This window comes from Netta rufina, assembly GCF_964035555.1.
Source record: "Netta rufina genome assembly, chromosome: 16".
In the NCBI taxonomy this organism is placed as follows: Eukaryota; Metazoa; Chordata; class Aves; order Anseriformes; family Anatidae; genus Netta; species Netta rufina.
Genome location: NC_140140.1, coordinates 15,598,429 through 15,833,036, shown reverse-complemented (window position 1 = coordinate 15,833,036; position 234,608 = coordinate 15,598,429). Strand labels below are relative to the sequence as shown.

The 234,608-nt window shown below is 62.2% G+C and overlaps 24 protein-coding genes across 33 annotated transcripts; 8 read left to right on the top strand and 16 right to left on the bottom strand.

Annotated features, from left to right (window-relative positions):
• Positions 1-1,860: 1,860 nt before the first annotated feature.
• LOC311215352 (interferon regulatory factor 4-like) lies at positions 1,861-4,785 on the top strand. Its single transcript, XM_084296456.1, has 8 exons — positions 1,861-2,079; positions 2,323-2,512; positions 2,824-2,867; positions 2,973-3,075; positions 3,381-3,482; positions 3,556-3,951; positions 4,073-4,191; positions 4,289-4,785. The coding sequence occupies exons 1-8, from the start codon at positions 1,906-1,908 to the stop codon at positions 4,427-4,429; spliced, it is 1,269 nt and encodes a 422-aa protein (XP_084152582.1). The 5' UTR covers positions 1,861-1,905; the 3' UTR covers positions 4,430-4,785.
• An 866-nt stretch (positions 4,786-5,651) lies between these two features.
• Positions 5,652-7,094, top strand: FOXS1 (forkhead box S1). Its single transcript, XM_084296434.1, has one exon. The coding sequence runs from the start codon at positions 5,687-5,689 to the stop codon at positions 7,079-7,081; it is 1,395 nt and encodes a 464-aa protein (XP_084152560.1). The 5' UTR covers positions 5,652-5,686; the 3' UTR covers positions 7,082-7,094.
• A 3,018-nt stretch (positions 7,095-10,112) lies between these two features.
• On the bottom strand, positions 10,113-17,585 carry MYLK2 (myosin light chain kinase 2). The gene is made up of 12 exons (XM_084296734.1): positions 17,454-17,585; positions 15,545-16,689; positions 15,081-15,415; positions 14,144-14,249; positions 13,870-13,963; positions 13,597-13,706; positions 13,337-13,478; positions 13,148-13,218; positions 12,873-13,001; positions 12,602-12,754; positions 12,093-12,225; positions 10,113-11,722 (listed from the first exon to the last, which is right to left on the bottom strand). The coding sequence occupies exons 2-12, from the start codon at positions 16,642-16,644 to the stop codon at positions 11,642-11,644; spliced, it is 2,454 nt and encodes an 817-aa protein (XP_084152860.1). The 5' UTR covers positions 16,645-16,689; positions 17,454-17,585; the 3' UTR covers positions 10,113-11,641.
• Positions 17,586-21,455: 3,870 nt separating this feature from the next.
• TPX2 (TPX2 microtubule nucleation factor) lies at positions 21,456-31,926 on the bottom strand (the record flags this gene model as incomplete). Of its 3 annotated transcripts, none has more annotated exons than XM_084296797.1 (16): positions 21,456-24,373; positions 24,778-24,965; positions 25,604-25,715; positions 25,991-26,137; positions 26,281-26,457; positions 27,169-27,267; positions 27,476-27,692; positions 27,912-28,050; positions 28,196-28,367; positions 28,800-28,957; positions 29,150-29,283; positions 29,705-29,827; positions 30,507-30,638; positions 31,183-31,303; positions 31,486-31,611; positions 31,824-31,926. In XM_084296797.1, the coding sequence occupies 16 exons, from the start codon at positions 31,924-31,926 to the stop codon at positions 24,263-24,265; spliced, it is 2,259 nt and encodes a 752-aa protein (XP_084152923.1). In that variant the 3' UTR covers positions 21,456-24,262. The 3 variants fall into 3 exon arrangements, with proteins under 3 accessions (XP_084152923.1, XP_084152925.1, XP_084152924.1); XM_084296799.1 differs by having other exon boundaries at positions 24,778-24,944; XM_084296798.1 differs by having other exon boundaries at positions 29,705-29,818.
• Positions 31,927-37,215: 5,289 nt separating this feature from the next.
• On the top strand, positions 37,216-52,733 carry BCL2L1 (BCL2 like 1). 3 transcript variants are annotated; one of them, XM_084296486.1, is made up of 4 exons: positions 37,216-37,356; positions 38,329-38,408; positions 39,410-40,053; positions 50,898-52,733. In XM_084296486.1, the coding sequence occupies exons 3-4, from the start codon at positions 39,505-39,507 to the stop codon at positions 51,033-51,035; spliced, it is 687 nt and encodes a 228-aa protein (XP_084152612.1). In that variant the 5' UTR covers positions 37,216-37,356; positions 38,329-38,408; positions 39,410-39,504; the 3' UTR covers positions 51,036-52,733. The 3 variants fall into 3 exon arrangements, with proteins under 3 accessions (XP_084152612.1, XP_084152613.1, XP_084152614.1); XM_084296487.1 differs by lacking the exon at positions 37,216-37,356 and adding an exon at positions 37,488-37,534; XM_084296488.1 differs by lacking the exons at positions 37,216-37,356; positions 38,329-38,408 and adding an exon at positions 39,085-39,175.
• Positions 52,734-53,797: 1,064 nt separating this feature from the next.
• Positions 53,798-58,697, bottom strand: LOC311215306 (bactericidal permeability-increasing protein-like; the record flags this gene model as incomplete). The annotated part of the gene is made up of 16 exons (XM_084296404.1): positions 53,798-53,839; positions 53,921-53,997; positions 54,329-54,392; positions 54,546-54,588; positions 54,859-54,926; positions 55,056-55,223; positions 55,501-55,560; positions 55,683-55,859; positions 55,951-56,042; positions 56,267-56,327; positions 56,442-56,505; positions 56,626-56,781; positions 56,867-56,995; positions 57,243-57,357; positions 57,500-57,805; positions 58,628-58,697. 16 exons carry the CDS (start codon positions 58,695-58,697, stop codon positions 53,798-53,800), a joined length of 1,692 nt encoding a protein of 563 aa, XP_084152530.1.
• A 2,479-nt stretch (positions 58,698-61,176) lies between these two features.
• On the bottom strand, positions 61,177-62,206 carry ID1 (inhibitor of DNA binding 1). The gene is made up of 2 exons (XM_084296458.1): positions 61,823-62,206; positions 61,177-61,433 (listed from the first exon to the last, which is right to left on the bottom strand). The coding sequence occupies exons 1-2, from the start codon at positions 62,141-62,143 to the stop codon at positions 61,392-61,394; spliced, it is 363 nt and encodes a 120-aa protein (XP_084152584.1). The 5' UTR covers positions 62,144-62,206; the 3' UTR covers positions 61,177-61,391.
• A 4,592-nt stretch (positions 62,207-66,798) lies between these two features.
• On the bottom strand, positions 66,799-78,068 carry HM13 (histocompatibility minor 13). 3 transcript variants are annotated; one of them, XM_084296736.1, is made up of 13 exons: positions 77,855-78,068; positions 76,771-76,869; positions 75,539-75,621; positions 74,628-74,716; positions 73,909-73,994; positions 73,670-73,795; positions 72,042-72,099; positions 71,674-71,757; positions 71,340-71,376; positions 70,277-70,379; positions 69,448-69,629; positions 67,659-67,852; positions 66,799-67,203 (listed from the first exon to the last, which is right to left on the bottom strand). In XM_084296736.1, the coding sequence occupies exons 1-12, from the start codon at positions 78,044-78,046 to the stop codon at positions 67,702-67,704; spliced, it is 1,290 nt and encodes a 429-aa protein (XP_084152862.1). In that variant the 5' UTR covers positions 78,047-78,068; the 3' UTR covers positions 66,799-67,203; positions 67,659-67,701. The 3 variants fall into 3 exon arrangements, with proteins under 3 accessions (XP_084152862.1, XP_084152863.1, XP_084152864.1); XM_084296737.1 differs by having other exon boundaries at positions 69,544-69,629; XM_084296738.1 differs by lacking the exon at positions 67,659-67,852 and having other exon boundaries at positions 69,544-69,629.
• A 5,552-nt stretch (positions 78,069-83,620) lies between these two features.
• On the bottom strand, positions 83,621-86,490 carry REM1 (RRAD and GEM like GTPase 1). The gene is made up of 4 exons (XM_084296502.1): positions 86,044-86,490; positions 85,749-85,831; positions 84,381-84,585; positions 83,621-84,246 (listed from the first exon to the last, which is right to left on the bottom strand). Exons 1-4 carry the CDS (start codon positions 86,357-86,359, stop codon positions 83,969-83,971), a joined length of 882 nt encoding a protein of 293 aa, XP_084152628.1. The 5' UTR covers positions 86,360-86,490; the 3' UTR covers positions 83,621-83,968.
• An 885-nt stretch (positions 86,491-87,375) lies between these two features.
• Positions 87,376-93,918, bottom strand: LOC311215305 (uncharacterized protein C20orf96; the record flags this gene model as incomplete). The annotated part of the gene is made up of 10 exons (XM_084296403.1): positions 87,376-87,462; positions 89,937-90,055; positions 90,343-90,426; positions 91,118-91,219; positions 91,349-91,506; positions 91,928-92,027; positions 92,490-92,648; positions 93,250-93,392; positions 93,719-93,830; positions 93,904-93,918. The coding sequence occupies 10 exons, from the start codon at positions 93,916-93,918 to the stop codon at positions 87,390-87,392; spliced, it is 1,065 nt and encodes a 354-aa protein (XP_084152529.1). The 3' UTR covers positions 87,376-87,389.
• Positions 93,919-96,027: 2,109 nt separating this feature from the next.
• SOX12 (SRY-box transcription factor 12) lies at positions 96,028-96,978 on the top strand (the record flags this gene model as incomplete). Its single annotated transcript, XM_084296866.1, has 1 exon — positions 96,028-96,978. One exon carries the CDS (start codon positions 96,028-96,030, stop codon positions 96,976-96,978), a length of 951 nt encoding a protein of 316 aa, XP_084152992.1.
• A 4,974-nt stretch (positions 96,979-101,952) lies between these two features.
• On the top strand, positions 101,953-103,907 carry NRSN2 (neurensin 2; the record flags this gene model as incomplete). Its single annotated transcript, XM_084296402.1, has 4 exons — positions 101,953-102,126; positions 102,245-102,473; positions 102,955-103,029; positions 103,825-103,907. The coding sequence occupies 4 exons, from the start codon at positions 101,953-101,955 to the stop codon at positions 103,905-103,907; spliced, it is 561 nt and encodes a 186-aa protein (XP_084152528.1).
• TBC1D20 (TBC1 domain family member 20) lies at positions 103,320-110,870 on the bottom strand. 2 transcript variants are annotated; one of them, XM_084296740.1, is made up of 8 exons: positions 110,695-110,870; positions 109,670-109,855; positions 108,747-108,827; positions 107,672-107,858; positions 106,732-106,833; positions 105,849-105,990; positions 105,400-105,584; positions 103,320-105,197 (listed from the first exon to the last, which is right to left on the bottom strand). In XM_084296740.1, exons 1-8 carry the CDS (start codon positions 110,783-110,785, stop codon positions 104,942-104,944), a joined length of 1,230 nt encoding a protein of 409 aa, XP_084152866.1. In that variant the 5' UTR covers positions 110,786-110,870; the 3' UTR covers positions 103,320-104,941. The 2 variants fall into 2 exon arrangements, with proteins under 2 accessions (XP_084152866.1, XP_084152867.1); XM_084296741.1 differs by having other exon boundaries at positions 110,729-110,870.
• Positions 110,871-111,107: 237 nt separating this feature from the next.
• CSNK2A1 (casein kinase 2 alpha 1) lies at positions 111,108-129,909 on the bottom strand. 2 transcript variants are annotated; one of them, XM_084296731.1, is made up of 13 exons: positions 129,816-129,909; positions 120,566-120,777; positions 119,471-119,582; positions 118,457-118,558; positions 118,008-118,058; positions 117,356-117,415; positions 116,625-116,708; positions 116,151-116,261; positions 115,292-115,393; positions 114,626-114,726; positions 113,800-113,948; positions 112,911-112,997; positions 111,108-112,424 (listed from the first exon to the last, which is right to left on the bottom strand). In XM_084296731.1, the coding sequence occupies exons 2-13, from the start codon at positions 120,664-120,666 to the stop codon at positions 112,309-112,311; spliced, it is 1,176 nt and encodes a 391-aa protein (XP_084152857.1). In that variant the 5' UTR covers positions 120,667-120,777; positions 129,816-129,909; the 3' UTR covers positions 111,108-112,308. The 2 variants fall into 2 exon arrangements, with proteins under 2 accessions (XP_084152857.1, XP_084152858.1); XM_084296732.1 differs by lacking the exon at positions 129,816-129,909 and adding an exon at positions 128,664-128,684.
• Positions 129,910-136,669: 6,760 nt separating this feature from the next.
• Positions 136,670-139,522, bottom strand: TCF15 (transcription factor 15). Its single transcript, XM_084296518.1, has 2 exons — positions 138,947-139,522; positions 136,670-136,908 (listed from the first exon to the last, which is right to left on the bottom strand). The coding sequence occupies exons 1-2, from the start codon at positions 139,421-139,423 to the stop codon at positions 136,834-136,836; spliced, it is 552 nt and encodes a 183-aa protein (XP_084152644.1). The 5' UTR covers positions 139,424-139,522; the 3' UTR covers positions 136,670-136,833.
• Positions 139,523-142,648: 3,126 nt separating this feature from the next.
• Positions 142,649-145,254, bottom strand: SRXN1 (sulfiredoxin 1). 2 transcript variants are annotated; one of them, XR_014618909.1, is made up of 4 exons: positions 145,060-145,254; positions 144,623-144,906; positions 143,984-144,385; positions 142,649-142,725 (listed from the first exon to the last, which is right to left on the bottom strand). XR_014618909.1 is itself a non-coding variant. In XM_084296896.1 (2 exons), the coding sequence occupies exons 1-2, from the start codon at positions 145,249-145,251 to the stop codon at positions 144,703-144,705; spliced, it is 396 nt and encodes a 131-aa protein (XP_084153022.1). In that variant the 5' UTR covers positions 145,252-145,254; the 3' UTR covers positions 144,606-144,702. The 2 variants fall into 2 exon arrangements, 1 of the variants encoding a protein (XP_084153022.1); XM_084296896.1 differs by lacking the exons at positions 142,649-142,725; positions 143,984-144,385 and having other exon boundaries at positions 144,606-144,906.
• A 2,164-nt stretch (positions 145,255-147,418) lies between these two features.
• On the bottom strand, positions 147,419-150,410 carry SCRT2 (scratch family transcriptional repressor 2; the record flags this gene model as incomplete). Its single annotated transcript, XM_084296534.1, has 2 exons — positions 147,419-148,128; positions 150,287-150,410. The coding sequence occupies 2 exons, from the start codon at positions 150,408-150,410 to the stop codon at positions 147,419-147,421; spliced, it is 834 nt and encodes a 277-aa protein (XP_084152660.1).
• Positions 150,411-153,424: 3,014 nt separating this feature from the next.
• On the bottom strand, positions 153,425-156,694 carry SLC52A3 (solute carrier family 52 member 3). Its single transcript, XM_084296495.1, has 4 exons — positions 156,642-156,694; positions 154,578-155,649; positions 154,342-154,465; positions 153,425-154,241 (listed from the first exon to the last, which is right to left on the bottom strand). Exons 2-4 carry the CDS (start codon positions 155,603-155,605, stop codon positions 154,029-154,031), a joined length of 1,365 nt encoding a protein of 454 aa, XP_084152621.1. The 5' UTR covers positions 155,606-155,649; positions 156,642-156,694; the 3' UTR covers positions 153,425-154,028.
• A 6,643-nt stretch (positions 156,695-163,337) lies between these two features.
• On the top strand, positions 163,338-164,372 carry FAM110A (family with sequence similarity 110 member A; the record flags this gene model as incomplete). The annotated part of the gene is made up of 1 exon (XM_084296504.1): positions 163,338-164,372. One exon carries the CDS (start codon positions 163,338-163,340, stop codon positions 164,370-164,372), a length of 1,035 nt encoding a protein of 344 aa, XP_084152630.1.
• Positions 164,373-168,495: 4,123 nt separating this feature from the next.
• ANGPT4 (angiopoietin 4) lies at positions 168,496-175,208 on the bottom strand. The gene is made up of 9 exons (XM_084296370.1): positions 174,798-175,208; positions 171,377-171,532; positions 171,089-171,210; positions 170,564-170,796; positions 169,936-170,051; positions 169,666-169,767; positions 169,422-169,588; positions 168,811-168,941; positions 168,496-168,707 (listed from the first exon to the last, which is right to left on the bottom strand). The coding sequence occupies exons 1-9, from the start codon at positions 175,092-175,094 to the stop codon at positions 168,547-168,549; spliced, it is 1,485 nt and encodes a 494-aa protein (XP_084152496.1). The 5' UTR covers positions 175,095-175,208; the 3' UTR covers positions 168,496-168,546.
• A 2,772-nt stretch (positions 175,209-177,980) lies between these two features.
• Positions 177,981-184,055, bottom strand: RSPO4 (R-spondin 4; the record flags this gene model as incomplete). The annotated part of the gene is made up of 5 exons (XM_084296750.1): positions 177,981-178,054; positions 180,615-180,800; positions 180,890-181,033; positions 181,209-181,397; positions 183,977-184,055. 5 exons carry the CDS (start codon positions 184,053-184,055, stop codon positions 177,981-177,983), a joined length of 672 nt encoding a protein of 223 aa, XP_084152876.1.
• A 19,330-nt stretch (positions 184,056-203,385) lies between these two features.
• Positions 203,386-209,602, top strand: PSMF1 (proteasome inhibitor subunit 1). Its single transcript, XM_084296450.1, has 7 exons — positions 203,386-203,549; positions 204,302-204,454; positions 204,916-204,998; positions 205,482-205,664; positions 206,505-206,558; positions 208,228-208,386; positions 208,527-209,602. The coding sequence occupies exons 1-7, from the start codon at positions 203,421-203,423 to the stop codon at positions 208,576-208,578; spliced, it is 813 nt and encodes a 270-aa protein (XP_084152576.1). The 5' UTR covers positions 203,386-203,420; the 3' UTR covers positions 208,579-209,602.
• A 3,363-nt stretch (positions 209,603-212,965) lies between these two features.
• TMEM74B (transmembrane protein 74B) lies at positions 212,966-217,714 on the bottom strand (the record flags this gene model as incomplete). The annotated part of the gene is made up of 3 exons (XM_084296401.1): positions 212,966-213,475; positions 214,023-214,148; positions 217,562-217,714. The coding sequence occupies 3 exons, from the start codon at positions 217,712-217,714 to the stop codon at positions 212,966-212,968; spliced, it is 789 nt and encodes a 262-aa protein (XP_084152527.1).
• Positions 217,715-218,434: 720 nt separating this feature from the next.
• Positions 218,435-230,850, top strand: RAD21L1 (RAD21 cohesin complex component like 1; the record flags this gene model as incomplete). Its single annotated transcript, XM_084296400.1, has 13 exons — positions 218,435-218,578; positions 220,113-220,242; positions 221,594-221,693; positions 222,112-222,218; positions 222,610-222,795; positions 223,347-223,448; positions 224,264-224,377; positions 225,717-225,946; positions 227,239-227,341; positions 227,662-227,801; positions 228,494-228,577; positions 229,316-229,393; positions 230,662-230,850. The coding sequence occupies 13 exons, from the start codon at positions 218,435-218,437 to the stop codon at positions 230,848-230,850; spliced, it is 1,707 nt and encodes a 568-aa protein (XP_084152526.1).
• Positions 230,851-234,608: the final 3,758 nt, after the last annotated feature.

The following is a 234,608-nucleotide window of genomic DNA, read 5'->3' as shown; positions in this document are numbered from 1 at the left end:
TGGGTTCTACCTGCTGCCCCAGCCCCCTCCCCAAAACCACAACCTGCAGCGCTCGGCACCGCTGCCTCCTCCGGGGTGCAGGCAGGGCTCGGGTTAGCCACAGCCCTGAGCGCACAGGGGCAGGGCAGGCAGGGCAGGCAGGGCAGGCAGGCCTTGCTCTGCAGTGGAGAGGCCAAAGGCAGGCTCAGTGAGCAGAAAAACCCTGCCAGCGTGGCCGGCTCGCACAGCCCCACGTGCTCTGTGCCATGGGGCCGTGTCCCCGTCCCCACACCCCGCGGGGAAGCCCGGGGCTGGGCGCAGGCAGCAGGGGGAGGCCGGAGCCTGGCACAGTGTCACCGCTTATTCATTTCGAGGATTTCAAGCTCAGAGCAGCCTGCTGGCTCTCGGGAGCCTTGTCTGCTTCCTAGCCAAGAGGCAACTTTCTCTGACTCAGAACTGGAAAGGAAACCCACCCGGGCAGCGGGGATGGAGGAGCTGCAGAGGTGGCCGCAGCCCCGGGCACGCTGCCCCCCAGCCTGCCCACACGGCTGCCACGCTGGGGTGGGCCAGGGGAGGCTGGGGGCAAAGCGGGGTGAGATCACCCCGAAAGAATTTTAGTAGATAAGAGGCTCATGAACATGCGAGAGGAAGCCGGAGGAATTTCAGTAAATAAGCCAGGCTGAGGGACAGGTACTGTGTCTTCCCCTATTCACCTATTGTGCAAAGAAACTGAAACAGGAAATTCTGAGATTTCTCATGAAAAACAGTTCCTGATAGAAACAGGAAACGCATTTCCAGAACCAACTGAAACCGAATCTGCAGTTTAAGCAGAAGCTGAGGAGCTTATGAGTCTGCGCCGAGACGAGAGGTCAACCAGTGGTGAGGAGGAGGACTCGCTCATCTTCATCCCCACGACCCCCGGTGACCACTGCCAGGAAGCGCTGCGCAGGCGTGGATAGGAGGAATCGATGAAAATGAGTCCCTGGAACTAATTTTAATACAAAGCGGGGATAAGTCATGCGTATGTACGGGTGTCTCGAGAAGCTTCATGCCTGTCACTCTTCTCCACAACCAAGGCAAGTGCCGCGTTGGGGCGTGCACGACTTTGGTGGGACTCCCCCAGTGCTGAATAAACGTTACCTATTTTACAACCTTACTGACCGTGGAGTTTGCTTTCCACACACCACCCCTTCCCCTTCCCATGGGGTGGCTGAGCAGGGATCCTGGCCGCAGGGAGGGCCAGGCCCTACTACAGGCAGCGGGGAGCAATCCTCGGGAGCCAGCCAGGGGCAAAGGAGCCAAATGGGGCCATGTGCCCCCGCTCATCCCACCCACACGAGCAAAAAGCCCCTGCGAGGCTGCACGAGCTCAGCAAGAGGCACGGTGGCCACGAGCAACGTGCCCACCCATGGGGCCACCGGTGCCAGGAGGCCCCAGGGAATCGGGCAGGCAGCGTGGGCACGGGATGGGCCAGGCCCCTCCATCCCCGTTCCCATCCTGCTTCCCCCCGGTGCCCCCCGGTTCTGCCCGGTCCCCCCCGGCTCAGCCATGTGCCGGGGGTTCAGAGGTGGATGCAAAAGCCGGGAGAGGGGAGACCCCGGGGGCAGCGTGGGGAGCCCCGAGGGGGCTCGGAGAGGTGCCCCGGTGCCCAGTGCAGCAGCGGGGGGTGGCGGGCAGGGCTCCCTGCAGCACGGAGCCCCCAGGCACAGTCCCCACAGGGGGGTTCCCCGGTGCCCACCGGTGCCCATGGGTGCCCTCGGTGCCCCCCCCACCCCTCTGGGGCCGGGATCCCGGTGGCGCAGCGGAGGAACCGAAAGCGGCGTCCGGGAAAACGAAAGCGAAAGTCTCCCCGACGCGCCTTCGCTTTCGCCTCCCCGGCGCGCTCCCGAGGGCACCGCGGGGCCGGGCGCGGGGCGCGGGGTTGCGATGGCGGAGCCGGGGTCTCCCATGCGGCTGAAGGAGTGGCTGATCGCCCAAATCGACAGCGGCCGCTACCCGGGGCTGCGCTGGGAGGACGGCCGCAGGACGCTGTTCCGCATCCCCTGGAAGCACGCGGCCAAGCAGGACTACCGGCAGCAGCAGGACGCGGCGCTCTTCAGGGTATGGACCCCCCCACGGGCACCCCCCGGGCACCCCCAGCTCCGCACCCCAAGGGGCTCCCCCGGCTCCCCGCCGCCCCCTGCCCCACGGTTTTGACCCCCCCTGGCCGCCCAGCTCAGCCTCGAGGGCTGCCACGCGTGGGCTCCCCCCTCCCCAATCCCCTCCCTCGATCCCTCCTCGTCCCGGGGGTCCGGGCAGCCCCCGCAGCACCGAGCCCACCCCCCCAACCCCCCCTGCCCGCAGGCTTGGGCCGTGTACAAGGGGAAGTACCACGAGGGCACGGACAAGGCCGACCCGTCCACCTGGAAGACGCGGCTCCGCTGCGCCCTCAACAAGAGCACCGACTTCCAGGAGGTGCCCGAGCGCAGCCAGCTCGACATCTCCGAGCCCTACAAGGTGTACCAGATCGTCTCCGACGCCGCCCGTGACGCAGGTACTGCCCCGACACCCTGCTGCCTGCTCAGCCTTGGGGCTCACACCCGGTGCCAGCCCCGTATCCCGTGGGCATCGCCACCCGGGACCCTTCCTCCCCGCTCCTCTTCCTCCCCGCTCCTCTTCCTCCCCGCTCCTCTTCCTCCGCGATGCCCTGGGCTGTTCTCGGACAAAGCCCTTCCCGAGGCTGTGCCCTGGCCGCCCGCTGCGGGTCGGGGCTGGGTTTGCTTTCCCTGGGGAGCCAGCACCTCCCCGGGGGCCGTTCCCCCTGTCTGTGGGGCTCAGTGATTTTTTTTTCCTCGCTCCCCACAGAGAACGATGCTGGCCCGCAGCCCCCAGCCGGCGAGGACCCGCAGGTGAGCCAGCCCCCACCTAAAAGTGTGTTGATGGGGGGGGTCCAGAGCTGGCTCAGGTGCCCCCGCTGCCAGCCTGGCCCTCACCACCACCTCTCTTGTCCCCAGGGCCGTGCCGCGGGGAGCCCGGCCGAGGAGGGCGTGCGGGGCGCCGGGGGGTCCTGCCACACGGCTGCGCTCCCCCTGCTCTCTGCCCACCCGGCTGAGCGAGGTGAGAAAAGAGCCCTGGGGGTGGTGGATGGGGATGCACGCAGGATGGGGCTGGGGCAGGAGGGGATCGCTGCCCCCCCCGAGGCACCCCACTTCCCAGAGCCTTGGGACCGTGGGAATGGAGACCGAGGCTGGGGCTCCCCCCCACATGAGTCCCAAAATGAAGCTGCCTGGTTGCGCACTGAGGGGATTTAACGAGGTGCAGCAGCTGTGGGAAGCCCCCGCCAGCCCTGGGGGCTGGGGCTGGGACAGGACCCCCCCGGGGACAGCTGCCCACATCCCTCTGCCGTCTCCATCCCGACCCAGGGTACCACATACGGGGAGCCTTCTACGGCTGGAACCCGACCCACGGCCACTTCCTCCCCAGACCCCCGTCCTACCTCCCCGTCGAGGACGTCAACCACTCAGGTAGGAGCTGCCCCGGCCGGGCTGCAGCCCCCGGTGCCCCCCAACCCTGTGCTAACCCCTCCTTGTACCGTAGACTGCTGGCTCCACGTCCGCCTCTACTACTGCGACGTGCTGGTGAAGGAGCTCACCACCCGCACGGCCGAGGGCTGCCGCATCGCCTCCCGCGCCGAGCCGGCCGCCAGCGAGCGCCTCTACGGCCCCTCGTGCATGGAGCAGATCGAGTTCCCCCCGCCGCGGGCGCTGGGCGGCAGCAGCCGGGTGGCCGGCGTGACCGAGGTGCTGGAGCGGCTCCTGCCCCACCTGGAACGCGGGGTCCTGCTGTGGGTGGCCCCCGAGGGGGTCTTCATGAAGCGGCAGTGCCAGGGCAGGGTGTACTGGAACGGGCCGCTGGCCCCGCACCGGGACTGGCCCAACAAACTGGAGAGGGAGAAGACCTACAAGCTGCTGGACACGCAGCAGTTCCTGCAGCGTAAGTGCCCGCAGCCCCCTGCCACCCTCGGGGACCTCCAGCCCCCCAGGGCGTTGGGGACAGGTCCCGTCCCCGGCACGGCGTCGGGGGGGGACCCGTGCGAGCGGCCGGTGTCTTGCAGAGCTGCGGAGGTACCTGAGCCAGGGGCAGCCGGCGCCGCAGTACCAGATCCACCTGTGCTTCGGCGAGGAGTACCCCACCAGCGCCAGCCACCACTTCCAGAAGCTCATCATGGCCCACGTGAGTACCCGCGGGGGCGGCGCTCGCCACAACCACGAGCCGGGGGGTTTTTTGGGGGGGCAGACCCCATCCTCCCGGCGGCTCTGTGCCTCCGCAGGTGGAGCCGGTGTTCGCGCGGGAGCTCTTCCATCACGCCCAGCGCATCGGCCCCACGCTGCTGCGCGACTGCCCCCAGCCCTGTGCCCCCGGCGCTCCCGGCCACATCGTCCACGTCCTCCAGCAGCTCTGCCAGCCCTGAGCGGGGCAGCCGAGGCGCGACGAAGCCTCCACCGTGCTCACGGCTGCGGGGCGAGGTGCTCAGCGTCCCCACGGCTGCGCTCTGGCCCTGGGGACGAGCGGCCTCCAAGCAGCGATGCCACAAGGGGCCGTGCGCGGGGCACTTGGCAAGGCGGGGACGGAGGTGGGTGGATGCTGGATGGAGCAGGAGCCGTGTTTTTTCCCGAGAACTGCTGGGAACCATCTGGGGGGTGGTGGCTGGGTGCTTGTTGGGCGCGCAGGGCAGCGGTCCGGGCTGGCGGGGGGACAGCCAGCTCCGTCCTTGTGCTTGGCACCGCGGGGACGCGCTGTTTGTGGTGTGCAGGAATAAAGGTTGTGTTTCCTACTGCAGCCTGGGGCTGGGGCCGTGCCAGCAGCACTGCGGGGTGTCGGGACGAGGCGGGTGCGGGCAGCAGGGGGAGCTGAGCCAGGCACAGCCTCACGGCGCAGGGCAGCGGGAGCTGAGCACCCTGCGGGGAGCCACGCTCCCTCGACACCCGTCCTGCCCTCTGGTTCTGGCCCCGTGGTGTGGCTGCAGCAGAGGCAAGGCGCCTGTTAGCTGCCCTTGCAGCGTGGCACCGTGTCCCAAAAGCACGTGCCTCAGTTTCCCCTGGTGCTGGGTGAGGAGCGGGGGTTGTGGCGCACCCTGGAGGCGCTGTCCCCAACCAGCTGGGCACGGTGCAGGGACACGGTGTGGCACGGGGACCTGGCACACTGCAGGGATCCCACACACTGCAGGGATCCCACACACTGCAGGGATCCCACACACTGCAGGGATCCAGCACCACCCCAGGGCAGGAGGCAGCCGGGGAGCCGAGGTGCAGCTCACCCCCATCCTACACGCTGCATCCCCCGCACCCCGCCAGCATCAGCTCCCCGGGGGAGCAGCGCCCGGGCAGGATGAGCCCCAGACCCTGGGAACCTCCTGTGGGAAGAGAGGCTGGGGCAGCGGGGCCGTGCCCTGGAGAGGCCGTGGCGGTGCCAACGCGTGGCCGCTGGCTCCTGGCCGCAGGGCTGGCCCTGGCGGCGCGTCCGGCCGCAGAGACCGGCGCTGGACCATGGGGCCCCCGCTCCGCCCTGGGCGGCCCTGCGGTCCCGGAGAGGAGGGGCCCGCCGCCCCCTCGCCGGCGGGGCGCGGGAGGCTGGGCTGCTGCGGGGTTTTAACGGGCTCGGCCGGAGCCGGACGGCAGAAGCAGGAGCAGCAGCAGCAGCAGCGGGACGGCTGCAGCCGGGTGGGAGGATGCAGCCGGACATCCCCGTGGGCAGCGCGGCTCTGCGCGGCCGGCCGGCCCCCGACGGCCCTTTCCCCGGTCCCTCTCCGCCGGCCGTCCCCGAGGCCACCAAGCCGCCCTACAGCTACATCGCCCTCATCACCATGGCCATCCAGAGCACGCCGGAGAAGCGCATCACGCTGAGCGGCATCTACCGCTACATCATGGGCCGCTTCACCTTCTACCGCGAGAACAAGCAGGGCTGGCAGAACAGCATCCGCCACAACCTCTCGCTCAACGAGTGCTTCGTCAAGGTGCCCCGCGACGACAAGAAGCCGGGCAAGGGCAACTACTGGACGCTGGACCCCGACTGCTACAACATGTTCGAGAACGGCAGCTTCTTGCGCCGCCGCCGCCGCTTCACCAGGAAGAGGGGGCTCCGCGACGCGCCGGGCGCCGAGGGGGACGAGGGGCGCAGGAAGCCCCCCAAGCACCGCTCGCGGGGGCCGCCCGCTGCCCTGCCGAGTGAGGAGGGGAAGGCGGAGGGCGGCTTTGCCTCGCCGGTGGCCGCCGGGCGCCTGCTGGGCCCCCCCGAGCTGGCCGAGGGTGCTGGCGGAGGGGTGCCGGGGTGCCCCGAGCCCTGCGCCCGGCGGCCCCCCCCTGGGGCCAGGCAGCCCTGCCTGTACGTGCCGGACGCGCCGCAGCCCAAGGGGTCGTTCTTCGCCAAGGAGCCGTGCTGCCCACCAAACCATGGGGCCCCCCCGGAGAGCCGTCCAGCGGCCCCCCCCCAGCCCAAGGAGACTGCCTTTGGGGGGCTCCCGGCGGCTCTGCAGCTGCCCCGGCCAGGTCAGTACCCGGTGCCCGGCGAGCGCCCGGCGCAGCACCGTGCCCTGCTGCCCGCCGAGCCCAGGGACCCCGCGCAGGACTCCCCGGCCCCCACCGCGTCCCCCCGGGGCGAGCTGGAGTGCAAGGAGTCGGCGACCCCCACCTTGGGGCTGGGCCAACCCTTCGGGCAGGTGCCCCCCATGTTCCCCAGCGCCCTCCTGGGTGCGGGCAAGCCCCCCGCGCCCTGCTTCCTTGACGGCGATGGCTACAAGCAGCCCCCCGTGCCCGTTTTCGGCTCCTTCGGCCGCTCGGGGCCCGAGGCTCTGGGTGGCAGCTACCAGTGCCGGGTGCAGGCGCTGAGCTTCTGCGTGAACGAGCGGCCCTGCGGCACGGCGCTGGAGCATCTCCTGGCCACAGCCCCCGCCGCAGCCCCCCCTGCCCCCCGCCAGGCGCCCTTCGGGGCTGCAGGGCCACGGGCGGGCGAGCAGAAGGAGTCGTGGGGCGCGGGGGGCGCAATCCCGCTGCAGGGGGGCAGCGGCTACCCCTTGGGGCTGCCCCACTGCCTCTACCGGACACCCGGCATGTTCTTCTTCGAGTGATGGACTGCTTTCCCCCCCCACACAGCCTCCCCCGGCACCGTGTGGGGCTCCAGCGGCGGAATAAAGCACGTTCGCCCACGCTGCCTCTCTCATCTCTGCGCCCTGCTCGGGTTGGGGAGCGGGCAGGGGCGCAGCGGGGGCTGCTCTGTTCCCATCCAGGGACACGTGTCCCCGAGGCCACCCACCACAGCTCCCAACCTCATCGGCAAGGGGCAGGGGGACGTGCTGCCCCCCAGGAGTGAGCCCCGTGGCCCCACAAACCCCGCACTGCTCACTTGTGCCCGGCTTTTCACCCCGTGCTGCGTGTGTGGCACCAGTGGTGCCGGCCTCGGTGGGGGACCCACCTGGAGAGCTGCTGGGGGGGTTGTAGGGGCTCTGTGGGACGGGGCGCAGGCGCTTGGCATGGTGTAGGGGGTATGGGGGACCCCGCAGCTCCCCGAGCAGGGGGCTCTGAAGTGCCAGGCTGTGCCGGGGCTGCCCGCGGGCACGGCTGTGGCTGCAGTGGGAACGGCCGAGGAGAACGGCTGCGTGCCGGCAGGATTCCTCCACCCTGAATCATCCCGGGCGGCTGCCGGTGAGGAGGCACCGGCTGAGTCACTGCTCCCACCGACAGGCTGGGCACGGGCTGGGCTCTGCTGGGGTGGGATGGGACGGGGCGGGATGGGGTGGGGTCCCCACGCAGCCCCGGGGCCAGGACGTGGCCACCAGCCCCTCTCCGTGTGCTGGGGTCGGCATCGCCACCTCGCCAGAACGGAGCCGTCCCGCTGCCTTCGCAGCCCCGAGCTGGGTCAGGGCGATGCTGGCCGAGTGGGGACCTGTGCCCGTGCCCCCCACCCCCTGTTAAAGGACCCCCTGGGGGGGCAATGCCCCCAGGCTGGGGGATGCAGGTGCATGGGGCTGCCCCGGCTGATCCTGCTCCACCTTGGTGGGGCCGTGGTGGGCACGGGAGGAGGATGCTGAGTCTCAGGGGGGGCTCTCCGTGATGTGTGGGGGCTGGCTGTGTGGCCAAGACCCCGGCTCCACAAGGCGAGCAGGACACAGCTCGGCCAGGCCCCGGGGGTCTCAGTGAGGGCCGGTGCTGGCGTCACTCAGGGACCAGGAGCACCGGCACCGCGTCAGCCCCGTTATCAGCCCAGACGGCCGCTGCCGGGCCATGGCCACATCCCAGCCCCGGGCAGGGCAGGAGGGGCTGCTGTTCGTCATCGCTGCAGCAGCGACGGTCACTCGTCCCTGGGCTTTGCTTTTTCTCCCTTTTTTTTTTTTTTTTTTTAATCTTTTTTCTTTTTTTTTTCCTTCCCTCCCCTGTGGAAAACAATATTTGAGCGCCTAGATCATGCTGGCGTCTCCGGAGCCGTCTGCAGCGAGCGCGGCTGACCTCAGCCCCCTCCTTCGCTCGGTCCCCCGGGGGCGAGGGAGGAAGCGAGCGCCGCGGAGCCGTGCCCAGGGGCCGTCTGGTTCCCACACAGCGCAGCCGGGACGCTCGCCCGCCCGGGCTCCCAGCCTCTGCCTGGGAACGCGCGGCCACGGCCCCCGGGCAGAGCCGGGCACGGAGCCCGGTGCTGGGAGCACGGCGGGACCCAGACCATCGCTGCCCCCGGGATGGGGACCCGTCCCCAAGACACACACGGGGTGCTGAGGTGCCCGGTTTGGTGCTGGGGCTGCAGCAGGATGGGTGCCCCCGTAAAGGATGCAGCAGGGTTGGAGCTGGGGTTTGCGGGGACCTGAGAGCGTGGCCCCGAGGGGAGCGGAGCCCCAGCTCTGCTGCCTGCAGCCCCCGGCATCGCTGATCCCTGAGCTCAGCGGGGTGGGACGGGGCAGAGCCCGGCCACCTCCTGTGCCACCACCCGCTTCCAGGGCTCCCTTTGCCCGTCCCGGCCCCGCTCCCCAGCACCAGCCCTGGCCCTGGCCGTGGGCCCGCTCCTCTCCCTGCCCTTCCTCCTCCCCGGCTCGCTGCCGGCTCGTGGTGGGTGGCCTGGCCCCCAGCCCACGCACCCGCTCCCAGCGTGGGCCATGCCGTGGCCGGGGACCGCGCCACAAGGGGTCCTGGTGCAGGATCCCGAGCCCCCAGCTCCAGGAGAGGTCCCAGTGCTGGTGGTGGTGGGTGCTGGTGTGCGGCATCGCCCGCTCGCCCTCTCTCCCCTGGGGCTCAGCCCTGCGCTGCCGCTGGGGCCACGGGGACGAGGAACCCTACGTGAGGAACGGCACCGTGGGCGCGTGCAGGACCGGGAGCAGCCCCGTCACCGTGCCCACTGCCGTGATGGAGGCACAAAGGGGACCCATGTGGGGGTCCTTGGTTGGAGATGGGGCTGAGGAAGCCAAAGCAGGCTGCAGGGAGGGGTCCCCATCACTTCAGCCTAGGGGTGCCGGTGCCCGTGTGTGCCCACACAGCACCGTGCCCCCCGGAGAGGCCACCCCAGGGCAGCCGTGGCTCAGCCGTGCTCCCGGCCAGGCTGGGAACTGGCACCGGCACCGGGGCCGCCCTGCAGCGGGCTCTGCAGCCCCCGCGGCCCAGGGCAACGCTCGGCTCCTGGGGCCCAGACAGGAAGGAGACGTCACCGCCGCGGAGCGTAACTGGAACCAGATGGGGCCGCGCTGTTTTCCAGGACCGCAGGGTGGTCACCGGCAGGAACTGGTCAAAGGCTGCCGGCAGGAAGCGGGCTGGGAGGGGACGCCCTGGGCCGAGCGGCGACCCTGCCTGCGCTGCCTTAACCGCTTCGGGGCCAGCCGCGGATGGAGGGGCACGGGGTGGACCCCGGGGATGGACCCCGGGTGTATGGGGCTGAGGGCTCCGCGTGCTGGCTCAGCAGGACCCCCCCCCAGCCTTTGCCTGGGCGGTGCTGCAGCCGTGAGGACACCTCTGTCCTTCTGTCCATCCACCCATCCTCTCCTCCATCCATCCATCCGCCCACCCGATCCCCCTTTCAGCCTCCCAGCCCCGTGTTGAGCTGCAGCCCTCAGCTCCCAGCTGCCAGATGCACACCCCCAGGGGTTTAATGCCCCCCCCCCCCAGCCGGTGCCCAGGGCGCGGGGCTGCTCTCAGACCTGTACATTTATTTACAAGAAGCCGAGCGCGCGGGCAGGGCCCTGCAAGCCATGCTGCGAGCCCGGGCAGGGGTTGGGGCGCCGAGCCCAAAGCCACATCCACCTGCTGCCACCAGCGGGGCTGGGGGGCTGCTTTCCGCCCCCATCCCTGCCCCGGGCCAAGCACCAAGGGCTCTGCAGCAGCCACGGAGGGCACCGGCAGCCCCGCAGCGTGCACAGCCCTCACTCCACGGCACAAAACCAAAGCTGGGGTCGGAGCCCGGTGCCAGCCAGCACAGGGCAAGGCTGGAGGCTGCAAAGCTGGGGGCCACCATCCCCTGGCCGTGCTGCGAGGAGGGGGGCTCGGGGGAACGCAGAGCCACGGGGAGAGGGGGCGAGGGCTGGGCGAGGAGCGGGCGCAGCACCCGCTGCCCCGGCACACGGCGGCCCCGGCACGGCCCCGCTGGCGGCCGGCAGTTCCTGTGTGTTGGTGGTCAGCGCTGAAGCAATCCTGCCAGGAGCAGGGGAGGGGGGGGAGCGCAGCCCAGCTGGTCTGCATTAGGGCTGCTCGCCTTTATCTGGCTGAGAAAACGGGGAGGTGGGGGGGGGGAAACGCGCGAAGGAGAGGCTGCGCCGCTCCCCCGCTGGCAGAGCGGAGGGCAGGGGTGAGGAGGAGCACACAAAGCCTCCTTCTTCGCTCGCTGGCTCCCAGCTGGGGACGCTCCTGGAAACGTGCTCGGCGCTTCCTCCCTTCCTGTGCGCGCCGCCCTCCCGGCTCCAGCTTCCGCGCGGCGGGGAGGCGATGCCACGGCCCCGGACCCTGCGCCAAGTCCCCCAGGGGGGGTGTCCGGGTCCGCACCTGCCTTCCGCCCCCCCTCCCTGTGCCACAAACCTGCTCCCTCCATCGGAGCAGAGCCCGGCACCGCGCAGGGCAGGTGGACACCTCGGGAACCGAGAGCTGCGGTGTCTCCAAGCAGAGCGTGCCAACCTCGTGCCCGTGTGGCTGTGAGCGTGCAGGGCCGGCAGCAGCGCTGGCGTCGGGCTGCTCTGAAGTCCCAGAGGAGCAGCGTGAGCGGGGAGCGTTGCTGCGGGCCGGGGAGCGCTGCTACGTGGTGCTGCCGTGCCGGGAACGAGCGTGGAAACCACCTCGCAGTCCGTGGAAATGCAGGGGGGAGCATCGGCTCGCTGGGGACGGGGGTGGCTCAAGCCCTGAGAGCCCACAAAAGGTGGCTGTGGGTGAGGAGCCCGCGGGGGTCTGGGTCTCCAGCAGCCCCCCCGGTGCCCGGTGCCGGGGCAGAGCAGCGGCCGCAGGGGCAGGAGCGAGGCGGTGGCTTCGTGGCGAGGCGCAGCGGGGGCTGGAGCTGCCAGCTGATGAGCAGAGCTGGGGCTGCGCGGTGCCTGCGGGGCTGCCCCTGCCCAGATCCTGCTCCTGGCCAGGGGTGAGGCCCTGGCACGGCCCCGGGATGGGGCTCAGCAGCCCCCGAGCCCCCTCTCCGAGCGGTTCCTCTGGGCTCACGGTGCTCAGCCCCCGGCCCACGCTCAGACGCCCAGCGCCGTCAGCGACCCCGAGCTGGTGATCTTCTTGAAGCGGTTGGCAGCACACACCCCGATGAAGTTTTTCTGTAAAAGACAAGAGGAGAGGCACGAGTCCGGCTGCAGACCTCGAGGCTGAACCCGGCGGCACTCCCAGAGCTGCTTCAGGAGCTGGGCCGGGGAGCTGGCAGCCGCCCAGGGCTCCCCCTGCACCAGCTTTCAGGGGAGATTCCTGGGGCAGGGCTAACACCAGCCCCAGGAGCTTCCCTCCCCTCCATCCCGACGCCACTTCTGCCACTAAAATGCGCTCCTGGGATGGGCTCAGGAGAGTCAAAAAGGCACCGATGTTTGGGGAGATCCCACCCAGGGGGCACCCAAACTCCCCCAGACAGCAGAGCGGGGAGGTGTTGACCCCTGTCCTGTTCCATCCCATCCCATCCCATCCCACCCCACGCACCTTCCAGCGCCGCCGCATGACGTATTTCTTGAGCAGCACCTGGGACTTGAGGCGGCGGTTGCAGCGCTTCGCCTTCTCCGCCAGGTTGTTGAGCCAGGGATGCTGCAGGCACTGCCCCGCGCTCATCCGGCCGCTGGGGGCGAGAGGCCAGCGGGTCACCACGGGTCCCCCCGCAGCCCCTTTCCCCCCTCTGACCCCTTCTGGTGCCATCCAAGAGCCCCCCAACCCCAGAAACCTGTGCCCTGGCCGTCAGCCCTAAGGATGTGCCCGGGGACCGGTGGGACAAGGAGGGACCATGAGCGGTCCAGCAAATCTCACTCGTGGCCAGTGGCCCTGCAGGGACAAGGGGCTGTGATTGGGGACAGCCAGAGGCCAGGGCAGGGTTTTGGGGACACAGCTGGCCCCAGCACAAGGGGCTGCACGTGGAATGCACGGGCTGGGCAGAGCCAAGAGCGCACGGATGGAAGGTGCCCGCCCTGGGGCCACCACGGCCTCCCCCAGCGTCGCACCTTTTCTCTTTGATGATGAGGTTTGAGACAAAGTCCTTGGCCTCGTCGGAGACGCTCTCGAAGGTCTCCTCGTCGAAGTACCAGTTGGCAGCCAGGACGTTGTTCAGCGTCTCGGTGTCGTTGTCGCCCAAGAAAGGGGAGAGGCCGCTGAGGCTGGGGGAGCGGAGGGGGACGGGTGAGCAGGGGGTGCCCTGGGTTGGGGCACCCCAAATTCCCCCTGCACGGGGCTAACCCGGCTCGGGGACTGTCCCCAGAAGGGACCCCGACGTACAGCATGTAGGTGATGACGCCCATGCTCCACATGTCCGTGGAGTAGGAGACCTGCTCGTAGTTGACCACCTCGGGGGAGAGGAACTCGGGGGTGCCAAAGTTCACTTTCAGCTTCTCCTGGGGGTTGTACCTGTGGCCGGGACGGGGGGTTCAGAGGCAGGGTGACAGGCTGGCTGCCACCACAAGCAGCCGGCCCCGTGCTCCCCGCACACAGAGGTGAAGGTGGGAGCAGAACAGCAGGAGGACGAAGACACGGGGAGAGGGGGAGCACGGCACCTTCGAGCCAGCCCGAAGTCGATGATCTTCACCATGTGCCCGGTGGCAGCGACGCAGAGGATGTTCTCGGGCTGCGGGGACAGGGACCCCCCCAGTCAGAGCCCAGCTCCCGGGGCGAGGGCCCAGAGGGGACGTCCCCCCGTGAAGACCTGCGGCAGATTGGGAGCCCCCAGCGCCCCGGCCCCGCACCTTGAGGTCGAGGTGGAGGACGCGCATGTGGTGCATGAAGCGGATGCCCTCGCAGATCTGCCGGACGAACACCATGCAGTCCACCTCTGTCAGGTGGTAGTCGTCGTCGACGATCCGCTCGAAGAGCTCGCCGCCCTCGATGCTGCACGGGCACGGACGGGGGTCCCCGGGTCACCCGGGGGGTTCCCTCCCCACCCCATCCTCCTGCAGCCCCCCTGGCCTGGGTGCTGAGCCCCGCACCGCGCAGCCCCGGCACTCACAACTCCATGAAGAGGATGATCTCCCGGGGCGTCTCGATGGCATCATAGAGCTGGATGAGGTTCCTGTGGTTCAGCTGGTTCATCACGTCGATCTCCAGCAGCACCATCTCCTGCAGCAGCAGCCCCCACCGGGGGGTTGGTGTCAGCCCCGGCAGAGCCACCGGCACGGGGCCAGGCTGGGTGACAGCCCCTGGGGAAGGGGGGGACGGCAGCGAGGAGCCCCCCGGTTTGGCACCCTCGAGATTCCCCTGCTCCCGCGCCCATCGGTCAGACCTTGTCCTTGGCGCCCTGCTTCTTGATGACTTTGGCAGCCAGCTTGAGCCCCGTCTGCTTCTCGGTGCACGTGTGGACTTCACCGAACTTGCCCCTGCGGAACAGGGGAGGCGTCGATGGCACCGCGGCCACCTGGGGACCCCGGCACCCACGGCAGCAGCTCCCCGCAGGCAGGGGCTGGGTGCTGGAGGCTCCCCGGGGACCCCTTCGCTGCTCAGAGCTGGGGTAGAGCCAGGCGTCCTCGGTCCCTCCCGCAGCCCGGACCCCTCCTTACCCCCCCAGGATCTCCTTGGAGCTGAGGTTGAACTGGGAGCTGACGCTGGCCGAGCGCAGGGTGACGATGCGGTGCGCGAAGGGCGCGGGCGGCGGGGGGACATCGTCTGCCGAGAGAGAGGAGGGGGTGAGAGGGGAGCTGTCCACCGGGGGACCCCGCTGCCGGCACCCCAGGGTGCCCCGTGCTGGGAGCTCGTCCCGGTGCCTCCTGCAAGTCAGGGGTCCCCAGCAGCTGCCCGGCACCCCCAGCACTGCCCGCAGCATCGCCCTGCTGCGTGTCACCCTGCCGTGTGCCTGGTGGCCACCCGTGGGCCACCAACACGCGTGTCATGCTCGCCCTCTCCAGGCCACGCTGCTGCGTGCCTCCCTCAGCGGCCACCATCCCATTTGGCACCCCTCCGTGCCACCCTGCTGCACATTTCGCTCACCCCCTCCGTGCCCTGCTCACCCCCCCAGGACAGACCCCGCTCCGGGGCACCCCCCCTGCACCCGCGCTCCCCACTTTGTCAGGAGCTGGCCCCTCAGGGGACCCCCCCAGCACCCTCCACCTTGACCCCCTTGGCACCCCCAAGGACGGCGGTGCAGGACAGGGGACACGCTGTCCCTCGGCAGCGGCCAGGCGGCGGCTGTCAGTCCTGGGGCAGGACAGGCTCCGCGTCCCGCCGGGCAGCCCCGGGCAGCGCCACGCGTGCCAGGCTGGGCTGGGAGAAGCCTGGGGAGGGGACACGCCGCATTTAGCCCTGTTTACAGTGAAACCGGAGCTCGAAGGCTGCCGGTGGGCCACGAGCCAGGAGCAGGAGCTGGCGGCCCGGGAGGGCAGCGGCGGAGACGTGGCAGACCCCGGGGTTGCTGCCCCGTGAAGGTGGTCCCGGGGTGCAACCGCCACCGGGCTGAGGACAGAGCCCAGAGCAGGGGGCTGGGGGGCGGCGCAGCCTTACCCAGTATCTCAAAAGGGTCTTCCTTCCCAAAATCGGGGGTGAGGTAGGGGCTGGGGGGCGGCTCTGCCTCCGTCGAGGACGGCTGCCCCGCGGCACCGGGGCCGGGCTGCTCGGTGTCCCCGGGTGGCTCCGAACCGGGCTGGGGCTGCCCCGCAGCACCGGGCAATGTCCTCTCCTGCGGGGTGCCAGCGCTGCCCGCGGGGTCAGGCTGCTCGGGGGGCCGCAGGTCCCCCTGGGCCGGGGTGGGCTCCCCCAAACCTTCTGTTGCCGGTGCCACCGCGGTCTCCTCCGGTATCATCTCCATCCCGGCCACCTCCAACCCGGGCTGCTCCTCCCTGGAAGCAGGAGCAGGAGGTGAGCAGCGCCCCGAGCCCCGCGCCCGGCCCCCACCTCTGCCCCGTGGGACCCCCTCCGAGGAGGGCTCCAGCTCGCTGGGCAGCCCCCAGGGACCCTTCCCCGGGTACCTTTGGCAGGCGGCCGGGCAGCTCAGGCTCTGCAGCAGAGCCGGGCGCGAGGGCTCGGGGCCCCTGGGTGGCTGCTGTTTGCTGCTCTCCTCCGCACCACCCGCTTTGTCCCCTTCAGCCTGAGCCTCTGCAGGGGCCGGGGTCTCCTCTTTCGTGGGCTCCTTGCTCCCATCCTGGGTTGTTGCTGCCTCTGGGGCTTTTTCCTCCTTCGTGTCTTCCTTCTCCCCATCCTGAGCCTTTGCAGGATGTGGTTCCTCCTTCGCAGCAGCCGCGGCGTCTTCCTTGGGAGGCTCTTCTTTGCCTCCATCCTGAGCCTTTGTCACCGCCGTGGGTTTTTCCACCTGTGCAGCCTCCTCCCCTCCATCCTGAGCCTTCGCAGGAGCTGCTGTGGCTTCCTCCTTCGCAGGAGCTTCTTTGCCTCCATCCTGAGCCGCTTTTGCAGCTGGGCTCTTCTCCACCTTTTCTGCTGCCTTCTCCCCATCCCGTGCCTTTGCCGCAGCCGGGGCCTCCTCCTGTGTGGGCTCTGCTTTTCCTCCACCCTCAGCCTCTGGATCGCCGGCGGCTTTCTCCTTCGTGGGCTCTTCCTTGCCTCCATCCTGAGCCCCTGCTGGACCCTTCTCCTGTGCAGGCTGTGCCGCGTCCCCTGCCTGCGGCTCTGCTGCAGCCTCAGCCCTCTCCTCGGGGGGCTCCCCCTTCCCTGCACCCTCAGCCTGGGCAGCAGCCGGCTCCTTCCCCTCGGGGGGCTCTGCCGTTCCCCCTTGGGGCTCTCCCCCAGGCTGGGCTTTCTCCTTCACGGGCTCTTCCTTTCCTCCATCCCGAGCCCCAGCAGCAGCCAGACCCTTTTCCTCCGAGGGCTTTGCCTCCCCTCCTGGGGGCTCCTCCTTGGCAGGCTCCTTTCCCCCCTCACCCTGAGCCCCGGCAGCCGCAGCTTTCTCCTTCCCGGGCTCTTCCTGCCCTGCGCCCTGAGCCTGGGCTGGGGGCTCTGTGTCCGGGGGGGCGGCAGGGACAGGAGGGGTCGTGCTGGGCTCAGCTCCGGGGGTGGCCGTGCTCCCAGCCCCCCCGGTGTCAGCCGTGCCACCCGCCACGCCGTCCTGCTCCATGGGCACTCTGCGGCCGGAGGCGGCTGCCCCGGGTCGGCGAGGCTCCTGCGGGAGAAAAGGGGCGAGCTGGAGGCTCCGGGCACAGCGGGGGTCCCGGGGGGGCTCCTATCCCTCCGCCCTGGGGGTTTTCTCGCTGGTGGTACAGGGACGGGCCCCGTGTGCCCCCCCAGGTCCATGCACTGCCCCGTTGTGCCCCGATATTTGCTGTGCAGTGACTGATCGATGGCCTGACCCCGGCACCTGTCGCTGCCACGGCACCGCGCAGGCAGCCGGCACGGCCGGGGTGCCAAACGCAGGCTGCGTCCCCCCCGGGGGGGGACAGGGGACACCGGGTGGCCACACGGGGAGGGGGCGAGGGGAGCATCTCCAGGAGCTGCCGGCAGAGCACGGCCCCGTCTGCCGGGGGGTCCCGGCAGCTCCCACACCGAGGGGCTGCAGGGGTTCGGGCAGCACCCATGGGTGCCCGTGTGGCAGCACAGCTCCAGGCCGGCAGCAGCAGCCCCCAGCCCAGCACCGCGGCTCTGCCCTGGCCCCTGTAATCCTGACCCTCCTGGGAACAAACCCACCGGTAACCGTTCTGGCACTGGGGCAGCCGCTTACTGGTTTTACTGGGCTCAGAGCTGCAGGCAGGGAGCGGCGTGAGGCTGAGCCGTCCCCGCTCCCCACAGCCTCAGCTCCCCGGCTTTGGGGTTTGGCTGTCCCCAGAGCCACCCCACTGCCCCCAGCATGGGACCGGTGGCTATAGGGACCCCAAAGGCTGCAGGAACCCCATTACCCACCCACATAGCCCCCCCCAAAACCCCATTTACCTGGGGTTCCCAGGGCAGAGGGCAGTCAGGAGAGCAGCATCGGCGCTGTGGCAGCGCCTGGCCGGAGCAGCCCCTTCTATACTGGGTGTAACGGAGCTGGATTAGTGCAGGGAGAGAGGAGTATCCTTTACACCAGCAGGAGCCGTCCCGCGTCGCCTTTCCCAGCACCTGTCGCTGCTGGAGCCCGTTCAAAGGACACGCCACTCCTCGTGCTCCCGCCGGCCGGCACAGGCGGCGAGCGGAGCCAGAGCTGCCCCGGCACGGGCACCGCTCACCGGCATGGCTGGGGGGCACCGGGCTGCCCCGCACTGGTCCCAGTTCCCAGGGCCTGGGCTGTCCCCAGCAGCGTGGCACAGCCCCAGGGGCAGCGGATCCAGGGGGAATTTCGGCTCCCCCAGTGCCATGTGGGCACGGCCAGCGCTGCCGGGGACCCAAAGCAGAAGGGATGTCAGCAGGGAGCCGCGGCACCAACCCCTGTCGCTGCTGCAGCTGCGCTTGGGAACCAGCTGAGAGGCAGAAATGGGAACCAGAATGAATATTTTGGGGATCAGGCAGAGGAAAAAAGGACCCAGGGGTGCTGCTGGGTGGGTTGGGCTGCCTGCAGGCACATGGGCACTGAGAGACCCTGCCAGAGGTGCACAGAGGGGTTTTGGGGCCTGGAGATGATTCAGCCCCAAAGGCTGCACCATTTTTTTTTGCCTCACGCCCCCAGCCAGCAGAGCCTTGTTTACTTTAAATCGGTGAAACTTAAGGTGAGGAAAGCATTGCTCAAGGGCACGCAGGCTCCGCGCGTCTCTCTCGGGTTTCTGCCTGCCGGGGGTGGAGGTGGTCATTTGAGGTTTAGCAGGAGGAACCCCAGGGTAACAGGACCCAGCCCTCCCCTGCCAGCCCCGCTGGGTGAAAGCACTCCGGTAATACCGACTATTAAAAACCCAGCACAGCGATTTATCACGCAGCGGCCACGGGGACGCCAGCGCAGCCCGCAGGAGGAAGGGCTCGGCCCCTCTCCGCCTGCCTCTGTTGCTCCTTTGAGGGAGGGGGGACACAGCAGAGCTCTCGGCTCGGTGACGGGCAATAAAACAGCGAGATAAGCCCACAGCAGGACCAGAGATGCCCCAGGGTGCCCAGGGTCAGGCATCTGCTCCCGGAGCTGCCCCCGGCTCCTGGCTGCCCTCCAGCTCCTCGCCTGCTCCTGGGGGGCACTGCCCAGGGCCAAAAGCACCGCGGGGATCCCCTGCCACGGCCAAACGCCTCCCCCTGAACCCCACAGCGGGGGCACCACCACGGTTTGGGGCTCAGCACGGAGCAGGGCACGGGGACGGAGCTGGGCTGGGACCCCCACGGGGTGGCCAGGAGCCACGGCCACCTCGTCCCCAGGGTACCCCGGGGAGGGTGCAGGGAGCCCCCACAGAGCACAAGGCACAGCAGGGGAAGGGATTTGGGTGATGATGGGGGGCAACGAGGGGGGACGGAGCTCCTGCTGAGCTCTGCCTCCTGCGGGAAGGGGTCTCGGCTACACAGGGGTTTCTGCTTGTTAAAGCCTTAAATACAAACCTGGATGGGGAAAGCTCCAGGGTCAACCTTTGGAAGGACCCGTTCCATTCCTCTTTCCTAACCAGCTGCGGTGGAAAACCAGAGGTGAAGCCCGAGCTGCCCACCCCCCCCGCTGCCAGCCGGCCCCGTGCTGCTTAACGGAGGAACCAGGGGCCAGGCTGGAGCCCTGGGGCTGTTCCTTTTCCCATTGCACCCAGCCCTGGAGGGGGATGCGGAGCCCTGGGTAGGGCAGGGAGGTGCCCGAGGTGCTTCACCACGGTGTCCCCAGCCCGTGTGGTCCTGGGTTGGGGTGAGACGCAGCAGTGGGGACGGGGTGAAGCCACAGCCCTGCTCCAGCAGCTGCACGACCCCAGCAAGGTGCTCGGCTGGGAGGAAAAGCGCTGGCAATAGCCTAAGGAAGTGATTATCTGCGAGAACAAACCTGGAGGGCCGGGGCTTGTTGCTATTGCTGCCTCCAAACCGGCCCCGCTGTCAGGGCTGGGCCCTGGGAATGCTCCTGGCAGGGCCCCATCCCTGCCGTAACCTTTTCCTTTGTGCTCCGGCTGTGAGCAGAACCAGCTGCTTTGTACAACGGAGGCTCTTTTTTTTAAAAAAAAAAAAAAAACTTATTACCTACCTCCATCATCTGAGCAGCACAGGGACTCGGGAAGGGAAGAGCAGCCCCGCTGGGAAGCCTCCAAAGCCCCAGGCTGGGCACGCATCCTGCACGGGAGAGATGTGGCGCTTGCTGGGGGCTGCAGGAAGGCTCGGGAAGGAGCTGGTGCTGCCGTGCCCTGCCCCAGTTGTGCTGCTGGATGAGCCCCTCTCCGCCTGCTCCCAAGGGATTTTCCTCCCTGCTCCCCCCAGGAGCGGCCACAGCCCCTGCAGGGGCTCAGTCCCGCCGCGCAAGGAGCCCAGGGTGAGGTTTAAGCCAAGGAGAAAATGAAATGTGGGTGAAATGTGGGGCTGGAGCTGCTTCCCCGTGGAGCCCGGCTGGTTCTGAAGGCAAACACAGCAGCTCTGGCATCTCCCTCCATGCTCACACCGCCAGCAGCAGGGGTTGCTCTGTAGGATGCAGCCTGGGGCTCCCGAACAGCCCCTGGGCACCCCCCGCAACTCGGATCCGTGCCACGCAGGGCTCTCAGGGAAGGAAGGGCTCCTTCACACCAGGCACCTGGGGGCCACCTCTCCATCATTTCACCAGCATTTTGCCAGCCTTCTCCTCCCTGCCCTCGTGGTAAGAAAGAGCATCCAGTCCTCAGTGAGGGAGCAGCGGGTGCTGTGAGCCCTGGGAGTGCCAAAAGCCACCGAGAGCACCCCCTGGAGACCAGCAGGCTTTCCTCTGCTGCTTTTGGTCTTAAACTCTTGTGAAGAAGCTGCCTGAGGACCAGGTGAGGATGCAGAGCTCTGAGAGCAGGCACAGCAGAGCTGGGAAGCCAAAAAGGGCTCTTCTAAACCCTAAAAGCGTTCTTTTAAAGGAGGCTGAAGGAAGAGGTGGTTTGGTGCTCTTAAGGGAAAAACATTTGCAGGCAAAGGGAAAGGAGCTGGACGAAGATAATCCTCTCACAAGAAAGAGCCTGCACACCAGGATTTTGCACACCAGGATTTGGGACACGCTGCCTCAAAAAGCCCCCGGATGACCAGCCCAGAGCTCCAGAGCCCCGCGGAGCACGGAAGCAAACCAGGCACCACGCAGGTTTCCCCGGCTGGGGGGTGTTTTCCCTCCCCATTCAGCAGCTCGAGCCAGAGCCTGCGTTGCCTGCAGCTGGAAAACAGGCTGTCCTGGGGCGAGCTGGCTCGGCATCAAGCACGCCCGTTCCCTAGCTACGTGGTTGTCACAACTGCAGCAGCACACTTTAACCTTTACGCTTTTTCATGGGTAAGGAAGGCTCCGTGCCGGGCCAAGGCCCGTCCGTGCTCCAGGAAACTCAACACCTCGGCTAAATCGAGCGGCGACGGCCCCACCTGAGCCCCGGCCACACGCTGTAACACAAGCCGGGTGCCCCAGCCCCGCGGGGCCAACCCAGACACGCGGTCAAGGGCTTAACTGCTTCCATCAGCACTCCGGACTTCCCTGGGCGAGCGGTGATCCTGGGTGCCAGGCACAAGCAAGGTGATGGGGAAAGTCCCAGCAGGCAAAAGAAAACCTTCCCGGAGCAACGCAGCAGCCCCAGGATGTACCAAGCACAGACCCACGGGGATGGAAAGAGCAGGAGTGAGTCCTGCAACCACTCTGCAGAGGGGCAGGGCACCTCTGGTGCCAGGCACGGCTTGTTTGCACCCAGCAGGCCAGTGCCAACAGTCCCCAAGGTACCCCCGCGGAGAAGTGAATGAGAACCGAGGCTCTGAGAGTGTAATCAAGGCTTTTAATAACAAACTCCTTCACCAGCTAACAGCTTCCAGTTCACAGCCACTCTTCAAGATGAAGTCCAGGAAATATCGCGGCTTAACTCCTGTTCTGGTCTGAGTTCAGCAAATTACTTCACAGAAACAGAACTTAGAAGAAGAGCAGAGTTTATAGTAGAAGTGAAGCTGGGTGTGAAGTTCTACTTGATTATACCTGGTCCCGCTCATCAGCTTTATGAGCAGGCCTTGGTGGCGAGTTTTGAATACATTTAAAAAAAAAAAAACAAACAAATATTTAAAAAACAAAAGTTACAAAATCCAAAGTTACAAAACACACACGGAAAGAACACAGATTTTACACCACTTTGTCATCCTACCCCAACGCTAAAGGCACGTGCTAGAGCTTGGTTAAATCCTGATCTACTGCTCCGTTGCTGTAACTTGATTCCCCCACTTCCACTCTCGTGGGACAAGCTGTCATCTGCCCATTTCTTTCTTGAAGCCTTAACCAAACCCCTTTGTGACTGACATTCAGCTCCAAGACACCCTTTATTTACACGTTTCCTACATTAAAGCAGTTTTAAGAAGCAAGACAATGCTTCCCCCCAGGTCCAGAGGGCAGCTTACACTAAGCACACACCACCCAGCTTGCAAGAAGCTGCGGGGTGACTGCCGCCAGCCCTGCCAGAAGCCCCACACGGGATGGCCCCTTGAGGCCCTCTATCACCAAGTTTGCAGTGTATGGGGAATATAAGAGGCCGTGGCTGCAAGAAGAGGTAATATCTTTTATTAGACCCAATGCTATAGCTGGAAAAAAAAACTGACAAGCTATCAGGCATATGAACCCTTCCTCAAGGCTGAGGCAGGAGCCATGTAAGGCCATCACAGAAATCCAGTTGCTCCATCATTCACAGGTCGATATCTGCTCCAGCTCAGCAGCCTCGTTATCTTGCTTGCCTGTACATTCTTCCACAGCTCAGCAGCATTCAGGCTTTCCTCTGCCTTGCCATGAATATTTACAGCTCCTGCTGCCCACACACGGCCTGCTTCGCAGGAACTGGCATTTAAGGCTGCAGAAGTTTCCTTGACTGCACATTCAAGGTCCCAATTTCTCTGTCTAGCAGATCAGATGGAATAGCTCCACTGAGACAGCAACAAGTTTAAGGCAGACTGAGAAAAAAATCCACACACCTTTGGTCAGATCCACACAAATCTGAGCAGTTTCCATCAGGAGAAGGATACTTACAAGTTCTTCTTGCTCCTGTCATTCTGGTAAGCTGTATGCCAGCAGGGCTGTCAGTAGCTACTTGTGACAGCCTCTTTGGCCAGGCTGTTGACAGCATCACTCTGACAAAGCTACCCTCAGTTCAGCAACATGGGGCTATTGGCAAAGTCAGTAAAAAAAAAACAAATGACTTAAGCCATTCTGTACAACTAAGTCAATCTTTCAGGCTCAATTCTGTCACATACATAAGAAGGTCCTCAGGAGAGAAGGAAAAGCTAAAGCTTAGGCTAGAAGGAGCCTTGCCTTTTAGCTCACCGCTTTGAAGCAGCTCTGCTGCTCCACCATCACTCACTTTTTAGTACTGACATGCTTATACAAAATCCCTTGGTCTTGAGTTCCTTAGTCACTCGCTCCCTACCTGCACAGCACTTAAAACTACACAACCAAACAAGAATCCTCACGTCCTTAAGCTTTACATTTTCTTTTCCTCCTTTTTGAGGCTGGTGTTCTTTCATAGAATATCATAGAACGGTTTGAGTTGGAAGGGACCTTATAGATCACCTAGCTCCAATCCCCCTGCCACGGGCAGGGAAACCTTCCATTAGAAGAGCTAGAGTTTAATATGCTCCTACGAAACACTTTCTCACTGCTGGCAGTAGATTGCAGCTGCTGTAGCCCCCCAGCATTTCACTTTTCAGGGGAATTCCTGCCAAAAAGAAGTCTTCAGGTACAGTAAATGTTCATCTTTCAATTTAGCTCGCAAAGGGCTTTCTGCCTTTTGCATCTCTGAAGATGAGGGAAAAGCCTGCACAGTCTTACAAGTCTCGAAAGCCTATTACAATGCTAAGGGAAGAAATCATTCTTTATGAAGTTTAATCTAGATTTGATCACCTCTTTAACAATACTGGAAGTTTTGCCCTCTAGCACATTAGAGCATTTGACCTATATTTAGCTCTGCTAGCCACACCAGACTGGCTGGGAGACAATGCATCTTTAGCCAGGGTAATTGTGCTAGCACGAGCCAGGGAGGCAGCAAACAGTCATTTGCCAGTTAACTGATTCCCCAAATAGAATGACTTCAGCTGTAAAAATAGCTGAAGGTTTAATGCTCTAATATACACAGGGAACTACTTTAAAGTGTGGGCAAGATTAATCTTAGCATTCATCTGAACACCAACAAGACAGACCTGCAACATGCTGGCTTGGGGAAGCCTCAAGGTACTCAACACAACTCAAACTTGATATATACACTAAATGCCTAAGAGACAAATGTGAAGTCAAAGCTTCAATGTACAGAGAAGGCAGCTCTTCCAGATGTGCACATCCCTATAGCTTCAGAGTGCCCTTTACAAAAGCCTCTTTTGCAGTAAAGGGATTCAATGTGCTATCAATAGACAGCAATCAGATTATGAATTTTTATTTAGTTTAAGCACACTATGTTTGTACACAATATCAAAAACCTAGTTTAGTCTTTAGAGACCAAGGTGTCTAGATGTGAAATGAGGCCTTGGAGACTGTATGGCACTCCCTGGATGCTGTGCCTCAGCCACCTGTCTCAGCTGGAGTTAAACCACCCAATATAACAATAACGGAGCCAAGTGTAAGAGTTGAGACTGAGAAGTCACTAAAAACAACTGTTCCCTCTCTGCCTGTCAAGAGTGTGGAGCAGGATGTGCTCTCCCTCCTGCTATCACAGGGATGCACATCAGCAGCGGAACCTATCTGAAAAGTTTGGAGACTTCGGCATCGTTAGCGGCTGGTCGCTGGCCTTCACTTCTACGTTGCGGTATCTGCGTATGGGGTTTGCCTTGTGGACCTGGGAAAACCAAGGACAAAATGAGACACATGGCTGCAGTTGAGACAAAGCTGAAACATGCAGGTAGGATGCAGGCAGACATCCATCTGCAAGACCACCGCTCTGCCCCAGGCACTGGAGTGAGCCACAAGGAGCTCACAGGACACTTAGGGGTTGTGGGTTTTACAAGCATTATTCTGCTCCAACAGCTAGGTGTTTACAGCTGAGGAGGCAGCTGATGATTTTCAGAGTTTTTTTTTTTTTTTTTTTTTTTAAAAAAAAGAACTGCTATGACATTAGCAAGGAGTCAGCTTGTGACAGGGAAACTTGAGAATACCGTCTTAAAAGCAGCTCAACGTTGACATTAGCTCACTTAGTACATTCACACATCCCTTTGGGTCCCTGTTTAGAAATAGCTCACTTACCAGTTCTTGTCTTAGCTTAGCAACTTCTTCCTTTTCACGCTCTTCTTCTCGCTGTCTGGCCTCTTCTTGAAGTCTCTCCCTTCTGGCTTCTATGTTTGCCAATCGTTTTTCAAATTCCTGTCGCTCCTTAGCTCTTTTTTCTGTTGCCAGCTCAAAACTTTCAGGAACTACAGAACCAGAAAGGCTCTCTAAGGTTAGAAATAGAGGGGATAACATTGGTGCAAAGGCGGTCAGGTAAAGCAGAGCACTACTAGCGTCAAATGGAAGCCTCACTCTGGAGCGCTTCACCTCGTAAGAGCGGTTAGTAGACACAGTTGGGGTTCTGGGGGAAAAGAAAAGCTTACGGCCAAATGCGAGCAGTGTTAATGCAGATGTTACCCTTGCCACGGGTGTCCTCATAGGAGGGAGTAAGCACACAATTGTTAGTACAAACAAGTTTTTAGCTAGCTCCACACAAACTAAGCTGGAGATGCCTTCATCTTATTACAAATGGGAGAAAGAGACTGACAGCTGCTGCAGAAATACCATCTGTCTCTACAGGGAGCTCCTTGCATATTATATACCCTTATCCCAAGCTAGCGCACATCAATCATCTGCCAATTGTAGCATAGCTGTTAAATACAGCTGCTGTGGTAGTGCAGGACAGGGGGGCAGTGGAGAGGAAACCCTTCCACTCCCTGGGGATACAAGCTGGTAGGGAATTAGTTGATTAAGTGCACAGCAGTGCTGGCTGTGCTGGTAAAGGTGTCAGCAACTCTAAGCATCATTTTGTGACATCAGTTCCGAGTTATCAACCAAGCCCGTGTAGCAAGTACTGTAACTCTACCTGACACTGGCTTATTTTCCTTTTTAGGCACAAAAGGCTCCTGGTGCACCACCACGTTGGGGCGAGCTTTAAAACATGCTGCCTCCTTCTGCCTTTTCAAGTCTTCTTTAAGCTGCATGAGAAGGAAAGCCATCAAGTGCCAGGCATAACAGAAAAAAAAACATCTTCCCCCACCCAGAATTCAGCTCTCCTGACACTGGAAAAGCCAGTTTGATTTCTGACCAAGTCAGTCACATAGAAAATATTAGCATAGTAAATACTAAAGACAAAACAATGCATTAATTCTTGCCTGACAGATCCTAATTAAACTCGAGCAGGACTCTTGCTGCAGTTGAGCTCAACTAGCTATGTTAAGTCTGTTCATACCTGTTATCTTCGTTACCCTACCTGCTGTTTCCAGCTCTGTAGCTTAGCAGCTCCCCGTTCATCAATCTGTAGATGGAATGGTTCAGGCTGAGTTGGGGTTTTGACCTTCTTTTCTGGCAGCTTAACACGGTCAAAATAAGGCAGAGGCAGCGCCTTGAACTTTGGCACCTGAAAGAAAGAGCTTGAAGAGTTCCTTGCCATTTCCTCAAAGGCACGAAGCTTTGGGTGCTTAACAGCCAACAGCAGAAGGCAAGTCCTGCAACACCCTTTCCACTTAAGGAGTGGAATACAAGGTAATTTTAAGCTCTTACCTCTTCCTTCTGCAATTCTTCTATTTTTTTCTCTTTTTGTATTAGCCTCTCTCTGTCACGGGAATCAAAAGAGAAAGGGCAAACTTCCACGTGCCTCTGTTCTGGCATTTTAGGTTTGAAGGGCACTCCGTAATGTGGCATAGGGTTAGCTTTGATCACAGGCATTGCTTCCTTTTCCTAAGGAGATATTGGTGTTAGGATCTGACACACAGCACTACACTTCAGATTTTTGCAGAAAAAGACTACAATTCCTACCACAAAGACTAGAATTCCTGTAAAATAGTCATAACAGCATCAGTAAAACACCATCTTCTTGCAGTATCCTACCAAGTACCAATAAATTACAGGCAACCCGAACCAGAGACAAGATGTTTCTCTTTCTAAAGGGCTACTACTTCTAGTACTCAACCAAAATTAGACTAATTCTTTAGCCTCCTCTTCACAAGAGGGAAGGGAAGAAAAGCATGAAGTGTTCTGAATCCTGCACCCTACCTTTAGGGTGCTAGAGTGACTGAGGTAAGGAAGGTCATGTGCAACATCTGCCCTTCTCAGCAACAAGCAGAGAAGGCCAGTGTCCTTTTTATCATCTAGAGGCCTAAACAGGGTTTACTTCCCTCATTTGTAGCAGCAACGCCTCTGCCTGGTCAGCGGCCTCATGTTTTAAAGAGTTATGTTATTAGAGAATTCATTTTTGCAAAGCAAGAAGCAGCAGCTAAGTCTTTCGCAGGGAATGGCACAGAGGAAGGTGACCAGTGGGGAAATGCCCAACAGGAGGGCAGGGGTTAGCCAAAGCAGAGCACCACACCCAGCTGGCAAATGCAGGACTGGCTGAGGCAGTCACCTTGGTGGGAGAGAAAGGCTCGACTACAGCATGCTCACAACAATTACCTTCTCTTCATCTCTGTTAGATGTTCGGGTTCTGCTTTTCGATGCAAAGACAGGAGACTTGGGGACTGTAACTGGAAGCACCTTCTTCTCCGGAACACCCTGTTCAGAAAAGTCAGTAAGCGGTCAACCCAAGTCAACAAGAAATGCAGAGAAACCATCTGATATAGCAGTAGGTACAAACTGCAGTTCTTATCTGATGACAGACAACATTTACTGGAAGTTAAATACCTAATGCAATATAGCTAAGGACATTTTGAAGCTAATTGCCACCTTAGTCTGAATTCCTGGGCATTACTGAACTTCTTACCACAACATCCTCCAGGATTTTAGTTGGACATGGCCTGGAATGGAATTCGAAGTGCTCTTCTTCCTGCTGCTTCTTACTCTCACGCTCCTGAATCCTCTTCTCTATTTCCAAATCAAAGCCAACAGGCTGCGTGAGCTCCTTCACAGGGGGTTTCTTGGGCAGGACTGGTCCACTCTCTAAGATTTTGTGATCAAGCTCTCGTGCTTTGAATTTGTACCTACGCAGGAATAATAGGGAGAGTCACCTAAGCATTTTATGTGGCAAGATACAGCTTCTAGCTACTGGCTTCTCACAATATAGGACAGCAAGAGTCAGGTACAGAAGCAGTTGTGTTGCATTGTGTGCAGCTCTTGTTAATGTTCCTGAGAAGCGGCATTTCAGATGTTATTTGCAGTGCAGTGCAATTCTTAGGAGACTAGAGTCAACCTTTACTTACTGTTGAATTTTCTCTATTTCCTCTGCTTCCAGTTCCGCTGCGCTCTTGCAGGTGACAGGTCTGAAGCGATGCTTTGTTTGAAGCAGTGGTGTTTTAGGGTTTGTAAGCCGAGCCTTCACTGGCTTTCTTGAGACCAGGCCTAGAAATTCAAGGTACAAAGACGAGCAGTTAATGGCAAGGTCTGTAACAGACAGATTATTTGCTCAGCACAGCAACCAAAGCATCTTTTTCTACTACCACCTCTGTAGATAGCTTGCTGGCTGGACGTAGCTGAGACTGCTCACCTTCCTCAGATTTCCTGCTCCTCAGATGGTAACGAGAGGGTGTGCGTCTCTGGAATGCTTCGACCTGCTCAGCAAGCGACACATATTCTGACGTGGTTTCTTCAAGTTTTCGTTTGTTTCCTTGGGACAGATTGAAGGGTTTGGGGACAGTGGGTCCCTTTGGCAGTCGCGCCTGGAAACAAAAAAAAGTCATTATGGCCATTTAACAGAAGGATGCTTCGATAACACTTCCTTTCCTCACTAATACACAATATCCGTCCCTTCACCATAAAAAGAAGGCAATGCTTCACATTAGATAGATGTGACTCAACTGTCTGAACTTGCACGTGACTAGTCCTATCAAGAAACTGTATGAGGTAGAAGACAGAATGAAGCATGTGTGGTGACCAGTAGATCTGACATTAAAGAGACTGTTTTTTTCCCCAGAAGTGTCCTTTAGTATCTTGTGGCAGAGCAGACACGCAGTAATCTAAGTTACATATGCACAACACTCGCCTCTCTCATGTACCTAGCAGCTAAGAGGGCTGCCAGCAGCACGTGCTAAAGGAGAAAGGTGGTGGTGTGAAGAATCAGTCAGCTGACTGCTGGCAATACTGGTTCTTACCGGAGAAGAAGGGTGCTTCCTCAGCACTGCTGCAAAATCCACTTCCTTGTACTCATTCTCAGGCTGGCTTTCCCCATGTTGTTTAATTCTATTATCCGTGCAGAAGTGAAAGTCAATTGGCTTTGTTACTTGACCAACAGTTCTCTTCACAGGTTGTCCTAGGGAAGAAAGAGCAGGTAAGTTCTGGAAGTGTTTTAGAGTAGGATCAGGGGAGGACTTTGGGGAAAAGAGGCATTTATTTCTAATAACTCCAGCAGTTTCTGGAGAACTCATCTATAATATTTTAAGACATGACAAAATAAAACTACTTTCAGGCAGTTTATTGGCAGGTCTACATTAGAAGAGCTCACCTGCTCCAGCAATAGCTGCTTTCAGGGACTCCTCGTTCTTCTTCCGCAGCTCCATAACCTCCCGCTGCAACTGCTGCATCTTTTCCAACTCCTGCTCTTCTGTACTCTTCAGCTTGCCAGCAAGATTGGTCCTCCTGCAGAAGCACATTAAGGACTGAGATGTGCCTTCCTGCTTCACTGCTTATTGGCGTATAAGAACATGCTTGTTTCTGACTTCACTGCAGAAGCATCACTTTATAAAAATATATTCCTCAGAAAAGATCTGTTGGGATTTTGTTTCCTCAGGGAAGCTGGCAGTAATGGCTGTCCTACATATCCAGTTGTTGTATGCATGCTTAGTCAGAGAGGAGAACTTTTTCCTCAAATCAAGAGGAAAAGTTCTTCTTTGCACAAGTTGAAGTACATTTCATCCTAATATTGTTGCCTTGACTTAGTGTTTACTAAACACAACACCATCACATGCTAAATTGACATGGAAAACATTCTAGTCAGGGCTGTCAGCTAAAGCACCCACCACCAGCAGAGACAAGCTTCAGTCACCAAAAAGGTACTTACTTTAACATCGTTGGTGTGGAGGGCATGGTCAGTTTGCTTTTCCCTCTTCCTGGGGAACGGTCAGGAGGATGCAACAGCTCTTTCTTTGGGGATGCTTCTGTCAGCTTCTCTTTGCTGCCAGAGCTAGGGTATGAAATTACAACAAATCACTCAACTGCTGTGCTCTAAGTGAAAGCTCACCTGCAGCTCTCACCACCGTGCATAACATCCCAACACCTGGTGAGTTCTAAGGTATGCCAGACTGGCCTTACCTCGCCACGGGCCCAGGCAAGGATCGTCTAGCTTTCCCTGGTACGCTATGGCTGTAGAAGGGAAGATTAATTGCTGAGTTTGGGAACTTCAGCTTTTTCCTCAGAGGGTAGGAATACTATAGTTCATCCACGTACAACAGTATTTGAAAGATTGCCTTTTTTAAATAAAATTCCTGACCTTAAGCTTATCACTGTACAATATCTTAGTGGTCAAGCTAGTTTGAGAAATGTTTTAGCTGCAACTCCTCCTGATGACCTCCTGATGGACAAGTTAAGCCTGATTTAAGCTAGCTGACAGACACTGAGTATGTAATAAGAAGCTTCAGAAACCCAAGCCTGTTCCATTCACACCTCCACACAGAGCACTGCCTTCATCTCTTACAGCCACTTTCTCTCGTTTATAAAACCAGTATCTGGAATCAGGATGAGGTCAGCTGCCTCTAAACCTTCCGCACCGTCCTCTGTGAGAACCCTTCAGCAAAATGGAAAGCCTTTCAAAAGAAAGGGTGGTATCCCCCTCCTCAGCCCCCAACAGAAGGGCTCTGACATACATTCTCATTTTTTTCAGGGGTGGAACCTCTTCCTTGTTAGCCAATGCAGTAGCATTTTTGTCCGCTTTGACCCGTGCTGGCTGTTTGCGCTGCTGTGTTCTTCTCTGCTTCGTAACTGGTCTCCTGCCCGCTCTGGAGTGGAACAGAAAATGGAGTTTAGCCTTCCCACGGGGTCTGAGAGGGCACAATCAGTGCAACACTGCCACAGCATTATCCAGCCCCAACGTGCTCTATGCGAGCTGTGTGCTTAACCTAAAAATCCAAATGCAGCACGAGTTACTTCAGCTTTACAATCCACAAGCTTAATGTTCTTTGGTGTGTGAGTGTAGAGAGCCCCTTGCATTCATATCAAGAATGAGTTCTGCCCTACTCAGATATAAACAAGGAAACTTTATAAGCCGCTTCAGCTCCAGTTTCAGATATCCTCACATTCCAGAAGCTCCCAGTGCTACCAAGTCTCATTTGAGAAGTATGTGAGACGCTGCATTACATTTCCACCCCTCGAGATTGCCCCTCCTGATTAGCAAGCGGCTCAGCTGTACCAATACATGACCAGTGCTGGGGAGCTCCAGTCCTTTAGGATGACCCCAAAACAGCTGGAACTGCACACACTGAGAGCGAGGACCTGCTTAGTTACACCACCAACCCGCAGACAAAGTGAACACCAGTATTTCACCTTTGAGATGCCTTTGCAGGAGCAGCAGCTCTCCAGCTTGTCAGGGACCCAGCAATATTCTGAGGAACCACGTTGGACTGCACGTTTTCTGCCTTATCATCCTCTTCACCACAGTTTTCAGCTGAAAAGTGACAGAGGTCAGCTCAGATATACGCAGAGCCATGTGCTAACATGAAGCTGCAAGGGACCTTTGCTGGACAACACTATAAGATGGTCCCAAAAGAGCCAGACTGAGGCCTTTTCACTACCCTAGTGAAAACCAAGTCAAGTTTACCCCCTCCTACCCATCCACTGCCAGCTTACCCATTGTTATTTCTTGTGATGTGGCAGAAGAACAAACAGTATCAGGCTTTGACAAAGTAGGGCTGCTCTGCAAGATCTTGGCCTGATTTTCTGCAGGAGGGATATTCTCCAGGTTTGCTTGTTGGTCTGCAAGGAAAGAGTTTATAACATCGTAACGGCATCCAGAGGTATTGTTAACGAAGCCATCCATCAAATTACAGATCACAATCAAAGTTTAAATACAGAACCAAAACCCAAGCACGATGAATGATGCAGTCAACGATTTGACTAATCCACTGGCACAGAAGCCAAGCTCTCGACCAAAGAGAAGTCAAAGCGAGGAGCTGCAGACAACTTACCAAACCAGGAGTCTGCATTGTAGCCGTCGTCCTCGCTCAACGTCGCGAAGTTGATGCAAGGGTTTGGGACGTCGAAGGAATAGCGAGACTCTGGGTGAGACATCTTCGCCTCCACGCTGTCCCTGGGAGTCCTCCGCTCGCACCGTTAGTCCTTCAGAGAACGAGCACTGGTGAGCTGCTGCACCAAACCCCAGCAGAGGTGTCAGCCACCCACCCCGTTCTCCACCTCTTTCCCTCTCCGTTGTTTCTAGAGACAGACACCGAGTCAGTCTTTGGCACGTTCTCCTGTACCACAGGAGGATTCACAGCCTTTGGAAGGGCTCACAAGCAATGCAGGTTCAAAACCCTCAAAAGGCCACATCTCAAAGGCTTCCTTTGTGCCTGTAGGTGCTAGAAGTGCATTTTCAGAAGGAAGCAAAACACAAAACCTTTCCAAGTGACTGATTTGCCCTTCCCTCCCCGAGGGCACGCAGCAAAGAGGAGTTCTTACTGTTACAGCCCAGATTTATAGAGCAAGCGCCCGACAATTCCAGAGCACTGCGAAGCTCGTTCTCCCTCAGAGGGCTACAAACAAGAACTAATAACACCAGCACGCTCCTCTGAGGAGAATATCCCTTTCCAAAACAAAAGAGTTCTGCGTAGCATTGTTACCAGCAGCAGGAAGGCAGCAGCACGGGGTGCTTGGCGAGTCCCCGGGCACTGCCCCGAGAGGGCGGCCAGGCTATAAACAAACCGCGTGCTGCGGGAGTGTCAAGAACAGTCTCTGCAGTTAATTAGTGGAGCACTGACAGCAGAAGGAATCCCTGTGTCAACAGGTGCTATTAAACACAAGGGAACAGGAACAAAGCCAGCAGCTCCGTTATAAATCTGCAAACTGCAACAAAACCTTCCTGCAAAGGTGTTTTCGGGATGCCTCACGCAGCTGCAAGGCAGAGCCCAGGAGGACATTATACAACTCTCCCATGGGAGATCACCTGGACGCTGCTTTTTTGAGTTTAAACAACTCTAAAGCAGCACATTTGTGATCCACCAAGTCTGAGATCTCTGCCATGGGTCCAGGCAGAGCATGGGTCAATTTGGACGGCGTGCTCTGTAAATAAGAACATGTTTAGGAGTAAATCCAAGCAGCGTTTGGGAGGCACTACTGCTGGTTCCAGCCGTCAGCCCTACCTCCTGAAGGGCCCTGCAGAAGTCCCCGGAGCCCCAGCCCAGCAGTGCTGCTGGTGGGGGCAGAAGGCCACCACACCAGCATCATCCACATGGCTGAAGATGGCAGGGCAAGACCCAGAGAAGGCAAACAGAAGAATCAGAGCCAAAACCAACCGCAAGCGAGCTCAAGACACGGCTGGAATCGGATGCTTTCCTAGCACCCTCAATCAAGATAAGGTTTCTGTCAACACCATCCACTTTTTTTAAAATCAAATGCGTCATCTGCATTCTGCCCTCGCCCTGCCCAGCCAGCCCGCCAAGCCGAGCTCCAGGCGTCGTGTTTCACAGCGCCTCGTATCGCTGCTGCAGAGCTGAAACCGCTTCACGTCACCCAAACCACTCCAAGTTCTCAGCGTGTAAAGCCCCCGTCCTGCCCTGGGCAGCCCAGGAGGGATGTCTGCTGCTGAGCCCCTCGGACTGGGCTGAGGAGGCGGCCACGAAATCAGCAGGAGCACGCTTCCACACAGCACGTCGCTTGTGGGGTGGTGGGAGTTATCCTGAATGAACCCCACAGCCTGCTTCAGCCAGAGGAACTCACAGCATCCCCTCTGCACCTCCTTACCTGTCCCCCAGCTCCTGCGGGGAAGGAGAATCGCTGGGAAGCAGCAGGGGGCTGGGAGGCAGCTCAGTGCTCAGCCGGTGATTTATTGCTGATACACTCACTGCTACGGAGCCTGACATAAAAAAAAAAGACTTGGCCAAGTTCAGCTCACGGTCTGCTGCCTTAACGCATTCAAAACCACCTGATTGTAATTCGATGGCAGGATCACCAACATCTCAGTCTTTGCTTTGAAGGCAGGAGGCAAAACTCTGCCCTCCGCTGCAGGGCTCTTCCATGGGAAGCCAGGTGCAAACATTTCTCCTCATTAATAGGAAATTATTAGGAAATTAATAGGAAATCCTGCATTAAACCATGCAGTGAGGAAGGGAACCCTGCTCCCCACATCCCTCACCTCTCGTGTTGACACCAGCACTCACAGAGCAGGGAGCCCACGGCCCCCTCCTGCAGCGGGCTCAGCGCCCAGCCGGGTGCAGCTGGACCAAGAGGAGCTCGGAGGAGGCAGCATCAGGTCCCCTGGCTTTAAGAAAAGCCCAAATTAACGTGAAGAAAGCGGCCACAGACACAGCCCCTTGGGCAGTGCCCAGCCCCGGGTGCCCCACACAGAGAGTTTCCTTTGAGTAACTCCCCGGCACGTTCCAGAGGAGTGCCTTGGCCTGGTTTAGGTCAGTTGGCTTTGAGCAAGGATTGAGCTGAACTGGGACGAGCATTCCTAGCCCAGAATAAGCCTGATCCAACAGCGGGCACAGGAGGCGTTTTGGAATAACTTCACACCTCGCTCCAATCCAAATGAGCTTGAAAACACTGACGTGATTCCACCCAGGTCTGCTCGGCCTCTTTGTTTCGATGCAGTAGCCAAATTCCTGCCAAAAACATCTCAGCTGGACAAGGCCTGAGAGGAACAACTCCAACAAGACCCAGCACAGTCCTGGCCTAGCTGCAACACGAGGAACTCGGCACCAAGCACGTGGTGAGGGAACGCTTCAGCACGGTTATGAGCTAACCAAAAGAGCCTCTTACTTTAGAGCAGCAGCCTGGCGGTCATCAAGAAACTGTGACAGCACTGCTGGGGACAAAGGAGCCTCCCAGCCCTCGTGTCAGAGAGGAAGCAGAGCTGCAGGGGAAGAAAATTGATGTCTGGAGGGGAGTACAAAGAAGATCAGTGTTGGGGGAACAGCAAGGGACTGAGGGAAGAAGGGAAGAGCTGTTCTTGCAGTGTAATTGGATGTGCCCCTGGTCAACCACCGCACCACCACGTTCTGCAGGAGCTTCACGAGCTACAGATGTTATTTATAAAGCCTACCAGGTTTGGAAAGGGGAAAAAATAGCACAAAAAGGACATCCTGAGTTCTGTCAGGAGATGGAGCTGAAGCCAGGGGAACTGCGTGCCTGGAGACCCAAGAGGAACGAGCAAGAGTGACCAAGAGAAGGTCCCTCAGGGCCGAGGGAGCTGCACAACGCCCTGCTGCAGCAATCCCACTGCCTCCTGACACTGCCTGCCGTGTGAGCGAGGGATGCTGCACCAAGGCAGCTCGTTTAGTTCAGCCCAGCAGCTTCTCCGCCCTCCTGCAGCACCAGCCTTTCCTCCCCTCGCACAGAGCGGATGATCCGAAGCTCCCAGGTGCTTTTTGCTGGCTGATACACAAAGAGGCCTGTTATGAAGGGCTGCAGGCTGCCTCTCCGGAGACACGGCCCTGCCAAAGCCTCGTGGAAGCTATCCCACCCCGAAGCTGCCACGTGAGCTTCTCCTGCACGACGCCAGCAGCAGCCTCGCTTCTTCCCCAGTGGGGTTAAGCGAATGCTTGTAACCATTCAGGATCTGCAGCTTCTCTTTCTTCTCTTTTTCTTCTCTCCCAGCGCTCAAACTGATGTTTCCGCAGCACAGAACCGATGCTAAATTCATCACCCCAGGTACAAGGCTCCCACCCCACCCTGCAGTGCCCAAACCCAGGCTGTCAGACCTAAAACACCCAGGCAGGAGAGGAGCTCGCAGCGCTCCCCGGACCACCCTGAGCCACCAACTTTTCCTACAACAAAGGAGGAGCGACGAGAGGAGCCAGGAGCCGGCGCTGCAGCTCCCCACGAGCAGCCTTTACCCCCCCCCAGCCCACAACGAACACCCCCGACACCTCCCCGGGCGCACCGAGCTCTAAAGGCGCAGGGCAGGGGGCTCTACCGGGCACCGCAGGCTGCCTCCAGCCGGTGCAGCCTCGGCTCGTTATTACCGGCACTGGGGCTCCGCGCTCGCCCGAGGCCTCCGTTCCCGGTCCCGGGGCTCGCCTCGGCCCCACCGGCCCAGCTCAGGGACCCCACGGGGAACCACCGGGGCTCCCGGCCCCGTCCCTCCCTCACCACCGGGGCGCTCCCAGTCCCGGTCCAGCCGGCGGCAGGGCCGAAATCGAGGCCTGGGGGCCGCGGTACCGAGGCCTGAGCCCGGAACAGGGCCCGGGACCAACGGGGGCAGCGACCGGGGCACCGGGACCGGACCGGGACAGCACCGGGGAGCGGGGGGAGCCAACCGGAGGCCAAGGGAGCCCCTTCCCGAGGTTCCCAGAGGTGCCGAAGCCGCCCCGGCCCCGCCGGGCCCCCCCCCGGCCGCCACTCACCTCAGCGCCGCGGCCTCCCTGCGCGGCGCCCCCGCCCGCCGCCGTTAACGGATTTCAAACGGGGCTCAGCCGTCCGAACCAGCCAATCAGCGCCCGCCGCACGGCCTCGCCGCGCGCTGATTGGGCGATCCGCCGCCAGGCTGCGGGAGGACCCGGATGTGCCGGCCCGCCGCGCGGAGGGTGACGGGAAACGTAGGGCCCAAACCCACAGGGTAGTATGCGGAAAACCGGAAGCAAACTACAACTCCCATAATGCACCGGGATATGAAGTTTAACCAATCCGGAGGGGGAGTGCTTTGAGTGATGTCCTGAGGCAGCCAATCAGCTGCTGGGGGGCGGGTCTCTCGGCCAGGCGCCTCTCGGGGCCCGCGGCCGCCCTCTGCGGGCTCGGCAGTGCCCGGGGCGCCCGCCCGGCGGCACCGAGCGCGGCGGTGCCGGGGCTGTGCCGCGAGAACCTGCCCGGTAGGAGCGGGGGCTGCTCCGTTGTGAGCCCAGCTGTGCTCGTGGAGCCGCCGGGACGCAGCAAGCTCCCTGCCACGCGAGCCGAGGCAGCCGGGCCTCCCGCCCCCGGGGAGGAACCGAGCCAGGCCTCCCGCCGCCCGGGGGAGCCCCTCGGACCCGTGGCTGCAGTGCTACGGAGGCCACGCGGGGCATCGAGGGCCTGCAGGGCCACGCGGCCTCCTCCCGCCGCCTCAGCCCCAACATCCCTCACCGGGGCAGGGGCTCGGGGCCACCTCGGACCCCGTCAGGGCCCGAACGGTGCTCGGGGAGCTGCGGGGGGCACGGCAGAGGCGCTGCGGGGCGGCTGAGACCGAGCCCCGGTACAGCGGCACCGCCGCCCCGCCGCCAGCAGGGGGCGCTCCAACCCCGCCCTCCCCCGGCCCCTCCGCGCCTGCGCAGTGCCGCGCCCGCCCCGCCCCTCCCTCCCCCTCCCTCCCCCTCCCCTCTGGGCGCATGCGCGCTGCTCCACACCGGGCCTCACGGCGCCGCGCGCATGCGCACCGCCCCCGCCCGCCCCCTCCCGCCCCGTCGCACCCCCCCGGCCGCCGGGCGGTGATGAGGAGCGGGGCCGGGCGCTGCTGAGCGGGCCGAGGCCCGGCGGGGGCTCCCGGCGGCTCCCCGGATCGCTCCCGGCCCGGAGCCTGCGGCGGGCGCTGAGGTGAGGGGCGGAGCGGGGCGGGCCGTGAGCGACAAGCGGCTCAGCCAATGGGAGCGGCCGAACGCGGGGCACGCCCACACGGGGAGATGCTGGCGGTTGATTGGCTGCGGGGAGGGGTGGGGGGCGGGACTTCGCGGCCGGCCTCGTGCGGGGGCCCCGTGAGCGCCCCGGGACCGGGGTACGGGGGGGGGGGGGGGCACGGAGGGGGCTAATCCTAATCCCAATCTTAATCCCAATCCCGGTCCTAATCCTAATCTCAATCCTAATTCCAATCCCTAATAACAATCCCAATTCCTGTTCCTAATTCCAATCCTAATCCCATTCCCAATCCTAATCCCAGCCCTAATCCCAGTTTTAATCCCATCCCTAATCCCAATCCTAATCCCAATCCCAGTCCTAATTCCAATCCTAATTCCAATCCCAATCCTAACTCCCATCCCAATTCCAACCCCAATTCCAATCCTAATCTCATTCCCAGCCCTAATCCCCTCCCTAATCCCAATCCCAATCCCCTCCTTGTATTCCCAGGCCCCCAGGGGCTCCCCATCGCCCCCCCCCAGCCCTCCCCACCCCCTCATCACCAACCCGGTGCCCACCGGAGCCGTTCCCCGAGTCCAGGCCCAGCCCCGTGCTCACCCCCATCCCTCCATTCACCCCCCGGTGCCCGGTTTCCATCCTGTCAGCCCCAGATCCCAGCCACCCGGTGACACCCCCGGCCCCACACGCACCGGGCGGTACCGGGCTGAGCCCTGCCCGGCGCTGAGTCACGGCCCCGCGTTGGGCAGGAGGCTCCTGGCTCCTTCCTACCCCCCCCAAACATCTCATTGCAGCCCCGCCACGGGGATCCACCGGGACACCGAGCCCCGGGGAGGCTGACGGGGTTTGGGGGAGCTCGGGGAGGGGGGCACCGGAGAGGGCACGGAGCCTCCTGGCAGCCCCACGTTGCTCTGATCCAAACCCTCTCGAACGCAGCCGGTCCCGACGCCGAGCCGAGCTGAGATTTGCCAGCCCTGAGGTTTTTTTTTTTTTGGCTTTCCTCTCTCCTCCCGGGGGTGAGTACGGCAGCACCGCCGCGTCCTGCCCCGGTTTGGGGTCCCTGCGAGGAGGGAGGCCCGGGGGGGGGGGGGGGGGGAGCTGGGAGAAACCAGTACGGGAGAAATGCCTGGAACTGGGGGCACTGGGGGGGTGTGCAGGGGCACCTGGGGCCTTTGCAGGAGAAGCCCAGCGCTCAGAATTTCCCCTTGGAGACCCCCCCAGGGTGCAAATAACCCCTCAAAAAAATAAAAAACCTCGCGGTTTCTGGTAGCAGGAAGCATTTAGCAGAGCTCCCTGGGGGGGGGGGGGGGGGGGGGTTCTCTTCCTGCCTTATTCCTAGGGAGGCTTTTTAATGCTGCACTGACAGCCCCGCAGCGTGGCCCCGACCCGTGACCCCCCCCCAAATCCCTCCTCCCCCCTGCACCCACAGCACCCACCCTCCCCGGGAGCCCCCCCTCATTCTCACCTGCAGCTTTTTAGGGGACGCTTTGCCCCCCCCCCCCCTTTTTTTCCCTTACCCCTTCCCTTTATGGGGTCAGAGGGTCGCTGCCCTTTCGGGGCATGGCAGCGGGATGGGGATGGGGACGGGGACGGGCACCGGGGGGGCTGCATCGAGCCGTTAAGGCAGCACCGTTGGGCAATCCTTAGGGGGGGGGGGGGGCAAAGAACCGGGCCCTTTAACGGGCGGGGCCGGGGGCGGCGCTGCCTCCACCTCCGCGGAGCTCCGGGGCTGGCGGAGCGGGACCGGGGCCGCCCGCAGCTCCCGCACAGCCGCCCGCACCCGGTGAGCCCCGGGGGTTTCGGGGACAGGGGGGAGGCTGGGGAGGGTCCCGGGGTGGTTTTGGGGTGGTTTTGGGGCGGTTTTAGGGCTGGGCGTGGAGCTGGGCGGCGATACGGGGCTCGGGGCTGCCTCCTTAACCATTTCTCTGCTCCTTAACCATTTCTCTGCTCTTTAACCATTTCTCTGCTCCTTAACCATTTCTCTGCCTTCTTCCCCCCGGCGTGTGGCCGTGCGAAGGTCGGATGCTTCCCGCACCCTCCCGAGGGGGCTGATCCAGGCGCTGGTGGTGTGCTCCGGACCATGGACTCAGTGGGGGCGAGCCAGGTGTGAAAATGTCCAGCGGCAACCGGGAGCTGGTGATCGACTTCGTCGCCTACAAGCTGTCGCAGAAGGGCTACAGCTGGAGCCAGCTGGAGGAAGAAGAGGATGAGAACAGGACTGAGCTGGGGGCCGAGGCCGAGGCGGTGCTCAACGGGAGCCCCTCCTGGCACCCGCCCGCCGGCCAGGTAGTGAACGGCGCCGCCGTGCACCGGAGCGGCCTGGAGGTCCACGAGCTCGTCGAGTCGGCTGCCGTCCGGCAGGCTCTGCGAGAAGCCGGGGACGAATTCGAGCTGAGGTACCGCCGGGCTTTCAGCGACCTCACCTCCCAGCTCCACATCACCCCCGGCACGGCTTACCAGAGCTTCGAGCAGGTGGTGAACGAACTCTTCCGCGATGGGGTGAACTGGGGGCGCATCGTGGCCTTCTTCTCCTTCGGAGGGGCGCTGTGCGTGGAGAGCGTGGACAAGGAGATGAGGGTCCTGGTGGGGCGCATCGTGGCCTGGATGACCACCTACCTGAGCGACCACCTCGACCCCTGGATCCAGGAGAACGGCGGATGGGTAAGGGCTGCTCGCCGTGCTGGTGGTGGTGGTGGGGGGGGGGCTCCCTGCGGTGTCTGCTAGCGCCTGCCCCGAGGCGTTTTGGGGTGAGCAGTGGCTGCACAACCCTTCCCCTCGCCGTCCCTAGAGCTCTGTCACAAGAGCGACGCGACGGAACAAAGAGTTCGTGCTCGGCTCCGTCCTTCCTCATCCTTTTTCCCCCCCCCCCTCCTCCTCCTCCTCCCCGGGCTGTTACATAAGAGACCCATTTTCCGAGAGCCTTTGGAGCAGCCTCCCGTCAGCCCGGCTCCTTCTTCACGCGGCAGCCCTCGCTCTCGGGCTGTGGCATTTCACAGCGGGGAGCGCCGCTTCCTCCTCCTCCTCCTCCTCTTCCTCCTCCTCCTCCTCCTCCCTGAGCTGCTCCGGGCTGGCCTGCTGGGGCACCAGCCACTTCTCCATTCTGCAGACGAGCCCTTCCTCGGCTTCCACTGCGGTCGTGGTGAAGCCAAACCCCCCGGCAGCTCCCCGGGGGTGGCTCTGGGGCAGCTCCACGGGGGCTGGGGGGGGATTTCGAGGCACGGCCCCGTGCCCAGGACGGGATCTGCTGCATCCCCAGCTGCTCCTCGCCCCGCTGGGAGCGATGCTCCCGGCTGCCCCAGCAGGTGAGGCGTTGCTGTGAACGGGCAGCGTTCCCGAGATGCCTCCTGCGGCTTCCCGGGGCTGCCAGCGGGAGGTGCAGGGCCTGCAGGTGTCGGGGTTGGCTCCTGGATTCCTCCTCTGCACCTCAGGGATTCCCTCAGAGTAACCCTCAGTGGTTGTAGGGCTCAGGCTCAGTTGGTGGCACCTAAATGATGAGGAATCGGTGAGGAATCGATGAGGAATTGGTGAGGAATCGATGAGGAATCGCCCCCTGCGTGCCAGGAGCTGAGGCCTTTCAGCCCCTTTCATCCCCGTGCTGCAAGGAGGGGGCAGGAGCCCTGCAGCCCCGCTCCCCTTTGTAGCATCGGGGGACCCCAGGAGCCCCTCGGGGGCTCCCCAAATCCCCCCTGCCGACCCCCGGGAGCACCCAGGGCGGAGCGGGGAGCACCCAGGGCGCAGGAATTCCTGGAATGTGGCCGGCCTGGGGCACTGCCTGGGTGGGGCTGCTCAGGCAGCCCTGGGAGGAGGTTTCGATTCACAACCTGGGAGCTGCTCCTCGCCTCTGGCCGCCTGGATCTGGGCTGGATCTGGCCCCTTAGTGCTCTGCAGATAACCCCCCCCCCAGGCCAAACGCCGCCCAGCTCCTTCCCCCTCCCTCCTTCCCTCCCTCCCTCCCATCTTGGGCTTTTAAAGCCTCAGATTAGGCTTGGAATTGAGCGATCCAATCGAGGTTTCCAAGCTGGTGTGGCCGTTGCTGTTAGTGACGGCCCGGGCTGTATCCTGGAGACCCGGGCGATAATGCAATCTGATTTTTTGTAAATGAACTCTCCGGGGGATTTAGATTAAATCACTGGTGGAAAATCACCGCTCGCTCCCTGCTCCTGCTCCTGCTCGCGGGGGGGGGGAATGAGACACCTCCTCCCCCTCCTCCCCGCCCCCAACCCACTATGGCAGTTAAAGACTCCTCGCTTTTCTTTTTTTTTGTGTGCGTCTGCCTCGAAATTCATTGTTTGTAGCAAATATTTGCTCAACAGATTGCGGGAGGGTCAGGACTGCTCCTCTCTTCAGCCGCCCGCCCGCTCGGGCTTTGAAGATGCCCGCCTGGATCCCTCCCGGGGGTGTCCAGGGGATGCTTGCGGGGCTCTCCGGGCCTCCAGCTGTAGGAACGAGCCGTGGTTTGGGAGCGTGCACCTCCTGGGGGATGTGCAGGCTTGATTTGGGGAGCTCAGAGCTGGAGAAAGCATTTTCTGAGGGAGAAGGGATGGTAAAACTCCGTGCAGGGCACTAACGGGGGGGTGTTTGGCCGTGGTGTCTGGCCCAGCTTTGGGTTCCCCCTCTCCCCGCAGCCTGGCACCGGGAAAGGGAACGCGAGGAGAAGCCGAGGGGGGTTCACGGGCAGCCCCGTTTGCTGTCAGCACCGAGGAGGACGCTTTCTGCAGGCAGATACTTTGACCTGGAGCGCGTCCCGCTGGCTGTAAACCTTCAACAGGAAGGGCTGGAGGCGATGGGAGGGCGTCACGGGGTGCGGGGAGCCCCGGGGAGAGGGGGAGGCAGGGACCCGAGGTGCTTGGGGTGGCAGGCAGCGCCGTGCCGGCTGCTTCGTGTGCTCGAGGAAGGGAGCTGGGCAGGAATCTGCCAGCCCTGGGCGTCCTCCTGGCTTTGCCTTTCCCTCTGGGCTGCATTTCCCTTCAGAGCAGGGCTCAAAACTGGAGTTTGGGGTCCTTGGGGTGGGTCTGCGAACACACAGCGAGGGCTTTGCGCTTTGCAGAGCCTGTGGGGGAGCCCAGAGCGAAGGCTTTGCATCAGGCCAGCACTGAAAGCCTGCAGGACCCCCGCGGGCAGCCTGTAAGGCCCAAATCCCCACGGGCTGGGCTGGCCCAGGGGCAGGGACCCCTCGGGGGGGTCCCCGGGGCTGTCCCTGGGTGCCCCAAGCCGCCGGTGGTCCCGCGTGCCGGGCTGGACGCGTCGCGGTGCTCCACGGCGAGCTGGAAGCTGGTGGATCTGTCCGGGGAAAACCCTTTGAAGATGTCAATGCAGCCAGCTCCCGTTCTATCTTTTTAACTTTTTTTTTTATTATTATTATTATTTTTTGGGTGAATGGTAGGAAATGACTCAGAGCGTGTCATCTGACGGAGCACAGCTGGGATCTCGGCCCGTGCTCTCTCGCTCCGGCCCTCTCCGCGGTTTCAGGTTGAGAGCTGGACCTCAGCTGCCAGCCCCGAGCAGGGTTTTGTGGCCCTCTGCGGCCGGCCCGGGTACAGGCACCCGGCTCCCCCCGCACCCACCTCCTGCTGCTGAGCCTTCTGCACCCCAAGACCTCCTCAGCCCCAGCTCGTCACGCTGGGCGCGTGGGAGTTTGAACCGCGGGCAGGAGCCCCGGCACGGCTGTGCCCTGTGCTCCGTGGGGCACGCAGCCACCTCCAGCTGCCCCCGAGGTGTCCCCTGACACCACCCGGGCGTTCCCACACAGCTTTTGGGGTGTCCGGGCACCGCTGCACCCCTCTGAGCTCTCTGGCTGCAGCCGGAGGTGCCCGGTGCCTTCTGCTTTGCGCCGTGCTTGTCTCACAGCCCGCACCCTGCACCGTGCCCTTGATGTCTCCACACATTTGGGATGCCACCGGCTGCTGGAGGTCCCTGCAGATCTCTGGCATTCTCCCGGGGCTGCCCTGGGAACCGGGAGGCTTTTCTGCAGCCCTCCAGGAAATGCCATTGCCGTGACTTCCAGCGCCGCTTCCTGCCCGGCCGTGGCCGCATTCCTGCCGCTAGGCCACGCGGCGCACGGAAGGCCGAGTTCCCAGAGCTCTGCCTCTCGCCCCGTGTGCTTCTTCCTCCTCCTGCAGGGCCCGGGCTCTTCTCCTCGCTGCTCCTGGCCCCGTGCTGGGGTTTGGTTGCTCTCCTGGGAGGCAGCGCGGAGCTGCGGGGCTGGGAGTGCGAGCGCAGCAGCAGCGCTGGGGGGGGTGGCGGCGTTTCCTCCCCTCCCAGGGGAGGCTGTGGGAACTGGGGCTCGTGAAGCCTTTTGAGGTGCTTTAATCCAAAAAATGGTGGTTATAAAACACCTGCCACAGCCCCAGCAAACTGCTTCGTGCCGCTCTGTGCTCACAGCTGCTCGGGGCAGCACCAGTCCTGATCATCCTGCTCCCCTTCAGAGGGAGCCGGGTCCCTCCCCGGGTGCTGCCAGGTCCCTGTCCCATTTCGGGTGCCTTATATCACATCCTGGAGAAGGAGCAGGGAGCTGCAGGGTGCTCTCGGCCCTGCAGAGCTGCAGCTCCCTGCTCCTGGGTGAGAAGGACGAGAGGCTCCTCGTGATCCCTCGGCTCTTGGGGGCTGAGCCAAGCGCCGAGGGATCGGCCGCGCTCTCCGGCACGGCGCTGCGTGGCAGGGGAGGGGATCACAGGATCACAGGATCACAGGATCACAATTTGAGGGGTCGGAAGGAGCAGGGGGAGGCGGCTCTCTGCCTGCTGACCCCGCAGCCAGCGAGGGCGATTCCCTCCCGGCTGACTCAGGGCGAAGGCACCCGCCCTGTGCCCTATTTGGGGCCGTGGTGTCCCCCGCCCTCCCGGAGGGATGTCACCAAAAACACCATTGTTCCCAGCGACTGATAACAACGGAGGCATGAAAGGGAAGCCCTCTGTGCCAGGGGCACTCCTTGGTTGGCTGCTCTGTCCTTGGACAGGGGGGAAACCCAGCTCCTGCTCCCCATCCCCACCCGGGGGGGCCCTGCAGAGAGGTGGCTGCGGCTGCAGGAGCTCCGAGGCCCCCCCGGGGACACCCAGGACGGGGGTTTGGGGTCTGGTTTGTAGCCCTGTGCGAGATTTTCCCCTCGGGGGGCTGCGGGGTGGCCCCGGGGGGTTGTTGGGGGCGCTCAGCTGGGGACAGGGGTCACGCTCTGCGGCACGGGGCGAGGGCAGCAGGGGCTGAGCCGTTAGCAGATGGCTCTGGGTTGGGGTTACGGGGAGCAGGTGTGGGTTTCGGGAGGCGGCCCTTTGAGAGAGAGAGAGAGAGAGAGAGCTGGCAGTTGTGAGCCCAGGAGGCCGAGCCGCCCGGCTGGGGAGCCGTGACCTAGTTGCGCCATCAGAGCGCTCGGCTTTTCGGTATTTTTTAGGCCTTTTTGTGTGTTTTATCCGCGCCTTTTAATTTCGCCGGCAAATAAAAATAAAGGCGCAGGAGGCCGAGCGGTGCCGGGAAGGGCTGGCTCTGGGTGCGAGCACCCCACATGGGGGCAGCCAGCATCCCCTCGGACACCAGCTCACGTGTAGCAGCCCCGTGCCGCCTCCCAGGATCTCAGTAAGGGAAACCCAGGCTCAGCTGCCTGCCTGCGGGGCAGCCACGACGTGGAGCATGAAGCAGAGAGCTCCCCGCGGCCACCGGGACCACGTGAGGGCTGTGCCGTGCCCTGCCGAGGGGAGCTGGAGGAGCAGAGGGCTGGATCCTCCATCACCTCTCCACCAGGAGCTTTTGTGGTCGCTGTCCCTGCAGCCGTGTGCCCCGTGCTAACACAATGTCCCCGTGGCAGGGCGAGCGGCTGCGTTGGAGCAGGGTGAAGTTTCGGGGGGCTTTTGGGGTGCGATTCCCCCCGGGGGGGAGCTGCTGGAGCTCCTGGCATTATTCTCATCCTGCTCAGTGCCGCGTCCCGGCGGTGCCCGCAGGCTCAGCTCCTGCTTTAAGCAGATCCCATTAGCAGCAGGCTGCTGACGGCAGCTCGCCGGGGTCACCCTTGGGACGAGGAGCCCTGGGGCAGGGAGGACGGGCTCCCCATGGGCTGTCTGATCCGGGTTGGGGTCCCGCTGGCTGCTGCCAGCCCCCTGCTCCCAGGGTGGCACCAAAAACCCCAAAGTGTGGCCACTTGGCAGCACGAGGGGGCTCTGAGGACCGAGGCTTCCCGGGGGCAGCACCCTGTGCCCACATGGAGGCCACCGCAGGAGCTGGTGGCTGCTCCCCAAAGGAGAAGGGAGCAATTTGGGGGCTTTCTGCCCCTCTGCAGGGCCACGAGGCCGTCCCGGTCTGGTCCATGTGCAGCTAATGCCGTGCTTTGTTCATCCCCAGGCGCTGCTGGGCCCAGCTGCACCTCGCCGTGCGTCTGTCAGGGCTTGGGCTGGCAAAACCCGGGCTCCTACGGGCGCCGTGCGTGGCTGCTGCACGTGCCCCTCGTGGCCAGCTGGCTCCAAGCCTGGGCCAGCACCAGGAAGCAGAGGGTGGCCCGGGGCAGCTCCCGGGCGGTGCGTGAGGTAGGTGCTGAGAAAATGAGGGGCTGCTGCCTCCGAGTCAGCACCCACAGCAGCCCCGTGACGCGCCAGCTCACAGGCGTTGCGCTCGCCGGCAAGCTGCTGGCTGTCATTAGGGCAGCTGACCTCATTTGGAAGCTTCCAGCACACCAGCCAGTGATGATTTCACAGCTGGGGGAGCCCAGAGTGGGACACGAAGTCCCCTTCTCCTCCTGCACCGCCCCGAGACGTTCCCTGCCTCGGCTCCCTCCTCGCCTCCTTCCCCCTCGGCTCAGCACGGAGCCGGCTGCAAGCGAGAGCACGGCCGGCGTCGGTGGAGATTTCACGGGGGCTGACGGGAAGTGAAAACAGAATGAGCACATCTTCCTCCCCTTCCTGCCCCTCCGCCCTTTCCCCTTTTTCATTCAGGGCCGTGCAGTCGCTGCAGCCTGGCCCCAGTTGGCAACTGGGGACCTTGATGGGCGTTCGCCGGGGTGCTGGGGACGGAGGCAGAGACGCGGGGACCCGACACCCCGGGGAGCAATCCTGCTCCCAGCCCTGCTCAGGAGAGGTCTGGTAACGTTTACACACCCCGGGAGGAGATTTGGAGCAGGGTTTGGTGTGCTTAAAGGCTGTGAGGCTCACGCTCAGCCCTGCGTGGGAGCGGGGCTCTGCACCCGGGCACGCGTGAGCTCCGAGCATCGTCCCCTTGGTGCAGTTCCCCCCGGAGCTCCAAGGTGCTGCGACGCTGGGGAGGAGCAGTGAGGAGACCCCAGAGCAGTGAGGAGACCCCAGGAGCAGTGAGGAGACCCCAGGAGCAGTGAGGAGACCCCAGGAGCAGTGAGGAGACCCCAGGAGCAGTGAGGAGACCCCAGAGGTCTCCAAATCGCTCGGGCTCAGCAGTGTGAAAATACAACAAGAGCTCCCCCTGCCCCCCGAGCTCGCCCCCCGCACAAAAGGCAGGGGCTGTGCTGCCCGTGGGGGCTCAGACACCATCTGTCCGCCGGGGAGAGGCAGCAGAGAGGCATCAGAGCGGCCGCCTTTCCTCCTCCTGTGCCCCTTAATGCCCTTGGGATAACAAATCCCCAGCCCAGCAGGTGCTAATCCCCCGAGTGGATCCGGCTGCGCCCACGTGGACGGGTCCCAGACGGGGCCCTCGGTGTGGGGCCGGGGCTGCGGCACCTCTGGGAGCCCCCAGCTTGGTTTTGGGGTTCTGGGAGCGGCTCTGATGAGAGCTGGTGGTGCTGAGCCCTGCGGGGTTATTGCAGGATCCCCGGAGCCAGGGTGAGAGGAGGCTGTGCTGGAGGGTTTCTGCAGCTCTGTGGGGCTGCGGGCTAACCCCGGGCACCCCTGCGCTTGGTGTGGGGCTGGGCAGGGAGGAGAGGCAGGGCCGGGCCTGTTTAATGACCCTGTGGGATTTTAATGACCCCTTTTGGAGTTTATGGCCACATCCAGGAGAGGCAGCACCCAGGGGAGCAGAGCAGGGTGCGGCAGGCCCGGCCTTTGCCATGGAGACGTGCAGCTGCCTCCCCGAGGTCCCTGTTAGCATCACACAGCTGGCTCCGGGTCCCTGCTGCCCCTTCTCCACCCCGTTGGCCCCATATCCCACCCCGTTGGCCCCATATCCCATCCCCAACCTGCCCAGGGACCAGCACGGCCTCAGCACCGCAGCTCGGAGCGGTGCCGGGGCTCCAGTTGTGCTCCAGGGGCTGGCACCGCTGCCCTCCTGAGGGTCCTGGCGTGAGACCCCACAGGTTTAGGGCCACCCACACGCGCAGCAGCCGGGGTTTGTGCCCCCGGGGGGGGTGAGCAGGGCACTGGGGGCAATTCGGAGCCGTGCGGGGACCCGCTGAGCCGTGGGCACGGGATCCTCTGGCAGCGCTCGTGTTTTTGGTTCTCCTGAAGGATCTCAGCTCTGCGTTCCCCCACACACACCCCGCTGCTTCCTTCACCTGCACGCCTGGGAGCGGCACGGCCGTGTCCCCGGGGAGGTTTTGGGGAGCTGGCTCCTTTCTGGTGGGGCACAGCATGATCCTAGGGTGTGAAACAAAACCCTTTGGGACCTGCTGAGCTGCCTGCGTGGGTGCCTGTCCCCAAAACGCGCTCCCCGAGCGGGTGGCAGAGGCGGCGTGGGGCCAGGGTGCATGGCAGCAGGGTGTGCTCTCCTCCCCGTGCCCGTGAGCCATGTCCCTGGGCACAGCCCCACTCGTGTCTCCTGCTCCTCAGAGCCCCGTGCTGGTGTCCCGGTGCCTCCCCCTCCTGCACAAAGGGGTGCTCGGGGTGCCCAAATCGCTGCCGCCCCCCTCCTCTGCCTCACAGGAGAGCAGATGGGGATGAACTGCTCGCATCTGCTCCCTTCACCTGCCTCGGGGCCCGGCGTTATTTGCTCAATCCCCTTTCCCAAAGCCTCGCAGCTTCTCTTGAAAGAGGAACCCGGGGCTGTGGCGGCTGGGTCGGGGTCCAGGCGGTGCCGCTGGACGGAGGCAGCTGGCAGGGAGGGGGGGCAGGAGGCTGAAACCTTGGAGCTTCCCCTCCTGCTTTCAGGGAGGTGCCACCAGCACCGTTTGTGGCCAGCCCTCGCTGCTCTCATCGCCCCGAGACACCTCGGGGCCGCTGGCACAACGGGGTGAGTGCCTGGGAGCACCCTAGGGTGCTTGGGTGCCCTGCAACCTCGCGTCCTGCCCCGGAACAAGGCAGGGAGAGGCCACGGGCACAGCCTCCTGCTGCTTCCTCCCCGCCTGGCCAGGGCATCCTCCTCTGTGCTGTCAGCAGGGAGGGGATGTGCCGGGGCTGGTGGCACAACACCCTGTCCTCTGGGGCGGCCCCGGGGCGACGGAGACACTGACTGTGCTGCGGAGCAACTCAGGAATTCCAAATATTTCCTCCCAGATAAAGGTGACCCCGGGAGGGGGGTGGGGGGGGGAGGCCAGAAATATCAGGACGTGCCTGGGCAAGCCTGGGAGCCCGAATCTGGGGCAAAACGGGCGGAATCGGTACCGGGCACGCTGCACGGGAGGTGCAGGGCGAGGGGGGAAGCACCAGGCTGCCTCCCCTAACCCCCAACCCGCTCCTTGGGCTCCTGCTCATGGGGTGGTTCCCTGCGGGGCTGCTCCCTTCCCAGGGAAGGAGAGGGGCTCCCTCCCTCCCTCCCTCCCTCCCTCCCTTCGGCTCCTCTCCGCCTGTAGCAGCCGATAGCTCCCTGCTGCCCGCCTGCATTTATCTCTGGCTCAGCAAACACTTCCTTTTCTTAGAAACGGAGGGCTCCGAACGGGCTTCTTGGAACCGCCGTTCCCCAAGCTCCTGGGGCACGTCGAGCGCAGGAGAGGTGGCACGGAGGGACGAGGCGCTGCCCCCACGGCTCCTCTCCTGGCTCCCCCCCAGGACCCCGGGGACCCCCTGCTCTCCTCCAGAAACCTCAGCCCCGTGGGAGGGATGGGGGCACTTTTAGGAAGGGTCTGGCAGGAGCGGGGATGTTTGAGCCCACCAAAGCTCTCCGGGAGCGTCAGGAGCAGGGGATGCTCCTGGGTTTTTCGGGAGATGCTCCTGGGCTCTGCTCCCCTCCACGAGGGAGGATTTGTCCCTAAAGGGGGAGCAGGGCCAGGCGGGTGCCCAGCTCTTGGCAGGGGGGCTTTTTTGCCTCCTGCCACGCTGCTGCTCGTCACCACCTAGCAGCAGAGGGCTTTCCCGTGCCCTAATTAAACACCACCCCCCTCCCCTTGGCTTTGGGCTCGCCTCCCGCAGCGCGGTTTTGGCCGTTTCGTTTCCGTGGCCTCCCTCCCGGGCCGGTGGGAGCAGAGCAGGCAGCAGCGGGCAGGACATCACCCCCGTGAGGCTGTCTGCACCCCAAAAACGGGGCCAGGATGCACCACAACGCCTGCACGGGGTCTGGGCCAAGCAATCAGCCCCTGGGGAGCACCGGGAGCCCCTGGGGGGTTTCTGTGCCCCGGGACAAGGCTCTGGGCAGCAGCCCCCCCGGTGTCACTGCCCCGTGGCTCTGCTGGCAGCAGTAGGTGCTGGGGGCAACCTTTGGGTTTCCTGGCAGGTCCCAAAACTCATCTGCACCCTGCTGGGCACCTGGGGACACTGAGCAGGGAGGGGATGAGCTCCGTGCGCCTCGCTGGGAGTGTGTGGCACGGTGAGGGGGGTGCCCCGCGAGCCGCAGCCCCCCCGGGGGGGTTTGTGCTGGGTTATCCTGGGAAGGGATCTCCGTGCCAAGACGTGGCAGCAAGGCAGCTCCAGCCCGGCTTATCTCTGCTTTCCCAGAGCGGGCGGCTCACTGGAACTGCGGCCACTTATCGGGGAGCACGGCTCGAGGCCGGACCCCGGCTCTGGAGCTTCAAGGAGCCCCCCTTGAAGCTCCAGAAAGGTGCTTGAAGGTGCTGGGTGCTGGGAATTTGGCTTTTCTCGGGCAGGAGCAGCTGCTATTCCTGGCCGGGCTCCTGCTCGGCCCCCGTTCAACCCCGGGAGCTCGAGCAGTGTCACAGCAGCGACACAAATCCCAGCCCAAAAAAAAGCAGAGCGTGCACCAGCACCGTGCTGCTGCTCCCTCGGACCACAGCAGCAGGATTCAGCCCGGCCTTCCTCCTGCTGCGATGCTCTCGGTGGTGCTTGGATGTTAATTTTAGAGAGCCCCGAGCACGTGGGGCGCTCCCTGCCCTCGTGGGGTCCTTCTTCCCAATCCTTCCTGGCACCAGCTCCTCTTTTGCCTGCTCCTGTGCTTCCCCCCCTGCCCAAACTGCGTGGTTCAGAGCAGGGAACCTCGAGGCGCCCACCACCGGGAGCCCTCCTGCTCCTTCCTCCCCGTCCCCAGGCTGTGTCCCAGCCCTGGGGGGGGCTCTGCAGGACCCCCGGCACTGCCCCCAGGGGCTCCCCAGTCCCGTGGGGAGAAATGAGAGGAGCAGGCACGAGGCGAGGACCCTCTGTGCCGGGGGGGAGCTGCCCCACTGCTCGCTCCCTGCTGCGCTCCCTCCCCGCGCTCACCGCTCTCCTTTTTTTTTTTTTTTCCCCCCCCCCTATTTCCAGGAGCGCTTTGTGGACCTCTACGGGAACGATGCTGCTGCGGAGATGAGGAAGGGCCAAGAAACCTTCAACAAATGGCTCCTGACCGGGGCCACGGTGGCCGGAGTGCTCCTGCTGGGATCCCTGCTGAGCCGCAAGTGACCCCCGGCCCCGGGGACGGCTGCGCCTTCACCGCCACAGCCACTACACGGGCTCCCGAGCAACCCCCCCCCCCCGGGGGCAGCCCCTGCTCCTCACCTCGCGCCGCCAGCTCCTTTTCTCCCAGCTCCTCTAGATTTGACCGTTCCGTTGTGTTTTCGGGGCGCCGAGGCCACGGCAGCGCCTTCAGCCGCCAGCTCCCCGGCGCCGGGGAGATCCAGGCAGCCTCGGGGTAAGGGGGGGTGTGTGTGTGTGGGGGGGGGGGAAGGTGCTGGCTAGAAGGCGCCCCAGCCCTGCAGGGTCCCTTTAGATCACTTTGAAGAGAATAAACAGACTTATTTTTGCATGTGTGGGTGCGTGCGTGTGTGTAGATGTGTCGCTAAGATAAGGATCCCCCAGCCAGAGCCAGGGGCTGGGGGCGTGCTCCCAGGGGATGGGGGGGGGCACAGAGCTGAGACCCTCCCCGTCCCCTCGCCCAGGACGGTGCCAGGAGGAGGCTGAGGCTGAAGCTGAGGGCGGGGGGCTCCGAGCTCGCCTGCCAGCCCCCTGCTACCCCCCCGGGAGCTGAGGCCACCCGCGGGTGCTGAGGATGGTGCGCCAGGGAGAAGGGGCCTTCCTCTCCTCCTCCTCCTCCTCCTCCTCCTCCTCCTCCTCCTCCTCCTCCTCCTCCTCCTCCTCCTCCTCCTCCTCCTCCTCCTCCTCCTTTTCCCTCCTCTCCCTCCGCTCGGGGTTGCTGTGTGGCTCTGCATGCCCCCCGTTGTCCCCCCCCCCCCATGTCCTTCCCTCTCCACTTGTCCCCGCTCTTCGCTTTGGGGCCAGGACGGAGGCAGGCGAGGGGGCAGAGCGCTTTGCGCCCCCCCAGCAGAGCAGGGACACACGAGGGGCTGCAGCACCCCAGCACCTTCCAGCACCTTCCAGCACCTTCCAGCACCCTCCAGCACGCAGGAACAGAGTGGGGAGGCGAAAGGGGCAGGGGGAGCAGGACCCCATAGCGGGGGGGGGCTGCCGGGACAGGACTCGTGGCGGGGAGGGGGCTGCAGCAGGCGAGGACCCGGGAGCAGCAGCCACGGGATCAACGTGGGATCCAGTGCGTGGGATCCAGTTTACGGGATCCAGCGTTGCCCCCCCAGTGGCTGCCAGTCCCCATAGGGCAGGCAGAGGGGTCCGAGCCCCCCCGGCGTGGCTGTGACGGGTGCGAGAGGTGCGAGAGGTGCCCGAGGTGCCCGGCTTCCCCCCCCCACCCCCTGCGCTGCTCCCACCCCGAAGCATCCCCTGGTTTTTGGGATGGCAGCGGGGCCGTCCCCTTGGGGGGGGGGTTGGGGGGGGGCTGCTCCGTGCGCGTGGCGCCCCGCGCTCTGCTGTACATATCCGAGTAGTTTTTAATTCCTTTGTGAATACTCTTAATGCTATTTTTGTTATCTGTACGTCTGTATTTATGTCTGGTGCCGTGCTCCGCGGAGACCCCCGGGGCGGGCTGGGGTCGGAGGCCGGGCTCCTCCGCTCTAAGGGAGCACCCGAGAGAGTGGGGTGAGAGCAGCGGGGGTGAGGGGGGGGGGGGGACACCCTTTTCTGGGACCCCCCTCGCCCCCTGATTTCCCCCCCCCCCGGCCGCCTGCTCAGGATCCGCTCCCCGCGCGCCGCAGGGCGAGCGCCGAACGCTTCGGTTTGCAGGTGGAGGTGAGGCCACAAATAAACTCTGTCGGTGGAGCCGCTGCTGCTGTGCTGTGGTTTTTTTTGGGGGGTGCCACGCTGCGGGGGTCTTCGGGGGAGGCTGAGCAGGAGCCGGGACCCTCCTGTCCCCCCCTGTCCCTCCCTGTCCCCCCCTGTCCCCTCCTGTCCCCTCCTGGGGGGGTCACGGCTGTCCAAGGGGGCCGGGATGGTGCTGGGCAGGGTCGGGGGGGGGCCAGCTCCCCATCCCCACGGTTCCACCAGGACAACCCCATGCCCGTCCCGTTCATTTCTCATTGGGACCGGGCTCCTGCGCCCGTCCTCACCCCAAATCTTCGCTCCTGTGCCCGTCCCCGTTTGGGGACACGGGGCCAGGGCGCTGCGCCAGGCTCCGGGCTGGGGCAGGCGTTGGTTTTGGGGGGGGACACGGGAAGGGGACCCCCCCGGGCTCAGCATGGCAGGCAGAGGGTCGGGGTGCTGCGGCTGGGCTGGGAGGGTTTGGAGCCCCCATCCCACAGCAGAACCCCCCCCACCCTGCACCACTGTCCCTGGGGGGGGCTCATCCTGGGGAAAGGCTGGGCACGGGGACAAGGACAAGGACAGGGACAAGGACAGGGACAGGGACAAGGACAAGGACAGGGACAGGGACACCCCCTCTGAGGATTCTGCAAGCCCTGGGGGTGTTTTTTGGGGGGGGGGTTTTGAGCCCGGCCCCCTCCCGCTGCCCCCAGCTCTGGCTCCCGCTGCCGGTGCCGGTGCGGCGGAGCCGTGGCCACGGGCTCCATCCCGCGGGCGAGACGGGAGCTGCGGGTGCCGGGACACCGGGGGGGGGGGGGTGCGGGACCCCCGGCCCTGACACCCCCCTGCCCTGACACCCCCCAGCCCGTGGGGTGGCCGCGACCCCCCCCCCAGGCACTGCAGAAGCCCCCCGGGGATGTCCCCGCGTGGAGCTGGGGGACGGGGACACGGCTGGGGGGGGCTGGGGGGGCTCCAGGTTGAGCCATGGGTGGGGTGAAATCCCTGCTGGACCCCCCCCCAAAATGGGGACGGGGATGGGGACGGGGATGGGGTCCGCGGGTCCCCGGCAGCAGCGGGTCTCAGGGCTTGTACTGCAGGTCCGTGGCGAGGAGCAGGAAGCCCTGGGTGGAAAACGGGGTGAGATTTTGGGGGGGGCGGGGACACGGTGACACCGGGGGTGAGGGGACGGGGGTGGCACCCACCTCGTGCAGCGAGAGGCGCGGGTGCACCAGGCTGAGGCCGCGGGGGGTGGGCAGCGGGACCCCCGACCGGAGACGCTCTGGGGGGGACAGCGGGGCCGTGAGTGGGACGGACCCAAAACAGACCCAAAACAGACCCAAAACAGAGCCAAAACAGAGCCGAAACGGACCCGAAACAGACCCAAAACGGACCCAAAACGGACCCAAAACAGACCCAAAACAGAGCCAAAACAGACCCAAAACAGACCCAAAACGGACCCAAAACGGACCCAAAACAGACCCAAAACGGACCCGAAACAGACCCGAAACAGACCCAAAACAGACCCAAAACAGACCCAAAACAGACCCAGGACAGCCCAGGGGGGCAGCCGGGGTTTGGTGGGGGCGGCGAGGGGGGGGGGTCACACTCACTGTTCGCCCAGGGCACCCCAAAAAGCCACAGCCCGAATTTCAGCACGTTCTCCAGCTTCTTCACCTGCGGCACACGGCGAGCCCTGAGCCTGGGGGGGGGCTTGCACCGAGCTGTGCCCCTCCCCCCAGCCCCCAGCCCCCAGCCCCCTGCTCCTGGCTGTGCTGGGGTCCCCCCCCCTCCCCTATAGCCCCCCTGTAGCCCCCCGTGGTTGCTCACCTGCAGCGGCCCCACCTGCGAGGTCACCTGCGCCACGCTGAGGCTGGAGGAGAGATTGGGGTCAGCAGCGGGCGCTGGGGTGGGGGCTGTGTCCCTGTGTCCCCCCCCCATAGGGCAGGGAGGGGATGGGATGAAGCCAGCAGGGCCGGGAGCCCCAACCCCACAGCGGCTCCAGCTGATGAGATGCACGGATGGGAGCCGGGGGCAGGATGAAACGGCCCCAGGGAGGGAAATGGTCAGAGGGGGAGGATGGGGGGGGGCTTCGTGGGGGTGTCCCGGGGGGCACGGACCCAGCGTGGGGCTGGGGTCTCACCTTGTCAGCCGCACGGTGCCCCCCAGCCTGTTCCCAGTGATGCTCGGCTTCCCCGTCACGTTGGCGTCCTGCAGCGAGAGGGGACGTTGGGGAGAGCGGGGCAGTGCCTCCAGCACCCCACAAGGCCCCGATAAGACCCCAGTAAGACCCCAGTAAGACCCCAGTAAGACCCCAGCCCCCCGGGGCCATGCACTCACGATGTCCAGCAGGAAGACGGGCAGGCGGGTGGCGTTGGGCAGCACCACGAAGGCCTCGGCGGAGCCGTAGAGGGTCCCGTGCAGGGCGTCGGGGTGGCAGGAGAGCAGGGGCTGCCGGCGGGCAGAGAGCTGCAGCTCCATGGGCAGGTCGGGGAAGAGCTCCTGCAGCTGGGGGGGGGCGAGGGCAGGGCTGGCACCGAGCCCCCCACGGGCACCCGGCACCACCCTGACCTCGTCACCACCCTGCCCTGGGGGCGCAACGCTCCGTCCTGCCCCCAATCACCCCCCCCGTGCCCCGTCCCTGCACCCCCTCCGATGTCTCCCCAGCCTCCATCTCCTCCCACCCCTCTCATGCCCCCCCCATCCCATCCCACCTTCCTGACCCCATATCCGAACCCTCCCGCAGCCCACCCCGTGTCCCCTTTTCCCCCCCTTCACCACCCACCTGTGGGGAGAAGCCCCCCAGGCTCTTGGTGCTCAGCTGGATGGGGAAGCGCCGCGGGAGCTGGAAGGCAGCAGAGGGGCCGGGTGCTGGTTGAGCGGGGTGGGGGTGGCCACGGGACCCCCTCCCCAGCCAGGGTTTTGCGGGGCAGCAGCGCCGTGCAGTGCCGGAGCCCCCCCCCGTACCGCCTCGCCGGAGATGTTCCTGCGCAGGGCCCCGGCCGTGAAGTACACGAAGGCGGCGGAGTTGGCCACGAATTCGGTGAGGGCGAGCAGCACCATGGGCTCGCGCGCCTCGGGCAGCCCCACGGGTTTGGGAGAGAAGGGGCTCTGCCAGCGCCTGCCCACCCCGAAGAACTCGCCCTGCGTGGACGGACAGATGGACAGATGGACACCGGGATCAGTCTGGACCCCCCCCACCCCAAGCACTTTCCCCCCCCGGGGTTGGCACCACCTTGAGGCTGACGTCCCCGTGCTCCGCGGTGATGTCCGGGCGGCCCAGCAAGGAGAGGTCGATGGCAGCGAAGGGGTCGAGCTGGGGGGACACTGCAGGTGGCAGGGACGTGTTGGGGATGGGATGGGATGGGATGGGATGGGATGGGATGGGATGGGATGGGATGGGATGGGATGGGATGGGATGGGATGGGATGGGATGGGATGGGATGGGATGGGACGTCCTCCTGCCACCCCAGCCCCACAGACATGGGGCTGAAGGGGTCCCACAGACCCCTCCGGGCACCAACCCCCAGCCCTGCTCCCCCGGCTCTCACCTCGCATGCGCTTTAGGGAAGCCTCCATCCTGCTGATGCTCTTCTCAAGCTCGACGCAGAGCTGGAAGCAGAGCCGGGCATCAGGGAGCAGCCCCAAAATGGGGTCCCCGAGCTCCTGGCTGGGCTGGGGGGGGCACAGAGCCGGAGCCACCAGCAGCAGCAGGGCAGCGCTCACCTGCTTGTTCAGCTGCTGCCGCAGGGTCCTTTGGAACAGCGGCACCAGGAGGTTGTAGAGCCAGCTGAGGGGCACAGAGCAGGGGGGGGGTCCTCAGCTCGCCCCCAACCTCCCCAACACCCCCACCCTCACCCCAGGGATACAGGGGACATCCCCGTGATGGGAACAGGGCGCCCAGCGTCACCTCTGTCCCCGGTGAAACTCCAGGTGCAGGTCGGTGCCGCGGGCATCGCAGCCGGCAGCCCACACGGCGGGGCGGCCGCCCTCGTCCATGCTCAGCCCCAGCACCACCGCCACGGCCAGGTCGGCCACGCGAAGCTGCACCACGCCGCTGTCCTGGCTGGGGAACGCGGGGGGGTGAGCACGGGGACAGGGAGGGGGAGCCCCCATCCTCGTCCCCGCGCCCAAAGCGGGTGAGGACTCACAAGGTGCCCAGCTGCGCGCTCCAGTCGGCGCTGAGCTGGATGCGGGCGCCCTGCACCGCCAGCCGCACGCCCACGTCCTCGGCGAAGCCCACGGAGGAGTCGTTCATCTGCAGGTCCTGGATGTGGATCCTGGGCACAACGGGCAGCCGGGGAGCATGGCAGGGCGCAGAGGGGACGGGGACGGGGATTGGGACAGGGATGGGGACAGGGATGGGAACGGGGACAGGATGGGACGGGATGGATGGGATGGGGATGGGGATGGGGATGGGGATGGGGATGGGGATGGGGATGGGGATGGGGATGGGGATGGGGATGGGGATGGGGATGGGGATGGGATGGGATGGGATGGGGATGGGGCTGCAGTGGTGGCTCTTACCGGGGCACGCTGTACTGGATCTCCCCCAGCAAGGGGGGCCGGTAGGAGCCCTGCAGGTTCAGCTCGTGTTCCTTCTGCAGCTGTGACCGCAGCAGCTCCAGCCCGAAGTGCCGGCCTGGGGCAGAGCAGGGAGGCTCAGGGCTGGTGCCAGAGCACCCAGGGGTGCTGCTGGGCTCAGGCCATCCCCGGGATCTGGACGTGGTCCCTGGGGTGCCCCACAAGTCCCCCTTTTTCCCCTTCCCACCCCAGGCACCCACCGTACTCCAGGGCCCTCTGGGTCACCCGGCCCTTGATGCCGGGGCTGGAGCCGGTGGCAGGCGAGCAGGCGGCCGGCAGGAGCAGGAGGAAGAGCAGCGCCAGGGCCGAGCCCCTCGGTGGGCGTCTGGGAGCCGAGAGCCCCCCCCCAGCCCTGGGGCAGCTGCGGGACCTGGGGGCTGGAGCAGAGGACATGGCTGAGCCCCCGACCCGCTCCCCGGCCTTATATCGGGGCGCCCCGGGGCTGACATCAGCTCCCCGTGCGCACGCCGGGGACACCGCGGTGCGCCGGCCGCTGAAAGCCCGACCTTGCCCAACGCGTGAGTCAGAGGGGAAGCCGTTCCCCCGCTGTTCCCCGTCCTGGGAGCGCAGGAAGGAGAGGGTCCCCCCACGGCGTCACAGCCGGCCGCAGGTTGCGTGGGACCGGGGACACCTCTGCCCTCGTGTCCCGGCGGTACGCGGGGGGTTTGGTGGTGCCACGGCCCCCCCCTGGGGCTCCTGCTGTGCCCAGCAGCTGTGCGAGGGGACAGGAGGATGGCAGAGCAAGGGGATGGGGCGAAGAGGAGCAGGGGGATGTGGTGGGGTTGTGTCAGGGGAGGGGGCTCAGCCCATGTGGGGATGTTCCCAGTTTGAGGCCGTGTGGGGTCACCCAAAGGCTCCGGGGGGGTAGGGGAGCGCTGGGGACACGGCCGGACCACAGGGTGACGAGAAGCCAGGGGCAGGCAGAGCACGAGCAGAACTCTGCGGTCCCTCCGAAAGCCCCGTCCAGCAGGAAGGAGCCGTGCGGGCAGACGGCGGCCCCTGGGCTGGGGAAACCCCCCCTGGGTCCAGGCAGCGGCTGCCTGGGGAGCGGGGCCGTGGGTGCTCGGCTGCCTGCCTGGGGACAGCCCCTGGCCAGGGTCCCATCCCAGCCCCACGGGGGACACGGGACCCTCGGCCAGCCCCGCTGCATGACCACAGCCCCACACAGCGCACCTCATGGCCCCCTCAGGACCCCACTTACCCCAGACCCCACGGCAGCAGCGATGTCCCCAGCGCCCAGCAGCGTCCCAAAGGCCAGCCCAGCCACCAGCCCCGTGCCCACCCCGACCCCTCCACCCTTGGGTGCCCCATCCCAGGCCCATCCTCACCGTGGCAGGCGGTGGCGGTGCCCCCCGGTGCGGGGGCCGTGGGTCCCATCACGGGTCCCGTTTCCATCATCTCCCCCAGGGCTGCGAGTGGCAGCAGGGCCCCGTGCCGCCGGTGGCCATCCCGGGGCAGCCAGGCTGGTTGGACCAGAACCTCACCCAGGTCCCCGTGTCCCTAATCCCTTCCGGGATGAGTCAGGTCCCCGCCGCAGCACCCAGGGACTTGTTGGGGCGCGGGTGCCCGCAGGGACCCGGCCTTCCCTGGGGCTTTCCTGCAGATCCTGGCACGGCCGCATCCGGCACACGGGCACGTGGCAGAGCTCAGCCCAGCCCCACAAGTCCCATCCTCGGCTCTCCGAGCGTCCCCAGAGGTGCCACAGCCCCCGTACACGGACCCCTGGGGTGGAGGACAGCGGGGCCGGGGGGCGAGGGCACCGGGATGGGGTGGGAGCAGAGATGTGGGGCAGCGGGACACGGTGCCACGCGGGGAGCCCTGCTCCCCTGGGTGCCACACGTGAAGCCCTGATCCCCAGGAGATGGATCCCCAGGGATCCCTGCTCCCTAGGGTGCCACGCACAAAGCTCTGCTCCCTGGGGTGCCACGCACAGAGCCCTGCTCCCCAGGGTGTCCCCCCACACACAGCCCTTGTCCCCAGGGTGCCATGCAGGGATCCCTGCTCCCCAGGGTGCCACGCATGAAGCCCTGCTCCCTGGGGTGTCCCACACAGATCCCTGCTCCCTGGGGTGCCACACACACAGCCCTGCACCCCAGGGTGCCACGCACAGCGCACAGCTCCCCGTGGCTCCATCCCCGTGCCCCGCACCCCTTGGCACGGCTGCGGCGGCTCTGCTGGAGCCCGGCACGGCCCCGCTGCCCCTTGCAGCCCCCCAAAATCCCCCCGGTAAGGCCGGGCCAGGCCGTGCCCCCCCCTCCCCGGGCCCGGCCGTGCAGTGCGGGCAGACACCGGGAGGGGGACCCAGCGGCACGGCCACGGCAGCGCCGCGCTCCCGGGGCTGGGACGGAGCCTGGAGGGGCCGGGGCGGCGATGGAGGGGGCCGGGGGTGCTCGGGGGGGGGGGGGGTCCTGGTGGGTGCTGGAGGGGAGCCAGGGGATGTCGGGGGGGGCGCCGGGCCGGTGGATGGGTTCATCCAGTGGGGTCCGCAGCCCCCGGCACCCCCCCGGTGTGTCCCTGCTGCTGCCCCAGCCGGGATAGGACCGGGGGGGGGCTGAGCACCAGGCGGAGCCGTGCCCGTGCCGTGCCCCCTGGCACCCTGCAGACCCCCCCCCAAAGGAAGGGGAACCCTGCGGGACCCCCGCCTCAGCCGGGAGCCCCCCAGCCCGGCCAGCCCCCGACCCTCTGCCCCCATCTGCCCCCATCCCCGGGCACGCAGCACCCGGGGGGGGCTGTGTCAGGGGTGGGGGCGCAGGCAGAGCCCCCAGACCCTGCTTTGTCCCCCCAGCCCCCCGGGAAGGGCCGGGCACGGTGGCTCCAGCCCCGAGGGGGGCTCCTGAGTCACGGGGCAGCCTCCTGGGTCCTGGGGCACCCACAGCTGGGGGGGGTTGCACAACCCCGGCCACGAAACTTCCTTCTGCTGCTGGGGGCTGCTCCGTGTCCCCAGGGCTGCTCCATGTCCCCAGGGCTCCTCTGTGTCCCCAGGGCTGGCACCAGCACCCTGGGGCCCGCAGGAGCTGCTGCTCCGGGCAGCCCACGGTGGGGACTGTCCCTCAGGGTAGCCCACGGGGGGGGGGACTGTCCCACGCCGTGTCCCCTGCCCAGTCACTTGGCCGGTGACGGTGTGTGAGTTATGGGATGCCACGGGCAGCCCTATGGGGAAGTGGGGCGAGGGCAGGCCCCGGAGATGTCCCTGGGCAGCTCACCCCATGGCACCCACCCCTGGAGACACGTCCCAGCACTGGGGGGGAAGCAGCTTCCCCCCTGTGCCTGCCCAGGGGTCCCCTCTCAGCCTCAAACCACGCCGCAGCCCGTGGAGCTGGAGCAGGCTGTGCCCCCCCAGTCCCTGCTGGGGGGCAGCAAGGGCACAGCCCCCATGGGCAGGGTGCTGGGATGGGGATGTGCCACTTGCAGCCCCCCCCCGCCACATAAACTCACTGCAGGGAACCCCAACCAGCCCCATCCCTGCCTCCTGAGCCCCCCCATGCCCTAGAGGGGGGCATGAGGAGACCCCCCCAGAGCTCCCAGCCCCAGAGGGGGGCACAGGGAGATGGCAGGGCATGCCCACCCCCGGGTGTGCCTCCCCCCGGGGCTCAATGCCCACTGCCCCGTGCTGGGGGGGTCACTCACACACAGCCTCTGCCCCACAGCACCCCAGTACCACCAGTAGAGGGGCCAGCCCAGCTGGGACCCCCCTCTCTGCACCCCCCCAGCCCAGGACGGGCTCCTATGGGACTCCTGATGCGTGCCCAGGCTCTGGGGGCAAGCCAGGAGGGATCCACACCCCCCCCCCTCCCAAAAAAAAAAAGCCCCGTGCAATGCAGCCACGAAGAAGACGCGTGCCTGGTAATCAGGGCTTGTTTAATAACAAAACTCCAGCTATTGTAGAACAATATTCTCCAGCATCATTGTAATATACAATACAGGGAATGCTCTCAGCAATCTGAGAAGGTTACGATCCGAAGCCCCCGGGTTGGGGGGGTGGGGGGGGGGCCCTGGCTGCAGCCCCGCAGCTTCGGGCCCCATCCGTGCCCGGGGGTCCCATCCGGAGCGCGGCGCTCGGGGGGGGGGGGTCCCGGTAGGTCCGTGGAGGTCTCAGCGGCACAGGATGCGGTCGGCAGCGGGCATGCACGGAGCCTGCGGGAACGGGAACGGAGAGGGCGGTCAGTGCTGCTCGGGGACCGGGGGGGGGGGGGGGAAAACAAGGGGGTGACGGTGTGGGGGGGGCGCCCCAGGGACCAGGGGGGGTGGTGGAGGGGCCGTCCCGGGAAAGGGGGCAGCGGAGGGGGGTGGCCGGGGGGAGAAGGGGGAAAAAGGGGAAAAAGGGCCCGGGGGGAGAAGGGGGAAAAAGGGAAAAGGGCCCGGGGGGAGAAGGGGGAAAAGGGGAAAAAGGGCCCGGGGGGAGAAGGGGGAAAAAGGGAAAAGGGCCCGGGGGGAGAAGGGGGAAAAGGGGAAGAAGGGCCCGGGGGGAGAAGGGGGACCCCGGGGCCGGGCAGGGCTCGGGGCAGCCCCGGCACCGCACTCACCTCGGGGGGCTCGGCGGCGTTGGGGGGCCGGGGGGGCCCGGGCTGCAGCGCGAGCTGCAGGTCCCAGATGTAGTCGATGACATGCTGCAGCAGCTCCACCTTGGACACCCTCCGGTGCCGGGGCAGGGTGGGCACCAGCGCCCGCAGGCGCGAGTAGCAGCCCTTCATGTCGTACAGCAGCGCGGCCGCCGCTTGCTCCGCCGCGATCGCTCCCGGCCCCGGCCCCGGCCCGCAGCGGGCGGCTTCCCCGGGCCTCACCGCCTTCAGCGCCCCGCCGGGACCGGCGGGCAGCGGAGACGGGGCGACGGCGGCGACCTTCATGGCGAGCGAGCGGGCGGCGGAGCGGAGCGCGGCGCGGCGGGCGGCGCTAGGACCCTGCGGGCGGCCGTGGGAGCGCTGCGCCCCGCCGCGCCGCGCCGCGCCAATTATAGAGCGCCGCCGAAGGGGGGCGGGGCCGCGGGGAGAGAGGCAGCCAATGGCGGTGCAGAAGGGGCGGGGCCGGCGGCGGCCGCCCCATTCATGCGCCCCGAAGGGCAGAGCCTTAAAGGGGCCGCAGGGGGGGGTGGAGAGAGGGAGGGGGGCTTGGGATACGGGGAGGGGGCTGGAGGGGTGCGGGGGGGCCCGCCCCGCCGCAAGCCCGTACCGGGGGTCCCCCAAGACCCCCCAGCCCCCCCCGCAGCCCCCCGGGCTCCCCGCACCCCCTGGGGTCCCTCCACCGCCGGGCTCCCACAGCCCAGCCCCCCCCCGTCCCCGTTGCCCCCCCCCGCGCCCTGCAGCCCCCTCGCCCCCCGCAGCCCAGCTCTCCCCCCACGCCCCCCACACACCCTCCCCCAGCCCTCCCACCCCCCCCAGCCCTCCCAGCCCCCCCTGCCCCGCTACCGCCCCCCCGTAGCCCCCCCTCTCCCCTTCCCCGCCCCCCCCCGGGCGGCTCAGACCGTTAGACGCCAGGGCCGTGACGTCACCCATTCATAAAACCCCGCGCGCTGTCAGCGCGGCGCCTGGCGGGCGGTGCCCATGGAGACGGGGGCGGGGCTGGGGGGGTTGGGGAGGGGATGGGGGGTGGGGGGGGCACCTGCGGCCACCGGGGCACGGCCGAGGGGCACCGGCACCCCACGGGGACACGGGGACACCCCGAGGGGACCCCGCAGCCCCGGCCCTGCTCGCCCTCGGGCTGCCCCCCCTCCACCCCCGAAGCTCCCCGGTGTGCGCGGCTGCGGGACGGGGACGGGGACGGGGACGGGGACGGGGACGGGGACGGGGACGGGGACGGGGACGGGGACGGGGACGGGGACGGGGAGGTCCCCCCTGTGCGGCTGCAGCCTCCGTGAGGCCTCGAGCCGAAACCAACCCAGGCCCTGCCCCGAAGGGCTTCCGATCCGAGCGCTAATTAGCGGTAATGATCGTGCCCGGCTCCCCGCACCTGCAGGGAGGCGCAGCCGCATCTCGGCGGGGGCCTTGGGCAGGACCCGACCCGCAGCTGCAGCAGGAGCGGAGCGGCCGGGAGCAGCTCTCCGGGGGCAGCTGCAGCCTCCTCGGCCACCCGCACGCTCGGGGACGCGTGAGCGTGTGTGCGGCACGGGCACGGCCACGGGGGCACGCACACGGCCGTGCATGCAGGCACACGCACGGGCGTGCACGAGGAAACGCAGTCGTGCACAGCCCTGTAGAAGCTCCCACGTGCACAAAGCAGGCCATGTGCAGTGGCTGCAGAAGCGGGGATGGACGCAGGCGCACCGCGGGTACCCCGTGTGGGTGAGCCATGCTCCCCGTCCTCGTGGCGTGGCTGCGTCAGGGCCAGGCCCTGCCATGGGGGAGCCCGCAGCATCTCCCCGGGTGTGGAGTGAGATGAAGGCCTCTCCTCATCTTCCTCTGCAGGGTGGGGGCAACCCCGGAGCCTGCTGCGCATGGAGGGGCTTTAACCCAGCACCTCTGGGCTCTGCGTGGCCAGGGACAGCTGCATCCCTCCGTCCTCCCATCCCTCCGTCCTCCCATCCCTCCATCCTCCCATCCCTCCGTCCTCCCATCCCTCGGTCCCTCCATCCCCCTGGCTTTGTGAGCACATCCTTCCCTCCGTCCCTCCCTCTGTCCCTCTGTCCCTTCATCCCCGAGCGGTTCCCAGGGTGGGCACGGCGCTGGGGTCGCCCCCTCCATTCATGAGCCCCGCGGAGGGGGCCTGGTGCTGCCCGGTTCCCACCGCGGCTCTCAAAGCCGCTAATTAGCCCCCATCTGGCGGTGGCGGCCCGGCCGCGGCGGGGAGGCCAGGGACATTGTGCGCAGGAATGCCTTTCAGTGCCGCCGGCCCGGCCGCGCGCCCGCCAGCTGCACCGCCAACAATGCGCCACGGCCGGGACGAGCCAGCCCCGAGCACCCCGGGTGGCGTTGGGGACAGGGACACGGGCGTCCCTTCATCCTGCGGGGGTCCCCCTGGTTGTGGGACCCCACCACCTCGGTACTTTTGGGTGCTGGGGCTGGCGGCGTGGCCCCGCGGTGCTGCCCTGGTTGTAGCCGGGTGCCGGTGTCGGCCCCCAAGACGGATGGCTTCATTTCCATCTCAATTCTGGGAACGGTGGCCTCGGCCATATGGCGCTGGCGGGGCGCAGCCCGGGCCGGGAGCGCGGCTGCTTTGCGCCGAGCAGGGGTTGCCCAGCAGCCGAGCACATCAAAGCCCCCCGGCCGTGCCCCCCCTGCACCGGAGGGACCACACAGGGCACGGCCGCACCGAGGGGCTGCCTGCGCCGTGGGGACGATGGGGACAGGGGCAGGGCAGTGCCACAGCCCCGTGGCAGCACCCGGCCCCGCGTGCAGGGCTCTGCAACGTGGAGCCGAGTTCCCCAGCGGGCACTGATGCGTTTGGGGGGGCTCAGGTTTGGGTTTTGTGCCCCTAAAGGCAGCAGGAATGGGATGGGCTCCGCAGGACACCGCGTCCCAGCAGCACGGAGCCAGACGCGGACGCGTGGCCGAGCACAGGAGGGGATCCCACGGACCTGCAGACACCAGGGTGCCCGCTACATGAATGGGTTCCCCCCAAATTTTGCCTACTCAGCCCTCTGCATCGCCTCCAGCCCAGCCATCCCCGTGCCTATCGGGAGCCCCAACGCTGCCTGGGGCCAGCAGCACCCGTCGCACAGCTGGAGCGGGGCCGAGGCCTGAGAAAGCCCCCGCGCGTTCCCCTCCCGCCTTCTCCCTTCCCGTTCCCGGCTCCATCCGCTGCAGCCCAGACCAGCTGGAGCCAGGCGGCCCTTCCTGGGATTTATTCCAGCTTCCTGCCCCTCCTCGCCGGCAGGCCGGGGACGGGGCTGCTCTCTCCTGCTTCCTCTCCCTGCTCGCAGCCGACGGCCGGGCGCCGGCGCTCCGTGGGACCCCGGCTCTCACCAGAGGCCCCCCCACCGTGGCCGGGTGTCCCTGGCTCCAGGTGCTGTCAGCTGGGCTGGGGGACAGGGCGGATGGAGCAGGGTGCTACCCCCAGCACCCATCCCTTTTAGGGAGGCTCTGCAGGGCTTCGGGGACCAGCAGACCCCACGTCCCCCCCAGGCACCAGCATTTCCCACCCCACGCTCAGTGTTTGCACCCTTGGGTGCTCCCTGTGCACCCACAGCCCGTCCTACCGGGGCTGTGGGGCTGAGCTGCAGCCCCTGGCACAAGGGGAAGGTGCCTGGGGTGCCACAGGCAGTGTTTGGGGAGGGGGGAATCACCCCAAACCCCCCAGCTGGGGCAGCAGGGATGGAACCACCCCCCAGCCCCGTGGATGGAGGGCTCACGCTGGAGCCGGGGGGATTTTTCCGTGTCCCCCACGAGCCAAAGGGACCCCACAGCAGGGGGAAGGTGGCCCAGACAGAGCGGAGCCGCGCAGCCGCCGCAGGACCCAGGTGCAGCAGGGGCAGGAGAGCCCCGGGGGCCGCCCAGGCGCTGGCTGTGCTCCCAGCTCCTTGCAGGGCCCGAGCGCTTCCTTCCTCCGGGCTCTGCCCCGCTTATCGGCCGGGCAGGGCCGGGGTGACCCCGCTGTCCCCTCTCCGTGCCTTCCGCTCCCCGTGGCGCCGCTGGGAGCCCCTTGGAAAGCTCCCAGCTCGCTGCCACGCTCCTGCTGCCCACAGCTGGGGGACCAAATGCACCCCAACACCACGGAGGCTGAGCGGGGATAGGTGCCAGACCCCCGGGGATGCCCCCAGCCGAAGCTCGGGAGGACACGGAGCCTTGTAGGACGTGGTGACGGCCCCACAGCCTCGGGCACGGCCCCGTGTCGTGGCCCCGTGTCGTTTTCCACGGGGCACTGGAGCCTGGTGGAATCACATCTGGAGTCTAGACTCAGCGGCTCTGTGGGCCGGGCCTGGCGGCCGCGCGGTGCCCAGGCCCCGCTGCACACTGTTTGCTTAGCTGGAGGTATTTAATTGGAATTAAAGTGGCCCCTCTTGTTTTTGCGGACAGGGCCGTTGGAAAAGGAGCTGTAAGTCATAGAAAACATCTGTAGGAGCCCGCGCGGGGTCATTAGATGGCAGAAGGCGAGGCGCCACTTTTAGTGCTCGCAGCCCAGGCGGGGGAATAATAGCTCAATACGGCTTTTGTGGAGGGGCTGCCAAGCCAGCAAACACTTTCTATTTATTCTGGCAGTGGGCACGGCCCGAGGGATGCGGGATCCTCTGCTCGCCTGCCCCGAGGCGGGCAGGGAGGACACTGCTGGTGCCGCGAGGCACAGGGCAAACGGCCCCAGCAGGAAGCAGGAAGGCTGCTGGGGCTGCCCCTGCCCGCAGCACCCCCGTTCCCAGAGCTGGGTGCAGTGGCCACGGCCCCAAATATTGGTGCTGTGGCATCGAGGCCAGGTAGAGCGCTGCAGGAGGGGAAGGGGACGGTCACTTGGGTGCAAAAACAAGGATCCCAGACCCCGAGGGGGGGAATAAAGCTGCTGGAAGGGCTCGGATGCTCGCCCAGAGCTCATGCACGAGGTTGGAGCGGCCCCAATAACCCCCCGGCCCCGCTTCCTTTGAGATGGTTTAATATGAGAGAAAGCAAATGCACAATACAAAATTTAAAAACCGGCCTGTGGGGTGCCACCCGCCCGCCCCGCGCCCCCAAAGGAGCCCGAGGGAAAGGGAAGGGGGGGCTGCACGGCCCCCGGGGTGGGGGGGGGGGGTGGGGGGAGCAGGGAGGGGGGTGGACACGCGGCGTACATCGATGCCCCCCACCTGGGCGGCTGCTCCGACACACACAACACGATGCTCTGGCACAATTGTCTCGTCGTCTGTCACTCGAGGGAGGTCTGGAAGGGCCCCAGCCCGGCAGCGCCGAGCCTGGCCCCCGGGCAAGGTCACTTCTCCTTCTTGTCAGCTGCTGTGGGCTCCTCTTTGGAGGCCCCCGGCGCCTCCTTGGGGGTAGAGCTCTCCTCGTAGCTGGGGAAAGAGGGACCAAAGGGGTGCAATTAGCAGGGGGGAGCCCTGCCCTGGGGACAAGAACGTGCTGAGATCAGCCCGGAGCACCGGGAGGGCTTGGTACGGGGGGGGGCCAGGTGGGTTCTGTGCCTGGGAGCTCGTCCCTCCACACTGATCCTTGCTCCCAAAAGCACAGCTGGGCTCCCCAGATAGCACCAGGCTCTCCACGTGGGGCTGAGCACTGATTTGCAAGAGGGGGGCTGCAGGAAAAACAGCAGCAACACCCCCAGGGCCACACTGCTCTGCCTGCAAAACCCCCGCAGCGCTGCCCTGGGCCCTAACGGAGGAGATTTGGGAACACAGGGGGCAGAGCCGTCAGCTCCTCGCCCCCCTTCGGTCCCCCAAAAGGAGGAGAAAGGAGCCCAGAGCAGCGAGGTGAAGGCTGGGGAAAGGGGAGAGGCGGGATGAGCCCCTACCTGGCCAGAGCGAGAGACAAAAAAAGGGCACCGTGGGCGATTGCTACATGGCACTGGGGCTTTGCTGCCGGCGTCGGCGGGGGCAGGATAATTTCTGCTGCATGGAATCAGCCAGGCTGGCCGGCGAGCCGGACACGGTGGGGAAGTGGGTGAGGCGCGGCGTGTGCGGCAAGATTTCAGCAGAGGACTCATAGCTGCAGGAGGAGGGAAGCAGGAAGGGAAAAGGGGGAAGGACAGGGCAGAAAGGAGAGAGGGGGGGGGAAGAGAGAGAGAGAGAGAGAGAAAGAAAAAGCAGAAGAGTTTCCAAGTGAGACAGCTGAAACCCCAGCACCCTGCACGGGCAGCCTGCTGCCCCTCTGCCAGCCCTGGGGGGGGGGTTAAGGGCTGGGACCCAGGGAGGAGGCAGCCCCTGGGGGAGCAGAAGGGGAGCAGAGAGGCTCTGGTGCAGCTGGAGGACAGGGGGGGGCACGGCCAGGGAGCAGCTCAGAGCCAAGGTCAGGACCTGACCATCATCACCACAGCACCGAGCTGCCCCCAGGCCAAAACCCCCCCCATGTGTGCAGGGAGCTGCACCGGGCAGCGAGCCCAGGGAGCGACTGGGAGGAGTGGAAACGTTGCAGGGGAGCTACACCTGGGGGGGGAATTCCTTGCAATGAGGGACGAAGCCTGCAGGCAGGAGCCCTGCCACGTCCTGCTTCCCCCGACAGCACCTGGAGCGATTTCCAGCCCCACAGCCCCACCGTTTGCCCTGGCAGATCTCAGCTCCCAGCAGCAGGCAGCGCTTTGGGGGCGTTTTTCCCCCAGAACCAGCCGCCAGGCTCCCCGGGGGGGGGTGGGTTTGCAGCCCCTCAGCTGGGTTTTTCCCCCCTCCCCGTTTTGTTTTCCTGGGGCAGGAGCAGGGAGGTGCCGCTGCGGGCAGGTGAGTGAGTCAGGGCGCACGGGAGAGCGGCTGCAGGAGCCCAGGTGCACAGGAAGGACGAGCCCAGGACACTCGGTGCCTGCAGCAGCGATCGTCAGAAGCCGACATCAAAGCACGGGGCAGGTGCTGCAGGGCTGGGGGGAGCCGGGCCCAGCTGACAGCCCGGTGGGAACACGCATACCTGCGGCTCCCAGGGGAAGGGAGGAGGCCGGGGCAGCCCCACAGCCCTCACAGTGCTCAGGCATTGGTTTTCCTTCCCCTCCTGGGCAGGCTGGGGGCTCGAGCTGGCCCCCACAGGAACCCCCAGCAGCCCTGGCTGGACGCTGCCTTCCCTGCTCTGCTTCAGGTGCCCTCAGCCACGGGCAGGGAACAAACATCCCCGCAGCCTGGGGCTGTGTGTGAGTGCAGGAGGGGGCAGCCCAGCAGGAGAAGCCTTTTTGCGATGCCTGGAGCACAGCAGAGATCCCTTTTTCCAGCTCTTTTTTTATTTTTTTCCCCCCCACATCTGCAGTCCCAAGGGAGACAGCTGCAAAACGCCTCCCTTACCCCAGCGGGGAAGCCGGGATGTGCTCGAACCAGCCCCGGCTGCTCCTGCAGCTGGCTCCAATTCCATCCTCCCCCACCCACGGGCGCTGGGACACACAATGACCAAGTCTCTCTCGGCACCAGGTGTGCGGTCCCACCCTCTCCCCTGCTTGCCAGAGCAGGGGAAGAGCTCGGCAGCTCCCAAAACGCTGCCTGCCCCGTGGGTAGGGCACCGAGGGCTCCCGGGAGGTGGCAGGAGCCAGGCCCGGCGTGTCCGAGCACAAACCCGGCTCCCTCCGCCTCCGCACACGCGCGCACGCACACCCCGAGCCTGCCCAGATGAACCTGTCCCTCCAGCTGTGCCCGGGCGTGGGAACATCTGCATGCTTCCTGTGCTCCAGCGCCGTGGGCAAAACAGCTCCGACCCCCGCCGAGGCCCACCTGAACATTTCGGTTACTTCTCCCTTCGCCAAGGCCACAAGCAGGGGGAATCCGATGCACGCGGGGACCAGGTAGAGCAGAGCAGGCTGACAGAGAGAAAAAAAAATAGATTAAACCCGACCAAAGGTGGCCCCTCGGGAGGGCAGGGCTCTGTCCCCACCAAATCTCCACTGTGCAGAGAGGGGAGAGCCCCAGCAAGCTGCTGTGAGAGCCAAGAAGGACAAAAACCCTGCCACAGGGTCCCAAAGTGGCACAGAGGCTGCCTGGCAGAGGGGTGCAAACCCCAAAGAGGGGTGGAGGTGAGCGCTGGGGTCACGGACAGCACCCAACAGCCACCCGTGAGCCAAGGTGCCTGCAAGGAGCACGGGTGGCCGTGCTCACCCACAGCTCAGCACCTTCCTGGGCACCTCCTCGGGCCCCAGGAGCATCTGGGCACCCACTGCGGGCTGTGAACACACTGAGAAACCCCACAGGGCAGCAACAGCACCCACTGAGTGCTCCTGGAGCCCCCCACTGTGCTCCTCCGTGCTGTTTTCAGCCTGAAGCAGCCTCCCCGGGGCAGGGCTCAGCTCCAGGCAGACCCACGGGGGTTTGGGGGAGGGCAAGGCACAGGCAGGAGCTGGGAAAGTGAAGCCAAACGAACATCTGCTTTTTCCTGGCGTGCCTGGGACTCTTGTGGCCAGGCTGGCACGTCCGGCCGCGTGCCCCCGTGGGGCAGAAGGGCAGGGCTCACCTGGGCGTGCTTGAAGATGTGCATGATGAAGATGGTCAGGCCCAGCCCGAAGATGTAGGCCACGAAGCTGGTGTAGAAATACGTGTGCGTGTTCTTCTTCAGGCTGGAGGGAAGGGAGCAGAGCAAGCTTAGACCGAGCTGTGAGATGCCAGTGGCTCCAAATGAGTTGGCCCAGCTGCCCAGGACATCTCCCACCAGGTCGGGGTGCAGGGAGCAGAGCTCTGCACGGCCTCAGAGCCAGCACAGAGGCTGCCACCAGCACAGCCCCCGGTCCTTTTTGGGGCTGGATGGGGTTACAGCCATGCGAGGTGGTGGGGAAGGAGGGAAAAAGCTGCCAGATCCCACTGCTGGGTGGCTGTGGGGTGCACGACTCAGTGCTGGGACCCGGGGAGAGGATCCCCCCCGCTGTCCTCCCCCGGCTGCCTGCTGGCTGCACGTGGCGTTTGATGGCTGGGATTCCCAGCAGGTGCAGGCAGGATGTGGGTGGAAACACCTGGAAGTGCTGGCAGGGAGCAGAGGGGCTGTGCAACAGCGACAGGAGCGGGGCCACCCCGCTGCAGCTGCACGAGGCAGCCCGTTCCCAGCAGCTCCCGAGCCAGAGGCTGCTGGTGTGGGGCTGGGAGCTACGCCCCACCAGCAGGTGCAGCCGCCCTGCGTGGGAAGGAGCTGCCTTTCCCCGTGGGGGCAGACACACGAGCAGCACCCCAGCTCTGTCTCACTTTATTTCCACTTCTCCTCCACGCCACGGCAGCACGAGCCCTGCTCCTCGGGGTCAGGGAGCCCGCGAGGTCGCTGGGTGCTGCTGCCCCCCCCCTCTCCCCACGTTGCTTCCCTGAGCAATGCTCACGAGCTCAGGATTTATCCCCCACGCCCAGCCCTGCTCATTTCTGCTCTTCCAGGAGCTGCTGCTTCCAGCTGCTCTCCTGCATCCCCGCCCCAAGCCCCAGATGAGAGCACACAACCGAGTTCCTGCCTTCCCCTTCCCCTTTTTTCCCCTACAACAACAACGGGAGCACGCTGCAAGACCCAGCCTGTGTGGGACCCTTCCCCACCACCCCCTCACCTGATGTCAAAGCGCAGCAGCAAGGCGATGAAGATCCCTGCAGGGAGAAGGAGAGGATGGAGGCAGAGGAAGGCAGAGCCTTCAGCCACCCGCGGCCCTGCCTGGGCTCACAGTGCCCTCTCGTGGCACCGGGACAGCACCGGCACGGCCCCGACCCCAAGGGGAGACCCAGGGGGGCTCTGCACCCACCCACGCAGCTCCCAGCCCCAGTGTGAGGCTGGGGGGGGCTCAGACAGAGCAAAAAAAAAGCACAGCAAGAGGAACGAGCCCCCTGCCTGGTGTCCCGTGGCTGCCTCACTCAGTCCTGGTGACGTTCTCCCCCTTGTGTCCTCACCTGGGATGACAATGTCTCCCAGCCCCAGCATGGCGAAGTTGTCGGCCTCCAGACCCTTCTCCAGCAGGTCCTGAGGGAAAACCACTGCGAGCAGAGAGGTTGGGGCAGAGCTCAGCACCACCGTGCCCGGCCAAATGGGACCAGGCAGGACCCCAGCCCCATCCCAGGCCCCCTCCCGCTCCTTCCTGGGCCAGCCCTGGGCACTGGAGTGGGAAACCCGAGGGATTTGGGGCCAGCCCCATGCACGGGGCTCGGCTGCAGCTCCCAGGATGCGAGCCACTGCCCCCAAATTCACACTTTTTTTTTTTTTTTTTTAAAGCAGCTGCAACTGCAGCCCTGTTGGGGGGAGCTCGGGAGCATCTACTCACGTTTTATCGGAGCCTCGAACGATTTGGCAACCGTCACCATCACGTTGGTGCCAAAGACCTAGGGGCAAGCAGAGCAGTCGGGGTGAGGACGGCTGCACGGGGACACGCACTCCGCAGCATTTTCCCCCCAGCAGCACCCAGAGGCTGTGGGCAGGGGAGCCCAGCAGTGCTCGGAGAACCCCTTGAGCCCTGAGCAGGCTGCCTTCAGCCCCGGGGAGTCACCGGTATGAAGTCTGACGGGGTGCAGGGAGCTGCCTGCGGGTCCCAACCCAAAAGCCCCAGGGACGGAGCTGTTTTCAGTGACGTTTGCTCCAAGGTCAGTGCCTGTTCTGCACCGTCAGCTCCAAACACCAGCACCTCTGGGGATGGACTGTAAACACGGAGGTCAAACACCCCGCTCTGCTCCCTTCCAGCTCCAGGCCCGGCTGCCCAGCAGCAGGGAGATGAGCCACATGCTGGTGAATGCCTACAGCTCTCAGCTCTTTCATCAAGAAAATCCTTAAAGCAAGCTCTGGTCTTTGCCACGGAGCCACAACACTCCGTGCTGGCACCAGGTAAAAGAATCTGGTACGATTTCTCCCCAGGACCACACAGGGGAAAACACTACCATCAGCACACCAAGCGATTCCACTTCCTTTCTGGAATTCTCCTCGGATCTATCTGTGATTAAATCCACGCTAAGAGCCAAGTGCCTGGTCCCTGCAGGGAGCAGCTCCACGTGGGGAAGCCGACCTGGATGGGCAACAGCAAGGCCGAGCAAAGAGGGTTGTGTCCTGCACAGCTCTGTGAGGACGCTCACACCCCAAACACAACGCAAGGCACTGGGTACGTGAGGTCTCTTGCTGGGAGCACTGGAGGTGGCACACGGACAAACAAAGCACAGCTGAGATCTGTGGAACGGGGAGCACTGGCCAAACACAAAAAAAAAACAACTGCTTAAACAGGGCAGGATTCCTCAGGCATCTGTGGTGCTGCTGGACAGACCTCAAGGTCCACAAGCTCTGAGACACCTTGAAACAGTGATTCAGAAGGTGGAGGTGGACAGGAAAGACTGAGGAATACAGACATTACACAGGACTCAGGAGAAAAGGAACCAGAACCGTTGCAGCAAGATAAGGGAAACCTGGGAATAAAGACACGGGAGGGCTGTGCTGGCTGAGGGAAAACGCCTGGAGGCACTCCAGCATTTGGTTCTCGGTGCAGAACAGAAGGACACCGAGGAAGCCAGCTGATGACAGAGCTGAGGCACCGATACAAGCAGGAGCAGCAGAGCCCAGAACAGCCTCATCCTGCAGCCAGGCACCGGGCAGCTCCTAGGAACGCAGGTCACCAGGACGGGACGTGCTCAACGCACGGGCAGCCTACAGCAACCAGGCTCCCCAATGAGATCCCTGCAGCCCTGAGCACTCGAAGCCAGGAACTACAAAACACGGCCATTTGCTGAGCCACGTTCGGCCTCCGTTTGATTCTGTCATCCCCACCGCACCCCTCCGGGCTGAGGAAGTGGAAATCCTGACTGCGAGCGTGTGTTCAGCCAGCGCGCTGCCTCCGAAGAGGCACGAGGCCACGCACATGCCTTCCGCCACCGGCTGCAACTCGCGTCCGCCCTGGGGAGTGCTCCCGTTTACCCAGAAGACGTCGTAGATGAAGAGGCCCCCGAGCAAGATGCAGCCGGTGCTGACGTTGTTCAAGTGCAGCAGCTCCACCCCGTTGAGGGAAAACGCCAGCCCGAAGAGATTGTTGGCGATCCAGTGCTGAGGAGGACACAAAAAAAAGGAGAGGTGGGTCCCCGGGGCACGTGCAGAGCCGCAGCCTCACGCCTTGCCCAGTCCCTGCTCCCCCCCCAGCAGAGCCGCGGCTCTCTCACCTTCCTCAGCAGGTACCAGACCCCGACAACACTGCTCAGGGCCAGACACACGAGATCCTTGGTGTCGAACTCGTAATTCACTATTTCTGCAATAAAAGAGAGAAGTCAGCCGCGGGGCAGGCCCGGCAGCTCCCCCTCCCGTGGAGGGGGGCGAGTTCGCGGCGGGGCAGCACCCCAGACCGCAGCGCTCGTGCCCCAAAAAGGGGAATCCTCCCCTAAAAACGGCCGTGCCCACGGCCCCCAGGTCTAAATGACGTGTGAGCAGCCTGCACTGCGAGCCAGACCTCCTCCTTCAGCCAGACTCTGCCACAAGGACAGCATCTGCCAGCCTTCTGTCAATAAGGAAATTGGATTCAGGCTCTCTCCTAGGGCAAGGAGGGGCAGACCTGCTCCCTCTTCCTGCACCCAGTTAACTCTTGGTGGTATCATCAGAAGGTAAGGCATTTAACACCAAACACGAGCCCCAATCTGTAACTCTCTGGGTTTGGGAACTCCCTGACAGGCAGGGATAAAAACAGGGAGAGTGCTGGTGTAAGACACCACACGTCTGTGCAGAGCTGGCAGCGCTCACGCTGGCTGCAGAGGCACAGCAAGGAGCAAGAGGAAAGTCTTTGGGAAGGTTGTCCAGAAGGGCTGAAAGTCGAAACAGGTAAACAAGGAACAGAACAGTGAAGGGAGAAAGCATCCAAGAACCTGGAAGGCCTGGCAGGCTAACGTACCTTCCTTGCTCTCCCCGGAGCCCTGGGTGAAGAGGAGCTGGTACTGTTTATTGGGGAAGTTTGCAGGGAAGAATCTGTTCATCATGGGGCTGGGAAAAGAGAAAAAAAAGGTTGCAGAGAAGGGCAGTTCTACAGAAGCCCCGCACGAGGCACTGCCCAGCACCTCCGCATGAACATCGGTCCCCTCGCAGGGCAGGGAAGTCCCAGGGTTTGCCATGTCAGGGACTGGAACGAGCCCCAGCTTGTCACCAAGTGTGGGAGCTCGTCCTCCCCCAGGGGAGGATCCACTGGCATGTCACAGTCCCCAAATGCTCTAGGGAACAGGCACAAAGCACCTTGTATGGGAAGGGAGATCCCAGCCCTAATGGGGCTTGCACTGTGCCCCCAAAAAGCCTCTGGGCACCCAGAACTGGCCAGGCCACAGCTCTGTGAGCGAGCTGGGAGCAGGGCCAGAGCCCAGGCGGAACGGCAGCGCTGCTCTAGGGAAAGCATCTGGTCCCCAGCTCAGGAAACAGGAAACCAGTTCTGCTTTTCGGTTACTGAAACAGCCCGAGCTTTCAGCACCTTGCACCAAACACGAGTGCGAGATGTTGGGGACGTTACGGAGAGCTCCAGCTGCCCGTGCCAGCTGCTGCAGGAAGGGAACTGCGGTGCTGGGGAGCTCGGCCCTCCTCGAGGCAGCTCCTCGGGGTGGGATGCTGGCTCTACCCACTACAAGCTCAGAGCACAGAACCACTGGGACTGCTGAGCCTTGGCCTGCCCCAGCTCCTGCAGCAGGACGGGCTCACAGCATGCTCCAGCCCTGCCTCCCCTCGAGATCTTCTGAGGGAAAAGCCTCCAGGAGCTGGGATTTGGCTCTGCCACGCGGTGACGATGCTTTACGCCGCTGTGAGATCAGCTCAGCACCCTACCTGATGGTGTGGGACAGGGCGAGGATCCCCAGCACGAAGAAATACATGGACAGCAGGAGATTGATGTACTCTTGAGAGAATATCTGCAAGGGAAAACCACGGGGAGGGGAGTTACTGCTGCGTTCTCCTCGCTGATACAGAAGGGAAAGGCCTCACTGTGACCGACAGCCGCTGCGGCGGGGCTCCACGGGGACGGGAAGGAGAGCTGCAATAACCCAAATCCTTGCCCTGCTGCTATAAAATATGTTGGAAATAGCTGCCTGCTCGCAGAACGCACGAGCTGTGGCACACCTGTGAGCCGCTCAGCTCAAAAAATAACTCCTGTGCTGCAGAAAGGAGGGCACAGCTCCCCCGCCAGGTCCCCGCAGAGCAGCAGGGAGCGGGGCAGCATCCGAGCGCTCCCTGCTCCAGTTTTGCGGGGTGTTATTGGAGCTCCTGCCCCCCAAAACACACAGCTGCTGCTCGGTTCAATCCCACGCTGTGATTCAGAGCTCACAGCACCCCTGGAGAAGTGATTTGCCACGTCCAGAGAGCCGTGGGCCCTCCTGCTCTCCTGGGAGGAAGGACGGTGGGGCAGCAGAGCTTAGGGCACAGCGCAGACACTAAAAAGGAACACCACAGACCATGGGGGCACACTGCACATTCCTAAACTCTTTCCTGACACCTAAAGAGGAGGCTGGCGGATCAGGGGGCTGCCCTACTGCCCCCTCCAGCAGCAGCTGGGCAGATTTACTCCTTCACTGCTTTCCTAGCATTAGCCTGAAGGAGGAGCTGCAGCCCCGTTACCCCACTGGCAAATCCAGAGGGAATTCAACCAGGGGAGCAGGGAACGCTGCTGGGGAGGCCAAATCCTGCCCGCCCTGCCACAGAGCTGGTCCCCACGCAGCCTCAGTGGCCTCAACGCAGCCCTTCCCCGCGGCACAGACCTGTGCACGGTGCTGCCAGCCCGCAGAGGCTCAGGCAGGCCGGAAGCCACCTGGGCTGGCTGCTGCACAGTGCCCGCTATCAGCAGAGATAAGGCTGTAAATTCAAATATTCCCAGCTCGCTGTGATAAACTCCACCTCCTCAGCTCTCTCCAGCAGGCCAGGAGCCAGGCGAGGTGCCTCTCTGCGGCCCCAAACTACCCAAAGGCTGCGCAGCTCGGGGAGAAGGAACGTCCCCTGCTTGGGGGCACCGGGTGCCTTCTGCCCCAGCACCAGGGAACCCAGCCCCGTTCCTGGGGTGTACTCACTTTAAAGAAGAGGTAGAGCCCCAGAAGGGTGCAACTGGCAACAATGGGAAATCGAGCAGCATCTCGGCTGGTGATGGTCTCCGGCATCTCCGAGGAGTTCTGGGGAGGGAAGGAGAGGACACGAGGGGGGTTACGGTGACCTGTGCCGTGCCCTCGTACGCGGCAGACCCAACGAGGACCCCGCAGGGCTCCGTGGCAGCACCGCGGTGGCTCTGGGGAGGAGAAGCCCAGCAGCTGGCCCCCAGTGGTCCCCAGAGCTGGGGCTGCGTCACAGGCAGAGCCCGGGATGGGAAAAGGAGATTTGCATCCATCCTTCCTGGGGCTGCTCCAGCTCCCTGCGCTTTTCCTCTGGGGAAGGGAGCAGCGCTGCCTCCTCCTGCACCGCGTTGATTCCCTTTTCTACCCAGCGCAGAGCCGGGCCCCTGGCGGCTCGTGCCAGCCCGTCCCCATCTGTGCACACCATATGGCCACCGCGCTCCCAGCCCCGCCGCCCTCCCGCCAGCCCCTCGGTCCTCACCTCGCTGCTGGGACGCCCCCTCCCCACCCCGGGGGTCCCTTTCCGAGGACCGGGGGCCGCGGCTGCTGTGCCCCCAGCGGGCAGACACCGGCACCCAGCACCCGTTAGGGCGCCCGGCCGCAGGAGCCGTTATGCAAAGCGGTTCCATGGAGGCACTGGCAGCTCGGGAAGGGAAACACGGACGGGACCACGGGGCTCACGGCCCCGGTTACCGGGCTGTGGGGAGCTCCGGGGCACCACCGGGAGCCCCGGGGACAAATAACAGCAAGAAGCCGGGCTCGGGATGCAGCCCCCTCCTTGATGCGCTGCGGTGCCGGCCCGGAGCACCGGGGAGGGAGGTCCCGGGGCACCGGGAGGGAGGAACCGGGGCACCGGCGGGGGGTCACCGGCCACCGGCAGCTCCCCGGTGCCTCCCCCGACCCCCTCACAGGGCACAGCCCCAGAGGGCCGCGAGGAACCGGTGCAGGCCCCGAGGAACCGTTGCAGGCCCCCCCCCCATCCCCGGTACCCCCCCCCCCCACCCGCCTCCCGGTGCGGGCCCGTTACCGTTAGGCCCGTTACCGTTACCTTGCTCTTGGCGCAGCTGACGGAGCGCAGCGCCCCGAAGAAGATGGGCAGCAGCGCCATGAGGACGAGGCTGCCGTAAGCCAGCGCCATGCCCTCGGGGGTGGCGGGCGGCCGGGCGGAGGCGGTGGCGGCGGGGGGCGAGGGGGAGGCCCCGGGCCCGGCGCTGCCGTTGAGCGCCGCCGCCTCCTCCATGGCGCACCGACACGTCCACCGTACCGGCCGGAAGTGCGTCACGCGCCGCGCGCGCGTGCGTGCGTCACGGGCACGCCGGCCCGGCGCGCGTTGCTAGGAGACCGCCGGTTGCGCCCCCCTCATACATACACCGCCATTTTTAATGCCGTTGTAGCGCTGTGTAGCTCCAAACGGCCCTCCAGTACAACGCCAAATAGCCCCAAAGTTGCCTCTAATAAACTGTCGAATCTACCTCCAAATAGCTCAGTTTTGCCTCCAAATACGCCTCGAATACACATCCAAATTTACCTCCAAAATTCTCTCCAAATATACCTCCAATACATCTCCACATATCCCTCCAAATGCATCTCCAAACGGTCCTCCAAATAACTCCAAATGGACCTCCAAACTTACCTTTAATAAACCTCCAAATCTACCTCGAAATACCTCAATTTTACCTCCAAATGGACCTCCAAGTACACCTCGAATACACCAAATATGCCTCGAGTACACCTCCAAATTTACCTCCAAATTTTTCTCCAAACGTACCTCCAAATATACCTCCAATACATCTCCAAATGGATCTCCAAACTTACATCTAATAAGCCTTCAAATTTACCTCTAAATACCTCAATTTTACCTCCAAATGCACCTCCAAATGGACCTCCAAACTTACCTTGAATACACCTCCAAATTTACCTCCAAGTTTATCTCCAAACATACCTCCAATACAACTCCAAATATACCTTCAAATACATCTCCAAATGCACCCCCAAATACCTCCAAATGGACCTTCAAACTTACCTCTAATAAACCTCCAATTTTACCTCCAAATATCTCCAAATGTACCTCCAATACACCTCCAAATGGACCTCCAAACTTACCTCGAATACACCTCCAAATTTACCTCCAATGCACCTCCAAATACGCCGCCAAATTTATCTCCAAATACCTCCAAAGGTACCTCCAAATACACCTCCGAATGCCTTCAAATGTACCTCCAAGTGCTTCCAAATTTACCTCCAGATTTACCTCCAAATCCCTCCATTTCCCTCCTCGCTGGGGAACAGAGGAGACCATCGCAGCCTCTGCAGGGTGGAGGGACAGGGAGGAAGATGAGGGGCATGGGGTGGGTTGGATGCGGGGTCTGGGGGATCCGGGGCAATACCGATACCCTCCCAAAACCAGCAGGATGAAGGGGTCGGACTGAGCCATCCTGTGGGGCCCTTCGAGCAGACAGTCCGTGAATCCGTGCCGGTTTTGGGGCCGCAGGACCCGCGGCGCGAGGCGGATCCCGCTGATGGATGGCACGCGCCTGCTGGTGCTCGGCCGCTGCGCTGTGTCAGCCCGGCGTTGTTTACCCCGCCGCTGAGGATCTGTGCTGACATTTTGCCTGGGAAGGGGAGAGCGGCGGTGGCTGCCTAAGTATGGACAGCATTTTTGGAAGGGAGGGAGAGGGACGGGACACGGGACAGCTCCGCAGTCCGCACCACGTGTGGCTCAGGTCTGGGGCTCGGGCTTCGCGTCCAGCCTTGGGTTTGTTGTGCTTCGTGCTTCCCGCATCCCCTTCAAGGGATCGTGGCCCTGCTGTGCCATCCCCTGTCCTCTCCCAGCCCACCTGCACGTGGCAAACAGCCCTTGTGTAAAAATGCCTCGTAAATGAAAGCAAACTTTCCGTGCTGCTGGAGGGGGGCCAGGGCTCTGCTGGAACATTGGCTGCAACGCGTGGTCCTTGTGAATTCTCCTTCCCCCTCAAGCTGCCGGCAGCCCGGCTGTGTCACCGAGCCTCCTCCAACTCCACATCTCCTTCACCCCGTACAGGACCACGGGAAGTGACAGCCATGTCCTGTGGTCCATCATGCTGCCTGTGCCCATCACCGAGGTCCCCGGCTCGCTCCATGGATCCTGGGGCTGCTCGGGGTGGGAGAAGCGGCTGGTGCTCAGGTCTGGTACACACAGATTTACCTGCACGTGTCCTTTCCATCTGGCAGGAGAGGCTGCTCGGCAGCAAAGGTTAAATCACGAAGGTTAAGCGGTGCTGCCCCTGCCTTTCAGCAGCAGGAGGTCCCTCGCAGCGAGTCACTGCGGGATTTGGAGCTTTACCCAGCGTAAAGCAGCAGCTCCGGGCTGTGTGCGGCGGGGTTTCACCCTTCCCGCAGCCTGTAAATTCTGTAAATTCAGCAGTTTCTGACCGCTGCATCTTGTTACGTGGGGAAATCGACCTCTTGAACCCGCGGCGTGTCCCTGTGCCACCGCCGGGGTCCCACCATGTCCCCACCTGCCTGCCTGCTCCCCAGGTCTCCCCTTGGGGTGGCTGCAAGGGGTCCCCACGGTGGTGCAGGCAGGGCCCCCCCTCAGCCAACGCCTCCACCGGCCCGGGGACTGGCTTGGAGCCGAGCTGCGGGCAGGGGAAGGGAGCACAGCAGGGAGACAAGGCACGCTTTTACATTTTTTTTTAAACATATTTGTCTCTTAAAAAAAAAAAATGAATCTATTTCAGGACCTGGGGTGATTCATAGTTTCGTATTTCAGGCAGCGAGGAGATGAGAAGGCCTCTCGGGAGCACCGATGTGCCTTGCTCCGGGGCTGGCCTCCTGCCCGGGCTGCTGTGCTCTCGGTGTCACCGATGCTCCCACAAGGAGAAGGACGAGCACCGGGGTCAGCAGCATGCAGCCACGGGGACAGCGTACCCCGCCGTGTCCCACCCTGCGGCATGGCACGGGAGGCAGACCCCCAGGTGGCCGTAGAAAAGCTAAAAGCCCCCGTACCAGCCCCTCACCGATGCCTTCAGGTGCCTGCTCGTCCCCTAAATCCATCCCCACATGCCCTGGTGTCTCTCTGGGCGCTGCACGTTTTGGGGACAGCTCCTGCTGCTACCTGGAGCCCTCTGCAGGGACCCCTCACGGCTCATCCTTCGAATCTGGTTTCAGTCAAGGAGCAAAAGCAGCATCTCCACCTCTGTTCCCTGTCACCCTGGGAAGCAGAAACGTGTCCCCACTGCTCAGATGTGTCCCTGTTATTGAAAACTCTTTGAGCATCCCGTGAGAACCCAACCAAACCGGGCACGGCCCTGGGTGCTGGTGCAGGATGGTAGGGAGGCAGGGTGTCAAATTCTGCTCCTTTTGCACCAAACTCTGGGGATGCCTCCTCAGGGACACCCCGGGAGGAGGCAGGGAAGGTGCTGCGCCCTGTGCCCTGTGCCCAGGAGGCCTCTGCAAGCCCCTCTTTGCAGGAAAATCTCTGCTTGTGATATCAGCTGGACCCGGGCAGGACTGAGGCTAACGGGGACAGCCTCCGAGCCTGGAGAGAGCCCGAACCGAAGGCTGCAGGGCTGGGAGCTGCTCCTGCCCTCCCCGCACGTTGTTAGGCCAGAACCCAAAATAGCAGCAGAAATGCTCACGCTCTGGTGTATTCCACGGCGGAGCCTTTTATCAAAAAAACCTTCAAAAGACCTTTACGGCCCCGCTCCGAAGCAGCCCCGAGGTTGTGAGCTTTTCCTGCGGGTGCCTCAGCTCCCTGCTGGGTGCCCTCTGCCCGGTGCTGGGGCTGCAAGCGCTGGGTTGGGGCTGGGGTCTGGGCACTGAAACGGGGACCTGGCTGTGGGGCTGCTCCCCACGCAGCCTCCGTGGGGCTTTCCTGCGCGAGCGGCTCCGGCTGGGAAAGCAGGAGGGACTTCCCAGCCGTCCTGCGGGGACCAAGGGCAGGACCTGGCCCCGTGGTGCGCGGGGAAGCGGCCGCCCTCCTCCCCTCCTGCTTTTCTTGGCAGCTCCCCATGAGAAGATGCGCTGCCGCACGCTCGAGCCAGCCTTTAACTCGTCCCGTGCCGGGGAGGCTGCTCCGGCCCCGTGCTGGCAACAAACGGGGACACCAGGGGGGGGAGAAATGCTTTGGGTGCAGGCCCTTGATCCTAAAACATCCCCGGCAGCAGACCCTGGAGAAGTGGGAGATGAGCAAGAGGGCTGCGGATCGAGCCACCGGGCAGCCCGTGTGCCCCAGGGGCTGGGGACAGGCACAGGACCTGGTGGACGGGCACAGCGAGCACTGGGACGGGTGGCTCCCCGGGGTGGCACTGGGGGCATGGCACGGGGACAAACGGCACCGGGGAGCAGCTGGGACCAGGGGAGGTGGCACTGGGGACAGTGGGCGTGCTGGGATGGGTGACACCGGGACCGATGGCACCGGCAGGGAGGTGGCAGCCCCGAGAGCTCTTGCTGGAGGGGCTGGAGCCGCCGAGCCCTGGCAGTACCTGGCCCAGGTGGGGGCCAAGCTGGGGGCCGCAGGCAGCCCCTGGCCCCCCGCCAGCGCCTCCTTCCTCCCTCCCTCCCTTTCCCAGCTCCTCGCCGTGCCCCCCCCCCCCCCCCTTGGCCTCTCCTCCCACCCTCCAGCGCGGCCGCATTTTTCTGGGTTTGAGCTCATTCTTTCCACTCCCCTCGCTGCCGGCTGCCAACTTTCCATCCCGCAGCCCCCACTCCCCCCCCAATCCTCCTCCGCTTGCCTCCCGCTGCAGGAAACGCCGGCTGCAGCTGCAGGACGGACGGACGGACACCGTGCAGCCCCAAGAACCCGGCAGCACCCACAGCACCGGGAGCTGGGGCACGGGGAGCTCCGGGGCATAACCCGGGCAGAGGGGCTGGAGCCAGAGCAGCAGCGAGGAGAGAGCACCGGCACCGGCACCGCTGACGGGACGAGGAGCAGAGACAAACCCCTCACGGGGACGGGCGCAGCGCCATCCTCCCGTCCCCTCGGTTCCTCCCCAGCTCCACCGTGCCCGCCACGGAGCCGGGGATGGGGAACGAGTGGAAATTCCTGACCCGAGCCAGGCAGGGAGGGCACCGCGGAGCCTCCCTGGCGCCGGGCCCGGGGCTGCCGAGCTGGCTCCCCCGCGGCGTCCCGGCCGCTCAGCCCAAAAACAACCGGCTCCGGCGTCGCCTCCACGGGTGCCCGGGGTCGCTCGCTGCTCGCTGCGCCCCAGCACATCCCCTCTGCTGCCTCTGCCCCTTCCCAGGGCACCAAGAGCTGCCCAGGGCCTGGCTTCCAGCCCAGGCTGTGGCTCCCACAGGGGTTTGAATCCCGCACGGGGGGTCAAAACCTGCACCTCAGCAACCGGGGCTGGTGCTGAGCCCTTCCCAGGGGCTTTTCTGGAGCTGGTTGGGAGTAGGGAGGTGCAGGGGACCAGGGGTTTCTGCTGTTTCTGGGGGTGGTGCTGCGACCACTGGGCAAGGGACTGAAATTTTGGCTAAATGGTGGTTGAAGGAAGCCTGGCTGGAGGCTGAGGCTCTCCCTGCCCTGAGCTGTTCGGGCTGCAGCAGGAGGCAGGGCCCCGGTCGAGGAATCGTGCTCGGCTCCAGCCACGCACCCCCAGCCCGCAGCTCCCCACGGCAGGGACCCAGCAGAGAGCAGAGCAGCACATCCCCGACGGTGTTTATTCAGTGGGTGCAGGGGTTTCCCCGTCGCACCAGGACAAAGGCAGCAGAAAATCCTGGGTCGGAAGAACGCCAGCGCCAGGGGAGACGCAGCGCAAAACCCAGGCGCAGAGGGGCCGGGGGTGCTGCTGCCGTGCCCTCCTACCCCCTCCTGCCCCACAAAGGACGAGTGCCACGACCTGCTGAGCTGCTGGAAGCCTCCAGCACGGCTCTGGCCCTTCAGGGACACGACCTGGCCCCCCAGAGCACGGGGCAGCCGGGCTCCCACCCCCAAGGTGCCCGTCCCACACGCGCAGCTCGGGGGACCCAGCCCCGCTCAGCCCCTCTCCTGGAGGGGTAGCGGCCGGATCCGGAGCACCCCGCATGTCCACCAGCACCGGTTAAAACAGCTCCGTGTCCTCAGCATCGCTCCGGCCCCTGCGGTCTCTCCGTGCACCCGGGGAGCTGCTGGCCACGCTGCTGGCACAGGGGAGTCCCCAACCTCCCCTCCGAGTCCGGTGGGACGGGTCCGCGGCGGCTCTCAGAGCACGGACAGGTCGTGGCAGGACTTGGAGCGGACTTTGAGGGCCACCTTGCTGCTGTTCCTGGCCACCAGCCTGTCGAGGAAGCGCCGGGCCCTCTTGGTGAGGCTCTCCTTGCGCTTGTGGACGGACGCGGGGTGCGCGCCGGGCTCCTTGCCCTCGAGGCGCAGGCGCAGCTGCCGCACCACCCCCTCGAAGAGCTCGGCCACGTTGTGCTGCAGGGCCGCCGACGTCTCGATGAACTTGCAGTCGAACATCATGGCACACGCACGGGCCTCTGCGAGGGGAGGGCAGGGAGGGGGCACGGCCCCGCTGGCACCCCCAGCTCCGGGGGCGCAGCAGAAGCCGTGGCACGGGACACGGGGAGGGGACACGGGGACGGAGACGGGACGTGGTTTTGGGGACTCTTACCTTCAACGGAGACCTCGCGGCAGCGCACCAGGTCGGATTTGTTGCCCACCAGGATGATGGGGATGTCCTCGGCCTGCCGCATGCTGCGCAGCTGGATGCGCAGCTCCGCCGCGCTCTCAAAGCTGCCGTGGTCGGTGATGGAGTAGACGATGACGTACGCGTTCCCCACCTGCAGGCAGTGGCTGCGGTGCCAGCTCTCCTCGCCCTGCCACCACACGGGGAAGGGGATGTCACCACGCTGCGGGGGCCAGCAGCATCCCAAATTGCTCTGGGGGGGCAGCAAGCCACCCCGGCACACATGGGACCTGCTAGTCCCACCTCGACAGCCCCCACATCATGGGCAGCAGACGTGTGGCCCCGTTGCTAAATCATCTTAAAAGCTCCTGGCTTTTGGGGTGGCTCACAGTTCCTCCTCTATCAGCAAGAAATCGGGGCCGTGGGCTCAGCCTGGCTCAGGGGGCTGAGGCTGCCCCTCCTGGAGCTGCTTTTGGCCGTGCAACACCAGTGCCACGGGCACAGCGCTGCGAGCCCCGGCTGGGCAAGCTGGGATTGAGCAACAGGGGAAATAAAAAGGCAGATCTCAGGGTGTTGTAGGGCTGGGCACCTCCGGGCAGCACGGAAAACGCAGCCCCAGCCCATGGGGGTGCAGTGGCTGCGTGCAGCCCGGGTGCTGGCTCCCTCCCCGCTCCCAGGGATCGATCCTGACTCCCGTGGAAACCCACGGCCCCGGGGTGGCCCTCGGGGAGCAGGGCACGGTGGCGCTGGGCTTGCTGGCAGGGAGCAGCACGAACGAACGCCCCGTGCCAGGCTCGCGGGGCCGTGGCTCTGCCAGCTGAGCACGTGCCCTGGCTGCCAGCGCTGCCTCACGTGGATTTGCCCGGCTGGCTCCTTCAGCCTCGCTTCCAAGCCGTTTCCTTGCATTTTGCTGGCACTGCGCTCTCCCCCTGCAGCTCCTTCCTCCCCCCCGAGGGACCTGCACGGCTCCTGCGCTCCTGGTGCCTCGCCGTGGGAGACCCAAAGAGGGGTGAGGATGTGCCGGGCACCCTCCCTGGCAGGCAGGGGAAGCTCGAGGCTGTCGCTTTGGCCACAGGACTGACCTCAGGATGATGGCTGCCCCCATCGGGGGTCCCTCGACCCCAGAAATTTACTTTTATGGCTGCTGATTGGGGACCCTGGGCCCCGTCTTGCCCGTTGGGCTTGTCCCACTCTGAGACGCAGCCAGGAGAGCCCCAGGGAGACGTCTGCAGAGCGCAGAGACCCCGAAGCAGCAGCTGTATGCACACAGCATCCCCCACACCCCCCGAAACCCCCCAGCAGCGGGGATTTGCACAGTTCCCAGCCCGAGGAAGCGACCCCGGCCCCGCGTACCCTGCGCTCGGGCTCCCAGGCGTCGATCACCAGCAGCGTGGTCTCCTCGCCATCCACGGACAGCGTGCGCTCGTAGGCCACCTCTGCAAGACACCGGGAGAGCTGGATCAGCGTGGAAATTCCCCGGGGCAGCCGAGACCCAGCGCTGGCCCCCCCCGACCCCACCGGGCTCCTCCGGGCCTCGCACGGGGCTCCCTCGGAGCACGGGGCGCAGCCGCCTCCCCTCCACCTCCTCCCGGCCCCGTGGCGAGCGACCCCACAACTGAGGGTCCCCGCCAGGTTGTGGGGCACCCACCTCCGTGCTGCTCCAGCAGATCCCGCTCCTGGAGGCCGGCGAAGGCGTTGGCCAGGCTGGTTTTGCCCACGCCGGGGTCCCCCAGCAGCACCACGCGGTATTGGGGCTCCCAGCACCCCGACGAGCCCGAGGATTCGGAGGACCAACTGCCCCGGGGTGCCGCAGCCCTGCCGCCCGGCTCCGAGGACGAGTGGCCGAGCTGAGGGTGCCCGGGCTCGGTTTGTGCCGTGGCAGCCGGTGCCCCGGGCCGCGGCAGAGGGGTGCTGGCCCTCCTCCGCAGCGGGCTCTTGCTCCCGCGCTGCGTGTTCAGGGTCATCGGCGGCACCGGGGGCAGCGGGGTCGGGAACCCCGAGGGGTCCCCGCTTCCCTGAGGTCCCCGGCAGCCCCTCTGCTCCGCCGGAGCTCCCCGAGCCTGCAGCCCCGAGGCCACGGGCACGGCCTCGCCGGTCCCGGTCTCCTGTCCCGGTTTGGTCCTAATTTTCCCCAAACCGGGCTGACCTCCGCCGAGCTGCCGGGCACCGCCGCCCGGCCCCGGAGCGGCGAGGCTTTAAAGACCGGGAGGTGGAGCCCCCGCCGCGGCCGGTCCCTCCCCTGCCCGACCCCCCCTCCCCGTCCACCACCCGCACCCCCGGGGCTCTGCCCGGTCCCCGAGGCCCCCGCGGGGCTCCCGGTGCCGGGGCTGGGCGAGGTGCCCCCGGTCGCGACCCCTCGGGCTCCGGGGAGCAGCGGGGGGGGGGGGGAAAGCGGCACCGGGGCTGCCCGGGAGCCCCGTCCCGTCCCGTCCCGTCCTCGTTGCCCGGGGGCTCCGCCACGCTCCGGTCCCACCCGGGGCTGAGCCCCCCCAGGTCCCCGAGCCCCCCGCCCGGTCCCCTCCCGGCTCCATCTCGCGGCTGCCCGGGGCAGCGCACGGCCCCCGCCGCTTCGCCAAGTAAGGAGCGAGCCGAGCCCGGTCCTGCCCCGGTGCCTGCCCCCGGAGCGGGGTTTGCGGAGGCTCCGCTGCCCCTGTTTGGCAGCCGGTAACGGACAGCAGGACCGGAGGCGTGTTTCGAACGGGGCAGCACGCGGGGGCTGTTTTTATTTGAACCCGAGGTTGGCCCTGGCACCCGCACAGGCTCCGGGGTGGCTCCGTGCCGGGTCCCCAGGCCCTGCACCGGGACGTGCCCACCCCGGGGCACCCCAGGAACACCCCTCCCGGTCATGGCACCGCGATGGGGAGGCCCCTTTGGTGCTGCCCCCATGGCACCGGGGGGGTAGCGATGGTGCTGGGGGGTGAGGAGGGCTGGGGAAGGTTCCTGGGCAGCTGTTACCGCAGGGTTTGCACCTTCCAAACGGCTGCAGCCTGATGGTCACAGGCACGAGGTCGGGAACGTTGCCTCCTCTGTGGGGATGCTGAGGATCACCTCGGTGTCCGGTGTGCACCTGAACAGGGAGAGGAGAGAGGTGAGGCACAAGGGGAAGAGCAGGAACCAGCAGCCGTGCTCTGACCGGTGCACAGGAGCCCGGTTTGAGGAGGGGAAGAAGCTCCTGTGAGGCCAGGGCGCGAGGCTGGTGACCCCTCTGATGCTCTGTGCAGCCCACCCGGAGCTCAGAGGCTCCCTGCGTGCCCTACAACGGCCCCACTGTTAGAGGGCTGGAGGTGGCTGGCACGACGCCTCGTGTCCCTGGGGCACAGGACTGGTGTCAGTGGTGAGGGACCAGGGACTTGTTTGGGGACACAGCAGGACACAGCTGGGGGAGCACTGAACAAAAGCAGGAGGTGAGGGCTGTGGTGCTCAGCCCCTGCTCGGCACAACGCAGAGCGCAGCTCCGCTTCCCAGCCAACGGCAGCCAGATCTCACCCTTGGGACTCGGAGAAGGAACGGAATTAGCTGCCCCTCGTTGTCAGTCCTGAACGACAAACAGAAGCTGAGAAAGCCCATCAGGCAGCCAGGCACATCTGCTTTCTCGCACAGAAAGGACAAACACAGCAAGCTGGGCTCGCTCAGAGGTGCGCTCGGCAGCCTGCGTCAGCCCCAGGGACAAACTGTGCGTCCGGAGCCACTCCAGTGCAGGGATCAGAGCTGGAGGTGAAAAAAAGGCTTAAAAAAGGAGTTTTAAAGAGGGAGAACTCAAATGCAGACACACACGGGTGTGCAGAGGCCTCGCAGCTCCTCCGTGCTTCGCAGGTGCAGCACACGGGGAGCCCGAGGAGGGCCAGCAACAATCCCACGCTCCTGCCTGCCCTCGTGCTTCCAAGCCGAGCACAGGCGATGCCTGGTGCTGCTTTCAGGAAGCCAAAGCAGCGTCTGGAAGCAGAGGGTTAACTGGAAAAATGAACGGCTGCTGAAGCCGTGTGAAAAGTTGCAGGGAGGTCAGTGGGAATCGGCGGGGAGATGGCGGCGAGGGCTCTGGCACAGCCTCCTGCCTGTCAGGGCGGGTAAGCACCAAATGCCTGACTTGTGATGTTACAGAAACTTTCCACTTGGGCCTTCCTGCTATTTTTAACTCTTCTCCCAGCCGCCCTCAGTAACCCCAGCCCCACCAGCTGTCGAGGCTAATTAATTCCCCTTTTTATCATTCTTTTATCGGAAAAAAAAATAAAAAAAATTAAGTCGTGTTAATCCATCACGCAGCCGCTCGCCTCCCCCACGGGCTCCTGACGTGTTGCAGGCTTTCCTCCTGCTCCACATCACGCCTCTGCAGCGCTGCAGCCCTACCTGGCTGGCCGTTAACACCCCCGGCAGCCCAGCACGGGAGATTCCAGCCCCTTCTGCTGTGTGCACCACCAGCGGTTTGCTGGGTGAGCATCTGTGGCTCGTCTATACCTTGTGTACAGGCAGCTGCAGCAAATAAAGGTGCACATGCACCCAGTTCTGCACAAAACTGTGGGTTTCGGGCTACACCGCACTCAAGATTTAAGCATATTTGGCCATTTTTTTCATAGGTTTGTTCCCCTGGGCAGCACAGGAAGCGGAGGCACCTCGGCAGCTCCAAAACATTGGAGTTCTGGGCAGGAGCCCTCTGCCAGGGGCCTGCTGCTCGGTGGGGCGGGCTCCCCGCCGTGGGTATGGTGGAAAATAACTCGTCACAGCGGGCTGCTGGTATGCCTCAGCCTACGGACTTGGCCAGTGTGTCCCCTGTCCCTGGAGAGGAGAGCCCAGCGGCCCCGTGAGCGAGCTGGCAGGGCCTTCTCCCCGTCGATGCGCGCTGAGGATTCTCCTCGCACGTCATAACGATGGGAAATGGGAGCAGGGACTCACCACAACCTCTGCTCCTGGGGTCGTTAGCTCCCGGTGAGCTTGGGCAGGGAAAGAGTGGGAGAAAGAGAAAGTTTTGCCTTTTTGCTGCCAACCCGTTCCTCTGAGATGTTTTTTTTTTACATATTAGGGGACTGGCTGCCCGCCTTTGTTCTCCTTTGTGCCGTTTCACACCAGCAGCAAAGCAGCTTGAGATGGGTAGGACCTGCCCGGACAAGGATGCTCCACAGGAGCCTGGCCACCTCCCCTCAGTTTGGTTTCCCAGCCAGAGAGGGAAAAGAACAATAAAGGAAGACTCATCGTAGTCAGAAGGGCCTTGAAAAGCTCTGCCTCTTCCTGCAGCTGGTAATTAACCCCATTTACAGGACGGACAAAAGGAAACCCAGAAGAGAGCCGTGATGTGACCGGAGCTGCCAGCACACTGCTGTCAGGGAGGCTGTTTCCTAGCTGCACTTAGGCAAGACCTGGAGACCTGGCAGCCATCTCCCAGGGCAGGATGCCTGTAAGCTGCGAGTTTCTGTCCCAGGACGTGTAGGTTTGTCGGTGAGATCTGCAGCAGTGCTTGGGCTGAGGTTATTCGCGCTCAGCACCACAGAATTCTGCAGGTCAAGGCCGTAGGGAAAGCTCTGTGCACGCCCACTGAGCAGCCTCACTTACTTGGGTCTGCGGAGGAAAACATCAGCAAAGATCACCTCTCTCGGGTCTCTCGCATGCTGGCGGAGCGTCTGGATGCTGCTTTGCAGCTCGCTGATCTCCTCTTCCAGGTCCTTAATAATCTGAACGAATTACATCTCTAAGCGTTCTTCATTTTGCAACAGAAGCAGTGGTTGAAGTTTTTGCAACCAGCAGAGCTTGAAACCATCCCTCATGCAAGAAAGCCCCTAACAGGACACGCTGAGGGCGAGCAGTCCAGAGGGCGTTTTAGGAAGCCTTACAGCTCACTGGCTCCAGTGGAAGCAGAAAGCCCCACACACCACCAAGAGGCACAAAATCCTCTCTGAGGGCAAGGGCTGAGGGTGGCTGGCTCTGCCTCTCCGTGGTGATTCTCCCCCCGCCCCCTCACCTCTCTTTGCCTTGTTATCTCGCATCGCAGCACGTGGTTGTTTATGACCAGCTGCTTCAGGCCATCCTGGTGCAGCAACACCTCCTGTGCAGGGGAAGAGAAGAAACCCCCGGTAACTGCCAGCGTGAGACCCTGCCACTGCCAGATGCCAACTCTGGTTGTGTCTGGATGCATCACTCCTCAAGGAAATAACTCCTGCTCGGGTAAGGTTTGGGTTCCAGCTCGTCCCATTGGGCTGATGACAGAACAAGGCTGAGGAACTCAACAAATCCAGTCCAGTTTCCCTGGGAAAACTTATGAATATTGCTTGGGTTACTTATAGCACCTGTGCTTACGGATTCACCCGTAAAATCTTCTGCAGATTGAGAGCAGCCCCTGCTCTGCCGTGCTGCACGCAGGTTAATTTCCTCATGAATTTACAAAGATCCGTGCGCTGCCTCAGCAGCGTCACAGCTAAGTCCCCACCTAAATAATGTAGTAAAGCAGGGAGCCTAGCAGCAGGGTGAACGCTGGGTCACAGCGCGCTCACCTCCGCGCAGCAAGCTCTCAGGAGCGAGCCTGAGAACATTTTGTCACATCAGACGAGGGCAGCAACTCGGAGGGACTCCTCGTGTGCCCTTCCAGCGCGTCAGGCAGGAGCAGCGATGCTCGGTGATTCTTTGTGTGCTGGCTGCACGCTGCTGCTGCCAGCGGGCAACGTCTGGAAGCCCCCGCCTTGTCCGCGGCTCCCACAGACCGACTCCCCCTGCCGAGGCGGCGGAGTAGTTCCACCTACCTCCACGACTTTCTGCAGCAGCTCCTCTTGTTCTTGCCGTGCTTTCTCTTCCAGTTCCTCCAGGACGGCCTTCCCCATTTCTTCTGTCTTGTCTATCTCATCCTGAGGGCGGCAGGAGGCACAGGAACAGCAGGAGCGTTAAGCAGGACAAACTCTTGAGCTCCTGTTCCTTCCTCCCCTGCCCTCTCCAGCCCCCAGAGCAACGCTGCAAGGAAGGAGAGGTCTCAGCACCTGCTGCTGCTTCTTCAGGTTCTGGATGTCGGACAGCAGGAGGACAATCCGGAGAGCCTGTTTGGGATAATGCACGTCCGTGTAGGTCCGCAGGACACCGAGCTCGTCCTGGAGAACCTGTACGTTGGATGTGGCTTCATCCAGCTGCTGCTGTAGCTCTGCGGGAAAAGTCAAAGCAGGAAATGTCAACCCAGGGCTTCCAGAACTTCGCCAATTAACCGAGCTGATGAACCTGCCCTGCATTTGGCTGAGCACACCATGTGGGAAGGGATCTGCATTACAGATTGCCACGTGAGCAGTGGGAACGGCCACCCCAAATCAGGCCACTTTGGGCAGAACCTGCCCGGAATGGTGCAAAGAGCTGCCGAGGAGGAGACTCTTCCCAGCCTCTTAGGCTGATGGGCGTCACGGGGTTCTGCCCCTCCTGACAGGAGGATTATCCCCATGCGGGAAAGGGGATTAATTTTCAGAAATGGAAGAGTTTGGCATTTGTAACATCGGCACAATGCCTTTGACCACTGGAAAGCAAAGGGAAGGTGGTTATATAGGCCATACGTCAATGTAATGAGAACCACTCGCCTCCCAGATTCTTTTCCATTGTTTTTTCCATTTCCTGGAGCTCTGCCCTCGCTGTGTCCAGTCTGTTCTGACTGGCGGTCTGTGCCTTTGCCTTGACCATCTGCACAGAGACAAATACAGTCACTGCTAAGTCTACAGAGCTCTGAAACATCCCCCTGCAGCATCCCTAATGTTCCTCTCGTGCTACTGCTTGTGTTAGCTGCACAGATGAGACCATTGCTGTGGCTGGTGCTGGCTCATGCATGGAAGCTGCTTGTGGGAATGTCTCGGTGCTTCCAGGAGCCACCTTCCCCATGGAGGGATGTATTTGGGCTGTTACTGATGCCTGGGACAGTAGCCAGCCACGAAACGCTGGTGGCTTTAAAACACAGGCACAAAACAAGAGCATCTGATGGGGTCTTTGGGTGTCAGAGAGCTCCCCCCAGCACCGGCGCTGCTCCAGTGACGCTCGTTGCAGTGGAAGCGACCACGCAGCGCCTGGCCGTTCCCCAGCACTGACAGGAACAGTGGGAAGTTTTATGTTCTGCCGGTCTGGGCCTGTTAATTAACCCTACAACCTCACCTGAAACTGTTCGTACTGCTGCAGCAGGTCTCTGGCTTGCTTGGCAGTGCTGGCATCGGTGTGCTGGATGTCCTTCATCAGCCGGCAGTTGGCCTCTTCCAGGTGGGCACTGCGCTGCTTCAGCTCCTCTATGGCATTTATCTTCTGCTTGGTCAGATCCTACAGGAATCGTGGATTAAAGGGCTGCAGATTCCATCGGTCCCACCCGCCTCAAGTTTTCTCACCATCATCTGCCATCCCCAGGACGTTCCTGTCCCACGGTAACACCAACGAGGCCCTGACTGTCCCAACACCACGCATCCAACCCTCAATCTCATTGCCAAGGCACTGACCTCCCCCCCCCCCAGCACAGTGCTGCTCCCACACTCCTCACCACCAGCTGATTGCCTGTAACCACCTTTTCCCTACTAAAAAACTGCGGTCACGTCCCCCACCTCAACCTTCTCTTTGCCAGAATAAGAAAATCTGAGGCTGACAGTCTTTTCTAACGGGTCACATTTCCTAAATCTCCTCCCTCCTCCTGCCACAGTCTGGGCTCCCTCTTGGTTTCTCTTCAGTTTTCTTAATGGGCAACATCAAGGTTACACTTCGCCAGCGCTGAGCAGAGCAGCATAATTACCTCTCGTTTATTAATAAATAAACATGTGCCATTTTGCAAGAGTGACTCAGACTGCCAGAATTTTCTCCGTAAAGGCAACCTGGGTAACCGTGTGGATTTGCTCCCTCCGTCCCAGCACCTGCTATTTGTTGTTGCATGTACCGTGGTGATTTTGATCTCTTCCAACGCCTCAGCTATTTCAGCCTCCTTGAGCGCTGACTTCTTCTCGGTAAAACTTCTGTATTTCTCTTGGGACAACGGCTTCTTCGAAGGCAGGGGTGGTTTTTTACTCGACATAAATGTAACTGGTGAAACAAAAAATAAAAAAAAAGCCCTGTCCTTATTTCACAGCCCGGTTTCAATGCTTTCCATCTACCCTCTCCTGTCGTGTGTAGCTGAGGGAAACACGAAGAACTGAGGGACTGAATTCAAACCTTCTGCAGCCCCAGCGGGAGCAGCTTGGAGTTAGAGCACAGGAGCAGCACCTACAGAGCCTCAGAGCCTTCCCTGGCCTTTTCTAGCTCTCCCTCTTTATTCTCAGCCACCTTTTTTTGTGGCTCCCAGCCCCAAGCACCGAGTTCAGGCAGCAGTGGCACTGGGGGGGCAGCGCACCGGGGCAATCTCTCCCAACCTGTTTTTTTCTTCTCCCCTCTCCTCTTGTCCTCGCTGGGGATCGGCGGCAGGCTCAGCTCGCGGGCCGCAGCTCCCCTCTCCGCTTCGGCCTCCTGCCGCTTGCTGCGCCCCTGAACGCGGTGTAAGGGAGGAGATGGGGGGGGGTCAGGGGCGCTTTGTGGGCTGAGACCCCTCCGGCCTCACCCTCACCGCCCCCATCCCCGGTTCCTGCCGGGCTCGGAGGTTTCCATTAACGCCTTCCCAGCACCTCTGAGGGCTCATTTGGGAGATGCTGAGGTAACGGCTGCAATGCCACAGCCCCGGCACCAGGCAGGGACCCGCACGGCTCCCCTCAGCTCCCCCCGGTGCCCTCAGTGCCACAGCCCCGGTACCGGGCAGCGGGCAGCGGGCACGTACCGCTCCCCTCAGCTCCCCCGGGACCAGGCCCCTTGGCTCCATCCCCGCTTCCAGCCGGGACACTCGAGCCCCCAGCACCGAGACCGGGCCCTACGGCTCCGCCTGACCCCGCGGGGCTCCCCCCAGCCCCTCCCGGGGCCGTTCCCGGTGCCCGCTGCTCGCCCCCGGGCCAGGCCTCGGGGCTCCGGGCCGGGCCTAGGCCGCGCTCGGGCGCTGTCGCCACGGCAACAGCGGGCGGCGCCGCAGCCAATGGGATCGCGCCCTGAGGCGGGCCCGCGCCGAGGAGGCAGCCAATGGGAGCGGTCCCTCGGCCGGGCAGCCCGCGGTCGCCAAGGCAACAGGGCCGCGGCGCGCTCCCATTGGTGGGCGCGGCCCCGCCTCGCCCCGCCCCCGGAACCGGGCCGGAACCGGGACCGGGACCGGGACCGGCCCGGGGGAGGGGGAGGGGAACCGGGCCGGGCCCCACCGGGCCTGGCCGGGCCCTACGAGGCCGGGGCCCGCTGGGCCTGGCTGTGAGGGGCCTTCCCCGTGCCCCCCCTGCGGCCCGGTCCCGGTCCCGGTACCGGTTCCGGTTCGGTGCCGGGCCCCGTCCCCTCCGCCGCCCCCCGGTGCCCCACCGGAGGGAGGCGGCCCCGGGCCCGAGCCAGCCCCGTTGCCCTCAGCCCGTGCGGGGCCCGTTCACCCCCTGCCGCCCCCTCCCGCCGCCGGTGGGGCGGCTCCGGGCCCCCGGGGAGGTGGGTGGGGGGGTCCCGGGGTCCCGGTGTGTGTGTGGGGGGGTCCCGGGGGGGTTCCGAGGGGTGTGGGGGGTCCCGGGGGTCCCCGGTGGGGGCTGCGGGTGGTGCCGGTAGGGCACGGGGAGGGAGCGGGGATCTGGGGAGGGGGGGAGCAGGGGTAACGGGGATCCCGGTGACCCCGGTGGGGGTACCGGGGGGTACCGGGGATCCCGGGTGTGGCTACCGGGGGGCACCGGGACGCCTGTATGGAGGCACCAGCGGTCACCGGGCAGATCCGGGGCCGTCAGCCCTGCCCAGCCCCGAGCACCGGCAGGTGTCCGGGGGGGGCACCGGGCCGTGCCCCGGGGCCGTTCTCGCCAGCAACCCCTCTCCGGTGGGCGCCCATTGGCGGCCGCCGCTGTTTCCCCCCCGCCCCACGGCCAATGGCCCGGGTAGGGGGGGGGGGTGGGGGGGCGTTGCCCGCCATTGACAGCCCCTCGCGGCCGTGTTTACCGGGGGCGGGGCGGCGGCGGCGGCGGCGGCTATAAGAGAGGCACCGGGGGGCGCGGGGCGGGCGGTTCCCGGGGCTGCCCGCACCGCCCCCGAGCACCCCCGGCCCCTCCGCCGCCACCGCAGCATCACCGGAGGCATCGGCGGAACCGATTGAGCAGCAGTCCCGGTCGGCGGGGCCGGTTCGGAGCCTCCCCGGAGCATCCCGGGGCCGGTTCGGAGCCTCCCGGAGCATCCCCGGTCCTGTCCGGGGCATCCCGGAGCATCCCCGGTCCGATCCGGAGCATCCCGGGGCATCCCGGTTCCGAACCGGAGCATCCCCGCTCAGCAGTGCCGAGCAACCGGGAGCATCCCCGGGCCGATCCGGAGCATCCCGGAGCATCCCGGCACCGGTGCGGCTCCTCCCGGAGCCCCCCCCTCCCCGTCCCCGCAGGCTCCCCGGGCTCCCACCGGCCCCGGTTCCTCCCCGCCGCCCCCCGCCGTGCGCCCCCGGGCCCCTCCGCGGCCCCCTGCGCCCCGCCCCGCCGCCGCCGCCGCCTCCCGTTCGGCACAATGGGGGCGTAGCGGCCGGCGGGGGGGCGGCGGCGGCGGCGGCGGCGGCGGTGGGCGAGGAAACGGCGGCGGAGGCGGTGGCGGTGGCGGTGTCGGAGCAGCAGCGGGGAGCCCGGTGGCGGTGTCGGCGGGCGGCATGGTGCAGCGAGCCGCACGGGGCCGGGGAGCGGAGGGGCGTCGGGAGCCGTGCCCCCCGGTACCGGGTGGGACGTCGGAACCGGGCTGGTGCAAGACCCCCAGCGGGCACATCAAGCGGCCCATGAACGCCTTCATGGTGTGGTCGCAGCACGAGCGCCGCAAGATCATGGACCAGTGGCCCGACATGCACAACGCCGAGATCTCCAAGCGCCTGGGGCGCCGCTGGCAGCTCCTGCACGACTCCGAGAAGATCCCCTTTGTCCGCGAGGCCGAGCGCCTGCGCCTCAAGCACATGGCCGATTACCCCGACTACAAGTACCGGCCGCGGAAAAAGGGCAAGGTGGGTGCCACCGCCGCCACCGCCGCCGCCACCGCCGCTCGCCCGCGCCTCCCGGTCAAGATCAAGCCCTCGGTGCTCGGCCGCGTCGCTGCCGGCCGCAGGCAGCACGCCAAAACCCCCGCCGGCCCCCCAAAATCGGAGCCTGACGCCGAGGTGCCCGCCGAGGACTGCCCCGCGGCTCCCGGCACGGCCGCGTGGCCCCCGGTGCCCGCCGGTGAGCGCAGCCCCACGGAGACCCCCGCGCCCCCCAGCCCTGCTGCCACCACCACCACCGATGTCACCGTCGTCACCACCACCGGTGCTGAGCCGGGGACGTCCCCGGAGAGCGGGACGCCCTCGCCCATGTCGGCCAGCTCGCCGCCCTCCTCCTTCAGCTCCTCCGACGAGGAGCTGGAGGAAGAGCTGCCGGGCGTCGCGGCCGGCCGGGCCCCCTCCAGCACGGTTTGCAGCGCCCTGGACTGGTGCGGCTTCGACAAGGACCTGGACCTGTTCCCGCGGGGAGGCTCCTCGCACTTCGAGTTCCCGGACTATTGCACGCCCGAGGTGACGGAGATGATCGCGGGGGACTGGCTCATGTCCAGCATCTCGGACTTGGTTTTTACCTACTGAGTCCCGCGCTCTGCAGGTAACTCTCTCTCTCTCTCTTTTTTTTTTTTTTTTTTTTTTTCCCACAATCAGGTCATATATATAAAAAAAAAAAATAACAGGAAGAAAAAAAAAAACAAAAACACAAAACCAGCTGTTTACATGCAGGAATCAGGTATTTTGCCTTGAAGCCGCTGGAAGGCAGAGCTCCCTGCTCCCCCCATCCCCCCGGCACACACCCACTCCTCTTCCTCCCTCTCCTCCTCCTCCTCCTCCTCCTCCGCCCGCCGCGGTGCAGGGCTGCAGCCCGGCTGCTCCTCGCCCCGCGACCCCTCGCCCCGGGCCCTGTGGCTCTCCGCCGTGTCCCCCTGCCCGTGACAGGCGAGGGTCCGACGGGGGTTTCATTGTCACCGAGCTGCTCCCGGTGCTCCCGTCTCCCTCTCGGGCAGCGGGAGCACCCACGCCAGCCTTGGTCCCACCCATCCCTCGACCCCCGCCGTGCACCCCGGGGAACAGCCCTTTTTGATTTATTTTTTTGCTTTTTGGCTGCATTTAAAGCACGTCTTCAATTTTCTCCTCCTCGTAGCTGCCCTTGGGGAGGGCTCCCGGCGGCCACGCCGCGCCCGGGGCTTTCCGGGCTGGCAGAGCCCATGCAAGGCAGAGCCCTCTTTGGGGTGCCCCGTTCATGGGGGTCCCCGGTTTTGGGATTTTGGGGATCCCGCGGGGCCGGCGCTCTCTCTGCGATTTGGCCGCGGCGCGCGCGCTCCCCGCCGCTCAGTTTGGGGAAGAGCGAAGTTGCACGCACGTGATCCGCACGTGGAGCGGGGAGGCTGAGTTCCTCCTCTCTCCAGACATTCGTGCAGAGGTGCCCGTGCCGCGGGGGAAGAACCCGTGCCCGGAGCCACCCCGCGCCCTGGTGCCAGCGACGAGCCCAGGCCGGGGCCAAGCCGTGCCCGGGGCAGCCCCAGTTGGGATTTAGCACCCGTGGGGGCACCCTTGGAGCCGCAGGCTCGCTCCCTGTGCCCGAGCAGAGCCTGATCCCACCGTGCCCGGCCTCCATGTGCTGTGCCAGCAGGGAGCACGCAGGCAGGGCTGCGGGAAGAGCTTCTGCGGGAGCTCTGCCTTAAACCAGCACCCGAACGGGGCCGCCGGCAGCGGTGAGGTTTGGGTTTGTGGGGTGCGGGCAGCTCCGGCGCGGCGACGCTCCGCGGTGCGCCCTGGGTTCGGCCGTGCCGCCAGCTCGGGCTTCACCGCAGAGCACCGCCGCCGAGCTTCCCAGCAGGGCAGGTCCTGCCGCAGAGGCTCCCCCAGCCGGGTTTTTTTCTTTGCTGTTCCTAATGGCTCCTTTCCGCAGCGATCCGCCTCCTGCCGCTGCCTGCTGCGAGCACGTGGCCGCGGTGCCGGCGGGCGGCGGGGTGGGCAGGGGGCTGCAAGGGCCAGGGGGGCTGCGCTCAGGGAGGGCTGAGCTGTTTGGGGTGGTGGCGGCGGGGACCCCGGGTGCTCAAACCCCCAGGGACGGGGGCTGGCAGCGCCCAGAGGAGCCGCACGGGGCTCTGAGCCCTGTCCCGCAGCGGCACGGCAGGGACCAAGGCGTGAAGCAGCCTCTCGGGTCCCCAGATCCCAAGTGGGGCTCTGGGGTGTGCGGGAGCCCCCCTGGCCCTACTGGGGCAGCCGGGCACCCTCCCCGCTTTGGGGCTCCCTCCCCCTTTTGGGGCTCCCTCCCCCTTTTGGGGTTCTCTCCCCCTTTTGGGGCTCCCTCCCCCTTTTGGGGCTCCCTCCCCGCTTTGGGGCTCCCCCATCCTCCAGCTGTGTGCAGCTCAGCCCCCCAGCATCCCCCTCCATGGGGAGCGCTGGGGGGGCTGCTCACAGACCCCCCCCCCACGTCCCCATCACGGGTGGGCACGGGCGCGGCCCCCCCAGCATGGGAGGAGCCGCAGGGAGCGCCGCGTCCCCGTCCCTGCTCAAGGGCGCCCGGTGTCCTCCAGCCCCAGTGCCGGGTGGCTACGGGGGGTGTGTGGGGGGGCTCTGCTCCAGCCACCCCACCCCCCCCGTGAGCCCCCCGGCCGTCAGCATTCTCGATGTGTAGGTGTGTAGAGGTAGCCGTGCGTGTGTGTGTGTCTGGCGTCGCGTTACCCACGGTGTTTAGGTGACCCCCGCTGCGGTGGGAGCCTGCCCAGGCGGGTGGGCACCGCGCCCCAGCCGCGTGTTCCCCGTGTAGAGCGCGTCCCTGTCCCCCCCCCCCCAACAACTCCCCACCAGCCCCGGGCATCCTCATCCAGGCCGTTCCCAGCAAAGCCAAATATTATGGGGGGGGGGGCAGCGGCGCCCCCAGCCCGCTCCTTTCCCCCCAAACGAGCTGGGTTTGGGGTTCGCGGGCACCCGCGGCTCCGCTCAAGGGCTTCCCGGCGCACAGCTCTCGCCCAGCACCTCGCTGCCTTCTCAGGGTGCTCGTGCCCTGCCCGGAGCCCCCCAAATTCCCCTCCCGTGGCAGAGCTGAAGCCCCCCCAGTACCGGCAGGGCTCGGTGAGGGGCTGCCATCCCGCATCTGCTCGGCCCAAGGATGGGGGGACCGCATCCCCGGGGCGCTGCCGGGCGTTTCCTCAGGAGCAGGCTCAAGCACAACACCGTTTGCTTCTTCTTCGTCCCCGTGCCCCCTTCTCTTCCCTCGCGGGGTGCGTCCGGCGGGGCGAGCGGCGCGTGGTGGCCGTGGGTGGTGGATTTTTTTTCTGTGCCGTGTGGTCGTAGTGCTTAGAGCCCCCCCGCGTCCGTCCCGCCGAGGCCCCCCCCCCCCCCCCCCCCCCAAGCTGCCCGGTGCTGGGCTGGCGCGCGCGTGTGCGAGCGAGTGTGCCTGCGCCATCCCTCATCACTAGCGACAAATAATAATAATAAATAATTAATAATAAAAAAAAATAAAAAATAAAAAACCAAACCTCTCTCAGGAAAGAAGCCGCCCGGGCGGCGGCCGAGCGGGCCGGAGCCGCGGCGAGCGCTCGGGGTTCCCGTTGGTGCTGTGTTCGTGAGGGGTCCTGTACCTGGCGTTTTGGGGGGGTGGGGTGGGGGGGGGGGCACCGGCCTGGCAGAGCAGGGCACGGCCCGAAGCCGCGGCCGGGGCCGGTGTTGTGGAAGCTCGGCTAATGGTTATCCTGGTGTTGTGACTATGGAATAAAGTGTGGTGGTCTGCTCCGCGCGCCTCCGCCTCCTGCTGCGCCGCCTCGCGCCTCCCTGCTCCGGGTGCCAGCTCCCAACGGCTCCCCCCCAGCGCCCTGTGGGGTCCCCGTGGCCCCCTGCCCACCCAGGGCACCCCAAAATGACCCCGAGCTCCCCCAGCGCCCCCTCTGCTCCCACCCTGAGCCACGGGAGCCCCCACCCTGCAGGAGCTTCACCCTGCCCAGACACGGGACCCCCATGGGGTCTCCACTCATCCAGGTGGGTCCTGATCCGGCCCCAAAAGGGGTCCATGGTGGGGGGGGGGGCACACGATGCTTGCGTCACTCCCCCCCCCCCCCCCCAGCAGTTGCCATGGCAACAAGGGAGCGCCCGGAGCATCCCTGGGTACCGCCTGCCCTCCCCTCCCCTCCCTGCCCATCCCCTCCCCTCCCTGCCCATCCCCTCCCCACCCAGGACTGGTACCATGGGGGGGGTCCCATTCTGCTGTGCCCCCCACCCCATGGTGCAGCACCCGCTGTGGGGCCGCACCAGCACCGGGGGGCTCCGGTCGTGATCCCGGTGGCACCGAGGCCCTGGCAGAGCAGCCCCTTCCCCTCCTTCTCCCTCCCCGAGCCCACGGGTCCGGGTTCCTGCGTGGGGTCCGGGACCACCCTGGGGGGCAGCGGGGTGCCCGTGGGCGCATCCTGGCCTCGCCGAGTGGCCGGTGCTGCCCTGCAGCCACGTGCCCCCGCCGCCGGCCCTGCTCTGACTCACGCGGTGGTGGCAGCTCCTGGCCACGCAGTGGGGACCTGCTGTCCCTGCTCCCCCCTCTGTGACACCCCAAAATCCCCCCCCCGGGAGCCGTGCGGTGCCCGGCACTGCCTCGAAGCCCTCGGGGACAGCAGGGTGAGCGCCGGTGTGACGGCACCGGGACGGGGAAGGATGCGCTGAAGCCCCCCCCTGGAGGTAAGAGGGGAGCAGGGGGGGGTGTGAGCAGGGGGGAGGCTGTTTTGGGGTGCATGGGGGGCTGCAGGATGAGGGTATCCCCCCCAAAACCAGGCGGCACCCCCTGCGTGCACGAAGGACCCTGCAGCTGCATGGGGACGGTGGCCCCGGGATGTCCCCAGCCATGGGGGCAGCCCCCCCCCCCGCCCCCCCGGCCCTCTCCAGCTCAGGGCTTTGTTCGGCTCGCAGCCGGCACCGAAAGGGTCCCAGCGTCGCCCCCCATCCCCCCCCCCACTCCCCGCACACGCTGCGGGGCCGCGGTGACGGTGACGAAGGGGCTGAGCAGGCAGTTCCCATGGCAATGCCCCACTGGGGTGGCGGGAGGGACGAGGGACGGGGTGGCCGTGCCCCATCACGAGGCGGTCACCCCAAAGGGGCTGCCGTGCCTTTTGGGGGGGCATGGAGGTGGTCGTGACCCCCTTGTGTCCCCCCCCCAACCCCGCCACCGCCCCTCCTTTCCCCATCACCGGCGATTGGGTGGCTCCGGTGGCCTGATGCAGGGCCTGATCCTGCCGGCACGGGGCTGGAGCCACCCCAGGATGGGGCAGGGGGCAGTCATCACCCCCCCCACCTCCCCCCCAAACTCCATCCCTTGGCGAAACCCCATGGGATAAGCCCCAAGATGCCCCCGGTACCCCCAGGGACGTGGCCTCGCCGTCCTGAGCACGTGGGCAGCTTTTGGGGTCCCCTCTTGGTGCTCCCCAAAACGAGCCTGGAGCACGCGGCCATCACCAATCCCCCATCCCCTGGGGTTTTGGGGTGGGGGCAGGACCTGGCTCAGCCCCGCAGGTGCTGTGGCTGTGGGGTTGCCCCCCCCTTGCCCCTTTTGTGCCCCCCCCAGGCCCGATGCTCGCCTGCAGCTGCGGCCGTGGCCCCGGCGTGGCGCAGGGGCGGTGGTACGGGGTGCGCTCCTACCTCCACCTCTTCTACGAGGACTGCACCGGGGCCAGCCCGGACGGGGTTGGGGCTGAACCCTCATCTGCCCGGCCCCCCGGCACCTGGCCCTCCGTTATCTGGAAGGTAAGACCCCCCCTTATCCCCCCAACATCCTTTTTCCCACCCTGTCCTGCGTGGGGGCGCATCCCTCCCGGCCACCCCGCGCCCCGTCGGGTGTCCCAGCCCCATCCCCTGTCCCCAGGTGAGCCTCTCCACAGGGACCCTGCTCGTCCTGGTGGGGGCGGCCGCCCTGGGCACGGGCTGGTTGGTGCCCCCCAGGCTTGAGGGCATCGGGGAGGAGGATTTCGTGGTGCTGGACCCGCGGGCAGCGCGCTACAACCGGGCGCTGGGCGCGTGCCGGCTGCTGGGCCTGGCGCTGTGCGCAGGAGCAGCAGCTCTCCCCCAGCCTGCGCCACGCCAGCCCCCCGGCCGTGCCGTTCGGTGCCTCCTGCGTCCACGGCGTCCAGCCACGGAGGGAGGCGTGAGGCTGGGGGGGGGGGACAGCGGGGGGACACCCGGTTGCACCCCATGGGGTGATCCCCCCCCCCCTGCAGTGTCCCGGCTGCTGGAGGGCTCAGTAAAGGTGCTGAGAAATCTCCTGGCTCAGGTGCTGCGGCTGCGTCAAACCCTGGAGCAGGGGAGGGAGCGGGGAGGATGCTTGGGCTGGGGAGTTTTGGGTGGGGTGGGGTGGGATGGGATGGGGTGGGAGCAGCCCCCCAGCACAGAGCGGATCCCAGCTGGCCCCAGCCCCATCAGATCCCATCCCGGATCCCAGCCAGCCCCCATCCTCCTCCCCCACCTCGCAGGCCCCCCAATTCGTCCCCCCAGCCCCACCGAGCCCAGGAGGAAGGGGCCGGGGGGCTGCCAGCGCCGGGGGGCCTCTGCCGGTGCCTTGGTGCCTCCCTCCCCCAGGACTGCGAGCGCTGCTCAGAAAATTGCTCCCGGAGAGGAAGTCGGAGCAAGATAAAAATAACCCCGGCCTCGCTGGTAAACACGGCCCCAGGGCACTGCCAGGGGGGGCACCGTGCCCGGGCAGCACCGGGATCTCCTCCTGCCCCGGGTTATTTCCAGCCCGGTGGCACCGCTGGCGTGGGGACAGCGGGGACGGGGAGCGCGCGGCACGAGCAGGACCTGGCGTCCCCCCAGCCCTGGTGGCAGCACAAAAAGCCTCTCCTTTGGCTCTGCTGCTCCCGCTCCTCTTCCCACGCGCTGCAGGGTCGGCGCTGCCCCTGCTCAAGGAGAGGGAGAAGAGTTTAGTTAAGTGTTTTATTTTACAGTTTTGAGGGTTTGTACAAATCCGCATTTACACAGGTCTGTATAAGTCTGTACAGAGTCAACTGAAGCACCCCAGGAGACCACCTCCCGCCCCCAAACAACGCAGGAACTAAAGTGCAGGGTGGGCAGCGCGCGGGGCCGCGGGAGCTGCCCCTCAACCGGGGGCAGCGGGGGCCTGAAGTGCCCCGGGTGGGGGCCAGGACCCCCGGCAGCACCCCCGGCTCATGGCACGGCCACCACCAACTCTCCCGTACCACCAATTTCTAAAGTGCTAAGTCACAGCCTGCCCCCCCCTCACCGCTGCTGCCCGGCAGGATCTCACCCCGCTGCCTTCACCCGTGGGATCCCAGAGCCCCCAGGAGCAGCGGGGACACCCCCAGGGGTGAGGGAACGGCTCCTGCTGCCCCCCCCCCTGCACCAGGTGAGCCCCCGGAGCAACCCGACGCACAATTCGGCTGGGGAAGAGGGGGCTGAGCCTCACGGGGCTGAGTTCTCCTCCATAACCAGGAATCTGCAACTCCTCCACGCTGGTTTTTGAGGCGTGCAGCCCCCCGGGCACGGCACAGGCGGCTTTGGGCACGAGGCATTGAGGGGGGAGAAGCGGCAGGGGGCAGGTAAGGGCACTTGCGGGAGGGTTTAGCAGCTCGGGGGAGAGGTAGAGGCAGGTAGTGTCTGTTGGCTTCGTGTCGGGGGGCAGGGAGATATTTAGTAAAACGCTGCCGAGCTTCCCCAGCGGGCAGGGAGCAGCCAGGCTGGCAGGGGACAGGCAGGGGTCGGGGGATGCAGGGGTCGGGGTGGTCTTACGGGAAATCCCTCACGTTATCCCGAGGGGTGATGCTGGTCCGGGCAGTTTGTGGGGGAAGAACTGTGACAGGCTCCTACACCCACGACTCCTGTCCTGTGCAAACCGGTTGGAAAGGTGGAAAAAGGCTTTTTCCACCTCAGAACCCGCTCCCAGAGCTGTGAGATGCTGCAGGGAGTGCTAGAGGATGAGGGACTCTCATCTCACCTGCTGCAGGACCCCGCTCCCTGCAGTGGTCCCACAGATGTGCCCCCATCCCCTGTCCCCTGCCCTCCTGCCCCACAAACTGACCAGACCACAAGGACGAGGGAGCAAATGGAGCCATGGAGTGTTGGGCGTGAGAGACGGCCTCAGGGCAGGGCGCTGGGACAGGACTGCCTCTACTCAGAGGTGCCTGAAGGAAAGAGGAAGGTCAGAGCACTGGAGGAGGTGAGAGAAGGCAGGAGCCCTGGCAGCAGGAGGCAACGTGGAGCCAGAGGGCTCCTCGGGAGCGTAAGAGCCCCTCTGCCCTGCACACACACACACACACACACACACACACACACACACACACAACATCACCCTGCTGTGACGCCCTCGCTCCAACAGAGGCCGTGGGATCGCTTGGGCAGAGCCCTCGTGGTCACCTGCACGGGGTTGAGGGGAGGAGGCGAGCGTGGGTGCGGGCAGCAATCCTCCCGGGCTGCTCACCACCAGTCTCCTGCCAAGGCCAAGAACAGAAACCCTCAGGGAGGTCGCTTCCAGACACGTCCTTTCCTCCACCATCGTCCCGGATCAGCGGCGCGGGGTGCGCAGACGGGGGGAAAAGCACGGCCCTGGGCTTCAGGGGAAAATCTGCAGCTCGAATTTGGGAGCCCACTCCAGGGCGCTCTTCACCACGGCCAGGGCGGCTGCTCCCAGAGCGACCGTCAGCCCCATCACCGCCAGCTTGACAAAGCGGTTGGTCCTGGGCTTGGTCAGGATGGATTTTGTCCTCTCCTCCCCTCGGAGCCGCTCCCTGAAGCGCTGTCTCAACACAGTGTCCGGTCTCTGCTGCACTGAAGCCAGCTCAAAGTCCTTAAAAGTGGAAGCCGCGGTTCTGCAAGAGAAGGTGAGGGTCGAGGAGTGACCCAGGGGGACGAGGAGCACCCCAGGGGGACAAGGAGCACCCCAGGGGGACGAGGAGTGACCCAGGGGGATGAGGAGCACCCCAGGGGGACGAGGAGTGCTCCCTCCACCAAGGGAGGACCCAGCCAGGGGACCACGCAGGACACAGAGCTCCCCGTGCTCCCTGCACTCACCGTTCAGCCTGCTGCTGCTCTGCCTCCCTGGCGAGCTCGGATGGAGGAAACTGGACAAAAAGGTCCCCGGCTCTGCTGATCAGAGTCTCGTAAGGAAGGTCCTGTGGGATCTGGGACAGGAGGTGGTGCACAGAGGCCATGTCGCACTCGCAGTCCAGGACTTCTTGCTCCCGGTACAGCACGATCTGCGGGGAGGACAGAGAACCCTGAGCACGGCCAGGGAAGCATAGCTGACTCCTTGCCACCCACCAGAACGCATTTCAGAGCCAGAAGAGGAAAGAATTTCACTCCTTTCTGGAAGACCTGCCCTTCCTCGAGGGGATGCGCTGCCCCAAAGCACTGCCCCGCTGGGACAGGGCACAGCAGGGCGATGGTTTCACCCTCGGCAGCCCCCAGCACCCCGCCGTGCTTTGGTTAAGCCAACCCCTGTCCCTCCAGCCAGCACCTACCACGGCAGCAAAATAAATGGGCATCAGGGGGTGGCAGGCCAGGAAGAAGTCGTATAATCGCACGACGTGCCTGAAGTCGGACAGAACGTGCCCAAACCAGGTGATCAGCCAGCTGAGAGCAAAGATGGTTCCCACTTCGGCACTGCGGGGAGAGAGAAGCTGTCAGGGTGGCCCCGAGGCAGTGCCAAAACCATCCCGGGAGGTCCCTGCACGGTGCCTCTGCTCCCAGGAGACAGCCCCGGCTGTCAGAGGAGCATCTGGAGCTCAGCACACATCCACCGACCTCTGACACCCACCCAAAGCAAGGTGCTTCCACTGCTTGGCTCACCTTCAGCCTAAAACGGCCCCCCCAGGGCAGGGTGCGCCCAGGGTGAAGGGCCAAACTGCCTGGTTTTGGGAGCACCCCGATGTGAGGGTTATCTGGCACCCTGGCCTGGTGACACCTGACATCTAGAAGCATGGCCAACTTGTCAGATTCTTTTCCACCCTAAAACTTAACCCATTTCTGGGAATTTGCAATCCGACTTGGTCATTCTGGCCATGAAATGGAACAGAACCTCGCCCAGAAAAGGACTCTTGGCTGAATCTTCCAACTTACCTCCCTGCTTCTGCTTTACTCTGCCTGTATGGCAAAATCTGCAACCCCCAGATACTCCATGGGGACCGCTGGGGGGAAGATGCTGCCACTGAAAACCCCCCAGTACAGGCAGGATACGTTTGGGTCTGCTTGGAAGCAGAGCTCTGCGTGGCTTTGGCCTGTTCCACCAGCTCTGGGCCAACTTATTCTGAAGCCACGGTGGTGCTGGGCTTTGCTGGTGCACTACTGGGGCTTGCTGGTGCAGTACTGGGGGTTACTGGGGTTTACTGGCCCTGGTGTGCGTACCTCTGCATGAAGTCGTGCACCTCGGGGTTCACCTGGTCTATGATGGGCATCAGGTAATTCAAGATGTGCTTGGTGTTATCCATCGTTGGGTCCATGAAATCCCTGGGGAAAAAAAAAAAGATTTAAAAAGAACTCTGTCAAGCCATGAGGTCAGCGAGCTCTCCGCGGGGGAGGAAGCCAGAAGGTAAATAAATGTACTTGCAATAATCAGCTCTGCTGGTAGGGTGGTCTCCAGCCCCGGGACACTCGCTGTTTTTGGGACTGCCCCCTCCCCACTGACAGGGGCACGGAGATCTGGGATCCAAAGGTTTGGTGTGCAGAGAAAACCTGCACCCAGATTTTCATTGTGGTGCCAGCTGACACTTCTTTCTCTGCGGTATGTGTGAGCCCTGAAGCCTTTCCAGCACCCAAAACCCAACTTTGAAGGGGGAAAATCCCTCTGAGGCACTCCCTGGCTGAGGGCCTGTTCCCATTTCGGTGCACAGCCAGGAGAAGCACCTACCCCAGGGCTCAGGGCTGGGCAGACCACACGTTCAGCACACAACTGCCCAGGGCTCTGAGTGGGAAGCCCTGAGAGAGAGGCTCTGACAGGAGAGACAGCCCGGGCACTGTGAATAATGCGTGTGCGCCGGCTGCTTCGTCTGCAGGATGATCTAAATTAACCGACAGCCCTCAATTATCCCTTCCCCACAGCACAGCTCCCTGCAGCTCCACCTGCTCTCACGCAGCCGCGCTGCTCCCCACAGCACCCCTCTGGGGACGGACACGATGGGTGCCAACCCCAGCCTGCAGCTCTGCCTCGCAGGCTCCTGCACCACGCTCTGGGGCAGCCCCCTCTGCCCCCACAGCCCCCCGTGAGCCCCCACAGCCCCCCGTGAGCCCCCACAGCCCCCTGTGAGCTCCCAGGGGGCTCGCAGCAGCTCCTCACCCCCCCCAGTACCTGAGGTGGTGCGTCGAGAGCTTCTCCACCAGAGCCGTGGCCAGCCGGTCGCCGACCACCAGCAGGAAGGTGACCACGATGTCGTGGTAGCCCTGGTAGTAGTGCAGCTGGGGGTTGCGCTGGAGGACGTGGAGGATGATATCGATGAGCTCCTCCTGCAGCCCTTCCCTCTGGTCATCCGGCATCCCTGCGGGGACAGCAGCGGGGTGACAGGCTGGGGAGGACCGGCGGCACGTTTATCTGCCTGGCCTGTCACAGAGGATGTGGCACAGCCAGCGCTGCTGAGGACATTTTAATCATTTTTAATTTCCCAGGGGCTCTAGGAAAAAATTAGACGGGACCCATTTTCACTGAAACCGTGCCAGCTGCCTCAGATTGCGAGGCCTCAATCAGCTCGGTTTTATATTGGTCTGCTGCTAACAACACGTGTTTAGGGACAGGATGTCACGGGAAAAACATTGTTCCTGCCACGCACAGCTGCAGCCGGGTTTTGGCAGCCCCTGTCAACAGATCAAATGCCCAGAGGCCAAGCAGAAAGTCCCAGCGGAGGTCCCCGCAGTGACAAAGTTCTCCTTTTCCCCTACTTCGCTGATGCTTCTAAAAATAGGCGGGAGGCTGCCATTCAAGGGCAGAAAAAAAACAAAAAAAAAAAACCCACAGAAATAGCAGCAGACCCTTCAGGAGCCGGGCTCGCACGCTCCGAGAATCGCAGTGAATCAACTGCTTGTGCAAAACAAAGGCGGCAGAAGGGGGAAGCAGCTTCTGGCCAGAAATAACGACTGCTCTGCTCTGCAGTCAGAGAGCTGCTGGATTACAGCTTTTATAAATAGCCCAGCAGGGCCCCCAGCAGAACTAAACAACTGCAGAGGCGTTCCGCTTCCGAAGGTGAGGGGCTCTCTTTGATCTGCGGCACGAGGCACGGAGGGAAACCCGACTCTGAGCCCGCTCTGAACCAGAATTTGCTCCGATCGCCAGCAAGCACGGCTTCCTAGAAGCTCTAAAGCAGAATTTGCTCTGATTACCACCCGTGGCTGTCTGCAGTCAGCCCCTCTGCCCCTCCGTGTGCCCCTCTCACCTGGGGGGAAGCGACGCAGGGAGCGCCGCACGTCCAGCAGCACCTGCTGGTAATCCTTGTTGTCCTCTCGCAGCTCCTTTCCTGCTGGGACGAAGAGGAAGGTGGTTAACAGAGCCAGGAGAGGGGCCAGGATGGGCACCGGGCAAGGGAGCAGGGAGAAGCCTGCACGAGCCAGGAGGATGAGGCTGTGCACATCCCTTTCTCCCTGTGGCCCTCACTTGCTGCTGCACGAGCAGCTCTCAGCGTGAGGACACCAAACCATTATTTTGTGAAATAACACACGTTAGAACACTTGGACACCGCTCCCAGAGCCCCTGGAAGCATCCTGGCTCCAGGTTCGCAGCAGCTCAGCACACCACGCTGCGGACACCACGGGGAATGGTTTGTTAAAAGAAATCCAGGGGAAAAAAACAAACCCTGGTAGCTGCGATGGCTACAACAGAAGGGAAAAGAATTTGCTGGCGTACCAAGTTACCTCTGCCGGCACAAAAATGAAACGAAATGAAATTAAATTCTCTTCTGACCAAACGCCACGCAAGCTTGGTGCAAACTCTTTCAGCTACGCCTGGCAGACACCCCTCAGGGTATCCCGGCCCGCCTCAGGGCTGGAAGGACAGGAATTAAGCCTGATACTTTGCTACTGATTAACGAGCGCAGGCCAGCCAGCTGCACGAGGCCACAGGAACCCCATCGAGAGTAAATTTGTTTCCAGCGCCGTCCCTGCAGATAACAAGGCCCCCGCAGCACAATGGGAGCGTTGTTTTAGGAAGCCGAGCGCCTCCTGCTCAGCCCTTTAGGTAGGACAAGGAGCGTGTGAGGCTGCGGTGCCCGTTCTGCAGCACAAATCCCCTTCCCACGTGGGTTCAGGGGGCAAATATGCGCGGGGGGAAGGTGAGGGAGAGCCTCCAAGCCCTGCTCCGTACCTGGCAGGGGGGGCAGCTCGTCCGTGTTGACGCTGAGCAGCTTCGGCCACACTTTGCAGCGGATCTCATCCGTCAGGAGCCCCCCTTCGCTGATGGCCATGCGCCTGAGGGCGGCCACGTCGATGGGGTCGCTGTTGAGGGCCTGGTAGATCTCCGCCACTTTTCTCTTCTTCTTGGCGTCGAAATCTGCGAGGAGAGAACGGGGAGGGGGTCACCCACGGGAGAAGGGGCCGGTGGGGGGGGTACAACCGCCCGGGACAGCGAGGGGACAGGGGGGGAGGTGGCACAGGGACACAGCGGGACGGGCCCTGGCGGCACAGCCCCGTGCAGCCGGGAGCCCCCCCGGTGCCCCCAGCTCGGGAGCTGCCCCCCAGACCCGGTACCGGGACCCAGAGGGACGAGGATCTTGATGGGGGGTGGGGGGATTGGGGTTGTGGGGGGGGGATCCAGTCGGTGCCCAGTGCCACCCAGTGCTGTGCTGGGTGGCACCGGGGGCAGGGTCTAAAGCTGCTGTCCTGCCCCCAAAATGGCAATTTTTAGGCACTTTTTGGGTGAAAACGACCCAAAACAGCGTGTTGCAGCCAACAGGTGCCGGTACAGCCCCGGGGACACCCCCAGCCCCCGGTGCGCCCCCCCAGCAGAAGCTCTGGGAGCAGAAACCAGCCCCGGAGCGGGGGGGGGGGGGGTTCCCGTTACCGGGCTGGGGGCAGCCCCGAGGGGGTCTCCCGGTAAAACAGCGGCCGGGCCCGGCCCACAGCCCCTTACCGGCGGCCGGTAGGAGCCTCACGGCCTCGGGGGGAGCCTCGGGGGGGGGGCTCAGGCCTCAGGCCCCGTGTCCCGGGGCTCGGGGAGGGCTCGAGGGGGGCCCAACGGGGCCGGGCCCGGTCCCACCCCCGGTATCGGGCGCTTCCCACGGTACCGGGTTCCCCCCATCCCCCCTCCTCCCCATCCCCTCCCCTCCCTGTCCCGTGCCCCCCTCACACACACACCGCCTCCCCTCCCCCCCCCCCGGTCCCCGGTATTACCGGCGGTACCGGAACCACCAGGCCCGGCCCCTACCGTGTCCTCCGACCCCGTTACGAGGCGGGCTCCTTCGGGCCATGTCCCTGAGCGCATACCGGGCCGGGCCGGGCCCAGCACCGGGACCGGGACCGGGACAGGGCCGGGGCCTCTCCCGGTGCTCCCGCCCCCACCCCCGCCCCTCCGCCGGCGGCGCGCGGCCGCACGTCACGGGGGCAGCACCGCGCATGCGCCGCCGCGTGGCGCCGCGCTCACGCATGCGCAGTGCCCACCCCGCGCAAGCCCCGCCCCATCCCCCCTTCCCGCCCAATCTCCCCTCATGAGGGGACCGCGCCCCCCCCCTCTCTCCCCCCCCCTCCCTCAGTGTGTGTGTGTGTGACGGGAGCCGCCCCCGAGACAGGGAGCCGCCAATGTGACCTCGATAAATAAAACCAAATGTTTATTTACACCAAAATTCCAACACTGGAGCTTTCACATATGAAGGACAAAAGGAAGAGATATATACACAGCGGGGCCGGAATAAAGAAGGGGGGGGTGGCGGTGGTGGTGGTGGGGGGGTGGGGGGGGGTGCTGAGGGACCCCACTGAGGGCACCGGTGGCTGCTGCTGGCTCCTGCCCCGGGCACCGTGAGGGGACCAAAAGGGGACACTGAGGGGACACACCCAGGGCACCGGTGTCCTCCGCCCGTGGCACAGGCTGGGATGGGGGTGAAGAATTCGGGGGTTTGGGTCTGACCCCAGGTGCTGCAGCTCTCAGGTAGCCACGGGCTCAAAACCTAGAGAAATGGCTTAAAAATGAGATTTGTTGAGAAGAAAGGGGGAGTTTGAGGGGTAGGAAAAGCCCTGGGGGGAGAAAGGAGCGGAGCAGGGCGCTGCCTCCTCCCCCCGAGCAGCTGGGGAAGCAGTGGGATGAGGAGCGTGGTGGTTGAGGAACCTCCTGGTTCGTAATTCCGTGGTTTTAAGACTAAAATTACATGCAAAGGGGTGAGGCGGCACCGTGGGTGAGCCAGGAGTCAATCTTTTAGAGATTTAGAGGCAGCTTTTAGGTTTAGGCCACCTCTCTGTGCACCAGGGGTGTCTCCTCAGCGGGCCCCGAGTAAAGCCGGGGGTTCAGAGCCCCCCTCCTGCCTCACGGAGACCTGGGGTGGGGGGCTCCGGGCAGCACGAGCCCCCAGGGCCTTAGGCTGGTGGAGGAGGAATGTGGGAAGGTGGAGAGATTTCCAGCAGGATGCAAGAGCTGGGAAATGCTGTCGATTCGGTTTTGTTCTTAAATGAGGAGTTTTTTGTGTGTTTTTTTTTTTTTTTTTTTAAGGGGGGAGGGGGAGTGGGTGGGGTGGGGTGGGAAACTGTCCAAGAAATATTCCATCTGTAGGTATTTTCAGGGAATCCCCTGAGTTACGAAAAGTTCAAGTAAAAAAAAAAAAAAAAAAAAAAGAAAAAAAATCAGCCTATAATAATTTTGTATATAATGACTGAACTACTATAAATCCACAAGCAACAGTTCAGACACGGTGCCTCCAAAGCGTTCATCCCCTCCCTTCCCCTGCCAGGCACAAGCTGCGTCCTGAGGAGAGGCGGAGGGGGAAACCTCTTCCCCACCTGACTCGGCAGAGCCCATCACTACTGCTGAGCGCCGGCAGCAGCTGGAACGGGCATCCCCAGCGTGGTGGTGGCAGAAATGACGGGCGAGCCTGCTAGAGGTCCAAGGGGCGAAGGTGTTGGCACTGAAGAAATCCCTGGAATAGAGACAGGTAATCAAAATTAGAGGGAAACCGGCGCGTGGCATCAGGACGGCTCAGCTTCCCCAAGGCTGGTAGCTTTGTAGGTCAGTTTGGTGGCACTCGGTTGTATTTTCAGAGCTTCCAAGATTAGCGGAGATGGAAGATCTTTTACTGCTCTCTGCAGCTCAGATTTGTGTATGGTCAAGCGTCACATAGGGCAGATGTGGCCCTGAGTGGCAGGATCGCTGCCCTTCAAGCTACTGCCAGAACATCCACCTGCAAAGCACTTTTTACAGGCAAGACCAGAAAAGCAGGTCAGGCTGCGGTGAGCCCTTGCTTCTCTCTCCCACCTGCTTCTTCACAGCCCTCCTTGCCCTCGTCCTGAGTGCCAGGAGCTCAGCCCCAGCTGCAGAACTCACCCTCTTGGATCCCTCCACCCACACAGCTCGTACAAAGGCTTTAACACACCACGCACCAGGAAGAGTCAACGGCAGAACTGACCTGACATCATACTCGCACTGCTGACAGGAGTGCTGCCACCCGGCATGTTGGAGGAGCTCATCCGAGCCTGGTCTTTCACAATGGGATCTAGGAAGAGCACACCAACCACCCTTAGGTGCCGCCTTGCCAGACAGCAGCTGAAGCACCCTGCCCGTGAGCTCGGTGCACAGCCAGTGCTGGCAAGCTGCCTACATCAAGTAACACCAACCACCATCAACCCCTTTCCCCTCCCAAAACTACAGGAGCAGATGAGGGAATTTCGTATGTGTCCTTCCCCATACTGAGTTCAGTACACCCTGCATCTGTATTTCGACAGATTTAGCTGTTTCTCCAACTCTCACTTTCAAAGCTTTCAGCTGAACCGAGCAAATGTTCATACTGGCACTGCTACACAGCTGTTCCCAGAAAGCCACATCTTGAGATTTGTGAGACATCGGCAAACATTTGAACATGTTTACTAGCAAAAGTTTCATTTCTGCATGCAAATCAAGACCTCGATACACCGTCCTCTAAGATACATATTTAGCCACAAAGTGAGTTAAAAGGACCTGTTTTTCAAACCAGAGCTACCTGGTTTTATCCAACACAGGAGTCGGTATGCCCAGACACCTGCTGAAATTAGCACGGGCTTAGCACCAAGGAGTTTTTAACACCGTGCTGCTGATTCACTGGCCTGACACAGGCACGTCACAGTTTCCTCAGCAGCTGCAGGTGGCAGTGGCCTACTTCACCCACCACAGAATCAAGTAGTTTCAGCTCCATCACAATTATTCGCAAAGTCCAGGCTTATTATGTTGCCCTTCCTGGCTCTTATCTGCACAACCGACTGGAATGGAGATTTCCCAGAGGCAGAGGAGGAGCTGTTTGCACAGCAAGAGCTGCTACTTACAGAAGTAGGGGTGTTCCATGGCTTCTCTTGCTGTGAGTCGTGACTGGTGATCATATCGCAACAGCTTATCTAAGAAATCCAGAGCTTCTGGACTCACCAGGTGCTGGTTCTCGCTATGAACAAAGCGCTCCCATCGCTTACGGGAGTGTCTGCAGAAAAACAAACGGATACAAGAATGAAACCAGGCAGAGGACTTCACTTTTGAAAAGCAAGGACTGCACCAGCTGCCTACCTCCCAAACGGGGTGCTGCTTGGTGTGGCAGCAAGGGGGCAGAGGCACGGAAAAGCAGAGCAGCAATACGCTGTGTCACCACGCGGCGGCACAGCGCCACAGCTGTGGCAGCACGGGAAACCAAGTTTAGAATGAAATTATAAGCCTGAAATCTCAGGTTCTGCTCTTTTATATCACCCCAACATTTGTTCCTTGCAGTTTTGGCACATGTCACAAGGAAAAAGATATAAAAATGCTACCAGCAGCAACTGGTTTTCTGTACTCCAGTCCCGAGAAACATAAACTTCTCTTATTTTTCTGCTACAATTCTGAAAGTAGTGTTTGCTCATCATGGTCTATACTCTGGCAGTTCCTTTATTACCTAGATGATATTTAAAAATCTTTCCTCAAGTGCATCTGCAGCTCAAGGCCCGTAGGCAGCACTAGCAAAAGGGATTGAAGGCACAAAGTACCAGGCCTTAAGGGTCCTGGCTCCAAGTTCTCCCTTCAGCAGAAGTTTTTTTTGTTTATTTCAAGCTCTGCTGACAAAGCAGCAGATGTCCAGGTCTAATTAAGAACTCGCAAGCATTCAGGCTACTTCAGAATTTGGCTCACCTGCCCAGGATGTCATTGAAACGTGGATCCAGTTCGACGTTGTATTTGTCAATGTAGTCATAGAGGTCTTCTGTGCCCAGCACTTTGGCTATCCTCACCAGCTAGGAGCAAACAAAAACAAGTCACTGCTGTGAGGGAATGCCAGAGCGAGCATAAAGACACTGCAGCACATCCCCCTGGAGCTCGTATGTGGTCTCAGTGGTCCCAGCCAGCAGCCACGGGGTCATCTCGTGGCTCCGACTGCTCCAACAAAGCAGTCACAGGCACCAGAAACACGGCTCCGCTCAGCTGGGGCTCAGGAAGCCAAGGCAGCCAGGAGGGAGCTGAGTTCTCTGGACACTAAAGCTTAAAGGTGGACAGGGCAGGGGCTTTTCACGTAATATGTGACCTCAGGAGGAGCAGATCTACATACCAGAACACACCAGCCTTAATGTAACTACAGTTACAGCTTTTCCAGATACCTACTGAATTCATAAATACAAATCAAATCTCTTTCTATTTACTGGGTTAGATAATATCGCATGCTTTTAAGAAGGAACGTGGCTTCAAACCGAGCAAAGAAGCCATTAGAGAAGTACTTAAATTCTTCTTTGGATCCCCTGATAGAAGCACGAGCAGAAAACCTTCCTTCCCAGAGAACAGAGATTGAACATGACCAGCTCTCACCTGATCATAGTTGTCATGGCCATGGAAAAATGGCTCCTTTCGGAATATCATACTAGCCAACATGCAACCCAAGCTCCACATATCCAGACTGTAATCATACATCTGTACAAAACCAGAAGGACAATTCAATTTCTAAGGAATTAAGCAGAAAAGACTTCCAATACTAACAGCCCCCCCTCCCTCCCCAGTGGTACAGACATGGCATGTGACACTGGGAACAGACTGAAACGTGTTTATCACCAGACCTCTGCTCAGCTCACTTTCCCAGTCACTCAAACTGGGATTACAGCAATTAGCAGAACTGCAGGGATCCCATCTCCATCTTTCTCCATAAAGATATCAAAGACCCAGTGCCTCTTTCTACTCTCAGTGCAGCCTTCAAATGTTATCAATCACGGAGAGACACGGGCGGAGAAGGGAGGCCTAATGGCAAGCACCAGAAAGTGCTGACTCCACAAGGTCTAACACTGACATTTCCAGCCCACAGCACTTCCATAATGCAAGCTGCCATCGGATTATGGGATGTTTTTATAGCTTTACAAGTTCACACAGCAGTAGCTATTCTCCCGAGGACTTTGTTTCATTCCTGTCACTTACTGCAAAAGCAGCCTTGATAAAAAAAAATAATAAAAATCCAACAGTTGTATTCCAGGATCCATGACAACAGTTCTGCAGCTCATCCTCAGATAATTCACTGGTTTCTTTAATCAGTGGCTTTAAAGCCACTGCTTTTTAAATGTATTTTAGAATAGGTCATATTTAGTTTCAGGTCTCTAAATATCTGAATTTCTCGTTCACTGCCTTGAAATGGCACGGGCTTTCTGTACACACGTCGGAGATAAATGCTGGTAATTCTTACCTGATAATCTACCAGGAGCTCAGGTCCTTTGAAATATCTGGAAGCCACTCTGACATTATATTCTTGGCCAGGGTGATAGAATTCAGCCAAACCCCAGTCTATTAGTCTAAGCTAGAAACAGCAGAAGAAAACAAAGAAAAATGGCTCAAGGGATGCACCAGCTCTCCATTTTCTGAACCACACTACCAATAAGTTTAGCTGGAAGCTTCATTTACAAGTTTTCTATTTTTGGTTACTTTGAAGCAGATTGGAATCTCTCTTTAGGTATTCTCCCCACACCAACATCAACTGGTCTAAATAAAATTCCTCTCCTTACCAGCCCTCTAGAAACCCATTACAGGATTTCAGTTTTTTCACATGATAGAAGCGCAGTCTCCCTTGAATTTATCTGCTAGTTCCTCTACACAGCAGTACCCAAAACAAAGCCCTGGTCTCCCCAGAGAAAAAAAGCAGGACCCCTCCCTGCCCCGTTACCTTTCTGTGCTCATGGTCAATCATGACGTTGTGAGGTTTCACATCTCTGTGCATGATTCCCATGCTATGGCAGTAATCTAGAGCCTGTAAGTGAAAGCAAAGGACTCGAATAGCAAGAACCTTGCAGTTCCATCGTATTCAAAGTGAATGTTCCACATGTATCAAGGCTAGCTAGGTAGCATGACTCTGCTGCCCAGGGTTACATCCTTGACTACTCACAGACCACAGACAACACCTCTAGAGCCCCAAATTAAGCATCAGCAACAAAAGCGTTTGGCTTCACCTCATCTGCTTCCTCATAAAAATGGAATTCCAGAGCCTCTAATAGACCCTAGTGGAAAAAAAAAAAAAAAGCATCCCCTTCCCCAGACTCCTAAGAGGAAAATAATTGCTTCAGAAGAACACATATACCCAACCTACACGACATTAAAGCAAAAACCCAGCCAGTTACAGTTTACAGTTTTCTGTTTTCAGAGGCTTTTGGTTTAGGATCCAGAGTTATCTCAGTGTATCCAAACAACAATTTCCTATCCTCAAAAGAGGAGTAGAATTTGTTGCAGAAACAAGGCTAAACAATTGATATTTGACTCGATGTAGATTTTTCTATGCAATTCTTCCATAGGCTCTCTCTTCCCTTTCCCCCATTAGTGTGGCAACACAACCATCCCTATAGGATTAGCTGAGTACAAATCCTAAAAACAACCTGTTGAAGCAGCAAAACACCGACTTACCTTCAAAATCTCATACATGTAGAATCGAATATCATAATCTGTTAATGTCTGGTATAATTGCTGTGGGAAACAAACACATTACATCAGCGCTCAACACTGAGGACAAACACCACGTCCGTGCCAATCCAGAAAAACCCAGCCCTGTTCTCTGCTGCTGCAGCCCTCCAAGCCCACTTGAATGGCCAGTAAACACTCCCCCAGTTACCCTGATCCCACAGACGTTCAGTCTGTTCCTCTCTCCTTACAAATCACATACACAGCTTACTTCCCTCGGGCTGCACTTGCCCACTAGCAGCACGAGGCATTGAGCCTGCAGACGGGGTCTCAAAAAAGGCCAAGGGTGCTCTCAGCCCGAGTAAAGCTACGACAGGCACCGGCGGGCCATGAGGTAACAGGAATTTGCTCCAAGGGTTACAATACCACTTGGAATCCGGATTCTCCTCGTGTAACTTCTGTGGCAAAATGGTGCTAAGGGATTAATTACAAACTTCTGCTTTACTTCCCAAGTAAATTCATCTTTAAAGACAGCTGGTATGGCGGAAGGAAGTGAGTAAAGAACTTGCCTGTCCCCTATGTGCTTGCCTCTTCCCAGAACAAGATTACAAGTGGCTTTTGAATGGAAAACATTAGAAGTGCACAACCCATACCGTACCTTAAAGTCTGTGTTGTTTACATGTTCAAAAACCAAAGCAGGGGTCCGAGACTGAAACAGAAAAAAAAGTTAAGTCTTGTTGAGATAAATTGCTTTCATTTAGGATAATTCAGTCATTTTTACTCTAAAACCCCCCTCTGCCTCAGACATGGTTGCAATTGCCCTCAGATAGGGGGAACAGAGCCAGAGCCTGCAGCAGTACTGCCTGCAGAACAAATGAACATGTCTCAGTTCACTGGTACCTCCTCCTTACAGAGCGAGGGGCTGAAGTGACCCGCAGGGGAAGGGCCTCTACAAGGAGTTAATCAGATTAAGGGGTGATCTGATTACGGGATTCAAAAGCACGATTTAAGAGCAGGAGAAAACAAAAAGCCAAATCAGAGCTGAAGCCAAACATAGCAACTTCACCCATGACCCCAAGGAACCCTTTGGGTTCCTTCCATACTCACCACAGGGTCTTTTACTATATCTGCAAGAGTGATTATATTGGGACCGCCTCGCAAGTTTTCTAAGATCTTGATTTCACGCTTGATTTTCTTCTTTTTAACAGGCTGAAGAATAGAAACCCAAAGCGTAAGACAAAGTGTCCCAGTAAAGCGAGGCAAATAGCTCAACGTCTAGATGGCAAAGGTATGTGACTGTAAGTTCACAAAATACATCAGAAGCTTTGCAAATTAACTCCAAACAGCTGGACTTGTTACCTGACTATGCATCATTCCAGTAAGGGCTCAAGCATCTGCAGGCTCCTTTCTTATGATACATTCTTGACAGCCAGAAACATCAGTTTCATGTGAAAAAGGGTTATGAATTTGGCTTTTTAATTTTTTTTTTAAAAGAGAAGTTGTCTGAACATGATCCAATAGTCAAAAACTTGTTAACTGGCGTGTGGTAAACGTCTAACTCTGAGAAGTCCTCCAGCTACCTGAGGGCCACTAAATGAAGGCGTTTCACCAATCACGTCTGTGGAACAACCCATTTCCAGGAGACCCTAACTCAGTCTGGAAAGATATTACGGCTACAACGGAACGTGCAAAGCAGAAATGAAAAATTTAAGGTTAGCAGTCACTGAGTTTAATCGCTGGCTTTAAAGGACAACGATCCCCTCAGCTCAGAGGCCTCCATCCACCTGAAAGCACGCCAGGGCACTGGTGGTTGGAGGAGGTGAGAATTCTCTGGTCAGCTCTTGAAGACTTTTCTAGCTCCAAGTAAAAATGTGTTGCACATCAGGGCTTCTTTACGATAAAGGCTAATTCCTTGCAGGCAGAAATTTAACTCAGTAACGAAGCACAGGGTTTCTTATTAGGAGGTTAAAATAACAGCCCGTTTCACCAAATGAGGCTCCGAAGCCAGACTTTAAGGATTTCAGTTTTAGAACATAAAAGCATTTTAGACCAAATGCTGCATTTTCTGACCTCCCAATCACCTCAAGACAGATTCCACGTTTTGCCCAAATCCCTGCTCACCTTGAGAATTTTAACAACTACTTTTTCATTATTTGTTATGTTGATGGCTTCAAATACTTCACTGTATTTGCCCCGGCCTAACTTGCGAACTAGCTGGTAGTCATCTTGATTCCTGCGGAGATAAAAAGGTAAAGTTCCAAAGAGTTCATCATTTGCATCAGAGTTCACATGGCACTCCTCAATCACTGACTCACCTTGCAGACAAGGTGGCTTAACGAGCACCTGAAATCGGAACGTGATGATTAAGAATTAAGAACCAGGCAGCTTCTCTTTGCCCAAGTCAGATTCAATCCACAAACCGTTTCTTTTTGCAGTAAGGGACACGAGCCCATCTGCATTTCAGCAAACTTGAGCCATGCCTTTCAGCAGTCTGTAGATTTGGAAGCTACGTTTTCCCTAACATAACGTTAAAATATCAATAAAGCCATAAAGGCCAAAACTTCAGGGCTGGCCCGCTTAGAAAGAGTCTGGGCACGAGGCACCAGTAACGCTCAGAAGCCAGCTCGCACTTCAGGAAAGTGGAACTGCAGCAAAGCTGAGGCCAGGCCTCAGCCCGAGCCCTGCTGCACAAAGCAGGAACACAGAGCTAGGAAACTGGCAGCGCTGCCATCTGATTCTCGGACGGTTTAGTCATGAGATCAATTTAGACGCCTCCTTCCTTCAAGGAGGGGCGTACGTGTGTCTTTTGTAGTCACTTGCAGAGAGCAGAGCAACAAGTCACAAAACACCATGACCTAATTCAGTTTGCTGCGTCTCTTCACTCCTCCAAGTCTGAAACAAAACCTTTTCACTTCTTTTCGGTCCTACACCCAGGACCATTTAGCGTGTTTCAGAGAAAAAAAAGACTTCTTTCCCTCTGGGAGGACAAGTTTCCTGGCTACCTGGCAAAAACTCCTCAAACCAAGCTCTCAAGGGAGATGCTAAAAATGCTTTCGCACTGCTGGGGATCTCAAATTTTGACAAGAAACACTCTCAGGTACGCAACAGGTTATTCCACCATCTGCAATCCCAAAGAAAAGCTGAGATCCCAACACGTGCCACGCACACACATCTGCCAAAGAGCACGAAAGGACCTAGTGCAGCCCCAGGACTTACCCCCACTCAACAACATGCGACTCGTAGTCCCAGTACTCCCGGGGTCTGTGTGTGTTCACATCCGTGTAAACCCTGGCCCTGCTCGGCACGGGTCCCGACATATCAGACAGGTTGGCAGGTGGGAGTGAGGAGATGTCTGAAACCAGGGGCCACCCGAACTCCGAGGCTGGACAGAGGAGAAAGGCCTCAGACAGGCCTCAAGATTCTTCCAACTGCAGAGAGAAAATAAAACCCAAAGGTTAAAATCTCAAGACACTATAAAAATACTGAAGTTAATCATTAAAAGCTGCTGAAAAGGAGAAGCTGGAGCCCAGCCACGGGTCTGGGATCGTTCGTCGGGCCCTGGAAGCCGCCTGCCTGCCCTCCCTCACACAGCACAGCACCGCTCGGCCCCGCCAGGAGCAGTAACACCCCGCGCACACCTCAACCACTTTGGGCACCGAGTTCCTGGCTTATGGCTGCAGAGATAACTTCCCCAAGGGGAAGGAACGCGGCGTGCTCCCTATCAGCTCAGGGCCTCCTCCCCTCGGCCCCGCAGCGAGGGCTCCTCCCGCGGCGTGCGGAGCAGAACTTCCACGAGCCGTGCCCCCCTCGCAAGGCGCTGGCCATCGCCGCTGCCAACAGCTGACGGATTTCCAAGGTCACCCGTGCGGCCTAAATTAAGCACATCCCCAAGTCTCGATTTCTGGAAGCACCACTTTGCGTTTAAAGCAGAGCCCTGGGAGTCTTGGGAGTCAGCTTGGCTCCCCTGCTGTGCCCACATTCAATTTTTTTGTTAAAAATTCAACAGTTGGAGCTCAGGACCCTGGGAAGATCTCACCGAGGCCGGTCGTTACACAGCATTTGAAGACGCTCGGAGGATTTTTTGGCAGAGGCAGCCAGGAGCTGTGCTGCTGCTCCCTGTATGACAAAGAAACGCCCCAGTCTGTGCCCATTTAGGACTGGGACGCACTGGAAGGACACCGGTCACAGAGCAGCTCTCTGCTGGGCCTCCCCAAGACCAGGCTGGTGTCGGTTCCCTCACCCAATGATGTAGGGAAGTTTACCTCAACTTTTACTTCCCTTAAAGAGGAATCATGGTCCAAAACTGGGTTCCTCAGTAAAAACAAACTCAGCGGTGCATGGATGAAGCTTCTTTCTGGAGCACACCGCTTTCTAGGGGCCTGGTGAAGGCCGCAGAGAGCCTCGGCAGGACCTGAATACCCAAATAATGGGGAACATCATCACCTCCCAGCCAGGCTCGGGGCGTGCTTCCAACTCTGCTGATACATACCCTGCAGGGGTACAACGCCCTGAGGTGAGGAAAGACACCTATAGGTGACCCTGGTAGTATTACCCAACGTTAGAAAGCACAGATTTTATGGTGGCATAACAGCATTCAGTCGAGAATCACGGCTCCTGTATCAAAACCTGATTGTTGAGACTGAATTTAAGCCTCCTAGTTTTTATAAATCCAGCCTAGCTACCACAAGCACGCTTGCCATCACTGGTAAAGTCAATAAAGCCCGCTGAAAACCGGGCAAGACGTCTGATTTTTTAGGGCAGACAGCCCCACACTTCAACAAACGCTGCCAGGTGCTCTGATCTCGTACCAGAGGCGCTGCCCTGCCTGACAGCAGGCCCCTCGCACCCCTCAAACCCCCCACCAGATGTGGAAGCTGACACGGGCATAAAACATTTAAATACAAGACTGTCAGCTGCCAAATCCACTCGTGAGGAAGGAAGCCGTGCTGCGGGGTGGAGGAGCTCGGTTGGGGTCTGGCAGGGCTGTGCAGGGGGCAGAGCTGGAACCGAAATCCCCGGGGATGGTTTGCTGGAGGAAGTAACAGCACCACTCATCAGAAATTAATCAGAGAGAGCTGGAAACGGACTCGGAGCGGCTCGGTGAGGCTATCGGGATGCACTGCACGAGAAAATTCCAGGAGAATCCTGTTGGTGGCAGCTTCCTGCTGGTCCCTTTGGTGCCTGCTGCAAGGATCCCAGCGAGAGCTGCTGGCTACGAGGGCAGGGGGTGACCCAGGGGCATGGCTCTGACGTCCTTCCCCATTTCACACTGCTCCCCCAGCAGCTGGTCCCGCATTCGGATGCAGAAACATTCCCATTTCTCTTCTTAGCATGGACTAAGCCTCCTCTAGTGGCACAAAGCCTGGTAACAGGGCTCATTTTGTGACAGAGTGACAGGCAAATCTTTCGAGGGCGGCTCCAGGTGGGGCAGGGCAGCAGGAATCCAGCCCCGGGGGCACAAAGGGACACAAAATCCACAGCAGGGACGGGACCGGGCTCAGCGCAGCAACACACGGGACACTTCAGCCAGGCGGTGGGCAAGCAAAGAACATGAAATATTACTAAAAATCAATTCCCAAAGCATTATTCCCTTAACAAAACACGTTCCTGAAGATCAAGCAATCACCCAAGACCTCACAGCATTTGTGTCCACAACTCGGACGCCCAGGAGGCAGCCGGACACCCAACAGCCACCCGTGGAGGGCAGCAGAAGGGGCAGCTTTACCAGCACACTCCCAATTTCAACGTTTCATCCTGGTTTTGTTTCTCCTCGTTCCTTGTGCTTCCAGCTTGCTCTTTCATCTGCCCAGTGCTCGGGTGGGAAGTAACGGAGGCCACGCACGCCTAAGATGACTTGGCAGTTTTGCCCACGGCTGCTCCACGTCGTTCAGCTGAGAAAGATCATTGTTTCAGCGGGGGGGAAAAAAAAAAAAAAAGGAGAAATCAATCTCATTATCTAAAGATAGATCAAACTTCAGAGCGGATATTTTCTTGTCATGGAGCTGCAGCCTCGCACAAGCTCCGTGCTGTAACAGACAGCTCAGAGAGGGTTTTTTGTTTTTTTTTTCAGGAAATCATCGACTGGAGCTTCTAAGAATGGCACCCAGCGCCCGTGAAGGCAGGTATCGCCGTCTGCTGCTCCTGACGGAGAAAGAGGCAAGAATCTGCAGAGAGGATTTGGGTTTGAAGCAGTTGCTGCCGTGCACAAACTTCCTGGCCTGAGAACTTCCCACTTCGTCTACTCAAAGTGCTAGGGAACCGATTCTGCTTTCACTGGGGATGATCTCGTAGCGGATTCCAGCTCTCTGAGATAAAGGACAGCTGAGGACGAGTATCAGGTACAGGTGTGGTCACACAACGTCAGTTCAGCTTGCAGATTTCAGGCCAAAAATCTACAGCAGAAGTGGCAACTACACCTCAACAAACAGTGTCCTGAGCACATTAAGGGTCAGCTGTGCTGCTGCGGTCAGAAGCTGAAGAGAAGAGGTGATTTATTAATTCCTGCATAAACGAGAGCATCAGAGGATAACTTACGGTGGCAGGGACTGCCCCAAGCTGCTCGGCAGCAACACGGCACCCGCTGCACCCACACGCAGCTCAAGTGCCACCAAGGGGCTGCCTGCAGCTGCCATCGCTGCCACCAGGAGATGCCCCAGCGTTTGGGGTGATGCTGAGAGCCAAGCTGAAGTGTCCAAGGCTCAGGAGAACACAACACAGCTCAGAAAATCGCCCTCTCTCTGGCAAAGTGCTCAGCTGAGGAATAGGACCACGAGTGCTACACAGCAGGGAGCAAGGACAAAGCCCTCAGTCACCCGCCTGGCACCGCCGGGGCACGGAGCAGCTCCTCTGCTCGGGGTGATGCTCCCAGGCACACCAAAGACATCTCTGGGTGGCTCCTGGTGGCAGCTCTGCCACATGAGCTCGTGCAGGAGGTGCTGCGGGTGGTTTCACTCAGACCTGCCCTTAAAAAGGCCTCGAAGGATCAGCGTGAGCTCCTTCATCGCTGACAGACCACGGGCAGGCAGCAGCCGGGGCATTTGGCAGCCCGGAACCAAGGGAATGTTCCTGCCCCTCATCCCCAGCTGCAGCCAGGCCTCACCTTTCACTGAAACAGCCCAAAGCCAGGCTCTGAAATCACAATTAGACAACGTGCTTCGTTAGTGGGGAACGTTCCAGTTACCAGCCATGCAGCCCGCCGATCCCTCACCTACGAAGCCACCCAGGGACGGCGTGCTCGCTTCTGCAGCGCTCAGAGAACCTCAAACCAGGCAGGTGCCCCTGAAATTAAAAGCTCAGGACATGTTTCAACACCACAGTGCAGCCGACCAGCAGCCAGCATCAAGCAAATCCCGCGTTAACCCTAAAGGAAGAAGCAACAGTAACAGACTTCACCAAAAACCTGTGCTCTGTCTCGCAACAGAAACCCAATTCCTGCATTTTCCTACCGCTGGAACTGCAGCACAACGAGCATGGAGCAGATGACCTCCAGAAGTCCCTCGCAGCCTATATTTTTCTATGATTTTATAGCCGAAATAGAAACAAGCCTGGATTAACAGAGCTGACATTTTACATCCTTTCCCGAAACCCATTTACCTACTAAAGGGACAGCATCAGTCGAGAAGCAGATTTTACAACCTAATGGAGCTGAAAAAAAGCTGAGGTTCGAGACCAAACTTTTCTCTTGATATTTTCTGGAACGGCGCTGTCTGCCCGAACTCTGTTTTTTTCCACCAAAATTATTTTCCAGATTTCTTTTAAATAGCTGCCCGTGTCCGGCTGCGGAGAAATAATAAAGGCTAATGCAGAAAGACCTCAAACTTTCCCTTAAAAAAAGAGACAGAAAGAGTTGTTACTGAGTTGAAAGGAAGACACGATCAGCCATTGGGGAGAAGAGCTGACAGGCTGAGAAACATCTTGGAGCAATTCTGTGCTAGCGAGCTCCTCGAAGCGAGCGCGGCGCTTCCCCTGCCCGCGTTTCTAATTCCTCCCCCAAATTCCTCGCGGCGCCTGCCAACGACGAAGTCACCCCTTGTACGGGGGGCCACGAGCTAAGGGGAGTCACAGGACCACGGAAACGTTTTCACTTTAACTCCACGTTTGATGGCAACGCCACAGCCCTGGGTGAAGCTCAGCTCTGCTGCTCCGCAAACCCGGCAGCAGCTCAGCCCCAACCTTCCCGCTCTGAGCTCCTCCAGCTCCGTTTTAGGGGAGCTCACAGGGATCCCCCGCAGGTTCCCGGAGTCCCAGCTGAGCTGGACGGCCATCCCCCAAAATTCCTCACATTTCCAGAGCTCCGGGGCTGCACGAGTACCTGGGCCAGGCGGCCGGGGTGTCCTCCAGCAACAGGAGGCTGCCAGGGACAGGAAGGTTCCTCGCCGCATCTCCTCGGGGTTATTCGGAGCAGCTGGGCAGCCCTTAAGCTCTTTTCTTCCCTCCCTCCCATAAAATCGCGGCCTCTCCCTCGTATCTGAGCACCAACCTGGTTCAAAGACCAAGGGAAAGCTTTCCCTGACACACCACCCCCGAGGCTTGCCTGGAACGAGGCGCAGCAGCCGGCGACACCGGGCCCTTGAGGCTCCCAGCCCCTCAGAGCAGGGGGCATCGGCACTGCCACCGCGTCAGAATTGTGCCACAAGCAACGAAAAAGGGCTAAAAAGCCAGCTGGGAACAGCCAACAAATAAAAACGGCACAGCCAGGAGTGGCCAAACGGTGCTGCTGGCAGCCCCCTGCCCTCGGGGGCTCCACCTGGGGCAGGCAGAGCACCCCGATCAACTCCTCTTTAAGTTTAAAGAGAAGTTGAAAAAACTTGGAAAACTTGGGACGGCGTTTTCCCAAGCAGAATTACCAAACCCATGTCTGCGGGACGCCAGCAGCACCGGGCAGCTCCTCCTGCCACACCGGGAACGGTTCGGCCTCAGCGCAGGCTCCGACACGGGGTCAGCTGGCAGCACCCTCTGGAAAGCTCGACCTGCGTAATTAGCGCTCAGCCAGGGGGTTGTTTCCCCTCCCTAATTAGCATGGGGAGTTCTGCCAGCCCCGTGGCTCAGCTGACTGAGCCCCGTGGCTCCTGGGCGCTGTGATGGAGCAAAACTCTGTTCGGCCAGCACGGAGGCAGAAGTTCCTGAGGCCAGGGGATAAAAACGGGGCTGTGCGGCGTGGAGCTGCTTCAAAAACTCCTCGGATCCTCTGTGCTCACCACGCAGGCAGTGCTCTGTGTCCCTGCACCCCGCAGGCTCAGGAGGAATCGCCCGGAGAAGCCCCCGGGCAGCGTTCAGAGGTGGCTGAGGAGGAGGATGCGTCTCTGTGGCTTGCTGGACGCACTCACAGCTTCCGAAATGCCCCAAATTTGTGGCTTTCAGTTTGCAGCTTGCTTGGCGCTGATGTAGGCTCCACACAACTCCGTCAGCGAGCGAGGGGAGCTCCCTGCCTCCTGGCAGGTCACCCGGGCGGTGTACAATGCATGAGGCAGGGCTGAAATGTCACGGGGAGAGAAATCTGTTGAGGCTGTAAGAAAACGAGCGGTGCCCGAGCTTTTCCTTCCCATACCCGAGGTTCCTTGGCCGTGCTCGTCCTCCTCCGGCCCATGGAGACGCCCCGGCGGTGGCTGCAGCACCCCCAAAGCACAGCCACCTCCCAGCCCAGCACGTCCCAGCTCCATCCCTGCCCCTTTACTGGTCGCTACTGGTGACTAATTCATTTAAAAAAGGGAGAAATCGGCCGTGAGGTCATAACCTATCCCTCAAACGACAAAATTCTGCGGGAAATTATTGAAATCCTCCCCTCCCCAGTAGGAACCTGGGCCAGTGCTGGCTGCACAGAGCCCCGAGGTGGCCCCTCAGCTCCTCACAGCAGCCTGGACAAGGGGGCAGGCACACGGCGGGCTCCCTTTGGGGCTGAAAAGCAGAGATCCTTGCCCCTACAGGTGCATGGAGAACCCCGTTTCTCCTCAATCCTTCCTGCTGACGGGTCTGGCACCTCGACGGAGCCCAGGAGCCGTCCCCAAGGCCGGGGTCGCTCTGTTTGCAGCCCCAGGACCACCGCCAGCTGCAGGCGGCCGCCGCCTCCTCTTCCAAGCAGCTTCCCCGGATCCCAAAGCAGCTCGCCAGCCCCGCAGTCGGGTTCTGCAAATTCCAGGCAAGTCAGCTCTTGGAAAGCCCTGGAAGGAGATACCCAAGCTGAGGAGAGTTATCCAAGAGGCGTCTCGTGGTCACAGACAACGTTTGCAGCCAGCCCGGGGCACAGCAGCCCCTGCTGACCCTAAAACCCGTGGGGTTAATCTCTCAGAACCAGCAAACCCGAGCAGCTTTGGGGTTTTCTCACCCCTCCAGACCCCAAAGCTGATGCCTCAGGGCACGGGGCTCAGAAATGATGATCCGTGGAGGGGGTGGGTCCCGTAACCCAGAAACAGTCCCTGCCCCGCCAGCGATGTGGCACGACTGGAGCCCGCTGCCACAATGTCACCCAAACGCTTCTGTCTTCCTCCCGTGTTCCTCGGGGGACGCCAGGGAAGGCAGGAGGAGAAAACGAGCTCTGTGAGGAGAGAACGCAGCAAAACCTCGGGTGGAAGGCGTGAGGAGACCGAATTCAACACGGCTGGGAGGAGAGTTACCTCCCCGTGCCCCTCACCGCTTCGGAAATGGTTTCTTTCTCTGTTATCCCACCAATTTGATGGCACATTTCGCTGCTGAAATTCCCCCAATTCCCCCCACGAACCCGTCCCACACCCCCTGAGCGGCACTACCTGGAAGGCACCTGGAATCTCACCCTTTTTCCTCAAACACAGAAGCTTCATCAGCCCCCCCTGCACAGGTCCCACCTCCAGGACATTTCACAGAACGCCCCTTGAGCCGTTTTCCTTCCTATTTTCCAGAATTTGGTCCCAGTTTCACCATCCCTGGTGCAGAGCTGTACCCCCAGACCCTGCCCGCCGGGCTCCCGAGCACCAACTCTGCCGTTTTCTGCACCGTGCCCACACCAACAGCACTTGGGGGGAGCAATTTTTCTCTTCCTACATGCCCTACACCCCAAACCATGCCGGCAGACTCACACCCGACCCCTGAACCGACCAGCAACACAGCACAGCCCCCAGCCCTGCAAAAACCCCGATATTTTCAGCAACTACTGCGCTTTTAAGGAGCCTCCTGAGCACCAGGAGCTGCTGCCTGCCCCGACACAGCACCACGCCTCCCTCTGCATGCCTGGAGCAGCCCCCAAAACCCCTCCACAAATGGTGCTGCCACCCCCAGCGGGGTCTGACCCCAAAACCACGCACCCAAGCCCCCAGGCGGGTCACAAAGCACCCCGAGGACCAACCTCCTGTCACCCAGGGGGCCCCTCCGAGCCCCCAGACGAGGCACAGAGGGTGGCTCTGCTCCCCGACACGGCTCAGAAGGGACTCAGCGGCCCTCGTGAGCTCTGCCCAGCCCCACCGCTGCCGTCAGCAGAAAGCCCAGCAGCGGCTGTTTGTAATCCAAACTTCACGGGTCGGGCCCCGAGCCCTCGCTAAGGAAGCGTAATCTGCCGAGCGGCACGCACGGGGTTTCATAATCCGAGCTGCCCTTTCGTTTACAGAGCCCATTTCACCCGCAGCCTGCTGCCCCGGGGCACAAGGCGCTGGATTACAGCACTGGGGGGGCACCGACCCCCCCCCGGGGTATTTAGGAGAGGGGTGGGTGTGTGATCGCCCCCCGCCCTGCAGCCCCAGGCCTCTCCTCGCCCCTCGATTCGGGGTAAAAAGGGGGGAGCCCCGCCGGGGGCAGGCAGGGGAGGGGAAGCCCTGAGGGTGAGGAACGCTGAGAGGGCCCCTCGGATGGCTGGGGGAGGGGAGAGCTGCCTGGGGCCTCCCTGTGCAGATAAGGGGGAGCCCTGGGACCGGCCCCATAAGCAGCCCCGTAGCCTACCCCACAGCCTGGTCTACATGGGCAGCCCTACAACCAGCCCCATAGACTACCCTACAACCGGGCCCACAGGCTGCCCTACAACCAGCCCCATAGGCAGCCCTATAACCTGCCCTACAACCGACCCCATGGGCAGCCCTACAACCAGCCCCATAGACCACCCTACAACCAGCCCCATGAGCAGCCCCATAGGCGGCCCTACAACCAGCCCCACAGCCTTCCCTATGGGCAGCCCCATAGCCTGCCCTACACCCGGCCCCATAAGCAGCCCCCAGCCAGCCCCACTCCCCCAATGCCCTCACCCCCTCCCAGCACACCCCCCAGCCCCCCCCTTCCCCCCTCCACCCCCCAACCCCCCCCACTCCCCTCCCCCACTCCCCCACCCCCTCCCACCCCCCCTCTGCTCCTCCTGAGGCGCTCCCCCAGGCCCGGCCCCACAGGCGCGGCCCGTGCGAAGCGGGGAGCGCGGCGGCGGCTCCTCCCCCTCGCCCTATGGACCCAGAGAAGTTCGGGGCGAGCCTCGGAGCCTTTCGGGGCCGGGCCGGGCCTCAACGGGCCCCGCCGGTACCTGCCGGAGCCGCCGCCCGCCGGGCGCACACAGACAATATGGCGGAGGCACAAGGCTCGGCCGCCAGCCGCAGGGACCAGAGCGAGGCAGCGCCGGAAGCGGAAGTCACCACAGAGAGGCGCTGGGCGGGAGGGGGTGCGCCGCGGGGGATTCTGGGGGTTGTAGTTCTGATGGGGGGGGTGGGGGGGGTTAAAAGGGGAGGCCGCGGTGAGGCCTGGAATAGACAAAGGGGGGTGAAGGGGGTGAAGGGGGGTGAAGGGGGTCCCGGGGGGGTGAAGGGGGGTTCGGCTGGAGGAATAGGGGGACAGGCGGAGGCCTGGGTGTGAGGCGCGGCCTGTGCGCGGGGCCCGCCGCCAGGGGGCAACTGAGGCCCGTGAGGCCTGAGGGGGGCCCCGGGAACGGCCTCGGGCCTGCACCGGGCACGGTCGGGGCCTCCCCGGCAGCACTGGGCAGAGGGGGGGCTGCGGGCACGGGGCTGGGCTGGGGCAGGAGCCGGGGGGGTGCTGAGGGGTGAGGGGTGGGGGAGGCAGCGAGGGGACGCGGAGCTGGGGAGTCAGAGAAACGCGGAGTGACAGTGCCAGAATCACAAAACCTCAAAATCCCAGAATAACAGAATCGCAGAATCCCAGAATGACAGAATCACAAAATCGCAGAATGACAGCCACAGAATCCCAGAGCCGCAGAACCACAGAGTCACAGAAGCACAGAATGACAGAATCCCAGAATCACAAAATCCCAGAGGCCCAGAGTAACAGATTCCCGAAATCACAAAATCCCAGAATCACAAAATCCCAGAATCCCACAATGACAGAATCACAACATCACAGAATGACAGAAACATAGAACGACAGAATCCCAGAAGCACAGAATCACGAAGTCCCAGAATCCTGGAATCACAAAATGACAGAATGACAGAATCCCAGAATCCCAGAACCACAGAACCACATAATCACAGAAACATGGAATGACAGAATCCTAGAATCACAAAATGACAGAATCACAGTGTCACAGAATCCCAAAATCCCAGAATCACAAAATCACAGAATGACAGAATCCTAGAACCACAGAACGACATAATCACAGAAACATGGAATGACAGAAACCTGGAATCCCAGAATCACAGTGTCACAGAACGACAGAATCTTATTATCACAGAATGACAGAATTCCAGAACCACAGTATGATAGAATCCCATAATCCCAGAACGACAGAATCCCATAATCACAGAGTCACAGAATCCCATAATCCCAGAATCCCAGTATGACAGAATCCCCGAATCCCATAATCCCATAATCCCAGAACCACCTAGGCCAGAAGACGCCTCCCAGCTCACCCCGTCCCACCTCCACCCTCACACCAACTCCTCCACACCTTAAAACCCAGCCTGGCCCCCTCCAAAACCACACCGAGCCCCCCCTCACACACCCCCAACCTTGTAGGGCTGCACCCCAACTCGTGCCCCCTGCTTGGGGACACGCGTGGCCTCGTGCTGGAGCACACCCGGTGCCAGCAGCCATCCTATGGGGCCGGGGGGCTCGTGCTCAGCCTCACCCCCAGCCCCTTGCCCTTAGGACCCTACCCGGAGCCCACGTGCCCGAGCCCCCGTGGCCTCGTGGCGAGCCGCACACCCACGGGTGTCCCTCCCTCCCGCAGCCCCCCTCAGCCCCGGGGTCACTGCCATTAGGTAAAGGAGCAGCTCGTCTTGGCGGGGGTATCTCCCTCTTGTGCTTTCCTTGTATTGTACGGGCCTAGGGTCATCGAGGAAATCTTACGGGGCCTTCTGCTGCCGAACGGTCACGGGGGGAAGCCCGGCCCCCTTCCCCCCATTGTCAGCGGCCGGGCTGTATCCTCGCTCCGAGCCCCGGCCCCTAAAAATAACCCTTTGTCAGGCGATTGTTCCGACACCTTCGCGGCCGCATTGACGTGGGCCGGAGCGGGAGAGAGATGGGGTAGGTGGAGGGGAAGGGCTGGAGGTGCCCCATGGGACCGCTCCGGGTCGTCGCCGCTGATAACAGCTCCTGGCAGGGAAAAAAAAAGGGGGGGGTGGGGGGGTGAAAACGGGCTCCAGGCACGCGTGGCTCCGTGCCGAAGGGCTCCAACACGCCGCTGCCTGCTGCTCACCTCTCCCCCACCTGCCCCAACCATGTTTTGGGGTCACCCCGGGTGCCCCCGTGGCCCGGTGGTGGCCGAAGAGGGGACACCTTGCTCGGGGGGGTCACAGAATCAAAGCACTCCACTGGATCCCGTAGCACAGACCCCGTTTGGGGGCCAGCCCGACACCCCCAAACCATCGCCACGATTTGGCCAAGCCAACCCCGGCCCCACAAGGAGCCCCTCTTGGTTCCCTATGGAGCTCCCTATGGAGCACACTGCATTTGGGGTGCCCACGGCTCCTGGGGCTGGGGTCCGAGGGGTCCCTTACACCCCGGGGGACCCCCATCCTATTATCCCTCCTTGCCACTTGCCGTCAGCTGGAGGTGCCCGAGCCCCCCGGGGCCCACCCCAGCTGCAGGAACGGGGCTTTTATTTCCCATGAGCTGGAGCAGGTCTGGATTAAAATAACCCGCTGGCCCCGATCCCTTTTCTCGTGCCACGGGAGACGCCGTGCCTGCACCACCCCGAGCCTCAACCCCGGGCTCTGCACGGCACCGGGGCCATGCCCAGGACCCCCAGGACCCCCAGGACCCCCAGGACCCCCGGGATCCCCAGATCCCCTCTACCTGCCCGTTTTGGCCAGCCCCAAACCCGACCGAACCCTTTGGGGCCGTGGTGCGGGGCACGGGGCCAGCCCCGCTCTGATTACCCCCCCCCCTAGCTCTTTTTCCTTTTTCTCCCTTAATTTACCGAGGGCTAAATCCAAATATTACAACTTCCCCTCCTCGCCGCTGGTTTACGCAGGCGGCCCCCGGCCCGGGCATTGTCTTATTGTTTGCGGAGGGAAGCTCCAGCGGGAGATTAACCTGGCGTTCACCCCGCTGCGCCTTCACACCCTGTCCCTACTTGGGGGGGGGGGGGGGCCCCCGCGCCCCGGGGGAGCACGGGGGGCACGGGGGGACACGGGGACAGGGAGCCACGGGGCGGCCGCAGCGGGGGATGCAGGGGGTTTGGGGGATTTGGGGGGGTTGGGGGATGTGGAGGGTTTGGGGGATGCAGGGGACGCAGGGGATTTGGGGGATTTGGGGGATTTGGGGGGGGATTTGGGGGATTTGGGGGATTTTGGGGCTCGGCTGCTTCAGGGTTCTGCTGGTCGTGGTGGGGGGGTGAGGACCTGGGGGTGCTCCGGGGCTGCCTCGGTCCCTTTTTTTCCTTCCACAGGACCAAGGGGGATGTGGCAGGTTTGGGGGACAGGGGCTGTGGGGTGGGTATCCATGCCATCCCATCCCATCCCATCCCATCCCACCCATCCCTTCATCCTCGCCCCCCATTCCCCTCCCCACCACCCCCTGGGGACCCTTTTAGGGGCCAGCTTCGCTCTGGGGCCATTTAGGACACGATTGGGGGCTGCGTCCTGAGCCCCTGCTCTGGGCAGAGCACAGAGGGGCTGCCAGGGCACAGGGCATGAGGAGGGACGGATCCTGGGGGTGGATTCCAGGGGTGGATCCTGGGGGTGGATCCCAGATCTCGATCCTGGGGATGAGTCCTTGTGGATGGATCCTGGGGGTGAAATCTGGGGATGGATCCTGAGGATGGATCCCAGGGATGGATCCTTGCGATGGGTCCTGGGGATGGATCTTGGGGTGGATCCCAGACCTCGATCCTGGGGCTGGATCCCAGGGCTGGATCCCATGGGTGGATCCCAGGGATGGATCCCAGGGATGGGTCCTGGGGATGGGTCCTTGTGGATGGATCCTGGGGGTGAAATCTGGGGATGGGTCCTGGGGGTGGATCCTGGGGTGGATCCTGGGGACGGATCCCAGATATCGATCCTGGGGATGGATCCCAGGGCTGGATCCCAAAGCTGGATCCCAGGGATGGATCCTGGGGCTGGAATCTGGGGTGGATCCTGAGGACAAATCCCAAATATCGATCCTGGGTGGGGCTGGATCCCAAAGCTGGGTCCCAGGGATGGATCCCAGGGCTGGATTCTGGGGCTGGATCCCAGGGGTAGATCCCAGCCCCTTCCAGCAGCCCCACACCAAGCCCCCCCCGGCAGCTCGGCCGCGGCCCCGCGGGGTTCGGGTGCATTCCTGCCTCGCCGGCCCGGCAAGGTTACAGTGCTGAAACAGAGGCTGAAATATTTGGGAGGGGAATGGAGCAGGGAAAAAAAAAAAAAAAAAAAAAAAAAAAAACAGAGATCTATAAAAAGACCGTTTAAAAACACGAGTTAAAGAAAAAAAAAAATAAAAAATAATAATAAAAAAAACACAACTAAAAAATCCCAATAGCAGGCGCGGCGTGCAGCTGCGGTCCTGGTTCCAGTTCCCAGGTGATGTCAGGCCTGGAGCGCCTCCAGCCCCGGCCCCTCGGAGACGGTGTTTGTGGGTTCAGCGCTGAGTGTTTTTCCTTCCTGAGGCTCGGGGACACCTTCCTGTCCCAGAGAGGGCGGCCAAGAAGCCGTTCCGAGGGGGTCGGCGCTCAGGAAAGGGGAGAGGATGGGAGGGGAGCGCGGCAGGCGGCGCGGCGCGGGGCTGGCGGCACCCATGGGTGCCCCCCGCTCGGCCCCCCAGGGTGGGCACCCAGCTCCCATCGGCGCCTCTGAGTCACCGTTTCCCTCTGGTTGCACTGGGAGGGGCTGGAATGCACTGGGACGGGCGGGCTGCTGGCACTGGGACGTGCTGGGAGCCGTGGTTGGGTACTGGGAGGTGCTGGGACATACTGGGATACATGGCACTGGCGCTGGGATGTGCTGGGATGTGCAGATTTTGCACTGGGACACACTGGGACCCAAGGCCCTGGCACTGGGACGTGCTGGGATGCACTGTTCCTGCACTGGGATTTACTGGGACCCAATGCTCCAGCACTGGGACATGCTGGGATGTGCAGATATTGCACTGGGACACATAGCCCTGGCACTGGGATGTACTGGTATGCGCTGATCCTGCACTGGGACTTGCTGGGATCTGAGACCCTGACACTGGGACATACTGGGATGCCCAGACCCTGCACTGGGACACACTGGGACCCAAGACCCCGGCACTGGGACATACTGGTGCCCAAGCCCCAGTCCCCGAGAGCCACTGGGACGCCTGACACGCACCGGGCCCAGTACTGGGGACACACTGGGACCCGTGCTCATGCTGCTGGGACCCCCGGGACCCCCGGGACCCCCACCCTCAGCACGGGGACATGGGGGGGGGGGGGGCCCAGCGGGCCCAGCACCGAGCTCAGCACCGCAGGGACCGGGGGGCACACGGGGGGGTCCCGGGCAGCCCGGTGGGGACCGAACCCTTTCATCTGCGTGCCCCCCCCCCCCCCCCCTTTGCCCTTGCCCCTGCCCCCCGATAAACCCGAGGGCAGGGATTCTGTGTCCGGGGCTGTTTGGAGAATCTCACGGCTGTTTATTGGGGTCTGGGACGCATTAGACACGCTGAGAACAAACCTCTCCCACCCACCCCGCTCCCTGCCTGGGACTCGCTCTCACAGCTGCGCCGCGCTGTCAGCTCCATAAATCAAACCCGGGGGGGGGGATTGGAAACGGGGGGGGTCACAGCCAGCCCGGCCCGGCTGCACGGGGGGCCGAGGGGTGCCAGAGGGCTCCCACCGTCGCCCCTAATCTAAATTGGGACCCTCGGGGGCACCCCTGCTTCCCTCCTGCCCTGGGGTCGTGCCCCGGGGACCCCCGGCGTGTCCAAGCCCCGTCTGCAGCTGCTTCGGCTCCGTGGGACGCGGGGTCCCTGGGGGCTGCGTGCCCCCGAGCCCGGTGCTGTTCCCAGGCTCAGCTCCCCGTGGCGAGCAGGGTTCTGGGGGGGGTGGGAGCAGGCTGGGAACCCCCCCGTGTCCCCGCCTGACCCCGTGTAGGTGCTGCTGCTGCAGCCGTGTCGTGGTGGTGGTGGCGGTGGTGGCGGTGTCCCAAAAAGAAGAAGGGGCAGGAGCAGTGAGATGAGCCCCAAAGCATCGCCTGGGCACCACGGTGCTGTGGCAGAGCCGTGGCACAGCCACGGGTCCCACGCATCCCAAATGCCCCACGCATCCCAAATGGCCCACGCATCCCAAATGCATCACGCATCCCATGCACACAACGTGTTCCACACATCCCCTGCATCCCACGTGCCCCAAATGCCCCATCCATCCCATGCATCCCATACAACCCATGCATCCCATGCACCCCATACATTCCATGCACCCAATGCACCCCATATATCCCATCCATCCCATGCATCCCATACAACCCATGCACCCCATGCACCCCATGCACCCCATGCACCCCATGTGTCCCATCCATCCCATCCATCCCATGCATCCCACAGCACAGCCCGGTGTTGACCACCTTGTGGCTCTCCACAACCCAAACCCTTTTGGGACCAGAGCCATCTGCAGGGTTTGGGGCCACGGGGACAGCTGTGCCGGGGGTCTCACACCCACAGGACCACGGGGACAGCGCGTGGCTGCGCCCTACCCATGGCACAGAGTCACGGAGCTGCTCTGGGCGCAGGGCTTTGGGGCCGTGGCCGTTTTGGGAACCCCACTCCGCACAGGGACAGCAGGCAGGCAGCATCATATCAGAAAAATAAGAATATTTTTTTATTTTCCAAGCGGCTGCGTGTGCACACAGAGCGCCCGCGGGGCCGCGCCGCCGTCCCCCTCTCCCCGAGCGTGTCGCCACCACCATCCATCCGCACGCGGGCTGCTCGTTGAGCCGGGTCCCCCCCCCTTTTTCCTTTAACCCCAGGGGTTTTGGGACCAACCCCCCCCTAACAAGTCCTCTCCCGGCCACGGTGCCGGTGCCAGTGCCGGTGCCGGCGTCGGTGCGGTGCCAGCCCGCGGCCCCGCCGGGCTCCGTCGCCTCCCTTCCCCGCTGCGGTCTTTTGGGGGCTGGCTGTGCCACCGCTGTCTCCGGTGGGGTGCCCGCGGCCCCGGTTCATCTCCGTGCCACCCGCAGCGGGGGCACCCCCCGCACCTTCAGGCAGTTGCCCCCGAGGTCCCTGCGGCCGCCCTGCGGAGAGAGGAGGGGAGAGCTGCGGGGCGCCGGGGCAGCGGGGTGCCCGGGGGTCCCTGGGGAGGGGGGATTTAGGGGAAGGGGGGGTGCACGGCTCCGGGGGAAGGGGGTGTATTGTGGAGGAACCGTGCTGAAGTGTTTGGGGGGGGGAACCGTGCCAAAGAATTTGGGGAGGAACCGTGCCAAAACGCTGCCTGGGATGGACACGGGTGGACGGACGGACGGACGGACGTGGTGGTGCCCCGTGAGCGGCTGTGGGGTGGGAGCGGGGTCGGGGTCCCAGGAAGGTCCCCACGTCCCCGTCACCCACAGGGGCACAGCCCCAATGGGGTGAGGGTTTGGCCCCAGCCAGCTTGACCGGCACAGACCAGCATGGCCCAGTATCACCCAGTACCGCCCAGTAGCTCCCAGCACAGCTCAGTAGCCCCCAGCACGGCCCAGTGTCACCCAGCACAGCCCAGTGTCCCCCAGTTCCACCCAGTATCCCCCAGCACAACTCAGTAGCCCCCAGCATATCCCAGTGTCACCCAGCACATCCCAGTATCCCCCAGTATGGCCCAGTATCCCCCAGCACAACCCATCAAAGCCCAGTATGGCCCCAGCACGGCTCAGCCCAGCACCACCCAGCATGGCCCAGCCCAGTTCCAGCCCAGCCCAACCCATTTCCAGCCCAGCCCAGTACAGCCCATTCCCTGCCCAGTACAGCCCATTCCCAGCCCAGTACAGCCCATTCCCAGCCCATTTCCAGCCCTGCCCCAGCGCCAGGAGGTGCGGAGCGGGGGGACCTTGGGGACCCTCGGTGACCTTGTCCCCAAGGTCCCGGGTGCCACCAGAGGTTCCAGCCCTTGCAGGGGGTCCCAGGCCAGCGGGGGGACACCCAGGACGGGCTGGGGGGGCTGCGGGGTCCAGCCAAATGAGGGGGGGGTGAGGGGAAAGGGGACAGGAACGGGAACAATAATTAAAAAGGGAGCAGCAGAAAACGAAAGAGCCCCGACAGCCGCTGCTCCGGGTGACCCGAGGGGACAACGAGGGTCCCGTGGGGACGGTGACAGGTCCGCAGCCCCTGCCCTGGGGCTCAGCACCCCCCCCACACTGCCTGGGGGTGTCCTGGGGGCTATGGGGGGGCACCAGCCCCGTGCCCTGCAGCAGGGGAATGGTGTGGGTGGCAGGATGGGCTCTGCGTGGGGACGGTGCCCGCACCCATGGGTGCCGGCTGGGGACAGCACCGGGGTCACCCTGCAGCCCCCAGCCCCGCGCTGCTGTGCTCATGGGGGGGGCACCGAGCCCCCTGCAGGGGCGTTCAGGGCGCCCTGAGCTCTGCTCCATCACCGCACTGGGCTGCTGCTGTGACCAGGAGGGGCTGGAGGGGCGTGGGGATGGGGAAAAAATGGGGATGGGAAAGGGATGGGGTTAAAACGGGGATGGGGATGGGGAGGGGATGGGGACGGGGTTAAAAAGAGGATGGGGAGGAGACAGGGCTGGGGATAAAACGGGGATGGGGAGGAGATGGGGATGGGGATAAAACGGGGATGGGGAGGAGATGGGGATGGGGATAAAACGGGGATGGGGACGGGGATAAAAAGGGGATGGGAATAAATAAAATGGGGACAGGGCCAGGGATGAGACGGGGATGGGGACTGGGATAAAGCAGGGATGGGGACGGGGCTGAGCCGGGCACAGCCCTCCAGCTCTGCGCTCCCTCCCATCCCCATCCCATCTGATCCCATCCCACCCCATCCTCGTGCCCCCAGCCCCGGGGTGACTTGAACCCCCCGAGACCCCGCGGCCGAGGCCTGGAGGTGTGGGAGCAGCCCGGCCCTCTGACGCCAGCGGGAGCTGTGGGCGTGCGGCCCCGAGCACGATTTGGCCGCGAGCTCCGGCGGGGGCTGGAGAACCGGAGCCCGGCGACGCGCCGAGCCTCCCTCCCTCTCCCTCTCCCTCCTCTCCCTCTCAGCCCCACGAGGAGCTGCGGATCCCCGACCCCTTTTTGGGGAGGGGGCCGTGCCGAGCCCCCTTAAACCCCTCCCCAGCTCACCCCTTTGCGCTGGTTGCTGAGGCAGAAGGTGCAGATGCTGCGGGGCTGCTTGCTCTCCAGCTCGCCCTTGGCGCCGTAGATGGCGCTGAAGCAGGGCTGCCCGTCCTCGCAGCCCTCGCCCAGCAGCAGCACGTTGGCCAGGTGCGAGATGTAGCTGGAGGCCAGGCGCAGGGTCTCGATTTTGGACAGCTTGCGGTCCACGGGCTCGGTGGGGATGAGGGTGCGCAGGGCGGTGAAGGCCGTGTTGACGCTTTGGGTCCGGTCCCGCTCGCGGGCGTTGGCCGCCTGCCTCTGCTTCACCATCACCACCGGCCCCGCTTTGCGGGCCGCTTTGCGCCGCGCCTCCACGGCCTCGTAGCACCCCAGCGACTGCTCCGAGGCGTCGCTCTCGCTGCGGTTCTCCTCGTCCTCCGACAGCATGCCCAGGTCCGGGTAGAGCACGCGGGCGGCCACGGGGCGCAGCATGGTGAAAGCCATGGCCGGTGCCCCCCTCCCCGTCGGGGGCAGCCCCCGATGCCGCGGGGAGCCCTCGTCCCCCGCCGCCGGCACGGCCGCCTCTCCGCCAGCTGCTGCGTCCGAGCGGGGCTGGGACGGCCGGCCGCGGGGGGAACCGGCTTTTATATGGCCGGGGAGGGGCTGCGGATGGAGCCCACCCCCAGCCAGCCCCCAGCAGGACCAGGCAGGAGGCCAGCGTCCTCCTCGCCCCGGCTGGCCGGAGCCAAGCGTTGGCCGTGGCCACTGCGCCCTGGCCCCGCTCCGTCTCGCCGCGGTGCCACGCTCCCGGTTGTGCCGCGGGGGGCACCGGACCCCAATCCCAGCCCCCCCTGGGGGTCTGCGGGGCGATGCCTTGCTCAGGGTCCCCCCCCGGTCTTTGATGTCCCCCTGCCAGCAGCGGGTCCCGCAGGGCACGGGAGCTGGGATGGGGCTCAACCGGGAGGCCCCTGGAGGATTGGCAGCGGGTTCCTTCACCGGGGGGGACATCAGCCAGGGGGGGGGGCACGGCCCACGGGGACAGTTTTGTGCCCTGGGGACGTGAGGTGAGGCTGAGCCCCGCAGCCCCTTGCCCTCTGCGTCCCCAGGGCTGGCACCGTGTGTCCAGAGAGGGACAGGGACGAGGTCCCCTTGGACCCCGCACCCTGCCAGGGGCACGGGCAGCGGAGCGTTTCGTCCTGTTGGCTCTGGGAAAACCAAGTCCTGAGCTCCGGGGGGGGCAGCAGGAGGGGGGAGGCAAAAGGGGAGAAGGGCCCGGCCCCGGGCAAATGGCCCTGGGCTGCTGGGGACGTGGCTGCAGGAGCTGCTGGGCTGGGACCGGGGCCGGTGGTGGCCGTGCTCCCCATCTGGCCACCAGCCCCACGGAGGAATGAGGCAAAAAGGGGGAACTCCGGGAGCTGCTGGGGGCTGGGGGCACAGCGGGCAGGCTGCAAATACCCAGGGAGAGAGGGATTGGGGGGGGGGCGTCCTGGCACCCAGAGCCCCACGGCCAAAGCCCTGTGGATCAGGAGCAGATCTCGTGGGGCAACAGGGTCCCCTCTGGGCTGTCCCCACGTGTGCTGGGGCTGTGCCGGGGGGGCTGCGCTGTGTGTCCCCCCCCCACGGCAGCAAACGGCCCCTCTGCCCCCCGCGGGGTGCGGGCAGCCCCTCGCCGTGGGGCCCCAGCCCTGTTTTCCTTCACCATTTGTCCGCCTGCGCAGAGCCTGTAAATCACACTGCGGGGGGGGCGAGGGCCACATCGGGGGGCCGGGAGGGCTGGGGGGGGGGCGTGCAGCCTGCTTTGGGTCTCTGTGGGGGCACGGGGACGTTGCCTTTGCCAGTTCCATGCCCTACAGCCCCTCATGGGGCATGGGGAGTGGGCAGGTGCCTGCACGGGGCAGGGAGACTGGGGTGGATGGATCGGGGGGGGGCTGCTAATGATCCCTGGGGGGCTGCAATGGGGGGACACAGCTCTGGCTGCGCCTCCTCTTGAGCAGAGCAGGGAGAGAAAGACCCCACAGACCCCGCAGGAGCCCCCATCTCCATGCCCACCTCCCCCCCCCCCCAAAACGGGCGCCCTGCCTGCACCCCGCTGGGTGTGAGCTGGGGCCCCCCCGCCCCGGCCCTGACAGCACCAAGACGGATGGCAGGGGCTGTGTACTCAGGTGCTGCCGCCCACACATGGCCACCAGCTGACGGGGTGTGGGGGGGGGACAGCAGGGGAGGGGACCCCGAGCCCCCCAACCCCGCCGGGTGCCCCCGGGGGCACGGCCACGCGCGGGGTGCCGGTGGCCGGCAGCGACCTCGGCGGATGGGGCACGTGGGGACACGGGGAGGGAGGGAGCAAAAGGCTTTGGGGTGGCTCCGTGTGCGTTAGGGGCAGTGTGTGAGCGTGCACGAGTGTGCACGAGTGTGCACGAGTGCGTGTGAGTGTGCACGGCACGGGTGAGTGGCTGTACACGCGTGTGCGTGCGCGCACAATGGTGCACGGATGTGTGCGCACGGGTATGTGAGCACGTGCCCCCGTGTGTGTGTGCACTTACACGCCACGTGTGCGTGCGTGTGCACGGCTGTGGGTGTGCACAGCACCCACCCCCAGCCCCACGCACGCTTCCGAGCCCCGCAGCCCCCAGGTTGATGGTTTTGGGGTGTCCCAAAAGGCCTGGGGGGCCGGCAGCCCCAAGCGCTCGCTGGGAAGTGCCCCCTGCCCTCCCGCTCTGGGGAGTGTTTATCCGGGAGGTGATAGTTAAGTGTAGGAAAATAAACAGGGAGCAGATGGCACGGGGGGCCGGGGCTGCCCCCCGCCCCACCGGGCTGCTCCAGCCCTGCTGGGAAAACACCGCTGCCGGCGAGGCAAATGGATTCCAGACCCTGCGGCCGCGCCGAGCATGTGGCTGCCAGGACGCTGTGCCTGGCCCTGCTGAGGGCTGGAGGAGCAGCAGCCAACCTGCCCCATCCCACCCCAAAGCTCCCCATCCCACCCCAAAGCTCCCCATCCCATCCCCAACCTGCCCCATCCCACCCCAAACCTCCCCATCCCATCCCATCCCATCCCATCCCATCCCATCCCATCCCATCCCATCCCCAGCACCCCGTGAGCCCCCCTGCAGCAGGGGGTGTCCGGGACCGACCCCTCTGCCTGTTCCCGTGCCCCTTTTCCCAATTTAGGGCCCAAACTGGGCAGTGCAGGGCAGCGAGGGCCGGGGTCTCACCAAGGGGATGCTGCCCCTAGTTGTGAACCTCAGCGGGTGAATCCATGGGTCCTTGGAGACCCCATGGGTGGACAGAGGAGTGGCTGCATGGTGCTGGGCCCTCAGCTTGCCCAGCAGGATGGGGTTTGAGAAACCCTTTGAAATGGAGCAAGGGTTCCCTGCAGGAGTTGCCCTGAGCGACTGGGAGGGGGACACCAGGATGGGGACGGCGGGATGGAGACACAGGGATGGGGACACTGGGATGGGGATACGGAGATGGGAACACTGGGATGGGGACAGCGGGATGGGGACACTGGGATGGGGACATGGGGATGGGGACACGGGGATGGGGACACCGGGATGGGGACACGGGGATGGGGCTGCTGCTGGTGGCAGTGGTTCCCAGCAGGTCCCCAAGCCGGTGGCCGTGCCCGGGGCAGCACGGGGTGCCCTGTCCCCCACCCGCCCTACGGGGCCGTACCTGCGGGCCGGTCTGGAAGGCATTACACGGCTGTCGTGCGGGGAAGTCTGTCCCAGTTCCGGAGCCGGGACCCTCCCCAGCATGGCCCAGAGCCGGAGCGGGAGGGAGGGAGCCCACAAAGCGCCTTTGTTCCTGCCCTGGAACGAATGGATTGGAGGCAGCCGGGATCGGCTGTCAGCCGGCGACACCGGAGCCCTCCTGGAGGGTCAGGCAGAGGGAAAGGGGGACAGGTGGAGGGACGGACGGACGGACGGACAGGCAGACAGACAGACGGAGCCGCTGCGGGGATGGCAGCCCCAGGGCTGATCCATGCTCCCCGCACCGAGCGGTGCCGCCGGGCGCCCGCTGGCCTGGAGAGGGTCCCGAGGGGGGCTTCCAGCTGGGAGAAGCCCCCGTGGGGTGCAGGATTTTTGTTTTTTTTTTGGGGTCGCAGCTCTGCCCCCCACCCCGCTGCCACTTGCGCAGGGCGCAGCTCCTCGTGCCAGGTGAGCAGAGCCCCCACCAGACACCCCGGGTGCTGGGCGAGGACCCCTCCCCACCCCTCCCCACCCCGGGGGTCCCATTTCAGCAGGCTGGGGACACCCCGTATCCACCTCCTGCGCTACCAACGGAGCTGCCACCTCATCCCTCCCCCCCCCCCCCCTCTGCGATCTAAGGAGAGGAAACTTTTTAGCACGCCACAATTCTTCGGAGAAATTTATAGCCCATGAGGGAGCCGCAGCCCAGGGCTGCTCTCAGCGCGAGCGCTTGCAGGGCTTCCTCCCGGCGGGGGCGGCTTTGATGCGGCGCATGCAGCGCAGCCGTGCCCCAGACCCCCCCCCAGGACCCGGGTCCTTGCCCTCGTGCAGCCCCCAGCCCACCCTGCCCTTCCTCCCCCGTGCCGCGGGCAGCACCGTGGGGCAGCGCTGCCCTGCCCGTGTCCCCCCCCACCGCTGCCAGGCTCATTTTGTGCCCCGGGGGGGGGCAGGATCCGGCCGGCACGGAGCGTGGCCAAGGGGGCAGAGCGAGGGCAGAGGCGTCCGGACGCGGTTCCTGTCCCAGCGCCGCGGCTGAGTCACGGCACGGGGGGGTGACTCAGTGGCCTTTCCCCTCCCTGGACCACGGCTCCCGGCTCGGAGGGATGCCGAGGCGCCCCGGGGATGCTCAGAGTGGCTCCTCCAGCCTGCACGGGGGGCGAGGACGTGGCTACAGAACCGACAGCATCCCAGCCCCCAGCTCAGCACCCGGCCCCCAACTCAGCACCCATCCCTGTCCCCATTTCCCCAGCCCTCATCTGCCCGCTGTCACCGGTGCCACTCCTGCCCCGTGTCCCCGCTGCCCTGCGCCATCCCATACCTGCTCCTGCCCCTTGCTGACCCCCAGCACCATCCCGCAGAGCCACGAGGCTTTGAGCACCTTTATTCCCGGAGCACGAGTGGGGGTCCCCGCAGCGCCGCTCGGAGATGTGCCCCATGGGGAAGGGGGCGCAGGATGCGTCCGAGGATGGGGCAGGCGGCTGGGGGGCAGGCGAGGCGCAGGCTCTTGTGGGGTCAGCACGGAGCTGTAGGGTGAAGCTTGGGGACGTGGCTGGGCTGTGCTTTGGCACAGCTCGGTCCTGGTTCGGTGATGTCCTGGTTCGGTGAGATCTTGGTTTGGTGAGGTCCTGGTTTGGTGAGGTCCTGGTTTGGTGAGGTCCTGGCTCGGAGCTGTCCCGGTTCGGAGCTGTCCCGATTCGGAGCTGTCCCGATTCGGAGCTGTCCCGGTTTGGAGCTGTCCTGGCTCGGTGTTGTCCCGTTTCGGAGCTGTCCCGTTTCGGATCTGTCCAGTTTCGGAGCTGTCCCGGTTCGGAGCTGTCCCGGTTGCGCCCCTCCCGGCCCCATTCCCGCAGCACAACGCCGCCACCTGCCGGCCGCCCCCCGGAGCCAGGACCCCCCCCCGTGCGCCCTACCGGGACTGGGGTGCGCCCACCCCGACCCCATCCCCACCCCACCGCCACCCCATCCCACCCCGACCCCATCCACCCCCCCCAGCAGGGACAGGACCGGGGATGCTCACCGCGGATCGGACGCACGGGGGGACCTCGGGGGACCCCCATGGGAAGGGTCCCGGATTTTTTTGGGGGGAGGGGGGTCCCTTTAGAGCAGCTGCGGCGTGGAGGAGCCCAGGTAGGTGCGGAGGTCGCTGAGGGTGGACGGGATGATCTTGGCGGGGATGGTGTCCCGGTTGAGCTCCCGGTGGGCGGCGTAGCGGTGGCACCCCCCGAAGGAGTAAAAATAATCCCCCCCCCGGCTGCCCTTCACCCACAGCACATCGATGGGGGGCACCCGCTCGGGATCCTCCTGGGGATGGGGATGGGGAAGGGGGGACACAGCCCCGTAGCCGTGAGCTTCCCCAGCAGTGCCCCGGCACCCCCTGGAGGGGGTATGGGGAGGGGGGCTCACGGCGCCGTGCGCCCCCCCCCCGGGTCTCATCCTGCCCACCCCGCTGCCTACCTGCAGGGTCTCCACCAGGCTCCGCACCTTGCCGGGGTCCAGCACGGAGGGGATGGGGCGGATCAGGACCCTCATGGGCACGTTGTGCACCGCCGCGATGTGCTGCGTGTGGATGCTCCCGCTCCCGGTATCGATCCCCGTATCGATCCCGGCATCGATCCCGATCCCGGTCCCGGTCCCGGTCTCAGCCATGGTCCCGCTGCCCCCCCCCCCCCCGGTGCCGCTCCGCCGCTTCCTGGCCCCGCCGCTCCGCCCCGGCCGCTCCCCTCCGCCCCCCCCCGGGGTTTTGCAGAGTCACCGTGAAGCGGCAGCACCGGGAGCACCGGGGGCACCGGGAGCAGTGGCCCCCCCCGACCGCTCGTCCTGCTGGGGTCCCATCCCCTGTCTGCGCCCCCCCCCCCCCCCCCGGCACCTCCAAATGTCCCGAGCTGGACGCGCCCCCCCCCAGGATCTCCAGGTCCTGCTCCCGGCTACGACGTCTGAGGGTGTTTTTGGGGGGGTTCTGCAGCCCTGTGCCCCCCCCCAGGGGGGTGAGACCTCAGGTTCCCCCCAGTTTTGCAGCCCCTGCCCAGCTCCTGGGGGGCACCGGCCCCAGAAATGGCAGCACCAACTGGGGGGGGGGTCTCCTGCCCACTGGGGGGGGGGCTGCTGGTGATGGGGAAGGGTTTGAGGGGCTCTGGGGGGGCCTTTCACTGCTTGGGTGCTGCTGGGGTTCCCCCCAGGACTGACCCCAGCCCTCTGCTTTCTGCTGCTCCTCCCCAGCCGGGTGCTGTCGGCTGCCCTGGGGGCACCCCTCGACCTCCCCCCCCCCAGCTCCCCTGCCGCCCCCCAGCCCCATACAGACAGCCCGAAACACCCCTGGTAGTGGCAGAAATCCCTTTTTTATCCCTGAATTGCATTACAAGTAACACCGCAGGCGGCTGGAGCTCGGTCGGGCTCGTCTCGCCGCGGCCGCCCGAATCCAAAAACCGGGCAGAAAACAAAAAAAAAAATTTAAAAAATTAAAAAAAAAAAAATCGATCATGCACGGAAAAATTATTGCTGTGGTGTCCGCTATGTACACACCGGGGACGGGCGGCGCCACCCCAGGGGGGGAAACCACGAAACGATGTCCCCTGCGTGGGACGCGGCGCGTGGCCACCGTGCCCGCGGGGTGGCCACCACGGTGCCCTCGGGACCCGCGGCCATGGTGAGAGGAAGACTACGTGGGGAGGAAGACGGCGTGGGGGGCACGCGAGGTCTGGGCTGAACCCCCAAGGTGTCGGGGGCCAGCAGGGGCTGCGGGGGGGCCGTGGCAGCTCGTGGCCCGAGGTAGGAAGCGGCTCGCTGCGGGGCCGGGGGGGTCCGCGGGGAGGTTGCATAGAATCGTTGGGGTGCCCCCACCGGGCCCCCGTGGCTCCGAGGAAGACGAAGGAGAGCGGTTTTGGCCTCGCTGGGGGGCTTGTGGGGTGTAGAGGGGGGGCTGCTCGGCCTCCTGGCGTCGCCCCCGCCTCCGTGCCCGCTTTTCGGTGGCTCTCGGGGTCCCGTCCCCGTCCTTGTCCCCGCAGCTCTGTCCCGGGCACGGGGGCGCCGCTGCCTCCTGCGAGCCGTGCGGAAGGGCCGGCGGCCCCCCCCCCCCCCTCCAGTCTTGGCAAATAAATAGTGAAAAGGGTAAGTAATAAATAATATAAATAAGAAGAGCGATTAAATAGACTCACCCGAGCTCTGCGGCACCACCGACCCGCTCCTCCTGGGGGGCTGGGGGCTGGCCAGGGGGGGCCAGCAGCAGCCCCAGAAGGGGTTGGGGGGGGTGTGGGGCCGCGATTCGGGTGCGGGTCCTGCCCCGGGGCTGCTCCCATGAGGGTAGGGGGACGGCAGGGGCCTGGGCTGCGGGTCCCAGGCTCGGAGGCAGGTGTCCGTCTGTCCTGCCGAGCCATCGATCCTGGCTTTTCGGCCCACGGTCCCATCCCTGGTATGGACCAGGGGAGTTTTTTGCTCCTGGGGGGGTGAGGGGAGGGAGCAGCGAGCGTCTTTCCTCCCCGGCGCTTCCCGGGAGGAGGAGAAGCAGCAGCTCTAAATAAATAATAGTAATAAATTAAATAAATAAGCATCAGGAGCTGGGGGGGGGAGAGGTCTGTGCCGGGGTGGGGGAAGAGGGTCCTGGGCGAGTCCCCACAGAGAGACCCGCCTGGCTGTGGGGCACGGGGCTGGGGGCACGGGGGCACAACCCAGCCCTCCCTGGGGGTGTGGGGGCACCCTTCTCCTGGGGGGGGGGGAACTGGGAGCTGGGGGCACGCGTCCTGCAGCCACCAGAGAGACGGCACAGGGACGGGATGGGATGGGTGGGGGTGCTGGGTTCGGGGTGGGGTGTCGGAGGAGGCTAGTTCCCTATTGCACAGCTGTGTTCGGAGCCCTTGAAGCAGGCGGACTCGTAGTGCTTGTTGAGGTACGACTTGAGGGCGAAGGTCTTCTCGCACTGCTTGCACTTGTAGTGCTTGAAGGCGGAGTGGGTCTGCATGTGGGCGCGCAGGTTGGAGCGGTCGGCGAACGCCTTCCCGCAGTGGGAGCAGCCGAAGGGCTTCTCGCCCGTGTGCGAGCGCATGTGGCCCTGCAGCAGCCAGGGCCGGCTGAAAGCCTTGCCGCAGACGTCGCACTTGTGCTTGAGGTTGTGGGTGAGGAGGTGCATGGCCAGGGCGGGCATGGAGACGTACGCCTTGCCGCAGGTCGGGCACTTCCTTGCCATCTTGCTGTCCAGGCTGCGGTGCGTCTGCTTGTGCCGGCTGAGGTTGGAGGAGGTGGCGTAGGTCTTGCCGCACTCGGGGCAGGAGTGGCGGTGGCCGGCGCGCCGCTGGCTCTCGCCGCGCCGCCGCGAGCGCCCGTCGGTGATGAAGAAGGCGTCCATGGAGTAGCTGTCCGTCACCGCCGCCTCCCCGTGGAAGTAGCGGGCCGAGAAGCTGGATTGGGGGCTCTCGGGGTCGCTGTACTCCTCCTGCCCGGGGGCGTAGGCTGGGTCCGGCGGGGGTGCCGCCGGCAGCCCCCGCTTCTTGTCCGAGTCGTAGCTGGAGGGAGCCAGGCAGTGCTGGAGGTACCCTGCGGGGATGACACCACGGGGTCACCGTCCCCCCCCCCCCAGGGACAGGCACTGCCCCGTGCACCAGCCCCGCTTGGAGCCAAAAACGCCCAATGGGGGTGCAAAATGAGGTGCCCCCCACCAGGTTCCCCCGTCCTCATCTGCACGAGGGCTCAGCCTGGCCTGGCTCAGCCAGCAGGATGGGACCCCGGGGAGGAGGGCTGGTGGGAACTGGGTGCCCTGGGGGTCTGCAGCCCTACACAGCCCCCAGATCCATCAGCCTCTGAGGGCTGTCAGCCCCCATCCACATCATCCCACTGGGGCGGGCAAGCACAAAAGGGCCTGGGGAGGTCACCCCATCTCCCCCCATCTCCCCCCATCTCCCCCAGGGAACGTGGCACTCGTGGCACCCGGAGGCTGCTGCGCCCTAACCCTGGGCTCCCCCTGGGGACAGGGACCTGCAGTCCGCTCCCAGGGCCGGGGGGGGCTCCGTGTCACCCCGTGTGGCACTGCTGCACGCCTCCGTGCAGGTGACACTTTCCCCGTGCCACAGCAGGCGCCACGTGGATGTCCCCGTCCCTCTGCTGCCAGCACACCGTGGGCACTGCGCCGCGTGCTCCGAGGGGCTCCCTGCTGGGCCGGTGGCTAAGGACGAGGGGGGGGGACACAGCTGCCACCCTGGGGTCCCTGTCTTGGTCCTGGCATTGTGTGCAGGGCCAGCTGCAGCCCTGCTGCTGGGGACAGCGTGCTCTGCCACGGGCAGGGGCTCGGTGCCGATGTGTGCCACCAGGGCACCGTGCACGCTCCCCCCCTCTGGGACCCTGCAAACCAGTCCCGATCCCGGCCCCCTCCTGCCCGTGGGACCCCCCCATCGCGGCTGGTTTGTCTCCTCGAGGCCAGGGGTCCCTGTGCTGCGGTGGGGAGGGGTCCGTGAGGCAGCCCCCCCCCCCCCCCCTCGCCGTGCTGACAGTGCGCTCGCACGGGCTGTGCAGAAAGCGCTCTGCTCAGCAATTTCTCCCGCTGCCTCCGAGCACGCAGCAAGGTTATTTCCAGGAGAGCAGCGTCGGCAGCTTCTGCCCAGCTGCAGCACATCCCTCCCCCCACCGGCTTCGGGCTCCCCACCGGGTGGAGGGGGCTGAGGACCCCCCCCCCCTTTCTTGGCGAGCATCGCACCCCTGCCCTGGTGGCTGAAGCCCCTTTTTTGGGGAGCAGCGAGCGGCAGAAAGGGGGGGAGCTCAGCAACCCTGCGTGGCAGGATCAGGCCCATCCGTGCATCCAGAGGGTCCCCGAGCAGTTGGGACCGTCCAGGACATGGCTTGGGATGAAATTCCCTGGTCCCTGCTCCCAGGACAGACCCCGGGGCTGCCCCTCCGGGGGGGCTCTGCCAAACACCGGTGGCTCCCAGAGCCCTGCCCGGTGTCACCTCGCAGGTCGGGGCTCCGGGGACCCTCTGGGGACTCAGCACCCTTCCTGCCCAGCCCTTTGCACCCCTCCCAGTGTGCTGGGGAGTTTGTGTGTGTGTGGGGGTGCTGCCCCCTCCCCACCCCCCCCCCCCCTTCCCGCTGTGCGCCCCGGGAGGTGCCAGCCTGCTCCGAGCTCTCCGAGGGGCTGGGGGCACCGCGGCGAACAATGAAAGCCGCAGGCAGGGCGAGCAGCCTGCTCCCAGCCCCTGCACACCCCCGGCTGCTTTGTGGCCCCCCCCTCCAAAAAAAAAAATAACTTGAGGTGCGAAGGAGCCGGCCCCACAACCCCCCAAATTTGGGGGAGCCGGGTCCGGCCAGGGGTGCCCCCCACGGTGCTGCTGTCACCGAGGGGACGCGTCCCCAAGGACCAACTTGGGCTGGGTGACCCCCGGCCGGGGCTGGGGGGGGGGGGGCACAAACCCATCAGGGCCGAGCCCCCCCGATGCTGTCACACTGCCCCCTGCCCCCCCCCGACCCCCTCCCGGCTCCCACCCTCGGCACACAGCGGGGGGACCCCCTCCCATCACGCCCCCCTCGCCCTGCCCCTGCCGCGCGTCCCCGCGCCCCGGAACCCCCCAAAACCACCCCAGGCACCCCCCGACTCCCCCCTTCTCGCCTTCCCCTCTGCCTCACACAATAGCACGGGGAAGGGGTGTGGGGGGGGGGGGCAAGCCCCGGAGCCCCCCGCCCCCCCCCCCCCGGCCCCCGCACTCACCATCACCGGCGGCGGGGCCGGGCAGCGCGTAGGGGGGCTCCAGGGGGGCGTAGGGGGGCGCGGGGACCCCGGCGACGGGGAAGGCGTCCGCCTTCAGCTTCTTCACCAGGAAGGAGCGGGGCATGGCGGGGCCGGGCCGGGAGCCTTCAGCACCGGACAGCACCGGGAACCGGCACCGGGAACCGGGGGGGGGGGTCGGGGGAGATGGGGGGGGGGGGGGGGCTCCGTGCGCCCCGCTCCGGGCCGGGCGTGCGGGAGGAGAGGAGCGGGGAACCGAGTGCGAGGGGAGGGCGGCGAGAGGAGGAGGAGGAGGAGGAGGAGGAGGAGGAGGAGGAGGAGGAGGAGGGGGAGGAAGGCAGGCAGCGGGGGGGGGGTGGGTGGGGAGGGGGCCGCTCCGCCCGGCCGCGCCCCGAGCCCCTCCGAGCGCCCCCCCCACCCCTACGGGAGCGCCAAAGTGGGGGGGGGGGGATACGAGGAAAGGGGGGGGGTGTCCCCGGTCCCCGCCTCCCCCCGCCGCGGACAATGGGGACACGCGGGGCCGTGGGGGGGGGGGGGGCGGGGGGCGGCTGCCTCCTGCCGCCTTTGTCTCCCCGCCGCCAGCCCCCCGGGGCTTGCAAAGGACACGGGTTGGAGAGGGAGGGGGCGTGGGGGGGGGATGGATGGATGCGGGGGCGTCCCCGTCGCTGTCCCCGTCCCCGTTCCCTGTCCCGGTTCCCGTCCCCTGTCCCCATCCCCGTTCCCTGCTCCTAACCCTGTTCCCTGTCCCCGTTCCCGTCCCTGTCCCCCGCTGTCCCCTTTCCCCCTTTTCCCCCTCCCCTTACCCCGGTCCCTGTCCCCATTCCCCGCTCCCAGCCCCCCAGTCCCATCTGTCCTGCCCTCACCCCTTTCCCCCGTCCCCATCCCTTTTCCCCATCCTTTTTCCCACCTCCTGCCCCTTTCCCGTGCCCCTGTCCCCATCCCTGTCCCCATTGTCCCCCCCCGAGCCCCCACTCTCTGCGCCCCCCCTCCGGTGCAGGACGAGGCTCTCCATCGGGTGACACGGGGGGACCCTGCTGGAGGGATTCTGCCCCCAAATTGTGCCCCCTCCCCCCCAAGACCACCCTGAGCCCCCCAAGCTCCCCATGAGCCCCGGAGCGTGCCCAGGGCTTCTGCACCAGCTGGAGGTGGCCAAGGGGCCACGTCCAGGCCCCGCTGGTGGCCCCCCCGGAGCCCTTTGGTTGGGGACACGGTGTCGGGGGGACAAGAGCCAGCCCCGGGCTCCTTCTCCTGTGCCAGGAGCTGGGGGCAGTTCTCAACCTGCTTTGTGTGGCACCCCATAGCCCAGGGCACCCCCTAGCCTGGCATTACCCCATATGGTGCAGCATCCCATAGCCCAGGGCACCCCACATTATCCCACAGCCCTTGGCACCCCATAGCCTGCAGCATCCCATAGCTCAGGGCACCCCATTCCCTACAGCACCCCATAGCCCAGGACACCCCGTAGCCTGGCATTGCCCCGTATTGTGCAGCATCCCATAACCCTGGGCACCCCATAACCCACAGCATCCCATAGCCCAGGGCACCTCACAACCCTGGGCACCCCATAACCCACAGCATCCCATAGCCCAGGGCACCCCATAACCCAAAGCATCCCATAGCCCAGGGCACCCCATAGCCCTGGGCACCCCATAACCCACAGCATCCCATAGCCCAGGGCATCCCCTAGCCTGGAATTGCCCATGTTGTACAGCATCCCATATCCCAGAGCACCCCACATTATCCCACAGCCCTGGGCACCCCATAACCCACAGCATCCCATATCCCAGAGCACCCCACATTATCCCACAGCCCTGGGCACCCCATAACCCACACCATCCCATATCCCAGAGCACCCCACGACCCTGATCACCCCGTAACCCACAGCATCCCATAACCCAACACCTCCAAAGCCGCCCCACTCCCCCCACAGCCCCAGGGCTGTCTCCCCTCGCAGCCTGACCCCATTTGGCCCGGTGGCACAGCGGGTCCGACCGCACCAAGTCCAAGGTCCCATTTCCCCGAGGCGCAGCCCCGGCCCCGCTGCGCCCCCGCTTTATTTCCCCTTCCTCGCAGGCACGTCTGCAGGACGGGCGATTACTTACGCCCTAGTTGGGCCTGCTGCCCTGCCATTTTTTATATATATATATATATTTTTCTCTCTCTCTCTCTCCAGGCCGTGGTGTAATAAGGGAGGTAATTAAGTGTAAAAGACTGGGGGGGGGTTGGAGGGAGGGCTGGGAGAAACGGGGGGGGGGGGGTTGGATAGGAACCGGCTCCTTTCAGAGGCAGGGGACTGAGATAATGTATGGTAATAACCCGCAATCAGACCCGCGGAGCTGTGCTAATATTGCTGACTGCAGCACGCCTGGGGCCCCCCCGGCCTGCCCCCGCCACGCTTTTATTTTTATTTTTTGCTTTTTTTTTTTTTTTTTGGGGAGGGGGGAGAAGAGCCGAGAAGAAAGGCTCGGGCGCACTCCTGGAGCGCGCCTGGGTGAGGGTTGAAGCCGTCCCTTCCCGAGCAGCTGTATGGAAATAATCCTGCGAGCTCGCGGGGCTGGGGGGCGACAGATCCCCCGTGGAGATGGGGGGGGGGGAAAAGGATGGAAGGAGGGGGCGGCAGGGGGTCCGATGGGCGAGGGTCTCCGGGGAGTCCTGGTTGTGGGGTTGGGCTCCCCAGGAGCATCCCCAGGGGTGTGCGGGGTGCAGGGAAGGGGCTGGACCCCCCCCACCCCGTCAGCTCCTTGCAGGGGCTGTGGGATGCACCCAGCTCCCAGGACGGGACGAGCCCCCCCCTCCCCGCAGTGCCCCCACAGCTCCTGCTGCTCCTCAGCCCCCTCCTCTCTCCCCTCACACCCCCTCTCCATGCCCACGGGGCCGGATCCTGATGAACACCCGGAGCTGGGAAGGGGGCTGCGGGACCCCCCCCCCTCACCCCCCCGGGCTTATCAATTATCAATTCCAGCCTCGTCCTTCTCGCAGCCGGGGCCGGGAGCTGGGATCTGCATGGTTAAGGCACAGCGGAGCGGGGGTCCCGAGGGGAGCAGATTGCCAGACAAAGAGCCGGGGACAAAGGCCCGGCTGCCTCGTGCCCCGGGGAAGGGGCGCACGCGCGTGCGGTGACCGGGTGCCGCCCGGTGTCCCCCCCCCCCTTGCCCCTTCCTCGGTGCCCCCCTCCCGGTTTCCCCCGTTAACGGGGTCTGGGTGCAGCCGGGCACCGGGTGGCACGGCCCTGGCGTGGGTCCCCGGCTGTCCAGCTCATCCCGACCTGCTTTGGTGTCCCCCGGTGCTATAAAAGCTGCTGTCTGCCCCCCCCCCATGACAGCAAATCTCCTGGTCTCTATATCCCCGGGGGGGGGGGGGGCACATTTATCCCTGCTCTCCTCAGCCCCCTGCAGCCCCCCCTTCATGGCAATGGGGATGGGAATACTGCTGGGGGACAGGGCTGATGGCACAAAGGGTGCACGGGGGGGGCACCCTTGGCGGGGGGGGGCACCGTGCCAAACACCACCCAGACCCCCCAGGGAAGGGACAAGCGGTGACCCCAGCACCATTTCGCACCCATCACCCCCGTGCTGATTTAGGGGAGCGCCTGAGAAGCCTGGGGGGAGGTGGCACAGCACCCAGGGGTGCAGGGTCCTGGTGCCGGGGGGGGAGGGAGGCGGCGGGGGGGGTGGGCGCAGAGGCCGAAGTGCTGAGCAATCTCCTTCTATTTGAACCCGGGCGCTCAGGCCGGGCACCGCAGGCTGCAGTAATCGGCGGAGGTGAAGAACCCGTAGATGTTGACGAGGGGGAACATGAGCAGGGCGCCCAGCAGGGACCCCAGCTGCTCCACCGCCCCGTACCACACCAGCGCGCTGTGGCTGCGGCTCCGCAGGATCACCCCGGCCATCACCTTCACGTAGGAGAGCGTCCCGGTGAACAGCACCCAGGAGAGGACCTGGAGGCGCAGGGGAGAAGCGGTCAAGCGGGGCCGCGGGGGTTATGGGGTGGGGTGACCCCCCCGGGGTTGAGGGACCCCCCCCCCTCCAAGGACTTACGATGACGACGTCGCCCCACTGGGACTGCTGCAGGAGCGGGCAGGGGCTCATGACGGCGATGGCCATGTTGTAGGCACCAAAAGCTGTCCCTGCCAAGGACAGGGCGCCCAGCAGGACCAGGGACCTGCAAGGGACAGGCGGGTGACACCGGGGAGCGCCAGCCCAGCCCGGGGGAGGAGGCACCTTTTCTCCCTCAGAACCCCAAAAAGGGGTGGTTTTGGGGGCTCCGTACCCACCTGCCGGGCAGGAACATGGCCACGATGCAGGCGAGGGGGTTGGCCATGGAGCTGAGCGTGGCCGAGAGGTGGTAGGCGGCGTTGCCGTAGGGCAGGCAGGAGTAGGACTGCACCGACGGCAGCACCCCGTTGGTCAGGGAGCTCACCCAGGCGATGAGGAGGTAGATGAAGGCGAGCTTGGCCAGCGGGTGGGACGCCGTCTCCAGGTGGTCCTCCATGGGCCGCTTGTTTTTTTTTGGGCACGGGCAGCCCCCGCCTCGCCCCGAGCCGGCTCCGTCCTCAGGGATGCGGTCGAAGGAACTGAGGATGATGGTGCTGGGGAAGAGCTGCTGCTGAGACAGCTCCCACACCTTAGGCTGCCTGGCGAGGAAGAAGAAGGCCACCAGGCAGGCCACCATCATCCCAGTCATGAGGAGGAAGAAGAGGAGTGTGGAGAAGTTGGCTGGCAGGTAGCGAGTCTCCATCTGGGAGACGAGGCTCTCCTCCGTCGTGTTGCCGGAGGTGATGTTGACCAGGCGGGTGACGTTGACGCAGCTGGAGATGCCGGAGCCCTGTCCCAGGGCGATGAGAGCGGGGATCAGCCCGCTGAGCCCTTCCCCGATGAAGAAGGTGGTGAGGTACTGGGGCTCCAGCTGCATCATGAAGGGCAGGAATGTGACGGAGGAGGTGCAGTCCACCAGGGCCAGGAAGAAGGTGAGGACGAGGAAGGCGGTGCTGTGGGGCGTCCCCGCGATGGGGGACGTCTGGTTCCAGAGGAAAGCCAGCAGCAGGCAGGCCACCACGCCCAGGGACACCACCACGTAGATGACGGCCACCTCCTTCAGCAGGCCGGGCCAGAAGCGGTGCATGAGGGTGACGAAGAGCGGCCCCACGTTGGCCATCTGGATGATGATGGTGATGTAGGAGGGCAGGTCCCACTGCTCCGGCAGCACCCTCACCAGCAGCGGCAGCTCGACCCACAGCCCGTTGATGGCCACCCAGGAGCCCGTGCCAAAAACGCAGGCCAGGAGGTGGGTGAGCAGCGCCATGGCTCGGCCCCCGGCGCCCCCCACTCCAGGGCGATGCCGCCGTGCTGTGGGGAGAGGCTGGGCTCAGCGACACGGCTCAGCACCCCCCCGGACCCCTATCCCAGCCCCCCCTTGCCCGTGTCACCCCCCTGCAGGCGTCTGCAGCCGCTCCTCTTTTATTGCCAGGTGGGCGCGGGACGCGGGGAGCGGCACGGCGCAGCCCGGCACCCCCCTGTCCCGGGGGTGAGACCCCCCCCAGCACCTCGGGACCCCCTCCTGCTGCCCGCAGCTGGTGCCACGGGACCCCCTTTGCCCTGCCTGCGGTACCTGCCCTGCGCTGGGTTGGGCCCCGTTCCGGTGAGCCAAGGCCACGCAGCGCCAGGCACGGAGCCAGGACGGGGACCTGGAAACGTGTTGGACCTGGCCCTGCTTATGGCACAGCCTGGCACGGCACGGCACAGGAGGCACGGGAGGCACGTGGATCTCACCTGGGGGCTGCGGGGCTTGTGCAGCCTCTCCCCTGGGACCCCAGACCTCGTCCTTCCCACCGCATCTGCGGGCAACGCCGAGCGGCGCCCGTCTCCTCCCCGCCGGTGCCGTAGGAGCCCGGCAGGCTCCGGTGGCCGCCGGGGAGAGGGGCCCCACGGCCTCACCTGCAAAACTGGCCCTGGCTCATACCAGCCAAGCTGAGTCAGCCCCACACCTCACCCCCTGCCCAACCCCGGCACCTGCTGCCCTTCCGTGCGCCCAGGCTCCTGCGCCCGCTCCCCACCAGCCTCCCGGAGACGTTGGGGGACCCCCAATATCCGTGCCCCCGAGCCCCCGGGGAGGGCAGGGGGGTGCAGGACGAGCGGCCACAACTTCAGGGCTGAGCCCTGGCGGAAGGATCCTGGTGTCCAGGGGCTGAACCCAGGGCAGGGTAACGGCCCACAAACGGCCTCATCCTGGCCGGGAAGTGTCGGGGACGTTGGGAGGGAGCGGAGGTGAGGAAGAGTCGGGCTCCTGACCTGAGAAGTCCCCGGGGAACCTCCGGGGCACCTCCCCTGGGGAAACTCACTGTGCTTTTTGGGAACCGGAGGCAGCACGCTGGCGGCAGCGAGTCCTTGCTGCCTGCCGGGGGGCTGTGACGTGAGCCGGGCACGTCACTGCCTCCGGATGCAGATGGGTGGCAGCACGGTGTGCTCCTGCTCCTGCTCCTGCTCCCAGCAGGCAGACTCACCCCGGCTCTGGGAGCAGCTGGCGGGGGTCCCGCGGGTCTCCTGCCTCCCGCTCGGCTCCGGCGCTGATTTTTCAGGGCACCTGCCCCAGGTCGGGGGGGTGCAGGAGGTGCCGGGGGGGCTCGCGAGCCATGGGGACGGTCGGTTGCTGGTGCAGGGCGAGGAGAGACACAAAGCAGAGGAAAGGATGAGGGAGAATCGCGGTGGTCCTCGGAGAGATGAGCGCCCGGGGGGGCAGGGGGATCAAGTCCCACCCTGCCCACCCACCCCAGGGACCCCTGCCCACCCTGCAGGAATGGGAAGAGCCGGAGGGGGCTGGGGCTCAGGGACCCCTTTCTTTCTCCCCCCATCCAGCACTCGTGGGTCCCCTGGGTCTGCCAGCACAGCCCACGTCCCCTGGGCCACCACGGGACCGGCCACCGGGTCCCACTCACCTCCCTGCCACCGAGCCCAGCTCGCCCCACGCAGCCTCTCGGGGCCCTTTAAGCTCCAAACCCAGCCCCGGTGGCCAAAGTCCAGCTGTGTCCCCTCCTAACCCTGCCCCTGCCGGCTCGGGGACAGCCCAGCCCGTGTCCTGTCCCCGTGGGCAGCTCTCCCCTCGTGTCCCCACGTGCTGCCAGGGCCAGCCCCGTGCTCTCCGCTTGCCCCCCGCCTGGTGCCGGTGATTATTCCTGGATGTGTCACACACTTTGCCCTTGTCCCCAGCTGAATGGTGTCCCACCTATTTCGGGCGTGCAAATGTCACCGAGCGGTGGCTGGGATGGCAGCGGGGCCACGGGCTGTGCCGGGTGGCTCGGGGACACCGAGCGCAGCCAGCACAGAGCCGTCCCTGTGGGGGTGCGTGGCCGGGATGCGGCCACCCCACGGGGCGCACGCCACGCGTAAATGCTCCTCTGGCACCTCCACCTCACCCTGGGGACCCTGGGGACCCTGTGGGACGTGACCGGGCGCTCAGCCATGCCACGAGCCGGCGGATGAGACGCTCACATCACCCAGGAGCTGGAGGGGTGCGGGGGGACAGAAGCCAGCTGGTTTTTTTTGGCAACCTGGCGCTGGCTCGTCCCAGCACCCAGCTCCCCGGGACGCCTCGCTCCAGCTCTTCCCCCAGCACCCACAGGGTGTCGCTGGGCGAGCAGGCTGCAAATACCTTGTGCAATGCCCTGCCTGTCCCCTGCCTGTCCCCTGTCTGTCCCCTGCCTGTCCCTTGCCCGTCCCCTGCCTGCTCTGCCCATGCCCAGCCCCCCTGGGGTCCTCACCAGCCCCTGCACCAGGCTCAATCCTGCCCCTATCATCCCCATGTGGGATCCAGGAGCGGTGGGGGCCCTTTTTTTGGGGTTCCCGTGGTCTCTGAGCCCCGTTTTGGGGGTGGCAGCTCCAGGATGGTGTGCGGGGGCTTGTGCTGGCGCAGCTGAGCCCCCAGCTCCCGGTGGGGCCGGCGATTGTCCTGGGTTAATTCAGCAGCACAAAGGAGCCGCGCAGCCTCCGCCAGCCTTTCCCCAGGGCTAATTGGCTTCGTCGCAGGGGCTCGGGGACGAGGGGGGGGGGCACAAAGGGGGTGACAGGCGTGGGACCGAGCTCCGTGCCTCTCGCCCAAAATCCTGCCGGCACGTGCCGCCTGCCGTGCCTGGTGGGGAGGGGGCTGTCCCCCCCCCCTCACCCCGTGCCGTGCAGCAGCTGAGCCCCGGCCCCGGCCCCTCTGCACCCCCCGGCAGATGCGAGCGAAGGCCCCGGAGGCAGATGGCAACATTTGGTCACCGAGACGTCTTCCACGGGACTTCACCGGGCTTGGGCAGGCCCACCGGGAAGCCCCCTCCGTTTCCCCACGTGCCCCCCATGGGTGAAATGGCACCGGAGGGTGCAGCGGGGTGCCAGGGATGGGGGTGGTGGGGAGGAGCAGCTGGGGAGAGTTGGGGGTCCGTCCTTGAGCCCCCCGCACCCCAGAGACCCCTGATTCCCCCAGGATATCGCGTGCACCCAGCGGTGCCCCAGTTTTCCCAGTCCAAGGGTCCAGTTGGATGGGCACCGGGGAGCCCAGGGGGGGCGCGGGGACCTGCTGGCGGGTCACTACCCATGGCCCCTTCCTCCCCTCCATCCTCCTCCTCCTCCTCCTCCTCTCGGCTCCCCCCGTTCCCATTTGCATCCCATTTCCATGTGAATGGAGCAGGTCAAGTTGAAAGTTGAAAGCTGGCGCAGAGGGGGGGGGGGGGGGCGCCTGGGGAAGGGGCCTCTGCCCGAGGTGAGAGCCCAACAAAAGGGGGCCGCGTCCCCAGGGCACGGCGCTCGCCAGCCCTCGGCCACGGCCCCGGCCCCGGCCCCGTTGCAGCCACCATCTGCGGGCCTGGTGCTGCTCAGACAAAAGCCTCGCACCCGGCACGGCCCCATCTGGCGGGGCCCCCGCACCCGGGCACGAGCCTGGCTGCGGGGAGCGATGCGGAGAGCCGGGCAGCATCCAGCCCTGAGGGTGATGGGGAGCGAGGCCGTGCCCGTTGGAGCCCCCCCTGCCAGCCCCGCAGCCCCCGGGCAGCTCCCTGCGCCCACCCTGGGCAGGGATAGGAGCGGGGAAACTGAGGCAGGGAGCAGGGGGTGGCTGGCACGGGGCCGCTGTGCGATGCCGGGTGCCTTCCCCAGCTCCAGAGCTGTTTGTAGCCTCGTCTGGGTGAGTGGCTGTAATTAAGAGCCAGCAATTAGCACGTGCCAGGTGAGTGTGGCAGCGGAAGGAAGGGTCCCGTGGGGAGCACAGACCAGGAGACCAAACCCCTCCCCGGATCCGGGGGCTGAGCCGGGCCCCGTGCCAGGCACCCGCAGCCACCTCCACCCAGCTCCTACAGGGAGGCTTTGGCCTCTGAGCCCTCTTTATTATTATTTTTTTTTAGCTCTTTCATGGCTGCCTTTCACTCCTGGGGGGTCCTGGAAGCTGCACGTGCAGGCACCCAGCCCCGAGCACCCGTGGGAGGCGAGCACGGAGCCAGCACCGGCACCCACCCACCCCTGCCCGCTCCGGAGCCGCGGGACGGGCGGTGAACGGGGCGCTCAGGGCATGCTCTTGCGTTGGGCTGCCCTCCCCAAATCCATCCCCGGTTTCCCCCCCGGGGAGGGCGAGGCAGCGGGGCGCTGTCTGGCTGCAACGCCCTGCTCCGAAAGCACCCGGCGTGCCCGGGCAGCTGCCGGCAGCCGCCTCCTGCAGCCCTCGTGGGTGCTGCTGGCACAAGGGGGGGGGGACACACAGAGCCTGGTTGCTCCCACCGGGCAGATGCCCACGGCTCTGCCCCCACCCGTGGCACCCGGTGGTGCTTTTCCAGCCAAAACCATCCTCCAGGTCCACCTTTATCCGAAAGAACCCCCCCGGCCCAGTGCAGCTCTGGTGTTTGCTCTCCCAGTTTCGCCCAGCTCTTCTCTCCCGTCGCCTCCTTCTCTTGCTTCCACGAGCGTTTTGCAATGCTCCCTGCTGTCCTGCAGCTCCTGCTCCAAGCCCTGGACGCTCAGCCCCCACCTGAGACCCTCAGCCCCCACCCCGAGGCGCTGCGCTTTGCCGCGGGGACACGCCGGGAGCTGCGGTGCCACCGCTCTGGGCGCAGGCCAGCAGCTCCCTGTGGCTCCAGGCTCGGTGTCCTTGTCACCCGGCTGAGCCGCTTTGTTTGGAGGCACAGAAACCTGCTGCACTTTGGGGACTTTTGGACTGCGGGGGCCAGGAGCTGACCGGGGTGGCAGTGACCTGGGGCCGGGACGGGCACAGGGGACCCATCCCTGCGGAGGCAGCGGGTGCCCGCGCACACCGTGGGGCTTTGGGGAGGGTCCGACCCCTGCCTGGGCGAGGGCAGGGGGTGGTTGGGGACGTTTTAGCTCTGGTTGCAGAGCTGTGGTGGGGCCCTTCCCTCCTCCCTGACCAAACCACGAGCGCGCTCCTGGATCCACGCTGCCCAACCGGCACTGCCGGGACGTCAGCGGCCACGGCCACGCTCCATGACGCAGCCACAATTAAATCCTGGCCCGGCGTGGAGGAAAGCCCCGTGCCTCCGCGGGCACGCTGGCAAGGAGAGGTGTTTTCAATCTCTTCCGAGCACCACCGGGCTGCCTCGGAGGGCGTCTTCTCCCGGCGGTGACTCAGAGGGAGCCGTGAGCCGCCTCGCCGCGGGCAGACCCGCTCCAGTGCCGCCCCGCAGGGAGCAGGGGAGGCCACGGTGCGGGGACGCAGCAGGCACGGGGCCACCGAGCCACCAGGGGACAAGCACGGGCCGGGGAGGCTCCGACGGCGCAGGGCAGATCCAGGTAGGCGGCGGAGGTGGTGCCGTGCCGTGCCGGTCCCGTGCCGCCAGCACGGGGCTGGGTCACCGTGGCCGGGCATAAGTTGGGTGGCCAGTTTCTGTGCCGGGGTGGCCACGCTCCATTCGGGCTGGGGATAAGCTGGCTTTGTTTTCCGGGCCGTTTGGAGGGCGGCTCAGCTCAGTTTGGGGCGGCCGTGCCAGGCTGGCAGCTCCCCATCGCCAGGAATGCGGAGCAGCAGGTCGTGCCCGGCCGGGCCGTCCGTGCCAGCAGGGAAATGGGAGCCCGTGGTGGGCACGGTGACTTTGCTGAGGGTCCAGACCCCTGCGTGCTCGTCCCTTCACCCATCAGGTGCTCCCCAAGGAGCTCTCCCAGTCCCTGGCACAGGTTGAGGGGCAGCAGGGGGGGCTGCGGGCAGGGTGCTGCCGCGGGGTGCGGGACACGAGGGGTGCTGCGGCACGGGCACCCCGCTGACAGCTTCTCCCCGCAGCCTGGAAAGCACCCAGAGGGGGTGAGTCAGGCTCTCGTGCCCCTTCTCCATCAGGGCTGGGTGACGCAGGGCCTCGGGGGAGCCTGGTGGTGATTTCCTCCCAGCGGGGTTTGCCCCTTGGGCATCTCCCCTCTGGGTTTCGGTGCCCCCGGTCCCCGCAATTAGCCCTGTTTTGCCATGGGGTGTGCGGGCAGGGGGGCACCAAAATCCTTGCCCCCCATGGTGCAGGAGATGGGGACAGGGACAGGAATGGGGACAGGAACAGGGACAAGGATGGGGACAAGGACGGAGACACCACCCTCCCCTGGCTGCTCACCCATCGCGGCGCACCCGGGGGCTGCACCAGGGACCCCCGTAGGGCCGGGGGGTCAGGCTGGTGGGCTCGGGCTGGCGGCCACCGTGGGGCCGTAGGGGTTTGGGGCCGGCTCCTGCCGCCCGCAGCCGCCGTGCCGTGGGCTGTACCCAGGAAGTTGTGCAAGCAGGTGAGCGGCCACAGGTGAGGCAGCCAGCTCGGGGCCGCTGTGGGAGGAGGAAACGGGGCCGTGCTGGCCCCACTGTGCCCCCCCTTTGCATTGGTGAGTGCCTCGGCTCGCCCACAGCTCCCCCAGGCTTGCTCGTGCCCCAAACCAGGCCCTGTGGGGCTGGGGGGGGGCTCGGTGTCAAGGGGGGTGCAGCCACCCTGGTGCTCGGCAGGGCTGGAGCGTTGCCTGGGGGGGCGGATGGCAGAGCCCCAAATTGCAAGGGGGGGACCCTGGGGGCTTCTCGGAGCGGCTGGGGAAGGGTTGGAGGGCGCCAGGGCTGCTCGTGGCTGCGGGGTGGGAGGGCTTTGGGGGGTGGGGGGGGGCACGGGACAGGCTGTGCCCCCCCTCCTATGGGTGGGGAAGCTGCCTCGGCGCAACCGTTGGGGCAGGCGGGTGCTTGCTGTGCCTGGCGGGCTCCCAAGGGTGCGGGGTTCACGGGCCTCCAGCGCGGTTGCTGGCAGGGGAAACGTGGCTGGGAACCCCCCCCTGGGCTTTTTTTGGGGGGGGGGCTCACAATGCTTGGGAGCAGCCCAGCACCAGCGTGCCGTGTCCCGGGACCCCCACGCGCTGCCCCCTCGCTCCCCATCCACTGCTGCAGATGGCAAAGAGGGGCTGGGGGAGGAAGGGGGCAGGCAGGTGGGGGCTGCTCGCCCCCCCCCAGGTCTCCTTGCTCCCCATAAACTCCTTTCAAAAAGGAGATTGGGGCAGGGGGGTAGGATAGGATAGGATAGGGGGGGCTCTGCACTCAGCCTGCAGTGGGGCTGAGCACCGGGGGTGCTGCAAAAAGCGGGGACCCCCAGTTTCCCAGCCCGGTGGGGTGCTGAGCGCACGGGGCTGGTGGTGCCCCCCGGCAGGGTGATGCCCCCCCCAGCACGGCCATCACCGAGGGGCTGCTCTCCTTTCCGGGGCTCCCTTGGTGCCGATGTCGGGGCGCCCTCCCCGCGGCCCCATTGGCCGTGGTGCCGTTTGAAGCAGGCTTTGCTCCGCGGATTGGCCGGGTTTCCTTTCGTTTCGGGGACGCCAGCCGGAGGCGTGGTCCCTTGCCTTGAAATAGGAAGCTCGGCGCAGCCGGAGCAGACAGCGCGGCACCGCACAGCCCCGCGCAGCCGCTCGGGCCTTTGTCCGCCCGCCGATCCCCCAACCCCTGGGGCGCGGGCAGGAGGCCCCCAGCGCCCCGCCGACAACCCCTCACCCTGGTCCTTTCCTTGCAGGCCGCGGCGCGTGCCCCCCGCGCCCCCCGAAACCCCCCGCAACCCGCCCGGACGATGCCCGTCGAGGCGCTGAGCGCCGGCGATGCCACGAAGGGGGCGGCGGTGGCGGCGCCCTTCACCTCGGCCATGCCCATCCGCATCCTCAACAAGGGCCCCGAATATTTCCGACGGCGCCTGGAGCCCGGCGCGCGGAAACCCAGCGCCGTGGAGAGGCTGGAGGCCGACAAGGCCAAGTACGTGAAGAGCCAGCAGGTCGCCAGCACCAAGCAGGAGCCGGTGAAGCCGCCGCTGCTCAAGCAGCCCCTCTTCGCGCCGGGCGTGCGCCGAGCCATGCTCACCCCGAGCCGTAAGACGCCGCCGGGACCACGCCGCACGGAGGCCGGCGCGACGAAGACCTCCCTCAACCTGGAGATCCTCAACAACCTCATCAACATCTGCGACAGCCCCTTCCCCAAGGCGGAGAGCCCGCGGGGCCGGGAGTGGCAGTGCAAAGCGGAGGCGCCGAGCGCCGGGACGGAGGGGGCCGGCAAGGCACCGGAGAGCCCCGCCGCCACCAAGCCCCCCGGCACCGTGGCCGTGCGCAGGGTGGACGTGAGGCCCTGCGGGGCTCTGCCCTCTAGGGTGGCACCCACCGGCCAGGTGACACCGGTGTCCTTGTCACCCGCCCCGGGCAGGCTGCCTACGGCGGCGGCGGCGGCGGCACTGAGCTCGCCCAGCCGCCCGGAGAGCGCCCGGCGGCAAACCCTGCTGCACCGCTCCAAGTCGGACCTGAGCGACCGCTTCTCGCGGGCCACCGCCGACCTGGAGCGCTTCTTCAACTACTGCGGCCTCGACCCGGAGGAGGTGAGGGACATGGGTGCCGAGCACTTCGCCCGCGCCAGCTCCGACATCGTCTCCGTCAAGTTTCACAGCGTCAGCACCGCCAGCTCCGAGGGCGGCCGCTCGCCCCGCAGCGCGGCCACGCCGGAGGGCCGGCCGGCCGAGCGCATGCCCTACGGCATCTCGGTGGTGGAGCGCAACGCCCGCGTTATCAAGTGGCTCTACGGGCTGCGCCAAGCCCGCGAGCCCCAGCAGGTCTCCAACGTGTAGCGCCGCTGCGCGCCGGCGCACGGTGCCGATGCCGGAGCGGTGGGGACATCCGGGACCCTCGGACTCCGGCGCCGTGCCTCGTCCCTGCTGCTCTTTGTTACTTCGCCTCCTGATGGAGCTGGCTCTGGGGGGCCCCAAAATCAGCAGCCAGGTCCCCGCCAGCCCGCGGAGGGCTGGGGATGAGGCTGAGCCTGCTGGCATCCTGCTGGCCGGGCCGCGGGGTGCACGGCCGGTGCCACCCGCGCAGAGGGGGCATCCCGGCTGCACCCATGGGTCCCAGCATGCAGGAGCGCACGGGAGCCCTGAGGGGCACTGCTGGGGACCTTGCATGCGGCCAGGGGGTGAGGATGCATGCAGCCGGGGGGGTGGTCACAGGCGGCCCCCATCCTAACGCCCTGGTGAGTGTCCTGGAGGAGCTGGGTGCTCTGCCGGGGAGGCCAGAACCGAGCTCCCCGGGTGTCTGTGTGTGTGTGTGCGTGTGCGTGTGTTTGTGTCTCCCTTTTTTGTCTGTCAGCAAGAAAGCCCAGGCATGCTGTGCCCTCTTATTTATGAAGACGGTTTTATCGGTCTCCTCCTCATTTCTACTGGTTTTCCTGACGCGTGATCTGTAAAAGAAAAAAAAAAAGAAAAAAAAGAAAAAAAGAAAAGTGATAACAATGGAGAAGGTTTTATTAAATTTCTCAGCTTTGGATGCCGTGTGTGTGGCTGTCTCTGGATGCGGTGGGGAAGGACAGCCCTGCTGCTGCCTGAGGGCCTGGCCGGGGAATTACCCGGGCAGGAGGGGGCCAGGAGAAGGGCTGGGCCTTGGTGTTGGAGGAATTCATGCGTTTGGGCATCCCCAGAGTGCTGGGGATCGGGGACAAGAGGGTCACAACGTGCCCCTTCCCTGCAAACCTCTCCTGGAGTCGCCAGCACGAGGCTCACTGCCTCTGGCCCTGGTGGTGCCGAGCCAAGGGGTGCCCGGCAGTGTGCGTGCCTTGCCGTGCCATGCCGTGCCAGCGCGGGGCCCGGAGGGTGCGGCGGGGCGGTTTTTGGGTCTGGCAGGTCCCGGCAGAGCCCGGCAGCGGGATTCCCCTCGGCACCGCAGCCAGCGCCGCGCCAAGCGCGCAGCCCTGCCGGGCGCTGCCTTCGCGCCCGCTGCAGCGAAACGCCTCGGAGCTTGGAGCTTGGCCGTGTCCTCGCTGCTCCGGGGCTGCGAGATGAGGAGGAGATAGCAGAGACCTCCCAGGCACCGGGGGATGAAAGGCGGCGCGGGGAGAGCTTTGAAGATGAAAGCGCCCGCGTGTTCTCCCCGGGCAGCCTCGCGCGGCTGCGGGTTCCTGCAGCCCCGGGTTCCTCGCGGGAGGAGAGGCAGGAGGGGGTCCCGGCGCTGTGCTGCTGGGGAAGGGGGCTCCAAGGGCACCCAGGGAGCCCCCACCTGGGGCACGGGGGGTGCGGGAGGGCTGTGGGATGCTCGCAGGCAGCAGGGATTTGTGCCACGCACAGCACGTGGCGGCAGCTCCCAGCCCAACCCCACTCCCTGCAGGGTGCCCAGAGCCCCCACCCCACACACAGACCCCGCTCGGCTCCCCAAAAGAAGCCGGGCAGGTCCGGGGGCCCCCGCCCAGGGCCACGCAGGGATTTGGGGACAGGATGTGGCCGGTGAGTCAGGGCGGCCAGCTGGGGAGGCAGCGCGCACCCGAGGGATCCTATAATGATGGTGTGTGGGGCGCTGGGGGCTCCCCAGGGTGCCGGACACGGGGCTGCCACCCCCCCCAGGGGAAGCTCTGCGGGATCCACGTCCCCGTTCCAGGCTGAATCCGGCTGTGCTGCCGAATTCCTCAGCCCGGCGTGTCCCTTGAGCTAAATTTACCACGGAGAAGCCCCCCCTGCAGCCGACCCTCTGCTGGGGAGCGGGGCCGAGCACCCCCCGGCACGGCCGCGGCGAGGCGACGCGTGGCCCCCCAGGGGTGCCCCCTCCCTGGTCCGTGTGTCCCTGTGGGGGACAGGGGGACAGCCCCGGCCCCCTGCTACCCTGGGGGACAGGGGGACGGGGGGACAGCCCTGCCCCACGCTCCCCACGCTCCCTATCACTTTCCCTGGCAGCTGCCTCCCCGCCGGCTCCTGTTTCGGAGCGGAGCCGCAGCTGAGCCCACCGGGTATTTATAGCGGGGAGCAATGATTGGGGGGGGGTCTCCGTGGCCCCCACCCTTCCCCTTTCCCGTGTCCCACATCCCACATCTTGGGGATTTGCCCCCTGGTCCTCATAGGTACCCCAGAGGGAGAGCAGCAGGATTTGGGGAGCTTGGCTCGGCACCCCTGGAATGGGAAGGGGCACAGAGGGGCACTGGGGGGCACTGGGGGGGCACAGGGGGGCACCGGAGGGGCGCAGGGCTCACAGCCAGGATGCTCGCAGCCCGCAGAGCCTCCGGGCGGCCCCATTTGCATTCTCCATTTTTTAATTATCACGCACGGCCCCACTGATGAGCACCTTGTGGGAAGTGGCAGCTGCACCGCCTGTTTTAATCAGCGTTAATTAGCGAAGGCCTTGAGAGCGGGGTTGGGGGCAGGCCCGGGGGGGGGGGGCTGCCTGCGGGCTGGGTGCTGTGGGGGCAGTGGGGTCAGGGAGGGGGGTCAGGGGGGGTCCCTGCTCTGCAGCTGCCACCACCGCTGGTCCCCAGGGCTTCGGGGGCACCGGTGTCACCCCTGTCCCCTACAGAGGATGCTGTGGGGTGGTCCCCAAGCTGTAGGGGACCTCTAGTGGCAGCAGGGCTGAGGGGGACGGGGCTGGGCACCAATTTGGGCACCAGGCTGGGCTCTGAGCCCGCAGCACCCGGCCTCATCGATGCACCGAGCTGCCCGGCCTCAGCGGGGCACGAGGGGAATGGGGCCGGGCGGAGCAGCCCCTTCCCCAGCTGGGTGTGATGGGGCTGGGGGCGCATTTGGGGGTCTCGTTCCTCCCCAAATGACCCAGGCATCACGAGGAGGCTGCTGAAAGCTCCCTTTATGTACGTGCGGTGTCCAAGGGGCCGAGGCAGCGCCGCGCTGTCCCCAGCGGTGACCCCAATAAATTTAATTTTTAATTATTATTTTTTTTTTTTACTGGGGTAATTTTTAAATTACCCCAGTAAATTTAGCTCAAGGGACACCCCACCGACTGCTCGCTCCTGCTCCTGCTCCTGCTCCTGCCCAAATTGCTGAACCAGGGGCAGCACGGACACCCCCCCAACACACACCACGGGTTCGGGGACGCCTCGCTCTTGGGTAGGGCTGGTACTGGGGTGGGGGGGGGGACACACGGGTGCTGCCCGGCGCAGCTCTGGGACAATAAATATCTCTTTGTACAAAAATAAAAGCGTCTCCGTGCCAAGCTCCAGGGCGCGGGGGCTCCTCTCAGCGGATGGAGACCCGGCTGCGTTTCGCCCCGCGCTTTCCAAGCCGCCACCAACCTGGTCTCTGAGTTTGGGATTGCCACGTGCACACAACCACAGGGGCTGGAGCTGGCAGCACGGGGGGGCTCGGCCCTGCCAGCACCCCCCTTCCCCTCCCTCTGACCCCTGCCCCAGCCCCGAGCCACCCCCAGCCTCCAGCCCCCTTCCGCTGCCCCCCAGCCCCTCTCCCCGTGTGCCACCCCCAGCCCCATCCCACCCCTCCCTGGCTGCTGCCCCCCACCAGCATCCCCCAGCCCCCGGGGCTGTCACCCATCACACCAGACCCATGTCCCCTGTGCCTCGAGGGACGCCCCTGTCCCTTCCCACCAGCCCCATCCCGCGAGGAGCAGCGCCCAGCGTGCACGGCTGGCACGGGGATGGCACACGCAGGAGGGGACACGCAGGGGACAGCCGTGTCCCCTTGGCTCCCAGCCACCCGTACCTGCTCGATGTGGTGGGGGCAGCCAGAAACCCCACTGACATGTGGGGACGGTGAGAATTTGGGCTGGGAAGGGACGGGTTACGTACACCAAAGCTCAGATTGAGCAGAGCCCCCACGGGTCCCGCAGCCCCGAGCTCCTCGGCACGGCGAGCGCCTCCCTCCCGGCCCTGCCACCGCTCTGCACGGGCTCCCAGGGGACGAGAGGAACAAGAGTGAGGAATAATAATTGGGGAAAATCTTCCCTGCAGCTCCTGCAGCCGGGCGGCTCAGTTCCATCGGGGTCTGGCACGGGTCTGGGGTCGGCACGGGGTCCGGCAGCGCGCTAGAAGCCCGCGGGCCGTATCAGCATGCGGGTGCCCTTCAGCGAGTAGCTGGGGCCCTGGAAATAATGCCAGCGGATGCCGTTGAGCTTGCGGATGTTGTGCCGGGCCGGGTAGTAGATGCCGTTCAGGTTGGAGAGCCCGCAGGCGTCGAACCACCAGCCTGCGGGAGGAAGGGAGCGGGGCGGGAGCGTGCTGCGGGGCCGGGCGCCGGGAGGTTTTTTGGGGGGGTGATTTCGGGACCCCAGCCCCAGCTCCCCGCTCACCTCCCGACAGCATCTGGGCGCATTTGCAGAGGCAGTTGTCGTTGTCGGCGTCGCGGGTGCTGAAGTTGGTGCCCTGCAGGGCCAAGCCGCTCTGCTGCCCGGCCGTGCCGCTGTAGTCCTGCAGCGAGAGCCTGCGGCCGAGGGCGACGCGCACCAGGCGTGCCATCAGCACCCGCTAGATGCTTTGGGGAGGGGGGTTAAAAAGCCCCCCAGGCTCTGTTCTGCCCCCCAGCCCCTGTCCCTGGCACCACAAGGGTTTGGCATCCCCGCGAGGACACGGATGCAGCACCCTGGGGACGAGCCCTTTTGGAGAGGAGCGGCGAGCGGCCGCCAGTGCGCCGGCTGCCTGCTGGGGTGGGAAATCCCTCGGTTTTAATGCAACTTCAGGCATCAAAATCTACTTGGGGATTTCGAGAACCAGGGGGAAGAAGGAGCAGGCAGCACAGCCACATCCCCGGGGAGGAAATCTGCAGAGAACCCCAGCGAAACCCCACCAGGAACCCTGCAACCTCCTGGGGACCCGGGGTCCCCCGGGCACCCGCAGCGAGCCGTGCCAGTCCTGGGGGCTGGGGGCTGCGGGGGCCAGGGACAACTCGCCGCCCTTCTCCTACCTGTAGAGCTGCCTCTCGCTGCCCAGCTGGAACTTTCCGTAGTGGGCATAGACCTGGCTGCCCTCCCAGTCCCGCAGCTCCACGCGCAGGGCGTAGGGCGCCCGGCTCGTCAGCAGGTGCACGGCTTCGTTGCCCAGCCAGTGCTCGCCCGCCGCGTCCCCAAAACCCTGGGGGAGCCACGGGGAGGGTGGGCGCGGGCGGTGGGCACGGGGGTGCCCCAGCTCGTCCCCGTCCCCGCACAGACCTGCTTGTACTCCCTCCAGCTCCTCTGGAAGCTGAGGCTGCCGTTGGCACGGAGCTGGATGACCGTCCAGCCCCCGCCGTCCGTCTCCATGTCACAAAAAACCTGCAGCGGGGAGCAAGGAGCTCAGCCCCTGGCTCGGGGGGTGCCCGAGGACGCCCCAACTTCAGGCTTGGTGGTGCCACTGGTATGGGGTTTGCACGCATCGGGTGGCTCCTGGGGACAGCAGCACCCCTGGGTGCTGCAGAAGGTTCCCCCCCGGGCTGCGCTCACCTTTTTGGGCTCGCTGAGGTTGGCGATGTGCAGGGTGTAGACCCCGCTGGTGTGGAAGCCAGCCCGGCGCAGCTCGGCGCAGTCCTGGAAGAGCTGCTCCTCCCCGGGCAGCAAGGCTGGGGGCAGGGGGGAGGCATTAACACCGAGGGGGGGGGGCACCGGGGGTGCTGCCTGTCCCAGCCCCACGCCACGCAGGTGGACGTGCAGGGCCCTGGGGTGCCCTCCCCACCTCGCCGTGGGGTGCGCCGGTGGCACTGGGGCTTCCCACCGTGCGAGAGGGCAGAGGGGATTTCAGAGCCCCCCCCGGTCCCGCAGCCCTGCCTGGTTTTTCTGCTTTTCTCCTCTCCTTTTGGATGTTTTTTGCGTCCCCTGGTTTTCCTTTTTTTTTTTGCGACGTTTTTGTGCATCTGGGCGAGGGGGTGGCCACGCTGCCACCAAACCAAATCCCCGGCTGGTGTGCGCTCTGAAGTGGGTGCCAGCCCTTCCCACGGGGGCACGAGGCTCATTTTCTCTTGGGATTCTTCATTTTTTGGGGTGAAATCATCTCTGTGTGAGCCGGGCAGCTGCCAGCACAGGGTCCCCAGCGCCCCCCAAACCCCCCCCAGTCCCTCTGCCTCTCCCCGCTCACCTCTGCCCTGCGCCACCAGGCGCACCAGGCCCTGCACCGCCTCCAGGAGCTGCAGCTGCTGCCTCTGGAGCAGGCTGGAGTTGGCGCTGGCCGCCAGCAGCGACTTCTCCAGGTCCTCGATGGTGCCGCTCTGCCGGCTCACCACAACCTGCAGCCTCTCCTTCTCCGAGCGCAGCCCCGCCAGCTCCGCCTGGTGCTTCGCCTCCATCTCCAGCACCCGCACCTCCAGGATGCTGAAGGGGACACATGGCGGTGACACGGGGGAGGGATGTGAGGGGCTGAGAGGGGAGCAGAGCAGCCCCAAACCCTGGCTGTGGATCCCCGGCACCCCTGCGAGCTGTCCCCGTCCCCGGGGGCACCTGGCAATTCTCTACCTCGTGGGTGCCCTTAGCGAGGGAGAGTGAAGGTGAAGGAGGAACCGAGGCTGAAGGGGCTGTGATGGGGCTGTGCCACCCGCAGGGACCCCAGCGAGCCCTGGAGGGGCTCCAGCCCTCCCAGAGAGCAGCCAGAGACCCGGCCCCTTACTTGTTCCTGCTCTGCAGCTTGTGGATCTCGTTCGTCTGCACCAGCAGCTGCTTCTCCAGCTTGTTGGTGGACAGCGAGCTCTCCAGCAGCTGCATCTCGATGCGCGACGTCTGGTTCAGCACCTGCCCGGGAGCAGGGGGAGCGCTGGGGTGGGCAGCGGGGTCCCCAGCCACCAGTGGCAGCCCCCTGGGCACCACCTCGGGGAATCTCCCCGCTTTTAGCAGCACAAAACCTGCCCCTGGGGCGGTCCTGGGGGCAGCACCGAGCGCCCCTGCCGCTGCCACCTACCTGGGCCTCCACGTCGGTGAGTTTTCGGGTCTGCTCGGCGCTCTGGTTGAGGAGGGAGCTGCCGATCTCCAGCATGGTGGCCGTCTGGTTCTGCACCGCCGTCTGCTGCAGCTGCGCCATCTCCGGCTTCACGCTGCTCTGGATGTAGCTCTCCAGCTGCAGAGAGCAGCGAGGATGGGATGGGTCAGTCGGGGAGCTCACCCCGTACCCAGCCTCACCACGGCCTCCGTCCTCCAAATTGGCACAGCCCGGGAGGGTTTCAGCATGGCACGACCCCTCCTGGGTGCTTCGGAGCAGCCTGCTTGGCTTTGGCACCAGATTTGGCATCAGCATTGGGCTCGGCACCAGCTTCGGCATCGGCACCAGCGTTGGCCCAGCTGTCCCAGTTTCCCAAGCCTGGTGGCATCTCCGTGCCATCGTCCCCAGCTGCGGTGACAGCAGCTTTTCCGGCACACGGTGCTGCCCCATGGCGGGGCAGCGCTCGGGGCTGGGAAGCAGCCGGCTGCGGACACGGCTCCGAAACATCTTCCGCTTTCCCAGCCCGCGGGGGACGGGCGCTTCCCGGAGGGTTTCTATTTCTGGCGTCCTCGCCGTGAGCTTTCCGTTCAGCCCCTCTCCGGGGTGACAGCCTCGCCGAGGGCTGCAGCCCCCGGCCGCCCCGCGGGGGCCGTGGGGAGCGGAAGGGACGCGCTGCCGCCCACGCTGGGAACGCGGCCCCGCGCCGGGGCTGCCCAACCCGACCCCTTTCCCACCCCGAGGGTCCCGAGCTGCCCGCGCCCCCGCATCCAGGTGGCTCCTGGCCCCCCTCCCCATGAGCTGGTGCAAGGAAAGCCCCCGGTCCCGGTGCTCGTGGCACGGCGGTGCCGGGGTGCCCAGCCCCTCGCCGCACTTGTTAGTGCAAGGTGAAGTAAAATCGCCCCTCTTTGAGCACTTGGGGGGCTGGAGGCGCAGAAAAAATGATGTAAACCCCCCCCAGGGGCTGGAAGGTGAAGCTGGGGGGGGAAGGAGGATCCCAGCGTGGGCACCTCGGGCTGCGCCCAGGTCCCCGGGGGCTTCCCTCGCGGGGAGGAAGCGGGGAGCGTCTGAGAGCCGGGTCTGGAAAACATTTCCCCAGCTGAGTGATTGCTGGAGAGTTTCCCTTTAACCACGTCGTTAATCTTGCTGCTTCTCAGGGCTCGGGGAGGCCTCCTCTCCCTCTCGATCTTGCCTTTTTTTTTTTTTTTTTTTTCAAAACAAACATCCCTCTGAGCGCGGGGCAGTACATACCCGTGGAAAAGGTCAGGCTGGCACGGGGAGGGGGGCTGAGAAAAAGCCTGGCTCCAGCCCCAGCCCTGGCCCCGGCTGCTCCCTGCAAGCTGCCTCTTTTGGGGGTCCCTGCCCCTTCTGGGGGAGCCCCCAACCATGGCTCTGCCTAAGGAAAAAGAACTGAAGAGGGGCTGGGGTCACTCCAGGAGGGGGCTGTGGGGCTGTGGGTCACCCCAAAAAGCTCCCTAGACAGGGCCAGCCCCTGGACAGGGTCCCCTCCCTGCAGGGAAGGGACAGGGGGAGCTGGGCAGGGGGACGCACACCAGTGGGACCAAGCCCTGGTGCTGGTCCCATCCCTGTGGCTCCTGGCGGTGTGACACCAAGGACTCGGCTCCAGCACTGCTCCCGAGCCCAGGATCAGCCCCAGGTTTTGTCCTGAGCCCTGCTCAAGCCTGGTGCAGGGAGACCAAGACTGGGCACTGCCCAAAATTCGCAGCCTGCACAAAAATTTCTGCCCAGAAGCAAAACCAAGCAGCGAGCGACCACCGGCCGGGAGCGCGGCACGGCCACCCCGCTGTCCCCACGCTGGGGACACATCACCAAAAGGGCTGCCACTGGGGCCAGTCCCTTCAGGGTCTCGGCCCCGTGGTCAGGTTGGTGGCACTGACAGGCACCCAGTGCCCACCCACGTCCTCGACCAGTGCCACCAGTCTGCGTGCCACGTCCTCACTGGTGTCCCCGGCTGTCCCTCCTGGGCTGCGCTCGGCTGCGTGGAGAGGGTGACCCCGCAGCCAGTGTCCCCAGCGGGGTCTGTGGTGGCAGAGGAGGGGGCTGGTGGGGTGGAGAGCCCTGCAAGGGGCTGGGGGGGGCCCTGCCAGAGCCACGGGCCAGGGCACAGCGTGAATCTGCCCCGCTGGCAGCCGGGGATTTGGCGTTGTTTACAAGCCGTCCCCGAACCCGGTGCCTCCTTCGAGCCCAGTTTGTTTGTTCAGGCCTGGAGTCCAACCAAAACAAGCCTCCTTGCGCAGTTCCAGTTAAATAAGGAAAGCAAAGAAACAGAAAAAGAAAGCAAAAAGCAAAAAAAAAAAAAAAAAGCAAAAAATAAAAAAAAATCTGCCTGTGCTGGAGAGGCCGTGCTGCGGGAGGGGATGGGCACCGGCCGCTGCCCCCTGCTCCCGGGCTGTGATTTTGGGCACCTCTGCCCAAAGCTGCTCAGGTTTGCAGCTTCATCCTGCCTGCTCCGGGGCTGAGCAGCACCCAGTGGGGCTGAGCAGCACCCAGCGGGCCCCACGGCAGCACCCTAGGGTGCAGGGACCCCGGGATTGCACGGAGCTGAGGTGCGCAAGCGCTGCTGGAGCAGCGTCCCCGCAGCGGGGGGCATCGGTCACCGCCAGCCTGGCCTCGCCGCTCCCTCTGCAGCACCCAGAGCTGGCTTTGAGGGGAGCTGGGGCGCAGCTTTTGAGGAATTTGAGGTCTGAGACAGCCGAGGAGGGGACAGGGACAGCGCTGGGTGTCCCCACGGGTGCCCGCTGCCGCTCTCCGCGTCCCCGGCGGTGCCGCTCGGCTCGGGGGCGGGTGGCACCCGGGGACGAGCCTCTCGCCCCGTCCCCATCGTGGGCACCGCGGGGACGTGGCCCCGGGGGGAGCCTCCCGGGAGCTCTTCCCGGGTGTGACGCAGGCGGCCGCTCGCTCGGCCGCAGATGCGGGGTCAGGAGGCGCCGGGAGAGACCTCGGAAAGGAAAAACCTCTTCCTGCCTCGCGCCAAGGGGCCGGGGCTGGGGGGGCGCAGCAGCACCCAGGATGGGGGTCCCCAAGGTGGGTGGGGGTCCCGTCCTGAGCCGGGACGGGGAGAGCTCAGCCCCACGGGGTGCCCGGCACCGCCGCTGCGGTGGGCACCAGGAGGGGACCCATGGTGGGGACCACAGGGGGATGCAAGGCGGTGAGAGAACTGCTGATCAGTGGCATCCGTGGCACCCTCTCCATCCCCTCTGGTGAAAAATTTGGGGCAGGATCAGGCCCTGGGGCTGAGCCCAGCGGGCAAGGCGCAGAGCTGACCGCAGCAAGCGTCTTTGCTGGGTGTAGGGCAGCTGCGCGGGGGGGGGGCAAACCCCTTCCCCACCACCCTCCTCACCGCCTCCCCTCACCCCCTGGCACCCACCCCGCCGCCTCCTCCTACCTTCAGCAGCCACTGGGTGCTGTTCTCCAGGATCCTCTCGAGGTGCTGCAGGCGCTGGGCAGCCCCGCGGGCGGCGTGCGCGGTGCCGGCCGGCGAGTCCCGCTGCAGCAGCGCGTTGGAGGGGCCGGGGGCGACGCTGGGAGGGCAGGGAACGGGGTCGGCCTCGGGCAGCACGAAGGTGTAGCTGCAGTGCCCGTGCTGCACGCGGTGGAAACGCCGCCGGCTGCCCCCATCCAGCGCCCGCCGCTGGGCTGCGGCCGCGCACAGAGCCGCCAGGACGAAGCCGAGCGCCCGCATGGCACGGGTACAGGCACGGGGAACCCCTCACCCCGGCACCCAAGGGTGCTGCGGGTGCGAGGAGTCGGTCAGTGGGTGCTGAGCGCCCAGCCCCGGCGCTGCGCCCTCGGCATTTCCTCCCGGCGCGCTCTGAGCGGGCTGCGGCCGCCCCGGCCTCCTTTTATCACTAGGCTGGGTCTCGCTCAGCAAGGGAAAAAAAAAAAAAAAAAAAAAAAAGAAAAACAAAAGGGAAAAAAAAAATCTGTTTAAAAACAATACTTCTATCTTTTTTTCTCTCCTCCGAGCCCGCTGCGGGGAGATCAAGTTTCACACGTGATCTTTCCATGCCTCACGCACGCAGAGTCCGGCCGCACGCCCTCCCCGCACGGCCACCCCTGGCCCCCCGGCCCCCCACGTCCCCACCGTGCCCTCCCCGGCCCCGAGCCCCTCGTCCCTTTCCCAGAGGGTCCCCCCCCATCCGCCCTCGCTGCCCCCTGTCACCCTTGGGACCCCCGGGCCGTGCTCCCCCCGCCTGCAGCTATTTATATCAGGGGAGGAAGCCGAGCGCTGCCTTCGGCTGCTGCGGCCGTGGGACGAGCCCGCGGGGACCCTGGGGACCCAGCGGAGGGTGGTGGGACCCGGTTGGATCCCGTGTGGGGTTTGGGGCTCAGCCAGCGTTTTCCTCCTGCCCCCACGGGGCTCGGGCTGCCCCTTTAGGGTTTAGGATTTGGATGCAGACCCCGGCCCCGCAGAGCAAGGAGCAGCTGCTGGGGTGGCCAAGCTGCGTGGGACGGGGACATCCTTGGATATCCCATCTCCCCCAGCCTCACAGGGGTATTTCAGTGTCGGGGGGCTGACCCCAAACGCACACCATGCCCCCATTCCACTTGTGATATATCAAATCCGGGCGCACGCTGCCCGCAGTGCCACAGGGACGTCCCTGCCAGCCCCAGGAGGTGCCGTGCAGACCCTGGTGACCCCCACCTCCGCCTGCCCCATGGATGGGGTGGCCTGGGGACACCCCAAACCCACCCCGGGGTGCGGGATAAAACAAAATGCCCCTGCAGCCCTGGCTGTGCCGTGCGCCCACGCGGGGCGGCGCAGCCATCCCATGGCCAGCGCGGGGCCCCAGCGCCTGGCGCGGAGCCCACGGGGGCCAGGCTACGTGCCGGGCTATTTCTAAGCTGTCCCAGGAGATTTGGGGCTGGCTGTGGGGACGGGCTGGCATGGCAGAGCAAAAATCCCTCGGCACAGGAACACCCCGGCCACCTTCCCAGGGTTTTCCGCCCGCTTACGCAGCACCGGGGGGGGGGGGGGGCTGTGGTGGTCACGGGGTGCCCCGGCCCCTCTGGATAGCGGGGACCCCAACTGGTTTTAAGGGGCGGCCGAGAGCCTTTTTTCCATGCCCTCGTGCCCTGCTCACGGTGCTGCCCCGTCCCAGCATCTCCTGCCAGCAGCACCCCAGCATCTCCAGGGCATCTCCAGCTTCCTCGGGAGCCCCCAGGCACCCCCCTGCCGGCCTCTGGGGCCACCCGGAGCAGCCCCGAGCCCCCAGATCCCACCTACAGGACCCCAAGAGCCAGCCCTGGAGGTCCCAAAGCAGCACCTGGGGAAGGGGCAGGATCCCGGGGACGTTGCTTCTCCTGCTGCTGGCTCAGACGCCGCGAGATGCTGCTGCTGCTCCAAAGAGAAACGCCAAAACAAGATCTTTCCCCAGGGACCCCCCCCAGTTCCTGAGGGCCTGGGCAGTTCGGAGGGGTCCGAGGCCGACCCAGGCAGCCGCTGGCCACTTTTTCACCCCACCACTTTTGGGGTGGAGGCGTGGGGCTGGGGTTTAATGCCTCGTGGAAACCATTTCTGCAGCGGCAGGGAAGCAGCGAGGCGAGGCGACGGGTGCCGGAGGCTTCGACGCTTTTTATTTGACAGAAAGCAAACGGAGGAGCTGCCCCGTGCCTGCGAGCGAGGCTCCGGGGCTGGCTCGATGCTGACACCCAGCGCTCCCGTTCTGGAAAGGCCCCGCAGCCCCCGTAACCCCCAGGTCCCATGCTGGGAGCAGGGATGGAGCAGCCAGACCCGGGATATTCACAGAGGTGCCCCCGGGGAGGGCAGCAGTTCGAGCAAAACGCGTTTGAAACGTGCCGAGGTGCTTCTCCACGGGCCACACACGCGTCCTGCGTGGGTTTTTTTTGGGCGCTGCGCGCACAGTGGCTGGGTCAGAGGGATGGGGCCGGGGTCAGCACCCACGGGAGGGGGTCACGATGTTGATCCTGGTGGCGTGGCCGGGCTGGTGGTGGTGGGGGGCGTCCCCAGGCTGGCGCCGGTGGCTCCGGGGTGCGTGGGCAGGGACACCCCCAAATCCTGCGCTCACGCCCGGCACGGAGCTCGCCCAGCTCTCCACAGGCTGTGAGCACGAGGCCGGCAGGATTTGGCCCATGGATGTGCCACAAGGGGACCAAAGGGATGCTGAGGGCCGGGCTGGGCTGCTGTGAGGTCCCCGGCACCCCAGCGCAGTCAGGGTCCCGTGGGGACGGACATCTCCCTGCCCAGGGGACGTGCTGGGGGCAGGCGTCACCTCCATCAGCAGGGTCGAACCCCCCTCCCCGGCCCCATTTCACCCGGCTGCAGCGAGGGAAGGGGCCGAGCAGGCAGGGGGAGAGGGAAAAACAAAAAACAACAACAAAAAAAGGAGCCACCCCCCTCCCCGAGCCCCGAGGCATTGCTTTGGACACTGCAAATTAGATTTTCTGAAAAGGAAATGTTTTACAGGCCATAAATTGCCTGAAAAGAAAGGGGGATGGGGGGGGGGGGGTGGAGAGAGAGAAAATTGTGCAATTTTCTGTGGCTGGGAAGCTGGGGCGACGCGGGCAGGGCAGCACAGGGGGAGCTCGCCTCGCCGTGCCCGCGCCGCTAGGTGCCCGCGTCCGGCTCTGTCTTCTGCTTCTTCTGCCGCTTTTTGCCTTTATTTTTGGGTTTGGTTTTCTCTGGAAGAGAAGAGAAGGAGAAAAGGAGGGCTCGCTCGCTGGGGCCGGGCAGCGGAGAGCCTCCTGATGCGAGGCTGGGGGTTACGGCCAGCTCTGCCTCCAGCCACAGCGGGTGCTGCCCGGAGAGACCCCGACCTCTCCGCGAGCAGGAGCAGGACAACGGCCACCACAAAGCCCCAAAGATCCAAATCCCCAAATCCCCAAGGCCCCAAAGCCCCAAAACCCTGCACAGCACAGCTCCCAGCTGGACCAGGAAGGGTTGAGGGTGGGACGTGGCTGGCCTCTGGGTGCACCCACCCCTCTCCAAGCACCCCTCCAGCTCCCAGCTCCGCGGGTCGACAGGGACGGCGCTGAGACACCGAAACAAACCGGGACACGGGACAGGACTGTGGGCTCTGATGGATGAAGTTCTCATGCCTTGGAGTGGGTTGGGGACCCCAAACCAGGCAGCTTCTGCCCCTGTGTCCATCCCAGAGCTGGGGGGCGCGGAGCACGAGGCCCACGGCCGGCCCCGCGGCGGGACCCGGCGCTGCTGACGCTGGTTCTTTGCGAGGGCTCCATCTCTTTTCCTGCCCGCCTGTTTTTCTGCTCTGATCTCCCAGACAATTGCCACCCACAAAGGAAAGGGCACAGCACGAATGCCAGGCGTCTGGAGAGCGCGGCAGGAACACAAGGCAGATTTACAGCAGCGTGAGCGGTTTTGTGCCGCGGCCAAGCACAGATGCTTCTCGCTTCCAGCTGCCCGGGGACGACGGCTCAGAAGTGGTAGCACAAATCTCTCATCACACAGCCCGGGCTGGGGCCGAGGCAGCGCCTTCCTCCGGCTCTCCGGGTCTTGGGGTGTCTTGGCTGCATCAAGTGAACTCGTTGTCCTCCAGCATCTGGATCCCATAACCGAGCACTCGGCCGGTCGGGACAGGAGCCTGGGAGCGAGGGCAGGCGCACGCTCCGCCGCGGCGGGGACGCCGAGCAGGCTGCCCAGGGCTGGGCTGCCAGACACGAAGGGGGCTGCTCCTGCCCTGCTTACGGGGAGGCCGCTGCCTCCAGCCTCACCACGCCGCGGGGGATTTCTCTCGGCTGTTTCGGGGAGAGACCCGGCTCTGGAGCTGATCCCCACCCGAGCGGGGAGCCCTGCGGTGCCCCCCATCCCCACGGCCTCGGGGCTCACAGAGGGCAGGAGCGGGTGCCTAAGTCACCCCGTGAGATGCGGTGCACCCCAAAAACTGTGATCCCCATGGGTGCAGGGGGGTGGCTGTGGTGGCACCGAGCTCCGGGCACGGCGCCACAGGCACACGCCGTCAGCCGCCCGGCAGCGCGCCGCGGGACACCGAGCTCCAGAGCCGCCCGTCCTCGTGCACCACCGCCAAGCTGGCCACATCAACCTGTCACCAGCTTCAAGGGCCCAGGGGCCGCAGAGCCAGGGAGGGAGCCAAACTTCCCCGAAATCGTTGCCACCTGGCGCCCCGAAGCTGCGAGTCAGGGCCTGAGCAGGAAAGGAAATCAGCTCCGCCGCGCTGTCAGCACCGCAACGTTATTTATGATGGATGGTGCCCAGATGAGGACGTTCTCCTGGCTCCGCAGCCCCAGCACGCCCAGCTTTTGTTGTTCCCACCTTCCTCCAACCCGTCTCTCCTCTCCCCTTCGCACCCCTCTCCTCGGTCGCGCCCTCCCTGCCGCTGCCGTGTAGATACACGGCGAACCCACGGCTCCGCACCGCAAAGCTGTCCAGCGCCGAGGCCGGGGGCTCAGATCTCCTTCCAAGGCCCACAGATCGGTATCTCATGCAATCTGTCTTTCTGCCAGTTATTAAGCAGAGATTTATTAGAACAGCTTCAGCCCAGCCGCTCGCGTCCAAAAATGACATCAGGCTCCTCCTGGTTCCCATCGCCATCCCCGCGCCCGTGCCCGCGCCGCCGGCTGGGCGCTGAGAGGGGCACCGGGGAGCCCCCACGCCGCAGCCCCCCAGCCGGGGACCCCCGAGCCAGGGAACTGCGGTGCCACAGCAATGGGAGGGCCCCCGGGGACGAGGGCTGGGGACAACGTCAGGGAGAGCCACCGGGGAGGACAGGATGGTGCCCAGCCCTGGGGACGGATCCCAGGGTGGGCTGGGGACCTTGGCCATTGCAAATCCCCCCGGGGTGATGCCCTCCAGCTCCATGTGGCTTTCTGGTATTTTGCGGATTTTTGCAGGTATTTCCCCCGAGGAACTCGCGCCTCTCTATTTGCAATTGCCAAGCAGAAAGCCTCGGCCCTGCCTCTCCCTTCGCGGGCGGGCAGGACAGCAGCCGGTGCCAGGGGCTGTGGCTCACGGGGCAGGGGGAGCCTCGTCCCCGCCGGCGCCAGCACCGGGGCTGCTCAGCACATGTGCCTGGGAAGGCAGCTTTCTCCAGAACTGCACGCTTACAGCCACCGGCCTCCAAATGCTTGGGAGATGAGATCCAGGCTGGCCGGCCACAACCCCGCAGGACCCCCCGCCACCGCGGGGCTCCTCGCTTTTAGGCAGAGCGGCGGCGGGGCGCCAAGCCGGGGGGCTGCGGGGGGCAGGAGGGGCCGCGCTCACCTCCTGGGCAGTGCTTCCTCAGGCGGCACTTTCGGGTCTCCAGCAGCGCGGGGCATGAAGCCCCCTCCTCTCGCGGGGCGCCCAGGACCTCGCGCACCCGCGTCTCCAGACCCCACTTGCAGCCGCAGGTCCGGCCCTCGTGGGTGCAGGCGCTCCACTCGCCCCAGGGCCCCGGCTCGCACGTCTCTGGGGGGAAAAAAGGGGCACGGGGAGGGGGACGGTGGCCACACCACGCTGGGATGAGCCGTGGGGTGCGGGGAGCGGGCGCCGCTTACCTTGGCACTCGCGGGTGCCGGGCTGCGCCGCGGTGCCGGGCGGGCACTGCCGGAAGCACTGGCCCTTGTGCAGGTAAAACTTCTCCTTGCACTTCATGCAGAAGTCTTTGCTGAAGCAGCTCTCGCAGCTGGGCGACCTGCACTCTGCCGGGAAGGGGTGCTGTGAGCTGGGGGCGAGCTCCGAGCCGCCGGCCCCGGTGCGCAAAGGGACCCGGAGCCCTTCCCAAACGCAGCTCCGGGCTGGGAGAGGCGCTGAGGGGCAGCGAGGGGACCCCGGGGCGCTCGGAGGCGCAGGGACCCTGGCTCACACACCACGTACTTGTGCATCTGTTGACCTCCAGACCCCGCACGCCGAAGTAGCCGGGGGGGCAGGTGTGGACGCACATCCCGTACTGGCGGATGCCGTCCCTCCAGATGAGCAGGAAGAGCCGGTGGTGGCAGGTGATGCAGCCGTTGTCCTCCGAGCACAGGACGCAGCCCGTGCAGTTCTCAAAGAGGCCAGCGCTCACTGCGGAGACAAGTGGGGCAGAGGGGCTGTGGCGGGGGGCACGGCGGGGTCGGGGATCCCTCCGTGCTGCGCCCAGCTCCGGGTGCCAGCCCGGGCAGCCGTGCCATGGCATCCGACAGGGCGCTGACCCCCGGAGCAGCCGGCGGGGAGAAACGAGCCCTGACCCGGGTTAATTGGCTGCTGCCTGTTATATGTCAAGGGAACAAAGAGCGTTTCGGAAACGTTCAAGTGGAGCCGCGATAAGGATCTGTCTGGTGGCTCAAGAGCCGCCGCCGCCGCCTCCCCGGCTGCTCCCGCCGCGCTCCGACCTGCACGGGGGGCAGCGGGTCCCGGGGGGCTCTGCTCCCAGGGACAAGGACACGGGGACAAGGAGCGGGGCCAGCCCCATGCAGCCAGCAGCACCTGGAGGTGCCCTCCTGTCCCTGGAGCCAGCTTTCCCCACCAGAGTCACAGCCCAGGGAGATGCTCGTGGCCCGGGGGCATTTCAGGAGCTGGTGACTGAGCCCGGAGCACTAGGGCAGCCACTGGTTTCGCTGCCCACCCACACAGCGGGGTCCTTCTGCACCCCCAGGATAGTGGGGTGTCTCCAAAAAGGCCCCCCCAGGGCTCCTCTGCTCGACCAGCGAGGCGCCTGCTGCACCCGCTGGTGTTTGGAAGAGTTTGTTTGGCTTTTCTGGGACGGAAAGCTCGCTTTTAACACCCCCAAGCAACAGCTCGTGCTGTACAGCCAGCGACAGCGCCAGGAACACGGGTGGTGCGTGCTCGGGGCCCAGGCTGTCTGCTAGCAGGTCTCACAGCGTTAAGATGTTGGTTTTTTGTTTTTTTTTGGTTTTTTTTTTTTTGGACACAGCAAAGGCTGAAGGAGGAGGCTGCCCTGGGCAGAGCAGAGCTCTGGAGGCTGCGGTTACCGGAGCCTGGTGCACAGCCCTGGGGAAGGGCCCGCAGCCACCGCCTTCCCCCGCATGGGGAGCAGCCCCACGAGGGACTGGATCCCACTGGGAGCAAACTGGGGCCAGCATCTGGGACGTGCCAGGGTGCCGAGAACACGAGCGAAGGGCAATAACTTTGACGTGGTCTCGGACCCCTTGGGCGAGGGAGGGAGCTCAGGGCTGGGGACACGGCGGGGAGACGCACTCAGGGGACACCCCACGGCTCCGGCACGGCTTTCCCAGGTGCTGCTTGTGCCACGCAGCCACCCCCGAGCCCGACCATCCCGGTCCCCTCTCCCCTGGAGGCCAGGGGCTTGCTCAGCGCGGCGGCACGGCGCGGCGCGACTCGCTGCGGCCAGGAGGCTGCGTGTGCTGGGAGCCCGCTAATGAAGCACCTTGGATCCATTAAGTTGTTATGGTCTCCGTTACATATTTACCAAACGCTGACAACATTTGTGTTCCTGGCTGCAGCCGGAGCAGCTTCCCAGGAGACCCAGGGATTTACGAGCGTCTTTTCCCTTCCCTGACTCTTTTTGATGATTTTTTTTTTTTTTTTCCTGCTCTCTCTCCAACACCCAGCTGGGGCAGAGAAGGTGCGGAGCCCCACCGTGGGATGGGATGAGATGTGGCAGCGACATCCGTGCCACCGTCTTTAAAACCAGCTCCAGGGAGGGCTCCGGGCAGCTTTTACTCCCTGCCTGCTGCTCCCAGCCCTTCTTCTCCTCCTGTCTCTCTCCTGCCACCGGGAGTGGTGCCGGGGAGCTGCCGCAGAGCCGGCGGAGCCTGGCATCGGCACGGGGCCCCCACCCAGAGCATGGGAGCAGGGAATTGAGGGGCAGCTCCCGGGTTCACCTCCCCGGGCACGGTGGCAGCTGCTGGGCACGGGGCTGAGCTGGGACAGGCACCGGGCAGGAGCTGAGCAGCCAGCAGAGCCCGTACAGGGGGGAGACACCGCACATTTGGGGTGCAGACCCATGGGTGCCGCGAGGACCCGAGGCCCTCACCCATCCCGTAGCGCTGGCATCTTACAGCAACGTCCAACAGACACGGGGAAAGTTGCCCAGGCTCCAGCCCGAGGCCTCCAAAGGCTCGCAAGGTCCCATCCCTGCCCCAACACCAGTTACAAAAGGGAGTCCTATCCCCGCACCCCGCAGAGCCCAGGCTGCGGTGGCACCACCTGACGGAGGGGACACGAGCCCGTGCCCCCCCGGCACAGCCCCGGGACACCCAAGCAGCAGCTCGGTCAGCCCCTCTGCTCGGGGGGAAGGACGGGGCAGGGGACAGCAGTGCCTGCAGCACCTCCGAGCATCCTCCCAGGACGTTTTGCACCCCACGCATCGAGCAGAAGCACCGGCACCGCGCTGCGCCCTGCGCCCACCACCCACACCCTGCCCCGGGGGGCTGTGATTTTGGTCCCCGTGCCACCAGCTGCCCCCTGTCCCCCGCCACCCCGGGTGGGACAACGCTGGCACAAGGCAGGTGATGCCTCTGGGGCTGAGCCTTGCCCTCTCCAGGCATAGATGTAGGAAACAGCCCCGGGGGGCGAGCTGACCCCCCGTGGCACCCCTCCTGCTCCACCTCGGGGACCCGAAGCCACCCACGGGTGGCACCTGGGCAGGACGAGGGAGCCAGGCTCAGCGCGTGCCCTACCTTGCTTCTTCCAGCGGTTCTGCGCGAGCATTTCCACGGAGCTGATGAATAGCAGCACCATGAGGGTTACCCACGGCATCTGGGCAGCCGGGGTTGAGGGGCGGCGAGAAATCACAGCATCCGAGCGGCTGCCGGGCTCGCCTCCCTCCCCGGCCGGCCGACAGGCGGTGGAAGAAGGAAGGGAAGGGAGAGGAAGGGAAAAAAGGAGAGGAAGGCAAAGGAAAACCGGGAGGAGAGCGGCGCGGAGCGGGGCGGGGGGCTCACACCACCCCAGCCGCGGGCGGGGGGCATGCCCCGGGCCGCCAGGGCAGGGCAGCGCTCATGGTGCCGGGCAAGCGGCGGCTGCTCGGGGGAGCTCTGCCTTTATAGCCGCTGCCAGCCCCCCGCCGCCCCCCCCCCCCCCGACCCCCCCCCACCCCCCCCGGCAAGCCCCGGCGATGACAAAACGGCCCCGGCCCCGGCCCCGCGCCCCGCAAACGGCCGGGCCGCGACCCCCGGCCCCGGCGCCGCCGCCGCAGCCTCGGAGCGGGCGCGCCCCCCGCCCGCCGCCTCCATCCCGCTGCGGGGGCACGGAGAAGCCCCCGGCACGGCTCGGCACGGCTCGGCACGGCACGGCACGGGAGGGGCCAAGCCGGGGGGGACACGCCCAGGAGCGGGCGGGGGGCGGCGGGGGGGGATCGGGGAGCTGGGGGGGGCGGGGGGAGGCTGGCTTCGGTGCGCCGAGAGATGAGGGAACGGGCCGAGCCGTGCCAAGGCGAGCCGTGCCGAGCTGTGCCGTGCTGAGCCGTGAGGAGAGCTGAGGGACTGTGCTGAGCTGTACCGGGCCGATCAGAGCCGTGCCGGGCCGTGCCGAGCCGTGCCAAGCCGTGCCAAGCCGTGCCGAGCCGTGCCGAGCCGTGCCAAGCCGTGCCAATTCGTGCCAAGCCGTGCCAAACACTGTGGGACCGTGCCGAGCCGATCCAACCCAAGCCGAGCTGAGCCGTGCTGAGCCAAACTCAGCCAAGCTGAGCTGAGCTGAGCCGAGCCAAACTGAGCCAGCCAAGCCGAGCTGAGCCGTGCCTCGCAGCACCTGGCTCCCAAGCAGCTCCCTGCGCCCCTCGCCCCCCCAAATGCCTCCAGGGGGGGTCTCAGCGTGCCCAGGGGAGGGCACAGGGCTGCAGGATGGGGGTGGCCAGGGCTGTGGTGCAGAAACTCGGGTCCCCCCCTGCCCCTGCCCTGCCCCATGGGTGCTCGGGACAGGACAGCATCTCCCGGGGACGGCTGCGTCCCTCCGAGCCCCCTGTGGGGTGCATGTGGCCTTGGCCCCCACGTGGCTTTGGAAGGTGACCATGGCCCCACGAGGGGTTCCTGCGCTGCTCCACGTCCATCCCAGGAGCTCTGTGCCCTCACCCAGCCACGAGGACACGCGTGCCAGCCCCGTGCCAGGGGCCGTGCTTCCCAGCGGCCTGGTGGCCCACGGTGACAGCCCCGATGGCTGCCCCTGGCTGTGCGCCCACCCCCGGCACCAGCAAGCTCAAAGCAGCAGGGCGAGCTGCTCTCCTCCCCCCAGAGAGGGAAATCCTGCCCAGGGCACTCAGGACCCTTGGGAGGGATGCTGAGCCACCTTCCCATCCCACATCCCAACCAGCTGTGGCGAGCAGGGAAGGAAAAGGGCCGAGTGTTTTCCCCTACCTTTTTTGGGGGGGAAATCCAGCCTTTCTGGAGCAGCTGGCTGTGCCCAGGTGGCTCTGCGAGTGCTCTGCATCCTCTCTCGCCCCACGGGGAGATTTGGGTTTGGAGCTGGGAGGGTCAGGGTGCTGCTGAGCCCCGGCTCTCCCACCCGCACTCGCTCCCCGGTGCCTGCAGCGGCCATGGGGCTGTTGCGGATCCGGTCCCGATGGCTTCCAGCCGCCCGAAGGAGAGTTTCTGTCTGGTTCCCTCTCGCAGATGCACCAGTTTTAATGGGATTTGCTCACATCCTGCAGACAAGGCTGAAGGCAGCTGGAGCGGGTTAATTCCCACCCCCTGCACATGTCTGCGCGCCGCATCTGCACGCAGGATGCTCCGAGCTTCCCGACGCAGGTGCCGTTCCCACCAGGTCAGGCCCCCCGAGCCCAGCCTGCCCCGTACCCAAAACCTGGGGCCTGGGATGCCGTGGGGCAGCTCCACCTTGGGGGGAATAAATGGTTTTTTGGGACCGCTGAGCACCAGCAAACTCATTGCACTGGGGAGCGGTGCCTGCGGGGCCTTGGTGGAGGTGTCCCTCAGTGTCTGATGGGGTTGGAGGGGATGCTGTTGCCCCAAATCTGAGCAGGTTTGGGGGCGATTGGGGACATGAGGAGGCGGCTGCCCCGGCTGCTGTGCTCCCCCCTGCCCCTGCAGCCCTGCCCAGGGAGGGCTCGTCGGGGCTGCTCTCCGTTTCCCACCTGAATTTCTCCCTCCTGCTCCCCTTTTCTCCCCCCCCCCCCCTTAAATATTTCTCTCTGCTGCTCCCGTTTGGCACCACGGCGTTTCATTCCCAAGGAGTTAACGACTCAGACAACAAAGGAGCCGTTTCAGACCCCTTTGGCCTTGCCATAGGAAACCAGGAGTAATAATGGTTGGGATCGCTTTAGTTTCGTTGTGTGATTTTTTTTCTTTTTTTTTTTTTTTCTAATGCCAATGTGAAATAAATTGAAAAATTACCCATAAAATGCAGGTTTTCAGCATCTGGCTCGGCCTTACTTTCCATAAACAAACATGCCTGCAATAATGCGCCCCCGTCGCGGATCCACGTGGGCTGGCGGGGGCCCCACGCCTGCGCGTGCGTGGCGGCGCGCAGCAGACGTGCGCGGGACCGGGAGGGCACCCAGGGCTCTGCTCCGGGCACGGCCGAGCTCATTCTTCATCCTCATCCTGCTCCCACCACCGGGCACCTCGTGCTTGGGTCCACAACCCCGAGCGCTGGCTGGGGTCACGGCGCCGGGGCTCGGAAGCTGCGAACCTTCCCCTGTGCGTGCTTGTTGCGGGGAGTTTCTGCCTTAATAAACCATGGTTCCTCGGTGGCACAGGGAAACCCAAGAAATGCCCCGTCTGGGAGCATGCAGAGCTCCAAGGGCGGCTGGCAGCGGGTCAGACAAAGCCTGTGCCCATCACCGTGGCGTGGGGGACTGGAGATGCAAACCCCAAACCCCAACGCAGCTCCCTGCTCTGCCTTTGCTCAGAGCGTCGTGCAGAAGGGCAGCAAAAGCAAAAGCAAAGCCCCTCCGCTCCCCTGGGCAAGGAAACCGAGCCCTGGCCTGTGCAGGAAAGCACTTTTGGAGAGGGACAAGTTCAGGTGGCCACGGCGGCGCGACAAGGGGACTTTGGGATGATGCTCCACCTTCACGTTAGCCAAAAGCAGCAGCCTGGAGAGAGGGAAGAGTATGGATGAGTTTTGTGGAGTTTGCTGCAGGTTTATAGGTGACAGACATCACCGAGGGCAGCCCCAGCTTCAGCTCGGCTCGCACCCTGGCCACTGGCAGCTCCTCGCCCCAGCCTAGCTCCCAGCAGGCTGAATTCAATTCTCCTCATCTGGGACTGGAAGGGAGGTGATGTGAAAGGGCCAGGAGAGGGCCCCTTCCCCGGGTAACACTTTCTTTCTTCCAGCATGGGCGAGTGGAGCCCAAACCAGCGGCATCTCCCAGGCTGGCCGCTGGCACGGTGCAGAGCCAGCACCGTGCCCAGGCACCGCTCCTCCAAGGAGCTGCTCAGTTTGCCTGTAAATAACACATTTTATGTATTAAAGCTCAAAACCCCGTGGCCAGCAGCCCCTACCTGCCGGGCATGGCACAGCCCTGCTGGCCACAGCAGCGGGGAGATGGGGAAGGGCGAGGGGCTGAGCCGGGCTCCTGACACCCGTGCCCCTGCTGCAGCATCGCTGCCCTGCTCCCTGCCTCCGAGGCCATGCCCTGTGCTGCATCCCGCTAATTAGGTAGCTCTCGTTAGCAATGGGTCCTCGGGGACGGCACGCAGCGAGTCATTCAGCTCATCACTCTGGCTGTACAATAGCACCAGGAGGCTTTGCCAACCAAAGCAGTGCTACTGTGCCGGCTGCGCGCTTTGCTGCTAACGAGCCCGCGATGGGTGCTGAGTGTCCACGAAGGAGCAGATAAATCCCGTCATTTTCCTTAATTTGCCTATTTATGACTACTCCTCTGAAAATTGCAGTGGGAAGGGATGATTTGTTGTCCGCTAATTAATCAGGCGCCTGTTACCTCTTTGTTCTCCGGAGGCGTTTTGGGGCTGCCGGGGCGAGGTGCCCGGCCGGGGCCCCGGCCAGAGCGGCTGAGCTGACTCACAGATGATACCGGCGAGGAACAAAGGCTGAGCCCGCGGGCGCCACTGGCAGCGAGCAGCTCCCTCATGCAGCTCCTCACCATGCCAGCGCGGAGGGAATGAAATGTTCCTCCACCGTCTTCCAAAGCACCAGGGAGAAAATGTCCAGCAAGAGAATTTGGAAAGTTTGTTTGACACTTGAGCACGCTTTCATCTTTGGAAAATCTTGGTGGCCCTCCAAGGCAGCACCGCCTGCTTCCCCGCGCGGCCCAGAGGCACGCGCACACCGGGGCCGTGGCGCACGTGCCTGCCGCCGTGCCGGACGGGTGATTTTGGGATGCTGGGGCTCCAGAGGGGACGGCAGATCAGCCGGGGGCACCGGCACCGGGCACGCACCCAGCCGAGGCAGCGGAGTGGCAAAGAGTCCTGGTGGGGCCGGCTGGAAACGAGGGCAGGAGCTCCTCGGAGGGGTGGAGGGACATGGGCGAGGCGTCGCCGTCTCCCCAGGTTTCCAGCCGTGCGTGCGGGGCTGGCTGCAGGGAGGGACGGCTCGCTGAAAGCAGAGGCCCTCGTGCATCCAAAGCGATGAATATGGGTTTGATCAGGGGAGGATTTCAACGGATGGTAGTGGATAAGGAAGAAAAATATTTGGCATTCTTCTCCCATCATAACAACCCCAGATGCTTGGACGGTGGCAGCCCACTTCCCACAGGAATGGAAATTCACAGCCGCTCCCCGCGCCAGCTCGGCAGAGGCCCTTTCCCCAGCGCTTACGAAACGCCGGCTCCACCTCGCGCCGCACCGCGGCCTCGCCGGGCATCCCACGGCACCGCCACCTCCCGCGGGCTGCCAGCCTCCCCCGGGGCCCTGCCCGGCCGTCCCGCACCACCACGAGCCTGCACGGGGATGGCTGAGCCCTGCGCCCTGCAAATGTGCAGGGAAACGTGCCGGGAAGGCCGAGCTGCGGGTTTATTGCCCTTACACGAGCGGCATATTGGGAACACCTGGGCTGGCGAGACCCAGTGAGGGAGGAGAGCACGGCCGGGGTGGGATCAGCCAGAGCCCCTTGCTGTGGGCTTGGGCATGCGAAGCTGATGAGATGCTCGCAGCCCTCTGGAAGAAGTCATCTGTCCCAGCAGGGCGTGAGCGCAGCTTGACCGCAGCACCGACGCCGTGAGTCAGCCGAGCGTGTGGAGCAGCTCGCTGCATCCTCGTGGCACGCTCTCCTCCTCCTCCTCCCACCATGGCCAGGGCCGGGCCCCATTCCTGCCTCCCCCTGGTCCCTCTGGGGACACCAAACCATCAGGTCCGGAGCTCGGATGGGACCTGGGGACTCGGTTTCCACCTCGTCCCCCCGCAGGGACAGGGCTGCAGCTCCCGCTCCCCTCCTGCCAGCCCGCAGCTCGGCCAGCTCCGCTCGCTCCTGGCCGCTGATGCGGCTGCACAATCTCCGAGCAGCCCGGCTGCCAAAACAGAAGCGAATCCAAGAGATGGAATTGGTCTTGAGAGGTGATGAAGGCAGAGGGGCAGCGGGAGGAGAAGGGAAACAGGAGGAGGAAAGCAAAGGAGAACGGAGAGGTGGGAGCGAAGGTTTGGTGTCGAAACCAAATTCCTCATCCTTGCCAGCGGAGCAGATTTCCAGTGTTTATTTTATCTCTTTAGTTTAGCCCCTTTGAGGCAGAATATATTAAATGGCTTGACTTTATATAATGGAAATAATTGAAACAATACTCCTGCTTCCCAGCCGCAACTTGTCGTGATTTGAGCCAAGAGTGGCCAGCCTCCTCTAGGTGGTGGGGACAGACGCCGCCTTCGGCGCTTGTTCGCTGGTTATTGTTGACACATGTCAGCGTCGCCTTCCAATTTCCGTACAGCTGTCAGAATGGGAAAAACATGACGGCGGCTGGCGCGGGCCGGGCTCGGCGCCGGGTGGCACCGGCGGGCTCGGGGAAGGGCACGGCGAGGTGGCACCGGGGCAGATCCTGCGCGGGGATGGCCGCACGGGGTGTGGTGCCGGCGGGACGTGATGCAGGGTTTGGAGATGTCTTGCCACGAGCTCGGTGCTCGCCACGGCAGGTGGAAGAGGGAGGTGGACGGGAGGGCTGGGAGCTGGGGGTGGTTTGGTTCTGAGGAGCGGGAGAGCGTCGGCGCTGGGGCCCCGCGGAAAGCGCCCCCGGTCCCCGGCGTTTCCACAAGTGATCGCACGCCAAGGCCGGCTCACAGCCGATAGCAATCTCCTTCCCACATGTGCTACTGAAATCCTGCAAGCTCTGCTTGGAAGTCGAGAAGCCGCAAAGCTGGCTGGACGAAGTAAAGACCAGCTCGGTGTGGGAAGTGCCCCGCGCCGACCCGGACCACAAACCCATCTCCCGGCTCGGCGGTCGCCTGAGGGGTTTTTGGGAGAGCTGAGCAGAGATGAAACCAAATGCGAAAGGCAGAGGAGAGCTTCGGGGAACTGAAGCACTGCAAAAAAATTGGTCGGAAAGCTCCTCCTGTTGCAGCAATTCCTGCCTCCCCAGCCGTGCCGGGACTCTGGGAAGGTTCTGAGAAGAAGGGAAATGGGCTCCGGGGAGCAGGATGGGGCCCCGCGGGCACTTCCCGCAGCAGGTCTGGCTTTGGGCAGCCTGGAAGTGCAGGGAGGTGGTGGGACAGGGCCAGCTGCAGGGACACGGGGACGTTGGAGTGTGCTGCAGGTGGCTTTGCTGCTGCTGCTCCTGAGTGCCCCTTGCCCGTGCTGCTCACACACAGCCGTGATGTTCTGTGCCACAAAGCTGAATATCAGCGGCCACGGAGCATCCTCCTCTCTGCCAGGCACGGCCAGGGGCTGCTTCTGGCTTTCCTAGCAGCAAAAATCATGTGTTTGTAACTGGAAGGGAGCAAGCCAGTGGTATTTTAGCAGCTGGCCCTCTTCTGGTCTCCTAAGAACCATTTATGCCAAATTCCAGTTGAATTTCTCTTAATATTTATGCTATTTAAGGAAACTATTGGGAAAGACAGATGGAGGCATCAGTCAGATGAGTGTTCCTGGCTCCACGTGATTCAACACTCAGAAGCCCGATCCCTTTTCAAATAATTTGAATGTGACTCCACAGCTCTCGCTCGCACATCATTCCCCAGGAGGGTAAATCCTCTGACTCCAGCGGATGACTCTCGCAAGGAGGAATTCAGCAGAAGACAAAGGCTTTGGGCAGGATCGTGGTCCTGGATGCTGAAATCCCCCCCCCAGACACTGCAGAGCCGGGGGAGGGCTGCGGAGGCAGCTGCAGTGCTCGTGGTCCCCATACCCGGGGCTCTCCTGGCCGCACCAGGGCTTGTGGCACGTGCCGGTGGCCGGGGGGCTCGGTGCGGTGCCGGGACCGGCAGCTCTGCCTGTGGGTGCCCGAGGGAAGGCAAACCGTGGCAGCCCAACGTGCATGAGGGCTCAGAGCCTTGGCTGGTGCTCAGATCCCACAAGCCCACCCCACAAAGGCAGCACCGGGGGGATCACCGGGGCTGCTGCTTCCCCCACTGAGCACCCACGGCTCGAAGCGCACGGCCGCAAACCCGATATGGCGCAGGCTGCCGGGAGCAGGATCCAATTTGTAGCAGGACCAACACGAATGGCTCCCTGCTTCCTCTCCTCCTGCCCGCCCTGGCCCCAAACTGAAGGAATTTGGCCATGCTTTTTGGGCAGGGAGCTGGAAGGAAACGGCGTGTCCTGAGGGCCCGCCACCAGCCAGCCCTTGGATCGGCCACGCGCCGCTGGCAGAAGGATGCGCAGCGCACGGCCCATGGCCAGCCACGGGGCTGGGTGCTGCCCTGGGGGGCTAGTCCAGGCTGTCCCCATGCAGCCCCTGCCCTGCCGTGCCCCCAGGTGTGTCCCCTCTTGGTCCTTGTCCCTTGTTCCCAAGCTCACCGAGCCCCCCTCGGGCTGTCCTGCGCCCCATCCATGGGAACTGGGGCGTTGGGTCCCCCCTGGGGACGCAGGTTCCTCCTCTTGTGTCCCCAAACCCTTCATCCATCCTCCCCCCGTGGACACCCCGTCCCCTGGCCCTGCTCCCCGTGGCCACGGTGGCTGCCGGTGCCGCAGGGATTTGGGGACACGAGCCTGTCACCCCCGAGGGGGCCGGCGGCACGGCGCAGCGGGGCGGCACCGTGAGTCACGGTGACCCGTAAGGGCTTTTCTCAGAATTAATAACAGGAGGGACACAAGCTTTAATATTTCCGAAGTGAAAATAGAGTGATAATTATATTTAGTCGATGTTCAGGAAAATTGTTACCACCTGGCAGTTGGCCCCGCTCGCGGCTGACGTCAGGGAGCACCACCAACCAACGGGAATTTGGGGAGGAAAAAAAAAAAAAAAGGAAAGTGTGTAAATCATGAAGGGAAGACCTTTGTTTTACGAAAACCCGGAGTGGCAGGAGCAGCCCCGGCACGCTGGATGGAGCCAGCCCCCCAGGGCCCTGCTCCGGCTGAGCATCCCCGGGGCCAGTGGTAGAGCCCGTCTTCGTATTTTGGGGGAAAAATAAATAAATCCACCACTGATCCCTCTCCCACTGATGGGGGAGGAAGGATAAGCGGGCTGGGAATGTCACCAAAGCTCCTGTGCAATGGGGAGCAGAGCTCATTTGGGCAGCTGGGCTGCAGGTGGCCGCATCCTGCTGTCCTACACTCCATCCTAAAGCTGTCTGAGTTTTTTTGGCCAAGGGGGGCTCAGCCCAGAGGGTGCTGCAGGTCCCTGGGCAGGGCTGTGGTGCTGGGTGGCTGCGGGCTTTGATGTCTGAGGGACCCAGCCCAAGTGCTGGCACCGGGACTGCTCCTGCTGAACCTCCCCGGCCCTGCGCTGGCACCGGGGAGTCCAAATCCCAACCCAAAATGAAGGGAAGGAGAAAGGGAGCGGGGGAGCAGGGTCTGCTCATGATTAGGAGTGGGATTTTAATAATGAACAGGTGTGATGTGGTCCCCACAGGTCGCTTCCTCCATCTCAGGGAAAGCCACGGAGAAAAGCGCTTCCCACTCTCTTTTTTTTTTTTTTTTCTCCTTTTCAGCCCTTTATATCCTGTTTATGCCACTAACAAATTCAATTTTCGGGAGCTGGAATAGAAACAAAGCTAGCTTTAATACTCCTGATTTGTTTAAAACGCCGTTCCTCTGCGGGCAGCTCCTCTCTCCGGGCGCGCAGCGGAGGCTCAGCGCCGTCACTAGCCCCCGAAACGCCGAAACCACAGCAGGGGGAGGAAAGGGCCGGGGCTGGCGAGCACCTCGGCCAAGGCATGGCACGGGAAGGTGGCACAGGGCCACGGGTGTCCCCGGCCTCGCCACGAGTGTCACGGGAGGGAGGCGTGGAGGGGACGCGGTGGCACGAGCCCTGGCGGGTCCCCGGTGCCCACGGTGCTCCGGGAGCGGAGCTGCTCCAGCAAGCTCTAGTTGATGGAAAGAATTCTCCGCTTGGGAATCTGAGCAAAAAAAAGATTAAATGAAGGAAAAATGTCTGCCAGGAGGAGTACGTTTCCACAAATCCCCACCCTCCTCCCTGCCACGCACTCACTCTGGGCACTCTTAGCGTGCCATCCGGCCTCCCCGCGGTATTTGGGGTATTTACGGCTCCCCACCTGGGGGGACAGCGGGGATGGTGGCAGAGAGGGACGGTGTCACCCCGTGCCCATGTCCCGGCCTCTCCTCGCAGTTCTCAGCAGGATTTATCTGATGGTTCAGCTCCCGACATTCCCGCACGCACCTGGGCACCCTGGGGTGCACTGGGGCACCTATGGGAAACCTGGGGCTGAGGTCCTGCTGCCACGGGGTCCTGGCACCGCTCAGGGCTGAGACAATTGGTAGGGATGGGGATGGGATGGGATGGGGATATGGGATGGGGATGGGATGGGATGGGATGGGATGGGATGGGATGGGATGGGATGGGGATGGGATGGGATGGGGTGGGATGGGGATATGGGATGGGGATGGGATGGGATGGGATGGGATGGGATGGGATGGGATGGGATGGGGATGGGATGGGATGGGGATATGGGATGGGATGATGGGATGGGATGGGGATGGGGATGGGGATGGGGATGGGGATGGGGATGGGATGGGGATGGGATGGGGTGGGATGGGGATATGGGATGGGATGGGAACAAGTATGGGGATGGGATGGGGACAGGGACCAACCTCACACCACCTCATTGCAAATTCAGGGGCATTTCCATGCGGGGCCGTGCTTTGGTTCAGCTGTGTCAGCCCTTCCCCAAAGCGGGGTCCCATTGGGGGGGGTGGCGGTGCCCCTGGGGGGTCTCGGGGTGGCGGCGCGGAGCAGGGCTGCGCTGCGGGAGCTCGGCTGGTTCCAATCAGCAGCGCTGGGGGAAAATACCATCACACTGCGATGAAAGGGCGATGTGTGGCACGGCCTCCCCCGGGTGCAAAACGCCTCCTCCCGCGAGGAGAGGGGATAATTAGAGGTTACCGACGTTGTCTGCTCTTTAACAATGCTGTTTGCCTGATCTGAGCCCCCCTCGGAAGACCACACAGCAAAAACCCTTCGCTCCCATCCTCTGCCACCAAACCCCCGTGGGGTGAAGCCTCCGGGCTGCCCGTGGGGGCACGGGGTGGGCAGTGGGGCCGGGGGCACCCAGGTTCACCGCCGCCCCTTTGGGGCCGTGCACAGACGGCAGGCGCCCCGGCAGCACCGCGTTGAGCTCCAGACGAAAACAAACACGGCTGGAGACCACTGAGACCACAAAGAAGTAAATAGGTTTTGATTTCATTTTTAAAAAATATTTTATTCCTGAACAAAAAAAAAAAAAAAAGGAGAACTCATATTTCTTGCTCATGAGAAAGGAATTTGCCTGCGCGTGGCGGGGAGAGCGATGGTTGGGGTCTCTGGTCCCAGACGAGCCACCACCCTGTGACCCCAGTGATAAACGGGGCCAGGGCACCCCCAAAGGTTCAGCTGACCCCTGGCAAGGCTCCAGCTCCCCAAAGCAGGCTCCTGGGGTGTGCTCCGATTGCACATTTTTTTTTCCCAAAGCTGGAGCTCGTGGCAGCAGCACTGGGGATGGGCAGAGCAAGGTGGTGAGCACCCCGCGCTGCCCCGTCCCTGAGGAAACACCGGGCAGGATGATGTGGGCAGGGTGGGACTCGGTCCCCAGCATCACCAGGGTCTGAACGTCACTGCAGAGACACAGCAGCGCTCAGCCGAGGCTTCGAGAAGGAAATTCAGCAAGTTCCTGGTGTGTCCTCTCTTTTCCTAGAACGGATCAAGAGCTGAGCCCTGCTCTGCCCTGCAGCCCTCCCCACCAGCTCCACCAAGTTCCCCAGCAGGGTCAGGGGCTGAGCTGAGCTGGGCAGGACTCAGCACCCAGGGAGGGGTCTGCAGGGCAGAGGGATGTGGTGGTCAGAGGGAACATGGTGTTGGGCCTTCCCTTCCCTTCCCTTCCCTTCCCTTCCCTTCCCTTCCCTTCCCTTCCCTTCCCTTCCCTTCCCTTCCCTTCCCTTCCCTTCCCTTCCCTTCCCTTCCCTTCCCTTCCCTTCCCTTCCCTTCCCTTCCCTTCCCTTCCCTTCCCTTCCCTTCCCTTCCCTTCCCCACCAAACCTGACAATTTGGCTGCGCGCAGACCTGGCATTTTCTCTCTCCTGATTTAAGTTACGCATTCACTGAATTCTTCCTTTCCCTCGTTATTAACGGAGAGTTCCTGATGTCCTCCTTAGCCACCAGCTCGTCCCGTCCAGCTGGAGGTGTAGCACGATCCCCTCCCTCCTGGTGCGGGGAAGCACACGGTGGCAATTCTGGCCGGGGAGCAGGGATCAGGGAAGGGGGCTCACGTCCCCGGTGCCTTGGGCACAGGGATGCTGCTGCTGTGGCTCAGAAGCTCCCAGGAAAGCAGTGGCAGGAGGATGGTGCTGTCCCTGTCCCCATCCCAGTCCCTGTCCCCATCCTGTCCCCGTCCCTGTCTCCGGCGCGGGGCCCTCTGCGCATCCCGGGGGCGAGGGCGGCTGCCGGCTGGAGCGGAGCAGCAGCGTCAGTGGACGGCCAGTTCCCAATTTGCACCAGCCCGAAACAATGACGATGACAGTCGCAGAAATAAAGAGATGAAAAATGTGTCTGCGATTTTAATAAGCTGGAAACACCCAGAGCAAGGGGACGCGAGGGCCGGGAGGGTGGCACGGCTGCGCCACCGCCGCCACCGCCGTGCGCCCCGGCAGCGAAAGGGCTCGGGAGAGCTTCCAGGAGGCGCAGCCCGGCCGGGTGCCCTCCTGGCTCCCTGCAGCTCGGGGAGCTGGGGCTTTGTCGCGTGGAAAGGGCTCCCGGGGGAGGCAGGTCCCACCACGGCGGGTGCTGGGGCTGCCGGATTCGTCCCACCGAGCCCCAACGCATCGCCAGCAGGGACGACAGAGGCTGGTGCTGGTGCTGGTGGCAGCAGTGGCTGCTCCCAGCTCCAGCCTGGTCACCTTCCCAGGAGCTTCTCCTTCCCTCCCTGGTATGCCTACTTCTTTTTTTTTTTTTTTCCTTTTTTCCTCTTTTTTTTTTTTTTTTGGTGAATTTTTCATAGTCTTTTAAAGCCCGTAAAAAAAAATTTAATACAAAGGAAATTAAAAAACCCAGAGGAACTATTCTCATAATAATTTCACAATCCGCACATATCCCTCAGCAAATTTAATTTGTAGGAAATAAAGAACAAAATACGACAATAAAAGGCTTCTAAACAAATCCTAATGCTTTACATGTGTAAGTGCAAAATGCTGCAGGCACCCGGTGTAGGTGGGCGGGGGGGCCGGGGGCTACCCCCAGCCTCGCCGGGGGGCTCCCTGCGCCCCTGGGGCTGGGTGCAGGAGCTGGGGGCTTTTTGCAGCCCCAGCACCCCCAGACCCCGTGGACCCTCTCGTCCCCAGAGGTCGGTGGTGCCAGGAGTGCTCCTGCTTCAGCAGCCCCCGCTGGGGCAGTTTCCTACCAGTTAAAAAAAGGGAAAATTGGGACGGATCTGGATGAGCCGTGCCAGGATGTCAGCCCCACAGGGGATGCTCTGGGCACACGGAGGAGCAGGGGGTCTCCTGCCTCGCTGTGATGCCCGGGGCACAGCCACCCACTGCCCCCCAGTGCCTGGGACCCTACGGCCACCAGCATTGGGGTCCCCAGAGGTCCCCAGAGGTGCTGTGCAGGTGAGGGATGCAGGTGCTGCATCCCCCATCCCCGCTGTGTCTCCGCTGTGTCTCGTGCCCTTTTCCCAGCTCACAGCCCTCCCTCGCCGCCTGTTGCTCTCCCCCTTCTTTTAATATACCTGGCACCTCGAGGAGAAGTTTCCCTTTAAGCACACAGCCTCGCATTATAATAACTTTTATTCTATGTCTTAATTAGTGAGCTGGAAAAGACATCAATTGCTGCACACCATACGTGAGCCTGCGCCCCAGGCTGCAGAGGGACGAGCTTTGGTCCCAGGGTGTTGCAAACTCAGCTCCCCGTGCGCACGGGGAGGGCGAAACCCGGTGGGCACGGGCAGTGGGGCTGCTCCCTCCTGCTGGGGGGGGCACGGGCAGGGTCTCCCCATCCTTCTGCTAATGTGGACATCGGGGATATTTAGGGTTTTGCACCCAAATCGCTGTGGCACTGCTGCACCCACCGCTCGGGGTGTTGGGGTGCCGTGCCCTGTGCCCCGTGCGGTTACCCCGACCCCACTGTGAGCCCCCAGCGGGCCCTTTCCACCTGGGGCCGTTTGCCACCAGCTCCCCAGAAGAAATGCGAGCGATTGCCCAAGAGCACGGCGCGGGCAAGCTGATACTCCCCGAGCACGCTGCCTCATACCATCCGTGCGTGCCTGAGACGGAGAGAGAAATGCTGGGGAGCTGCAGGCGCCATCCCAAACCGAATGTACTGTCTGCAGCAGCGCCGGGCAGAGCCGCAGGAAGCAACCACCGTGTGTCATGGAAGAAACTGCGAAGGGAAGGCTCTGCTGAGGGGAGCGGGGGCCTTCACGTGGCGTCCAAAGCGCTCCGGGACGAGCTCGATGGCAGCCCGGGGCCGAGGCCGGCTCTTCCTCCGCACGCAGCACCTCTGCCCACACCCTCCTCCTCCTCACCCTGGCAGAGGGAAGGGGCAAATAGCAGGATCTGCTCCCCAGCAGCATCCCCTGTGCCTTTGATGCTGTCCCCAAGCGAGGTGGCCTCGGGCATCCCCCGCCGTGCCGAGCAGGCGCTGGTTTTGTACCCCGGTGCCCGGCGTGGCCGCGGGGGCAGAGGCGGCACAGGGGGCGCAGGCAGCAGCTGGCGGGCAGGGCGCTGCCCTCCGGGGCCGCTTTGATGCGGGGGGGTCCCCGGCTGTGCACAATGGGAGCCGGCCCTGCCTGCGGGCTGGGGCTGCAGTGAAGCAAGGGTGATTGATGGCCTTGTTTTCCTCCTCCAAAGCCTGTCCCGAGCCGTGCGGATCTATGGCCGAGGTCCCCCGAGAGCTGGAGGAGGACGGCAGCGGCTGCCCGGGCTGCAGGCGGGGGTGTCGGGGGGCTGAGGTTGCTGCTGCCCTCCAGGCTGCTGGGTCAGGTGCTGGAAGAGCTCCGTGCCTCAGTTTCCCCATCCCTGCTGCCCCTCGGGTATCTCTGGGTGACACAAATCCCACAAAGCTGCCCCGGCTCCTCTCAGGTGTGTGGGGCATCCCTAGAATTAAGGCAGGCGCAGGGAGCACAGGAGCCCCATCTGGGATAACTCTGCAGCCAGTTAACCTCCCGAAAACCGAGCTCAGTTCCAGCTGATGAGTCAGGACTGTGTTTGCGCGATGCGCTCCCTGCAAGCAAGGTTTCCACCGCAGAGCTAACAGCCTTTTCTGGGAAGCACTGGGGCTCTGGGCTTCCTAATTATTTTCAAAGCCTATTGGCAGCATCCCTCAGACAGGGATTATGCCTGCCTGAAACGCAGCACTCGAGCATGTTCAGAGTCCCGAAAGTGCTAATTGACTTTACGTTTCACATCGCTGTCAAGAGCCTGCTCTCCTGCAGCCTGGTCCCTCCTCCTGCTCCTGCGGCGAACCCGCCCGCATGTGGTTTGAATTTCTTCCGCAGAGAAAAAGCTCCTTTCTCCTGCCTCGGTGTCATCTTTCCCTGGAATTTGGGGGAAACAGAGAGGAGGACAAATTTTCACCGAGCGACTACCTCCCCTCTCAAGGAAACGAAGGAAGAAAGTGAAGGGCGAAACTAATTCCAGGAGCACGAGCCACCGGTGCCCCGTCCCATCCTCAGCCCTTTGGCACGGTGATTTTGGCCACTTTCTGGTGGCTTCTCTCGTGCCAGGAGGTGATGGGTGGCTGAGCAGAGCTGCGTGGAGGAGGGCTGCACAGTGCTGTGGGCTCAGGAGTGGGGATCCCATCCCTCGGGCTGCTTGCGGGGAGGCTCCGTGCGCACGGAGCCGTGTGCGGGCACCCGGCAGGAGCCATCCCCCAGCACCCAGCCCTGCTCGGCCTCAGCCAGGTGATGTGCAGTGGTTTCCCTGTCCGCAGAAAGGACAAACAGCGCGCCGACCCAAGGGCGGGCCGATGCTCTCAAATGACAGCAGCTCCCGACGCCCGCGGAGCCGCCACGGCTGCTCGCAGGAATCTCAGCCAGGAATTGGCCGTGGCCCCTCGCTGCCTTCTCCTGCCCGGCCCCGTGCCACGGCTGGTGCACGTGGCCCAGTGTGGTGAAGCACGGCACGGCATGGCACGGCACGGCACGGCATGGCACGGCACGGCACGGCATGGCACGGCACGGCACACCGTTGAGCCAGCTGCCCTGGCTGCCGTTCCCAGCACGGAGGGCTCACGGGCTGCAGGCGATTGGGAAATCGGTTTCCTCTCCTCCTCCTTACGACATTGCAGTGGGCGCATCCACCGGGAGCAGTGAGGCAGTGGGAAAGTATGAAGGTCAGGGGAGGCTGTGGTTTGTGTGACGGAGGTGAGCCCCGGCTGATGCATCCCCTCCACCTGCCGGTGCCCGGCCGGCTCCTGCCTCCTCTCCCTCCACCACGAGGCCCAGATCCTGCTGAGAGCAGCTCTCCACGGCCCCGTGGCTGCTGCTCCTGGGTTAGAGAGGGAGGAGAAGGGGCACACGAGGCTCCTCTGCATTTCCAGCACTGGGAGCAGAAGGGTTGCTACTGGCTCCTGCCAGATCCAGCAGTGGATCCTGAGGAACACGTGTGATGTGCGCAGGGCTCTGGCTGCTCCGGGGGCTTCCCGTGGCTCAATCCACATCGCTCCTGCCCCCGGCTCTGCTCCACCAGCCCACAAAGAGGATGCGGTGCGGAGCCGCCGGCCACCTCGCCTGCTCCAACGCCGGCCCCAGCGTTTGCGGCGGCCGACGTGACGCGCTTGCCTTGCAGCACTAACGAGCCGGCTCTGCAATCCTCGTCACCTCATTAACGACTTGGCTGCCGCATCCCAACCCAGGCTGTGCTGTCCGCTGCCTCCCACGTAGCTTGCAGGCTGCGAGACCGGCGTTAGGGGAGCCGCTTTCATGTGGCCAGAGGTTTTCATCATCAGCGAGCTGCAGTGAGCCAGGAGCTGGGGCAAAGGAGGGACGAGGGGGGACGGGCACCATGGGCTTGGCAGGGGCAGCGCTGATTTAGGGCAGCCCCGGGCATGGGGGATGCAGCCCTGGGGAGGGGATGCAGGGAGGGCATCCCGCTGTACCCCATCAGAGGGCTGCTTGGGGGTCTCAGCCCTGCTCCTGCAGCCCCCCAGGACACCCCGAGTTACCCCTTGTGTGTGGTCCAGCATGGCTGGCACCCGTGGGGGTGCAGGAGGCCGTGCCCCAGGTTGGTGTGAGGGTGGAGAGGATCTCAGCCTTCATCCCCGCTGGAGGATCTGCTGGACAAAACGGAGCCAGAAAGTCTTTTAATGTCTGCATGTGCCCAGCTGGCCTCCATCAGCACGGAGGCACCAACCTGGGGACTGGCAGGCAGCTCCAGGTTCCCATCCTGGCCATGAATCACAGGCCCCGCAATGGAAAAGCCCCGGCTCCAGCATTTCCTGATGTTCTCATCGAATCCCGATCAGATGAAGCAGACACATCTGTGGGATTGCAATGCTCAAGCCACCCCCAGATGGATTCAGCCTGCCCAGGAGAGCCCCGAGCCCCCAGGAGCTGCCCACCCTCCAGACCCCATTCCCAGAGCAATGGGCAGCGAGGTCCAGCTGCACCGAGCCCGTGTCCCTGTGTCCCCATGTCCCCATGGCTGGCTTGGCACCCAGTCCATTGCACCCACCACCCCGTGAGGCTCTGCAGGGCTCAGGACAGGGCTCCCGCAGCTCTTGCAGCTCCTGCCCAACAGGCAGTGGGACGATATGAGTCTGACAGCCCCACAACACACATCCTGTTCCCCACACTGCCCCCATCACCTCACAAATGAGCAAAGCAGGAGCTGAGTCCCACATTCCTATTGCGAAGCCCTGGCTCTGTGGAAATTGGTGCTAATTTCCTGCCCATTCCCACCTGGCCAGCTCGGTTCTCTTGGCTTCCATGCCATGGATGTCCTCTGAGGAGCCGGGACTGACGGGGGCATTAGCAAGAGGTGCAACATTTCCACAGCCACCGGGGAAATGATTCACGGGAACGGGCAGCGCTGAGCAGTGAGGACGGTCTGTGGTCAATTGTTCAGCTTCAGTGACTTCTTGAGGGGGAAATGGAAAGAGCGGACAGTGTGAGTTAATTAATAGACGCATAATGAAGTCAAGATGAATCAGAGCATCCCCAAAGGAGCTAGATCTCAGATTGGGAAAGCAGCAGATGATGGCTTTCCCTGGCATGAGGCTGCTTCATCCAGGACCACTCCAGCCCCAGCCTCCTGCCACCCGCATCGAGGACACGCCAGAGACACCGGCTCCAGCCCCAGGCCACAGCGGGGCCAGGAAACAGAGCCCCTGACTACAGCTCAGTGGCAACTTTAAGGAGAACTCAAGTGTTATAAACAGGGAAAGGAGATGTGGAAAGAACCAGAATAACATTGTCACTAGCTGATTGCACTTTTGGTCCCTTTGGGTGCCAAGGGAAATAATAGGGACGTGCACGTGAGCACAGCCACAGGTTCTTCCAGATTTTTAATAACTGGATCAGCAAATGTTTTGGTCACAGGCTGATCCTTGGTGAGGAAGAGCCCGGGGTTAGGGAGCAGGAACCAGGCAAAATTCCCAACCACGTGGCTGCTTTGGGCACCTCTTGCTCACAGCAGGCGGTGAGGCTGGTGCCACCACATGGAGCCCCCTTGGAGCCCTGCCACGTCCGCAGCCTGGAGAGGCAGTGACACAGACCTGGCATGCAGAAGTGCTAATTTTTTTTCAGGGAATAAAAACCCTAGCCTCCCTGCAATCCGAGAGCAGCCCTGCAAAGAGGGACTTTGGGCTACTGATGGGTGAAAAATTGGTTATGAGGCAGCAGTGTGCACTTGTAGGCCAAAAAGCCAGCTGTGTTTTGGGCTGCATCACAAGGAACCTGGCCAGCAGGTTGAGGGAGGTGATCCTCCTCTGCTCCGCTTTCCACCTGGAGTACTACATCCAGCTCGGGGTCCCAGTACAAGACACACACGGACCTGATAGAGGAGGTCTGGAGGAGGCCATGAACATGGAGAAAAGACTGACGAGAGTTGGGGTTGCTTGGCCAGGATGTGAGCAGTCTCCAGGCTGACGTTATTGCAGCCTTCCAACATACAGAGGGGGAATGTACGGAAGAGGGAGCAAGACTTTATCAGGTCCTGCAGTAACAGGACAAGGGGTTTTGAAGCAAAAGAGGGCAGATTTAGACTGGGCATAGGGAATAAACTTTACACTCTGAAGGGGGTGAGATGCTGGAACAGGGCAGCTGTGGATCCTGAAGGGCTCACAGTCTGGTCGGAGGGAGTTTTGCACACCCGGCAGAGGGGCAGGAGCCCCTGATCACGGCAGGGGTGGTCTTAACAACATTAATCTTAATAATTAACAACGTCTGCCCCCTTTCCAGCCCAAACCACGCCGTGATCCCCCAGCGAGGGGGCCGGCCCTGGAGCACCGCTGCCCCTCGCTCCCTGCGGCTTCCACTTCACCCCAGCCCCGGGGCTTAAAGCAGGGGACGGGGGCCCCCTAGTGAGGCTCGGCCCGGCCCGCTTTGACTCTCCCCGACCCGATTCGGGCTCTCCCCGGGGATCTCAGCCCCGGCCCGGCCCGGCGGAGGGCGGGGGCCCGGCCCGGCCGCGCCTCCTCCGTGCGGCCATGGCGGGGCTGGAGGCGCTGTACGCCTCGGCCCGGGCCGCCGTGTCCCGGCCGGAAGATGCGCTGCTCTGCGGCCTCCATTGGGAGCTGGTTCGGCACGGCTACCGCTGCCTCGGTGCCGGGGAGCAGGTACGGGTCGGGCATGGCCGGGCCGGGCCTCCCGTTCCCGGCCGACCGCTGCGCTAGGCCCCGTTAGGCCCCGCCGAGCCTCGGACTTTCCTAGCGCCGCTCCCCGCCCACGCTCGGCCCTGGCCGGCCGCCGCGCTCGGGGAGGGCGCTGGGGGGTGTGAGGGTACCGGAGGGGTCTGGAGCTTTGGGAGTCGAGGGGGGAGGCTCCCGGGTGTTGTTGGGGGGTGTCCTGGTGGTGGGGGGTACAGTGAGGGGTTGGGGTGGTGGTGGGGACCCCATTGGGGGTTTGGTGTAGTGTTGGGGTGGGGGACGGGGCTGGAGGGGTTTGCTGATGGGTTTGGGCTGGGGGGTCCCAGTGGGAGGCCAGGGAGGGGGATAGTTTTGGGGAGATAGCTGCAGTGGGTGTGCTGATGCTGAGATGGGGGATATGGGGTCAGGAGCCTGGTGTGGGGGTTGCCAGGAGGGTGCCTGATGTGGTACGGGGGGCAGTGGCACTGGTTTGGCAGAGAAGCCCCCCACTACCTCGGGAGGGGACAGTTTGGGGCAGTGCCATCCTCCAGCTGCTTTGCTGTGGGGCTGGGACAAATAAGGTGACAGCCACGAAACGCTGGGGAGCTGCAGGGTGTCAGGAGACAAAAAGCATCATCCACCAGTCCGGGACTTTGTTGGTTCCTACTCAACAAGGGGTGGTTGTGCCCCCTTCTGTTCTACCTGGTGGGCAGGGTCTCAGCAGCATGTCTGTCCTGTTGTAGCCACGTCCTGATGAACGAAAGTCGGAGCTGCTGCCTGCTGGCTGGGAAGCCAACAAGGAGGTGTACACGCTGCGCTACAAGTCCACAGACGATGCCCGTGAGCTGCTGCTTAAGGCCATCATGGTGGAGGACAGTATGATCGTTAACGTCATGGTGAGTACCCAGGCTGGTTGCTGTGGGAATTGGCAGGTGTGGTAGGGACCTTAAAGTTCAGCTAATTCCACCTCCCCCACCATGGGCAGGGACTGCCTCTGGCCTGGGAGTTGCCCCTTTTGTGTCCCTTTTCCAACTGGGGATGTATTTGCAGACCATTTCCCAACCAGCACCTGCCCAGGATATTTTTGCCCCATGGCACAGCTTCTTGTCTCTGGCTGTGCTGTGAGATTGTGGTCTTTCACCTTTGCAATCCGGGCTGGGGGAGCAAGCAGGGAGAGTCTTGCTGTACACAGCAGTTTGTTTGCTTCTGTGATTCAGGCACTGCACCGGGACACAGGCAGGAAACAGGCGAGCTCATTCCTCATGTCCTGAGCCCCTGTCTGTGGTTGTGCTTGCTCCCTGCCCTAGGCCCAGCTTTGCCTGGCTGCTGACACCTTCCTTCCCCTGTCTTTTGCCAGGATCGCACTTCTCAGAAGGTGGCAGATGTGACCTTGGCAGTGGCCGACTACATCAACCCAGAGCACCTGGATGATTTCCACAAGTAATCGCGGTTCCCTGGCATTTTCTGCAGGAGAAAAAGTCCCACCAGCGTAGGGAGGGGGGCAGATGGAATCAGAGACCAGGCTGGGAAGAGCCTGGAGGACTTTTCTGTCCTGTACAAATCCAGAGGCAGAGCAAGAGAGATTCAGGAGGCAGTGGGGTCCTGGGTGATAGCCCAGGGGACAGCCATGCCACCTGTGAACGAGCTGTGGCCAGCCTGGAGCTTTTATTTCCAGAGCACTGCCTGCCTGTCTGTGCTGGGGGGAGGCACCTCCGCCCTCTCAAATGGGGCTGGGGCCTCAGAGCTGCCGTGTGCTGTTGCCCCTTCCCATCCCCTCCGTGCTGCCAGCTGGGGGCACGTTTTGTGCCAGAGATGCTTTGGGGATGTCCATCCCCTCACCTCTCCCCTCGCAGCCCGTCCAGCACCCTCACCCCCGGGTGCCGTGGCCTCCCCATCCCACTGCCTCCCCTCTCCTCCCTGCAGGGTGTACAAGAACATGGAGGAGCTGAGGGCAAAGATCGCTTCGGGTATCATCGCCCCCCTCGGGGGCCCTGCAGAAAGGGAGAAGGAGCCCGAGGCAGAGAAGGAGGACCCTGTCTTGCCCAAGGATTACGACCCCCTCATGGCCCCTCCTCGGCAGCCTGCAGGCACGAGAGCGCCGTCCTGGTGAGTGCCTCTTTCCTCTGGCAAAGCTGACGGGGGACACGCATAACCCATTCCATCATCCCTCCTTGGCCCCTTTGTGCCCAGCCATGCCTCGTGTGTGCCGGGCAGGTTCCCCCCTCTCTTCCCTCACAAGCTGTAATCCCTTTTGGCCGCAACTCAGAGACGCTGCGGTGGCTCCGCTGTCCCTAGGGAGCCGGCTGTGGCTTCTGCCCTGTACGGCACCTCTTGTTTCTTCGGCCTCGCTGCTGTCTGCTGGTGCTCAGGGTGCAAGCTGCTCCTTGGGGAGGCCCCGCACGCCCGTGGGCAGACAGGCTGGAGCTGGGCATGGCTCTGAAACCGCGTTATTGGCACATACTGCTGGCAAGGAGTTGTGACAGCTGGCTGCAGGCTCGCCACCCCAAAACCTCCACGCTCCTGGAAGCGGGACTGTCATTGTGTGGCTGCCTGGGACGCGCTGGAGAGCCTGGCACTGCTCAGGGAGCCCCTGGCATGGAAACTGCCAGCATCCACAGCTGCAGCCCGGAGCGGTGGGAGCAGCAGGGCTCCCTTCATCTCTGCAAGCTTCCCGCGAGCCTGCCGTGCGCACCGACATCCCCACCCGGCTGCACCCTGGAGCAGGGAATTGCTGTGTCTGGGCACGGAGCGGCTCCCAGAGCCCGCTCAGTCCCACGGGTCCCAAGACTTTTTGGGTCCTGCCGTGCAGAGCTGCTGCTCTTGCTGTCGGGAAGGCTCCCGTAAGCACACAGCAGCACCAAACACGCTGTCTGCTCGCTCCTGGTGGCTCCGTGGGGCCGGTCAGCCCCTCACCGACCTCCTCGCTCACTCTGTGCTCTGTTTCAGGCCTCGTCCCCTGAACCCCTTTGCTGTCGGTGGGGAAGACCTGGACCCTTTCGGGTGAGTGCGGCTGGGAGAAGCGGTGCTTCGCGTGCCTGAGAAGAGGAGCGTCCCCTGCTCTGCCCTGGGGAAGGGTGGGGAGGTTGGGGCTGCTCCTCAGACAGCCGGGGTCCGCCTGGCTCAGGCATCCCGCGAAGCGTCTCCGAGGGCGGGCGGCAGCGGGACGGTTCCTCAGCGCACAGCGGTTGGACGGACGGTTCCTAAACCTCAATGTGGTTCTAATATCGTAACAGGATCCCGTCGCTTGCATAGATGATAGGTTGCAATCTGCGTCTGTTTAATAATCAGCCTGTATTCATTTACCATGCACTAATTCCTTCAGTAAATCAAAGCTGAATACGTCGTTAAGTGGATGTAAGCCTCTAATTCAAAATGTTACCAGCTGCTGCGTCTACAGCCCAGCAGTCTGGAGAAGGGGAGGCTTAAATCCACAGATTGCCGAGCCCTGCTTGGGAGCCTCCAGGCTCTTCTGAGGCACTCGAGAGCAGGGATGCTGGAGGAAGCCCTGCTTCCACCCAGGCTGTCTGGGGGACTCGTCTTCACAGATCCCTCTCTGGCTCTTTGGTTTGGGTGGGCGAGGAGAACCTGTCATCCGTCAATCCAGTTAAAAGCACAGCCTCAGACAGAAAACAGGCCTTGGAATTGTTGCAAAGTGCCCTGCAGCCCAGGGGAGTCCTCTCTGGAACCACGCTCCTGTGGGGATCGCATTTTTTCCCCTCTTGCAAGACTCGGTTCTCCGCGGGTTTGGCTAGAAAAGGGCCAGCTCGAAACGTCCTGCCCTGCTGAAGGGAGAGGCCCGGAGCCTGGGTGGCTGGAAGGAAACCCGATAGCATGAGGAGAGGGGGTTCAGTTGTGGGGGGGGGGACCCCGCTCTCTCGCCGCCTCCAGCCCTTCATCAGAAGTTTCTCTGTAAAAGGACAAAAAAGACGGTAAATGGAAGCAGATTTGTGTGCTGACACCTGCCAGCGCTGGGGCTGGAGACCCAGACTCCCAGGCATATGCTCGTGGGGCCTGGCTGTCCCGGGGCTCTCTGGGCAGCCAGCCTGGCGTAATGGAACTCATTAGCGCAGTTGTTAATGACTTGTATGATGGCAGCGGTGTCCAGAGGCTCCAGCTGAGTTTGCACAAAGCCGCCTATGAGGAATGGCACTCGCAGCGTGGGGCAGCTCCGAGGAGCCGCCGTGGTCAGCAAATGACTTCCAGGCAGAGCTCTGGAGAGGCTGGCGGCAGCCCCGGATGGCTCTGCGTGCCCTTGCAGCGCTGCACAAGGGCCAGCAGCTCCTCGGGGACTCCTCAGCCACTGTCACTGCCCTGACGCTCCTCGAAGGAGCTGGGGGAGGAGGGAAGCTGCCCCTCCGCGGCTGCAGCCCCCTCTCGCAGCAGCTGGGGGACACGCAGGGAAAGCCGAGCGTTTATTTTGGCAGGCAGGCACACACTTTTTCTTCCCTCTGCATGTTTCCATGAGGGGTCGCTGGCACAGTGCTGCCTTGGACCTGGTGCTCCAGCTTGGGCTTGTGTGCAAGCCTCCACCTTGGCGTGATGCTGAGTTTGGGTTCGCATCCTGGGTCTGCCCCTGAGCACTGCTCGTGGCACAGCGTGGGCAGGGCCGCAGGAGGAGCGCTTTGCTCTTCGTTCAGCTCATCTCCCTCTCTGCCTTTCCTCTCCCCAGAGGTCGGAGGGGGGGAATGATCGTCGATCCTCTCCGGTCCGGGTTCCGGCAGCCGGGCATTGACCCGTCGACAGGTCTGCCCAGCCGCCTTCCCCCGGGAGCAGTCCCCCCAGGAGCCAGATTTGACCCCTTTGGCCCCGTGGGGGCTGGCAGGGGCAGGTAGGTGCTCGCTGACACCTGGGCAGCCGCTGCAGTTCCTCATCATGCTCTCTGCGGTCTGCCCTTAGCTCTCCTCCTCCTCCTCCTCCCAGGGTTGTGCTCTTGCTCCTGCTCTGACTCTGCTCCCAATTCCTTTCCAGGCCGGATCCCGACCACCTCCCCCCTCCGGGCTACGACGACATGTTCATGTGAGGACTCACCGAGTGGTTTCTCAGCTGGCTGCAGCCCGAGCGGTCTCCCGGGGAGCAGGAGCACTTTCCCCTCTTCGCTTCCCTCTTTGGTGGACTTTGATCTTTTCAGCAGCGTTTTTCCTCTCCTCACTCGGGGCCACGTTCCCGGGCTTCAGACCGGCCATAAAGGTTTCCATATGTGCAGAACAGAAGAGGGGGCAGTAGGTTTATTTCTTTCTGTGCTCCTCTGAGGGTACCCAGCTGTGGGCACACAGAAGATGTGGGCAGCGTGGGGAGCAGTTGGGCGTGCTGAGAGCAGCCCCGGGCTGTCAGGTTCCCTCCTGTTTCTTTTGGGGTGGCGTCGCTTTCGCTGCTGGGGTTACACGTGCAGGTGGTGCTGGGGAGGGAGCAGGTTCCCCGTGCAGAGGTGTTTTTTCTCATGCTTTTTATCCGAGCAAAGAGCTGATCATCACGAAGAGCTAAAGCCTGTCCCAGGGGGTCTCTGTGTCATCAGCTTTGCATGGCCGTGCCCGCTGGATGTGAAGGCCACCAACACCACGCTGTTAATGTGCATGAGAAGAGAGAGAGAGGTGGGATTCCTGGCCCTGCAGCCACGCTGTCCTTCAGTCCCGGGGCTGCACATCAAACCTGCAGGCAGGCAGCGTGGAGGGTGCCCGTTTGGCACCGTGGCAAGGAGGAGGTTTGGTGCTGGCGTGGCCACCGGGACCAGCGTTGGCTGTCTGGGCCTGGTGGAGCTGAAGGATTTGGGATTTGCTCTGCTGCAGGGCTGTACAGGAACACCATTCCCTGCTGTCAGTCCCGTGGCGTGAGGCTGGTGCTGTTCTGCTTGGAGGGACTCTGCTGCCCCTCACCAGACCGCGTGGGGAGGAAGGGTGAGGTCTGCACGGCTCGGGATCCGCAGCTCTTTCTGGAGCCCGCCCCGTGTCGGGTAGTTTGGGGGCTGCAGTTTACTGGGTTCATGCTTTGTTCTCGTGGTTTGGTTTCTTGGAAGGATGTTGGAGTTTGAAATAAAAACCTGACGACCATGTTGTGTTAGCACTTGCTGAGGGGTCACCCCCCTGCCCCAGCTGGCCTCCCCCTTTCCCCCCCATGAGAAGGGGAGCCCCAAAGGCACCCCAGGAGCTCTGCCCCGGCTGTGCCTGCTCTCCCTGGGGTGCTGGGCTCACACTGGGAGCCCGCTTTGTTCCTTCCCCTGAGCAGCAGCATTTTTCCGAGACGAGTAGACTGTATTTAGTAAATTAAGTGGAGAACGGCCCAGCCCTCGTTCCGGCTGCTCTCCTGGTGGTAATTGGCTCTCCGGGGTATTGAACGCCGTTGTTGCGCTGCGTGCAGCTGCAGAGGCATAAATAAAAACGGGGGAGTGCTCCCCTCTGTCTCTCCCTTTTCCCCCAAAGGCTTTGCCTTTTAAACTGCCTTTGCCTCCAAACACAGCTGATATCAGCTCAGTTGCAGCGTTTTCGACCCAGGGCTGTGTGCAGGTGGGAGCGGGGAGGGACCGGCTGCAGAAATTTGGCACTGGGGGAGCCGGAGCATCCCCTGCATCTCCCCAGGGCTCACCTCGGCAGGAGCTGCTGCGTCCCTGCTGTGTCCCTGCTGTTCTCCCAGCTCCTGGGGCAGCCCGAGCCTGCCCACAGCTTTGCCCTCCAGGAGAAGGAGCCCCAACCTTGTTGTGGGGGGGCCGAGATGCTCGGTGCTGCGGCTGTGGCCTTATCAGAGGGGCTCCCCTCTGCGGGAGGCGGCTGCTTTCCGCCGCCTGCATTAATCATGCGCTGCAACCTTTCAGGAGGGAGAGACACAGCCTGCTTTGATGGGGGCTAATTAAAACGAGCCAGCTCCGGGGAGAGGCTGCGTCGGGTCCTGATAAACAATCTTTTGTCTGCAGCACTTAACCCCAGCGGGTTCGTGGGGCCGTGCAGCTGAGGGGGAGCAGGTGGGAGAGGAGAGGCTTTGAGGAGAGGGCGAGCGCCCTGCGTTGAGCCGGGGTGGGTGCAGGCTCGTGCCTCAGCCTCGGGGATTTTGGGGGCTCTGATACCCATGCTCCAGAGAGGAGAGGTGGAGGGAGATGTGTGTCCTCTGCAGGACAAAGAAATGGGGCAGGAGAACAACTGCAGCCCGCTCAGCTCAGCTCCCACCATACGGCGGAGGTGGCTAACGCGCCTCGGGTGAATTTTACAGAGGGCTGTAAAGAGCATCGGGGGCTGGAGTGTGCGATGCTGGCACGGCCCCAGCCCTCCCTCCTCGCCTGGGCGCCGAGGAGGCGCTTCCACGTCAGGTTTGAAGAAAGAGGCTGGGTTATTGGCCATGGCTTGCCGTCCCTGGAGAGCCCTTCAGGCCATCTGCCGTCCCGCCCAGCCCGCAGCACCTGCGCTGCACGCTCCCCAACGCAGAGCCCTCGGCGCTGCTAATTACCCTGCAGCCATGCTCTGTCCCCAGCATCCTGCGTGCCCCGAGGATGGTGTGAGGGAGGAGGAACCAGGGGATGTTAGACAGGAAAACAAAGCAGCTCCTGCTACAGCAGCTCGTTGCCACCAGCCTCCCGCCGCGCGCGATGGGGTCCCCACCACCGCCCCGGTGCCAAATCACTCTCCAGTCCTAGAGATCTCGCTGGGGGAGGCTCTTTAATGGCATTCCTTCCTCGACACAACTTTGTTCACCTTAAATATTTTATATTTCAATCACGAGGGTTTTCCTCCAGCCCTCCAGGCCCAGTTAAGGGACAGCACAGCACAGCACGGCGCTGCGCAGCAGTGGCAGCCTCCTTCCAGTCCAGCCTTTTGGGGAGCCCCCCCGGAATAGCGAGGAGGATTTCTGTGCTCACACAACGCAGGAGTCCAGCAGAACCTCCAACAGGTTCAGCCTCTCATCCCGTGAAGACCCCTTACTCCTTATTCAAAGTGACCAAACCTCCCCTGGGGGCATCCTCGCAGCCCCCAACCCTGGGGCACCCGCGGGAACCTCCCTGCCCTGGTGCTGGGACCAAACCTCGGTGACACCCTTGGTGGCATCTGCCCCCCGACCCTTTTTGTGCACCCAGACCCCGCAGGTTTTCTCCCCCCATGGCACACGGGGATGTGATGTGTGGTTGTGCCTGGCTCAGGGCAGCCGTGTTCTGCTCCAGCCGCTGCTGGAGCCCAGGGAAAGGGGCCCGGGCACTTGTGTGACATGAAGTGCCTACACGAAGCCATTCAGGGCTAATTCCTGAGACCCTACAATAAATACAGAGCATGGGCAGGTGACACGGTGACAGGGAGGGGGACACAGCAACAGGAGGAAGCGGCTGTGAGGGCTGGAGGACAAATGCTGGGCAGAGGATGAGAAGGGGGCCACGGGCTGCGGGCTGCCCCCAGCCATCGGGGGGGATGCTCTGGAAGCCCCCAAACACAGTCAGACCCTGGCAGTGGCACCGCATGTAAAAATGACTTTCCTCTTGTGTCGGGCTGTCTGGAGGGATTTGTCTCCACGTGGAAACATTTGAAGCAAGTGATTTACGGGCTGGATTAAAAACCGGCGGCAGTTCATGACAAATGCCACCTTTTGTGGGGCTGCATTTTCCTGTGGGATGATTCTTTCCCTTTCTCAGCACCCCGCTCATACCGATTTCTCTTCCCACAGGACGCTGTGCTTTAATGAGGCTTCACGGTTAATTCCCGAGATGCAATTTTTGCCTTCACGCCGCAGACAATGGCTCCGGCGAGCAGCACAAAGGCTCGGGCACCCGGCGGGGCACAGCTGCTTCTGGAAACCAGGAGAAGAAGCACCACGTTGCTCCGAGGCGCCGTGCGTTATCCTCTCTCCCCTGGACAGAGCACCATGGGTTTTGGGGCCGTCGTGGGGTTGCTGGTGGGAGCGGGGTCCCAGCCTTCGCCCCGCTCTCCGCAGTGGGGCTGGGGGGGTGCAGAGGCTTGGGGCTGGCGGGGGCTGGCTGCTGCCACGTGGATATCGGTCACGCTGGCTGTCCCCAGAGCGGTGTGAGTGCCACCTCCACGCCACAGTTTTAGAAGAAACTATTGCTAAAAAAGGTCGCTGCTGGCAGAGGATTCGGCGCTACGTCCCGGCGAGGAGCAGCCCTGGCTGTCGGGAAGGAGCCGGCTGCTGCTGCCACGGGGAGCTCGGCCTCGTGTCCGTGCCCGACCGTGGCGTGGGCGTCCCACGGGTGTCTTGGTGGTGCCATCGTCCCGGTGCTGGTGGCAGGGGCTGCGTCGGCGAGCGGCGTGTCCCCAAGCCGTGTCACCCCGCTGCTGCCGGCCGGGACCCCCACCCCAGAAGGGGTCGAGGCGGCCAGGAGGGTGCCCGAAGCCTCACCGGGCTGCGACGGCACGGGTCCCGGGGCGCTGCGGGGGGAGCCCCGCTTCTGCCGGCGGCTCGGGGGGCCCCGGGGAGGCGCGGGGCTACGAGCCCGGCCCCTCGGGGGGCTGTGGCGGGGGGCTGAGCTGGCTCTCCAGCAGTGCCTGAGCCCCCTCGGCCGACACCCTGCGCATCCTCAGGCGCACCGAGCCGTAGGTGCCCCCGGCGCGGCGAGCGGCTCGGGCTCGGCGGCGAGCGGCGGCGGCGGCCAGCAGGAGGGCGGCGAGCAGGAGCCCCCCCAGGGCCAGCAACGCCAACCCGGCCACGGTGCAGCGATCGAGGCGTGCTCGGAGCCGAGCCGCCCGTGCCTCCAACCTCTCCATCTGCCTCGCCGGCACGGCAGGGTCGGGGCGCGCCGCCCGCGGCACGGCCCCCGCCAGCACCACCAGCGCCGCGCCGCTCAGCGCACAGCCCAAAGCCAGAGCCAGCCCCGGGCCCGGGGCCGGGCCGAACCCCCCCGGACCCCCTCCGCCGCCTCCGTTCCCCGCTGTCGCCGCCGTCTCGACCGGGCTCCGCAGCTCCGCCGCCCGCGGGGCCGCCATGGAGCCGCCGCCCTGCGCGGAGAGAGGTGAGCGGCGCGCACGGAGCGGGTGGCGATGTCCCCGTCCCCGTTCCCCACCCCAAATCCTCCCTCCCCGAGCAGGCTGAGTGTCCCCGTCCCCCCCCCCAACCCCGAGCTGCTCCCTCCCGCCGAGCCCCGCTCACCCTCACCGGGCTCTGCCCCCTCCCCTGCCCCGTCCCCGCACCCGGGACCGCTCCCCCCGCTGGGACCCGGGTCCCCCAAACCGCGTTGCGCCTTCCCCCCGGGGAGCCGCGTCCCTGTGCCCCCCACCCCACGTTGCTTTCCCCAAATCGGGCTGTGCCCCCCCCACCACCTTTCCCCACCCCGGACCTGCTTTCCCCGCTCCGATCTGTCCCCTCCGGTTCCCCGCTTCTCCGAGCCGTGCCGAGCCGTGCCAAGCCGCCTCCCCCCGCTCCCCGCACCGCGCTGGAGCCCCCGGTCCCCGCACCCGGCCCCGCTCCCTCTCCCTCACCCCCCGCTGCCTCCCCGGTCCCTCCTCGGTTTGTGCCCCCCTCCCCAACCTTTTCCCGGCCGCCTACCCCCGCCGGCTGCCCGGTACCGGTGCCGGTGGCTCGGGATAGAGGGCGGCGGTGCCCCGAGCTGCCGGCCCCGCGGGGCTCCCGGCGCTGCACGCACACACACACACGCTTGCACACGTAGAGCCGCTGCCCCGGGGGGGCTCACGGGCACACGCACACACACACACACGGTACACACCAGCCCCGTTGTGCACCGGCACCGTCTGGGCAACGCTTCCCCACCCGCAGCGGGGACCCCTCCGTGCGCACCCTGGAGGCACCGGGACACCCTCCCCTCGTGGGCACCCCAGGGTGGGCTACGTGGGGAGGGGTGGGGATGGAAAGGGCAAAGCGGTGGAGAGGGGTCTGTGCTGTGAAGGGTGTGGGATGTGTCCCCGGGATGTGTCCCATGGGGTGCTGGCTGTGCACCCCACAACCGGCTGGCCCTGCTGGGGACACGGGGCAGAGGTGGGCTGGGGATGGGGGCTGCAGCAGGGAGGGCTCCACCCCAGCCACCTGCTGAGAGCCCCTTCTAGGGCCAAACCTGACCCCAAATCCCCAGGGAAGCGTTCAGGGCTTGGCCCAGGCTTTGGGCCAGGTGTGGGGTGCTCCAGCCTCGGATGGTGCCAGCCGGGAGAGGTGGCTGCAGTCCCGCAGCCCCCAGCTCCCCACCACCCCGTCTCTCGCCGCGTTATCCCGTTTTTCCCAGAGCACTCGTGTTGCCGAACGCGCTCCGCTTCTCTTTGACCTGAAACTGGATCCGTGCCTGAGCCCCAGCAGTGACCTGCTGGCAGGAGCACGCTTTCAGCCCGTTTGTTAATAAGACATGTGCTATTTCTGCTTCTGGAGCCGTGCCTGGAGATGGTGGTGCGGACGTAAATCCCGAGTGATAGCGGGTGGGCTGCTGAGAGCTGCCGGGAAGATTTGTCCATCACGTTGCCATCCCCTTCAGCACATTCACATGCCTTCAGCGTCTTCAGCAGCTCGTGTGCGATCGCACCAGTTGATGTGTGGATGCCACTGCCAGCACCGGGTGAGCTCGTGTGGCTGGCAGCCCCCACCCCGAGCGCCCCATGTCCCGTCCCCCCGTACAAATCCTGTGGCCACACTCGGCTCCAGCCATTTCATGAAACCAGCAGGGACTCTCTCTGGTCTGTGAAATTCACTTAAAACTGATCAAAAAGGTCCAAAGAGCTTAGAGGATGAGCTTAGCCCAGCACATCGACTGCACGCACCCAGGTGCTGGCTCTGGCAAGAGGAGGCTTGGCTCCTGCCCTCGCTGCTCACCAGGTTAATGACAGGTGACGACATTATCCTTCCTTGAGCATCTCCTGCATTAAACTCTAAAGTTTGTGTTAAAAATTACCCCCCGGATAATTTTTACCTCTTTTCTTGCTTTTTTTTCCCTCCCTTTATTTTCCTCCAAGGTGCCCTGCAAGGTTTTCTGCCTGCTTTAATTATTTGTGTAGCTCCACAACATGGCTTTACAGCTCCCCCCAGCTCCCTGCCCATTAGTGCCCACACGGTGGCTGTTGCAGACCTGCACCACCCAAAAAGGGACCGAAACTGGTGCTCCAATACCTGAGCTCCGACAGGGGAAAAAAAGGGAGGCTGCTTACTCCCTTTTTCTGTGTCAGGGACGCGGATACACACAATTTTATTAATTTTTGCTTGCAGTGAGCATTGTGTGGCTGCGACCCACCCGCTCGCTCCTCCTGTCTCCTCTCCCAGCGCAGTGTCAAAAGGCACAGGCTTCCCAGCACAGCGTCCCCGGGGACACATCCAGAACTGGGCTGAGAAAGAGGCAGAATTAAAAATAAATGTAAGTGCATCCTGACATGTTAACCACATTTAGAGTGGCTTCAGTGCCAACCCACTCAGCGGGAAGGCAGAAGATGCTCAGAGACAAGTAGGTCACGGGACACAGATTGTCCCGAATCAGCAGGAAAAGATGGATCTGGAGCAGGCGGGCACGTTGTGCCACCAGACGGGCAGACGGCAGCGAGGACGGGAGGAGAGAGCGTCAGCACCGAGCTCTGCCACCTCGAACATTGCTGAATTTGGGAGAAACAGCAGTGGAACCAGTGTGCTCCTGAGCAGAGCAATGCACACCGTCATCCCCTGCGTTTTGGGGTCCCCAAGCCCTGTGGTGCTGAAGCACCCGAATGTGCCCAGTCTGTACGTGGACGGGGATGAGCCCACAAGTGCTGGAGCAGTGGTTTAGGGCTGGGGTCTGCGCCCACTCTGCCATGGGGTCAATGTGTCAGGGCGCTGCTCCTGCACCCCCAAACCCACAGCTGTGCTCTCAAGGACACTGCTAATGGATGAGGTAGAGCGATGTTCCCTGCACATTGCTGCTTTTGCTGTGCTGCTCCTGGATCTGCTGCATTTACTGGGTGGGTGCTGGAGCTTTTCAGGGCTGGTGGGAGCGGGATGTGCAGCCCCAAACACTGCCCCGAGCCCGCCCGGGGCTGGCAGGGCCACAGCATCCCCAGGGCGCTGGCACCAGGAAGGGGAGGAGAGAGGGAGACAGCCAAGATTGATGCTGCCAGCGCAGGAGCACAGAGAGGAGGGAGACAGCCAAGGTCAGAGGCAGCACTGCCAAAACGCAGAGTGAATCTGCGAGAGAGCTGGAAATAAATAGAAAGAGGAGGGAGGGGAGGAGGCAGCCTGGGAGACGGAGCGGGGCGAGGGGGTGGGATGGGGCTGTGGAGACAGGGACAGGCTGCTCGGACAAAATGATTAAATCGGGATGAAGGGGACAGCAAGCTGGAGCCCCAGGCGGGCAGAGGACAAGAGGGAAGGGGACAAGAGGACAAGGATGGGGAGAGCCGGGAGGGCTGTGGATGCAGGTGTCCCCCTTTGGTCCCCTCCAGAACATCCCCTTGCAGCACAGCCCAGGTGATACTGGCCCTGCAGAGGCTCCTGGCACCCATGGGCCCCGATCCAGCCCTGTAGAGGAGAATTTTTGTCCCTGCCTCTTGCTGCTCGCAGCATCCCTCGGCGGAGCAGGGCTCAAGGTGACGCAGAGGACAGGGGCAGCAGCTGGGCAATTCGGGCACCAGCCACTGGCTGCCACGCAGGTGGGGACACCTGGTGATTTAGGGGGATTGATTTATGGCCGGGACTGGCTTCGGACCCGGGATTGTAAATCAATTTTGGCACTGGGAAGGCTGGAGCTGACACAGCCTGGCTGCAGCACCAGCCCCAGGATGGGCGGCACTGGGCGCCCGGGCAGGATTAGTGGGAGTCACTGGGGCTCCTCCATGTCCCCACGGGGATGCCTGGCTCCAGGGGGGCTTTATGACAGAAAACCCTCTCCTGCCCTTCCTCCCAGCCCCTGATCCAGGCTGGGAAGGGGCTGCAAACACCTTGTGGTGACAACCGAGGGCTGATTTTCGTCAGCCAACAGCGAGGTGACAGGGGAGCCGCGGGCGCCTCACGATACAGCTGTGGCTGCCACGCTGGGCTCAGGACTCACGGGGCTGCCCCCGGCTGCAGAGCAAAGCCCCCCCGGGACCCGGGGCAGGGGGTTTGAGGCTCGTTTGTCCCCCCCCGACACCATCCCCGTTGTGCTGGGACCGGGCCGGGGGCTGCGGGGACCGGGCCGGGCTGTGCCCGCCGCCCGCCGCCCTCCCCTTTTGGCGGGAGCCGCCCTCAGGCCTCAGCCCCGGCTCCGCGGCCGCCCTCAGCGCCCGGCTGGGCACCGCCATCCCCTCGGGACCCTGCTGAGCCCCCCCCGCTGTCCCCTCAGCGCCCCGCTGGGCATTGCCACCCCCTGGGGACCCTGGCGAGTCGTCTCCATTCCCTCAGTGCCTTTCTGGGTACCGCGGTCCCCTCAGGAATCCCCCTTCTCCTCAGCTCTCCTCAGCGTCCATCGCCTCAGGACCAGGTTGGGTTCCTCCGTCCCCTCAGCGCCACGCTAAGTCCCCCCAGGCCCTGGCAGCCATTTGAAGCCCCCCCCATCCCCTCAGCACCCTACAGCCCCCCATGTCCCCAGCAACAGGCTAGGGACCCCCATCCCTGTCCCCATCCCCTCAGAGCCCCGCTAAGTCCCCTCATCCCCTCCACTCCCCAGGGCTTTCCCCATTCCACCTCCCGCCCTTCATTGCAGCCCCATCCCTCCCCAGACCCCATCCTTTGTGCCCCCCAACAAGCCCCTCGCAGTCTGTTTGTCTCCCATGACATCTCTCCTTGTGCCTGCAGGTGTACCCCTCCTCTGCTGCTGTTTGCTCTGCCAGCTCCGACCCACAGCTCCAGCTCTCCCCGAGGCCCTGACGGACATTTTCCCTTGGAGCTTCACATCCTCTGCTCACCCGCTCTCCCCTTGTGCCCCAGGACCTTCCTCTGCTTCGCCTGCAAGACTAGGGAAAAACAGAAAAGCCCAGGAAAAGTGGCAGCACAGGTGACCTGCGAGCCTCAGCCCCGACACCATGTTCTACATGCATTTGCTCGTGAACAAGCGTGGGCCGTTGGCCAAAATATGGCTTGCCGCCCACTGGGAGAAGAAGCTCACCAAAGCTCATATATTCGAGTGTAATTTAGAGACTACTGTTGAAAACATCATCTCACCAAAGGTAGGTTATTAAAGTGTCTTCTGGTAAGTTCTGGGGTAGAGCTGTAAATCTTCTGTAGGAAAGAGGACTCGCTGTTGTGAAGACTTAGTAAGACAAATTTGTGGCTGTTTCAAAACCAGTGTGAGAGATTCCTACTGTGATTTTATTCAGTTTTCACTCAGATAAAATCTCTGTTCCATTAAATTAAATTGATATAAATATTTTACTTGCTATTTAGCCCTTGGAGATCTGTGGAATATATTTAACTACAGTATAAGAAAAAATTTTACCACAACATATTCAAACGTATTTTTTCTACATACTGATGGAGCTCCAGAGTGTGCTCTGTGGGCACAGCTGGCCACGGGATTGTGGTAAGTGGGTTTGAGCTACTGCATGAAACGAGACGAGCTTGTCAATATCATGTACTAGCAATGGTCTTTCTTCAGAGACTTTAAATACTAGCTGCGGCTATGAGACATAGTTTGGGAACTGCCAAGTATTTGAGGAAATTTTCTCAAAAACAACAACAAAAAAAGCCAGCTGCTTAACCAAAGTAAAGGGACTGAGAAAAATACCACAAAATTGTACACAGACCATTCAAGAAGAACTTTTTTTCTGATCTTAAGATAAATAACCTTCGACATATCACAACCATCCTTGAGCTGTCAGTGGAATTCTTCCAGGCCCACCATTATAGGCAGATAAATATATAATTAAGCATAATTGGTGCTTATGACAGATTCTGTATTAATCCTCTGTGTACCACAGATAAGGTATGATTCAAACAAGCACAGATGCAAGCAGTCGAGTATCCATGACTCAGTCCTTGGCCTCTCTGTTGCAATTGCATCCAAGGGAACAGTAAGGAACATTTTGCACTGTCACTAATCGATGCCTAAGGAGATCCAAGGCTTTCTGCTGGTGCAAGCAGGATTTTTATTTTATTTTTTTTCCCTGTGAAAGTACCTGCTTGGCAATTGGTAGTCTGATTTTCATTGTCTGCCTTGCACGGGTTATGATTAATTGAACTTTGTCAAAACGATTTCGGTATTATTATTTGGAAGTGTTTTCAAATAGCTTGTAGTCTTCCCCTCGCACGCCGTTCTGTCCAGCATTGGAATGGCCAAAGGGAGAGTTCTTGGTGCAGGAAGACTGCATAAATAAGAGCATAGTTGGTATAACATCCTCTCACTTGAATAAACAAAGTGTCAAATACTAGAATATGTGCAGCTACTTTCCTTTTCAAGATGTGTTACACTGTTCACTGGTAGTCAGCTGAGACCTTGTCGATGAAACAAGAGCATTGATTCAGGGCTTGGGCTTCAGCATGGCAATGCTTCAGGACAGAAGCAACTAGAAATTCCTAGCTCTGGAAATTTGTTTGTCTGTGATCCTCTATAACAGTACAAAGCCTTGTTGAATTTCTTAGAGTTCTCTACTAGTGTATTTTACTATAATTCTGTTACTGCTGTGTAATATTTTTTATTTTTATTTTTATTTTTTGGCCAAAAATATTAACTCCTGAACAACTTTTGTGTTGTAAATTTCGAAGTTTACAATAGCTCTGCGCACCTCCGGACACTTGCTCTTAGGAGTGGTGCGGATTTACCACAGGAAAGCAAAGTACCTCTTGGCAGACTGTAGTGAAGCTTTGACAAAAATGAAGACAGCTTTTCGCCCAGGTAGGTACAGAATTCTGCATTTTTTCCATCTGTGTCCTTTTCTGCTCTTATCTTAAAACTTGATTTTGGAAGCTTCTGTTAAATACAGCTTATTGATCCCAAAGGACATTGAATTTATTGGTGCCTACTGCCAAGGTTTAGTCTGGTTTATTTCAACGCAATTTCAGGTCTTTGACACCTTTAAAAGAAGCAGTATCTTAAACAGTCATACTAGAAGAAGCTTGAATTCAGCCCCCATTGCTAGATAGTTAATTTTCCTGTCTAATGACACCAACAACATGTCTAACAATGTGTTAGTGCCAGATCTGACTGTGATTTGAGCTCTAGCCACAAAGCCAGCAAGAAACGAACTGAGATGACTGAATCCTTTTCAAACAGGCTGCATGTTTGTTGTTTTAAGGCACAAATGGGGAGGCACTGTTGTCTAAAAAAAGATTGCAAACAGGACACTGGCCTCTATTGCCAGCCTTAATGTGCTTTGTGACCTAGCCTGTGTGCAGAATAGCAAATAACTACTCTATATGATTTTCAAGGATATGATGGAGATTAGTTAGGTAATGTTTGTAAATATTTGGAAAATGCTAGAAGAAACACTTGCAATAAATACATAGTATTATTTTTAACAGTTACTATAGGAGTTGGTAGAGGACCACATAGCACAAGAACAAAAGATAATGGTCACAACTGCAGTAAGACGAACTCTGACTAGATGTAAGCAGGAAAAAAATCACACTTGAAATAGTAAAATGCTGAAACATGTTGTCCAGGGATGCTGTGGAAACTCCAGCATCAGAAATAGTCAAAAGTGACCTAGCTTAGAAATTAATTTTGTTTTGAGGCAAAGGTTGGATTAGGCGACCTTCAGAAATCCCTTCTAACCTGAATTGTTCCAGGATTTTCTGACTACTACGTATTTGCAGCCTGGTTTTGTAATTATTTGATGCTGGTGAATAGTGTAATATAGACACAGGTTAGAAAAATAAAACACAGTAATTCGTTTTAAATGGTATGAAAGACTCTAGACTGATTGTCAGCTGAGAATCTTTCAGTGACGTTAATTAACTGTTCATAAACCCAGTGTATTTACAACATTTCAGCACCTGTAGCAGTTTCCAACAGCAGCATACTCTTCTCTACCTGTCTATAAAAAATGTGGCTTCTAATAGATATGTAAATTGAGAATTTTAATTTCACTTTTGGGTCCTGTTAACAAACTGCCTAAACTTTATTTTTTTGTTCTTTATAAAGGCAGCATACCTTCCTGACAGCTTTATAGTCTTTCTATATCTACTTGGTAGAATGTTACTTTTATTTTATTGATACTTACTGTGTTTTGTTTTGTTTCTTTTAGGACTTGTTGACCTTCCAGAAGAGAGCTTTGAAGCTGCTTATCAGTCCATTACATTACCTGAAGAATTTCATGATTTTGATACTCCACTACCTGATTTAAAGTAAGTTCTTCCCTACCTTTTATTCATCATTTTAGTAATTTAAGAAGCAAAATATATCCTTACAGTTATCTGATCAAGACTTGTGTGGAATTGTTTTGATTTGGTAACTGATTTCTTCAAAACCCTGAGTCAAACTTTACAAGGCTACGGTCACGAGAATTGTGTTTTTGTAGAGTTAATCTAACTCCATTTAATCAACATACCTTTACAATAAAATAATATTTTGAACTTATCCATCAAGATTTTCTCATTTAAAATTGTCCGAGTGAGCCCTGCAAACAACTTACTGACCTTGGGAGGAGATACAAAAGTTTGTATAAATACTGGCCCTAGTATAAATACTAGTTTGAATAGTGGCTTTCTGGTCATTCTAAATTTGTACAATGTTTTTTGTTTGTTTGTTTGTTTTTTCCATCAGTGCCATTGATGTTGCAGAACATTTTACCTTGAATCGGAGCAGAGCTGAAGACATCACACTTACAGAGGATTACGAAAGCAACATACTTCTCTGTGACAGAAACTTTGGTGAGAGAAGTAGAGAAATTAGACATATTCTGTAAGGGAAAGTATGTTGGTTTTTTTTTTTTTTGCAAAATGTACAGTCTGAATAATTCCCCCATACAAAAAAGCTATTATTAAAAGAGTGTTTGTTTGTTTTTGTGCTGATTGGCCTATCATATGGTCTGATGCTTAAATTTTTGTGTAAGTAATATAGTATGATACTGAAGACTGAGAATCACACCCAACATTTGGTGGTTTTTACTGAGTTAGCTAAAGTTGACTTTTTTTTTAATTTAATTTGAGGTATGGAAAATCTTACAATCTTTTGAAATTTATTTGAAAAAATAGGAAATGGATAAATATGTTTCACATAAATTTATGCAGATGAAGCATCAGAAATTCTGTATTTATTCAGATGAGGAACCAGAAACACTAAGAAAACAGAGCTGCTTTGATGGCAGCTTCTTAATGAGCAGCAACAATCTCATGGCTGATCATACCTCTGCGAGCATAAATGGAGACAAGTCTGCACTGCATGAAGATGCTTACTGTTTTGAGCAGGATTGTTTTGGAGATGAGGAGGCTGGTGCAGATATGATTGGTAGGGTTTGCCACAGATTAACAGAATTTTTGCTATTTATCACTGTATGATCATTTAGACATTGCCAAGTGAAAATAAATTAGAGAAGACAGTATTTTATTTTATTTTATTTTATTTTATTTTATTTTATTTTATTTTATTTAGAACTAAAAGCATTTGATTTATATTTATTTTTTAGTAATTTAGTTTATATTTTAAAAGGTGAAATGCTGTATCCTTTTTTATCCTGGTTGTTGTAATAACAAAGGCAATGAAGTAGCTTCTACATGTTTATCGTTTAGGGTATTTATGTAAATTGTTATAAACTTATACCTTTTAAACAGTTTCAATACCATACTTTTCAAAGAAAAGATGGAAATCTCAAAATTAAGACTAATCATAGAATCAGTAAGGTTGGAAAAGACATCCAGGGTTATCTAGTCCAACTGTCCTCCCACCACCACCATTACCCATTAACCATGTCCCTAAATGTTCTCCTTTTTGTACTGTTGAAACTACTTCATGACTACTAAGACTTGGCATGATTTAAAACTATGTATTTTATATTTAAGAAATCCTGCTGAGGGATGAGCAAAATGGCCTAATTAATGACATTCTTGATATGGAGGAAGAACTTCCTTCATCACAAGATCTTCCAGAGAACACCACAGCCAGTGAGTTTGCAGTCTCTTCTCCTTGCTCACGTGAACACTCTGTTCTGCAATAAAGTTACTCACATTCAGCCTTTTTCCTTTGTTAATTTCTCTTCCTTTTTTTTCTCATATACTTCTTCCACCATTTTAGGTATAATTTAATTTGGCCTAGGAATTCTAGATTTGTAATGTGACATTGCTTAGAAACACTTTTATATGATATCCTGTGTTGGATATGCTTCAGATCCACTCTGCTGCTTAGGCAGTACGATATCACTTTTGTAGAGGAGAGGAAACAGGATAAGGGTTTGCTGAACATTACCTACCAGCTTTTCTGACTTCATATTTCAGCTATAAATTACTCTTTAGTAGTTCATACAGCTGTTCTTAGTCTTATTTTTATTGGACATTGGTGAATAAAGCTGCTGAAATATAAATTAATTTTTGAAAAGTGCTTCTGGAAAAATCTTTTTTATTTTTATTTTTATTTTTATTTTATTTTTAAACTTTAAATCTTCAATCCTTATACCACCATTGCACAGTGACATTAAAACTGTGTAATCTGGAACACCTTTAATGAGAAACAGTTTAGTTCTTCAGTCTGTTTCACTACCTGATTATACAGCTTCTTGTGTCAGCAAAAGGAAGTGCAGTGCAGGACATAAGCAGCAGCAGTGTCAGACAGTACTCCTTAAAGTAATTGTGAGATTATGGACTCAACCATAGTTTTCTAATTCTGATCTTTTTTTTTGGTCTGGTATCAGCCTTATATGTCATGAGATCAAGAAATGATTCCATCTTTTTTTAACTGGGCTTTTTGCTGGGTTTTCTTATAGTTGAATCCAACTGTGAAGACACTGTGATTAAGACGGAAAGCCATCCAATGAACGAAACAATACTTTTGTCTAAAGAAGATGAAGGGTTTGTGCTTGCGCCAGTTGATGATACAGGTCAGAACTTGACTGTTTTTTTGCTGACAGACTGTTTTTTTTGCACTGCTAGGTTTGTTTTTCTTCTTGTTAGTGTAAATATTTGAAAAACAAATTATTCTCACTTTCATCTGCTGTCAGAGTTCTATCTTATGATATTTATTATACAAAAACAGTACCAGGTTGATCAGGATCACCTGATCTGCCCGTATCTCTGCTTACAGTTCCTTCCACATACCAAATCAAGTGTTTCTGGTCCGCAGTTCTGCTAGCAGTGCAAGCCCAGCCTATTCATGAGTGCTACTGAAATTTCAGAACTTCTATTGCCAGTGACATGCCAGTGATCCTTTGGGTGTAAAATAATGACCTTAAAAATTTCAGGCCTTTGTAAATTTTTGTTTCATGATCTTTTAACTTTATTAAGATGCAAAAAAGAAAAATGTTCCTTTTCTCCTGTGAGTACATCTAAGCCTCACCTATTGTGTTGGTGGATGTTAGCAAGTAAACAAGATTATATTGATATAGTTTTTAGAATACTATACTGGAATTTTCCAGTAAAAGAAGATTTTTCAGGAAACTATGGATATGCAACCAATTAGTGTCTCTATTTTGTGTTTACAATGTGCATCTTAATTTTATTGCGAAAGTATAAAGCTGACAAATACAGATATTAATTATGAGATAATGAAACCTGTTGAGCACATCAGCAATTGTTGGAATAATTAACTTCCTGATGGATTAAAGATAGCTCACTTGGGCTTGTTGGTATCTCATGTGTTCTCATTAAGTCATTGTGTTCCTGATTCTTTAGTACAATATTCATGCCTTCTGTAATTAAACATATGGCAATTTCCTGTACAAGAATACAAAGGGCAAACTTTATGGAAACTTTTGGAGAAATGCTCCATCCACCTGTAGTTTAATTTTAAAGCCTGTGCAGCTATTTGGGAGGTCAGCAACCTGTCGATTAGACTCACAGTGGGTATTTTCATGCTTAAATTTTCTGTGGACTAGACCTTATTTGTGTATATTCACTGTGTAACAGCTATCAATGAAAAACAGGGCTAGATCAGAAATGGGAGGCTGAAACACTCCTTCTGAGTTTTGAATATTGTAATTCCAAACAATAAATACATGGCTAAAGGGGAGAATTCTGTAAGTTTCTTCAGTAATACCCTTTCCTGCTAGGTAGTCCCTTCAGTGCTGAAATACATTACAGACAGGTATGTCAGTGAACTAAGTCACAGGATCAGGGATATATTGAGGTCAATACCCTTATTTATTTATTTATTTATTTATTTATTTTTATTTTTTTTTTTAATATATATGTATATTTTTAATAAATGCTTGCTCTACTTAGCTTTCAACCAGAGGAAAAAAAATAAAAGAAAGAGGAAGTTGCTGGTGGATGCAGACAAGGAGCTCAGCTGCAGTGTTATATACAACCAACTTAACAACTGCGTAGACATCCTTGTTACGTTAGACCTTGCACCCCCAACAAAAAAGACAATGGCATGGAAAGAATCAGGAGGAGTGGACACACTCCTGTCCAACCCTACACAGCCTGTGGTTCATACTGAGCTACAAATGGTAAAGTTTTATTCCTTGTAGGTTTTTATTCTACTGTGTAGATTATGGGATTGTTGCACTTCTAAGATCTAACTGTGAGAGATTTTGCAGTCTTGGTTTTATGTGAACTCCAAGGAAGCTTACAGTCATCATTGTAAGTATCATTTTGCAGTACAGTTTGGTTGGATACCTAATGATTATTTGTGTCCTCATCATTAATTACTTCAGCAGAAAGTCCACCTGTAGAGCTCCTGGCTCTAGTCTTCAGTGCTCCAACATCAAGTAGAAAATGACAAAGAAACTTGAGAATTGGTACTTCATTTCACATACCAGCACCTGACTGACTGTACACTAACATACCTTTTTAAATGATTTCTGTCAATTTTGTTCCTTTTTAAATTGTTCTTATTTTATTTTTTGTTTCTGCTCTGTGATCAATATGGCATATCTTTCTTCTGCATTTATTTTAAAGGTACTTAAGGCCTAAACATTATTATTTCATCTTTAATTAATTTAATTTCATTTTAGAAAAATGCTATACCGATCGGTTTTGTACTTTCCCAACTGGAGTTTAAGCTTCCACCTGGACAGCAATTCAGAGACCTTGCCTTTCAGAAGGCCAAGAGTTTCCTGATCACTATATCCCTTGGGCTAGACAGGTGGGCCAGAACACCCTTACCTGTGGTTGTAGACCTTACTGCTCTTTTTATTTATATTTGTTTCATGGAAATATGATCTATCAAGCCTTTCATGTCCCCACATATGATCTGACAGATCATTCAAATAAGTTATATTTAGGGATAATGATAAGACAAAGAGATCAGCTTGTACACAAGGTGATACAGAAAGATATGCTGTAAACCATGAGCAGCAGCCTCGTGTTAATCGCGCTGTGTTTCTTCTGCTGTATAGCTGAGAGCTCAGAGGCAGGTTCTCCAGGCAAACAGTTCTGCAGGTTTATTAGAGCAGAGCAGCTTCACCTCTTAGAGTCGAGATGCAGAATTACAACTTGCTCTTTACGAGGAAGAAAAATACTCTCACACCGGTACATGTGGAGAGAAATCAAAACTCAGATAAATGTGGATATTTCCTTCTTTCTTCCCTCCTTACTGTCTAGCATCGGGGAAAAATGATCCTAGCTGTTCCTAAGATGACTTTGTGGATTTCACTGCCAAAGATGACCTAATTAAATTATCTAAATTCTGAGTTATGGTAATTAATATACAGTTCATATTCATACCTTTGTTTTGGTGCTTGCAAATAATAATCTAACTTTATATACTGAAAAAAAAAATAAAAATAATTCTTTCCAGTTGTTTGCAAAATGCTTTGAGAGTCGCGGATTTAAGATGGCAAAAAATGTAATGCAGGTGGAGTCTGAAATGGAAGAAACAAGAAAAGAACAAGATACCTCAGGTAACAGTTTAATTCTAATGCTGCAACATTGTCTATTGACAAATATTATCTAGTTTATATGTTTCAGACACATGCATGGTGTGCACACACACTTTGTGTGCAGTATTCTATGAATCGTAGGCCAAATATGTTGAAATGTTAATGAAATTGGCTATGTTAATTTTAAAAACAGAAGGTTGTGTAAGTATTTTTATTTTTATTTATTTATTTATTTATTTAAGGACAGAGATTAACAGTTGTTTCCTCTTAAGCCTTTGGGATTTTTTGTTGTTGTTGTTTTTGTTTTTTTCATCTTTATTTATTTATTTTTGTTAATACAGAGATGCTGATAATAGAAGAACCAAGTTACCTGCAGCAGTCAGCTCATTCAGAAACTGAGAGAAAAATTAGAAATGATTCATTTGTAATGACATCACAGAGTAACAGAAATGAAACTGATAATAACTTTGGCGAAATTCTAGTGAGCAGTTTCCATAAATTTTACAGACCTAAATGTATTTATATTTTTCATTTTATGTTAGGATTCCATTTAAAATAAATTAAGAATTTATTAATATATGTTTGAAAAGCCTGTTACAGAGACAGCAAGTATAGCATTAATTAGTTTGTGTCGGGAAAGTTTTATTTATAAACACTTTGGCAGACTCTCACAATGAATGAACTGTTAATTAAAATATCTGTTAATCTGTATAGGTTACACTGAGTATAGTTGGAACTTTAATATAAAATATAACCTGTTTGTACTGAAAATATATTTTATCATTTCTAAAGATGATTATTCTTTTCTTGTCTCAAATTGAGAAAGAAACAATAAGAAATGATCTATTTCTGCCATCTTTATTTAGGCTAAAGTGAAGGGGGAGTTTTTAGAGAATAGGAGACTCTCCAAAGTTGACAAGGAATGACAAAACTGGCCCCAATGTCAACAGAAAATTTAAGGCCTGTGCCTGAACAGAGTCCATATTTGTAGGATAAATACTGTAGCAAAGACCTTTCCTATCTGAGAAAAGATGTGGTAGAAATATCAACTATTAAATCATTTTGGAAAACATTTATTATATATATATATATTTTTAAGCAGAATTATGTGATAGAGAATGATACTGTATGCAAAAATTGTAATGCCAATTGATCTTTCTGTTCTAACAGCAGGATGCAACGGCTTTCTCTGAGAGCTCCTCATTTGTGAATAATTCACTGGGCCAGGAAGCTCCAGCACAGCAAGCTGAGTTAAATGTATGTGCACTCAAAGCTGGTAGTTCTCACTTATTTCAGAACAGAACTACATTATTTCACAGAAACATTAAAAAAAAAAAAAAAAAAAAAAAAAGAATTTGCAGTGAATTGTGGTGTGCTCACAATCTTTAATACATATTTTGCCAGTCAAACATTTTAATAGCTTGGTAATCAGGGATGGATGTACTCTTATCTTCAGAGGTTACAGATTCAGTGAGGAAAACAGCTCCTTATTTAGAAACTTATTTAGAAACTGTGCTTCCATGTAAGAAGGAAACTTTCTGAACTTACTGACTGCGAGGGTACTCAGACACTCTGAAAACTCTGGAGTTGTCTCCAGGCAACGGCAGAGGCTAAGTCCAAAACCTAAAGCTGAATTTTTGAACATCCTTTTTGACTCCTAACCACTACAAATCCTGTCAGAATCCCATTTACACAGAGTGGTCTCTTATTGTGAAGCTGCCTACCTGGGGCTCACTGGGACCAGTTTCATAGTGCATAATGTGGTTTTGCACCTGATATCTCTAGTTGTAGCAGAAAAAAAAACATGGTTAACATTCTTTTCTCTGTTTCACAAAGCCTGCAGAGGTGTCAGAAGTCCCACATAATCTGTGTATGGCCATCAGAGTGCCCAGCTTCAGCTGAATTTTCAACTAACCTAGAACTCTTGTCCTTTTTTTCATCATGGTGTTTGAATTTTTACACATGCTGTCTAACTTTCTGTTTTATGTCCTACAGGAGATAACAACGAAAAACAAAAACAATGAAGAAATTAAGCAGAGCAAGAGAACTCTTCAGTTCTTAAAAACTTTACAGGTAACAGTAGTGGATTTTGTAATCAACACCAAACACAGCTATCGATTTCAGTTGGATGAAGTCAGAAAACCTCCTGCTTATACTGTTTAGCATATTGCTGCATGTCATGTGCACTGTGTAGCTGGCTTTTATTGGCTGTTTATGTAGGAAACCAGGATTCTGAGTGCCTGACATGATGTCCACTCTCCCACAGCTGCTGGAATCACTAGAATTTTCTAAACTGTTGTTTTCACAGCAGCGTTTGCTGTACTGCTAAGCCCTTGTTTTCTTCCTTCTATGAGGATGCTCTAGAGCATCGCTACAAAGCCCAGTTCCTAGCTGCCCACAGGTTTGCCAGATCTCTGCTATGCACTGCAGGGTGCCTTCATTTGGCTATTCATCTGCTTGAGTGGTTTCTGAGTTTAAGGCTATGGAAACGAGTGATAGTCATGCTACAAAGAAAGCTGGTAACCCCTTCTTTAGGAGAGCTTTTAATGCCCCAGTGCTTTCAAGGTGTTTCAAAATTATCAGGGAGGGTAGTCTTTGTGTCAGGGAGGCTTATTCTACCTTTCTTGCAGAAATCATTTCAAAAGTGGTGAAGCTGTAAGGAATGATTCAGTATCAACAAGACATTAACAGGCACCTCGGAGGCAGCACTGGCTGGCCTGATGGTGAATGTTCAAACCCTCGCCCTGTCATCTCAATGCTGAGCTTCTGCCAAAGCAAAATCCACCAAACTTTGCTCCAAGCCCAGCTTTTCCCCAGTGCTAGAGTTCAACTCGGCAGCCTTCTTTTTTTTTTTTTTAATTATTGTATGTGAATATTTTTAAAAGGTTGAGTGCAACACCCATAAATAACTACTTACATATATGTGCAGCCCTTAAAAACCAGGCAATAATAACAGTTAATTATCTGTGACTGAAATTGTCTATAGATGGTATTCCGAAGAGCAGGGTATGCAATGATTTTTATAGTTTTGAATCATGAAAACCATTACAGCTTGCTTCATCGTATGCCTCGGTGCTGTTTCATTGAACTCAGTAGAACTGTGGGCATATGTAGATGTTAGTAACATATGTAGGTGCTAGCAATATTATGGCAATAAAATGTTAAGAGCCGCTATGTAAATGTAAATGCCAAGGTAAGATCCTGTTCTAGGCCTTCAATCAGGAAACAATCATTCTGAGCAACCCTCTTCAATTTAGACCTGATGAGGTCCATTTAATATTTTTATTTTTTTCTAGCAGTTAAACTGACCCAACTGAATTTCTTTTTTCTTCCTTCCGCAGCACCTGAACAAATCAGGAGTGAATTCCTTCAGCTTACGGGAGCTCTGTCGGAAAAATAACCGGAAAGAAGTTGCGGCCAAGTTCTACATCTTCCTCGTTCTGAAGAAACAGCTCATTATCGAGCTCGCTCAGAGCGCTCCGTTTGCAGACATTACAGCCACTGCCGGCCGAATGTTCAATGCTTACTGAAATCACACAGTGTTCAGATAAGCTAATAGAAATATGTTTTTTTTTTTTAGAAAATACTTTTCGTGAAAAAAATTAAAGTCCTGTCAAACCAGGGTGAACTCAGCAGAGCTTCCCCTCATTTATGTGACCTCTCAGGACTGCAAAGTAACTAGCTTGGGCAAGCGTGCTGCTGCAGCATTGGGTACCCAGGTGGTCACTAGTACCTTTACTCTTGCATATGTGTTTCTAAAATGAGCAGTTACTTACTCTGTTGATATTAGATAGCAAAAATACATATTCCACATAAGACATTTACATTATGAAGGGCTTCATGGAAGTTCTTTAAAGCCTTTCTTAGAGTCCAGCTTTGGAAATTAAATTATTTTTTTTGCAGGGCTCATGTGTGTTAATTGTCTTACTCCATCCGTAAGAGAAAAGAAATCTGTCAAACTATATTTATCAAAATCTTTAGTCTATTTAAAATTATTTCTTTTAAATAAATAATTTATTTCAAAGAATGTTCAGTTTTTGATGTTTTAAGGTCTAACAAGCTACTGTCTCCAGCATTATCTTCATGTCTTGAGATAGACAATTACATTGTCCTTGAAGTCATGCAAGCATCAGGAAGAAATCCTACTTCCTAGAAATCCTGCAATTTTAGATTTTGTGGAGCAAATTTACATAAAGACTAACAGTTCTATTTATGCGTAGATAGACCTAGTTACAAAAAGATGTTGAACTGAAATATTATTAATCCTTGGCACTTTTAATCTAATTTATGGGGAGTTTTAACACCTTTACTGTCATTTTGTAAAGATAATATTTTTCCTGTGGCGAAGGCAGGTTAACGGAGCCTGCTCAGCACGGAATGCTTTGTACGTTTGGTGCTCCACGCAAAGTGTCACAGTGCTTTGGGTATGTTGACGTCTCTTTATATGAAATCAATAAAAATCAAACAAAGATGTTTCCTTAGCTCACTGGCGTTTGTTCTGAAGGCTCAGAACTGGCAGCCACCTAGCTGTTGTTCGGGTTCCCCTTCTCAGCCTTTGCTGTGAAGTTCTTAAAATTCAAACGGGTGGATGCTATTGTTCTCCTGACTTTCCAGATGTGCATTTCGGTTACACCCCGGTGTGTCTAGTCATGCCAACATGCGGCGTTCCCTGCTGTGTGCTAATTTGTTTGTATATGTGGGGTTTAGGGAATAGGAGGAAGAGCAGCCCTCACTGATTTCAATGTCTCTATTTACAGGGATAAAAAAAAAAAGCTTTAAAATTACTTCAGATTTGCCCTGGGCAGGAAGGGATGAGCTGGGGTGTTTGGTTGGCTGATGGAGGGATGTTGGTTCAGCTTTTTTTATTTTTTCCATTTTCGACTGTTCGACAAAATAAGTAATAAAAAAACCTTTGCTGCTGTTCTGTCATGGGTTACTTTTCTGGGTGCAAGGGAGGGAAAAATGAGCCGGTTTGGGGAAACTTTCCCATTCTCTGCGAAAGAAACCAAATTTTCCTTTTCTGACTTAACAGTATTCAAGTTCTGCTCTACTCTTTAACACCATAGCAATCTTGTGATAATTCACAAATTCTCTGCACCCAGACGTGATGGGCAGGGGGACTGGTGAGGCAGTGCCAGAGACTTGGCAGAGGCATTGTGTGTGTGCTGGGGGCAGAGACAACGACCACAAGAGGGGTCAGGAGAGAAACAAAATTCAGAGCAGGGAGAGAAGAAGGAAGCATTTTCCCCCCCAGGTTGAATCTGAAATGAAAGTGCACCTTAAACACCAGAGCTGCTGCCATTGCCACGATAGTGAGAGGGGCTCTGGTGGCAGCAGATGTGATAATTCATTAATTTTGTCTTTCGGGGGGCCAGGCTGTGCATGGCATTCAGTGGGAAACACAGAAACAAAAGGAGGTTGGAGGAGAGCAGAAGGAACAAACAAGAGACAGGTTGTCGGGACATACAAGGACATACAGGCATTGAAAGCAGCCTGTATGGCAGAATAAATGAGGTACAAACCTTGCTGGAAACAGTACCTGAAGAAAGACTGGAGTGGATTCACAAAACAGGTTTGTCAGAATCCCAAAATAACCGGCTGGGACTTCCAAATGGAGGCTGCAAAGGCAGGGGAAGTGCAAGGAGCTGGTGAGCAGCTGGCTCTGAGACTTTGTGCGTGGCTGGGACCTGGGACTCGGGTTTTTATTCTTGGCCAAGCGTGCTCAGGTGTTGGACTCTGACCCAGTGCAGGAGCCAGTCCTCTGGCACACGCATGTGGGCTGTCAGATGTTGGTGTGTAAGAGCAGCGTGGGCACGGGGACACCCCCCTTGCTCTCCTGCTCCCTGCAGCCACCCTGGGACACTCTTGGGGCCGCAGAGCAGAGCTGGAGGCCAGACCAGGCCCCGTGCCAACCTCAGGAAGCCTCACACTAGGGTCCCAGGAGGCACGGAGCAGCCTCATCCTCTACGGTCACTCTCTGAATAATTTGGGAGCTTTATCTGGCTCGCCATGGAAGGCAGCACCGGGTGGTAGCACCAGGAGCCACCGGAGCGTGCCGGAGAGCTTCGGCTCCGTGCCAGCGGCCACCAGCACTCGCCCACCTCTCCCAAGGGGAGCTCTCCTTCCCCGGGGGGCTGCTCCCCAGCCCTGCTGCTGCTTTTTGCTGCTCTCCCCAGCGCCCAGCTCCAGCCCCGGCTCGGGTGAGGCGCAGATTTTTGTGGTTTCGCTGCTCCTCGGCCCCAGTGCGCCATCAGCGAGCCCCGGGCGCATCCAGGGCTGGGGCGGAGAGGGCAGAGCCGGGAGACGGGGGGCGCGGATGGGGCCCCGCCGCTGCCAGCTGGGTGGGTGGGGGGGGCGAGCGCGACCCCCGGGCCGGGCTTTTTTGGGGAGTTGCCATAGAAACGGAGGGGAAACCCCGCGGGGGGGGAGGGGGGGGGGGGCACCCGCGCCGCCGTCGCTTTAAGAGCGCAGAGGAGCGAGGCAAATTACGCAGCTGCAAGGCTCATCCCTCCCTCCCTGCCTGCCTCCATCCCCGTCCCTGCCTCCATCCCTGCCTCCCTCCATCCCTCCCTGCCTCCCTCCCTGCCTCCATCCCCATCCCTGCCTCCATCGCCGCCGAGGAGCCGAGCCGCCCCGCCGCACCCATGGAGGCCGGCGCAGGTGATGGAGGCTGGGGAGGGCGCTGGGAAGGGTGTGTGTTGGGTCCCTAAATTCTCCTCCCCTCCCCGCGCATCCCCCCCCGCTCACCGCCCGCTCTCTCCCTTCCCCACCAGGTCGCTGAGGCCGCCGGCTGGCCCTGCCGCCCCCACCTCGCCGGGGGGCTCCGTGCAGGTGAGCGGGGCGGGGGGCACCGGGGAACCGGGGGCTCGCCCCCCTCCTGGCTGCGGGATTGGGGATGGGGATGGGGACCCGCACCCCGGGGGCTGCCAGCGCCCCTCTCCGCAATGGGGGGGGCTCAAAAAGGGGGGGGGCGTTAAGGGCAGAGGATGCTTGGGGTGGGTCACGCGTCGGGCCCGCAGCACACCCGCATCGCATGCAGCAGACCCCGCGGCACGCACCGGACACACGTCACGCTCAGCGGACCCGCACTGCCTGCACCAGCACCCCGGGGTGGGCACCAGAGCCGTGGCGCACGCACCGGACCCACAGCCTCTGCAGCAGACACACTGCACACACCCACGGCACGCCACTGGCCCCGCATCGCAAAGACTGGACCCGTGCGGCATCCACCAGACCCCCACGGCATGCATCAGACACATGTCGTGGTCACCAGACCCCCATCACCTGC

Coding starts and splice junctions, on each gene's coding strand:
- FOXS1 (XM_084296434.1), top strand. CDS start 5,687: ATGCAGCCGGACATCCCCGTGGGCAGCGCGGCTCTGCGCGGCCGGCCG.
- ID1 (XM_084296458.1), bottom strand. CDS start 62,143: ATGAAGGTCGCCGCCGTCGCCCCGTCTCCGCTGCCCGCCGGTCCCGGC. Junction 61,434..61,822: donor ACGCCGCCGAGCCCCCCGAG/GTGAGTGCGGTG, acceptor CCGTTCCCGCAG/GCTCCGTGCATGCCCGCTGC.
- HM13 (XM_084296736.1), bottom strand. CDS start 78,046: ATGGAGGAGGCGGCGGCGCTCAACGGCAGCGCCGGGCCCGGGGCCTCC. Junction 75,622..76,770: donor GGCTCTACCTCTTCTTTAAA/GTGAGTACACCC, acceptor TTTCCCTTGCAG/ATATTCTCTCAAGAGTACAT. Junction 67,853..69,447: donor GGGCACAGCTGGAGGGACAG/GTTCATCTGGGC, acceptor CTCCTCCTGCAG/CTATGAGTCCTCTGCTGAAA.
- BCL2L1 (XM_084296486.1), top strand. CDS start 39,505: ATGTCCAGCGGCAACCGGGAGCTGGTGATCGACTTCGTCGCCTACAAG. Junction 40,054..50,897: donor TCCAGGAGAACGGCGGATGG/GTAAGGGCTGCT, acceptor CCCTATTTCCAG/GAGCGCTTTGTGGACCTCTA.
- ANGPT4 (XM_084296370.1), bottom strand. CDS start 175,094: ATGCGGGCGCTCGGCTTCGTCCTGGCGGCTCTGTGCGCGGCCGCAGCC. Junction 170,052..170,563: donor CCTGGTGGCGCAGGGCAGAG/GTGAGCGGGGAG, acceptor CCCTGCCCCCAG/CCTTGCTGCCCGGGGAGGAG. Junction 169,768..169,935: donor ACCTCAGCGAGCCCAAAAAG/GTGAGCGCAGCC, acceptor TCCCCGCTGCAG/GTTTTTTGTGACATGGAGAC.
- MYLK2 (XM_084296734.1), bottom strand. CDS start 16,644: ATGGAGCAGGACGGCGTGGCGGGTGGCACGGCTGACACCGGGGGGGCT. Junction 13,707..13,869: donor AGCAGGGCGCCAAGGACAAG/GTCTGACCGATG, acceptor CTGCTGCTGCAG/GAGATGGTGCTGCTGGAGAT. Junction 13,002..13,147: donor GACTTCGGGCTGGCTCGAAG/GTGCCGTGCTCC, acceptor TCCCGGCCACAG/GTACAACCCCCAGGAGAAGC.
- TCF15 (XM_084296518.1), bottom strand. CDS start 139,423: ATGGCTTTCACCATGCTGCGCCCCGTGGCCGCCCGCGTGCTCTACCCG. Junction 136,909..138,946: donor TCAGCAACCAGCGCAAAGGG/GTGAGCTGGGGA, acceptor CTCTCTCCGCAG/GGCGGCCGCAGGGACCTCGG.
- REM1 (XM_084296502.1), bottom strand. CDS start 86,359: ATGACCCTGAACACGCAGCGCGGGAGCAAGAGCCCGCTGCGGAGGAGG. Junction 84,586..85,748: donor CCTGGGAGCCCGAGCGCAGG/GTACGCGGGGCC, acceptor GTGTGGTGGCAG/GGCGAGGAGAGCTGGCACCG. Junction 84,247..84,380: donor CCGCGAGGTCTCCGTTGAAG/GTAAGAGTCCCC, acceptor CTCCCCTCGCAG/AGGCCCGTGCGTGTGCCATG.
- SRXN1 (XM_084296896.1), bottom strand. CDS start 145,251: ATGGCTGAGACCGGGACCGGGACCGGGATCGGGATCGATGCCGGGATC. Junction 144,907..145,059: donor GCCTGGTGGAGACCCTGCAG/GTAGGCAGCGGG, acceptor CCCCATCCCCAG/GAGGATCCCGAGCGGGTGCC.
- PSMF1 (XM_084296450.1), top strand. CDS start 203,421: ATGGCGGGGCTGGAGGCGCTGTACGCCTCGGCCCGGGCCGCCGTGTCC. Junction 203,550..204,301: donor GCCTCGGTGCCGGGGAGCAG/GTACGGGTCGGG, acceptor GTCCTGTTGTAG/CCACGTCCTGATGAACGAAA. Junction 205,665..206,504: donor GGCACGAGAGCGCCGTCCTG/GTGAGTGCCTCT, acceptor GCTCTGTTTCAG/GCCTCGTCCCCTGAACCCCT.
- TBC1D20 (XM_084296740.1), bottom strand. CDS start 110,785: ATGCGCTCAGGGACATGGCCCGAAGGAGCCCGCCTCGTAACGGGGTCG. Junction 106,834..107,671: donor CTCTCGACGCACCACCTCAG/GTACTGGGGGGG, acceptor TTTTTTCCCCAG/GGATTTCATGGACCCAACGA. Junction 105,991..106,731: donor GTGCACGACTTCATGCAGAG/GTACGCACACCA, acceptor CTCTCCCCGCAG/TGCCGAAGTGGGAACCATCT.
- LOC311215352 (XM_084296456.1), top strand. CDS start 1,906: ATGGCGGAGCCGGGGTCTCCCATGCGGCTGAAGGAGTGGCTGATCGCC. Junction 2,080..2,322: donor AGGACGCGGCGCTCTTCAGG/GTATGGACCCCC, acceptor CCCTGCCCGCAG/GCTTGGGCCGTGTACAAGGG. Junction 3,076..3,380: donor TGCCCACCCGGCTGAGCGAG/GTGAGAAAAGAG, acceptor ATCCCGACCCAG/GGTACCACATACGGGGAGCC.
- SLC52A3 (XM_084296495.1), bottom strand. CDS start 155,605: ATGGCGCTGCTCACCCACCTCCTGGCCTGCGTTTTTGGCACGGGCTCC. Junction 154,466..154,577: donor GCCATGTTCCTGCCCGGCAG/GTGGGTACGGAG, acceptor TGTCCCTTGCAG/GTCCCTGGTCCTGCTGGGCG. Junction 154,242..154,341: donor AGTGGGGCGACGTCGTCATC/GTAAGTCCTTGG, acceptor CTGCGCCTCCAG/GTCCTCTCCTGGGTGCTGTT.
- CSNK2A1 (XM_084296731.1), bottom strand. CDS start 120,666: ATGTCGGGACCCGTGCCGAGCAGGGCCAGGGTTTACACGGATGTGAAC. Junction 116,262..116,624: donor TTGACCATGAGCACAGAAAG/GTAACGGGGCAG, acceptor TGCTGTTTCTAG/CTTAGACTAATAGACTGGGG. Junction 112,425..112,910: donor CAGTGCGAGTATGATGTCAG/GTCAGTTCTGCC, acceptor TCTCTATTCCAG/GGATTTCTTCAGTGCCAACA.